The following is a 279,959-nucleotide window of genomic DNA, read 5'->3' as shown; positions in this document are numbered from 1 at the left end:
CAATGTAAAAACGAGGACATATAGTTTTTGAAAACTTGATTATGTTTTAAGACTCAGAACTAAAATTTCGTAAAAGGGCTACATTTCAAACCTTCATTTCTTTCTGTTGGACAAGTAAGATGGATAACGTAAGATCGATAACAACGTCCGCGGACTTAACCGGTGGTCCGCGGACCACTTGGAATGCCTCCAGGCACCACCAGCCCACCACCACCAGGACCACTGATCTAAAGCATCCAAAATTTTCTGATATGTTTGTTATATTGTACTCGTAGTTACAGCGTGAGCTTCCCAACGACTGTACGATAGCGACTTCGGAACGCTATCGTTGCCTATTAATTCTTTGCCCAACGATGAGGAGAAGCCGAAAAAAAATTGTATAACAACTGCACAATTGAAAAAAAAAAATCACTGCGATCGTACAACAATCAACAGCACTGCGACCAATCAAGTTTAGAGGCGGGGGTGTATGAAGGGTCACTCCCGAACTGCTCGCGCCTTGTGATTTCGGATATATTGTGGATGAATCTCGATAAAATGTAGGTATAAAATGAAACGCCAGCAGAGGATGGAGGCCCCTGGAGAACCGGGGCCCCAAGCACGTGCTTGTTGTGCTTATAGGGTTAATCCGCCACTGATTAGAAAGCATGTTATTGACTAATTATGTAATCCATTGCCGGTATTTCTAGTACGAACTTTGAAATGAAAATCTTTTAATTGCTCAATACTTTTCTTGACACCTTTAGATCAAATATAACCTACTTTAATGAAGTTATTGAGGTTCTCCTAATGGCGATAATTAATCAACTATTTTCGTCAATGTGAAAAGTGTCTCCCTGCTATCAGTAGGTACCTACGTAGAATTATTTCGTGCAGATGTTGGAGAGAGCCGAGCGTCGTGTCGGCTGGCCAGCCCCGGGTGTCGCCCACAATCTACTTCGAGATGTTGTGACAGCCACAATGGGAATTCATTAATCAACTTTTCCAATTTCGAACGAATCTATCTCTGTTATTAATAAGTTTTGGGAAAAACCCTCCTCAAAACCGTAGATTGTCTGATACTGCGCACATCTCTAATTACATATTTTAAAATGGTAATTGGTAGCGGTACTGAAGAGGAACTCGGGGCTAAGTAACAACCGCACGCCTGTTCTACTTATTTAAGGTTGGTCAAAATGGTCAATCATAAGGTTAAGCAACGCAGAGATTTTACTTAACGTGCTTTTCCTCCGTGTTTCGGAAAGAACGTTCAACTGTCGGTTCCGGCTGTCATTTGATTGGAGATCTTCGGGATTCGTTACGTGTGCATCAGCTTGTCCGAGTACCTGGGTTGAGAAAGTCAGATAATAGTCGCTTTTCACTGGTACTCTAGTCTAGCTGTATCCAGTTAGACTGCAAGCCTTCTCCTATATACAGGTAGTTGTGAAAAGGCTAGGCAGATGGTGATGATGTTGGTTATGTATGGTACTGTACTAAATATAATGCTGCGAAAGTACAGTGCTGAAAAAATTAAAAAGTTTAACAAATGTACGGCAGTTTTTTTCTGGAATACGTAAAAAACAATATCACTAATTGGATCAGGCATTCGGTCGTGTGCGAGGACGGGTAGATTCAAGTCGCTGTGGTTGAATTAAACAATACGAAAATAATTAATAACAATACAATAACTTACAATACAATTATTTACACCCACATTTCAGGAGACAAATACTTAGTTCCCTGTTCTGAACTGTAAATAGTCAGAATATTGTTATTATTTCGACGAAACGCGAGATAGAAGTATTATCAATTTCATATTGATAGTAACTATTCACAAATCCAGACTAGTACTAAAAACAAATAATAGTATCTTTACTATCTACTTTTACAACTTCAGGCTGAGTCTAACAACCGTCATCGGCAATTTTCCTACTTATATCTATTTTCTTTCCTCAAATGTTTATTTGGCAAAATAACACATCTATTGGTGAAATAATGCGTAACGAACAGAAACACAACACTACGTGCTATTCCTCGTCACGCTCGCTCCATCACGCGTAAACGTCAATTTTCACCCACTCGCGCCGTGCCATCCTGCGGCAGAGGTATCACTTACCGATCTGTATCTTGTGTGTTTTGTCTATATGTCGTATGACGAATTATGGTAATCGGACATAGAATTTGACACTAGCAAGTTAAGCTCAGCAGATACCTAGTTACAAGATGGTTAGATTAGGATGGTAGAAATAAAACAATGTAACGCTAACTTTATACGATGAAATATTGCACTTGTTTTCGAATTTCGAATCTTAAAACATGTTGAGACTACCACAGGATTCATTATGTACCTACGCTAGTGTACATGGATAGTCTTTCATACGGCTCGCCAAGATTCAGTCAGATTCTGTAGTCTTTTACCGCGGATGCCAAATATGTTTAAGTATGAGACCTATTTGGTAATTCGAGGTAGGCCCATAAGAGACATAGAGGTAGGAGGTATTCACGTTCAGCAGTGATGTTGAAATAGATTAGCTATTAGTATTAACAAAATATAATCCGTCCATACTCTCGACTTTGGATGGACAGATGCCTCCAATCCAAACAACAATAAACTAAGAAAAATAATAAACTGTTTGCCCACTGAAAAATTATAAACCAACAGAATACGGAAACAAATCCATTGTTCTACAGTTCCCAATGAATGTGTGTTTGATTGAATATATAGGATTGATATAAATTGAATTGAGGTTTTTATTAAAATGGTCCGTGGCATTTGTCTATCGGTATTTACTGGTTACAACGTACGAAGCGTACCTTTATTTATTGTACAGATTGTTTCTGACATTCAATCGAAAATGATGAGGTTTTGTCGTTGACATAAAAAATGGCAATTTTGCGATATTAGATCTGTACTTTACAAAGGCTTACTTTGCATACGTGTAGCCCTTTATTTGTCATTGTGTCTACGATAGAGAATATAACAAATAGAGCGAACAAAAAGTGTAGTTCTCCTTGAAGAACAAACTGTGGTCAGCTGTGGTCACTTGCGGAGTGCTTAGAACTTGGTGGTGTCGCAATATAGCGTGCGCCGTGACGTCACTTGGTAGCATATCAGCCCGAGGTTGTAGTTTGTATCATGAGTATCCGCACTTCATTGAGCGTCAAGTGCGGTTATTAACTGTCGAGAGCACTCTAGATAATGGAATTGCCTCAAAACGCATACATTCGTCACTGGCACACCATGGAACGTTATCTGACCTTCTTAATTCTATTGATTTTGTCGCTACCGGCTTTCATTTAATCCGTAGCACTTTATTAAAACTATTGATACGCACCTACGTGCTTACTTTAGTAATACACCCACCTGCACATTACTTAAAAGCTAGAATTTTACTGAAATCCTCTTGAGAACCATGGAACATAAATCATACCACGAAATCTTCTAAAATCTCAAATCGCTTGAACACACAAGTTGTATGCAGTATTCACGTACTATACCTCTATCATATGATTTGAGAGAAAATTACATTTATATGATAAAAGCTCTTGGCAGATGCTGGCGCCGTTTAATCATTGGTTTCATAAAAATCCGATTGATATATTGTTCATACGCACGAGCTAATGACAGCGTTGTATGGTTTATCTAGAAAAATTAACCAGATTTATGTTTTACGTAGTCAGATCCTATTATTAAGATATCAATTAACATTTTTTATAGATTGTTATCAAGGACCTACACTGCAGCTTCACCTTCTCTATATTTTACTCAATTCCTTAGATAAGAGCCAGTGTCAATCATACATAATCAGACTATTTAAAAAAATCCGCTAAACACCTATCTCATATAACTTACTATGTTTACTTCTTTCTTCTTCTTAGAAAGAATCAAATGACAAAGTCAGATTATGACGTCGGATGCGGATTACTCACAAACACGTTAGGTATGTCTCTCGTCTGATCTACGCAGAATCATTAGACGCAACGCTCATCAGGCGCCAAGCGGCAATTAAGAAGCTCGGACACACCGTGATGTAAATATTAAAGAAAAATATCCCACTGCTGTTAATAAAGATGAGGCGTTCGTGCCTCGCATACATTCGGTCACTCAAAGACTTGCAAATGTTGACAAAATAACCGCTAGTGACCGACACCCGAGTCAAATATGAAAATTTTCACACGAAGTACCACTTAATTTTATACGTGACAGATTAGGGGTGCGCGAAAATGATAAACATGGCCGTTATGTTCGCTGAGACGAAAATAACATCAATTAAGAGTGATTATTTAAATGAAAACTAGTTTAATGAAACTACAAAGTTAAATAAAATTAAGAGAATTTTCTTGCGGTCTTCACATCTTGAATTTATCTCCTGTCCTTGTCCTAGTTTCGATATATCCGCGGGCCCGTTTATATGAGTGCATAGTTGTAAGTATATACCTTTAATATAAGTGACAATGTACAAATAAATTGGACAATAATAATATTTATATTAAAAACAAATTCAATACAAATACCGTTCGGTGGAGCGGGCTACGAATGTGTACAAGTCATTCAGGTGTGAGAACAATCGACGGTACGAACTGGTGTTCCGATTTGCGATTGTTTCAAAGGTGACTGAACATAACTGTTCACTATACTAATGTTCAGTCAAATCACCCTTCCATTCTCTTAACAAACAGTGGGAAGGCCACGCATGGCATCGCACATATTGTATCACCAAAATAAAACTAATAATTCCATCTAAACGTAGGTACATTCTACGTAAACAATTTAGCAACTTTTTCAGCATTTCTTCCTTAGGTACCCGTGAAACTTGCAACAAATTACCTTGAAAAGGAAATGGACGATAAACCACTTTGAAGCTTTTAGGACACTTTCCTGTCGCTACTTTTTACCCTACTGCTGAAAGAGAGTTATTTGTACAAATATAATTTCATTTGTTTTAAATACCATCAAGGATGTGTAGCGTTTTATTACTTATGTAGGTTTTACGTTTCGAACATACTATGTGACAAAGCATGGCACATACATTAAAATTATCGGATAATTTTATCCGTGCTTGAAAAAGGAAGTCCTTTTCACTGAAATCAGGAATTCAATTAGCTAGATAGGCTTAGAGATGGCACATCCTGCTAACGATTCTACCTCTATGAGAAGCGGTAATGAAAACCAACCAAGAAGTTTGAGGACCTTACTTTGTTCCAAGGAGTAAGTTACCTGTTGTTCAAGAAAAAGGTTTTAATATATGGTATCACAAACACATTATAGGTACACATCATAGCTAGCTTGATATCTTTTCTTTTTTTAAGAAGAGTAAGTATAGTTAAAAGCCATTCCATGTCACCAAAAGTTCCCACAATAAGATAACATAGAAGATTTCATTTCGCTCATGTAAAATGGCGTAACAAACATTGTAGTGCGACATAACATGGCGCTCATATAAATATTACTTCGGGGATAAGGGTTTAATGCTTCATATTGTTTACGTCACCGGATAGTTAAAGAAAGATTATGGCTTTAAAATGCCGTTGTCCGTCATTATTTGTCCGTATTGTCCATCAGTGTCCGTCACTATAAAACCTGAGGACCCAAATCAATAGCAAGCCAGGTCTTATTGTAACTGTATGAAATAAGCTATCAGATATGTTCCAGTCTGTATTGATCTGAAGATTGTTAACAGAACATTAGTTTATAAACTTATCTAAACCTTCAACGAATTCAGCTGTCAGTAAAATATTTCGTCAGTTTCGAATAATTTAAAAAACAATTCCATTTTTGCAAACTTTTCGACGATCCGTATTTCTTACAAATAGGATCGTTTAACTTCTGAATAACTAACTTAATTTGATTTTTAAAGTCAAAGCCTAACTTTTTATATTCAACTACGCACTAACATGATAATTAAGAATTATTCCTCCACAATGAGATGAGAGAATCTTCTGGCTCTATTCTGTTTCAGTTACAGAATTACAGGCAAAAAGCAGAAACAAAACACTGCTGAAAGTTATACCGTGTCAAAACAACGCCTAGTCTATAAAGTCCTCAGACGCTACATGATTTTTCTTTGACATCATTTTTTCAGCTTACATACTAAAGAAGGATATCAGAGATGTAGTAGCTATAGTACCTAAATATCTACAATTCTACAGTATTAAATAACTATGCTAACTTACACTAATCTAAAATCCTATCCTCAATACTGAACAATACGCATATTCGAAACCCGCATCCAATATGCAAAGTCCTATAAAGTTACGGGTAAGTTAAGAACTTGCCAATAGTCGCGTAAACTTACCCCGGGCAAAAATGTTTCACGCGCCGCTAAATTCAATTGTCTTTGAACTTTAACTGGAGTCGGCTTTCGAGCACGTCACCTGAATGTGTTAGGTAGCGATGTGTTACTTAGGTACTCGATAGGAAAGGGTACAAGTTCGAGTCGGTCTCGCTGACTGAGGGTTCGGTTCATTTCTAACAAAACAATAATGGCCTTACTACAAAAACTTAAACGCCTGTTTTACACTAATTGTCTAAAAAAATTGTGGCTGCAAAATGAACCATATGTCAACGTCATAATTTAAAGAATGAATAGCCTATTTAAGTCTATGAGCTTTTTCGTAAGTTTATTTCACAACTGAAAGATTAAAGATTTTACAACCTTTTATTTTCAGTTGATAACTCTACGTATTGATTCGCTATAAGTGACTGACAGACAAATTGACTAATCTCAAACAAGGATTTTGTTCCTTTTATGTATGGATCCGTTATTTTGATACGGAACGCTAAAATATAAAATTAAACTTCGTAAACGCGGAAAATCGAAATATGTTTAATTATGTTTCAATTTATAGGTAATATTTTTGATTGTATTATTCTATAATACTAGTGGCCCAGTACGTGCTTCGCTAGATATAAGTAAAGTCCACCATTTTGTAACAAAACATGTGATAAATGAAGAACCGCTCGATCGATTCTGTGCAAACTTCACATGAACCATCTACTAAATAGTTCGAATAAAGCCTAAACATTTGGTTTGGATAGGTGAGCCCGTTCTTGAGTTATAAAATTACAACGAAAAGTGGCATTATTTTTTATACATTTTACATAAGTGTACATAAACATACATTATAATACAACCTTTAATACTTTCTTATTAGCTCTTGTTAAGAGGTTACGCACATATGTATTCCAAACAACAACCTTTAATTCGATCTAAAAAAATCCAAGGATCTTAGCGTCTTCAATATTGGCAGCTGCATGCAAATATTTCTGGTGACAATACAATAATATGTATAGTACTATCATGGTACCCTTGATCTGAGTCTGAATATATGAACTGGAACTTCATGATAGATCATCGTATCATAACTGTGTTTGGACTAGTTAGAAAAGTCTTGCAATGAACTGTGACCATTTTCACGTGCATTTACAAAATCATGTTTTTACATATTTTTCATGAATGAAAGCTGTGTAAAAAATAAGAATGGTTGTGTATTCAGAAAAGCACGCATATTTTTAGTTTTTATTTTTTTTCTTTGACAATTTGTTTCTTCCTTCTTTTCATACGCCTCCTTATGATATTTTTATCCATATCCAATATTTTTATTTGAAGACGCCAATCTCAGAAACTTCAATCCGATTTGAATAATTCCTTCAGGATAAGAAAGCGCATCGATTTATTATTTATCGATTAAATCTATCTTCTTCTTTTTATCCGGATGCATAAAGTTGTTTACTTGAGACTTACACAGAACCGCATAAAACAGCCCCTTTACCTTTATTTACTCCTATCACTTTATTTTTGTCCTATAAGTAGGTATTCTAATTTACATTTGACAGTTGCATATGTATAATTCTGAAATATCTGTACCTACTTGGAACCGAACCAATTTGTATGTTGTCGAGAAGGTAAGTCTAATAAATAAGAAATGGTGAGCCAAAATGAAAACCTACCATAAATAAAGATTAGTGTACTTTGAATGTACCTACGACAAATTCTGGAAAATGTGAGTCGTTTACGATCCAACAAGATGTGACAGCGCGACATTAATAATGATGTTTCCCTGAAAATTATAACAGAATCATTTCATGTCTTGTCAGAAATACAACCTACCCACTTATGTGTCTTAGGACAATTCACGTTGAACACATTTTTTTTTATTCTGATCCTCGAATTTTCGGGGAACCTTATTGTTTTCTTTCCATACTTCACTCATCAATAATTTTGTGACATAAATACTAACAACCTTCTACATAAACATAATGTTTATCTTCAGCTAGTTACAATTATGACAAAAAGCTGTTTTTCATAAACGTTCGTTTATTTCGTTAATGTAAATGGTCTCTATGTGGTTACTTTTCACCGATATGAAAACTTATTCCATTTGGAACTCATTTATAATTACAAAGGTTTTGTACTGAAGAAAAACGTAGGTTTTTCTTTGTCTCGTCATCTATTTATGACCTCTTAACTAATTGTTACATATGTTCCTTTCATCTGATAACTCCATGTATTCAGGTCATTCGTTGCCATAGTTACTGAAAAATTGTTATCGGAAATATTAATAAAGTTTGCTCAAACCTCAAAATATTACAATCAAGAGAACAATGCATACAGCATTTTTGGCTATTTGCAATTTTGATTTCAGCGCATGAAAATATAATTTCGTTTCAGAGGAATGACGAAAAGTATTGAAAAATGCTTTAAAATGTCAACTACTGAATCAGTAGAAAAGTTCTTACTTATAAGCACCCACATAAGCAGACCGATTAACAAACTATAAATAGGTATATAATATAAAGGGTGATTTTTTTGCTGGTATCTTTTTCGCAACTCTGTTTTTGATAGATCATGCGTGAATCGTGTCTTGTGTTATTGTCAAACTTGTTCAGTTTGGTCTATAATTTAACCTGAATCGACTTGCGAACGAACAACGCTTGCAAATTATTGAATTTTACTATCAAAATGCGTGCTCGGTTAAGAAAGTGCATCGCGCACTTCTTCCAATTTATGATTTTTTTTTGCCCAAAATGGAAGAATTGGACATGCCTGACATGTGGTTTCAACAAGATGGTGCCACATGCCACTCGGCACGCAAAACAATGGCCCAATTGAGAGCCGCCTTCGGTGAAAAGTTTATCTCACGTTTTGGGCCCGTCAATTGGCCGCCTAGATCGTGTGATATAACGCCTTTGGACTATTTCTTGTGGAGCCATGTTAAGGCTCATGTCTACAGGGATAAACCAGCAACGATTGACGCACTGGGAGCCAATATTGAAGCTGATATGTTGGAGAGAGTGTGCCGAAATTGGGCTTTGCGAATAGGCCATCTAAACCGGAGCCGCGGCCAGCATTTGCATGAAATCATCTTCAAACATTAAATTATATTGATCGTTCTATCGATTCCAATAAAGATTTCATCAAATTGTTCAGATTTTTTGTGTTTTTTTTGAAAATCAAATCCTATACCTCTTAAAAAATCACCCGTTATTAATACTTCTATTTATTTTAGTGATTGCTTATAGCTTTTAAGTAAGCTTCTTAATTGGAACAGTTTTATTTAGAAACTAGAACACACAGATGAAATATATTTCTATATACCTCTAAATTACTAATTTCCTCACTTTGGTAATAAGATGAATTAGATAAGCCATTTTATATTCCTAAATATAGATTTGTACCTACTAATAGTGAGCACTAACAATCCCTTAGATTTTAAATAACTAAACAACGCTATTTAGAATTAGATTGTAAAGGAAAGTAGAAATATGTACGTTGTAAGTACAATATGCATATTTTACTAGTATCTTTTGACCAACCGCATAATAGAGGTAACTAAGAATATAGAGGCTAAAACGTAGAAAAACAAAAAAAAACTTATTTTTCGCGAATTTATAATTTTTAATTTGAGAATAAACCTAAACATATCCTATGCAGAACTTTAGCACTGGGCCTTTTATTCGTTTTAAAACTTTTTTCATACAATAATACTACACAATAATAATACTATACCTAAAATTTTTACAATTAAAATTTTCAATACTTTCAATTTTGATACCTAAGATAAATAAGTTCTAGGTACAATTTTCTGAAAAAAAAGTGGACAGTTATTGCAGGCGGTATCCGCCCGCCCGCCGATCCGCCCCCGACACTCACGGGATATATAAGCCGAGGCGAAGGCTTCGGCGGCACAACGCAACACAACCACCGACAACCACGACCTCCCTCAACCCCGGACACTACAAACAGGTTCGTACGAAAAATATTTTATTTTTTTATTTTTGCACAAACAAATAATTTGTATCTTAAAAATACATGAACCTGTCACAGGATCTGTTTTTAAAATTTACAAAATAGAAATCAATTCTATTTAATAGCATTTTATTATATTTTCAGTAATTTTTGGAAAATATTTTCTTACTAAAATAAATATATAAAAGTGTACCTTCAACTTACAACAAAACTATTTAAAAAGTTGAATTATTATTTATCATTGTTTTAAAAATAATACACACTATAACCACGACTTAAATATGAACCAATAAAATAAACTTTTAAGTAAGTAACAGGAAACTACTTAGAACATTGAAAAGTGCTATCAGACCTTCTTTTTATTAACAAAAAAATCAAACATACTTCTACCAATCAGTGCAACGTTTCACAAATATTATTTTCATTCAGTATGTACCTTGTAAATAAACAAGACCGTTACTTCAGGTACAATATACAATTGAATTCAGTATCTTCACATATTGCTAAACATTTCTACATGGGTCATGGTTGTTTCCGATTCAATACGGATCTCATATCCGGACTTTGATAGCTATAGTTTTATTTTATTTTTATTCTTAATGGTCACTACGTCTGTTTTATGTGTTAACTCGTGCTTGCTAACCTTAGTATCAAAAGTACGTAATTAACATATTTTATGGTAAAATAAATATTTATGATAAAAAAATACTAAACCGCATTTATATAATAACTTTTGATTACACATAACTTGATGCAGCACCATGTAGTTTGTCATACGAAACTTGTAAGACATAACATGAACTAAGTGATTTTCATATTTTCCGAGTGTTCAAAAATGTTCACATCATTTTCACAATTGAATCATTTTAGAAAAACATCTGATAAAAGGTAGGTACTTAAAGATGAATTTAAAAATACTTTTCTCATAATAAAATATGTGTTTTGAAAACGCGGAATATCTTCGAGTTGTGCACTTTATAACTGGTTCCATTAAAGATAAAAAGCTGAACAGCTCGTAATTCTACAAGAGAGATGTTATCTTTCGTTTTATCCAACGGACTTCTGTGTTTTCAGTCTTTGAGGACTGTTGAATTGAGAGGAGCATTCATAGATTTTCATGGACCAGGCAACAACAACAGTTATATATATTTTATATTTATTTAAACAGACTACTAGAATAAGTCAGTCAAATCAATGCAAAGGTTTTGCGGTTTTTTTTAGTTTCATTTAGACTTAACTTTTTTGTAATAAATAAGTAAATTAATTAGTAATTAGTAATATGGTCTTAAAAAAACCTCCTGACGATGAGTGCTTTACCTAGCAGTACAGCTAACATTTTTTTTATTCGCTCTTTTATCAGTGAGTAATAGGTATTTTCAGTTTGTCCCAAAATTATTTCTTCAAAATATACCTGACAGACTTATCAATGATCACTCATCATTGTCAATCAACGAATCCTTTGGTTGTCATTCAGTTTTGATTAATTTATATTTCAATTGTTTGTCAACCTAATGAAATTGTATTTATATTTTAGCTTTTGATTTCCTTTTCAATCTGACGGTTCTTATATTTACATGTGATCAACATATTATATTGTTTCATTTCTCTTCATTCATCTTTTTTGGCCGTACTTTGACGTAACTCGTTAAAATTAGAAAGGGTTTCATAAGCCATATTAGTGTCATTGTTTGTCGGCTCTTCAATTTCCTTTTAAAGAATATTAGCAATTGTTCATTTATTTAAACAGCTTATAATGTCCAGTTTTTTTTAAATAAAGTAGAAGAAAAAGAGAAGAAAATAAACCTTGTCCTTTAACAGGACAATTTGGCAAGCTTTAATTTGAATGAGATACTTATCTAAAAATAAACATAAGATGTCACGACGACATCTTTGACTTATAAGATAATGCTATAATTCGTGTATATTCTATATTTAGATTAAAAAAATTGGTTGATCCCAATCGACGGTATGATTGCTTGCACGTGTAACATCTCCCACAACCCAGTTCTAGAAACTCGATCAAAACTCACGCGGAATTCAATGAAAGGCCACATGATTGATTTTACTGCTTTCATTACCTGTTTGTCATAAAATGAAGATAGAGTACCTAACGAGTAATAAAAACTTTGTTTTTAATGTACTCGCATTTTCCGTACATCGCCCATCACTTATTGCTTAAGTTATGATATGTGACATCTTCAAGTGCCCTATACTCGTATTACAGTAACTGAATATTGATCTGAAAAAGGTTTTTATTTATATTCTATAAACGATATTAACATTTAGTGCGTTGATGTCTTTATAATTACGGCGTCTCATAATTCACACGTTCGATATTTGCTGCTAAATCGGGTATAAATGCGATAAGAGTAAAGCTTTCTTAATGCGAAATACTGTACGGGTAGTCTTCTAGCTTCTAGTTATTGCATTTACGGCAATAAGAACATAAAACGTTCTCATAACCATAATTACTATGAATTCTTATTGAATTGTGAAAACATAAAACATTTATACGTCACAAAAATTACAAGCGAAGAATTCAATTCATTTTCGTTTCATATACGCAACGTTATCCTGCTTCAATTAACAAGGTAATTTGAATCAAGCAACCACAACATTAATATTTTACGTAGACGGAAAAATAAGAAAAAAATATAATACTGAATTATAATTTTAAAACAACATGAGAATGTACTGCGTGAGTGTAATCTAATGAAACGTTATACATTCAAGGCGTGACGTTTATTACTGAGACCAGTAAATCATATCGCCATGCAATTTTAAATTACTGCATTTCATGGTAATATGATGTCAGAGAAATGTTTTATTTCACTCCATGAACGCATCCTTGTACTTGTACTATTTAGTAAACACAATATACGGCCGAAAGTTAACATGAATCACTTAGGTATTTGAATGTGTAGGCCGCTGTTTGAAATGTTTTACCGTTTTCCTTAATAGGTAATCCGTATTTCCTCTCTTGTAATTTGCTGCGGTTTCCCACCACGTCATAGGGAGTCGAATAAATCTTTACTAATATTTAAGTAATAACATATTACATACTATGAGTATATAACCAACCGTTCAGAAAGAAAATTTCACAGTTCACCAACACACTTTAAAATATTAGGATAATAATAGGTATGCGTATGTTTCCAATTTCACGTTCCCACATACAATTATTTTATTTCGTATATAATGTAATAAAAATAATGTATTTTTTAAATTGGCGATAATGCGCCAATTTAAAATAACAAGTACAGGGAAGCCAATAATGACGAGGTGTATTTAAGCATGTGATGGATAGAATGTTTTGTTTGATACAGATCAGGCACAATGATGCGAAGTGCCAGCGGAGCGCTGGCCGTGGCCGTCGCAGCCCTGCTGGTCTGCTGCAGCGCTAATCCTCATCAGGTAAGCAAGCCTTCTGATCCTCATATGCTAGACAATCGAATTATCCAACACATAATCGGCCCCAGCAAGAACTTGAATATTTAGGATAAGTTACATAGCATATCGATTGGCATTTGTTGCGAGAAATATTAAATCATGTCTTCATGAATATTAGGTGTGTACTTTATTATAGTATCTTCGGCGTGAGCTTGCTAGAATGTAGCCGTCATACTGAAGTAAGGCAATATAGCAACTAAAACTCCTTTTTGAAATAAACAAGAAATGCAACTTTATCGCAATTGGTGATCGTATCCAAACACCATTCCGTTGATAAAATCTTATAAGGAATGTGAGGTGGACCAATAAATAAATAGGTATACACTTGAAAATTTCTCCATTTCTCTTATACAGCTTTAGACTATGATACTTTTGTGTATTCTGCTGTAGTGGTTAAACTACTTAAAGCTGAGAGTATTATCTGATATCAAAATATTCCTTTCACTTTTAAATAAACTATTCACGAGAGCTTTCTTATGTTTCCCGTGTAATCCCGGCCTTCTGTTTCATACTACCTCTATATTATTAGTTCATAATCTTCCACGTGTAACAGATAGTTTTACGATTTACAAATACGTTGTTGAATGATAACGACTATGTTATAGTTTTCCTTCATAAGCTGACGTAATGATGACACCATAGTCCATCAAAATCAGTGACTTCAATGTGAATTATCGTGTTATTACCAATACCTTCCACTTTATGCCATATCACTGTAAAACCACAAAGTTTTGTCACAAATTTAGATTTTCTTCAAAATTGTAGACCATATCAGAACAACTTGTAATGTATTCGCATAAATTATTTATTATGTGGCGTATCGGAGACTTAATTAAAGTAACTCTGGTACGTGTTAACGCCTTACGTCGGGAAGTTATAAATATTGCATTATCAAATCGTTTCATAAATTAAGAGCTATTTTTGTACTTTTAATAATGCGATGTCTTCTTATACAAAGATGAACTAATGTTAGGCAGAGGAGCGCTACAGTTGAGGCCGTTAATAAGGCCAGTAAAAGCCACTACTTAGAACAGTTAGTCAATCCAGCGACCCGTTAAAATGTCTCCATTTTATAAAAGATTATTCAAAAATCGCTGAATTGTTTAAATTGAACAAATTTCGCTAGAGTTTTTCATTTCGTCGCTTCTCGCAATTCTGAATTCAGGCGTATATCCCATAATTACAGTACTGGCAGAATATTAATTGACAGAACAAAATAATTCTGATTGGTAGGCTCGTAACGAGTAACGAGAAAATATAATAACAAATTAAGCCTCCATTCCGATACTAATCGGTCTGTAGTCGATTGACTTAATTGATACAATTTAAATATATTAGCGTAGGAGTGATTATGATTTATCGATAAAAGGGAAACTGCTTAGAAACTCAGTGGTTAATACTAATTTATGAAGCCATTGTTATTTAAATAAGTACTTAACTACTTGCCGACATTCCCAAAAGCCTATACATAGATTCATTTAGTTACTATAAAAACAGTTACTGCTATAGGATCACATCTAATTAATTTTGTCGTATTAGGCTGAGTACCTGTAAAGATTAAATTAGTTGTGTTTTTGATATATAAATAAATAAATAAATCTATGGGTTTTGAGATTTGTAGTAAAGAGATTGTTTGGAATCCATTTTGTGCGTAGTTGAGCGAAACTTATTCATAAACTGAGAACTACATATAATGTACATAATTTACTGGGGACCGTCAATTCGTAAACAGGTGAACATAATAAACGTCCGTTTGGGATCTTACAACATAACATATGACCCTATGTGTATGTTTATTGCAAACTAAATCCGTGTGTTACCAAAATCCCGTACAATTACATAATGTCAAAATGTTGTTTAGCGGCAAGTTTCCTCAAATGACGTAAATTAGCAAAAGAAGGATCTTTTAGTCAAGTTAATTCTCTGGGACGCTCGATAAACCACAGAATAAACCGCTTGTATAAGGTGTAAATAGCACATCCCAAATAGGCTTATATGCACAATAAACAACATAGGTGTATTTTGTAAAAAAATACCTTTTATAAACTGAACGCTCCAATCCGCAATCCAACTTGAATATGCAATCAATGTGCATGCCTAATATACTAAGTACGTACATTAATTATTTTTCAATACTATTATCCCTATGGTCCTCTTCACCGTAGAAACTTAATAATTATAATTAATGTACTGTTAATTCCATCAGGAGCAGGACGTAAGTGGCAGCGAGTACAACTCCGCGGAACGCTTCGATGCCAGCGGTAAGTCAGTCCCTAGCCACCCGCACTCTAATGCGAATATAACTAACTTCAACAGTTATTCATTATTCAATTTGTAACACAGAATGCTCACACTGTGATACCTTACCTGGCACTTAATAAACCAAACGAAACTAACCGGGACTTGAAAGATATAATCAATATTGGATTAAAACTTAAGTTTCCTATTACTACCGTGAATTTGTGTAATTTAACGGGTTTTTTATATAAAAGTGATCCATATATTGATTATAAAAGGCACATTAGAGTACCTGTACGTATGAACACAGTTTATGTGCACCATTATTGTTATTAGAAAACAACACCATATAAACGTTCAGCACACTTCGTTATTTATGTTTTGTGACGTCCAACGTCTGATTTGATAGCAACGGACTTAACCCTGATCAAATGACGTTTTTCACAAATTCACAACTGCACTCAAAACCTCTGCACAGTTCTAACTTAATAACACTCACAATTCAAATTAAAATATCTACGTCCAAATGCACTTAGTTTGTTAATTAATCGTATTTGTGCACCAAAATCATTCAGGTGACGGAATATTGCACCAATCACTATGTTCGTTTATGCACAAGATTGAATCACGAAGCTTTAGTTCACGGTGCATACATGTTTCTGCACTATAAGTGGTAAGTAAAAATTCACGTTAATGCACATAAATGTTCATGAATGTTCATCTTCGTTATCTACGAACACATTTTGGCGTAAAGCTAAGACTGCTTGAAATTGTTACAGGATATAATCAAAAAGAACTTGAAGACTTCCTACGATACCTCTTACATTACGAAAATAAGTATGAAGACCGCAACTTAAATGGCCTCGGTGGCAATTCACTACTCGGGCGTAACACCAACGGCCTCGGTGGAAGCTCTCTATTGGGCAGGAACCTTGGCAACCTTGGAGGCAGTTCCTTAGCCGGCAGAGAGTTACATTACGGCCAAGGCAGGAACACTCACGGAATCAGGGGCTACACCCTAGTAGGCAGAGCCAATGGGAACTTGAACGGAATCGGAGGTTCCACTCTTGTGGGTAGAGATGCTGAAGTAGAAAAAAGGTTGTACTCCAGATATGTTGACTCCCTTGGTGGCGGCAACTTTGTAAAGAAGAACCTTGACCAGCTCGGTGGTCCCAACCTTGTGAAGAGGAACCTGGATTCTTTGGGCGGAGGCAACTTAGTTCGTTCCCTCGACTCCATCGGGGGTCCCAATCTTGTGAAGAGGAACCTGGATTCTTTGGGCGGAGGCAACTTAGTTCGTTCCCTCGACTCCATCGGGGGTCCCAATCTTGTGAAGAGGAACCTGGATTCTTTGGGCGGAGGCAACTTAGTTCGTTCCCTCGACTCCATCGGGGGTCCCAATCTTGTGAAGAGGAACCTGGATTCTTTGGGCGGAGGCAACTTAGTTCGTTCCCTCGACTCCATCGGGGGTCCCAATCTTGTGAAGAGGAACCTGGATTCTTTGGGCGGAGGCAACTTAGTTCGTTCCCTCGACTCCATCGGGGGTCCCAATCTTGTGAAGAGGAACCTGGATTCTTTGGGCGGAGGCAACTTAGTTCGTTCCCTCGACTCCATCGGCGGTCCCAACCTTGTGAAGAGGAACCTGGATCCTTTGGGCGGAGGCAACTTAGTTCGTTCCCTCGACTCCATCGGCGGTCCCAACCTTGTGATGAGGAACCTGGATTCTTTGGGCGGAGGCAACTTAGTTCGTTCCCTCGACTCAATTGGTGGTCCCAACCTTGTGATGAGGAACCTGGATTCTTTGGGTGGAGGCAACTTAGTTCGTTCCCTCGACTCCATCGGCGGTCCCAACCTTGTGATGAGGAACCTGGATTCTTTGGGCGGAGGCAACTTAGTTCGTGAACTATATCTATAGGAGGCTCCAACTTTGTCTAAATAACCGTTCATCACTATCATAGTTATACTACCCTTGGAAATATTTTCTTATACAACGTATAAAATGTGATATTAAAAAGAAAAAAATATTTGAATTTTGTCATTGTTTATCATTTGGTGTTGATGTTTTTAATATAAATACTTCGCAACCTCGGACATTGTTTTCTTATTTATCTAACATTTAACAACTTATACCAAAAACTAACAAACCATTTTGAATTTTAATTCCTAATCGGTGACTATAATTCAACAAAAGTCTTCAAGCAGGTAAGACTGTCTACTAATAAATTGTCTGTAGTATTCGTGAAGACTAGAGTCTTCTTTGTCTTACTGTTGGATTGCATGCACATAGGCCACAAGACTGCTGCTGTGGACGCTAGCGACGGCGGTGCCTTAGTCCGGAAAGTTCGAGAGATCCGTCACTCTGGGTACGTGCCCTACCTTATCTCCAGACGATTTGCTAGGTAAGTATAACGGCTAAACAAACACACCGCGTACTCTAGTCCAATATTACGTAAAAACATTTAATTACCAAACCACACAAAACAAACCAAATTCGAAGAAATTTCAGTTTCATATTGTAAGATATTCTTTACCAAAACCTAATTTTAATGAGATTGTTAGAATAGTTCATTGGGTAAACACCCACTGGTGGGCCTTTTACTAAAAATACGTTTGTTATTTCAACTTAATTATCTTTTCGTTTTCCCTGAACCTACCTATATCATTTGTCAATGTAAACACATAAGAGATGCGTATTCAGGTCGCATATAAAATGTTATCTGATTCAATACCCAATTACGTGATTGAAGTGATTATGCCTCAGCGCTACCCTTGGACTGAGTTTCGCTAAGCATGGGACATCCCGCGGCGATGCATAGAATAGGTACAAACATATTGCACAGTAAACAAGAACGTTTAATAAACGAACATTAGATATCTACAAAATAGATTATATGGAACATTCTTGAACATATTCAATTACCTGATGTTTCCTTTTTGAGAAAACTATTACTGAAACTTCTGGTCCTGTAACCTATTCTAACTATTTAGGAATATCATTCAAGCAGATTGTACCTATTTTTTACTTGGTTGTTTTATCCTTTCTACTTCTCTTCTCCTTACTTCTCTTAAGCGCAGTTTCAAATTGGAGCAAACAGTACTTACTAAAATGTTGCATGAATCTAATATGAATGTTTGGCCGCAGTCCGTACGGCGGATATTACGGAGATGGCTTCCCTAAGCGCAATTTCGATGAGATCGACCGGTAAGGCTCTTTTTTCTATTTCGCTTCAACTTCCCTTCTATTTTGCTGTAACCTATTACACTTTATTTCAACTACAGCTACTACGAACGTATAGCTATTAGAGCGAGTTTAATGAACCGGATTGCAAACGAAAGGCCTGCTTGGATTAACGTTGAAGATCACGAGTACATACAAAACTTATCCTGACGTTATTCTAATTAACTTTAGAGTTACTTAGCGGGCTTAGCCTGTCACTTTCTTGCGTAAATCCAAATTGTTCCTTCGTTTTCTGTATTAAGTGTAAAATTAGGCGATACAAAACAAAAGGTATATAGGTACATAATATAATGATGTGGCCTAATATCAACACCATAAAATATTGAGCTATAGACTTATTAAATTATTTGGTTTCATGCGAAAAGAATTTAATATTTCGATATAATGATGTGTACGTTCAATTGACCGATACGGGTAGATTGCTTTGACACTTTATTTCGCAACACTTTAATAGCAAGTTCAGTTCATTATTTTAATAAAATTTCAAATATTGAAACCCCAGGCTATTATGCAGTAATTAGTTGCTTTATTATAGGTTATCGTTTCTCGGTACCGCATGCTTGCACGCATTCTTAGTTTATACTTAGTAGTCACGATGGAAAATAAAACGAATGTCCAGTCTACTCAAGTTAATATTTTAGACAACAAGATGAATAATAATCCACACGAGTGGATTTGAAATTATAACTACGATACAGTCAATCTATTTATACCCAAAAACAGGACTTATCGTTAAACGCAATCTGAGTCATAGCGACGTAAGTATTTCCATTTCCAAATATTTATTTTCCATTTACAAAGAAGCCATAAACAATTTTAACATGACCTGTGAAACTGATCCCACCCAAAACAAAAATGTGAAAGGCTGCCAAGTTCGATAATATGGAAATCCTTCGCCTGTAAAAGAAGTGAGATCTGAATAAGTACCAAGTTCCATACACATACCTCAGTTAAAAATAGTTACTTTTTATGATGTTACTTGGCAAGTTTTCACACACCTTGTTATTATAAACCTACTAAACGCAATGAATCAAGTATTTAATTTTCTATTAAAACTTGCCAAGTAACATTATAAAAAGTAACTATTTTTAACTGAGGTATGTGTATGGAACTTGGTACTTATTCAGATCTCACTTCTTTTACAGGCGAAGGATTTCCATATTATCGAACTTGGCAGCCTTTCACATTTTTGTTTTGGGTGGGATTTCATTTATTTTTGTAAGGTTGTTTTTTTATTTTTTTATTATGATTAAGTTAGTTAAGGAAATGTCTCATTTATTCTGTCTTTCAGATTTTTGAATATGCACTATGCTTCTTACAAAGAAATGAACTAGATTAACTAAATGGACTAGATTTACCAACTGACTGACATGACATGTTATCATATATTATGTTCGTGGATCAAAGTTACACATTCGTTATTTTCGAAAGTGACTCACACTTGGCCGTTTTCAGATTTTTACTTTGACTAAATACAAACCTTTGTAACGAATTTCAGATCGGTACGACCATTCGAAGATATATTATATAAATATAGATAAATTTAGTTCGTTTTAGTTCCTTAGGGGTATAAACTTACACGGAGTATTTTACACCTTCATTATTTTGAAACCGACTCACACTTGGCCATTTTCAGATTTTTCTCTTTACTTTGACATAAAGACCTACCTCCATGCCAAATTTCAAGTCAATACGACCATTGGAAGTGGTCTAGGTTTTTGATGAGTGAGTCAGTCAGTCAGTGAGTGTATAGTAAAAATAGCGATTTTCTGACGTCAATATCTCAAGACCTACAATAGGTATTGTACGGTGCAACCGCACATTCCGCACATCAGCATTTTACGCCACTTACATTTTAATTCATAATATATGTTCAGTTCGCGTTGAGCTACCAAGTTGGTCAAGCGTTCTCGTTACAGCCAACAAGGGCTGCGTCACTCATTTCATTCACTCATAGTCCATTAAGCTCATCTTTACCTTTAGTACGTTTCGGTTAATACAGTAGTGTTCAGTACTTAACAATCTTTTATTCCTTTCCACCATCATCTAAAGTATTGTAGGGTCCAGCAAGGGATCATACATATTTATGGTCCTTCGGTTGTGAACATTGCACGCTGCATAGTCCATATCGCGCGCGTGGACAGTGCAGCGGTTAGCTAACCAGTGACTCAAAACTTGTGTGAATTGTGTTGAGTGACTACAAAACTTTGGGACTAACAAGTGACCCAGGGTCATCAAGGACCCGCGAACTATAAGGAGTTCAGTGCAACAGACTCGAGACTAACAGGTGTCTCAAGAAGCGCTTCATCATCAAAATCTGAGGCTAACAGGTGTCTCAGCGGATCACCAAGGATTCGTAAGCAGTTATCAAAACAGTCAAGTAAGATCTTTCCATTTATTTCTTACTATAATTAAATCCTCGTCATGGAGGCCTTACATGCAAATCAGGACGAACTTTACACAGCCATCCTAAAGTTGGCTACAAATATCAAAAAAGACTCAGCGGATCGTAAGACTGCTGACTATTTCAAGCGACGTTTAGATACTTTAAATCAATATTGGTCTGATTACCAGTACCATCACGAACGTCTTCTCATGGAAGAAAGTAAGACTCATCCCTATTTCATTGGCCGTAAATACGAAAAAACAAAAGAGCTATATATCTCGACTAAGGAACTTATCAATCAACAATATCAAGTTTTGTTGATGAAGATGAAAGAAACTCAACAAGGAGATTCTACACAGGAAGAACAGGGTCCTGCATGGTCTGAGCAAGAAGATCCGGTGGGACAACAATCGCCGCCTGTCGAGACATGCTCCAGAGGTTCATCTAGCAAGCTTGATGAACTATTGAAGAAACAAGCAAGCAACTTCAGGGCGCTGCAGCACTGTGGCAGGGATAAATTTGGATTTTATGTCCGAAAAGTGGGAGTTGAAAGATGCCTTGCGTATTCTACAGTCTCGATGGTCTATTATAGATTCCTTACATTGGGAACTAGACAGCGAATTAGAGGGTACGAATCAAGAATATGAGGTGTCTTATACGAAGCAAGAAACTATTTACAATGAATTAAAAAATGCAATTAATAGAAAACTAGGGTCAGTAGTTCACAAAGAGAATTGGACGCCAAAAATCGACATCCCGTTCTTCAGTGGCAATTATCAAAATTGGGTGTCTTTCAAGGACTTGTTTACTGAAGCTATCCACAGTAACATCTCCTTATCAAACGCCCACAAGATGCAGTTTCTTAAAAGCAAGGTGCGAGGAGAAGCTGAACGTTTGATACAGCATTTACAAATCAGTTCTGACAATTACAATGTCTGCTGGGAGATATTGAACAATAGGTACAACAACAAATGGTTGATTTTACATCTCATCTAGATCTCGTACTGAATCTTCCAGTAGTTCAACAAGCAAATGTTTTTCAGATCAAGAAAATTCACGATACCACTCTAGAGTGTTTAAACTCAATAAGGAACCTAGGCGTTAACATAGACAGCTGGGATCCATTCATCGTGCGTATTTTATTGCTGAAATTGGATGCGGACACGCATGATCATTATTTGGAATCTCTGAAGAAACCCAGAGATCTACCAAAATTGACGGAGTTTCTAAGCTTCTTAGAGAGCAGATTCACCGCATTGGAATCTTCACGCAAGAAAAACGAAAATTCCAAACCATCAACAAGCAAGCAAAATAAAACATCGTCATCATTCTTCAAGAATAAATATTCAGCAAGTAAGACTTCGGTAAATAATATCGAATTAACATGTCCATTATGCAAAGAGTCACATGGAATATACTATTGTAATAAGTTTTAACTATGACGCCAAGTTCGAAGCGACAAGCTATAACACGATTACGTCTGTGCAAAATTGTCTTTATTCGCATGGGGATAAGGAATGTACGTCCGAAAACGGTGCCGCGAATGTAGCGGTAGACATAATACACTTTACATGAAGCGTTCAACAATAAGTCTTCATGTAACACAATTACTGAGAATAAAACACCAGTGGTCCTTGCAACGCAAAATCAAGAATCTCAAGAAAATCACGTTGCGCAACAAGGCAATAACATGATCGAAACATTATTAGCAACCGCAATGATCAAAGTTCAAGCAAGTGACGGATCATACCACAAAATGCGTGCGCTAATAGATCAAGGCTCTCAAGCCTCTCTTATCACAGCGAGAGCGACACAACAGCTAGCTTTATCAAGAAAGTATTGCAAGGCCGTCATCTGCGGGATAGGAGAAAAGGAGAGCAGTAGCAAGGGCGTTACGAACATAACATGTTGTTCGCATTTCAATGACTTTACATTTAAAACAGATGTAGTAATCATGGACACGCTGATTAATCAGTTACCAAGATGTACATTTACCAAGCCAACATGGGCACATCTAGCTGGCGTGCAACTAGCCGATCCAGAATACAATGTCAGCCGTCCTATCGACATCTTATTGGGAGCCGATGTGTATTCCCATATCATTTTAGAGGGCATTATCAGGGTGGATCTATCATTACCGGTCGCGCAACAGACACGACTGGGATGGATCTTATGCGGAAACTTAAACACTTTTCATTGTAGCGTAGTCCTGAATCAAGTGGACGAAGTACAAAGATTTTGGGAGATTGAAGACATCTCGGAATCATCCAATTTATCTGCAGAAGATCTACAATGCATTGAGTATTACAAGAAAACCACAAGAAGGCATGATAATGGCATGTATGAAGTAAGATTGCCTTTTCAAGAAAACTTTGAGGTACAGTTGGGATTGTCTAAAAATAAAGCAATGGCGCAATTTCAACAGTTGGAAAGGAAATTTCACAATAATGAAGAATTAGCAAAACAATATAAATTATTTATTCAAGAATATAAAACGTTAGGACATATGATACCGGCGTCCGGTAACATGCAACCGGATTATTATTTACCGCACCATTGTGTATTGCGAAACGATTCCACTACGACAGCACTTCGCGTAGTTTTCAACGCTTCATCAAAACAACAACAGGAACTAGCTTAAATGACGTCATGTTAAAAGGCCCAAATCTACAGCAAGATCTCCAATCTTTACTATTAAGGTGGAGACAATATCGCGTTGCTTTTACGGCAGATATCGAAAAATGTTCCGTTTTATTTGGCTGAATGAACAGGATCAAAATTCCAAAAATCATATGGAGGGATACTACTGACATGCGTCATCAGGTATACCAACTATGCACGGTTACATACGGCACCAAGGCCGCACCATTTTAGCTATGATGACTTTAAAACAACTGGCTGAAGATGAGAGACAAAATTTCGACAGTGTTGCAATCAAGGCCTTGGAGCAGTCATTCTACATGGATGACGTCCTTCATGGGTCGCATTCTGTCGAGTTAGCAGTAAAACTAAAGCAAGATTTAATCACATTGCTAAAATCAGGGGGGTTTAATTTAAGAAAGTGGTCGTCCAACGTATCAGTCTTACAAGACGATGCAATCAGTGCGAACAGAGAGCAAGAAAATTTCGATTTTAAGGAAATGGAGACATCAAAACATTGGGATTACGTTGGAATTCAAAACAAGACTTATTTACATTTCAATCAAAAATGGAACCATCAAACAAAACACCAACTAAAAGATCCATGTTATCAGACATATCAAAGTTGTTTGACCCTCTTGGTTGGCTGTCACCGTTATCAACAAAGCTAAAACTACTATTTCAGCAAGTTTGGATGTCAAGTAGTCAATGGGATGACAAGTTACCCGATCAAATTAGCAAAGAATGGCTAAACATTAAAGATGACATGCACAAAATCAATCAATTCAAGTTGGAGCGTTGGCTGGGTACAGGAGAAAACAACACGCTAGAATTACATGGATTCTGCGATTCGTCTAATAAAGCCTACGCATGCGTTGTTTATTGCAAGACTGAAAACAACGGAGTAACAAAGATTTCTTTGGTGGCAGGAAAAGCAAGATTAGCTCCAGTAAACAAATCAATATCATTACCAAAATTAGAGTTGAGTGGTGCTTTATTATTGTCAAAATTGTTGGCTAAAATTAAACAATGCTTTATCAGTCATAATATCAAGATATATACTTGGACAGACTCAATGGTAGTCCTAGCCTGGTTACAAAAAGAGCCAGGACGTTGGAAGCCTTTTGTCGCCAACAGGGTGCGACAAATATCAAGCATAATACCGATAGATTGCTGGCGTTACGTCAAGTCAGCAGAAAATCCAGCGGACTGTGCAAGCCGCGGATTGAGTATCGATCAATTGGAAAATCATTCGCTGTGGTGGGAAGGACCGTCGTGGCTCCGAAAATACGACCCTGACCATGAAACTGAGCAAGCAGTGTTTACCACAGACGAAGAAGCACGAAAAGCCAAGAAACTTATTAATCACATATCGCAGCAAGAAAGCGATAATATTTTGGATGAATTATTAGTAAGATATAGTACACTCGCTAAACTAACAAGAGTTTTAGCATGGATATTAAGATTTATCAAGCAAGCGAGATACAAGAAAAATCGCATGCAAACTTATTTAACATTACATGAATTAAAAAATGCTAAGCATAAAATAATATTACATGTACAGCAGAGAGAATTTGCTCAGGAAGTACATTATTTAAAAGAAAATAAGCCGCTATCAGCAAAAAACAAGTTATTGCAATTAAATCCATTCCTTGACAACGAGGGACTTCTCAGAGTCAAAGGAAGACTAAGCAAGGCCAATATCAATCCAGACATGATGCATCCGATTATCATAGCTCACGAAGGACATTTAACAAACTTAATTATAGATCAAGCACATGAACTTACCTTCCATGGAGGAGCACGGGTGACATCAGCATTCATTCGCAAGAATTATTGGATCATAGGCGGTAATCGAGCCGTCAAAAAACGTATACGTACCTGCGTTACCTGTCGTAAACACAATCCAAGCAAGATGACACAGTTGATGGGTGATTTACCTACGCAGAGATGTAACATTGCAAAGCCTTTTGAACATACAGGCGTCGATTTTACCGGACACGTGCTCATAAAGGCCAACAAGGGCCGAGGAATTAAGACTACAAAGGGCTACGTAGTGGTATTTGTCTGTATGGCAACCAAGCTTGTTCATCTAGATTTAGTCTCGGACCTCACATCATCAGCATTCCTAGCTGCATTGCGACGAATGGCTGGAAGAAAAGGCTCGCCGAAACACTTGTATAGCGACAATGGTACAAACTTTGTTGGTGCTAACAAAATTTTACAGGAAGAATTGGAACAAATACAAAAAACATTTGATCAAGATTTCATCAAAGAAATTACTAGCCTGGAGATTGAATGGCATTTTAACGCACCCTCATGGCCCACAGCAGGAGGGCTGTGGGAGGCTGCAGTTAAAAGTTTAAAATATCATTTAAGAAGAGTCGTTGGAGAGCAAAGCTCACTTTTGAAGAGTTCAGCACAGTTCTGGCCCAGTTAGAAGCAGTACTTAACTCAAGGCCATTGTGTCCTCTTACTGAAGACCCCAACGATCTAGATTTCCTCTCTCCGTCAAGCTTTATCAATCTAAATCAAGATATGACTATATTAGAAACAGAAACTGATATGCGGACAAGATGGCATTTAACTCAAAAAATAGTACAAGATATTTGGAAACGTTGGCATGCAGAATATCTCACACAGCTGTCAGCAAGAAGCAAGTGGAGACATTCTCAACCAGACATTCAACTAAATGACATCGTCACAATTAACGATGCAAACTTACCTCCTGGGAAATGGGCAGTTGGTCGAGTCGTCCAGCTGCATCCCGGGGCCGATGGCCACATCAGGGTGGTCACATTGAAAACAAAGAATGGGCTGATCAAGAGGCCTATTATCAAACTGTCTATTCTCCCTGTGAACGATAGAATCAACAAACAAGAGTTGCGTTCCAAGGAAGTAAAGGATGGCAAGCCATATCAAATCAAAAGAGTAAACTACAGCTTTTTCGCTGGTAATGTTACTCTTGTCTTTCATGAGCATTTTGACCACAGCATACGGTTCATACAATGTAACACAATTAAAAGACAATCAAGGTTTTTATTTGGACAAAATTGCAAACATGCAACTAATCAGAGATGAATGGAAGATAGTCACATACTATGACATGAATTCACTTTGGCAAGGTACCGAAGCATGCAGTAAATACCTCGGCTACTTAGAACAGCTATGCAATAAGTTTAAAGAAACATCACATTGTGACGTAATTCAAGTTCAACTAAAGCATGAATTCTCAGAACTCGAGTACTATAACCACCTGCTGCTGAGTCAGCATACCGGCACGCGCCGCGCACGAGACCTGCGCCGCCGCAAGCGAGGCCTTATCAACGGTGTAGGGTATCTTGCAAACAATTTATTCGGTGTACTTGATGAGAGATTCGCAGAACAATATAAACAAGATATTCAATCCATACGTGACAATGAAGATCATTTAATCTCGCTGTTGAAACAACAAACAACGGTAATTGAAGCAGAATACAACATTTTGAAAAGAAACGGGCAAGCAATTAATAAGCAACACAAGATGCTTAATACATTATCAATCAAGCTAGATAGAATAGAAAACGTTTTATTGAACGAATCAGAGAGAAATCGAATCATGAACGATTTCAGTACGGGAGCAATCGCTACAAGCAATGTTCTCAGACAGCTAAAACAATCCAAACAAGTTTATTAGATACCGTAACAGATGTTTACCACGGAAGACTCAATATTCATTTATTGTCACCAGAACAACTGAAGAACACGCTGAATACAATATCGAGTCATCTTTCAAAAGATCTTACGTTACCGATCAATAACTTACAAATCAACTTTAAAACATTTATCATTTATTGACAGTCAAAGCAAGAATGACTGAAGAGTTTTAATCTTCGAATTGAAAGTACCTCTGGTGTCTAGAGATACATTTTCCATCATGAAAATTATCCCAATACCTCAATCTGTAGGTAATTCAAGGATGGCTACATTAACTCCGATTGCTGAACATGTTGCAATCAATTTAAAGAAGGACTCGTATTTACCAATGTCCATATCCGACGTTCAGGTATGTCTAAGTGACAATGTGGACAATTATCTATGTCATATAGAGAAGCCAATTTATCATCTCAAGAATAATGAAAAATTTTGTGAACTAGAACCAGACTCAAGCAAATGCAAGATCAGCATTACGACTTGTTCGAACCAATGGACAGCTCTTAGCAAAATAAACAATTACGCATTTTTCTGCTGTAGTCAGTGTGAAATAAGAGTTCTATGCGGCGATAATGTGTCGCCGGGGCAGATAATAAAAGCAGGCATATTGGGAGTCGAACACGACTGTCTAATTAAAACTGAAAGTTTTACCGTTTACTCACGCAATGAAGCTTTTAGCACTTTAAACATAAAACCATCGTTAAAGCTACCTGAGATAGAACCAATTAATCATATCATAAACGCAGGCATCTCGACACCACTGATACAAAACAATACACTACTCTCGAGTAACGAGGAGTTCGACGAAATCAAGAAACAACTCCGCATACTTAAAGCAAGTGAAAAGTTACCAAATCAACTTTCCTATCACGATATCCATCACTACACAGCATTTTATGTGATGATCGGAGTTGTGTTGGTGGTTGGAGCAGGCTTCATGGTACGGCGTCGGCTGCACAACAGGCGGACCGCTTCTCTCGAGGTGGCAAGGGCCGCATTGGCAAGTCTACAGGCAACGCAACACGTGACCCCGGCACGGGCAGAGGCTGGGGCCTCTCTGTCATCATCCACTGTGGAATATAGTGCTAGTGCGCGTAATCAGTGTGAAATTCCGTGTGTGTCAGATTACAGAGAAATTCCAAAGGTGCATAAGTTAGACAAGTGTACAGTGCCTATATCACGTAAAACGGAGTTCAAGTAGAGACTCTAAGCATTAAATAAGGACCAATTGGAATCACCTTGTTAATCATCAAGTATAAGGACCAATTGGCATCACCTTGTTACTCATCTTATCATGTTCATCTCATACTCATCTTCCCGCTCGGGAGCATGTACGGTGCAACCGCACATTCCGCACATCAGCATTTTACGCCACTTACATTTTAATTCATAATATATGTTCAGTTCGCGTTGAGCTACCAAGTTGGTCAAGCGTTCTCGTTACAGCCAACAAGGGCTGCGTCACTCATTTCATTCACTCATAGTCCATTAAGCTCATCTTTACCTTTAGTACGTTTCGGTTAATACAGTAGTGTTCAGTACTTAACAATCTTTTATTCCTTTCCACCATCATCTAAAGTATTGTAGGGTCCAGCAAGGGATCATACAGGTATATTAATGAAATTTTGTATTTTAGATAAGTGAGGGGGTCTCAACAGATACTAGAAATTTGATATGCGTAAATAAAATAGATTTTGAGTTATAGGGGGGTCGAATTTGGCCCGAAATGGTTCGTGTAATATAACCCACGGCCGGTGAGTCGCTATTTTGCTCGAACTTGGCGGACACACTGCCGTGTGTCTAGATAAACAGGCAATTACTTATTATGTAGTGTACACAAGGGATTTCCTTCACAAAATGCGGTAAATGTAAACAGCATTAATGATATGAAATTGCTCGGTCCATTCACTGTTTCGTAAAATAAATTGCCCCTATTGTCTTAAATAGCATAGCGTAGCAATTGTTTCCAAAATTGGAATCAAGATAGGGTTTTGAGGTCTCTTGTTCACAAATCTACGGTAATTTCACCGTGTCAGTATTGTATGGGTCACTATGAAAGCTTGTGGACATATTTATACGGCACCGCTGTCACGGTGCCGCCATAAATGTACGGGTACGGGGCGAATTTTGTTACGTAGATAACTCTGAACTTAAGCATAGTTAACACAAAGCCCACAGTGGCTGCCAATAAGACAGCCAACCATCTCTGGCTTGGTATTTGCCTCAGTTTTTCAAGCGCTGGCGGAAATAGAGCGCCTGTTTATTTTCTAGACAGTGACCTCCGCAGGAGCATTACTGTCTTCGTGTAATCTCTGCATGAGTCTCACCTCGCTGTTGTCTCGACCAGTAGATTTGCCGTGTACCTACATTCCTACATGCTTACAAGAAACCTAATGTTAGTTCATCATTCCAATCCATCTTCAAAATTGGAATGATGAACTAATCGAATCCAGGTGTAGTTTAAAATTAATATTGCTTGGTGTTACCTAGGTCTGGACTGAATACGTTCGTGCAGAAACGCAACTTCGACGAGATCGACCTGTCACAAATGCCGCTCTTGCAGTCCAAGCGCTTCTCTTACTCGTATGGAATTAACTTAAATATTTATACATTAACTTGTGTAAGCTTTATCACTATAAAGATAGTAACTTTTGAACACAAGAGAATCTCTATGAGATTACTAAGTAACATCAATTGTTGATAATATTTATTGCTGGAGAATAGATGTGCTAATTTATTTTCAATTAAAATAATTTGTTTTTATATTCCTCAGGTCTGGGCTGGAGCCGTTACAAAAGCGCAACTTCGACGAGATTGACCTGTCACAAATGCCGTATCTTTCCGCCAAGCGCTACTCTTACCCGTACGGAAACACATTACATATTCATTTAACATAACTAACTTTAACTGTGCACCTGTGTAAGCAGGGTTCAAAGACCGTTTTTGCTCACTGTCAAAACCCACTATCAGTCTAAGTAGCGTCCTAAAACAATAGGCTTGAGTTAACTATACTACTTTATATGATTTACATAATATGTAACTGGCAATATGTAAATAAATAAATACAGTTCAGTAGTAAAGAATAAACACGATTTATTTATTAAATACTGCAAATAATCCGCTTTTATGTTACCCAGGTCTGGACTGAACACCTTGGTGCAAAAGCGCAACAACTTCGACGAGATCGATGCATCAGAGATGCCGCCCTTCAAGTCAAGGTAAACTTAAACTGGTGGTTTCGATTACCAGTCAGGTAAGCACCAATGTTACTTCTAAAGTACCTAGTGTGTAAATTATTGTCTAAAGTGAGTGAATTTTGGATACCAAGGACTGAATAATGGTGAAGAAAAACATCTTGAGGAAACCATAAACCTGGACTGGACTGGAGCCAGCGTGGTGATTATTGTCATTCCTTCTCTGTATGAGAAGAGGCCTGTGACCTGCAGCGAGTTCCATTAGATTGATGATTATGTTGCCCAGGTCTGCACTTCACGTGTGGCTGCAAAAGCGCAACTTTGACGAGATCGACGCTTCACAGTTACCACCTTTCAAGTCAAGGTAAACTTAAATACAGTGTTTTGAAGACGTAGAAATATATTCCCTATGTGATCGATGAAAAACGAATTATGAAAAATTGGTATAGGCACATTGCCTCCACGAGCTCGAAACTGTCCGTAATATTGCATTGAATTTTGCGAAAATTGGCAAAATTGGGAATGATATTGGTAATAATAGCATTCAGACCGATTGACAGCCTCAGTGGCCTATCTCTACAAGGATATCACCAACGACTGAGAAGACACTGAAAACTTCGTGAGGAAACCTGGAGGAATCCGCCACGATCAAAGGTGGTGATGAACATTCATTCCTTCTCTATATGAGAAGAGGCCTGTGCTCTACAGCGTGACGAGAACAAAAGACTGATAATCATGTTGCCTAGGTTGGGAGTCCATAGTCGCACCTTTGATGAAATCGACCGGTCAGAGTTGCCGCCCTTCAAGTCAAGGTAACATTCTCACTTGTATGCATTACATTCATAATATTCGAAATCATTCACATTCCTTTCATGTGGCTTTCAAAGCAAGGCCAAAGTATGTTTTATGTGACTTCTCGGGAAGCATAAACTAAGAAATTGACAAACAAACAATGCAATTAAAATAAGAATGGAGACCAAACCGAGTATCGACCACGGTGGCTGTTCTCTCTGTGGAAGTCAAATGACTCAGTAAAGAGTGAAAATATCCCGAGGAACCCTGCTGATTAACGCTCATTCCTTCTCTGTATGAGAAGAGGCCTGTGCTGTGCAGAGGGTTAATAGCAAGACTGACGATGATGTTGCTCAGGTCTGGACTACTACGCATGTTGCGTCAAAACGGCGACTTTGACGAAATCGACCGGTCAGAGTTGCCACCCTTCCAGCAGCAAAGGTAAATACGACAGTAAGGTAGTACGACATTCGTATATTTGATATTATTCCCATTCCTTTTATATTGTTTTCAAAGCAAGACCAGAAGTAATATTTTATTATGACTTCTGGGCTAGCAGGATCCATGATGAATTGTCAAACAATCAATAAATAAAAATGTTAGCGGGGTCCAGGCGGATTATCGGCCACGGTGGTGTTTGTCTCTACGGAAGTCAAATGACTCAGTAAAGAGTGAAAATATCCTGTGGAACCCTGGTGATTAACGCTCATTCCATTTTAAATAAAATCAAAATAAGAATGGTGACCAAATCGAGAATCGACCACGGTGGCTATTTTCTCTATGGAGCTCAAATGACTCTGTAAAGACCGAAAATATCGTGAGGAAATCTGGCGATTAACTCTGATTCCATCTCTGTATGAGAAGAGGCCTGTGCTGTGCAGAGGGTTAATAGCAAGACTGACGATGATGTTGCTCAGGTCTGGACTACTACGCATGCCGCAAAGCGGCGACTTTGACGAAATCGACCGGTCAGAGTTGCCACCCTTCCAGCAGCAAAGGTAAATACGACAGTAAGGTAGTACGACATTCGTATATTTGATATAATTCCCATTCCTTTTATATTGTTTTCAAAGCAAGACCAGAAAGAATATTTTAATATGAATTCTCGGTTAGCATGAACCATGGCAATTGTAAAACAAATAATTATAAAAAATGGGGTCAAGACGGATTGTCGGCCACGGCGGTTGTTCGCTCTAAGGAAGTCAAATGACTCGGTAATCAGTGAAAATATCCTGAGCAAATCTGGCGATTAACTCTGATTCCATCTCTGTATGAGAAGAGGCCTGTGCTGTGCAGAGGGTTAATAGCAAGACTGACGATGATGTTGCTCAGGTCTGGACTACTACGCATGCCGCAAAGCGGCGACTTTGACGAAATCGACCGGTCAGAGTTGCCACCCTTCCAGCAGCAAAGGTAAATACGACAGTAAGGTAGTACGACATTCGTATATTTGATATAATTCCCATTCCTTTTATATTGTTTTCAAAGCACGACCAGAAGTAATATTTTAATATGACTTCTGGGCTAGCATGATCCAAAATAAAATGTCAAACGAACAATAAAATCAAAATAAGAATTGTGACCAAACCGAGTATCGACCACGGTGGCTGTTTTCTCTATAGAGCTCAAATGACTCTGTAAAGACTGAAAATATCCTGAGGAAACCTGGAGATTATATCTGATTCCTTCTCTGTATGAGAAGAGGCCTATGCTGTGCAGAGGGTTAATAGCAAGACTGACGATGATGTTGCTCAGGTCTGGACTACTACGCATGCCGCAAAGCGGCGACTTTGACGAAATCGACCGGTCAGAGTTGCCACCCTTCCAGCAGCAAAGGTAAATACGACAGTAAGGTAGTACGACATTCGTATATTTGATATTATTCCCATTCCTTTTATATTGTTTTCAAAGCAAGACCAGAAGTAATATTTTATTATGACTTCTGGGCTAGCAGGATCCATGATGAATTGTCAAACAATCAATAAATAAAAATGTTAGCGGGGTCCAGGCGGATTATCGGCCACGGTGGTGTTTGTCTCTACGGAAGTCAAATGACTCAGTAAAGAGTGAAAATATCCTGTGGAACCCTGGTGATTAACGCTCATTCCATTTTAAATAAAATCAAAATAAGAATGGTGACCAAATCGAGAATCGACCACGGTGGCTATTTTCTCTATGGAGCTCAAATGACTCTGTAAAGACCGAAAATATCGTGAGGAAATCTGGCGATTAACTCTGATTCCATCTCTGTATGAGAAGAGGCCTGTGCTGTGCAGAGGGTTAATAGCAAGACTGACGATGATGTTGCTCAGGTCTGGACTACTACGCATGCCGCAAAGCGGCGACTTTGACGAAATCGACCGGTCAGAGTTGCCACCCTTCCAGCAGCAAAGGTAAATACGACAGTAAGGTAGTACGACATTCGTATATTTGATATAATTCCCATTCCTTTTATATTGTTTTCAAAGCAAGACCAGAAAGAATATTTTAATATGAATTCTCGGTTAGCATGAACCATGGCAATTGTAAAACAAATAATTATAAAAAATGGGGTCAAGACGGATTGTCGGCCACGGCGGTTGTTCGCTCTAAGGAAGTCAAATGACTCGGTAATCAGTGAAAATATCCTGAGCAAATCTGGCGATTAACTCTGATTCCATCTCTGTATGAGAAGAGGCCTGTGCTGTGCAGAGGGTTAATAGCAAGACTGACGATGATGTTGCTCAGGTCTGGACTACTACGCATGCCGCAAAGCGGCGACTTTGACGAAATCGACCGGTCAGAGTTGCCACCCTTCCAGCAGCAAAGGTAAATACGACAGTAAGGTAGTACGACATTCGTATATTTGATATAATTCCCATTCCTTTTATATTGTTTTCAAAGCACGACCAGAAGTAATATTTTAATATGACTTCTGGGCTAGCATGATCCAAAATAAAATGTCAAACGAACAATAAAATCAAAATAAGAATTGTGACCAAACCGAGTATCGACCACGGTGGCTGTTTTCTCTATAGAGCTCAAATGACTCTGTAAAGACTGAAAATATCCTGAGGAAACCTGGAGATTATATCTGATTCCTTCTCTGTATGAGAAGAGGCCTATGCTGTGCAGAGGGTTAATAGCAAGACTGACGATGATGTTGCTCAGGTCTGGACTACTACGCATGCCGCAAAGCGGCGACTTTGACGAAATCGACCGGTCAGAGTTGCCACCCTTCCAGCAGCAAAGGTAAATACGACAGTAAGGTAGTACGACATTCGTATATTTGATATTATTCCCATTCCTTTTATATTGTTTTCAAAGCAAGACCAGAAGTAATATTTTATTATGACTTCTGGGCTAGCAGGATCCATGATGAATTGTCAAACAATCAATAAATAAAAATGTTAGCGGGGTCCAGGCGGATTATCGGCCACGGTGGTGTTTGTCTCTACGGAAGTCAAATGACTCAGTAAAGAGTGAAAATATCCTGTGGAACCCTGGTGATTAACGCTCATTCCATTTTAAATAAAATCAAAATAAGAATGGTGACCAAATCGAGTATCGACCACGGTGGCTGTTTTCTCTATGGGGCTCAAATGACTCTGTAAAGACCGAAAATATCCTGAGGAAATCTGGCGATTAACTCTGATTCCATCTCTGTATGAGAAGAGGCCTGTGTTGTGCAGAGGGTTAATAGCAAGACTGACGATGATGTTGCTCAGGTCTGGACTACTACGCATGCCGCAAAGCGGTGACTTTGACGAAATCGACCGGTCAGAGTTGCCACCCTTCCAGCAGCAAAGGTAAATACGACAGTAAGGTAGTACGACATTCGTATATTTGATATAATTCCCATTCCTTTTATATTGTTTTCAAAGCAAGACCAAAAAGAATATTTTAATATGAATTCTCGGTTAGCATGAACCATGGCAATTGTAAAACAAATAATTATAAAAAATGGGGTCAAGACGGATTGTCGGCCACGGCGGTTGTTCGCTCTAAGGAAGTCAAATGACTCAGTAATCAGTGAAAATATCCTGAGCAAATCTGGCGATTAACTCTGATTCCATCTCTGTATGAGAAGAGGCCTGTGCTGTGCAGAGGGTTAATAGCAAGACTGACGATGATGTTGCTCAGGTCTGGACTACTACGCATGCCGCAAAGCGGCGACTTTGACGAAATCGACCGGTCAGAGTTGCCACCCTTCCAGCAGCAAAGGTAAATACGACAGTAAGGTAGTACGACATTCGTATATTTGATATAATTCCCATTCCTTTTATATTGTTTTCAAAGCAAGACCAGAAGTAATATTTTAATATGACTTCTGGGCTAGCAGGATCCATGATGAATTGTCAAACAATCAATAAATAAAAATGTTAGCGGGGTCCAGGTGGATTATCGGCCACGGTGGTGTTTGTCTCTAAGGAAGTCAAATGACTCAGTAAGGAGTGAAAATATCCTGAGGAACCCTGGTGATTAACGCTCATTCCTTCTCTGTATGAGAAGAGGCCTGTGCTGTGCAGAGGGTTAATAGCAAGACTGACGATGATGTTGCTCAGGTCTGGACTACTACGCTTGTTGCCGCAAAGCGGCGACTTTGACGAGATTGACCGGTCAGAGTTGCCACCCTTCCAGCAGCAAAGGTAAATACGACAGTAAGGTAGTACGACATTCGTATATTTGATATAATTCCCATTCCTTTTATATTGTTTTCAAAGCAAGACCAAAAAGAATATTTTAATATGAATACTCGGTTAGCATGAACCATGGCAATTGTAAAACAAATAATTATAAAAAATGGGGTCAAGACGGATTGTCGGCCACGGCGGTTGTTCGCTCTAAGGAAGTCAAATGACTCAGTAATCAGTGAAAATATCCTGAGCAAATCTGGCGATTAACTCTGATTCCATCTCTGTATGAGAAGAGGCCTGTGCTGTGCAGAGGGTTAATAGCAAGACTGACGATGATGTTGCTCAGGTCTGGACTACTACGCATGCCGCAAAGCGGCGACTTTGACGAAATCGACCGGTCAGAGTTGCCACCCTTCCAGCAGCAAAGGTAAATACGACAGTAAGGTAGTACGACATTCGTATATTTGATATAATTCCCATTCCTTTTATATTGTTTTCAAAGCAAGACCAAAAAGAATATTTTAATATGAATTCTCGGTTAGCATGAACCATGGCAATTGTAAAACAAATAATTATAAAAAATGGGGTCAAGACGGATTGTCGGCCACGGCGGTTGTTCGCTCTAAGGAAGTCAAATGACTCAGTAATCAGTGAAAATATCCTGAGCAAATCTGGCGATTAACTCTGATTCCATCTCTGTATGAGAAGAGGCCTGTGCTGTGCAGAGGGTTAATAGCAAGACTGACGATGATGTTGCTCAGGTCTGGACTACTACGCATGCCGCAAAGCGGCGACTTTGACGAAATCGACCGGTCAGAGTTGCCACCCTTCCAGCAGCAAAGGTAAATACGACAGTAAGGTAGTACGACATTCGTATATTTGATATAATTCCCATTCCTTTTATATTGTTTTCAAAGCAAGACCAGAAGTAATATTTTAATATGACTTCTGGGCTAGCAGGATCCATGATGAATTGTCAAACAATCAATAAATAAAAATGTTAGCGGGGTCCAGGTGGATTATCGGCCACGGTGGTGTTTGTCTCTAAGGAAGTCAAATGACTCAGTAAGGAGTGAAAATATCCTGAGGAACCCTGGTGATTAACGCTCATTCCTTCTCTGTATGAGAAGAGGCCTGTGCTGTGCAGAGGGTTAATAGCAAGACTGACGATGATGTTGCTCAGGTCTGGACTACTACGCTTGTTGCCGCAAAGCGGCGACTTTGACGATTGACCGGTCAGAGTTGCCACCCTTCCAGCAGCAAAGGTAAATACGACAGTAAGGTAGTACGACATTCGTATATTTGATATAATTCCCATTCCTTTTATATTGTTTTCAAAGCAAGACCAAAAAGAATATTTTAATATGAATACTCGGTTAGCATGAACCATGGCAATTGTAAAACAAATAATTATAAAAAATGGGGTCAAGACGGATTGTCGGCCACGGCGGTTGTTCGCTCTAAGGAAGTCAAATGACTCAGTAATCAGTGAAAATATCCTGAGCAAATCTGGCGATTAACTCTGATTCCATCTCTGTATGAGAAGAGGCCTGTGCTGTGCAGAGGGTTAATAGCAAGACTGACGATGATGTTGCTCAGGTCTGGACTACTACGCATGCCGCAAAGCGGCGACTTTGACGAAATCGACCGGTCAGAGTTGCCACCCTTCCAGCAGCAAAGGTAAATACGACAGTAAGGTAGTACGACATTCGTATATTTGATATAATTCCCATTCCTTTTATATTGTTTTCAAAGCAAGACCAGAAGTAATATTTTAATATGACTTCTGGGCTAGCATGATCCAAAATAAAATGTCAAGCGAACAATAAAATCAAAATAAGAATGGTGACCAAACCGAGTATCGACCACGGTGGCTGTTTTCTCTATGGAGCTCAAATGACTCTGTAAAGACCGAAAATATCCTGAGGAAACCTGGAGATTATATCTGATTCCTTCTCTGTATGAGAAGAGGCCTGTGCTGTACAGAGAGAGATTATCAAAAGACTGATGATGATGTTGCTCAGGTCTAGACTACTACGCATGATGCTGCAAAAGCGCAACTTTGACGAGATTGACCGGTCAGAGTTGCCACCCTTCCAGCAGCAAAGGTAAATACGACAGTAAGGTAGTACGACATTCGTATATTTGATATAATTCCCATTCCTTTTATATTGTTTTCAAAGCAAGACCAAAAAGAATATTTTAATATGAATTCTCGGTTAGCATGAACCATGGCAATTGTAAAACAAATAATTATAAAAAATGGGGTCAAGACGGATTGTCGGCCACGGCGGTTGTTCGCTCTAAGGAAGTCAAATGACTCAGTAATCAGTGAAAATATCCTGAGCAAATCTGGCGATTAACTCTGATTCCATCTCTGTATGAGAAGAGGCCTGTGCTGTGCAGAGGGTTAATAGCAAGACTGACGATGATGTTGCTCAGGTCTGGACTACTACGCATGCCGCAAAGCGGCGACTTTGACGAAATCGACCGGTCAGAGTTGCCACCCTTCCAGCAGCAAAGGTATATATAAACACAGTAGTAGACATTCGTTATATTTGATATAATTCTAAATTTCTTTTATATTGCTTTCAAAGCAAGACCAGAAACGATATTTTATAATGACTTCTGGGCTAGCAGGATCCATGAAAAATTGTCAAACGAACAATGATTATAAATGTTAAGTGGGGTCAAGATGGATTATCAGCCACGGTGGTTTTTTACTTCTTTCGTGTCGATGACATGTCTTATAGTGAGACTACACTTTGTCAGCCCACAGCGAGAGTACGGCCGGATACGCTCATGAGGTCCTGCCGCGAGCAAGTTTCAGGGCACAGTGATACCCCACCTGGACCGATTGTCTTTGTTTCGGTCGACCTGAGTTCGGAGTCTGTTTAAGGACTGCCAAACTCTTCTCGGGAGATCGTGTCCAGGAGGGAGACTTTCAAAGAACGGGACAAACGGAGTAGGCAGTGAACTCCTCAACCGCCAAAGTTCCATCTACGGTTGTTCTCTCTACGACAGTCAAATGACTCAGTAAACAGTGAAAATATCCTGAGAAAACATGGTGATTAACGCTCATTCCTTCTCTGTATGAGAAGAGGCCTGTGCTCTACAGGGCAATAACAAAAGACTGATAATCATTTGCTTAGGTTGTGGTTGCATAATCGCAACTTTGACGAGATCGACCGGTCAGAGTTGCCGCCCTTCCAGCAGCAAAGGTAAATATGAACTCAGTTGTACTTAGACATTCGTTATTATAAATACAGTTGTATGACATTCGTTATATGTGATATAATTCTAAATTCCTTTTATATTGCTTTCAAAACAAAACCACAAAGATTTTGTTATATTACTTCTCGGTTAGCATGAACCAAAATAAATTGTGAAAGAAACAAGAATTAAAAATGTTAATGAGGTCAAGACGGATTATCTGCAACGGTAGCTGTTCTCTCTATGGATTTCCAAAGTCACAGTAAGGAGTGAAAATGTCCAGAGGAAACCTAGTGATTAACGCTCATCTCTTCTCTAAATGAGAAGAGGCCTATGCTGTGCAGAGGCACAATAGCAAGAGACTGATGATGATGTTGCTCAGGTCTGGACTACTACGCATGTTGCTGAAAAAGCGCAACTTTGACGAGATCGACCGGTCAGAGTTGCCACCCTTCAAGTCAAGGTAATCATAAACACGGTAGTATGACATTCGTTACATTTGTAAATTTACGATATAGCTTTCAGGTTCCTATATTTTTTTTATTCTTTTTATTGTCGGCCATGGTGTCTGATTTATTTTGAAGGATCAGCCAGCTGCGCAAGACATATTTCAGGACACAATCATTTTGGCAGACACAGGTGTACTCTATGTAAAAAACGATGAAACGGCAATCGAACAACACTGGACAGAAATCAAGCACTTGACCTACATTTACTTACGTTCTTTCCTGTGCATAGGTGTATCAAGTCCCAAACTTCAAGACTCCTAGCTGATTGGTGAAAGTTTTTAAAAATGCATCAAGATATTTCGGCCCGGCCTGAGAAAGGAGCCCTGAGGAAACGTGTAATCCCTCGCTGCCTACATCCAACGCCACCCGCGGACCATGGAAGTGACACTCCGGAATTCGCCAACAATATAAAAGACTGTGTAAATGTGGTACTTCGCCTCAGTTTGTTAAAACCAGGGCCAAGTTAAGGAGTCCCAGTTGAAATAATCGAATTGTTTTATGTTGCCCAGGTCTGGACTAAATGCTTTGGTGCAAAAACGCAACAACTTCGACGAGATTAACGCGTCAGAGACATATGATATGTAAACAAGATGTTACCAGTATGCGTTATATTTAAAATCAGTCGTAAACGTCGTAGAATGTGTTAACGTGACTTCTTGTTCAGCATAAACCACGTTTACTTTAAGGACATCGTTTAGATTTTAACCGACTTATCTAGTTTTGTATTTCTCAGGTCCGGAGTGGAAACGTACCTGAAGAAACGCACCTTCGATGAGCTCGACCAGTCAAACATCAAAGTCTTCCCCTCCAAGCGGTTCTCCCACATGTAAGAAAAATTAATACCTTAAAAAATACACCTATAGGTATAAGCCCGATTGAAAGTCCGTCTGTAGGTATGTTCCCGAGAAGAGCAGCTATGATCTAGAACACGGCACACTCACTATTAGATGAAGTTACTTCCTTAAACAACAGACTTCAGCGAACTATTAATATTCAGCTGAATGATAAATAAAACCCACTCCAACTTCAAGAATAAACTATGACTGTAATTTCAATGTTCTAATGTATTCCGCATATTTCAGTTCGAGCTTCGACAAGAAGAGGTACAGAGCTGAATACCCCATCGATGAGATTGATCTGTCTCACTTCCCCATTGGCTCCAAACGGTCCCAAGACAGTGTAATGTAAACGACAGAATCTAGCAACCGTCCTTTTTAAACACCATTATATCCACAAACAAAATTCTTTCTTCGGAACTCTGTGATTGACTAATAAAATATTTAGTTCGATGTTACAGTAATAATGGTCTTTTCTTTGTCTTTCTGCGATACTGAAGAACTTATTTTTCTAAAAGTTTTAATGAGGTCAGAAAGGAATTTTATCAAAAGTTATTTGTTCCCCGAACTTGGCGGTCACGTGCCTACAGGTCTACATCTGATTACCTACATCATATATACTCTCTAGTTGAGGAGTGTGAAAGTACACTTTAGTTTACCCTCACTCCTCGCCCTTTATTATAGAGAAGTAATAATAACTAGACTTAAATTAAACTTATTGTAAATTTCTCAGATATTATTATTGGTAGTAAATAAAATGTGTAATAAAGAGGGAGAGGTTTAGAATCTAACTAAATGTTATATCGGTCTCAAAATAAATTAAAAAAATATACGCCTTACATACAGCCCCATCGTCGAAACAGTCCTTGATTCGTAGCATGTTCCTCTAATCTAATACTTGTAGTTTCGCGTTACGTTTGAATACATTTGACTAAATATGCCAAAAAGTATTAACATGTTTTTAATTAATTCCTTTCTTTGTTATCGTATGATGTTTAGAATATTTAACCTAAAAATTGTTTGTAAATTAGGTATTTTACTTCAATGTATTACATACCTACTTACTATTGTATTTAAATTAATTTATAACTTTTGAGTATGAAAATTATGAAATAAATTAAAAGATTATGAATGTTCTTCTTTGTTTTATTTTGACTTCATGATCATTTGATAACAATGAATTTGTGGAATAACTAGGCTATAGTTATTAATGCTATATATTAATGCTTTAGTTTATAGCCTATTGCTAGTCAACATCTTGCGAAGGTCAGTGACCCTTTCTAAACAAGCACTAGATTATGTATAGCCGACGGCTAATAGCTGTCTTCCTTTACATATTTTTAACTTCTTAGAAACAATTCAATAAGTATGCTATCAAATCTTAATACTTAAATCACCGAACAGCCTGTAGTCAACACAAGTTATAATTAATCCTACCAAAAATATTAATTTTGAACCCAAGAGCAAAATCTCTTTGAGAAATAATAAGTAATTGTTCGGCCAACAAAATTGTTGAAATACAAAGGAGTTTAATTTAATGATTTTCTTATTAAATCAAACTTTAAAAATGGGGGTTAAACTAATTCGAAAGTTTTATCGATAGCGTAACTTTGTACTTTGTAGTTTTACTTTATTCGTGAGGACATGAAAAGTTTTTTAGAAAATTAAATTGGGATAGCTAATTATACGTGTGTACATTAATGACGGTTCAAATAATCACGTAGAGAGGTAAAACGAATCAAAGTCCACAAGGTGGCTCATAAAAGTAAGGTGCGCCGAGATTGCGACGACAAATGGCGACAAATAGCCGATGACGAAGGTTCCTAAGTAATTAAAGTTCGCGTTGTTGGAACGCAATCTAACTAAACAATCTAAACTGTGACAAATAACCAACCGGTACAGTCACATTCGATTAAAAACTCACTAACACACTGCCGAGGTAAATCGGCACGCGAAAGTAACTTACGCTCGGTACCGCGGTATTGGTTTGCAATGGAAATACAAAATAGGTTTGTTTTAGTTTATAAATGAACTGCCTACATTGATTTCGTGATGTTTTTTAATAGTCTTTAGGTATAATGCAACCCTACACTACACAATACTTAATAATAATTAAAAAACATCTAATTTACATAATACAATTATGAAAGCCGCCTTTTATGTTTCGGACTCGCAATAATAATAATGTAAAGCGAATGATATATAGAAATTAAGTTCATTACATTGGGAATATAAATGTGGGTTTAGAAAATGCTCAATTTATTTAAACAAATTGTTACACAGTCTGGTAGGGGTATAGACTTATTTACGACAACAATACATTTCAACTTGATTATTTCTAAAAAAAAAATCTAAAAAAGTTCCTCGTCGGTTTACATAGGTAGTCCTACAATAAAATGCTTGACCCCCATTAAATCGCCACAAGAATATATAGGTAGCAAATAAAATAAATCCATTAATTCCCACACTCAACGATAATGGGTTAGTAAGACGCGTTTTAAAGAAATTGTTTCCTGAGGACGTTCTACTGAGATATCGGCAAATACTGCACTTAAGTACTAAAAGGAGAACAAACATTAGGCGGCCCTGTGTTCTAGAGTACCTTCTGTGGACACTGGGTACTTCATTAGTACGTTACTAGCTCCACATATAATGTTACTCCAACCATTTTTACGTGGAAAACTCCATGGGAAGTATGTAAAGGGTGCTTAACAAACATTTCGAATACTTTCAATTTTAAGTAAATATGAGGTTAATTTCTGGTTCGTTTTATACATATATACTTTTGAAAGTCAGATGTAAGAGTGATATTGTACCTATCGAATAGTAACATGTTTAATTTTAATTAGGTACAGTCAGTACAAGATATGTGTGTAGTTTTGGGGTAGGTAATTGTGCACCTAGACTAGATTATTACGAAATATATAAATTATTTTTTATCTAAACTCCATCAGCTGGTTTGTACAAATCGCCTCAGTTGTTTTAGTTTATTTCATACAAACACTATGAATCGGCGACATGAATACAAAACCTGAGTGATGGAACGACTATATTTTGATGGATGAGGCGTGGAAGCGATTTAGATCCGCAGTTAATTGAATGCAACTTAGTACACTGTGAAATTATTTATTATTAATGCAAACTGAATTACATGATAATAATGTACAATAAAAAATAGGTGATAAATAAGACGTTAAAATGGTATAGGGCGCTAAAATCAGAGTTATATTGTCCCGTAGCAAGCTCGTAACTTTTCGTAACCGGCTCGTAGCATTCCCGTAGCCATGTCGTAGCAAACATGTTTATTGAATGAGATTGAATGCCATATCCAGTTTACGAGTACACCACAATCTATAATTTTATATTCAATATCTTATACTGTGGTCTCATGTATAATAAAGTACGTAGAAAAGCTCTTAGCTAAGTCGAATCCGCGGATCGATCAATCATAAGGTAGTATAAGCATATGCTACGCTTGGCGCGGTCAGGCCGTGGATGGGTGACCATCTTCATCATTTTGAGTTCTTCCATGCTTCGGAAGGCACGATAAATTAGTGGGTCCCGGCTGTCATTTGTACCGATGAACCTCTTTGGCAGTCGTTACGGATAGTCTTACATACAACATAGTTGAGAAAAGGCTGGGAAAATGAGAAGAATAAATGATGTAGAAAAAAACAAAAGATAAATAAAAATGTTAGAGAGATTATTGAATCGTCTTTATCCGATTCCGTCACATTTGATGCTGCAAATAGAAAAAAATATGTAAGTAATGACAAATAACAAATCCTCAGTAACGAGGGTCGAACCATGTGAACTATGTCACCCTGGTTGGAAACATATCTTGTATCGTGTTGTTATGGAAAAAATAAATTCTATTTTTGATATAAATTCTGATACATATTACATCATACTGTACGACTTTTTCAGAAAGAGTCTCTTATTTTTTATATGAGTAAAAATATAGTAAAGAAGGGAATATTTTGACTAGTAAATAAATATATTATCGAAATACCTAAGTACTCTTCATGTATGTTTTGTGTTAAGTATTACATAATCGCATGCTGAAAAAAAAGATACAAAACTAAATAAATATTTTATATGAACGTCTTAGATTAAAGTTGCAAAGTGATATTTCTCAAGAGACTGGTTGGTCTTTGCACGAGCTATATCTATTAGGAACCTAGGTAATCTCGAAGCTCTTCATTACAGCGACGGCAGACCATTTCTTTCATAATAACTTAATTTTCTCTGTAATACTCTACCTTTAGATAGGAAACGTATTACTTAATCTCTAAAGTTTTAAAAGCTACACTAAGGAGTAATGTTTTATATTTCTTCTATATTAACAATATCCATAGGTACTGTAAAATATCAAGATATGAAAACTTGGATTTAAAACTCGCAGCAGAAAACCCCATTTAATAATATTAAAAGCTAATAAAAATAATGTTTTATCCACTTTCAATAAAGGTCACGAAACTAATATCTTTTCAGTAAAAACGTAAAAAGTATTGATGAAACTAAACTTATGTTAATGAGAAAGCGCTCTTTCGAATATCAATTTTCGTGAAACGTAGATCAAACGGTAATCCATTAAGTATAATTTTATTTTTATAAAATAAGTTGGACGATATTTAAAAAGTGTTACCTATATATAACCTGCAAATAAACATAAAATAGCCCCATTTTCAACAAAAATATGTATATATATTTAGGCCCGTCCAATGTTTATAAGTATTTTGAGAAACTTTTGTAACTTCGCAGAACATTTCCTTAATACTTTGCCAATAACATAATAGACTTACCTACAATCAAACAATGCCTGCTATTTTTATAAAAAAATAATACACTAAATGTTTCACATTACCGCAATGACTCTATGAAAAAAATTGAATTTTGAAGAGAAATAAATATTAGATCAGCTACCCTAACTCGTACTAGGTAATCTAATGAGAGGTAAGTGATATCACATTTTTATCACTCTTCCCAGTTTCCAGATGGGCTGTTCTTACATTGAGCACTTGGCACTTGGACTGCATCGCTTCTGCCTTCTAAAATAACCAAAATGCAATAGACGGTGGTACAGAGGCGGATCGTTGGAACTATGGGCATGAATACGACTCTAATTTTCTTGTGACGTCACAATCATTTCTTCTTTTTATGTAGGTCCCTATGGTACTTCTCTCTACAGTAAACCTATACTCCTTTATGAAATACCTTTATATACGTCCTTATGTACGTGCTCTCTGTATATAAGTACTATGAATGTCAATGTACGCACAGAAATGCTCATCAGCTGTAAACTCACATAGGTTTTCAGACATAGGTATCGTATAGATTAGCCAAGAACATTTTTTGACGACAGGATCCGCCCCTGCGGTGGCATAGTACGTAAAGCTTAATCATCAATGTCTCTATGAATACCAAATCTTCCAAGGTCCTTACAAGCGTTCCGTAGCCTGACCTCAGCGTCAACTATTTAATATGCATCGTAAGTCCAAACTTGTTGCAGGGGACGATGGCTGATCTCACGCTATCAATCATTAATTCAACGGATAAATTGGATTGGGGCCCGCATAAATTCAAGTTCACAAATTGCCTCCTCCGCGAATTTACAAAACTTTTCACAATACGTGTAAAGCCTCCAACTTTGAACAGAGATGTCGAATGCAAACTTGAAAATTTTGGCCGACGATAGTATTCCTAGGCTTATTTAGTTTTGAGTAAAATATTAAGAACTTTTTAAGATTTGAGCACAAAATCTCTAAATATATATTCTGTATGAAAAATGACTTGCCAGCTAGGTACATGTTGATATAATAAACCTACTATCTTACAAAGAACTATTGTTTCCATCGAGCAATTGTAATGTTGTGGCAAATAAATGAGGTAGCACTTCTTACGGGATACCAAAACAATGCAAATCGTTTTTACCTTTCCAAAATTCCCGGCATAAAAGTTTTTGTTGGTTTATCTCGTTTTTGTAGCGTGTGAATGACTAGGGTGACTTGGTTTTAACTTTGCATTTAGCTAATGAGTCAAAATGTAGGTCAATGCGCCTCAAGTTTCAGTCTTCCCGGGTGCTTTAAAATATAATGTGGCTCACTAGAAGGTAAGTTAAATAACTACTCAAGCCTTAAGGCCTTTAAATCCCTTGCCTACATACTTCTAAGTCTTGGAAAGTTTTTATTATGAAAGCTGGCTATAAAACATGAAAAAAAGCATATGGAATAAAAAACAACAACGAAAAGCAGGTACTTGCGAGATCTATAATACGATTTCATATCCTAATGTTCAGTAGCTGATAATGGAAATTCACCTACTACTGAAAAGAATTAACTGTGAAAAGTCTAAAACTTACTATACGTACTTCACCTCTCTAGACTTTATATAATCTACCGGGATACCTATCAATTAGTTTTAATAGATTCGGTGCCTAATTTCAGGAATTCTAAGTTTGTTATTTATATTCAGAAAGAATAAATTAAAGTAGGAACTAAAGGAATAGCTTCAGAACCAAGGGATTGTAGAATTTAAAACACAGTTATTCTCCGATTTAGTACACTTTATTCCACAAACACTTCCTATGGCGGTCAACAAGTGACTGACAAACCAAATGACACACGTGATTATTACAACTCGCAAAATCAACTGACCGTCTTATTTATTAATCAACATCAAAATAATTTAAAGTATGACAATACTATTAACTAAACAATTAAATATCAAAATATAAGTAAATGTAATTTATGTATCCTTTAACTTTACATGTACAATATTGGGTATTAATACAGTTTTTATTAAGTACATCCGTTTGGTCTCAAGTCAAAACAATGTATAATTACATAATATTCAATCAGGTGAGTATTAATTATTCTACAGAGTTTATTTACATAGTATTAATTATTCTTAATTATGTTACTAATATTATTATTAAATACCATTAGGCTTACAGCTCGGCCTTCCTGCAACAAGCGAGTCCCTTCGCGCAATAGTATACACAAAATACGGAATGAACTGTAATTTTACTTCATGCACACTAATGTTATACAATACTAATTTTATGCAAATCATTTTTTTATTTATTTACACATTAATTTGAATGACTACAGAATATACAATACAATAAATTATTATTTATCAAGTAGTACCCATGGACGTAACATTGTACTTTAATGTAATTAGTATGATAGTATAATTTTAGCCTAAGAGTGAAAATCGCATGATCTCATATATATCTATATAACTGTTAATGATTATTCTATGTCTGCTGTCTGATCATTATCAGAGTTATTTTCATCATCACTACTTTCCAGATCTCTATTGAAATGCAGCCATGGTTGCATTTTGTCTACTGCTACAATGGCTTCGTAGCGGCGGTTATTTTTTCGAGACAATGGTGTGTCTTCGATTACATACCTATCATTGGGAAGGGCTTTTAGGACCCGGTACGGTCCTTGGAACTTTACGACTAATTTTTGCGATTGTCCATCATGAGCAAGTTGCCGTTCTACACGCACTAAGTCTCCTTCAGAGTATTGTTTTGCCGGTTTTCTACGGCTATTAAACTGTTCTTGATCTTTGTTTTGTTTTTCTATTATTTTCTCCCTAGCTTCGTCCAGACGTTACATTAACAGTATCGTCTAGAACTTCACCTAAAAGTCCTTCACTACGACACTTAATGTTAAATCCGAAAAGCAATTCGGAGGGTGTCTTGTTAGTTGTTTTATGAGTAGTAGTATTCAAGCCTAGTTGAATATCCGATACGTACTCGTCCCATGATTTTTCGTCTTTTCCGTGGGTTGAGGTAGATAGCGCATCTAAGATGGTTCTGTTAAAGCGCTCTACTTGGCCGTTCGCCCTAGGGGTCGCCACTGCGTTCACTATATGCTTAATGCTATATGAAGTTATAAAGTCTTTAAAAGCTCCGCTTGTAAAGCTAGATCCTTTATCTGTAATTAGGCGCATCGGGGTTCCAAAATAACTAATGAACTCTTTAAGGACTCTGATTGTGGTTGCGGATTTAGTATCTTTTACTGGTTTTATGGCAACGTATTTTGTGAACCCATCCACTATGACGAGTAAATAGCAATTTCCTTTCTTGCTTTTTATAAAAGGTCCTAAATGGTCAGCATGAACTGTGTGGAAAGGCACGCTGGGTTTGTCTATAGGGTGAAGTTCGCCTTCACGTTTCCCACCCGGTGCTTTGTGGTGCGAGCATTCCAAGCAGGAAGAAACGTATTTCTTTACGAACTTCCGCATTTTCGCAAACCAATAATTCTTACGAATGCGCTGGAGAGTCTTGTCGAAACCACAATGACCCACGTCATCATGATTCATTTTCAGGATTTGGAAACGCACTCCTTTGGGTACGACCCATTTGATTTCATCCCCAACAATTCGATATACCCGATCATTCTTTAGTTTATAATTTTGCAAATGTCCATTATTTGTTCTGAATTTGAGTCAGATAAAGTTTCCTTTATCCTTCTTACTTCATCGTCAGCCGTTTGTACGGTTGCAATCCAATCTTGTTCCGTGTTCTCGATGGTCAGAACATCCAAACATACTGGTGATTCTATTTCACCGTCTCCAACTGGATTGCGACTTAGGGCGTCAACGTGAGACATACGTGACCCCGGTCTATACTCGATGGTGCAGTCAAATTCTTGCAACTGTATCCACCATCGAGCAATTCGGGGAATGAGATCACGCTTGATCAGAGTTGACCGTAATGCATTGCAATCCGTGAAGATTTTGAACGGAATACCAATCAGATAAATTCTAAATCGATTAAGTGAGGCCACTACTGCTAGTGTCTCCAGGTCATAGGAGTGGAGTTTGCGTTCTTCTGCGTTAGTTTTACGACTGAAATATGACACAGGTTGGAAAACCCCATCTGAATTGGCCTGAAGTAAGATGCCAGCTAAACCCTCTTTACTGGCATCTGTGTGTAATTGAGTCTCAGCACGGTGATCATAAAGTGCGAGTATGGGTCTTTCAGTTAGCATGGCCTTTATTTTGTTAAAAGCATGGTTTTGAGCTTCGCCCCACGTCCATTTGCTGTCCTTTTTTAGCAAGTCCGTCAGGGGTGCCGCCAGTAAAGCGTAGTTTCTAACGAATCGTCTAAAATAACCTGACAACCCAAGAAACTGCCTAAGTTCATGCTGATTGCTAGGTTTTGGGAATTCACTCACAGCTTCGGTTTTTCGGTGACCAGGTCGTATTCCGTTAGAACTTACCTCGTATCCGAGGAAATCAATAGTGTCGAGGAAGAAATGGCATTTGCTTAATTTTAGCGTAAGACCACCCTTTCTCAACAGCCCTAGAACTTCCTCGAGTCGTTGCAAACCCTCAGTTACGTTTTTAGCTGGAATAAGGACGTCATCCATATATACAATGGCATACTTAATTTTTGCTTCCAGAAGTATTTTGTTAATTGTGCGTTGGAAAACCGAAGGCGCATTTACCAATCCAAATGGCATTCGGTTATACTCGAATTGTCCATCTGGCGTAACAAAAGCAGTTCGGTGTCGAGACTCCTCAGAAATTGCTATTTGATAGTAGCCAGAGGCCAAATCGAGCGACGTAAATACCGTGTTGCCCGCCAGTTGATCAAGTTGATCTTCGATTCGTGGTAAGGGATAGTGTTCCCTTTTCGTTTTACGGTTAAGCTCCCGATAATCGACGCATAACCGCTTATCCCCCGTTTTCTTTTGCACTAGCACGATTGGGCTGGCGTATGGCGAGGTGGATTCTCTGACAATACCGTGATCTACCATCTCCTGTATCATGTTCCGGACTAGCGCTCGATCAGCGAAAGACATCCGGTAGGGTCGATAGACAACAGGTTCTGAATTATCGAGTTCTATAACCATTTCAGTCAAATCTGTGAATCCCAGATCATGGAGGCCACTCGAGAAGCAGTCACTGTGTTTTTGTAACAATAGTTTTAATTGCATGAGTTCCTCTGGAGTTAGGTTGTCACCGTGATTAAAGTCATCTTCGTTCTGGATTTCACAGAACGAAACATTGCATGATTGCAAAGTATCCTCTGGATTTCCCTTATCAGTACTCTTGGGATAAACACGTGCTAAAAGAGTTCCTCTTTTTAAGTTAATTACACTAGATGACGCGTTGTGGACCAGCAGTGCGCTCCGTCCACCTTTGACTTCGTAATCGCCCGGAAGGAGGTAGTACTCACTTCCTACCGGACCCCTAATGGAACCATTAACGTAGACTCGTACATCTGTTTTCGAGTCGGCAAGAACTTGAACAGCACGCAACGTATTTGGGGAGATATCGATGTCTTTACTCACCTCCAGGTGCACCTTAGTACTCGGAATTTGTTGAAATATTACGGCAGTAGGGGTCTTTGTGATAATGATGTCTGGTTTTTCAGTAAACGAGTGTCCTAATAGAACCGACTGACTGATGACATAATCGTCGACTACATACATGTTTATGGTCTGTGTTATATTTTGAACTTCAACGCTGACGGTTGTCATCCCTACTGGGTTAGTCAGATTATTACCTATACCCCTGAGGGTAGGTAAATCCTCTGGTACTACTATATCTAGATTAAATTCCCTAGCCTTTGACAACGTTATTAGAGAGCATTGACTCCCCAGATCTAAATGGCAATCTACAACATTTCCGTTCACCTTGATGTTAAGCTTGTATTTAGCATTCACCTCCTCTACTATATTCAACTGGGCAACCTGTTTTTCCTTATTATCTTTAAGTTGATTTGTGTCTCCTTCGCGGCTTTTATTAGTTTTATTCCTATAACAATGGACAGACAGGTGACCCGATTTATCGCAAGTAGTACATTTTGCTGGGGGTTTGTCGCATTTAAAACGCGGGTGACCAAATTGATCGCAATTATAGCAAATAATTTTTGTAGTGTCAGGCTTTGAACCACCGGATTTAGCAAAGGATGTTGTATTCCTGCGTTCATTCCTGAATTTCGATGATGATTCGTGGTTTTCACGGCTTTGTCCTACTTTGACCGTTCTGAAGTATTTAAGAACCTTTTCTGGGTCAGAAAATTGTGCCGCTTGAGCGCCTACCCTGATAGCTCTATCATCAACGCCATGCAGCAGACAATCTACAGCCTGTCGCCCATAAATTTGACATCTATTTAACAAGTTAATTTTTGCATAATAATAATGATCAAGCGATTCTCCATACTTCACTCTTTTAGCGAGCATCTCGGTTAAAAGTTCAGCATAATCCTCGCGAACTGGAAAAGATTCTATTAATTTGTTCTTCCATTCTGACCAAGTGAATAGCATAGTGGGCAAATTTTGATACCACGATCGTGCTAGCCCAGTCAACTTAGGTAAAGCGTAATGGATTGTCTCTTTATCCTCCCAGCCGTAAATTCCGGCGCACTCCTCTACCTTTGTTAACCAGGTCAAAATCGTTTGTTCCTTTGACATAGGATCAAACTCAGGTACAATGTTAGTATTAAAAGTCATCCTTGGCTTATCTGAACCTTTAACCGATTGCAAAATAGACAAAAATTTATCTAATATAGTATCTGTAGAAGTGTCATGACATTTATATTGCTTAGAACAAGATGGTTGCGACTCACCAAGATCACGCGATGGACTGCGACTCCTCTTCCTGTTGCACCGGGATTCACGCCTTGGGGTAACTTCGTCTTCACTCCTGGGTGTGCACTCGAGTGAACGTCTTCTTCTCTCTTGCCCCGTCCTTGGCGAGCGCTCTCGCTCCCAACGTGCCGGTGTACGCAGGCACCTCTGCGCAGTTCTCCTCGAATGAGTTGTTTCACGCTCTCCATCTAATAACCCATTTCGTTCGACCTCAGCATCGCGCTCCCGCGATGCCCCTGGTCTCTCTGAACCATATTTCCTTAATGACCTGCCTTCACCCACACGTCTGGGTTCTCCAGGCCAACTTGCATGACTAAGCGCTCTCCGCCTTGACTCCAGTGCATCCTGACCCTGACCCTTATACATGGGTACTCCTGGGTCTGCACTAAACCTCTCAAAACTTGTCTCTCGTCTATTACGATCCTCTCGATCCATGTTAATAAACTGAAACTGACAAAAATACAGGTTAATAAACTGTTGCTATGCCTTTTACTGAACCAAATCACAGCAAATTAGATTTAATGTTAACAATACGTTGACACTAGAATGGTCTTGCATTATTAATTTGTTATTAGCCTTTCCAAGTCAGAATGAAGCCTTTTACGATGATACGATGTTCTCCTAGTCGATTATCGGTGGCCGCTCTCATGTAAGGAAACACATATTATAGTGACATATTATAGTGCACAAACTTTGCGCAGACACAGGTGCACTCACTATTCCTTCACTCTCATAGCCCGATGGGACGGCAATCCGACACGACCGGAGAGAGATCAGGCGCGGGACCGATATCCCATGCACGGGTGTATCAATCACCAACTTCCAGGCTCCGGACTACTTCGTGAAAGTTTCTAAAACCCGTAAAGTGATTTCGGCCCGTCCCGGGAATCGAACCCAAGACCTCTAGCGACAGCTAGACCAACGAGGCAGTTGGTTCCGATATAGTTGCTAGTTAAGTCAAACGAGACAGTCCAGACGGTATTATAACCATAAAATATCTCCAACGACATCCGTCATATTCGGTATGATAGTAATTCAAGCGCGTGTATACAGCACGTAAGTACAGGATTTGTACTGGAAAGCAACACTTGTAGAAACTAAAATAAAAATAGGGAGTGCCACGTGGTGTTAAATATATTCAATCGATCGTATCCGAGTCCACTAAACACCATATTACCCGATCTGCTATCTAATAATAATAAAAAAAATCGATTGTATTTACGGTATTATTATATTATGCGTCCATCTAATGAAATTTAGTTCGTACTACTAACGATAAAAACTCTGGACGGAGGGAAAGAAAAGAAACAGCAAAAAGAGAGAAAAAAAAAAACAAAAAATATGTAGTACACTAGTTTTGCTATGGTTAATAATCGTCCTATTATTTTATAACAATTACCTCAATTTCTCACGTAACCAATATTCATATAAACAAAGCGTGGTACTTACGGTTTTTCTGTTCTTCCCGTTTGCAGGCGTGGTACGAAAAAAATGTATTTTTCCGCTGATCCCACTTCTGAAGCTAAAGGAATAGCTTCAGAACCAAGGGATTGTAGAATTTAAAACACAGTTATTCTCCGATTTAGTACACTTTATTCCACAAACACTTCCTATGGCGGTCAACAAGTGACTGACAAACCAAATGACACACGTGATTATTACAACTCGCAAAATCAACTGACCGTCTTATTTATTAATCAACATCAAAATAATTTAAAGTATGACAATACTATTAACTAAACAATTAAATATCAAAATATAAGTAAATGTAATTTATGTATCCTTTAACTTTACATGTACAATATTGGGTATTAATACAGTTTTTATTAAGTACATCCGTTTGGTCTCAAGTCAAAACAATGTATAATTACATAATATTCAATCAGGTGAGTATTAATTATTCTACAGAGTTTATTTACATAGTATTAATTATTCTTAATTATGTTACTAATATTATTATTAAATACCATTATATAGGCTTACAGAACCTATTTGTTTACTTGATCACATTTATGTTCCAAAATATATATCAGATCAAATCAGAGCATTAGGTTCGAGCTTCTCAGAATTAGTAAGACAAGGTTTCTTGAAACTGTTTTTTTATTCAGAAATCATAGGTCCTACATTAGGGTGCTTTATATCAAATCTTTCACACTTCATCAATGTCGAGTAACAGAACTAACTTTAATTTAATCTTTCGAAAGTAAACAGTCTCCCTCCAAAAGTTTTAGGGTTCATTTCACCAAAGATTTTCTCTTTACAAGTTAACAGAACTGCACACATCTCGTTAGAATAGTCTCATACATCGGTCTCTAACGGTGTAACGAGAAGCTCATTAAAAGTATGCGTTAAATATTAATAAAATATACTTACTACGTTAACTACAAAATAAGTTTATAAAATTCAATGTTGAAACGATGCAAAGTTTTAATCACATTAGACTAGGCATATTCAGTTAGCATCGTAGAAGTCTGTACCAGTTAGAACATTGTGTTAAGTTAGGAGACGACACGCTTAATTTGAATCAAGACGGTTTAAGATTGATTGAGCGTTAATTACATTCGATTAAGTGCCTAATGTCCAATGTCTCAATGACAATGCACTTGCAGTGACGTCATATGTACCTACTAGCTAGAGGGAACTATTAGCTACATGACGGTGCATATATCAGAAAACAATTGAATCACGCATCGATTGCACCTAACAGTAGTCCACTATGCAGAAACCGAGTAACTAAGGCATGGAAGATTGATTACCTGCGAAGTGTGTCAGCCTTTTGTGTTTGTGAATTGTAATATAATTAACTTCAGCTCGCAGCGACGCCTATTTAATACGCGTAGGTTGATCATATCCTACTGATATTATAAACGCGAAAGTTTGTATGTATGGATGTATGGATGTTTGTTACTCTTTCACGCAAAAACTACTGAATGGATTTTAATGAAACTTTACAATAATATAGCTTATACATCAGAATAACACATAGGCTACAATTTGTAAACATATTGTTCGAAATACTCAACCGGCGCAGACGAAGTCGCGGGCACCAGCTAGTATCGAGATATAGGTAAGAAGTACCTACTATGGCTTTCTACGACTAAAAGAATTGGCAGAAACATTTTGAAAATTTAGCAAAATGTGAAGCTGATTGTTTTTATTTACAAAAAAACATCGTCCTTGACATGTACCACAATGGAAAGCCAGTATAATACTGTGCTGGTAACTCGGTATACCAAGATTAGCTATTTTCTTAAGACAGATGTATTATAACGTCTTACAATGTTCCAAAGGAAACGATTTCACTGAGAGAATTTTATATGAAAGTGTACCCGAGTGTAATGTTGAAGAAATTTGATGCTCAGAACATTTAAAATGAAAATGGAAACATTGAAATTTGAAATTTCAACGGACTGAATGATAATCTATTGTTGTTTATTTTTTATTTTGTGTAGATCGTAGTACCTAAAATGTCTCTTTCTGAATAAATGTTTCTTGATGAACATAATATTTTGCGTCACTAGACCTTTGTAACTGTGAGGTTGTTGTGCCCTTTTATGAAGATAACCTTAAGCCTTCTAAAATACAACATGCCGAAAAACAAATATGTGGTAAGTGGGTACTAAATATCTTCAAATTATTATATAGCCCATTAGCGGTCATACTACTTAGTTCTTTTATATTAATTACATAGATACTTAATTTTTCTTCTTTGAATGCTTTGAATTCATTCCGTCGCTTTTAGCTTTAATGAAGAAAAGTAAAGTGTAAGTTATGTTCTTATTTGCATAATTATAGCACTACGATTATTATTTTTCCCTTGGAAAAAACTTAGTTACAAAGCCTTATAATGTACGTTCTAGACGTGGGAGACACCCAAAAATTGTAAATTAATCTTCCGAGTTTGTCTTCACGTTAAGTGTCCAATTCTCAAGGATTGTACACCTTGAGATTGTTGCCTTTGTACGAAATTTAATTAATTTTCTTAACAATGTTTGCAGTCGCTTATCTGAAATAGAGCAGATATTTTTTGGAATGACACTTTATTGTTCTATAGTCGATTCTTCACTCCATTAAGAGGTAAATTAAGACGTGTAGGCGGATAATACGAATTCATTTGAAATCTTGACTTTTTGACTGTGCTAAACGAGTTACGTATCTACCATTTACTTTTTTTCCTATAGGTAAGGTAAGTTTTGTTATGTATTGCTTCATGTTTAACTTTCGTCTATAATTTTCCGAAGAACAATATACCACAGTCAATTTCGAATTACTCCCGATATTCATTGAACTTATTCTTTCGTTAAGTTCCGGCCAAATTACAGAGAACAATGGAAATGGGAAGAAAATAAAACGAGCTTTTATTTTTCCTTCATTGACAACGCTCAGTTCGGTAAATAATCCGAAGGCTTTTACGGTCATTGCTCTGTCAAACATGTTTATTAGTCGATATGTTTAACGTAAGTTTGCATTAGGTACGCCTATTAAGTACATTTTCCATTTAGCCGTAATGTGTAGGTACCTAATAAGAGACAATTTTCTTGTAAAAGTTACATGAAAATTGTCAGATCAAGGATCTAGCCATATCGGATTTGCTTCTCTCTTGCCTGCTGAATAATGTCGGAACACCCGTTTTCGGGAATCTACCACATGCTCATTAAACTTATTCATATTTTGGAACCACGTAGATAAATTCCTAGGTACGATTCTTATATCAGGTACCTACGTAGGCATATACAGTCCCTTACTTTCAGAACTCTAGGAAGTCGAACATGCAAATCGTTTCGCATGACGCATAGCATATTGCAATACTTCGGACACAAGAGTGACACACAGAAGCTCAGCACACCGAGACAAAGCAAAAAATTGCATTTTTAAACGCGTCAGCTGCAGGCAATGCTTGTTACCTTGTTACGACCATAGCGTTTCACGTTGATATACAATGGCAGGATGTGCCAACTGAAACATAGCATGCACCCGGTAAAACATTCAGGAATGAAAATCGATCTTGCCGTTGCTTCTCTTAATTGAATTGAATAAAACTGCTCTTTAACTTACCTAATTGCATTAGCATTAGGCATTAGGTTCCATTTACAAAACCTTGTATTCTTATGATACCTTCAAATTATGATGGGATACCAAATTAATTATATTATTTGTTGCATAGGTATCCAGTAAATTAAAATTAAGAACCCATGATTAAAAATCTCTTTGGGATTTTTGGATTGTTTGGTTCCAAGGCATACCTTATATAAAAATGAAACCCGCTTTCCGTTGTCACGACATAATATGAAAACGGCTTGACCGATTTGGCTGAAAACTAGAGGGGACAGGGGAGGTAACTTAGACCCGGGAGAAGGTTTTAGAATAGTTTTTGTCACCATTCGGCTACGGGACGCGGGTGAAACCGCGGGCAAAAGCTAGTACTAAATAAAAATATCGCTTCTAGAATCTTTAGAACAATGAAAGGATTCAACCACTTGTTACTTGTTGTTCCGGACAAGTGCACGGATGCGAATAGAACATGCTACGATACCTATACCTAACGGCTAACACAGTTTTTATTTTAACAATTTTCATTCCATCCCAATAAATTCAATCCAACTACCTAACATTCATAGAACCGTTGCTAGATATATGATTTTGTTGAAACACAGTTCGCACGAATTTCTGTTACAATTTGTAATAAGTAGGTAGGTACTTACCTGAATATGTATTACCTACCTCTTATTTACTTACCTGAATTACGAAGTGCCTCAGCTTTTCCGTTTTCGTCTTAGGTATGACTTTTAGTGGCTATGAAAATCAAGGGTAAGTTAGTAAATGTTATAAAAACTATTTAAACTAAATAACACTATTAATCCTCTCCCAAATACAAATACATCGGGTACAAGCATGTTTCCTAAAAAGTATTTTATTAAATAATCCGAACGCAAAAGAAATCTATGGGAAAGTCCCAAAGAAGGCAAATGAGATGAAAATATAAATAAATATATAAAAATAAGTACATTTATTATGTCATACGGGATGTTCGAAGGATCCGAAAACATCCCTAATTCGATTTAGCGGAGTTCGTCTCAAGCTTCGTCCCCTAAGTTTAGTAGACGTGAGAGGGGTGTCGGAATAATGTTTTCAAATTCAAGATACAAAATACCAATCAACTCGTTATCCCGCTGTTATTAGGTATATTACAGTTTACGTCGGTAGTTTTTCTAATGTGGGTGGTACATAGATAGATATATAACCTCCAGGACGCCTTCGTCTACGCATCTGGGTAGAACAGGCTCGGCAGGTTGTAGGAGTCACCTATATAGGTAATAGGATCTGTGAAACATTCATAACATACGTAATTATAAATTCAACAAATAAACTACTTTTAATAAATAAAATTGACGCTTCTCGTGACCAAAAGGCTGGCTATTACCTCGGGAAAGGATCAGCATGGCCATCCAACGAGGTAATGCTGACAGCCCCTTGGGTACGCTCCCAGTTGACAGCAATGGGGATGAATTTTTTGGTGCGTTTTAGTTATAGTGTTTTTTTTTTGTTTTTCTAGGATAGTTTTTCATTTGTATTGTAAAGTAAATATATATGTAAATATATAAATAAAATAGAAATTCAATAAAAGGATCGAATAACCGTAATTGATTGATTGATTTACAGTAAAATTGCACGCGCTGCCTATAAAATGAAATTGACCATAAAAGTCAGTACAGGCAGTAGACATTCAGTAACAGACAACATTATTAAAAAATGTTTATGTTTGCTACAATGTGTCTTACAAATCTACACGAGGTAAGTAAAACATAGATTACTTTAAAAAATTAAATTATAAATTAAAAAAAACCCCCGACCCAAAAAGTACGCAATAATTATGACAAAGGGTTAAAAACCCTATAAAAAGCAAAAAATAACTTTTAACACTACGTAAACTAAATTTTGACGTGTCGGGGGACCGCTTTTTACCTTCATAAATACTTACATAAATACCTAATTACAACATTCCTTTAAAAAAAAACACGTATCTAAAGTAATGAATTAGGGCGGTCCCCCGACACGACAAAATTTAGTTTACGTAGTGTTAAAAGTTATTTTTTGCTTTTTATAGGGTTTTTAACCCTTTGTCATAATTATTGCGTACTTTTTGGGTCGGGGGTTTTTTTTAATTTATAATTTAATTTTATTTCATGCTTTTTAAAGGAGCTCCTTAATTTTTCTTTCTTTCATTTAATTTATTTTATCTTAAGATGGGGTCGCTATATGCGATCTCGGCCAAAGGAAGCTGTTTAACAATCCTCATGACAAACTGCTCTGGGAGAATTGCACAGATTGAGAAACAATAAAGATTAACCTTTGGACATTCTAGATTTTCAGCAAAAATATAAATCGGTTTATCCGTTTCATTCCGGCATTCCAGGGTTTCATCCACCACATCCCATTTCCAGCATCAGGTTCTCGTCAATCAGAAACATGAAGAGAACTCGTCAAGACAAATTCAACGAGCCCAAACTCGATGGGTTTACGAAAAGGCAGTTCAGGGTTACGTCTCCTACCTTCGTGCCCTAACAGCAGACCAGCTCAGTGGTTCCAAAAGACATTAGTGTTTCAAATTTCAGATTCCACATATACTTGCAAGTAAACTGAGCGTGTAACATTCCTATCACATCTAGCAAACGAGCTGATGACCTTGAAGACCTGAACCGATTTCCACCAATCATAGCTAAGAACACTCCCGACTGACATACCTTTTAAACAAAAAAAACCGCATTACAATCGGATCATCCGTTTGGGAGCTACGATGCCACATACACACACACACACACACACAGACACGTCAAACTTATAACACCCCGTCGTTTTTGCGTCGGGGGTTAAAAATAGGTATTGATACAGAAATCAATCAACTGTTGGACCAGTGCCGGATTTGTATTTTTAATAAGTGTATCCCCCACTAGTTATAAACCACGAACCACATATCAATCGCAAGGCCTTCTTAAGCGCTACATTCTGTCGTAACATATCTACCGTTAACCAATTCTTAGTATTTTAGAAGATATAGCCTAACTAAAGCATATAGTCCATAGTTTTACAATGTTAAGATATAATATCCCTCCTCTAGTTATGAGCCATACATCAATCAAATTGTTTCAATAACTAGAATCCTGAGCGATAGCGAGGGAATCAAAAGAGCACAAGGTGAAAAATCTTTGCACTCGAGTGCAACACGTACCTAACTTTTCATCCCACCTCATCGAGGAAATTACTAAATGCAAAAAAAAAACAAAATGGCGCGCACATATGAGTATCAAATGAAAAAAAGTACCTATTTAAGTTCATTTATTTTAAAACTCAGTTTAAAAATTAAACGAAGTTAAAAATCTATGTAAAAACAATAATAAAAAAATATTTAGTTAATTGAATAATTATTTTAAGCAGTATTTTATTTGTTTAATATGTATTTGTTTGAAAAGCCTTATCAAGATTGTCACAAATTCAAATCACTTTGCCGCTCTAGAGGATAAAAACGGCTTTTGCGCTCAGATATCAAAGGGTAAGACTACTCTTTCCGAGATGGTGGGATGAAATAGTTATTTGTTATACAAGAGTGCAAAGTTGCTTTTTAACCGCGGGCTCAATTTTGATGACCGAGCAAGCGAAGGATTCTAAAATTGAAACACGAGCGTAGCGAGTGTTTCAATAATTAGAATCCTGAGCGATAGCGAGGGAATCAAAAGAGCACAAGGTGAAAAATCTTTGCACTCGAGTGCAACACGTAACTTTTCATCCCACCTCATCGAGGAAATTACTAAATCCAAAAAAACAAAATGGCGCGCACATACGAGTATCGAATTAAAAAGATGTACCTATTAAAGTTCATATATTTGAAAACTCACTTTAAAAATGAAACGACGGTAAAAATCTGTGTAAAAACAATAATAAAAAATACTTAATTAATTGAATAATTATTTTAAGCAGTATTTTATTTGTTTAATATGTATTTGTTTGAAAAGTCTTATCAAGATTGTCACAAATGGAGTATTGCACTCGATGTTCTAAATTCAAATCACTTTGCCGCTCTAGAGGATAAAAACGACTTTTGCGCTCAGATATCAAAGGATAAAACTACTCTTTCCGAGATGGTGAGATGAAAAGGTTTTTTAAGCGCTTCCTGTCTTAACATACTTAATACCATTTCTTAGTATTTTGACAGACATAGCTTAACTGAGGAGTATTATCGATACTTTTGTGTTAAGGAATAATATTCCACCTCTAAGTACGAACCATATATTAATGAAAAGCTCTTTTAAGCGCAATATTTTCTAATTATATACCTCTGACGAATTGTCAGCACTTTTGAAACTAGAGCTTATTTATAATTAAACTATCAATAGTTTTTAAGTTAATCCTTTCTCTAGTAATAAGTTATATTTAATTCGAAAGACATTTATAAATGCAACATTTCGTATTAACGTACCTGATACCTCTTACGAATTGTCATTAGGTACTTTAGAAGCTAGAGCTTATTTAAAGTTATAATGGTCGATAGTTGTTTTCAAGTAAATAAGTCCCTTTTTTAGTAATGAGTTATATATCATTCATAAGGCCTTCTTAAATGCAATATTTCATATGCATAAACCTTTGACGAATTGTTAGTATTTTAGAAGCTAGAGCCAGGCCCGCCGTAAGCGGGCGTGCAGCGCGTGCACAGCACGCGGGCGGCACGTCCTAGGGGGCGGCAAATCTAGCGAGTTATCACGTAATATTAAAAAAATACAATATATTTTTACTAATGATTTGATTTTAATATTTCCGAACACAGCAATACCGCTAAGAATATTACTTACACTGCCGGTTTTTAGTTAGGTACATCTGTTGAAAGGACATTTTCAAAATTGAAGATTCTTAACCAGTGGCGTAGCGTGCAGCAAATGCTATTTAGGGGGCGGCAAAATTAAACCAATAAAATTTCAAAAAAAGCCGCCCTAGCTATGGTCGTCTCCTATCAATTTTGAATGTTTCACCCTTTGCATCCCCAAAAAAATTCGCGCTCGCTGCGCTCGCGGCTCCATGTCAGGTATCGCGTTTTATTTTTGTTTAATTGTTGAGGCATTCAATTCCGAAAAAACATTTTTCGCGCACGTCCGTTATGGCTTTTTATGATATGTTTACTTCATGAAAACTCTAAGGAAAAAACGCGCTCGCTTCGCTCGCGGCTTTTGCACTTCACTTCTGTGCATATCTTACTTTTTGACTTTGCTTTGTTAATTTACAGTGGTTTTTATTTGTTTTGTGTCCTTAAGACTAAAAAATTTTCGCGCTCGCTCCGCTCGCGCTTCCTTACATATGAAGTGTGTCATAAAAGTTTAATTTTCAACAGGAAACCCACCAAATAACATATTTTACTGACTTTAAACATTGTAACAGTGCGTTAGTTTAAGTTAATCACAATCTTTCAATACATAGAGGCCACTTGGGTAATGATTGCACTGCATTGATGCCCTTTTGCTTATGGGCTAACCCAGGACTGCTTGCTTAGGTTACCTACTCTGAACATTTCAAGTAAATAAAAGTTATGTGTAATGTATGTTATGTATTGCTATAGTTATTTATCCAAAAGTAAGTGGGTTTTCTGCAATCAGAACAGTGCATGTACATATTTTTTTCTATTGGACTGTAAGATGGATATGATGGAGGTCCGTACCCTGGATCCGCCCCTATATATTTTTGACAAAACTTATGTAGTCGTAGGGCGGCATAATCAGTTTTGCACGCGGGCGAACAAACAGCTAGCGGCGGGCCTGGCTAGAGCTTAAATAAGATTATATTATTGTTTAGGTGTTTTCAAGTGAATGAATCTCTTCTGTAGTAATGAGCCATATCATTCGAAAGGACTTTCCTAATGCAACATTTCGTAGTAATATAACACCCACTGATTGTCAATACTTTATAACTTAGAGCAGATTTTAGACCGTACTCCCTTAATAGGTTCTAACAAATGACAGTAGCCGCCATACATGAAATAAGCTTTCTATTGGTGTATCTTAATGCTAGAGGAGTGGTAGCCCAAAACACTAATTTTCCTTTAGCTTGATAATAAGAACTTAAAATTTTTGCATGACTAAATTATAAGTCGAATACAGTGAGACCATATTTTTTTATTGTATCAACCAGATCATAATGTACCTATATTCTGGCAAACAAATAAATTTCATTTCATTTCAAACACCTTCTGTTTCTAAAATGAATACGTCACATATTTCTATTAAATTCAGATATTTATTCTCATTTGTGAAAATTGTTTTTATTCTAAGGAAACAAAACATTATACTTTTTTTCTGAACGCACCCATAGTAATTGGCATTTTGGCATTGGCATTTAAGTGCTACCCGTCTGATTAGAGTCAGCCTTTATCATATGAACCAAACAATCGGACCTCTCTTTTTAACTCTCATAAAGTCATATTACACTAGCGCCACTTGGAGAAAAGACTTATGCCAACTTGTTAATATTTTTTAGTTTACATTTGGTAGTATTATAGCAAATGGCATCGCGTGAAGATGACAGTTTGTTCTGTGAACGAGAAAATTATTTTTAACGTAATAAAATAAAGCGGCTGGTCAATATTTTTGTATATTAAGAAGCGTAATTGCTCAATTAATCTCGACAAACAATTATATAAAATTTATACAAAACAAGAGAAAAAAATAGTGGTGTCGTCTATCAGATGTTCAGAGTGTGATTGCTCTTGTGTTATCATTAATTTGTGTATGTTGTTGTAAGTGGTGTAATTAAATTTTCGAAAATGACGGACAGTAACGCAGTAGTCATGGCTTCCGCTAATGGACTAATAGATAAATCCAAAGAACTCCAGAAGGAGATTCTTATGGAAAAACTTAGATCCAAAACATCACAGTTCAAAAACTTAACAGAGACTTCCAAAGGGGTCCGAATGGCTTTACTGGTATGTTTCACAAATATTTTATTTGAAGTCCTCACCAACACGTTATAACTAACCTACATAACATGACAAACACCAAAAACTATAGAATTCTCAAATCTATTCATATTATAATTCTGTAGAGAAGTTATTAATAAGAATTTTACCAATATTCCCTACTCTAAGTACTAGAATCCGTCTAAAATGGTCAAATAGTTTATTTTATGACTATAATCTATAATATCATCTGGGTATTGTAACATCTGGCTATCTATCTTAATCAAAGATTTTATATTACTAAGCTTTTCACTATAAAAAGACTGCTAATAATATAATTTGTACAATTGATGACTGAATTAGATGGAATTATGTAATGTAGACAATTCCTATATCTACTCTGTCTATCTTCAAGAGCTTTTGTAATTACCAGTAAAACAGTATTTTCATGTAGCTATTAAATCAATTTAATAAGCAATACAGTTTGTACACTTAATAAGTAATTTGTACACCTGAGCACATTTTTTTAAAGTCACATGGACCACACAAGTCATGCTGTTCTGCTAAATAACTGTATGAGGTTTGACCATTCTTCCAACCAGTGTTTGTTGCAATTTCATATTTTTCTAAATTTTAGATAAAAATTAACATGCTATACTGATGTATCTATACACAAAGTGAAATTATGTGAATACAGCTCTAACCTCCTTGAATAACATATTTAAATTTCAATAAAAATCATGATCTTTATGTTTATGAAGTGCATTATAGTTATTCATAACAATACTCCATTCTTATTTACTCATGTAATGATGTCATATATTTATCACTAATCATGTCATATATTTATAAAAATAAATCTTTTTTATAAACCCTTTACTGATTTAAACTGCTCTTGCCCGATATATGACCCCTCATTGTGATATTACTGTAAATTACTAACTACAAATTATTTTCTTAACCATTTATGAATCAAAATCCAAATTTAAAAAAAAACTAAATCATTTTATTTCACATAGGCCTTTGCAGGCACCTATGAAACGTCACACTATTTGCACGGTTCCAAAAAGTTGGTCTCATGGAGAAGAGCCGGCAAGAAACTCCATAGACACTCTTTTTAAAAAGTAATATATGTACCCAGTAAACATATATATAATAAAAGATGTAAAAACATAAATAGTAGAAAGGTGCTGCTTATTTCTAACGAAAGCACTTCCAGCAGATGCATTATCAATTTAAAATATGCTTACTTTTCATATCCAAATTCTTCTTGATAGCATTTAAAAATAATGAATTGTATGTTTTCAGGACAAAAGATGGGGTATAGATAGTGCGGATCGAATGATACTGAAGAAGTGCCTTGACAGTTTGCAGCATTGTATTAAAGTTAGCTCCTTGCAGAGTCTCATTGAGCGTCTCGAGTGCTTATCTAGGCAACTTGGGTTTGTATGACTTGACTTTCCATATTGTAGGTTACATAATGTAACTTGAATTATTTATTTATCAATGAAATACAGAAAAATCACTATTTTTTAAATTATTAATTCTATGCAGAAAGTTATTCTTAATTATACTAATTAAATTATTTTTTTCAGACTCAAATTCGTAGTTGGAACATCAGGAGTGAATCTATTCATATCATCAGATATGTTTTATTTGGAAATATTAGTTGAATCATCAGGGTCAGTAAAAGATGTTAAAATTCATCATGAAGGAAAAGTAAGTTTGGCAATAGCCAGGTGCTTATACATCTTTTGGGGGAAACTAACATCAAATTTTACATATCTATTTACTTATTTATTGATTTTTTTAATTATTAATTGTTTTTATTTTTGGTATCTTTTATAATCAAATGTTATGATAATCATGTTATCTGTTTAACAGATTGAACAACAAAGCTGTGAAGAACTGGTTTCCTGTATATCTCGCGGGGATTTCGCTGATTTCACAGCTCAACTGGAAGGCTTAACAGCGGTTTATCAACTAAGCGCTGAAAAAAAAGTAACTTACGCCTCAATACCTGTTACGGGGGAAGTCCGCAGGGTGTGTAGAGTGAGCACTGCCAGGGCAGTGTCGACTCGTTAATAATTATTTAACTATGCAGAGCCTCTGTGCATCTATATGCCTGGGCCCTGTCATATTGTATGACTCAAAATTCTATGAACAGAGACTCTGTGCAATGTCAACACCGCCTGGGCAGTGCTGATTCGAAATATCCTGTGGTCTGTGCTTTTGACTTTTATTATTTAACCTAGATTTAAGCCACACTACTAACACTTGAAAATACATTTTCCATAATATAATTCTCAAACAAATTCTTATAATTATTTTATATGCATTTACAGGTAAAATGTAAAGCATTCAGTGCTTTACAGAGCTTAGAAGAAGACTTATGTACAATGAGACAACTCCAGAGTTTTATCAAGGATCCTTGGGCACAGGTTCATAAAAGTCCCATAGGGTTCTTGCAAAAGCGAAGAGGAGGTATGTCATTAGCACTTAAAAAGTTAAAGATACAATGAATATGCTATAGTCATTGTATTGTCAATTCAACTGTTGCAGGTCACGCAATGCGTCTAACCTACTTCGTGTCGCCATACGAACTTTTAGACAAAGACAAAGGCCTAAATCCACTGACAGCTGAGCTGCTGACAGTTGGCAAGCCGGCCGCTACGAGTGGTCTTGCTTCACTGGTGGCTCCTTCTCACACGCCTATTGGACATTCGGCGACCGTCCTTCTAGAAGGTTCGACGCCAAATAAGCTGCAGCTGTCGCCTATTATATCTGGCGGACAGCGTCCTGGGAAAGGGTAATTCATATTTTTGTCATCACACACATTACCATAAACTTATGTAATTTAATGTTGTTAGTGATAGTTCCTAAACGAATTTTGGGTACCAACACATTTATCACAAATTAGAAAAAATATTGTAGCTTGTCCCTTATTCGCAAGATGTACCTAAATCACTGTAGGTATATCGATCTCATGAATCTAATTTGGAGAAAGTTGCTGAAAATGGCTCCAAAACACATAGTACAGTAGCTTTTATCTCGAAAAACTGACGCCCTGACGATTCTCATAGCATCTAGGTACCTATGTTAAAGGTCTAACAATATAATTTTTTTTAATTGTTTGCCTAGCAACGGACCTGTGTACGCTCAATTAGTGCCGCAGAACAGTGCGATGCTCCCCGCGTGCTTTACGCTCAAGCTGTCGCAGCCCACGCCGTTGTGCGCGGGACTCGCCAAATTGATACATGCCACCACTGAGGTCAGTATGGTTAAACCTTTTTGTTACTATCATTATAAAAAAACATGAGATTTTGAAAAAAACCATTGCTTAATTTTCAAATAATCTTCATTGATTATTCTCATATCTTCATTGGTCGGTCAGCTGTAATTTTTTCAAAATATTTATTATACTTTATTCACATACACCCATTGCTGGTGTAGAAATATTAAGTTGACCATGCTTTATAGAAAAAAAAGTTGAAATTAAAAAAGAAAAAAAAAATCTGCGATAGTCTTACCTCAATATCTTTCACATATATTTCGATATTATATTTCAGGTGGAGGTGGCAGGTGACTGGGCCAATGCTAAACCGATGTTGGGTCTGGTTGCCCAACACGCTTACAACAAGCTCACGCCAGGAAAAGTTATCGAGTTGAATCTCAGCAAGGGACTCTTTGTGGTTTGTATCTAACTTCGCCATCTGACTTCATTTGACGTAGATTTTATACAACTAAGTTCAAAGTGTCTCCGAGTCATATCGATATGGTATTGGTTTGCAACAACTGGTTCTCCATCTAGTAAGATTTCAAAGAGCAAAAAAAGAAATTCTTGCAATTTATATCACCTTGTTCGAAAGAGTTACCGGTACTTAAAAGGCCTACGAAGAAACATGATGGGTTTTAGTCAATAAGAGTCTGACATTCCTCACCGCTGCTAACCCACAGCGGGAGGAGTCATTTAATGATTTCCCATAAAAAAAGAAGGCCCATTTTCACTGACAACATGAACGTCCGTTTATGACGTGTAACCCTTCATAAACGGACATTTATGTTGTCATATAGGGACACAGATTTTTCACTTGGAATAATAAGCAAGAATTTTCTAGAACCTGCCGGAACAAACGCAATGCTACTTCGTGTGCGAGACGCGCGGGCTGGAGGGCTGCGTGGTGGGCTCCGTGCCCTTCACGCACCCGTCGCACGTGCCGCCGCTGCTGGCGTGTCTGCGGCAGCAGGCGCTCTTCAACGCGCTTATTGCGAGCTGTGTAAGGCACCAGGCGAAGCAGTGTTAGTATTACAATCAAAAATCGTTTATTAAAAGTAGACTAAAAACAGCACTTTTAGAACGTCAGAATGACACGAGACAACCCCAAAAACGTTTACCCTTCATTAAACTGCATGTTTAAAACAATCATGTACAACAACAAAAAAATTGAAACATTTGTAAAAAAGAATATTCAATAATGTAGTCAATGATGGAGAACATCTGCTTATTTGCCTGCCTACCTCCCTCATCGCAGAACTTATGAGTGCGTCCAATCATCTATATTACGTAGTTCTGACGTTTTATATTTCGATATTAATTTACAGAAAACTACATAAATGTCAAATTTGCAAAATTTTCAACTCACTAAAAAAAACCTAATTTCAGTCATAGAATTGGAGAGCGTTCTAATGTTCGAAGTGAGCGCGTTGTCATGGCAACACATATCTATTTCTCTCGAACACCCGGGAGACGAGAGTATGGCCACTGTTGAACTGGAACTAAGTGACCCGGCCGCGCCCAGAGCCTCATTGTATACGCTACATAACGCAAACGCTGATCATATTAATGAATATATCACCAGGGTCTTACAGAAAACTCATTCAATACCTATCACACTCAGGTGAGAAGTTTTCCTTTTTATTTCAGCTTAGGATCCCATGTAATTTTGCTGGCTGGCTTATTGTTATCGACGTTGTTCTCATTGTAATAGAATCTAAAATCAATCAACAACATTTTCGTATGTAACATCGAGCCCCTTCATGTCACATTTATTTCATTGTAGATTCTATTTCAAACAACGCAACATAAAAACTCAATTAATATATTCCTAATATTTGTCAAAAAATATTTGAATTTTTGAAAAAATAAGCTCAATTTCCTACAGGTCCCTTATAAAGATTTGGGAGCGAGAAGCGGCTAGTAAGCAGTTAAACGGTGGTTACTCGGCTCTGGAGCCAAATTTTAGCTGTGGCCTGGGGGGCCTCGACCCGGGCGGTGACCAAATCAAACACGAACCCGGGTCCATGCACTCGCGAGCCCTCTACCCTTCCAGTGTCAACCATCCGCACCAAGGAGGTAAGTGGATTGAATTAAGACTTTATGGTCTATAAAAAATATCTCCCTTTTAGTTCTCCCTCTCAAAACATAATAACAAAGAATATACAACGCATTTAACTTTCGTATGACCTCATTATTCCGCACAAATTTTGCACCGTGAATTTGATAAATAAATAAAATGTATACTATTCTAAAAGACATGAATTTATGTATATTACGTTATCCACAGGGGCATATCTCTCTGAGCAGCAACATCACTTGTCTGTAATGTGCCAAGACTCAGTGAGCGATACAAAACCTCAAACTGAGGAGCGTAAATCTAAAAAAAGAAAATCTGACGATGTCTGGTCTTCGAGTCAGAAAAAGGGCAAACAGGGCATCACTGAAATGATGGACTCTGATAGCGAGAGTGACAACTCAGATGAGTATGTCAACGAAGATGAGAACACTATAAATAGTAACTCAACGAATGATGATATGGAAGGTCGCGAGTCCTCAGTGTCACAGAACGAGTTCACTTCAGACATGGAACTGTCGGCAATGGACGCTACCGATGCCCTCGGTGGACAAGACAACAGGACATCTTCCGATATGGACAACTCAAACGATGGAGATGTTGACGATATTATCCGGTTCGTGTTTATTTCTACATGATTTATTACAACTTAATATTATATTAAATGTAATATTACACAGGTTTTCTTCTTTTCAGGAATTCTTTTCACAAGTCTGATCACAAAAGGCAAAAACTTAAAAGCAAAGACTCGGAATTACGCCCAAGTAGGAGCGCGTCTTCCCTTCTCTTGGACTTAACCGAAGGGAAGTCTTATATGCCGTCTTCGGTAAGCATAACTCCTATAGGTAGCACATCGAACACACCCAATGCTGGTACCGGGTCCAGTATAACATCGATGTTATGCCTGGACAGGCGGCCGGGCATTGAGATAATCCCCATCACAGCGGCAGCACCAGCCGCTCTGCCCAGCTCCATAACAATAACACCGATAACATCATCACAAATGAAAACACTTGACGATCGTATCAGATCCGAGAAGAAATCGAGCAGGTCGGGGGAAGAAAGAAGTAAGGAAAAGAAGAAGAAGCGCAGAAGGGACGACTCCATGGGCCCGCCAGAGAAAGTGCCTCCCAAACAAGATCCGCTCACCAAACCCGTCTCCGTCAGCATCAAGCCCACAGATGGTTCCCCTTTACGTGCTACTTCCCCAAACTCTCTTATTCGAAAATTTAGTCCAAGCCCAACACACGGCAGGTCCGTTTCGATAACGAAGTCGCCGAGCCCCAGCACTGTCAAAGGGATGGGAAAGCCTTCGGGAACGTCTAGTCACCACAGCAGTCCTAGACATTCCCCAGTACAAAATAGCCCTAAACATTTGTCCGGATACTCGAGTCCAAAAAACCACAGCATCTCGTCCCCTAAGCACAGTTCTTCGGGGTCGGGAAAACCAAGCATGTCGGCTCTAAAATCAGCAACCAGCGGGTCACCATCGGGTAAATCTGGGACAACGGGGTATGACCTTACAAAAAAGATATCCAAAGACAGTTATGGCTCTAGCTCGATGACTTCGAGGGATAAAGAAAAGAAACATTCCAGTTTATCTTTTTCTAGTTCTGATAGGAGTAGTCCTAAATTAAAAAACCCCATCAAATTGAAACAGTTAGAAATCACCCCAGTGTCTTGTGATAGTCCTGTCACGGAACCTTTGATATCCCCACCTAACATTGAAGTAAACAAATCAAACGCTCCGAGTCAGGCTCGCAATAGGAAAGGTTCTCTCAGCGCTGTGATAGATAAGCTCAAGTCTGCCCAGCACTGCGGTACTGATTCTGAAATTAGTGCAAAATCTAGTAGCTCTTCCAGTAGTACCAAGTTTTCAGATCCAAAAGCAAGTACGGCTGGCAGTAGTGGCAAGCTTAGCGATAGCAAAAATCAAGAGTACATGGTGAAGCCGAGCTCCGACGGTATGAAGATAACGATTAATAAAACGAGAACAAAAGATTCTTCTAGCAGTAGTTCCAAATTGAATTACAGTAGTTCTAGTTCTAAACAATCATCACCACAGCTCACTCCACCAAGTCAAGGTTCTCCCAAAACTCATACAGGTTTAAAGCCGGGAGTCATAAGTGGACCCGCTTCTAAAAAAACTCAAGCCATGCAATCTTCTAAATCTGGTAGCGTCACTTCAGGCTCAACTCCGCCGAAAGCTAATATGAGTCCTTCAGATTCCTCCGGCTCTGGTAACTCAAGTATGCCCAAAGTGCCTTATTCCAAATCATCTAGCACAAGCAGTGCAGGTATAAACTTATCAAAGTCTGGTTCTAAATCTAGTTCTGGTTCCCCCAAAAGCAGCAGCACGGACCTCGCCAAAATAATAAGAGACAGGGAACGAGAAAAGGCTAGAACTAAACTTATGACTAATTCAGAGAAATCTATTTTTTCATCGAAATCTGAACGCCATTCTAGCCCCAGTGGCTCTAGAGACGAAATAGATGGAGAAAGGTTCAAAAGTTCCAAAGAAGCTAATTTTCTTGTAGAAGGTTTAATCAAACCACTTGATACCAGTAAGTTTCAAATACCGAAATTGAAAAACCAAAACACGCCAGATAAGAACAGTCCTGCGGCCCAATACGATCAACGGTCCTTAGTCAACGATTTTGCTCGTACACTTGAACAAAGCAAATATCAGTTTCCGCACTTCGATAACGCAGGTGCCAGAACAGCCGATTCCCTTCAGAAGTCTGCCTATCCTTTGAACGTACCAAAACCACTACTCAACATGGGCAGCATGAGTCCTAAGACAATACCGCCTGGTAAAAATGATCAGTCCGAGAGGCCCCTAGAATTTTCTAAAGCCATGGCCGACAGTATATCGAAGGGAGAAAGCCCAGTCAGAGCTAAAGACGATTCAAAAGATGGGTTTTCAGCATCGTTTCCTATACTCCCTCTGGATTTTAAAACCGAAATGGCAAAGGGGTTTGCTGCTCCAAAGGGTAGTTCGGAGGACAGAAAAGGCGCCGATTCATGTATGAAGCCTCCAGCGAGCGGTGCGGTCGCTCGCAGCGGAGCTACGACGCCGCAGGAAGCCGCGGAAATGTTACTGGACTTCTCGTCGTCTTCGGGCAGCAAGGTGTCGGGCATGGTGGCCGTGCGGCCGGTGTACCCGTCGTCGCCGGCGCTGGCGCTGCAGCTGGCCAAGAGCCCCGCGCCCTCGCCGCTCGTGGCGCCCTCCCCGCACTCCAACTCGCCCTGCATCACCGACGACGAGCTCATGGACGAGGCGCTCGTGGGCCCGGGCAAATGAGTGCCAGTGTACTCTCCGCCCTTGCCAGGGGTGAGACCACGTGTTACCACGTGCGAACCAAATCATGGACACTTTTCATATTTTATTGTTTGATATACAAATCATTTACGATTCCCTGTATAATTTCATCAATCAATCAATATTTATTTATAAAGTAAATTATTCGTAATTTTCTCTCTACTTGTATACTAGTTACTGATTCTTATTTTTAATGACCTCAGATATTTTTAATGTATAAGGAAATATTATGTGATCCAAGTATATTTTTAGTAATCGAATATCATATTTGTGTCATACTTTACATGTGTAATGTAAAAGACGATTATAAGTTCATGTATTGTTTGTAAACGAAGGAACCACTACGCAACTGCCATGAGTATAATACAATTTAGTGTACAATGTTTTTCCTAATTTAGATGATGCAGTAATTGGATGCAACAATTAACAATCAATGTATGTAAATAGATAGAGGTAAATTAATATAATGATGATATTGAAATGATTTTGTTGGTAAGGCAATTGTGCTTATAGATTTTGTAGAAATAAATATAATGAAAATCAACCACTATTCACGTGTATGTTTATTATTCACACCATTCGAATAAAAGAATAATTTACATTATAAAAATTAAATTACAATAAATAAATTAAATAGCGTTCATTTTAGGGGAGCACTAATAATACCTTAGAGAGCTAGGACGATAAACCCTGTAGTACGGGTAATAGAAGGGATAACTTCTGTATATCGCGTACGGATACCTTTGAGAATTTCGTCGACTGGGAAACCGTGTTGACGGTCGCTTGTTTTTCTTTCTAAAAAAAGGAATTGGAGCAAATCCTGCAGCAGTTTGCATAATTTCGTCTTTTATTCTATCGGCAACAACTTGATCAATTCCTTTATTACCCGTAGGCAGATAATCGTCTGCGTCAATTTGAATTTCATTCTGGTCATCGGACATTGCTTTTAATGGATTCACAGTTTCCTCAATCACTATATCGACTTCGTCTCCGCCGAATTGAACACCTTCTCCGTCTCCGCTTGAATCAGGTTTTAGTAAATCTTTAAGTTCTACTTTGTTTTGTTGCGGATAATTGTTGTACATGGTGAGAATCTCATCTTCTAAATTCTCTTCTGTTATTGGCTCGTTTGTTTCGGTTGATGGTAGTTTCTCATTGCATAAGTTTTTTTGTTTATTAATCGGGTTTCCAAGTACACTCACAACTCCCAGTAATAGGAATAAAATATACGACTTCATTGTTTCTGAAAGACAAAGTGAAATGTAAAACTACTTAACAGCACGAGAAACACAAGCTTCTGTGATGTTTTTCTAGTATCGTAGTCTTATATTTAGAGAATTGGTGTCAAAGAAAGGTGTGCACACACAAATCATATTTGTAAATAAATTGCTCATACAAAGGAAATTCCAAGAATGTCTATAAACAAGGAAATAAAATAATGCTCTCTGCAGTTTACAATTGCGTTTTTATAGCCTGCTCTGTAGAAGATGTATGACGTACTGAGAAAACCATTTTTTTAAATTATTTGTAATACTGTAAAACAGCTACTCACTTAATAGTATCTGTAGGGGCACAGAACCCGTCGTGGTGGATTCAATCGTCTTTGACCCTGGTAATTTCTTCTTTGAGAATTTGCTTTCTCGCTACGCTCTTTCAGCTTCCGCATCGCAAATCGGGGTAAAAATGGATTCTGAGACTCTGCTCCCTCCATCATCTCGCTCTCGTCACCCACAGGTATACTCCTTCTTCTGCGACCCAGATAATACCTCCTTTGTGCATTTGCTTTCTCGCTGCGTTCTCTAAGCTTTCGCATCGCAAATCGCGGTAAAAATGGATTCTGAGACTCTGCTCCTTCCATCATCTCTCCGTCGTTTTCCATAGAAATAATGCTCTTCGATTCCTCAAGAGCTTTCGAATCCACGAGGATAAAGAAAACTAATGATAAACACAACAACTTGAGACCCAACATCGTGGTAACAATAATTTGCGAACAGGTTCTTTGCAACACTGGTGGAAGTAACTAAAGCTTCGATGGCTAATCCCTTTATATCCAACTTCGGCAGCATGTTCACGTTTTATAGGGATGTTAATTAACGGCAGATGACACACATCTGGTGCATTTGTTTACCATACGAGTGAATTTGAGGAATTGTAACGGGTCATTCGGTCGCTTCCAATTAACACGTCCCGGCTCACATTCATAGGCCGGTGGTGCTCAAGACCTACATTGTTATAACGGACATACCTTTACTCAACTAGTTTCCCCCGCTCGACGTAATGTTGTATTTATTTTTACATGTCACTTTCAATGAATTGAGTTCATACAAATTGAGAAACCTGACTCATAAGCAAACATCCATAACAATAATGTGACACAGTTTCGTATCACAATATCGATTACAGTATGGTAATTGGAACACTTTCAGTAATTTTACAATAATAAAATGTTGTTATTCCAGTCACAATATTGAAATTTCGATTAGGTAATTAATGAACTGTAGCGTCATACATATCAGGAATGCCTACTGGTTTACGAAAAACAAATCAATAAAATTGACACAAACATGTTTTAATGCGTAGCTAAGTGGGATAGCTTAGGTAAACACGCGTATAAAACATACCAATGTATGTGTTTTTATAACTTACGACTTCACAACGATTCTTTACCTCAGCATTAGGTACCTATGTGTTTACATCTATTAATCTTGTGGTCTGCTGAGTTAGCATCCATTAAATCTCCTTTGATATCAATAAAAATAAATACCAGCTGAGTTAGGTACCTAGGTTCTTGAATAAATCAAATCTTGCACAACATTATCATAATTATTATTAAAACAACGTGACTGATCGCAACAGACTAACTTTTATTTCAAATATAGGTTACATATGAAAAAACAGTAGAGGGCGCCACTACTCATCACAAACACGTTTTGATACACATACCAACACCCCCACTTATCAAAATGAACTTAACATAAAGAAAACTTCTAACATAATATTACACAGAAACAATACCAATAACATTCATAAACTTGTAATGTTTCACATGACATAAACCCTTAGTCAGAATATCAGCGGGCATGTCCTCAGTAGGAATATAATTTATCTTTACATATTTATTCTTCACAACTTCCCTCACATAATGACACCGCACATCTATATGTTTTGACCTGTTGTGACTTACATTGCTTAAGGCTAACTTAATTGCACTTTGGTTGTCACAATATACATTAATTGCATCAAGTGTGCCAGTAATTTCATGTAACAAATTTCTTAAGTAAACAGCTTCTCTGCAAGCTTCGGATAAGGCAACATACTCAGCCTCCGTACTAGAAAGTGAGACTGTTTTTTGTTTTGTACTTTGCCATGAAATGGCTGATTCAGACAGTATGAAGCAAAATCCTGTGTAGGACTTTCTGTCTGTGGCGTCACTCGCCCAATCTGCATCCACAAAGCCTACCAGTTGTGTATTTTCTTTAGTAAACTTTAAACCATAATTTTTAGTTTTTAACAAATACCTTAAAATTCTTTTTGCATAATTCCAATGCACTTGTGTATAACAACTATTGAACTGACTCAAATAACTTACTGAATAGGCAATGTCAGGCCTTGTCAAGACTGCTAAATACATTAAGCTACCTATCAATTTCTGATAAGGCAAGTTATTGTCACATTCATTAGATTTCTGAATATTTAATTTGGGCTCAATAGGTGTGTTAGCATAATTACAATCAGACATGTTAAACTTACTTGCTAAATTTTCAACATAATGCTGCTGATCAATAGTAATTACATCTTTGTTAACATTTATTCTCATGCCCAGATAATTCCTTACAGGTCCTAAGTCTTTTAGTTTAAATTCTGAGCTTAGTACACTCTTTAATTGACTTGTTTCATTATCACTATTTGAAAAAATAAGAAAATCATCGACATACAATGCAACAATTGTTTTTATATTACCGTTGGATTTTTTAAACAAACAGGGCTCATATTGACTATTTACATAATTTAATTTACTTAAAACATCTTTAACTCTCTCATACCATGCTAAAGCAGACTGTTTTAAACCGTAAATTGCTTTCTTTAATTTCAATACTCTTCCCCCACTTTTGTTTACAAAACCTTCAGGTAATGACATATATATATCCTCCTTTAAATAACCATTAAGAAATGCAGTTGTTACATCTAGGTGTGTTACACTCATTCCTAACTTCACACTAAGGGCAAACAACAACCTTAAAGTAGAATGACGCACTACAGGTGAAAAAGTATCTGTATAGTCAATACCTGGTTTCTGAGAGAAACCTTTAGCCACAAGACGAGCTCTGTACCGCACATTATTGTCAATATCAAATTTTTTATTAAGCACCCACCTGCACTTCACAATTGTCACATCACCTGGGTTGTCCACAAGCTCCCACGCCTGGCTGTCCTCAAATGACTGAAGCTCCTCAGCCATAGCGTGCCTCCACTGCTCCTGCTCTGGCCCCTCAAGAGCCTCTGAGAAATCGATCTCCTCAGATGCTGGAACAGTACTGGAACTACTACACAAGTTACTGACACCATACCGTTCAGGTTTTCTTCTCAGACGCTTGTTAGACATGTCTGTCACTTGCTGAGGAAGTGAAGCTGAGTGACCTTCATGTGCTGGAACATTCTGTGTTGAAGTTTCTGCAGCCGGCTCAATGCTATCAGAATATACTGAAGAGTCTGAAGAGCAATCATCTGATAATTCTGTATCTGGGGTATTCTGACACAATTCCCCCACTGAAACCTTATTCTCTTCCACTACAGTGTCTGATGATGTTTCTGTATTGGGAATCCATATGGCTAAATCATCACAGGTGTTTTGACATTCTGTCCCTTCTTCCAAAACGACAACATCTCTGCTGATAACAACAGTGTTATTAGTTGGATTATAGACACGATATCCTTTTACATCCTCACCATATCCAACCAGAATGTGCTGTGTAGCTTTCTTGTCCCATTTGAGACGCCTCTGCTTAGGAACATGCACCATGATTTTACTGCCAAACAATCGCAGATGACTCAAATCTGGTTTTGATCCATACCACAATTCATATGGTGTTTTCTCCAATCCTGATGCAATAGACCTGTTCTTTAAGTACACAGCTGTATTACAGGCTTCTGCCCAAAACTTCTTGTCTAACTTTGCATCATACAATAAACATTTAGCTTTCTCAACCACAGTCCGGTTAGCTCTTTCGCTGAGTCCATTTTGTTCTGGGCTGTAATAATTGGATCTTTGGTGTATGATACCAGCTTGCTTCAAATAATTATCAAATTCTTTATTGCAGAATTCTAGTCCATTGTCTGACCTTATTATCTTAATTTTCTTACCTTGCTGGTTTTCAACAACTGACTTAAACTCTTTAAATCTGTTGAAAGTTTCACTCTTTTGCTTCAGAAAGTAGATATAAGTCATGCGACTATAGTCATCAATAAATAACAGGAAATAGCGAGCTCCACTCAATGAACTTGTTTCCATGGGGCCACAAATGTCTGTGTGAATTCTGTGCAGCGTCTCAGTACTTCGCTCACCCACATGAGAAAAAGGTAATCTCATTTGCTTGGCCTCACAACATGTTACACATTGAGATTTGGTTATGTCAACAGTATCAAAAGACAAACCATTCACAAGTCCATTTTTCATTTTATTCATGTCTTGACTGTTTAAGTGTGCTAGTCTTCTATGCCACAACTGTCCACTAATTGCTGGAGCAACCAACAAGCAACTTTGTGACTTTAACCTCAACTTATAAACTCCATCTGATAAATCTGCAGTTGCAACCAAAACATTGTTCTTATTTCGAATGTAGCAGTGCTTCTTGTCAAATACCACATTATTGCCATTCTTAATCAGTTCACTCACAGATAATAAGTTGGTTGTCAAACTGGGCACACATAGCACGTCTTTAACTGTTACTTGACATTCAAGTTCTGAAACTATGTCTACATCTCCGGAACAAACAACTGGCACTTTTGATTCATTTGCGACAACTATTTCTGGTAAACATGGATTTGTATTTACATTTTTCACCCAAGCCTTATTCGCAGTCATGTGTGCACTTGCTCCAGAGTCCACGTACCATTCATTCTTATTGAACTTCCCGTTCAGGAAAACAACATTGAATACACATTTATTTGTTGTTTTCTTCTGTAACAGCGGGCACTGATTTCGATAGTGACCTTCCTCTTTACATTTATAACATGTGATTGTTTTTGTTGATGTGCTATCTGTCACTGTCTTTTTATTTGACAATGATGGAGTGACATGTTTCTTTGGTTTAATATTGCTAGAGGAATATTTACTTCTTGCTGCAAATGCTGTGCCACCGCCTTCAGAATCACTGGACAACTCCATATCGAGTAATTTAGACTTAATGACATCTGCAGTTATCGAAATCCCCGAGTGTTCGATGGCCATTATCATGGGGGTATAACGATCGGACAATCCAGCTAATAATAAAGATCCCACCCATTCGTCGGTTATTGTAAAACCTGTGCCATTTAACCGTTGCGCAGTTTCGATCATTTGTGTGACATAAGTGGCCATTGAGTCACAATTTTCAAGCCTTATTGATATCAAATGTCGAAGCAATGTTATTTTTCTTGAAAACCCAGAGTCATCGAACATGGCCTTCAACTTAGTCCATAATTCCGCCGAGCTCTTAGTGTTCTTGATGTGCACGTACAATGTGGGGTCTATTGTTAATATTAACTTTGCCTTCGTCTTTGCGTCATCTGCTGGTTTTGCTTCAAAATCTTTCGATGGTTTAATGTAATTTTCCATGCCTTCCAGTACCAACAAATTTTCGGCCGCAAAGCACCACTCATCATAATTCTCGCGGCCCTTCAACTTCGGAACACTCGTGATATAGTTCGTGGTCATGTTTCCGCGATACTACGTATACGATTTATCTACTTTACACACTAAAGTAACTGATTAATCGCGAAATAGGCAGGGACTGGGCCCATAACCTATTAAAACAACGTGACTGATCGCAACAGACTAACTTTTATTTCAAATATAGGTTACATATGAAAAAACAGTAGAGGGCGCCACTACTCATCACAAACACGTTTTGATACACATACCAACAATTATGTACCTATAATGGTCTAGGTGTGTATGACAGACATCAGTCTGTTACGCTACGAATGCCGTAGTAGGGGCCTACGAGCACAAGTAGCCTAAAGTACCTACTAAGGTCTACGATGCTGGATGCGACGCATTACCCATGCCTAGGATGAAGCTATCTAGGCACAGCTGACAATCGTTCTAAGTATAACAATATGATCGATACACATTATTATAAAATCATACGCACTATGAATGTGAACGCGATGGTTTACATATCAGTCATTGTCAAGGTGGCTGAGTCATGAGGTCAATATGTCTCTGTGTAAACAGCCATAAAATGCGATCAACTTCTGAACCTAAACAAATATGGGTTTCTTGAAATTTTAACATAATCCCTTCCTAAAACGGTTTACACAACACTTTGCAATTTGTCATAATTAAAATTGTAATTCCTTTTATGCGTAGTATGTTGGTTTCTTTGAAAATATTGCGTCACTATTTAAATATACTGTCAATAGTTTTAATTAAATTAGGTTTATTCAGGAAAAACAACAGGAAAATATAAATAAAGCTTTAGTTAAGTCATATTTAGAATATCTGTTGTCCTTAGGTATAGGTGTCAACAGAAGCTAACAAACGGGAAAATCTTTAGCTATGCTGACGACACAGTCCTACTCGTATTCCATGGAGCGCGATGGGATGATGCCCGAATGGCTGCGGAAACAGGCTTAAGTAAGGTGATCCACTGGCTGGAAGCTAACTTACTTACCCTCAACATCCAGAAAACATCATTTTTACAATTTTCTTTCGCCAAAATCAGACCTACAGCTATAGATCTCAAAGCACACTCATGTGATAATGCCAATTTCTCCACACCATGCTCGTGTCTCCCAATTTCGCAACAAAAAACAATAAAGTATTTGGGTGTGATACTGGACGAAAGGCTTAGCTGGCGCCCCCACATCGAGCAAACGTCATCCCGAGTTAGAAAACTTATATGGGCGTTCAAAAAACTGCGACAAGTGGCCGAATTCCAACTCCTACGCTCCATTTATCAAGCACTGGCGCAGTCCATCATAAGTTACTGCATCACGGCATGGGGGGGCGCCTGCAAATCTTACATGATAAGCCTCGAGAGCTCAACGATCTCTGTTAAAGGTAATGACCTTTAAGCCATATCGGTTCCCTACAAAAACACTGTACGAAGATTGTCAAGTACTTACAGTAAGACAACTATACCTTCTCAATCTCATATTGGCACAGCATATAATCACCGATCAAACAAGGAATCCAACATAAAAGAACTGTCGGCAATGTATGTAGCACGATCAAATGCAAGACCGCCTCGGCTCGTCGGCAGCGGCTATTCCTATCCACATATGTGTACAACAAGACTAACAAAATTCTAAACTTCAACCCACAAACTAAAAATAAAACTAAAAAGGTACTTAAATCATGGCTTCAAACACTTGATTACGAACAGACGGAAAACCTAATGAAAGAACAGTACTCATGACGACAATAACACTCACACACACACATACATACACACATATACACACACATACACACACACATACACACAAATACACACAAAGAGCACAACCCATACATATTTACATTCACTCTCATCACACCACTCAGCAAAAGAGCAAGCATATTCATTTTTTTTTTTCTTATGTTTACTTTACTTATTTTGTCCTTAGATTTTATTGCATATAAAGTGTTGTTCTAAAAAACGGGTGAAGACACTGGCTCCTGTAACACAGGTCTCACCTAGCACAGGAGCCAGGGCTTTCTTTGTAATTGTATTTTATTTTTTATGCCAATAAAACATTTATTTATTTATTATTATTATTTATATGTAATTTGGGACGTGATGTGTGTGACGTGACGTGATGTGTGTGTGACTCAAAAATAAAAGAAAAATTTCATCATTGTTTTTGGCTTATGATTGAATCAATTACAACAAGTTTATCGGTCTATTTACGATATGGAAAAATCTTGTTCAATTCAATTAATATTGACGTAGGCACTGAGGAGCTTCTTGTAAGATTCGGTAGGTAGGGATAGCTGAAACTGTACGTACATTAACATTTACCTATTAAATTCAGATACTTACACAAGGGAGTAGATGAAGATGAAGGGCTAATAGAGGAGTGTATACTTATTAGGCAGAATATTTGAAAAAATATAAGGGATTACATAGGAAACTAAACTTATAAGGGAGTAGGTACCTACATATATTTTTTTCTTGTTATCTACTAATTGTTATGTCTTCCAAACTATCATAAGACAGATAGAAGTATTTTTTGATATTTTTACCAAGTACATACCGTCTCTATACATCATAATATTACCTATGTATTTACATAAATTGCCACGTGATCGTCCCAGTATCTTACTACTCGGAGATGCAAGATTGAATTGAAGTCTAAACACGTGCTCTTGCAGTCTGCTCTAGTCACGAGGCGTATCATTTGATGAAAATCTTGGATGAACTTATGGCCGGTTTCTGACCACCTTTGTGGGCGATGCATCAATTAACAATTAAAAGATATTCGCCTAGAAAAATGTGCCCAAAAACCTGGTAAGATAAGACCAATAGCCAATTATTCAAGTTTCGTGTCAGAATAAAACAGAGAACTTTGACTCCTGTTGTTATATAGGTATTATCTACCTCTATATCTATCTTTAACTTTTACATACCAGTAGGTAGACATATTATACCTACCGCTAATAGTCGAAGGTTTGATGTTTATGCGGAAATGAAAATATCTAGGTGGCTACTACATAGTTAAGATTACCCGTTTGTTGAATACTAAAAACAAACATTTCCTTGTTATGTCGAGGCAAAAGAATATCATTGAACTTATTTCCGCAACGCTCTTGTTTCCAGAACTTGGCACTCTTGTTATCAATTACACCCTAAAAGCTAAGTAGCTTTAAAGTCACTGAATTCAAAGTTAATTTAGCTGACCTACAAAACTTAATTAAGCCTTATTAAGGTTTATATCCATAATATAATTTACCTCCCTACAATTGTAGATACTTAAAAGGAAATAGGCCAAAAACTATTTATTTCATTACAAATAATAAATAATCAAAATATTTCGTTTGAAAAATATATTCAAAAGGTACTCTGCAAAAAGTCTTCCACAGGGTTCCACACGAGGCTCTACGCAATTTTCTAAAATCCGCAAAACTACATAATTATGCATGTATGTTTACTACATTACATGAGGACCATATTTTATTCCTTATTTGGAAAAAAGTTTACTAACTTAATGCCCTGGGTTAGCCAAGGCAATATAATATAGGTCAGACTAATATATATTTAAATGCCTAACAAAAGTGTATTCACAGCGACTGCACTACGACATCTGACGGCACGCCCACGAACTGAAAAGTGACTGTTTTGTGGATCTGTACTGTATGAGCATGATATATCACACGCTTCAGTTTCCTTTCAGCATTTCAAGATGTCGCTAACTACATAACTACATAACTACTATGAAAGTAGAACTAACTAAAGCTTTCAATAAAGTGACTCGTTCTTAGGCTTTTTGTATATGTAGATTTTCAGGCGTGCTATTTTCAGGTCACTAGCGAATTACGCTTATGCTTCTATTTAGTATTGGACACACATTGGATATGGCTTATGTTAACTTTGCAATTTGTGTAGGTACCTACTTAATTTTTGTCAATTTGCCTGCAATAATAAATCTTTCAACTTTCTTAAACTTTATTTCATCCATCAGGATTTCAACAATATGGCCCGGTACAGTATTCTTCATGTACAAAAACCTCAAAATGCACATCAGCTGTACCTAGCCAGTGTACGAAATCAAACTACCCAATCAAAGCTCTAATTTTAATACGCTGCTACTTAATGCCCTTTGCATGATAATCTAACTGGATAAACAAGGAAATCACACTGGTGGTGCCCGTTATCTATATGTTATCTGAAGTGAATATGTGCTGAGTTGGGATTATCTGCCGATCACAGCTGAATTCATGGAACATTTGGAACTTATGGACACGCTTTCGGTACAACATGTGTTCAAGGCTCGCGAAGTTCATTGATTGATGTTGACGTAATTGGCGGAGCGCTTAGACTGGTGGTGGTGCGCTCGGCACTCGAGCTCCGTGGAGGCTCGAGCACGCGGCACGCTCACTTCAGTCGGTCGGCGCTTCGCCCCGCTAGTAGTCGTCGGTCGTCGCGGCCACACGCCTCCGCATCTCCACCTACACACGCACTATTGATCGCTTCATTCATAATGTTTTGAAGTATTCTCGCAAAACAAACCGGCCTTTTTGGTGCTATATTGTAAAAGTAAATCAAACATGTTTTTTACGAGACACTAATAAATAAGACTATTTTTATTAGCATTTTTTCAAAATAAGTGAGACATTTGAAGAACATTTTTGAACAGTATTATTTTATAAGAGTTTTTGTTGTTGGTGAATAAAAATCCAACATGAAGGATAAGAAAAAAGGGTAAGTTACACCATAGATACATTAAAATAAAAAATCACATGAGTTTCACGAACTATCACACAAAACAAAACATTGCGTTTTCACCTGTAATAGAGCTCTAAGTAGGTAGATATAAGTTGTGAATTTCAGAATAGGCGCTTTTTAATTAACGATCCGTGAGTTTACACTTAACTCTCCAACGCAGCTGGTCTAACAGAATAAGGTTAGACTGTTTTAATCACTTTCATTGCTATCACAATGTCGTTGCTTGGCTCTTTCTTATTTAAAATGCAAATGCAATCAGCGTGTTTGCTTTGATTAATGGATAGGATTTCTATATCCTTAGTCGGTTCAAACTATTTCATTATTGTAATATTAAACGGTACTAGGTAGGAATATACCTAGCCTAGGTAGGTTCCAAGGAGAATTATTTTTAAGGGTCTTAAAGTTAAAATACTTTTTTAACACAAGATATATTGGAAATATTGGGTAAGGTATATGCTTGTATTGTAACTTTAAATTCATACTTATTATTCGCATTTTCAAAACCAGACCTTCAACAGCAGACGTATAGCATTATTTACATGTGACATTACCCGCCATCGAATGTCAAGGGGAAGGTGGATACAACTTTAATGTTAATTATGGGTTAGAATAACAGCACTTGAGTTTCAAGAGTGCTTACATACTACCCAGCAATTTGTTATAATGACAGATAGTAATAACGTCCACAACACATATTTATCTAAGTAGGTACAAGGTCTTTTTTTTTCACAGAGCAGCAAAAACGTTAGAAATCGCGAAGATTGCGTAAACTTTTGCTCGGTCATTCTCGATCCTCTGTTTACTGCAAAAACTTTCTTTTCGTACTAAAATGTATCGTCGCAGTTGGTGATTTTAGTGTATCTGTCTGCAACCAGTTTAAGCGTTTTCAGCTTTGTGGGCTGCTCCAAACAATAGCCATTTTATTTTGTCGTATTCATAAACGCATTTGCAACTTGGCCCTATTGTGTCTTCATTCTGTATCAGACTTGTTCTCTTCTAAACGTTATAAAATAAAAATAATGTAAAGTAAAAATAAATAATAGTATTGGTCTATCGTAAATTGCTGATTTACTTATTAGATTGCATTAAACCTTTCTTATTTCTATCTTCGGGCCTAAGTGACTCCTAGCATCAGACGGTCAAACAGGTAGATATATTTAAAAGCCAGTCCCCATTTTTTGTGATCCTTTGGATCACGGTCAGGCTCTGCATTCGTGCTAGGGCTTTCAAATACCGGATTTTTTCAATTCCGGTACCAATACCGGTATTAGAAATTTCAATACCGTGATCACGTGATCACGGTATTGTCGGTCATACAAATATTGCAATACTCCAGATATTAAAAGTTGTCGCTCCTTTATGCGTCTTCGAAGTGCTTTTGCAAGATTTTGGCTTAAGTCATTAGCTTGACCATCTAACTTCGTCAACATAAATTTTAGCGCAATATCCGCTTTTAGTAAATTGGCATCCCGTATAGTACAGTACTAATATAGTTACTTTGACTACAGAAAGGCTGTTGTAAACATTTTTTAATATTGTCAAATCGAATTCGTCTAATTCGAAATCGGAGTTTAATTTTAGATCGATTACAACTTTTAAAACACAATCCTTTAGTTTTAAAAAGCGTCCAATCATAGCCCCAACATTATGACTAAAAATGAGATTGACTTCATCATGACGAACAAGAAGCACATAGTCAGAGACGTCTCCGTGACGAATAGGTTTAACACCGGTAGCGATCACCGACTTGTCCGAGGCTCTCTGAATATCAACTTCAAGGCCGAACGTTTCCGTCTGATGAAGGCCAGGCTCCGACCAACACTGCTCCAAACCATGACAGGATCTGAAAAGTTCCAGTCAAATTTGGAGAACCGATTTGCCGCCGTGGAAACCACAACAGACGTTAACCAGAACCACGAATATGTGGTTCGACATGTTCGACGTGGGGTGGACATGTGGTTCGGATCCTCAGGGAGGAAGGTTCGAGATTCTGTAACATGCAGCGTCAGGGCTTATGAAGAAACGACGTGAAAACCCGCCTCGTCAGCTAAGCGGGCTCTAAACCAAGAGATCAACAAGCACGTACGACGCGACCTCCGGTGCTCCAATACTCTTGACTTTCAAAGAGCAATTGAGCTGAATCGGGGGTCAAAGGTATTCGTACAATCTCTTGGAAGAAGCCACTTGACGAAGCTGACCACAACAAGTGGAGAAGTCATTTCTTCGGTGCCGGCAGTCTTTTCGGAAGTGGAAAACTTCTATGGCCGGTTATACGCATCGCATGCATCTCGACCTTATCCCGGAAATGAGGATTCTAGAGCCACATTAACACGCCATTTCACCGAAGACCTGCCAGAAGTCAGCAGTGGCGAAATCGAGATCGCTCTGAGACAGCTCAAAAATGGAAAAGCCCCTGGCGAGGATGGCATTACAACAGAGCTATTAAAAACAGGAGGTAAGCCCATACTGGGGGAGCTCCAGAAGGCTTTTAATGCCGTCCTGTTTGAAGGGAGAACTCCAGAGGCGTGGAGTAGGAGTGTTGTCGTCCTGTTCTTCAAAAACGGAGACAAAACCCTGCTGAAGAACTATCAGCGGGCGGGTATGCTGGGCGGGTTGGCGCTTAATACACAAGTGTGTGAGAATAAGATCACGAGTTGGTACAACTCGTAATCTAATACATCTTACACGAGTCGTAGTTATTTATCTTATTTAAAACAACTTCCTGTTAGTTATTACAACAAACCACAATAATGAAAATTATAAAAAGATGTAATACCGTAATCACGGTATTGGCTCCTCAATACCGGTATTGAAAAAATACCAAAATATATCCGTGATCACGGTATTACGGGATCCCGTAATACCGGTATTGAAAGCCCTAATTCGTGCACAGTTGGTTTCTCAGTAAACGTGTAGACGGGCAAAGCTTAATAGCTTTCTAAAGTAAAAATTGGTTTGGTTTCTGGTAGCAACACTTTTTCTGTTACATGTTACGATTATAGTACTATGAACAAATCTTGTATACCTATTCCAAGTTATCCAAAAAGCAAAGACCTCGTTGCTACAGTTTCGTGTCTTTTTTGTTGTGTTCAAAAAAAAGAAAGCGAACTCTGAGCGTATTGTAAGCGACTGTCAGAATTACAGAAGGATAAATTAAGGTGGTTCGTCGCTAAGGCGCTGGTCTTACTGAAGTGTTCAAACCGGTTTGTTATTTTTATTTTATACTGGTCTGACATAAAGATACAATAAGTTTGGATATAACATAATATGTAATAGGTAGTAAGTGCTGGAGCTTCGATGAACTTTCCTCCCAATACATAATACAAGATTTTCATCTCAAGAGCATGGAGCGGAAAAATAGGGATCGTAAATGGAGGCGCCTCATTGACCTAAAATTTTATAGCTCACCTACTTTTTGTCCTCACTAAAGGTCATCTGAAAGCGGTAAAGGAAATACTTGACAGGAAAGAGCGAATTTAATGAGATTTAGGATAAAAAATAAGGCAAGTTTTTCATGCTTGAATACAATACCTACGATAAAGGTTGGCAAGAGGGTCGATAGTTCGCGGTCAGAACTTTCCTGTTTAAAATTGTTAACGACGTTTAAAGCTAGGTACAAGCCATCAATAACAGTCGGATTAAATATTAATCCGTAAACGAAATCCGACGATCGCTGCATACGAAGCATCATTAAAACTCTTTGATTACCACTCTCCAAAAGTGCAACAATGCGACTTACACGATATGGTACTGATTATAACAACTCTACGTCTATGGCTTTATAAGGAACATTGTTAACTACAGTGAATGTAATCTATGTTAAAATCTAATTAACTATTGGCTTGTTACCTAATTTGTTACAGTTGGAATGTATTGTCACACGAAACTAGGTATACCTACCTACCGTTCAAGGTTTTAAAACAAAGTAACTACCTACCTATATTAGCATGAGCATCCCTAATTTTTATCCTAATACGGTACATTTCGCAACTATTATGAAATACCGGATTCATCTCCGTGATATGAACATCTGTAAAATCGATATGATCGAAAAATCGTAAAGATAAAAACTGTGACGGACTTTATAGCAAAGTCATGATAGGTACCTAGAATGACATGAAAAGATATAATATGTTGCATCACTAAAAGATATCGGTGATATAGAAAATGACGTCATCGCACCGTGACCGCGTAGTCCCCACAATGTAAAAAAATATAATTGATAACAGATTCAGAAAGGTATAGGGACATTTATTTGAAAGTTCTTTTTTACGATTTTTTTACCTTTGTTTTATGCACTTTATGTTAAAGAAGGGAAGAACAAAATATAAGTACTTATCTAGCTAGTTGATTTGGGAAAGTAGGTAATAAAAGTGCTGTGGTGCGGCAATTATGATCAATGGTATTTATTATAGAGATTTCTATGATCAGTTAGAAATAAAACAGCACAGAATTTTGTAATTTGGGTACGAAATTACAAATTATAAAGTGGATAATCATGTACTTAGCTATCTCCAACAGTTCAAAGTCGACAATGACGACACGATACCGTTATTGTAGGTACCTACCTACCTAATCGAACCCTATTACGTAATCTGCTATTTATTGCCAAATCCTTTACGAGGCATTCAAATTAAATGAAACTTCAGCAATAAACAGTTGCAAAACCTAAATATTGTTCAGTGTGATGCAGTGTGGTAGCAAACTACTCATTCAAAACTTAATGAGAAAATTTTATGGCGCTGTGTGCTCACGATAAACAGCTACATAACGTAGTATAGATCACGTTTTCCACTTGAATTGTTAAGAAACAAATAATGCTGCTAAAATGTTCGGTATTAATAATCTCTTGAGCGATTCTATACCGTATATTATTGATTTTCTGAGACAAATTGAGTGTCAACGACGCATGACCAAAGATTTCGTTGGCCATCCGTTCTTGTGTCTGAACTTTTGGGGGTCTAGTTAGTATGAATGAAGCATGACCTACAATTTTCCAGTGATGTCATACCATTGATATGCGAGTGCTTCAAAGATATGACATCGCAATTCTTAAATCTAGTTTTGGCAAGTGCATCATGCTTACAATCTAATCTACTTACGTTCAAAATCATTGCAAATCATCGTGAGAACACCCGGAAAAAGATTTTCGTACTAAGTACGTGGAATGATAATCTTAATATGTCAAGTCAGCATTTCATAAGAAGTATGCATGTAGATAAAATTGGTAAAGCTTCTGTGCAGTCCAGTAGATCATAAAAATGGTAAAGCTTCTGTGTAGTCCAATAGATCCCAACACATAAGTCTGTATAAAACAGTTAGGTGCTTACCTGTTTATTATGTAAGTATGAACCAGATCTAGGTACTATATAACTTACATAGGTACGTGAAAAAGATATGGATTGAAACTCATCCATGTATAATATGAATACATTCAATATTCAGCAACCGTCTCCAGAATGGTAAAATGTCAGCTCGAGCTCAGTAAGCTTGTGCAGTTCTCTAAATGTCAGGGGCACTAGTAAATTGATTTCCTCCAAAGAAGAATAAAATATTCAGTGCTTTTCTCCGTTGCTTACCGAAAATTACCACAAGCCTATGTAGGTATAGGGTTCCCACTTCTCATATTAGGCTTGTGGTAATTGTACCTGCATTTCGCATGAAAGTATTCCTATGCAGCATTGTCATACGGTATCCTGCCCAGAAGACTAGAGCTGCATTTGCACTTTGTAGGAATCTGAATGATGTTTCAAGTGAGCTACAAATGCTACAATGGCTCAATTTTCAAACATTAAAAAATTCCCAACAATACATGTTTCAACACATTTCGCTAAGTCAATTAAGTTCCGAAACTGACTATATCGTAGTCTACGTCTTTCTTCTTTACAATAGAGATTATAAAAAACATCATTATCATCATTTCGTTCATAAACGACTAAGCCATACCTGACTCAAATAATGATTAAAATTTAATTCGCCAAATTATAGGTTTAAGCCATTCCCAACGACGATATGCGAAATGACAAATGATGCCAACATTACAGCTTTAAGATTTGATGTAGATTAAACATAATCGCTTGTAGATAAGCATATATTATGCAACTTAGGTGCACGTATATTGATACTAATGTAGCAGTCGTACTTCAACCGACCAAAAAGGTTAAGGGTTAAAAGATAAAAGTATTTTTATTTACATTACGCCAGTCGCAACGCATTAGTACGGGCACAGGACGTCAGGACGAAGGGCCTGACTTGTGTTACTGGTCTACTCTCAATAAAATGGTCTTTACCATATTCGGTTTTGCTATACATTTCAAACAGAAATTCAGGGTCATTAGAATACAAAGGTGAGTTCACACATTGTTTACATAATTACAAAAACAGTGGCTTTGTTTTGTGTCTTTCAGTGTATTGTGAAATAGAGCGGCCATTCAGCAGAAGTACGAGAATCATTATGTTATAAATAGATGTTTCCTTGATTGTTGTTTCCTAGGCAGCGAATACATTAAAGCTTTGATACTAAGTTCATAAACATCCAAGGTTCAGAACACTTGGTGTACACAGAACCATTGATTGAAATACTGCTCTACCTATGTCAATAATATGTTTGTTATGCTTCTTAATATAGGTAATAATATAATTACTTATTGCCATTCATTGGGTCAATGATTATTTCAAGCAATAATAACTGTACTACATAAAAGTCTGTTTGTCTGAAAACTGCTTCTTTTATATCTAAGGAGACAGATTTAACTGTTTGCACTTTGTCCATATCTATAACATGTTGCATTTAATCTACTACACAGAATAATTAGTTTCCTTGTAATAACTATGAAAAAAATCTTAGGTAATTAAGCATAGTACCTACCGGCTGTAGGCACTAGGCTAGGCGTTCGCGGTAAAACATTCGCTTTGTAAGTAATCAATCAGATTCGCCTCGACAGCCGAACGATTAAATTGGTTTCGACCCGACAGGCTTCTGCTCAATTGATTAATAAAAGCTTGATAAGAAAGCAAGCACCCAGTAGTAAACATTTATCTAGAAAAATGCACTTCTTATGAATTATTTGATGATATTAATGATGTTTGAACATCAAATCATTACTTATCTCATAATATTAGAAATGTTTAAGCTAGAAGAATAGATAGGAACCAACGCTTCAAAATTCTTGGATATATCCTGTACCAACCAGAACAGACACGTTATTTTCTGTTTCGTGCTCGATTATAACTTAACTTATCATAAATGACTCATTTTGTAATTTTAATTAATCATAGAACTGTGATATCTTTATTTAGCTTCAGTGGATACTGTTGCCAGGTGTTTTAATGTGTAGATAGTATATGAATAGGGTACTTGTGAAGGTAATTTTCAAGGTACCAGGTACCAGCAGTAACTCATTTAGACCAGTACCAAAATTAATGAAATTAGGCTTACCTCTTAGATAGCAACGTATCTATGATATACAGATGAACAAACGTACAAACATATCTATTTCTACAGAGATGTCCATGAGCTGCGCCATTGTTACACAGACCTTCGATTTATTTTCTATAAAAAAAAAAGAATTGCTATTGTCTGCCTGCTGCTAAGCCGGATTATCTACGAAACCTGCCTCGTATAGGCCAGTCGGACAGATTGGAACTGTAACAATTGATCCATTGAGAAGACTTACACAGAGATTATGTAATCAAAATAATATCTACATTATAAATTGTTTCAATTTATTGTAACTTTAATATTGCGTAAGAAGACATACCAAATGAGCGATTTGTTTTAGTGCAGCATCGGTGATTAAACCCGCTTACCCGATAAGCAGAAGACCTTTTCGTCCGACTTTCATTGTCAAGATCGCTTTCAATTGTCATGACGGAAAACAATCGCACATTATTATAAATAAATGCGAGAGAAAACAATGTTATACAATCGCTAAAAAAACACTAGTGATATAAGTACAATTTCGTACTTTCCGACCTCACGTGACCGTACGTTGAACTCCAGTAACCCTTTATTCACGCTTGGCACGTAAATTGGAGACTTGCAAAATGAAAATAAAACAATGTACGATCATAGCGCAAAATAGTTTCTGTCGTAACCTGTACTATTCAAAAGGAATTTGGTAATTTGGCACAAAACAAAATATGTACTGATTTACCGACATTTATTTTGGGCCGTTTCTCTGCGAAATTGGATAAGTCACCTCAAGCTTTTTATATTCATATTAAACAAATAGTAAATACAATATTTTGGCTTTATCAAAGTTTTAGGATTACACGACACTTTATTCTTCTACGAAACATCGTTTCCTTATAGCCTAGGATTTGTCTTTTGTTTGAACTTAGTATGACACACAGACCATAGCTATAAAACACGACTATTGTTTTGCAATGAAAGAGTTAAAGAAATTAAACTTTAGTTACAATTATTGCATCATCTTTACTTTGTTATGCAGCCTCTTTGAAATCGGCCTAATCATTTCAATTGGCTTTTCCAAGTTTAAAATCTCCTAACAAATTCTTCTTTGTAACAGCGATGGAGCCCACGAGGCAATGCTGGGCGATGGCCAGGTGCCACAGATCGTCAGCAAAGAGACCAAGAAAGCAGACGAGTATGAAGCCCTTCAGAGTTTCCTGAGGAGCATCAGTTCCACAGCTACACTACCACCTTATGTGAAAGGAGAAACTTACTCCTCCACGCGAGGGGTGTTCAACCAGGTAGATATTCTTATTTATTTGTATAATAATCATCGGCAAGGATATTGAGCCCTGACCTTCACCTGCGCGGAAGTGATTTATTGGTTTATTACCGTAAGTGTACAGTGCGCAAAGCGATCCCCACTCTTCCGACGAGAGCTCATTATCCGTGCCGATAACTATAAGATGCCACTGAAGTAATAGAGCCATATAGTTATAACAGACTCCACATGGGAATTTGAACATCAAACAGCGTGTGTGAGCTATATTTCAAGACCAATACAATTTAGCCATTTGAAAGAACAATGATGAGTAGGAACAGGAAGAGTAAACAAACATATTATATTACATATCGATAGCAATGTAGTATAGATTGAAGACCATGGAATATTTTCAGTGGTATTCAATTTCATCGACCTTGAATCGATCGCTACATTTGAGTACCTAAGTAGTTCTTATTGGTGTTCTAAATTATTCACCCCTGAAACTCGTCGGGGGTCGGGTCGGGTAACTCTAGACTATTTCTTCAAACACCATTAGCATTTTGTAATGAAAAATGTACCAAATAAAACGCGAAACCAATGTCATACTTCATACCGTGACGTAGCTAGCTAAGCGTGGGTGCGCGAATTTTATTTTTAATCTAGCATTAGCAAAACATCTTCAAATTCTTTACTATTAGTAAACAACTAGTCATTGAACATCCTTGACAGTCGTTACGGGTAGTCAGAAGCCAGCAAGTCTGACAACCAGTCTTACCAAGGGTAATGGGTTGCCCGGATAACTGGGTTGAAGATGTCAGTCGCTCCTTGTAAAACACTGGTGCTTAGCTGAATTCGTTTAGACTCTTAGCCGACCCCAACATTGTTGGTAAAAGGCTCATGGGATGGATTTTAAACAACCAAAGGAATAGAAGTACTTATACATATCGAGTCCTTTACCGGCTCACATATAAAATCACGTATGGCATGAATGATGTAAATTATGCAAGCCAGTGGCGCTAGACGAACTTCACAGGGGTTTACCCGTTGCGGTAAATCCTCATAATTTCCTTAAGCTGGAGCTTGGTAAGCCCCAACTTAAGAACGTTATTTTTTATACTTTGTGGTTATTTATTTAAAACTAAGTTCTATAAGGCAGGTACCACTTTTTTTAAAGAGAGGGAGCCCATTACCTAATGTAACATCTACAAATATTTTTTTGCAATATTTCTCGGTCTTCAAAAGGCTGTATGAGATTAAAAGGCTCACGATAATATTGGACATTTAGAAGAAGGCTAATATGGATAATCTAAAGTAAACTTTACCATGCAAATTGGCACTAATTACAAGCCAAATAAAACGTTATCGTACTTTACTATTTCTACTGCCCGTTGTTTGCCCTGAACTTTGTTACTTAATACTAGCATTGCCATAATCAGAGGCTTAACCATTTTGCGAAGTATATTGTGGCAATATACGCCTTTCAAAACGGTTGTAATTAATCCAATCCAGCTCTAAACCAAATCCAAACTTCTGTATGGATATTAGTTTAGAAATGTTTAAGTCTCTTCTATTCTACACAACCGTTGCCTCCAAAACTTGATCCACTTACGCAGACTCGGCAGACTTCATATGTATTATATGTAAATAGGTTGTATACCGTAACTGGACAGTCCAAAGTCACAATCACAACATTGCCTCACAGAGTCACTACGCAAAGTCTAAATATTATCTGTTAACTAAAACGGTGACATTGACCTCAAAGCTGTTGATATTTGCATACGCATAATGTATGGAAAATTGCAACACGCTCCAACCAAAGTTTTGACAATGACATTCTAGTTTTATGGCGATAAAATTATGTTAATATGGACAGTAAATATTATTTCAACACATTACTGTGAAACAATGAGATGACGTATCTCCAACTGGATCAACTTAGATATACACTTTAACGTATATAGGTACCTACGTTGAACTATGTAAGTATGTCTCTTCAAATAAAATAAAACTGGCCAGACACAAAATTATATCAAACAACAAAAAACCAAACCTATTTGCAAACGCTCTCCTACAAATCGTCAAAAGACTACCTCTTATCTGACTAAACTAAAGCATTAGCATTAATTCCAAAATGTGTCTTTGATTAATGTAGACAGCCCCCGAATTAAGAATAAAGAAAAGCGCTTACACAAGTTCAGAAAAAAAGTAACTGTAGTTACTTACAATATTCTATAAATAAGCTACATAAATCTATATCTTTCTCTAGAGTAGGTATTGAAGAATGAAAACAAAGCATATGTTTAGTATGTAAATTGTTCCGCCAGGTTAAAACAATGAAGTGTGACATGATGAGGAAACCCGCGCTTGTAGTAATATCAAACTGTGGCCGTGACTGCTACTATGCGGATAAACGATGCTGTATCAATGTGGTTGACTTTCAACGATTATATATACTTAGCTGTGTATGTATGAAAATTGCAATTTCTAGCCTTCGTTTAATCGTTCCTCGTTTATATGTTACACGCGATCTTACACTAAAGGGTTTCCACTGGTAAAGAGTTCAAAAAAATGAGAAGTGTTTTATATGACATTACAATTACTAAACAGAGGTAGAACTAAAAGGAAATAAGACGAACTTATGCTACTTTTAACATAGTAGCAAAATCTGTCAAAATTTTACATTGTCTCCACGTGACTCATGGGAACACTGCAATATGTCCCAAATAAGGTCACACCTAATCAAATGTCCACGTTCATAACAAGTGGGGTGATATGACAGCTCACTGCCATTCACCAAGCATTACTTAGTTAATTAAAAACTTCCTTCAAGCTGCTATCGACTTGAGCTTGACAAGGATGAGTAGTTCGCAAGCGTTTATTCCAATTAAATAAATTGCCTGTTATAGGAACTGACACTAGCTGAGCATGACAGGCCTTAGCAACATAAAACAAGTGTACAATTTCATACAGATTAATTAGATTAGATACAAAGTTGAGGGTCGAAACTGACCAGTTGAATACAGTATTTGGAATGTCATTGTCAAATTGTTTCAAGCGTGGTCATGTTGCAATGTTCCATTATCTTCAAACCTACTTTACATACGGGTTTTTAATGACTGTTGTGTCGAGATCTTTTAATCTTTGAACATTTCTCGTTCTTAGCGATAAGCAAAACGTGACAAAAATCATGAAATATTTCAGCCCATTGTCCAGTATACAAACTAAACATTTTTGCTTCAACTGTCTGAAGGTAATCAAGACTAAATAAAACTCCAGTGAGTTGATTGGTATTAATTCTTTTCTCGTCCTATTTTATCTGACTCCCACACATGACCCAAACTAGACCCACTCACCTACATTCTACTACAAACAAACATTATCACGAAACGGTTGCGTTATCTCACTGTTGAGCCTTACTTCCTGAAACAGACGACTAAACAAACTGTACCTAATAATTGTCAGATAAGGAGGTCAGTCAGCTCAGGTTTAATCTCTGCCCGACCATAGATCCGACTCACCTCAAATTAAAGTCACAGTAAACAATTTATACGGATGTAATACAAGAATTAACAATTGTTATTGAAATGTTTACATACAAGTAGCGATATCATATGGCATTGTTGATAAAACATTAGATAAAACTTTTTGTGAGTAAAATTTTTAACTCTTGAATCACTTTGCATCATTTTTAACTGGTAGCTACCCAATAACCCATGTAATCTATGTCGTTGTCGGTATATTGCGCAATTTTCCCAATACCGACAGTCATATGCCTCAATGTATACTAATATTATAAAGCTGAAGAGTTTGTTTGTTTGTTTGTTTGAACGCGCTAATCTCAGGAACTACTGGTCCGATTTGAACCATTCTTTCGGTGTCAGATAGCCCATTTATCGAGGAAGGCTATAGGCTACTTTTTATCCGGGTTCGTGCAGAGGTTCCCACGGGATGCGGGTGAAACCGCTGGCAGAAGCTAGTCATAGATATAAGGAAGAACTTTATATATTTTTATGGTCGAATAGCTAAGTAAGATAGTACTTATAGAAGTAGGTAATCGAACAGCTGATGTCTGACTTTGTACCGTGTTATACCTAGTATCATTGTCCCTACGATAAGAATATCTCAATAAAGTAAAAATATTTACCTTGCAACAACTTCAATAAATGTATACTCAGGTTAATAGCTGTATTATACTTACAAATCTACAATAAAAGAAATATGATTCAGAAAGAGATAAGGAATGTGATTTTATCAAAGGAAATATATCATCTGTGACGATGACCTCGATTCAGGCATTGATTGAATAAGATACGATATAAGTAAGTAAATGACTGATTAGCTGATTAGGTTAAAAGATAACATTTCGTTATAAAATAACGTGATGATTTGAATTTATTATAGATATCACCACCTCATATTTTATCGATTAGCAATATTATTATAAGTTAACCATATTTTTAGTTAAAATTAGAGGTAAATTGAAGATTTTTCCTGTCATGACAAGAACCATATAAAATAACGTTCAGCATTAAGTTCTTTATCGAACGCGAAAACAGTAAAAATAACGTTTTCTCGAACATTACGAATTAAACAACCGGCCGATAAAACCGGCAATATCCGTCTGAAACATTCCTATGTTCGATATATTTTCTTATTTAGAGATTACTTCTGAAATATAGCAGAGACATAACTAGAGGCATGGTTTTTAATACTTACGATATTCGCGCTTTCTATTAGGTCGACCTGTTATATAAGGTTACTAATTAAAACAAACTTCCAAGGCGATCCTTCGCTACGATTAGCGTCATGAAAATTGGCAGCTGTATGTAATTCTGATGACAACACAATAATATGGTACTGTCACACTGATTTGATGAAAGAACCGGAAAATATAAACTGGAACGTCATAATGGAACGTTGTAATTCGACTCGTTAGAACAGTTCTGTAATGAACTTTGACCATTTTACGTGCATTTATAAAAAGTTTTGTTTCTAGAGTTTTTTAACTATGAATTTTCTTTCAGTGCCTAATAACATGCGCCGTGCTTATTCTGGCGGCGGGAGCTGGTCATCCTATTGGTTTCTCGGCCGTCGCCTTGCCACAGCTCAGGATCGAGAACAGCACCATGAGGATAGACGAAGAAATGGGATCTTGGATCGGTGAGTCCCATAGCTTTATATGAATCTTTAAGAATAACCTAAACAATCGTTTAGATCGTGAATAGGAAATGATAGGTCGGAAAAAATAAATAAATAAATAAAAACAAGACGTGCTTACAAAAACCCTCAGGACAAAGCAGATATAAGTAGACAAAAATTGTTCCATGCGATCATCAAACCGACCGAAATGACCGAAATTAGTCGTAAGTATAAGCAATGTTAGAAGTTAGTCTAATTAATAACATTGCGGCACCAATGACTACCGCAAGTCCCGAGTAGGTAGGTACCTGTGTATCCTACCTACTGTAAGTTCGTTATTATACGTAAATGCAATAAACCTACATTATTAATTTATGAATTATTTATCTCTTTAGAAAACTTGAAAAAATAAGACTATTACAGGCTCTTGCGCAACATTGTGCAATCAGAAGCTTCCAACGAAATTATTGTTACCTATCCAAACTAATATTATAAATGCGAAAGTAACTCTGTCTGTCTGTCTGTCTATCTGTCTTTTCTTCACGCCTAAACTACTGAACTGATTTGTGTGAAATTTGGTACAGACATAGTTCAAACTATGTTTAACTTGAGAAAGGACATAGGATAGTTTTTATTACAAAAAAAAAAATATTCCGGACATATAGCGCCATCTATTGGTCAAATCAAAAATCTGCTGGTAGTCACTATTCCACGCGAACGAAGTTGCGGGCAAAAGCTAGTGTTAAATAATAATAAGCTTACATCGGTTGGTAATTCACCACCACCATTGATAAACATCACCATTGATAAACTGGGCCCCGATTCTCCTAAGTTAATAATGTCAAAATCGAATAGAAATCGAATCGCAATATGATCGTAATAGCAGTTTTAACCATATCGGGCATTCTGCTACTAATAAAAGACCAATCGTATTCGATTGACATTTGATTGGTGTGCGATTGGTCTGCTATTTTGATGATTTTGGTCTATACGGTAGTTTGCTGTACAATCATTTTGCAATCGCAAATCATTTGCAGACAAAATGATTCATTATTGAATGACAGAACAGGATAAAAACGTTTATTTCAAAGAAAAAATAGCGGAATGCCACATACGCTTCAATCGTAATCGAGTCGGGATTGGATCTCAGTCGAATCGAGTCGAACGTCAATCGAATGGCGCTTAAGTAAAATTAGGAGAATCGAGCCCCTGTAAAGTACTTGAACTTGTTGCAGCCTAAGCACAGCTTGTTTACTTAGAGCCATGTACATTGCACATACCTACCTATAAATGTCCAATCAGGCTGACGTGGAAGTCTATATAAGAACTAAACAAAACTAGGTACTTAATTTTACCATTCACAAAAACGACGAGAAAGAATGAGGTTCTGTATCTTCCATGATTCACCCAATCGAAACGGTAACCTACGTTTTCCGGAAAACCCTACTGGAAAAGTCCAAACTGACAACGTGTTAAGAAGTGAAAGAAATATTTATTTATTTATTTAATCAATGGGACATTCATAAAATTTATGAACACTAATTTAATGTGTGTCTGTTTCGCAACATTGTATTAAATAATGACAAGCAGATCTTCAGACATGTTATGTAAATCAGGTAAACGTAGGTTTTATTGGCTACAGCTGTGACCGAAATTAATCGTAATAGTTAGAAGTGAACACCTGAGGAATATTTATTTACTTAGAATAATGTACATCTATTGTTAGGAGTCAAATTATTTTAAAAGATTAGATCACATGTTTTAAAAAATATTATTTCTCTCAAGTAATTAATATCTCCAGTAAGAAAGTTAACAGACAGACAGAATACTGGCTGTTAGTATTTTTTTCCGACACTGCTCAGTCAGTGCAGATTCCTAATTCGATTTATCTTTTAACGCATAATTAAGCATTATTAAACGGTCTGATTTCGCAATTATTCATGGCCAAATAGAAAATCAAGGTAATAATTAAAGGCAGAATTTTACGCGTGGAGGTTTCTATCCAACTACTGGTTGTCTTTAGTCACCATCGTGGTGAAAAACAAAATCATAGAACAGGATATGAGTTTATGAACTGTGAATTTACTCGTTGCTAACCTACAGATCAACTTAATAAAATATAAAAAAGAAGAGAACCAAAGAAGCAAAAAGTTAATCAGTGTCCACAAAAAGAACGCCAAGACTTCTCACGTGTCATTGTCGACAGATTTTTTGTTAAATGATGATGTTACTAAGTTACAAATGAATTTACATTACACAGTCGCGTGCAACAAACGCGTTTGGCACGTGTTTTACTGTAAACAGTGTCGGAAGCCGTTACGTGACACCCTCGCTCCGCACATACCAAAGTCCGGACACATTATAAGTTGTGACGTAACGCATTCAAATAGGGGTCCAAAGTTCTGAAGAGAAAATATTTTAATGTAGAGCTCTAGATGCTTATACATATATGATTAAGGTGAATACTGTGACATTAGACTAAACATCAATTTCCCGCTTTTCCCGCATTTGAATGAAATGAATGAATGATTAATGAAACGTGTATTATCAATTTTCACCATTCCCACATAACTAAAACCGTTACCTACGAAGTTAAGGAAGCTTTGTATTTCTAGAAAATTTTATTTTAATTTACTGAATAAATATTGAAACAAATGGTACTATTTAAATTGGCTTAGACAGCAAAAAATTACGTTCATTAGTAACAATTGACCTTATAATTATTTATGAAGCAGAAACGTGTCCGCAATTAGAACTATTAATAATTTATTACTCATTCTTCTTATATTCATTGCATAACACTTTTGTTTGCATAAAAAAATATGATACTCAATAAGAGCTTTGGTTTATTTCCCTCTATAAATCTTTCAATCCTTACAGTTTCGAAGTACCTATCGGTATTGCAAGACCTCTTTCAAACAAAGCTAATAGCATATAATATGTACAAGACTTCTGCGATGTAAGAACAGACCCAAATAAAGAAACTGCCTTTATTTAAAGAAAAAGTAGGTTGTCTGACGCCTTAAGCCTGAAATGTCAAGGTTTAGCACCTAATTCTGGCCACAAATACATTGTAATCAGTCTTTTTATTGTCAAATTCTAACGCATCCACAATTAACGATGAATTACGAATAATAAATATCTAAAGCAGACTGAAGACTCATAAATGCAGCAGTTTGAAACAATGAAATAAATTTTTTATTTCTTTTATTTACTCAATTTGCACAATTTGTTTTTTATGTGCGGTTTTTCATGCACGTTTTCCATAACGACTTTAAACCTCGTCTCATATCTCTTTCCTATGCAAAAAACAATGTTGCTTCTTTTTATTTATCTGACATCAAGCGACTTTGTAGCTTCAATAAATCTATCGATAAAAACATATGTGTACGTGCTTTATGTAGGTATGTTTCTACCTATCACATGATTATACAAAGTTAGTAATTGAATCAACACTTTTTTGAAAACTTTTACAAAGAAATGTGTACCACAAACGATGAATGACAAACTCCATTGTTGTATTAGCAAACATCACTGATTCATGAAAGCGACTGAATCAGAGTGTTGTATCAACTTACATTTAGAGTTTGTCCACCTAATTATGACGCAGATCCATATAAGTACAGTAAAGAAAAGTTCTCATTACAATATTTAAGAATGGAAATCCACTTAGGTACTTATAGGAACTTCTATTTGGTTCGGGTAAGGGAGCGGTAAGGGAGTGCTAGTCTCTTACTGACTAAAAACCTGTGTTCCGTCCGTCGTAGGCCTTTCATGTACCAGGGCCGCGGTAACTATTTCGAACAATCCCGCAGCCCCGGCAGAGGTACTTAGAACTTAGCTATAGAGTATAGTACGATTAGTACATTACATATATATCGATGAGTAGGTACAATTTGTAGTTTCCTATGGCTAGGATAGGAAAACACCACTTTTGCCGTCGCATTTTATCGTATCACGTGGAGTGAAATGCATTGCTAAGCCACAGGTCATGTCATAGATAGGTACATCATTCACGTCATTAAAATCTTAACCCTAAACCCCCTCACGACTATTAGTAGACAGCTGTCGATATAGAAACCAGTGAAAACTACTTTTTATCACCGCTGTAACTTATTTTCAGGAAAGCATGTACGCAGAAATGACTTTCATGAAAACATTAGGTACTGAAAAATGTATGCTCGACCTTTTTACAACTTTGTATCTACTAATGCTACTATGTACTTCAAAAAAGCCTTTGCAATCTCTTATGAAAACTTGCACTGGAGCGACTAAGTTATTTATTTACTTACATTTACCTATAACAAATTCCTTGTTGTGACAAGTAATCATTACACACACGCTTGCTGTAATTTTAGTCCCCAGAACATTGCAATCCATCAAAATGACCCCGACAAGGATTGCATTACCTAAAATTCATAACCAGTTTTATGAATATTAGATAAGGACATATCTGTAATCATTCTCAAGGATTGCGAGACTAAATAAATGAGCCCAAAATCTAAACAAGTTCAGAAATTATTATTTTTGGATCTGAATTTCGTAATTGCATCGGACCACTACCACTTTCATTTGCTATTTCTCTCCGTAACGATAAAGGTAATAATATATAATAGGTAAAAAGGTAATAAAATTACAATATTAAAACGTCAATCAATCACCATTACAAAGGAAACGTATAAAATTGTATGTCCACATTTGGTATGGTCCGCATGTTTTCCTTGCAAACAGTTGCAAGCATCATTGATAAGCTACACTGCCAATTACAATGGTTTCGTGCACAATCCTTGCACGAAAAAGCAAACATTCAACTACATTTGTTGATAAACGATGTCAACAGAACCTGTATTTGGGTTTAAGAGTTCAAGACAAAATAGTGACAATCAAATGAAGAGTGCAATAGTACAGCAGTTTCAAAAAAACTAAATGTTGACAAAGTTCCTTATTATGCTGTTCATAACTACTTAAATCAGTAGTATGTGCCAACATGTATTACTAACTTATTACAGAAGCGAATGCAAAACAGTTTACATTTATATAGAGACATGCAGATTACTGCATCATCATGCACTAAGCACAGGATCGTGGCGTGATCAAATTGTGATCATCACGGTGCGATGTTATTGACCTATGGCTAGTGTTATGATGACACACATATGTATTTCTATTATGAAAGTAGTGTTTGGACTAGAGTAATAAACTTAATAATTAAAATTAAATAACATTTTAACACATAAACATGATATTTATGTACAAGACTTAATAACATAGTCCAAAGTCCAGCATTTCAAAGTTCGCGCATTACTAAGCTTTTTTGCGAGATCAAATCAAAGTCCAAACTTAAGTAAATATTGATACATAAATAGTTAATAGGTCCCCAATAACAACTATTATCTTTTCACACTACTTAGCAACGGTAGCAACAAGCATTACCTTTGTGATTTTTAGTAAGTTAATTAATCTTTGAGAGACGTTTTTAAGCTGGTATCGTATACTCCTTAATACATGAGAATTAACAGAAAGACGAACATACCCTTACTTACCGTACCGTAATTTACCAGTGTATTCCATTCCTAAATAATATGTAGGTACAAATTTCTAACGACAAACATCTTTTGTCCTCGCAGCAAGCATACACTCGGCGGCGACGCCACTGGGATCGATGTTATCTGGTCCAATCATGGAGGCTATCGGGCGCAAGCGGACCCTACAAGCATGCACCCTGCCTCTCATTGTCGGCTGGATCATAATAGGCACGGCCTCTCATCACGCCCTCCTTCTCCTCGGAAGAATCGTGTGCGGATTCGCCGTCGGCATCATGGCAGCACCTTCGCAGGTAATTCAAACGCTGTGATTTCATAAGTTTGTAGACTCAGACTCACGTTTGTTCAATTGCACAAGACCTACTTATATTAATGAGATCTCGAGATACTCAGCCAATGATCCTCTAAGTACTTTAAAATTGCTGCCACTCGTGCGATGCGCTTTCACCTGTAGATACAGAATCTCGAAAATTGCCACATCGACAATAATAACCTTTTCTTTTTACAGGTTTACTTAGGGGAAATTTCAGAGCCAAGACTGAGAGGGTTATTAATAGGCACGCCATTCGTTGCGTATTCTCTTGGCGTGTTATACGTTTACGCGCTCGGGGGCGCTCTGCCGTGGCGGTCGGTGGCTCATCTGTCCACTGTGCTGCCAGCCCTGGCTTTCATAGCTTTGTGCCTGTCGCCTGAGAGCCCCACGTGGCTGGCGCGACGGGGGCGCTTCCACGACGCTATGGCTGCAATGTCACGCTTGCGCGGGGATCCAGACACTGTAAGTATCTTGTAACGTAAATGAGGATACCTACCTGTTATGAAAACTGCCATGAGGGGTATTTATCGATTCAAAAAAAAGACACCCAAGCGACAAACCACATCGTTAATGAATCCAAAAACTTCGTTGTCATTTTTCAAAAATATTTCTGAAACTTAGTCTACTTAGTCGAGAACCTATTTATTCAATTCCACCCGATTGATTTCATGAAAAGGTCACAGGGTGCGATTGATTATATTATGTGAAAGGTCACAAAAGTATGACCCTGAAGTCAATAAGTACATAATGTTGTTTCGATAAGATAAAGTTCGTGTGTAGTCTGACAGTCTGCAAGTCTTTGCTTACATGGCATTTAGTCAATCACCTTATTCATAACATGTTACTATTCATAGATTCGTAATGCAAGATTGTGGTGTTAATAAATCTCCGAAACAATGCTCCGAAACGTTTACTTATTAGACATGTTAAATCTGGCACTTTACTAATGTCGGTATTCCCCCATCCTTCTCTCTGAACAAGATTAAGTAGCTTCTCATATAGGTACACTGTACATAGATGTTTTTTAAGTCTTTAATCTGTTATATTTGACACTCACGGTTTGTATCCAGTGGGGCCATTGGCCAAAGTCCGAACTCCGTAACGGTGTTTTTTGTTGATGTGAGTAGATTTGCTAGCCAGTTAAAATATCGATTTACTAGATAGATAGGTGGAGTACCTACCTATAGTATATTGCGAAGCAGCACCTCTTTAATACCAACCTATTCCAAAATAGGTAAAGATGCCTCTCTCATGGTCATAGCTTTTTCATATTCACAAGAAATTTTGCTCTATAGCCAAAAAGGTATAGAAAAGAAACCATACCTTTTAAAGGAATCCCGAGGTCTCAAACTTAAAATGGCATTATTAAAGCAGCAATTTTAAATGTCAGGTAGAACAATGCCCATAAAATATTTACAGCGGATAACGTTAGTTTTTTTCGTTGAACTGAAATGATTAGAAGTTTGAGTGGAAATCCTATTTTCATCTTTCACACTAAAACTAGGCAGGTACCTCATAATAGATTTTGATGTAACTAGGCAGCAATAGTTAAAGCATGAACGTAGTAAAAAAAGTTTATAGGCTACTGCTTAAATATGGGTGCGGGAAGTAAGAAGTTTCTTCGAGAATCGGATGAAACCGCCGCGCCGGCGGAAATATGTTTCATCGAAAAATTTACCAATTTTTTCTACCAATCTATTTTTGCTAGCTTTCACAAGTATCTTATACCTTACTACGTGATATGCAAGGGATAGGAGATACGCGATTCTCACTTTCACGACCTCTAACTAAACGTAATTTTTCTAGTTTCGCTAACTAAATATAACAAGAAAATCCAATACTAAATATGCTTTCTACCTTTTAATCTTTTTACTATTTTTATCTACATGCAAAATTGTACTTAGCAACACGTATCTCTACATTAGCTGTCTACAATGTACAGTAATGTAGGTCTCAAGTCTCTCAGTTCTCGAACAGTCGAGTCGTCAAGCAAACTCGTTTAAATTAATGACCGCCACTGTTTTGAAGCATGCTACACACAAGTTTGTTTATATCACGCTATATTGTTTGTACATCGAAAGCCTCGGACGCACATGTGATTGCTGTAAAATGGCCTCTTAATGAGCTCAACGAGGAAGGAGGCACACGACAATTGATATGTCATTTTCTCGAACATGTGCCGAGTTGCCGACACAAACAAATTCAGGCAATAAATAAACGTGCAATGGAAGCCTGGCTGGTAAAAATCCGTTAATTATAGCTATTGTGTTTCTTATTTAAAATTGCGGGGTCAGATAACCACATTAATTACAATTATTGCAATTTAAAATGATTTCCTCCAATCATTAGGTAGGTAGTACCTAATCAAAAGGTATCTTCTACCTACTTCCATAGATGGACGTTGAAAGATGGTCCTTCAACTTAGAACCTGGAAACAAGTGAAAACCAACAAAAAGTTTAGTTTCCACATAAAATATTTAAGTCTTTTAATAAGATACATATCCGTTGATGTTAATTAACTTGACCGATATCAATTATTTGTAAAAGAAATTATGATTATGAGCATGATGGATAACGTAACGGCCATGGGTTACCGTACTTATTACAATACTCGCCTTGCTTATGCATTCAGAAAGTTCTGCGTCATATCAATAGGACCAGTCTTCTCAATAAACAATCCATTTGATTTAGTATCGAGTCCTTGTCTCATAAAAAATAATTAATATTAATGCTGTTTTTATTAAAGTAGCTTCCCTTGCAATGATTTTAACGATCCTGATTATCATACATAAGTAATCCTTCACGACATAGGTATTAGGTAAATTGTTCTGTTTATTCGTAGGCCCAACGTGAACTCCACGAGTTAATATCAGCCCGGGAGAAGGAAAAGGCTCGCGGTGAAGAGAAGATAAACTTCCTAGAGACTGTTAGACGGGCGCCGGTGCTGAAGCCACTGCTCCTGATCAACGCTTTCAACATACTGCAGATATTGTCCGGCAGTTACGTTGTTATCTTCTACGCTGTGGACATCGTTAAAGACTCCGGTGGCGCACTTCAACCCACTGTGAGTACAACACAACAGAGCTGCAGTATCTAGACAGACTAAACTGTTTTATTTATACATTCTAATTTTATGTTGAGATACCTACACTTACCTATCCTGAGCATACATAGTAGATTTCAATGATGTTGTCAGTCATTCTGAGCTTTGAAAGTTTATGTGCGTGTTTTTTTTTGTACAGATGGCAGCTAACGCAAGTGCGCTGGTGCGGCTGGCAGTGACGGTGATAGCGTGCATCCTTCTGTTGCGCATCACGCGGCGCGCGCTGGTGCTGGTGTCGGGCATCGGCACAGCGGTGTGCACGCTGGCCCTCGCCGCGCTGCTGTCGCAGGGCCCCGGCTCCGGCGTCACGCCCCCCGCGCTCATCCTAGGCTACGTCGCCTTCAACACCCTCGGCTTCTTCCTTCTCCCCGGACTCATGATCGGAGAACTCCTACCCACCAAAGTTCGAGGACTATGCGGCGGCTACATATTCTGCCTCTTCAACTCTGTCCTCTTCGGATTCACCAAGCTATACCCAGTCATGAAAAACAGTATAGGCATCGCCGGGGTATTCGGACTATTTGGTGCCTCATCCCTTCTCGCTACCGTAGTTCTATTCCTTCTTCTGCCAGAGACGAAAGGCAAGTCTCTTCTACAAATAGAACAGTATTACCAAAAACCTAATATTTTGTGGATCTCGCGTAAGAAAATGACGACAGAAAGCCAAAGGGTCTGAAGGAACGTATTTAAAGATGTTGTACTTAATAAGCGAGCGTGTGAGTTGTGACTGCTTGCATGATATGTGAGTACTCCTACAGTAGTGATGTACCTTGTAGATAAAATGACAAAATCTCAACCGATACCTCAATCAAAATATAAGGATATTTTTACCCGATTACCGGAAAAGGGTAACTGCTATCGCACTAACTCGATGAAGCTGTTATGTATTCTGTGATAAAAGACTAATATCCGTAGCATTCGATAAAAGTAATCAGATGCCTTCATTATTGAACAATAATAGGTATTGAAGCTCCATGAGCCATAAATAAATAATTTGCTATTTAATTCAATCGATTAGGTAGAGTAAGAAAGAGGATTTAAAATTTAATGTATGCAAGTAATTTTTTATCAATATAAAGCTGTTATATCTACTGTTACAAGTAGAGAAATGTGATTTTACGTATCCGAAAAATGAGCTAACTTATTTTAAACACAAATAAAATACATTGAAATTAAATCACTAGTTGTAAGTAAATTCACTTATGCGGTTATTCCGTTATCAAGACCATGCCTTTTGTAATGTTTCTAATACGATGTAAACCAAAAATAACTGCGGTATTAAATACCATTGTAATATAGCAATGAGAGATTTTTATCTGTGATTTATGTAAATGTCCGCTTAAGAGATGTATTTGCAGGCGATTAATTAGGTATAGAAATATAATATTTATGTACTTATCGATATTTATCAAGGTATTTAATATTTATCATGTTTCTATGAACAATCAATAACTGAAAACTAAAACATGTGTCCTGAAAACTTATAGGAAAAAAGCAACTTTGTAACTCGTTTACAAGAGATAATGAAATCTTAGGTACATAAAAATATTGTACATTGTAATGAGCCTATTTGAATATGAAGGCTTTTATTCTCGAATACAACAATATATTACTATTATTTATTTTCACACGCTGCCAACTGACTGGTTAGACGTGGGTAATACCAACAGCATGAAGTTTATTTTTGTAGATCGACATAATTATGTCAAACTAAACATCTACGTATTGAAAAAATAAACATCATGTTATTTAACTACCAAGGCCTTGTTTTATTTTTGCCTAGCTGTTATATAACAGTATGTAATTTAATAGCAGATTTAAGGGTGAGTTGCACCATTTAACTATTACGATATCTAAACCATAATCAGCCGAATAATTGCCACCCTTTGGTCAAATCAGCGATTTGACAACTGAAAATGGTTCGGTTATCGTCATAGTTAAAAGGTAACCCTCTGTAAATGTTATGAAACTACCTAAGTACTGCTGACCTGTGTGATTTAAGTTTCCATTTTGAAACTAAGTTTTTGATTATTTGTGATTTACTTAGCGAAATTACGTGATAGAATCTAACCATCTATGTTGTTAGTATAAGAGCAGTTATTTTTCTATAGCCACATAGAAAATTCCAATTTGTGATAAAAATAAACTATTTAAAATTAATAACGTTTCTTATTTAAAAATTCTCTATTATCAACTAGGATATAATATAGTAACTAAACCAAGTTCTTATTAATGTCTATTGTTGCGTCTATAATTCATCTTAACAAATGAAACTCCACACGATTTTTTTCTTAACATCAGTTTAATTGATCACAGTTCATATAACTCATATAAATGACAGATTAATCCTGGTATAAAATATTTCAATAGGTGATTGAAAATGAGTTCTTATTTTAAGGTAGGAAGCTCTATGGTTCTATCACGACGCATCTGGTAGTCTCTGGTACAGATGTGGTCGGGACGAACAGCCGGGACAAACATGCAGAGTCGTGGACACCACACTCTCGCATTCCCAACAATAGCACTCGTGACATCTTGTGCAACGGTATATCTGTCGTATTCAAAAATAATTTATAGTAATTACGTTATTCTATTGAAATCCTACTAATATTATAAAGACGAGTTTGTAAAAATACATGCATGTTTCTTACTTTATCACCCAAAAACTACAGGATAGATTTTGATGTAACTTGGCGTAGCAATAACATAGCTATAACATAATACTATAATATAAAACACAGTAAAATAGTTTCCTCGGGACGCGGGTGAAACCGCGGGCAGAAGCTAGTGTGTAATTATTTCAGACTCACCTGTTTGTCTAGATCTGTGAAGTTTCTTAGACACGCAAAACAGTATTGCGCCTGTCCCTCATTTGCCAATTCTTCGTACGGTTCCACAGGGAATAAATGATGATACGACCTAAAATTATATATACACTTAATAACTGATTTTGAGGCATCGTAAGATCCCTGCCTTACTTAAATTTATATCTATTTAAATATATTGATACGCAGTCATTTTCAAACTCAATGTTACGCCAACATATAAAAGAGGTAAGTACCTGGCTAAATGCGGTGCGGAGGCCAGTGTGAGACCGCAAGTCCGACACTGCGCCGGCAAGGAACAGTACTTGCTGCGACACTGCGGACACAGGTGTCCCTCCCCGCCGACACCCTCGCCGTCCTCTAAGTGACTGCAATGTTAACAATACGTGATATCATCAGCAACACTGGTACTCAGCTGAATCCGGTAAGACTGGAAGCCGACCCCAACATAGTTGGGAAAAGGCTCGGGAGATGATGAGGATGACGTGATATCACCTACATTGATTTTAATCATCATCAACCTTTTATTGTCCCACAGCTGGGAACAGTTTTCCTCTCACACACTGAAGGTCTGAACTTTAATCACCCTGTTTGCTCAAAAATGTTTGAGTTACCTCAGATGTCTTCCTTCACCTTCAATTAGTCATTGTTATGTATCCAAGATATACTTATAAAGTACATACAAACTATAAAAAGTTGACATTACTGTTGTCGTATGCAAAAGTTGTCGTTAAAATTCAAATTATTTATGTATTCATTATTTATTGTTGTATGAGTTGTCAAAGTTTTAAATACTTCTCCCGGAAAACTACATTTTTGAATACATACCACATGCACACAGTGATAGGTGGGTCGGCATTAGTCCCCGGGTCTGTCTGGTTGACCGGCGGCGCGGAGTGAGGGAAGCCCATCTTCACGAGGCCGGCGTCCAGTGCGCGGGCGCGGGGCGGCGGGCTTGTGTAGTCTAGCAGCAGTGAGCGGTAGTGAACATCGTCTAACACCACCTGGGTATTAATTATACAGAAGTCTTAGTTACTTTGGTAATATTCGCGTATGTGATCAACTGATTTATTTAATCACTAGATTTCTATATAATACGGAACGGTATGTAATAGTAATAATAGGTAAGGTAAGCACGTATGTAATAGTCACTATACTTACGTAGGTACTATTTGTAGTAACTGTGCTATTTGCAGCACAGTCATATCGCCAATTTGAATAATGGACGGCAAGTTTAGAGTTGGTTATGGTTGCTTATCATTATCAAGTTAAATGGTCCAACTCACCCTTAGGCCCGGTATCCACCAAAGCGGAGAGGAGAGGAGACGAGAGGAGATGTGTTTGAATAAACCAATCCAATTTCGTTATTTCCACATCTCTTCTCCGCTTAGCTTAGGTGGAAATGGGTCAACCGGAGAGGAGAGGAGATGACTCATTTTTCTATAGAATTTTGTGCAGCGACCGAGCAAGCGGCGCGGCAGAGCGGAGAAGTGTCTAGTCGGGCACATTGATGTTAACATCGAAGCAAAAGTATCGATGTACGATAAACACACAGTTCACATCTCCTCTCCGCAACGCATCTCTTCTCCGCTTTGGTGGAAATAACCTGCCAGCTTCGCGGCACATCTCCTCTCGTCTCCTCTCCTCTGCGCTTTGGTGGATACCGGGCCTTATGCTGGTAGTTACACATTCTGACAGATTTTTCATAAATATACAAAACAGCAAAAAAAATACTGCTACTTACACCATATTCTCCACCAGTATCTTGACATAACTTTTTACAGATCCTCACTTCAGCTGCCAGACCAATAACTGAACAACGAATCCCTTCCATTTTGAGGGACTAAAAAAAAACAAAGAGTTTACTTATAAATATGGCATGGGATATTTTTTTTAATATTTATGGTATATTTTGAGTTGCTCCATTAAACTGTAACAACAACCGAACTAAATATTTCCGATTGTCAAATCGCTGATTTGACAGATAGGCGGCAAGTACATGGATGCTTAATGGTTTAGTTATTGTTATAGTGAAATGGTGCAACTGGGTCTTAATAAACATGGATTTAATTAAAATTTTCTACAGACCTGAATGGTAGTAGTAATATCTCCAGGGTCACAAGTAGTGAGTGAAGCAAATAGCACCAACAGTTCCCTGGAGGCATGACCAGGTAGAGGTTTGAGGACTCGCCCGGCAAACTCCAGAGTGTTTTGTAGTGAGGGCTCCCCGCTTAATGCCATGTCTGTCAACCTGTATGATGTAAGATCATTGAGTAAGTTATTTTATGAGAATAAAGTTTAACTTATATATTTTTTTTCATACTCACATCAATTCCAAATGAGTAAAGAATTATGTACAGTACCATTTTGGTTTAGTTTTTGACAAAAACCAATATCAGAACTAGAAACCAAATTATTTTTGGAAAGCTTTGGTTCTAAATGCTATTTTGGTGTGCTCCTAATAACTACATAACAAAAAAAAATTACAATCACATACCCTTGTAAAGACTTGATATGCTTTCTGACATTCCCAGATAACTCTGTTAGTTTCTCAGCTCTTTTGTTTTTCATCAGTACCAAACCAAGTTGACTCAGAGGATTCTGATCAAAATACTCTTCAATGAATTTTTCAAGCAGCTGAAATTAATTAAATATAAAGGTAATAACATAGATGCAATGATGTTTCTTATTAATGACTCAGGTTTCTTGTTTACACAAGTTTTACTGCAGTAAAAATCGATGGTAAATCCACCTTATGTAGGCACATTGGCCAATGTTATATGGGATGCTATATAAAAAGTGAACAAGCGCTTTGACATCAACTCTAACAATGATATTCTCTACATAATAATTCATCAGTAGGCAAGAAAATAAGAATTAACCAAAAAGTAAAACAACAAACCTTAAGTGTGCATAGAAATCTAGATGGCTTCAAGTCTTGAGAGTTCATAGCCTCGGAACAATCTACAGCGACTAGCACATGCCTCATCATGCCCAGTCTCACGGGTCCGCGGCGGGCCACCACAGCCTTGCGAGCCGCTTTCTGTGCAAACTCTGCCACCAGACCTTCCACCAAACCGTCCTCATCTTCTTTAATGGCCTCCCTATAAAAAAACAAACAACAAACGAGTTGAGGTTCAATGTGTAATAACTCCGCCCCTAAGACGACAAACTGACCACGCTACATCATGAAATCAATTTAGAATACTAGAATGCAGATTCCAAACTCACCAAGTCTTCTCATAACCTGTCTCCCACCGGTATTCTTTAGAATCTTGTTCATCATCAGCCATTGTGAACGGCACAAACTTCTATAGCGAGATGTTCAAACTAGTTCAGTTTTCCTTTCAGAGTAAATAATAAGTCATCTATTTTCAATTCAATGTTATTATTTTAATTTAATAATAATTATAATGTTTGTTGAACAATTATTTAGTCAACTATTGACAAATGTCACTGTCTGTCAAATCGTTGATGCCAATGTCATCTTCAAGAATCCATATGGAATCCATCAAGCAAGAATCAAGAACGCTCAGAAACGAGAACAATAAATTCAAAATAACTAAGATTAACTTATTGAAATCGGTGGTGGAAGTCTATACCTAACTTTCTAGCTAAAAAGAATGGCGACAGTAAATTATTATTTTCATTAAATTTTTCTTAGAGTTCTTTAAAGTTGCAGTGCAAAACGGCTGGCCGTACCACGCGTTTTTTTTTATGAAAACTAATAAACTTCGCATGACGAATAATTGTGTGTCTACTTTATGAGCTACAAGTTTCCGCCCACGTTCTGGTGTGCCGCGTGCCTGAATAAGATTAGCCTTCCTCAATAAATGGGCTATTTAAAAATTAAATAATTTTTCAAATCGGACGTGTATAGTTACCGGCACGGATATTGAGCTCTCGGAGGAAGAGTGGGGATCGCTTTGCGAACTGTACACATAAGGCAATAAACCAATAACTCGCTTCTGCGCAGGTGAAGGTCAGGGCTCAATATCCGTGCCGATAACTATACCTACTTGGATAGTGACTGAGATGGCTGGGCACAAGCAAACAAACTCGTTGGCTTTATTTATAAGTATTATGTCGAGGGTCATACCCATACCTAAGGATCTTTAAATTCGGATAAAATATAATTCCTGCCACAGGTGGTACTTTTACTGTAAAGTGTAAACGTTATACGATATGGCACAGTTTATTTGCCACTTTTACACTTCTTCTTTCGTGTCGATGACATGTCATATATTGAGACTACACTATGTCAGCCCAATATGCCGCTGAGCACTTTTACTCTGGGCGCACTGTAGATGCTTGCAAGCACTTGAAGTGCATAGAACACAACTGCATCTACATCATAATAATGATGAATCATTTCCGTAACGAGAAAACGTCTTCTGAGCCAAATGTTTTTTTATTGCAATGTTTTATGTCAACGCTAAAACAGCTGAAACACTACTGGGGCCTATGAAACAATTGAAGAAAAAAATTCATTTCTATTGCAAGTTCTCCGAAATTATTGGATCCTTCTTTTTAGCCCTTGCATTATGTACACAAGTTTACAGCTCTTGACCAAGACCTGCGACTCCCATCCTTCTATCACGTTTGCATCTGAGGATATGGGAGAGCTTCAGCTTCAGGAGAATGCAGTTCTATATAAACTGATTACTTAAATTGAACATCGTCTTTTCTTACACACATTGAATAGATAATTCTATCCATTAAATTACCATGACCTTTCTTGGCTCATGCAAGACTTATTATCAATTTGAAAAGTTGTTTTTTTTTCCATGATCCTAAAACAAAACATTTCTGGAAATTTACATAGTTATTATTTGATAATAAAGGTCATAAAAATATCAAGAACTACTAAAAGACAATAAATTTATGTATTGTGCATATTGAAGTGACAAATGTAGTAAATGGAAAAGCCTTTATTTACAGATACTTTAGAGAAATTTATTATTGGGTCTTACTAACATAAAAATACAAAAATAGTTTAAAATAATAGTGTAGATCCTCACAATAACTTCTATGCACATATTAATGATGAGATATTCATACAAGATGGCTGACACTTAAGCAATATTAACCATTATTTCCAATGTATATGTATTCAATGCCAATACTATACAAATAAATAAAATGAGCCTTAAGAATAACCATTAATTCTAGAATGTGAACAGCAATTAGAACAAATGGTTTTAAGTTTATTGGAATCTCTATAATATTAAAATCAGGTGTACTGTTGAATTATTCATAGATAATTCATAATACTTGAAGTCATTGAACATTTCAACAATAACACTGACATGAACTAGCCTGCGAAGCTTTGCTACAGAAAGCAAATTCATACTTTACATGGTGCGGTAACTTGTGTCTGTTCATTACCACACAACTGTTTTATTAAATTTTATAATTTTTATTATTATTTTGATATGCTTTCTGTAACAAAGCAATGAGATGGCAAGCAGTCCACTTGAGTGTCTTGATATTTTACTGCATCACTCTGTCGCCGCCATAGCCCGTGCTTGTGCCCGAACTCTTTTGTCATACTCTAATCGGTTTTGACTGAAAAGAGATTGAAAATATTCATAAGTATAAGATAAACCATGAGTTAATAGCAAGTGTAAACAAAAAGTCAGGTATTTACTGACCAATAGATTGTGTAAGCTTCAGCTTGAGCTGGATCCTTGACATTGGGCTCATTGAGTAGATCCTGAATACCAAGGAGGATCTGTTTGATTGTGATTGCAGGGCGCCAGTCCTTTTCTTCATCTAATAGTGAGAGGCAGACAGTGCCTGATGGATACACATTAGGATGGAACAGTGGAGGCTCAAATTTGCATTTTGGAGGACTAGATGGATAGTCATCTTTAAAAATCATACGTAATTTATATAGACCTCCCTCCCACGGTGTCTGCAAAGATGAAATAAATGATTAGTTTCCAAAAAACATAAAGTAAAATTATTTATCATTTAGTAACAGACAATATGCATAATAACAAAACATGATATTACATATTAGCCTCTTTGTCGCACTACAGACACTAAACTTAACAACCGAAACAATATTTTGCAGGTAAAATTTAAAAGTTCTAGAAATACTAACCCCCTTTTTTCCAGGAATCGCACATTCCCATGTCATGAGATTTAAAGATCCATCGGGATTTTTCATAGGTCTAGCCACGAAGCCCTGAAACACGTAATCCGTTAAAAAAATGCACTTTAAACCGAACAAACAATTGTACAATTCATCATAACAAGAATTCATGTAACTTACAAAGGGGTGATCCTTGCGCCAGGCTTTTCTTTCTTCAGCTAACCGTGCACTAGCTATACCCGACATTGCCAAAAACTAAAAGTTGAGAAATATCACAAAGCAGTCGCCGCGGATTCTTCAAATACAATCAAGGAAAGTCCTCGCCTTTCAGTGAACAATGCAAAGAAATAATACGAAAAAATAAATTATACGGCGCGAAGCGTCCCACGAAGTGATTAACTTTAAACACAGATTAAAAAATACTACTAAAATACAGAGGTCATAATGCCGCTCGCTTACCGTAATGCTGTAGCTATTGTAAATCGACTATACAGTTAGGCACTGATTTTAATGTTGTGTCGCTAATGGTCCATTTCAGTAAGAGTTCTTTAAATTCCAGATTTTATCTCAATTTCTCATATTTACATTCACAATAAAATTAAGTATATGCTACTGAAGTTAAACTGAAAATAGATTTTAGTATGAATCGATTCAAATTTCCTGTCAGAGTGATTATCGACTAAATGCATTAGCTATCATGTGCGCAAATGGGGTTAGTAACAACGCGAAAATAGGAGTTTGAACTTGAATTGATTTTTTGGCTACTGAATTAGTGAAGCCAAAACATAAAATCGTACGAACAAGGTCTAACTGTTTTTAACGAGCACAATGTTATGAAAAATAAGATGTATGACTCGTCTGATTTTTCCTTTCCCCTTTTTAGTGATGTGCATGAGTTTCTTACTAATCGACTATATTTGTTTTATATCTTGCTCTAACTCAACTCGATCCCGACTTTGTAAGTTTGTTCTTATTTATGTTATTGGTAATGTGCGTGGCTCATCGTTTACTATAAATAAACTTGTACAATGCAAGCAGCATTATAGTTGGCACAATTAAAAACACTTGTTAGTATTTACTAAGTTTCGTGTACAGGGGCTAACAGGGGCCCGATTCTCCTAATTTTACTTAAGCGACATACGATTCACATTCGACTGAGATCCAATCACGACCCAATTACGATTGAAGCGCATGTCACATTCCGCAATGTTTTCTTTGAAATAAACGTTTTTATCCTTTTCTGTCATTTAATAATGAATCATTTTGTCTGCAAATGATTTACGATTGCAATATGATTGTAGAGCAATCACAAACAACTACCGTATAGACAAAAATACTAAAATAGCAGACCATTCGCAATCCAATCGAATGTCGCTGGAATACGATTGGTCTTATATAAGTCGCAGAATGCCGGATATGGTTAAAACTGCTATTGCGTTGCGATTCACTTTCTATTCAATTTTGACATTATTACCTTAGGAGAATCTAGTCATCAGCTAATGTTATAAACAATTTGTTAACTATCAAAACGTTTATTTAAAAGAAAAATAGCGGAACGCCACATACGCTTCAATCACAATTGTGTCGTGATTGGATCTCTGTCGGATGTGAATCGTATGTCACTAAAGTAAATAGCGGAATCGAGCCCCAGGTGTGCCAGCCCATACCCTCCCCGCACTTTATTGTATTTTTCTGGAATCGATTAAGACACAGTTGCTTAGGTAGGTACCTTCAGCAGGAATAACTATATCGTAGGTTCTTCAGAATCACAATAGAGTCCCGATAATAGGATTACTAACCGTTGATTTATGGTTGATGTAGTTCTTTTCTGCGAGCTGTGGCAGCCAACCGGGATTAAAACAGGGGCGAGATTCTCCTAATTTTACTTAAGCGACATACAATTCACGTTCGACTGAGATCCAATCCCGACTCAATTACGATTGAAGCGTATGTGGCATTCCGCTATTTTATCTTTGAAATAAACGTTTTTATCCTTTTCTGTCATTCAATAATGGATCATTTTGTCTGCAAATGATTTACGATTGCAATATGATTGTAGAGCAAACTACCGCATAGACCAAAATCACCAAAATAGCAGACCAATCGCAAACCAATCGAATGTCGTTGGAATACGATTGGTCTTATATTAGTAGCAGAATGCCCGATATGGTTAAAACTACTATTTGATGCATTCGATTGGTTTGCAATTGGTCTGCTGTTTTGGTGATTTTGGTCTATACGTTCGTTTGCTCTACAATCATATTGCAATCGTACCTAAATAATTTGCAGACAAAATGATTCATTATTGAATGACAGAAAAGGACAAAAACGTTTATTTCAAAGAAAAAATAGCGGAATGCCACATACGCTGCAATCGTAATTGAGTCGTGATTGGATCTCAGTTGAACGTAAATCGTATGTCGTTTAAGTAAAATTAGGAGAATCGGGCCCCAGGTTCACAGTTACACAAATTATTGGCAGCACCATCTATTCCCCTTGCATGAAATAAAGCTTTATATGTAGTTACACAATATGACTATAGTTGTGCAAAACCTCCGTTGATGGGTTTACGATGTGCATATACTTACTATGGACAGATTCCTCCTGAATTGCTTAGGTAGGCACATAATATTATCTTGAACATCCAGAGCTTGGACCAGAACAACCAGTGGTAATGAAGTACTTTATATATTGAGAGGATTATCTTCGTCGGAAAAGATAGTGACCAAGCGCATCTTTTACTCAGAACTAGCTTATTCTTTGGATTAATTGAAGGAGGCCAGTGACTACTCAAATGAAGTTTAGTATGGTAACGTAACCTAAACTAAGTTTTAACTTTCAAAAAACATTCAATTTACAGAAACTGTGCCTGATTCTGGCAAGTTATCGGCAAGGATATTGAGCCCTGACCTTCACCTGCGCAGAAGTGATTTATTGGTTTATTGCCTTAAGTGTACAGTGCGCAAAGCGATCCCCACTCTTCCACCGAGAGCTCATTATCCGTGCCGATAACTATAATAATGTCAAAATTTAATCGCAATAGCAATTTACCGTCAGTTGCACAAAGCTCCATTATAGTTAAAGCTTCATTAAATCCATTGTTGACACTTTTTATCTTGTTGACAAAGAAAGAGTCAGCAATAGATTTAAAGAAGCTTTAACTTTAATGGAGCTTTGTGCAACTCCCCTCGAAATAAAAGTTTTATGGTAAGAAAGAGATTTATTGTAAAGCTTTATGTACAAAAATTACACAGGTACCTACTTACGTAGAGGTGAGAAAACTATTAAATAATTATATGGTAGGTATGTACCTACCGTGTACTTATTTACCCTCTGTTACAAAAATTGGTAATCCTGCTGCTGGGGTTGGCGATGTTTAGCTTCGATACCTACTTACCTATTTTTGTCACACCGTGTATGAGTAGGTAAATACCTTGTACGTACCTGCTTAGGTACAAAAAAAAATGCACCTGCGCCTTTTACAAAGAGTCATTTTAATTCTCGAAAACTGAAATTCAGAAGATAACCGGTAAAGATCAATTAAAAGTACAAACTTTAGTACAAAAATGATAACCATTTTCGAGTACAACTGCAATGATATTTCATGGAAAAAATGTTGTTAATAAATTATATTAAATTTTCACAATTCTTTGGTTGTTTCAGCCCTTTATTTATAATATTACTGTTGCATACAAGTCAATATTGCGATTTATAATGATTCTAATAAATTGTATGTTATTATTCCATTGAATTTGAGGAATGTCGGTGAAACTTGGCGGTAAAGCACAATTGTCGGCCAAAACTAGTGGCATCCACGAAACAGCAGGTGTGTTATAGTTTGCCAGGAACGACGCTTTTCTATGATTGGCTAAAACTTCTACATGCTGCGCTCGGATTGGATGCCATCAATGAGATGTTACAATGAAAACAAGAAATGTCGGCGATCACTAGGTGGCAGCCTGAGCGTGTCGGCGAAACGTTTTTTATCCTCATTAGACATTCGATTGTTGATGTGATTTGTTCCGTTTTGCGTTGTATTCTCTGAAAAGTTTCAATAATTTAGAAAAAAATATTGTCTTGGTAAGTGACATTGTCTTGATCGTGCAATTTATTTAAAATCTATGTGAATTATAATACGATATTTATATAAATTATGGCATGTTTACTTAATTATTAGGACAGAAGCGTCTAATTTTATCGCTACGGTGGCAGTGTAATTCAATGAGCGTGATTTGTGTCATGGGACTTCAAATAATAATTTATTTGTGTAACTTTTAGATGAGAGAGTTGATATTCTTCATTTTAGTGAGAGTTATACGCTCCTTAATATGTAATCGTAAAGTATGAAGTTGTTTATCGCCCATTTATTGTTAATGTGAGTTGGCGGGAATCTGCCGGCTGTAAATAAGGTTAACTGAGGACCTACGCTGAGTACGAGATGTAAATACATGTTGTTTGAGTAACTGCGAGAAAACAAAAATATTGATCCAGTGTTAAACTTGTAGCTTGCATTCGAGACGCGACAATGACTTCAGTAGAGGAAGGCGAGACGCCACCGGAGGAGGTGCCGGCGGGAAATCCGGAGGAGTTAACTAAAAACCCCACCGCCCTAAAGGGTAAAGACTTTGTTTATCTCCTTTATTACTACTTTGATATCTATGAATGTTTACCTATACTGAAGTGTGCTACATACCTGTGAAAGTAAATGTATTGTATATAATATCTGCTTAATAAGTGGCACAGTTGTAATCAATTTACATAAAGTTTATACTTACAGACTTCTACTTACAGACTTATACTTACAGACTTTATAAGCTTTCATTTTGATGTATAAATTTAGAGGAGGATAATTTTCTGAATTATTCATTCGGCATTCCAATACAAGTATCATTGATAGCAAAACTTATGGTATTTCATGTAGCAATTTGTAATATGCAGATTTCCTAGTATATCATAAGCTTCATCTAACTTTCGATATTTATTGTTTCAGAGGCTCATGAACAAATGGCAACATTAGATGTATTGGTGTGTGGTTTGTGCCACTCAGCATTCCACTTCGTTGAGGAGTTTAAGGAGCATAAGGATGCTAACAACTGCACGGGAAAGTCACCAGTGAGAGATAGTGTAAGTCTGACAGCCTCAATTGAATCAAATATCATAGGAACAAACCTTTGCCCAGCCTAATCGTTTTTTTTCTGTCTACAGAATGAAAGTAAAGCTCAAGTATGGGCCTTTCTGCTGTGGAAGTGTTCGTCAGTTCGAGATGGGTCCACAGTGAACACAGACAATAGTTGGAAGCTTTACCAGCAGTGGTGTCGCATGGCTGAAGCCCAGCGCACAGCCTGGATCACTGCCGGATCAAATGTCCAGGCCTTGTCCAAATTTGCACATGCTAAAGTAGTAAGTTCAATAAGTTTATTAACTTATATGCTAAAACAAATTTTACAATATAATATACTTTGTGCTACTTCATTGTATGACGAAGATTGATAGGGCTAACTAACTTTTTCATCACAGATGGAATTGAAGACTGAAGACCAACTGGTACCTGTACAAACCCCAGTTCAGCAGGAAACAAAGAAGCGAGGCAGACCAAGAAAATTAGCCAAGCCGGTATGATATTCAGTAGACTTATTGAGAAAAATCATTGTACATACCATTATTCCTAACACTCATTGCTAACTCACTCTTGCAGGAGGATTCTGAAACACAGCCCTCGGGAGAGGAAAGTGATGATATTGTTAAGGCTAGCCCTGGACTCAAGAATGTCCAAAAAGTACCGATACCACAAAATATTAACAAAACTAAGGTACTTTTATTTAAATTTTGTTTTATGTCGTTTTTGCATAACATGGTAGCCTTAGCAATTGCTTTATTAATAATTATTGCTTTTTAGTATCATCTTCATATATGCACTCATTTTTGACTGCATACATGATTGACTTACTTGAGTGAATATACCAAGGATATCACTAAGCAATGAACATGTTTGATACATCTATCTTTAAGCTTTCAGTTTTATTTCATTCATACATACATGACTCTATATCATTGTTAAGCATGGTTTGAACCTGCATTGCTTTAAATATGTAATGTAAGAATAAACAACTAACTAGAATATGATACATTTCTCGAAAAACTTGATGTCATTCTGAAGCTAACAACACTCTATGTGTTGTTTCAAGAGGAGGGTTTATGTGTATAATACATGCACATTATAAATGAAAAAACATATATTAACATTAGATTACACTTATATAGTAGATAAACATTATTAATTTTGGAGGTGTTTGATTTGATGTTGTAAATTAATGCATTTTTCTGCTTACATTGCAACCGCTTCCTTAACCATCCTAAACCATACATACGAGATATATCAAAATAATGTACAGTAAAATAGTAGTGGTAAGCAATAATATAACTCTGTAACCGAGGGCCACAGGTACATGTATAATGCTGTTCGCAGGAGCTGAACGAGTCAGTGCGCCTGGCGCAGGAGCGCGTGCCGCCGGAGGAGCGCATCGCGCGGCGCTCGGAGCGAGCCGGCGACGCGGCGGAGGCGGGCGAGTACGTCGTCGAGAAGATCCTCGCCAAGCGCTTCAACCCGCGCCGCAAGCAGTACGAGTACCTGCTCAAGTGGGAGGGATATCCACAGTACGTATTGTTTTCGTCATCATCATCATCTCAGTCATAGGACGTCCACTGCTGAATATAGGCTTAGATCGCCACATACACCGGTTGGAAGCGAGACCTGCATTATTTTCGTATCACTCAGTAACATCACATAGGAACTTTCCGAGGTTCCTCAAAACATTATTTTAATTTTATCAATCCAAAAACAAGATGTAACTTGTTATCATTCCTTATCCTTATTAATTCTCAGCTGGCACAACATATCTTCTTCCATGCAAATAAAAAAAGCCAAATGATTGTCAAATTCCATTTACTAGTTCATAACTACTACATATATACTGATTCATAAAAGTAAGATACAAAATATAAAAAGAAAGAAGCTGAACAATGAACTTTCTTTACAGTGAACAAAATACATGGGAGCCTGTAGAAAATATGGAGACCTGTAAACATTTACTGGAGGCATTTGAGAAGCAACTCGCGCGTCAAAAGGAATTGAAGGCGTTACGCGCTCAGCAGCAGCAGCAACAACACCCAGTGCAGGTACAAATACCTAAATTAACCAGCTTTATAATTTCATAATCTGCTTAAAGTAAATAGAATTGATTTTCACAACAAACCTTTATTTTCAGGTGAAACAAATAAGTACACCACTACCTCAGGTTGTCAAACAAGTAGTCAAGAAATCGGACAGTCCTGCAGTTACGCCGTCTGGGTAAGAATTTTTCCTCTTTATATCAGTCTTGTCATTGGGGGCGAATCCAACCCTAAAAAAAAGTTGTGGGCACACCCATCCCAGGAAGTATACAAGATAGAGTACAGTGGTTCGTATGGGAGAATATAGGGAGATCTTAATAAAGGAGTAGATAGAGAAGAGAATGTAAGAAGTTTGATATCAAAAGTAAATCAGTGATTTGGGCATGCCCATCATTGCCAATTATGGTAAATCCACTACTGCTAGTTAGCTTATTTATACTGCTAGTGAATCAATAATAAAATTTACTTAACCAATGTACCTACAACAAAGTATGTTTGTGCAGTCGCCTACAACGCACCAGCAAGGTTCGCGCGTTAGACCAAGTGAAGGCGTGGTGCGGCGCCGAGGACGGGGAACCCGCCGCTAAGAAGGTCAAGAAAGAGATCTCCAGTGAGGATGAAGACTACTCCGACCCAGACTCCACTAAAGGTATGGATTCTCTAATTTAAATAATGTAGTACATTACCACTTTATTTTAATTTAGTTCTATACAACTGTAAAACTTCCAAGTCTACATTTGTTTACCCTTACTGCAAATCACCACACACTATTCTTCACTTTCACCATTCACATAGCAAGGCCCAGTACTGATAATAATAAACATAGTAAACAAACATTTCAGCTGACAAGAAAGTGCTGAATGGCCAATCATCACCAAAGTCCACTCTGGACCCTGAGCTGGTGAAATCCCTCGGCCTCGCTGGAAAGGGCATGCCGAACATTAAAGGCGTCATTAAAGTTGACCCCAAACATATGCCTAACCTAACTACAGGTATTTAACTGTTTGGAATGACATTAATGGAATCGCTGTGTTTTGACAGTAATGTATGTGCTGGCTTTGCTCCTATCCTTGGCCATTTGTTGAATGAAACCTCTTTTTGACAGGTGTTTATATTATGTCGAAGAGTTCAGGCATTATGAAGATTGATTCCCCTGGCAAATTAGGACCTGGTCTAAACATAGATCAGGATGTGATTCGGAAACAGATATTAGCAGCTAAACAGGTATGTATTATTTGTAATGATGTGTAAGTTTATAATATAAGAATGTATAATACATATAAGAATATTTTTATTTATATGACTTTTTATTTTACAGAAAAAATTAGAGGAAACAAAAAAGACATCCCCTATTCGCACACCTATGACATCACAGGTAAATATGGTTTTCACGCATATTCAAAGTGTGTATTGTAAAAACATTTTAATACCCATGGTTTTCCATTACCATTCATACACACATTACTTTTAAACAGATCAAGAAAACATATGGTTCTGGAGGACAGCAGGTTACAGAAAAAACTATAATAACTCCATCTGGGCAAAAGATCATTCAGCGCACAATACAAAGACCGGCTGGACAAGGGTCTGAAGGAAAATCACCTGTTACCATTCTCAATAAGAAACTTGCTCAGGTACACATATGTATATTCTATTAGTCGAAAGTAGTATAAATAGAATGTCATGTTGTTGTAGAAGTTGTTTCAAATCTTACAGTGTGTTGCACCTTTTCACTGTAACAATAACCAAACCCTTTTCAGTTCTCCAATACACAATTTGACCAATGGGTGGGATTTTCACAGCTGGTTTATAGTTAAAAGGTGCAACTCAGTCGTAGTGTTGTTTAGTTCATTTTTGTATCATCAATGCCCTCTACATGTTGCCTTATCCAGTCAACCGAGTATCGCTAAAATTGTCACATTGTCACACAATAAGCTTTTACTAAGTTATTGAACAAATCATGTGGTATGACTGCACAGGGCGACAGTTTACTGCGGCGCGGCGGGTCGGGGCGGGGACGCGGCCGCGGCGGTTACTCCGTGGCGACGGCCGGCGGGAACATCGTACGCATTCGCGACAAAGTCGTCGTGCCCTTAGATTTTGATCAGGTAAGAACATATTTTTTGGTCAACATTTATTATATTTTTATGAGCATGTTCTGATTTTTTACTTTATTAAATCGAATTATTCCTGTTATTTGGTTGAAACTATTGAAGGTAAGTTAACAATCAGGTAAGTTGTCTAATAGAGTGTACTGTAAGATCAGAATGCCTTTCTCTGTTTTACTTAAATGTTCAGGTAAAATGAATCAAAAGTGGCCAGCACCAGAGAAATCTGCAAGAAAGTCGTATTTATCGGCTGAAATAGACACATTTGCCGATGTATGATTTTGTTTGTTGGTGCAGTCGGACGCGTCGTCGGACACGTCGGACGGCATCGAGGACCCGTTCCCGCGGCAGCTGGGCCCGCTGCCGCCGCCCAGCCCCGAGCGCGAGCTGACGCTGTGCCCGCTGACGGGGCGGCGCCTCGCGCGGGCGGAGGGCGAACCTACCCCGCCGCCCACGCCGTCCCCGCCGCCCACGCCGCCGCCCCAGCCTGACCTACCCGCCACCATGCTCATGAAGGTATACTTATCTCTTCCTATTTTCCCGCTTTTCTTTTCTTTCGTAGTCCGATTCTCGGTCTGCTCCTTTTTATACTATGCCTAACTTATCGACACTAGCGTAGTTAGCTGATCAACTGTGCAGTAGACTGTTTCATTCCTAAAGAATAACTAACTTTTTATGATATTTAAATAAACACACTATTTGTATGCAGGTTGAAATGTCTCCGGGAGGCACGACAGGAATGCTGGTGCAAGGTGACGGCGCTCAACCCTCATTACCGGTGCTCACAGACGAAGATGGCGTAAGTTCAGAACTTAGCTTGATAACAACATGTCTTAAGTTCAGTGCCTATTGCCTTATTAATACCATAGATGGATTTTTCACAGACTGAGGTGAAAGTGGAGGCCAGTGCAGTGAAACAGTTGTTAGAAGGAAGCGTGGGAGTTGACGACGGTGAAGAGGTCGGGCTACTTCACTCTGGTCACACGCCTATTATGATCCGAGGGGAGGACGGAGTGCTGTATCAGGTCGCGGGAGAGAATGAAGCGGGACAGACGTTACTCGTGGCGGCTGAGGGAGTCGATGGAGCCGTGGAGGGAGTGGAAGGTGCCGTGGAGGGCGACGGTGACGTCATGTATGTCACTCGGGAGGATGGACAGGTCAGCATATTTGAAGTCTTGTTTTGTAATGCCCTTTAGTAAAGTTTCACCTGTCTTACTGATAAGAAAGACCGTTGTATTTTAACAAATACATTTTCTAGTACTTCCTGACATAAAACAAAATTCATGACACTTTTAAGTTTCTGTTAACACAAACTCCTTGTGTTTCAAAGAGGTATATATATTTGTGTCAGGTACTGGCGATCGACCCGTCGCAGCTGGCGCAGCTGATGCCGGGCGGCGAGGCGGCGCCGGCGCTGCAGCAGGTGGCGGTGCAGGTGGAGGGCGAGCCGGGCGAGGACGCTACGCAGGTCATCGCGCAGCTACTGCAGGCCGACCTGCCTTCACCAGGTAACTACAAACATTACAACTAGGAATTTTGTTTAGGCTGACCAACCACAGCATTCGTAAATCTGTCACTGTCAATTTCAATTAAGTGGCATCTGGTGCGTCATTCTTTTTTTGTGACAAATCAACATATGACTCCACGTGCTGTGGGTGCAGCGGGAGATAGTGTTAGCCTTTTATTGTCTTTTCAGTCAGTAAAACCTCCTACTTGTTCCTTCTGAAGCCTTTTCTTTATTACCAGGGCCGCGGTTACTCTTCCGAACGTTCCCGAAAGCCCTTAAAAGTTGGTTATTTATAGCGCTAAAAGAGTAATTACTTGTTACAGGCGGCACGAGAAGAGTAGTACTTATGTTGCCCGACGGAAGCTTGACTATGACTGAACTTGATAAGGAGCAGTATGAATCTATCACGGAAGCCAGCAAAGCACAAGAGTAATTGTGGTAAACAAGTTATTAATGATTGAACAAATCTGTATCGTTAGTAAATGGATCTAGCGATTTATCTAAGCCCCAACCATAAAGGTTTTGTTTTATGTTATGGGATTGATTCTTATAAAAAGTTTTTATGGTTTCGGATAATTAAATGGTATTTGCGAAGTTAATGTGGATGTAGATAGAATTTATAATGTAATACTTTGTACAAGTGCGTACCATTTTTAAAGTTAATTTCTTTGCAATTATTTGGCTGATTTTTCGGAGAAATTCATCATTTTAATTTTTTATTCAGAAATCATTGTTGCTTCCAGAAATAATAAAATCTGACGACTGGAAAATCAGCCTTGATACGTTAGATAGATTTTAGCGACGCTGTAGACAGTTGGCATAATTAAACAATGAAGATGAGGCTACAAATATGCGATACAAATTACGTTTCTGCAATTTCATATCTGCAACATAGCAATTAAGGACACCATCTCATGCTTTTGGTTTTTCACCATATTTTATATATTATTTTGTGGTTGCAAGTAGCTCCTCTTGTTAATGTAGCATAGTGTGTAAGTATTGAGATTCTCGGCTCACAAGACTGACTGCCACGATGCTGTACATATTATAACAACAGTATGTGTTGTTCAGGAGTTTCTTGTAAGAGATAGTATTGACTAAGAACAAGTCAATGAATTTTATGATAAAACTTAGTCTTAGAAGAAGCTTTAAAAAGGCTATAAAAATAGTTTTTTTTTTTCTATTTTATCATTTTGGTGGTGCAGACACACTAGGAAATATTCACTATCATGAACTTTTAATTACAATAGATTTATATTCCTGATATGTGTATGTACATAGTTTGTTCGTAGAAAATCTTAGACTTTACGCTACATGGCTAAAATGCAATTGAAGAGTAGTAAATATAAATTGTAATGACACTGCCTATTTTATTTTAATCACAAATTTATATATCTCATTAATACGATGATAATACTGATGCATGTAAAACTATGCTAGTAGGTCACTTTGGTCAAACTACTAGCTTTTATAGTCAAATAAATCTACTACCACAATCAAATATTTCGTGCCTATTAAATAATTAGTTGTGAAGGAGCCTCAAAGTAGTTGTGAATTTTTAGGATAAATTACTACTCTTTTAATTTTTCTCATCATTTACATTTTTATTTTGATATATAAACATTTCAAGTGGAAATTTTCTTATCAGAAAAAAGAATGATCGATTAAAACTTTCAAATTCATTGTAAATAGTCACTTTCACAAAATCAAACTACTTGCCACCAAAACTCATTTCCTACAACAACTATACTACTTACCTATTTATTGCATAGGGGAAGTTACAATAAATATGTATACATAACACATGTAAGAAATGATGTAGGTATATTATAGTTGAACTTATTTTTAATTTTGTAATATAATGGTATAATTATTATAAATAAATAGTGTCTATTACAAGTATTTTTGTTGTTTCTTTTATTCAGTGCCCTTGCATACAGGTAAAACGTCAGACCAAAACGATAATCCAAAAATGTCGATGAATTTCGACTGGACTCGAACAGTAAAAAAACAATAAAAAGAAGATCCCACATTTATTTATGGCAATCCGTGTACGTTCCGTTTTACGACCTGAAAATTATATGACGTTGATTAGATATAACATTCCGTTCCTTGTAGTCACGTACCAAGAAGATCAGCGCCATCTAAGCATCGGCTAGAAAAAGAAAATCCTCGCTTAGTGATGCGCTTGGCTTGTTGTTTATATCGACTTGATGTCATAAATGAAACAAAACTGAATAAACTTAGTTCGATGACATGACTCGATGTTCTCATTTTATGGTATTACTAGCTTTTGCCCGCGGCTTCGCTCCCGTCAACTGACTTCTCTACTTTACCCTATTATTTTTTTCATAAGAACCTTCTCCTGACAATAACAAACACAACAAAAAAAGAATTAGCCAAATTGGTCCAGGCGTTGTTGAGTTATGCGCTTACCAACACATTTTGCGATTCATTTTTATATTATAGAAGATTATTTTAGCATGTTGCATAGTATAATCTATATATTAAATGAAACCAGTTACCCGAGCAACCCAATCAATACCCCTTTGGTTAGACCGGTGTCAGACTTACGTCAGACTTACTGGCTTCTGACTGCCCGTAACGACCGCCAAGGATGTTCAATGACAGCCGGGACCTACAGTTAATCGAGCCATTCGAAACACAGTCATTGGTGTCTAAGATATACTTAGAAAGTACGTACAAACTTAGAACATCAAGGAAGATGATGGTGAATAATAAAATAATTATCGGTATCGAAAGAAAGAATGTACGTACAACACTATACCAAGTAGCACACACTGACTGACATTAGACGTAATGACGGTTTAATGACGTTCATGATATTGTGACATCGTGACATCCAATCCAAATAAACAACTTTTTTAATACCAGTTGTTACGATATTCTGTTGTTTCGTTCAAATCTGTCTTTCTCCCAGAAAGTTTTATGCTGATTCATAAAATAATTATACTAATATATATATATTATATAAATTATTTTTTTGTTGTTGGTGACAACTCTGGGTTTATTTAAAGTCATTATACTGAACTATGTTTTTTAATTTGTTTGAAACAGATGTGGAATTACAGATCTATAATACAGGAATATAGAGGGAGTATAGAGAGAACAATACTTCTAAACAGACATCTAAAATGGAACAAGGCGATTGTACTTTTTATTTTGGAGATTCAAGCAGTAACCGTAAATTACTTTTTGAAGAAGCTTTGTTACATGCCAAGAATGGAAAAGTTTTATACATATTATCTGAAGAATTAAATGAATTGCCAGAATTATCTCAAGATTTAAGTTCACTAAATAAGCATTACATGAAGATGATCACTTTTATGTATGTTCAAAAATTAGAATTGTTGATAGAAAGTATTTATGCATTACATGATTGGCAAAATGTCCCATCTTTAATAATTTTAGACGATTTAAGTGCATATTGTAACAAGGATAATTTACAGAATGCATGTGGTGTTGTTGCCCTACTTCTAGATACAGCACAGAGTTGTTCTAAACTCTTGAATCAGAAATGTAGACTTCGCATTTCAGTGCCCAAAACTATAGTGGGAGAAGAATATTGCAATGTTATAACTGAATTCTATTGTTCATAATGTTATATTATATACAATATTGTAAACACATTGAAACTTGTAAATAAATGTTTCAATCATTTGAGAATAATGTTTAATTTTTTGAGATTTTCCCTTCATTGTGTACATTTACATATGAATTTTTAAACAGGAAAGTTGTGCAAACACAATAGTTAATAGTTAGTATCTAGGAATACAATAAAATCCTCAACATTTTGTCAGGATCTTTATTTACAAGGGAATAATGTTTTACATAAATACACAGGAATGAATTGTTATGGGTAATATAAAATTATTGTCAGATCACCTGAATTTTAGAACAATATACAGTAAAAAGAATACAAATATAGCAAAGAGAAACAAATAGAAGATATAGTAGTTATGATTTCCTTTGCCCAATTTCAGAACTCTGCCCATAGTCTTGCCGAGGAAGCCTGAACTTCTGTCTGCATCATCGTCCAAACCACGCAGTAGTTTTTCCTGATACCGAACTTCATTGCCCAACTCAATAGAAATGTTCTTTAATGAAGATATTTTTCCACTGAGCTCTTCTGCCATACGTTCATTGTCATACTCCAGGGCATCTTCTGTAGCCACTCTTGGCACAGGTTGATATTGGTACCCATCCCGGGCTCGCCGCATACTGTTTCGTCCCGCCGTTTTGACTAATATTTACACTGAACAGCTTAATTTTACAAAAATTACTGACAGTAATTATGTGATAAGACTTTGGACACTCAGTTGCATGAGTAGTGTATGTATACTCGATGTTACAGTTGAGTTATAACTGACGCATTAAATTGCGGTGTTGTAAAACGTAATGTCTTCTTGTTTCATAATATTATAATGCAACCTTTTATGAAATTATAACATCTCGTAAGCAAAAATCCAACAACACACTAAAAATGACAAGTCTGACAGTGACATGAAATGACATTTGACAAATCATCAGTATTTGTGCGTTCAGTTTCTACACTGAAAAAAATTAGTAGTTATATTTTGTAACGTTTAGTTACACAGCACACAAATCAACTTACGAAGAGATCGACACCACCTCGCCTTTTCCGCTAGCGTCAAATAGTCGTCCACTTTCCGTAACCACGGCGACGCACCGCTTATGGATCGCCGACCGCTCGTTGACGGTAGCCAGGCAGCATATTATATGCGTAAGGGTGGCCGCACTTCGGCACTCTTCGTGAACTTATCAGAGGCGAGGCATATACGTTACGATTCAGATTGGTGTGCGTCACAGTCCGTAGTTTTATACAAATAATACCAAACGACTCGAGCAACTTGAGTCGTTTGATAATCAACATTCTTTAAATATATAACGTAATGCCCTCCCACCAAGATTTTCTCCAATAGATATGAAGGTTTAGTTATACATAAAACATATACCATGGGCGCAGCCGATCGGGCGATGCCGACTACTGCGAGTTTCAGATTGGGGCAGGATTCTCACTTATAAAATATAAAGACAAAATAAATTCTTAAAGTACATAAACGTTTAATTCCAATATTATGTACAATGAATCTTCGTTTTTATACGAAGAGGAGATTTTTTACAATAATTTCAGAAAAGCATACATACTACCATGCATTTTGGGGAATGTATTGCACAATATTCACTAGCTTAAATGTTACTCCATGTTGACAAATTCTGCATTTACATGAAATAAACAATTTAGATCAAATAAGTATGTAGGTTATACATTTTTTACATCCAGATTGGTGGCATCTCCTGTCTTTATTGAGATAAAGCATGAAAACATTTCATAACCATCACATGGCACAATTCTACATTACAATGTTTATGTCTATATCACAATAAATTCATAAAAACCGTAAAAACCCCAAAACATACAGTATTTTGTACTAAACAAAGAAAACTTCAAAACTGTCACAAAAGTTATTATTACATACACATTTTATGTACATAATTTTACACTAGCATAATAATAATTTTACATTGAACTAATCAATAAATCAGTCAATTAGTATAATACAACAATACACTCGATACCCAACACACCTCGGTAATGTAACAAAACAGTCATATTTGCGTAAATATAGTCAACCAACAAAGATATGCGCAGGAGTCGTGATGTACGTATACTGTGATCTGCGCACTCGGCGCTCTCGCGTACAACAACGGTCAACAAGCAGAAAATTATTCATTTGAAAATAATTACTATTCAATTTTCATGCCAAATTACATGTTTACACTAAAAAATACAAAGACTAAAAAATAACATCTAAATTTTTCAGCCTCTAACTTAATTTTGAAAAGTTTTTTCAATTGAAATTAATATCAACAAAGTTAAAGATTTCAGATAGATAACTTGCATTTATTTGGTGATTTCTTATAAAACATAGTGGAAAAAAACAACAAATGGCTATCATACAAAATGTTTTGACTATCACAATGTACAGACAGCTATTTAATTAACATTAATTAATGGCTTCACATAAACATTCAAGTATATTTATACAACACATTATAGGTATTCATATAAAGATTTAAATTAATACAATATGATGTTCAATGATTTACTTGTTACAAAAAGTCTTTCCAGTTACGAGTCACAGACTACGGGAACTTGAATCACCAGCGGGGGCGAATCCGACGAGCATCGGCTATTGTGAATATCGAGACAGTTACCTCGCGGGCTCCCAAGATCGTCGCTACCGTCGTATCGAGATGGCACAATCCATTGAGATTCATCTGTGCGACGATAGGCTGTAGTGCAGAGTGCGGCGCTAGTGCGTGTGGGCGGCGCGGCGGGGCGCGCGGCGCGGGCGTCAGATGTGCACGGGCACGTGCAGCAGCAGCGCGTCGCGGCGCGGGAACTCCAGCGAGCACATCTCGCACTTGAAGGGGCCGCCGGCGTCGGGCGGGTCGCGGATGGCGCGCAGGTCGTCGGCCACGCGGCGCGGCGGGCGGCGCGAGGGGCGGGGAGGGGCACGGCGGCGCGGGGACGGCGCCGTGTGGATCATGCGCGGCGCAGCGCGGGCGAGGCGCGGCGGCGGCGGCGCGCGGCGGCGTGGCGGGCGAGGCGGGCGCGGAGGGCGGCGCGGGCGAGGCGGGCGGGCTGGCGGGGGACGCGGGGGAGGCGGGCGACGCGGAGCGCGCGGGGGAGGGGGAGGCGCGTTCCCACTCGCGCGGCGTCGTCGGCGACTGCTCTGTTTTCAATTTTCGTCGTCTCTTATATTTCCGTGGCCCAGTCTATAAACATCAGCGTTATTAGAATTATCATGACAAACATTCAAATTAAAACCATTAATTTGCTAGTATTAATGATCAAGTTCATTTGTAACAAGATAATAGGAGAAGTGGATATACATCCTTACTGATATTATAAATCGGAAAGTGAGTTTGTTTGTTTGTTTGTTTGTTTGTTTGTTTGTTCCGCTTTCACGCCGTAACTACTGAACCGATTGCTTTGAAATTTTGCAGACGTAAAGTTAGAAGTCCGGATTAAATAATAGGGTACTTTTTATCCCGAAAAAAATAGATATTCCCGAGGGAAAACCAAAATATTGTTTGCTTGATGGATGGATTGTAGATGGCGCTGTGTGTCGTTTAAAAAATGATACGATAATGAATCCTCGAAAATGAGGAATTCCCGAGGGATGACGTACAATTTGTTTTATCGTCTTAACTGTTTTTTTTTACATCTACTTATCCTGAAATAACTATAATTCAACGAATTACTAATTGGTATATGTATTAGTTAAGTTATTTAGTTCTTGAGGTATGCGATAGATGGCGCTGGGTGTTTTTAAAATACGTAAGAAGTGGAATGATAGCTTTTTAAAACGTGGTGACGTTGTTTTTTTTAAGATACGTAAGAAGTGCAATGATATCTCGCGCTTTAACCTGTAGCTCATTGTTCAATCGCGAGCTTCCCGATAGCTCTATAGATGGCGTTGTGCTTTTCTGTATCGCGGTGTTAAGGTTCGCCGCGAATTAGTCTCCTTAAGGTGTTTTGAAATCAGTGGGGCCCAGTAGGGCCAGGGCCAGCCGGGGCTGCGGGTTGTTCGAAAGAGTTACCGCGGCCCTGGTATATAAAAGGCCTAGGACGGAACACGACAATTTTAGTCAGTAAGAGTCTGACACTCCCTCACCGCTGCTAACCCACAGCGGGAGGGGTCTTTTGATGATTTTCTTATAGTTGTGATTTATACCGCAATATAACCGAATTCCACGCGGGCGAAGCCGCGGGCGGAAAGCTAGTCAGTAATAAAGCAAGTGCCACTATGCTCACCTGGGGTTGTCTCTTGAGCGCAGTGTTAGCGTCACAGTGCTGTATCAGGTGCTGCACTAGTTCCGCGCTGGAATGCAGCGTCCGACCGCACACTACACAGCAGTAAGCCGGCCCACCTAGTCACACAAGAGATATAATATCGTTCAATGTAATTAGAAAAAAAATATACCACTTAAAAGATTTTCAACTTTACTACTATAGTGGATAAGGTAAATTTTCGATTGGTAAAATCTGACAGATAAAGGTAGATTGACGTGGTAGCGTATATGCTTGGTAGTGGTACCGTTAGCGCGGCGGTCGGGCGCGGAGTGGTGCGAGCGCACGTGCTCGCGCAGCACCACGCGCTGGTTGAACGCTCGCGGGCACACTGCGCATGCGTACGGCTTCTCGCCTGCAGGAAGACACCACAATATTAGAAAACATATAATAATAATACCTCCAAGGCCGAGATCAGCCAACTGCGCAGGATATTATAGTGCACAAACATTTGCCCACCAACTTTCAGACTACGGGCTGCTTTGTGAAAATTTATAAAACCCACAAAGCGATTTCTGCCCGACCCGGGAATCGAACCCGAGACTTCAGTCAAAGTAGTCGCGCTTGCGACCACTAGATCAACGAGACAGTCAACTATATTATATACATATATGTTTTTTTTTTCATTATGTATATGTTAAGTATATAATGCATATGAGTTAGTGATTGAATTTACAACCTTATTACGACTGATAACACACAAAAAACTTAGCAATCTTCACTTATATGAAGATTCAGTATTAGGAAGTTAAAGTTCATAACCCCCTTGCACGCTTATACATGTCATAAAAAAACTTGCATGTGAAAGTCGACATGGCTAAAACGAACGTTAATTGTGAGTTGACTGTAGACAGAAAAGTGTGGCAGAAGAAAACATGACTACAAATAAAATGCTAATAAGTTCAGGAGGATGTCAAAAAATTGGTGTTAAATGTATATTTACCAGTTCCATAAAGTTTTAAATATCAACATACCTGTATGTATTCGTTCGTGTTTCCGTAACGTGCCGCCGTCAGCGAACGCCTTCCAACAGAACCGGCAAGCGTACGGCCGCTCTCCCGTGTGTATACGAATGTGAATCTGTTGCGAACTCCGCGAACCAAACACCTTGCCTGTTTGAACAAATAAAATGTTAAAGGCAGAGTAGTAAATAAACTGTTAAAGGTAAAGTCAGAGGTACTACATAAAATTCAAGATCTGCTAGAGCTATCTGTCACATAATGCCATAGATGTTTTTATTTTTATGGCAAATCAGTTTTTAATTTTGACAACTTTTCCATGGCATTATTTGTCAGATATCTGAAACTCTCTGGTACCCTACCTTATTTTTGCGGTCAGAGAATTTCTCTCAAAAACACAGCAATGTGGATGAATTTTATGATTCTTAATTAGAATTTTTGTTATGTAATAGTGCATAATTAAACAATTAACCTCATTTCAAAATAAAAGTGCTAATTAGATTTAATTTTCTAAGTACTTACCACATACCCTACAAGGGAACTGCCGTGAACTATTCGATGTTGAAGTATTATTTCGACCTTTTGACATTCTTTTTAACCTGGAACAGAAAAACGTTGGTTATTCAGAGGGTCATAGGTTGTATTTTGTCTGGATACGGGAAGTACGGGAACCGGGAACGGATGGTGAACAATAAAGGGCGCTGCATACGTGACGAACGACATAATACCTAGGACGGGGTGTGAACGGGACCGGGTCGTGATTGCCGCGTTCCCGTCCCGTCCGTGTCTCCGTAACATATGCGCTTTCAAATATTTTAGTATTTTGCATAAAAGAACATTTCTACAATTTACCGTAACCGACCGGAAGTAAATAAACCCGTCACGTTTGCTGGGTTCGAGAACGAAATTTCTCGTAGATTTAGCATGCTGAAGTGGCAGCAGGTCAGCCTTGTCTGCAGACTCTCCGCTGTACTTCAATGCCGATGGAAAGAGTGAGCTCGTCTCTGCTTCAGTGGAGCCGCAGCCTTAGAAGACGGTGACGGGCAGTGGAAGGATGTGTGGTCCGGCCAAGTGCTGCTGTCACAGCATACATTATGTAGTGTGTGTGTACCTGGGCGCGGAGACGGTGCGGTGCCGCTCGGCGTGTCCCTCGGCGTGCGCGAGCAGCTGCAGCGCGTCCGTGAAGCCCTCGCCGCCACGTGCTGCTGTCACAGCATACATTATGTAGTGTGTGTGTACCTGGGCGCGGAGACGGTGCGGTGCCGCTCGGCGTGTCCCTCGGCGTGCGCGAGCAGCTGCAGCGCGTCCGTGAAGCCCTCGCCGCCACGTGCTGCTGTCACAGCATACATTATGTAGTGTGTGTACCTGGGCGCGGAGACGGTGCGGTGCCGCTCGGCGTGTCCCTCGGCGTGCGCGAGCAGCTGCAGCGCGTCCGTGAAGCCCTCGCCGCCACGTGCTGCTGTCACAGCATACATTATGTAGTGTGTGTGTACCTGGGCGCGGAGACGGTGCGGTGCCGCTCGGCGTGTCCCTCGGCGTGCGCGAGCAGCTGCAGCGCGTCCGTGAAGCCCTCGCCGCCACGTGCTGCTGTCACAGCATACATTATGTAGTGTGTGTGTACCTGGGCGCGGAGACGGTGCGGTGCCGCTCGGCGTGTCCCTCGGCGTGCGCGAGCAGCTGCAGCGCGTCCGTGAAGCCCTCGCCGCCACGTGCTGCTGTCACAGCATACATTATGTAGTGTGTGTGTACCTGGGCGCGGAGACGGTGCGGTGCCGCTCGGCGTGTCCCTCGGCGTGCGCGAGCAGCTGCAGCGCGTCCGTGAAGCCCTCGCCGCCACGTGCTGCTGTCACAGCATACATTATGTAGTGTGTGTACCTGGGCGCGGAGACGGTGCGGTGCCGCTCGGCGTGTCCCTCGGCGTGCGCGAGCAGCTGCAGCGCGTCCGTGAAGCCCTCGCCGCCACGTGCTGCTGTCACAGCATACATTATGTAGTGTGTGTGTACCTGGGCGCGGAGACGGTGCGGTGCCGCTCGGCGTGTCCTCGGCGTGCGCGAGCAGCTGCAGCGCGTCCGTGAAGCCCTCGCCGCCACGTGCTGCTGTCACAGCATACATTATGTAGTGTGTGTGTACCTGGGCGCGGAGACGGTGCGGTGCCGCTCGGCGTGTCCCTCGGCGTGCGCGAGCAGCTGCAGCGCGTCCGTGAAGCCCTCGCCGCACACGTCGCATGTGTGCTCCGCCCACGTGCTGCTCGAGCTGTCGTGTCGCTTGTAGCTGTCACATTTTAATAAAGAATTATTCAAATCAGTAGTTCCAAAGAATCAAATCATTTCTTTTATAATAGAGTACGCATAATGGGTACCTATGCGCGGCCGCCACGTGTCTCCGCAGCAGGTCGGCCCGCTGGAAGGCGACGCCGCAGTCCTGGCAGAAGAGCTCGGGCCCGCGCATCGTGTCGTACACGGCGCGCTCGCCGCCGCCCGCCGACAGCGGAGACAAACGGAACTCCATGTCGTCGCCTAAACACACAACACCCGGTTAGATGTACCATTTAACTATGACGACAACTGAATTTTTTCAATGGTCATATCGCCAAATTTTACCAATAATAAACAAGAAGATGAATGTTACTACGCACATAACAAAGATGAAGTATTGAGATGGTATCAGTCTGACTGACTTTGATAGGAATCATGATTTTCATAAAAACTGAAACGTCGGCCGACTTTTTATTCTTCAATGTGCATATAGCTCATATACTTCGCAGTGCAAAGGTTAGGTGTTTTGTAATATAGCAAGTTTTATTTACTAAAAACATGTTTTTACCTGATAATAAGTTTAAATAAAAAAATAGTGTATAGTTAGGTTACCCGAGTCGGAGTCATCGTACGGCGGGTCGGGCTGCGGGTCCCGCGGCGGCAGATGCGGATGGCGCTGCTGCATGTGCGTGGCCAGCGCCTCGCGCGACCAGCACAGCTCGCCGCACGACCCGCACTCCACCGGCGAGTCGCCGCCGTGCACCTGACAACGTTATAACATTAGTACTGATGTCGTAGATCGATACCATCTATAGTTATATCTCTGCCTTAAAGTACGTTTTGAAAGCGCTGCTTTGATCAAAAATGTTATATGTGCGGTCAGCAGCTAGTTTTCGAAACGTAATTTTCAGCTGCCTGCAATCGTTAGAATTTTTGTAGGACAGATAATCGGACAGTTTTTCTGTAGAATTTTCTGACCTACTTTTTATAGGATATTATGTGCATTGTGCATGGCACTAATGCTACCAGTGTGTTCTATTTTTTCCCTGCAAAAAATCGATCACCCACCCACTATGGCCTTCATTTACGGTAATTCCAAGAGCTCTCGGTTATCAATGTGCAATTACAAAATTCAGATTCAGTAACGCAAAGCAGCCAAAATAGGCCTTCATCAAAGATTTATATACTACTAAACAAAATCAAACTGACCCTGGCATGTGACTGCAAAGCCTTCTCCCTTGCGAAGCCGACCCCGCAGTGCCTGCAGACGAAGGGTCGGGAGGGGTCGCTGGGCGGCGGCGGCGGGGTGACGGGGGCGGGCTCGGAGGGCGGGGAGGGCGGGGAGGGGGGCGGCTTGGGCGGCGAGCGGGCGCGGCGCGACCACTGCTGCGTCCGCGCTGACGTCATGTTCTCCCACATGCCGTTCTGAAATTAAAATTTTAGTTATTCATCTGTTTAGAGGCGTGGTGACGAACACTTTTATCATTTCGTGACAGAAAGCAAGATTGTTTTCTATGCATAGAGCCACAGCTTAGTGATGAAAACCTTTTGTGTTACCCATTCATGTTCAACCTTGGTTTTGGTGAATATTAAATTAAAACTAATTAAACTAAAAGCGAGAGTTTCGCGTTTCTTGGGTGTTTCACTGATTTATTTTCTTAATGATAGTTTTAACTTTGGATTAAAATTATAATAGTATTCAATTACCTCCTCTACAGGTTCGGGATTCTTTTTCCGTCTACCTCGTTTCTTCTTTGGTTTTACAATTTGGTTATTGTCTAAAACATCCTCTGTAACAATAAATACATTTCATTATCCATCCCACACAAATAACAATATTAAAAAATATATCTAATTTAGGATATTTTACTGACCAAAGTCTATGGAATCAGGGTTGTCTGGTACAAAGGCGTGAACCTTGAGATGGTTCATGAGATCACACTTGCGTACGTATCGAACGCCGCAGAGGTTGCAAGCATGAGGCCGGTCGTTCTGATGGGCGACCATATGGTTCATGAGTGCAGCCTTCTTGCGAAACCGACGAGAGCAGAAATCGCACGGCCATGGACGCATCGCTGTGTATTCATCCTGTTATAAATAGTTAATGTTAAAATACGCTCTCGGTTACACAAATATGGTGGAGTGCATAAGATAGATATAGGACAGTATATAGATCGGCCATCAAGTGATTTTAGTGAAGCCAAAGTGAAATACATCAATTAAGAGACTTTTTCATGAGCTGTTTTCTCAATCTATCAAAAAATTACTAAGCTTCGCCATATATGCGCCGAAAGTAAGGTGAAAAAGAGTACTTACTTGATCAGTTGGTAAAGGAACATCAACATCATTTTCTTCTTTAAGAACCAAATCAGGATGATTCAAGTGATCCATGGGAACTTCCACCCTGAAATAGCAAAACAAATATAAGCGTGATAACTAAAGTTGTTAAAAGTATACTGTATTATGGTTATTGATAACACATTCTCTATTTATCACAGGTATTAGTTAAACAATAATCATGAACCATAATTATGTATAATGTTATATAATAATAGGCTTGAGAATAGTAAGTATGGAATGAAAATAACTTTGAGTTACACATACTTAAAAGTATAGCCATCGCAGAAATTAACATAAATGTGACAGACATAGAATGATGTCTAAGCAGAGAAAATTGAGTGGCATTCCAGTAGTTGGCCAAGAGTCTATTGGTATAATATTCATAATTATGTAAATAATTGAAGAGAGCTTACTGGTACCTTTCCTGGCCTCCAGGAATCACCCAGTCATCCGTTATGACCTCCTCAGTGACACACTCCACACTAGGATCATCGGCTAGCTCAGCCGTCTCTGTATAACTGACTACATCTTGAGATAGATACATTAAGTTCTCTGCAGCCATTTGGTCCGTGTTTATCATCTCTTCTGTTGTCTGTGTATACAATTGATTTTCATTTTTTTACTGATAAAAAAGTACAAGCATAGCAAAAAATAAATAAGCATTCATTCAATAAAATACTCCATATGCATGCATGGTAACATGGGTAATTCCAGATTATTCTTATTTCTATGGCCATGCTTATGTTTTAGCAATTAACAAATCTATTGGCAAAAAGATAGAATGAAATGGTTGAAAATTGAATATTCAATTGCTTAGCATATTTACCTAAACTTACATGTCACACAAGAACACATCTTTTTTTCATATACTAAAACCAAATTGAACAAGCCACACAAATTCTTTTTTCAAAGCACTCACCATAGCTGAATATCCAGTGTGCTGTACATTTTCTAAACCACTTATCACTTCCGTTTCAACAACACCTGGACTGTGCTGGAAAGCAAACATTTTCTTCAGTGTTGAAGAAAATAAAAGAAAACATAAGAAGAAAATAAAAAAGAACAGAACTATAAAAAACTACAGAGACAAAGTACTTGGCATGCAATAATAATCAATTTAGTAAAAATAATAGGGTCCAAAACTTCATAGCATAGATAATAACTTCAAGTGACACTTAGATCAAGATTATGTGGAGTGCATTATGCTGCTATTTAACCCATTGACATGCAGATAATCTCAAGCTCAGTTAAGTATATACACAAGTCTTCGACAAATATGACTTTTTAATTTAAATAATCCTTTCACCATCTACAGATTGTGTACTCACTTTGCAATGATAGTGGGGTGTACCATAAAGTATAAACAAAAAATATAAAACCTCTTAATTCTTTACCTTCACTTCAACTTCTTCCTCCCACTGGAGGTTGAAGTCTTCTGGTTCCCCATCCATAGTAAGTTCTTGATTTCATACCATTGACTCTTTGGTAGATCCAGGTGCCATCTAAAAAGTAAATATTAGATTGAAATTATGAAAAACAGGTGAAACTATGAAATACTCTACTCCGAAGAACACTCTTAGGACTATTGCCTAATAACTATGCTGTGTAATTTTGTTATGATTACGGGGACCATTCAGGACTTTTAACAATAAATCATTTTTTCTATTCATTTTAGGATAGTAATACCATTTTAGTCTTATGTAAAACAGATTTTGTCTACAATAGGAAAATTAATATTCCCAATTAGTCTAGATACTAAAATATGTCTCATTTCATTAAATTAACACTACTAAAACATAAATCTAATTCCAATAAAAGTAAACTGATAATGAGGGCACAGATTACCCTCCTGTCATTAATTCTAGATACATCATAAAACATCCTTGAACCAAAACATCAACATAACCTTATCATTTGGCTACATTTTATATTATAACTAAACAAGTTTTACACAAAATGACCACCCGTTGGTAATAAAATATTCATTTCTACAGAAGCACATCGTTCTAATAATAAAGACTGAAAGCCGAAACAAAAATGGTGTCAACTTGAAGATTAAAGATGTAAAAAACGGTTAGGTTATCCTGTCAAAGTAGAAGGTTAGTTACAATAATCATTATACCTCTAATTAATTATTAATACATGAAAATAACACTACTTCAGCAAGAATCTTTGCGTTCAAAGGGAAAATTGTGGCTGCTTTACATATCTATACGTTTACGTGACGCAATCATAGAACTTATCGATAGTTCATCGTCGATGAAAACAATAATATAACCAAAGTCATATCATTTTTTTTGTAATAACTTACCTGGATATTCTTTAATATTTAAAGATTGATCGTTTTAAGTCCAAAATTACACACGTAAAGCCAATATATTCTATTGTTTGGTTATCAGACAAATGGCTATCTTCCATTTCCATTCCAACCGCACCATAGACAAACAAAGCTCCGCTAAACTTTTAGTTTCAGTAGTGAGTATTTACTGCGAAATCCATTTGCTTTGAACTGAAGCATGAAGAAATGTTTTTCTTTAAAATACAATCCTTTATGTGTATCGATTAAGGATTTTTTAATAGGCTAAACTGAGGGTAAAGATGTTTCGTAAATCGGATTATTTTGTGTTTCGTCTATCGTTCCCATGTGGCTTAGCAGAGATTTTCAGAATTATCCGTAATTAATAGCATGAATTAGCCTTTTAAGCAGCACATGGACACTGTAACTACTGCAAAAGTTCTTTGCACTGCAGTTTTATTTTTAGTATTACACATTTTTGCCGTGTAGAGCGTAATAACTGTTTAGCAACAATGACAGATTTATTCTATTTATTCACAAAATATTTACATTAATTGAAAATAAAATAAACTTATATACAGGGTTACTGGTAAGTAGACCGCATCCTTTCAGGAGGTGATAGTATAGGTCAATACGGACAAATTTGACCCTGGGATACACTGGGCAAAAGTTAACCCATTTCAAGATAATCGAATTTCAAGATCAGTCGTCTAGGTACATGTATAAATTTTCATTATTAGTCAAAAGTCTCGTTTTTGTGGATTTTTGTGTGTTTTTGGATAGAAGATGAATCACTTCATAATAACAAACCATAAAACTGTACAAATCACAGAGGAAATTATAGCGAACAGCAATTACTTTTTTAGTAGTTATTTTCTCAAAAATGTTACTCTTCATTTTTTTGTGCAGAATACTTAAAAAACATCTACATCTATCTGGCTATCCAAAAAGGCACAAAACACACAAAAATCCGCAGAAACGAGACTTTTAACTAATAATAAAAAGGTATTCGTGTACCTAGACGACTTGTAAAGAAAAGATCTTGAAATTCGATTATCTCGAAACGGGTCAACTTTTGCCCAGTGTATCCCAGGGTCAAATTTGTCCGTATTGACCTATACTATCACCTCCTGAAAGGATGCGGTCTACTTACCAGTAACCCTGTATATATACAACTTAAAACTAATACAGGGCATCAAAAAATAAAAATAACTGTTTAGTAATCTGTGGTAGATCTTGTGTCTAGTCTATGATCTTTTCTGAAATTTTGACATGTGTGACGTATTTTTGTTGATGTTGGTTGACATTTCTTGTTATCATTTGTTCATGTAGTCGTGTACATAATATTGTAGTATTTTGGCTTGTTCTTTTAATTTACGAATTGTATGCTATAAAATGGCACAAGAACTCAAAGAGCTTTGTCAGCTACTGTTTCCAGACAACCCTGAAGGTATACTAAATAAGTAAATCTAATTAAAGAACTCTACAACTATTACTTAGCTACAACCTCATCCAAAACAAAAATATCAGTACCAATATACAATCAAGTCTATTTTGTTAATTTACAGAGAATGCAGAATACTTCAACGAAATCACAGACTACATAAAGAAATTGGGATCTCAGAATTGGGAACACATTCGCAAAGAGCCTGAAAGATTGACTGAAGAGATGAAACAGTTGACAGAACAGACTCAAGAACTTGCCTTCACTAATTATAAGACATTTGTTGAGACCGCCGAGATTTCTCACACAATCATCAATGACTTGGCAAAGTCAAAAGATTCACTTTCATCCTTCTTGGATAATACACCAGTTTTCTTACAGGAATGTGATAAGTTTTCTCAAATTGCTGGCAATATTGTCAAGGAGAAAAGGTATAAAGGTTTTTCGATTTTCATAATAAGCAATATGTATATGGTTAACAATCAATTTATATTCCTCACTCAAATTGTTTTCAGTCGATACAGTACCATCCGTAATCAAAGTGATAAGCTTTTAGAGTTGTTGGAACTGCCATCTCTAATGCGAGAGGCACTAAACGCTGAGGACTATGAGAGTGCACTGGACATTTTTACATTTGTCCGTAACCTTTCTAAAAGATACTCTGAAATACCAATAGTGCAGGTAAGATATTATATACTTCATTTATGATACTTGTTGGTTTGTGATCAATTTATAAAAATTTTTTTTTTTCAGAATACAACTTCAGAAATTATGACTCTTTGGTTTGAAACTCTTTACCACCTTTTCAATCAACTGCGGTATGATTTGCCATTGCCTCAGTGCTTACAAGTGAGTATGAAACCTTGTGATTCAAGATTTTATTTGTGTACTAGCTTTTGCCCGCAACTTCGTTCGCGTGGAATAGTGACTACCAGCAGATTTTTTATTTTACCAATAGATGGCGCTATATGTCCGGAATAATTTTATTTTTATTTTTTTTTGTAGTAAAAACTATCCTATGTCCTTTCTCAAGTTTCAAACTATGTCTGTACCAAATTTCACACAAATCGGTTCAGTAGTTTAGGCGTGAAGAAAAGACAGACAGACAGTTACTTTCGCATTTATAATATTAGTTTGGATGATGTTAGAGTAAAAGAATGATGTTTATTTTAAATAATATTAGAAATGAAAATTATAATGCAGTTAAAAAATAGAGGTGTGCTTGTGTTGCCTTTCATATAATACCTGTTTAGAGTTGCTCTAATACTATTACAAATTAATAATTGAATTTATTAAAATAATTACTATTTTTCTAGATTCTAGGCTACCTTCGAAGAGCGAATACAGTATACAGATCAACAGATGATGATGAAAGCAGTAATTATACAGGCAGTCTTAAAGCTAATAATACTACTGTTGATGGACTACATGTACATTTCCTGAAAGCTAGAAATGCTTGGTTTGAAAAAGCTTTGGAAGATGCCAAGAATACTGAGGGTGTGGTATAATTTAAATCTCTTATATTGGACCTACCATTAAACTGTGCTTAACACTAAATAACAGTGTTTACTAAATGTATATTTTACTAGCTTCTGCCAGCGGTTTCACCCGCATCTCGTGGGAACTACTTCCCGTACCAGGATAAAAGTAGCCTATAGCCTTCCTCGATAAATGGGCTATCTAACACTGAAAGAAATTTTCAAATCGGACCAGTACTTCCTGAGATTAGCGTGTTCAAACAAACAAACAAACGAACTCTTCAGCTTTATAATATTAGTATAGATTCAGAGCCTAAAGAAGTTTCAATATATCTAGGGTGTATCAACAAACACTAAACATCTTATCTGTTATATTTTTCAGCATCTGAAAGGCTGCTAAGAAGGATTGTAGAACTTCACAGAATTCATCTCTTTAATGTGTTGACCCAACATAAATCCATATTTCTATCGGATTCTCAGGAGTCTAAAATCAAAGATGATGAATTGAGTGGTACCAGTGCATTATCCTGTTGGTTGAAGTTGAAGGTATAAACGTTTTTAATTTTTACAAAATATAAATCATCATCTCATCTCCCAAGCGTTTTCCCAACTATGTTGGGGTTGCCTTCCAGTCTAAGGATATGGCTGTTTTTTTTTGTGTTTTACTAGAAGCAACTGGCTATCTGACCTCCTTAGCCCATTTACCCAGGCAACCCAATACTCCTTGGTTAGACTGGTTTTACGAAATATAAATTAACAATAAAATTCATATGTTTTCAGGTGGAAATATTGGCACAAATACTAAACCAAAATCTGCCAAAAGAAGATGAAGCCAGTTTTGAGTCCCTTTTAAATCAGTGCATGTATCTCTGTCTATCATTTGGAAGAGTTGGCGCCGATATGAGGTGTGTCTTAACACCATTGTTCCGCAATAACATTCTTACACAATTTCATAGTGGATTAGAAAAAGCGGACAGTCAATTTGATAATCAAATGCGATTATATAAAGTACCTAGTATAAAGAACGTACCACGGCCGATAAACGAGGCGATTTCTACTGGGCCACCAGAAAACTTGTTGGATTACTATCCCCTTGCTGAATACTGCAATGGGATGCTCTCAGTACTGAACTCTATGAGAGTCACAGCACCATTGAATATTGTTAAAGAAGTATACAATGCATTTAGAGAATCTTTTAACAAAGCAGTTCAGGTTCTGTTGGCTTTCTACTACAGGGAGCAACAAAGCTTTAGTGATATTGAAAAACAGAATTTCATCTCGTTGTGTGTGTGCTTTACTGATGATTTGGTGCCATACATTGCCAAGTGTTTGGCACAATCATTCCCTTCCACGCAAGTAGCAGAACTCTTGGGAGTTACCTTAACAGTTTTGCAAGAGAGCAACATCTTGCAAGTTGACCAACATTCTATTTGTGAACCTCTAAATTGTATAACAGGAGTCACAGTTCAATAGATTATATTGTATTCTATATGTATTTATTTTATCCTGTGTAAGTTGTAAAGCATTGTTCGAGTATAGTATTTCTAATGACAGAAATATACATAGATTATGTTGATTTATGATATAAATAAATGTAACAGTTAAAATCACAAAAGGCTTTATTTTTTTATAAAAATGTGATTAACTGTAAGTATAAAAGAAATTAAGGCACTGCCTCTTAAAAACTACGTAACACATAGGAATGATTATAATTATTTTATGCATAACAATTACTTATGAAAACTTAACTCTTTTAATTCTAGATTTGCCTTCGTCGTTTCTGGACACCTCAAAGAAATGCGTAACTTTGTCTATTTGTCCTAGAGACTCGATAAACTCTCTGTCGTGAGTAATGATAATGAACATAAAGTTCTTTTGAATCATTCTCTCTTGTACTATTTCGCCGAGGGCCATACAGAGACTTTTTACGTTGTCATGATCTAAATTCGTAGTAGGCTCGTCTAAAGCTAATACTCCAAATCTGAAAATAAAATCGAAATCAATAATACAATCCTACTAATATATAACAGAAATGGACTTGGTTATGGCTGGTCCACATTTGGCATGACCAAGCATTTTGCATTGAAATGTAACATTATTTAAATCAACTTAGGTGTGTAGTGTAGCAAAATGATTTTCATGATGTGATAGTGCATTCTAATCACATCTGCACAGAGAATAAGTATTTGTGTGCTAATTCTAAAATTGATAAGTAATTACCTGGAACTAAATGTTTCCGCGAGAGCCAGTCTTATGATAAGACAAGCCAAGACCTTTTGACCAGCACTGCATCTTCCTCTCATGTCGATTTCAATACCGTTTTTACACTGAATTACCCTGAAAGAAAAAAATAAAAATATTTGGCTTTTACACACTGCCTGGCTGTCTCTATTAATTACTTTGGATTATTTTTCCGACCCAAATATCGACCAATAGAATTGCACCATTCGACGTCACGTGGTACAACCTACATGGTATTATACTGATAATTTTTTTTGAATATTTTCTCTGGTCGTTGCTACGTCAAACTGACAGGTTGTGGCCGACATTTGGGACGGAAAAATAATCCCCCGAATACCACACGAGCTTCAAAATTATCTGGCATTTCCCTCAAGGTTCCCTGCAAACAAATAAAGTCGTCAAGTTTTTCAGGAAAAATCACTCGCGCTTCGCGCTCGTTATTTTTTAACCTGAAAAACTTGACTCATTCATTTGTTTGCAACGAACCTATCGGAAAATACCCGATAATTTTGAAGCTCTTGTGGTATTATAAGTGAATACTTTAGATTTTTTAAAGAAATTGACCCTACATTACCTATCAAAAAATATGAATGAGTATGTATTACCTGTATTCATATTTACGACGTTCCGACTCCATGGACATACTGCCTTCAGCTTTAATCGCTATATAATCTATGTCATTACCACTGTAAATTTTGCTCCAAAGTTCCCTGAAAAAGCAAAAAGTTTGAAGCTCATTGATTTATGGGCCCATTTTCAATCGCTAGGTAACTTTTACTTTACATTTAGACAATATGTCATATTGCCATATTTATTCCTCTGATCGGCCCAAAATTAAGTGAAAGTTGCTCAGTTCCTTACTTTATTATAAGATTTATGCTCTCCATCTTCTTCTTGTGGTATTCCATGAGACACTTTTCTAAAGCAACAGAATAATCCTTTACGTCCTTATCCAACATTCTTGTTACTTGTAACTCATAGAATTTCTCCCTGTATTTCTTTTCAATGTCTTTTCCTAAGGCAGTTTTAAGATCTGCTTTGTTTTTCTTTAGTGTGGTCTGAAATGTAATAGGTGAGAACTTATCATTTGCTAACTGGTTTCGGCTGAAAAGACGATAGTGGAAGAGCTTTTCATGAGTCCTGCTATGGTATAACACGATGTCATCATCATGATTACTTAAGTATCCACACTGGCCACATAAATATCACAATTTCTCGGATCAAAGATCAATATCGAAGTTGTTTAAAGATCTATATCTCTAGCAGGGGAATGTAACTCTAAAAGCCATTAGTAATCTTACCTGCAGTTCATCAAGTATACCATCAGTTTTAGACTTATCATTAGAAAGCTTCCTGTGTTTAACTAACAAAGCATCCTTTTCATTTATAATATCTCTGTTTATTGTACTCAATTTTTCTTTAATCTCGGATTCTTCTTTTTCACACTCTTGTGTTTCTTTTTGTACTTCTCTTAGTTTCAAATTGTCGTCTAATTCGCGTTTGTAAATCTGTAAAGGAATACGTCATTCCTATATTAATAATGTTAAGGTTACCCGCAGTGCCGGCAGTAGCGGCGAGTATAGTAAGTAAGGCTTTACAATCAATGTAAACACTATAGTTGTTATTTCATACCTTTTCTTTGGCAATGTCGTCCTTTAAAGTCTCTATCCTCTTAGTGGTAGCTTGTCTATCACTTTGTATCTTTTTAAGTTTGTCTTCTAACTTCTTTATTGCTTCCTCTTTCTTTGCCTTTTCATGGGGAATATTTCTTTCTATATGCTGTCTTATATCAAGATCGATCGACTTGACTTTGTCAAATGCTATGGACACTTTCATTATCTCACTATTCTTGGCTTCTATTTTAGCTCTGTCAAAATTATTATTGTACAATTATTAATACACACTTACATAGTTCTCGCAGTTTTCCGAGCACTCCTACGCATATGCATGTACCCCTTGCTTACCTCCCCCGACCGACCCGTTGATACCTAAGACCCATTGAGATTTCTACACAGCCACCACTAGCCCAACTTAATGCACATATAAACATTTATAGCCTTACTTATAAAAATCTCTAATCACCTTCTAAGCAATATTTTAATTAATTACTACTTAAAGTCTTAAGTAGTGATTAAATGTTGGTTAAGACATGCTTAAGCAACGTTTATAAGTAAGGCTGTTGTTTTGTAAAAGAAAACGCTAGTAATACGTTCACGATCATACCTGTTCTCTTTTACGACCTCAGCTTTAGCTTGCTCTTTCTCCTTAAGAGCCTCTTTTAATGGTGCCACGCCATCTTTCAGTTCTGCTAGTTCCTCTATGTACTTTTCCCTATTTGCTTCTAATTGTTTTTTAGTCTCTTGAAGATTATATATTTCTTGAACCTATGAATATTTTTTATAACGTAATTTATTCACCATTCGATAAGAACATAACATATTGAAAAAAACAAACTGTACAGTTTGCTTGAACCTTACCTTCTTTTGCAAATTCAGGCATTCCTCTTTAATTTTGTTTTTCTTTACTCCCAGTTCCTGCATCTTTTTATTGTGAACATTAAGTTTCTTCTGAGCTTCTTTGAGCTTTGCCTTCAATGCCGCTATCTTTTGTTTTATTTCAGTTTGCTTGGCAGAAGCTTCTTCTAAAGTCATATCTGTATCTACTGTTGAACATTGTGCTTTAATTTCTTCAAACTACGAAAAAATAAAACCATTTTTACATTCAGGTGTTTTATTAACAATATTTTATTTAAAATGTTTGTTACCTTTTGAGCCAATTTTTCAATTTTTTGGTTCCCCCTATCTAGCATTGGCATATCTCCTTGAATTTGCTTGATTGTCTGTAGTTTTTGCTCTGGTTCTAGGAGAGACATAGACAGTCCGTCAACCTCTTCTGTTAGTTTGTTTATTTTCTGCAAAATAATATAATTTATGTCAAAGAGAGCAAGTTTTAATTATCTTATGGTTCATCGGATCATCTTTTCCTTACCGTTTCGACGTCAGCTATGTTTTGTTCCAACTGTGGTTTGTCTTTTTCTTTGAACAATTTAATTCTTTCGTTTAGCGATGCCATACCCAACAGTTCGTCTTTTCTAGCCGATTCCTTTTGCAGTTCTTCTGTAACTTTCTTTAGTTGTTCCGGAACATTCATGACTTTAGTATTGAGCTGACTAATTAAATCTGTCACCTGAAATAGTAAAAAATGAATAAGTCATGCAAAAATTGCAATAGAAGATAAAAAATTGTATTAGAAATAACATACCTCAGTTTCGGAATCAAATCCACGGTTGCATAACGGACAACAACTATTGGCTTTTAGTTGAGATTCATATTTAGTTATGACGAACATAGACGATTCCAGAACATTGCGTTCGTCCTGTAAAAGCGACATACAGTTTATAAGTATTATATAATTAATAGGTATTTTTGTAGTCTTAATCGTAATAAGCGCTGAAGAAGAATTTGTAAAGGTTCTCTTCAATGAAAGGGGTAGGAAATGCATATATACTTTTATATGTATAAATATAAATACATATAAATTCTAAGGGTATCGTCATCGGGAGCGAAAGGCTGACCAATCTGCGTTTTGCTGACGATATCGTTCTTTTTGCGTCTACATCAGCAGAGCTCCAAGAAATGCTCCAAGACCTGAGCAGGGCAAGCCGAGAGGTTGGACTTCAAATGAACATGAGCAAGACACACACAATGACCAATAGCACGAAACGTAGGGTCGAGGTAGATGGGCAAGCTCTACACTATGTCGACGAGTACATATACTTGGGCCAGTTAGTTTTTTTTGACAACAGGCAGGAAAAAGAGATCGACCGCCGCATAGAGAACGCCTGGAAGAGCTACTGGTCCATGAAGCAGTACATGAAAGGGGTTCTTCCCCTTTCACTCAAGCGAAAATTAGTGGACATGTGCATCTTGCCCGTCCTAACCTACGGTGCGCAAACATGGTCTCTTACCGAGTGTCAGAAGTCCAAACTCAAGGTTTGCCAAAGAGCAATGGAACGTAGCCTTTTAGGCATTAAACGGACGGATCGCATCCGGAATACCGTTATACGTTCCAGAACAGAAGTTGCTGATGTAGGCCGAAAGGCGGCAACATTGAAGTGGAACTGGGCCGGACACGTTAGCCGTATGCATCCGGAAAGATGGGCCACTTGTCACCCAGTGGACACCCCAGGATGGACACCGTAGGCGGGGTAGGCCCCGGAAGAGATGGCGTGACGAATTAGACGCCTACTGTCGAGACTGGTGGACTCGGTCGAAGGATCGGGAAGTGTGGAAGCGAGATGGGGAGGCCTTTGCCCAGCAGTGGGACATTATAGGCTAGTAATAAATAATAATAATAAAAATAAATTCTAGCTTCTGCGCGCGGTTTCATCCGCGTCCCGGATGGTGACAAAAACTAGCTACCTCCCCTCTAATTTTCAGCTTAAGCTATATTATAGATGTTAAAATGAATCAAGTCGAGTATTTGGTGTTCACTCTAAACATACCTGCAATTTCTCAACATTTGCAGTAACTTTAGCCAACGTATTTTCATAGGACGATGCTCCACAAGCTTTATACATTTGTTCTTCCGCCTCTTCTTGTTTCTTGTTGCGTTCCATTAAAGTTCTGCGAACGTGTTTCCGTTCCTCTTCAAGCTTAGTTATCTAGTGTAAAAAAAATAACTTCAGTAAGACATTTGTTCATGTTATCGTTTCAGATTTCATTCTGAGTGGACCAAGCATAATGCCTTGACGAACTTATTTAAAAAAATAGGTCTCTTACTCAAAAAGTAATACAACTGAAGACACGGAAGTTCTTTTAACAGTTAAAATAACTTTCCTACTACATAGTAGAAATCTATCTCTTAAGTGCTACAATTTAAATATTATGTGCGGGACCAAGAATAGATCCTTGAAGGACTAATGCGGACGCATCTCAAACCTTTACTCAAAATCCCTCCCCAGTCAACCGACTTCTATGTATCTTATCTATCTAATCTTATCCCTTCACTGAGCAAGCTGTACAGTTATAGAATATCGCCAGAAATGAAATAAGGATCTGTCAAACTGTTGCTGCGTTTAACAATGTAACATTTGTATTAACTTACTTGCGTTTTCTTTTCGTTCAATTCCTTTTTCAGTGCATTTATTTCAGGATTCAACGTAGATTCTAACTTTTTAAGGGATAAAGTGAAATCCTTCTCTGGCATGTTGCCCAGTAGTTCTGTTAGAGATGTCCTATGCTTGTTTTTAAGCACAGCAAACTGTTTCTCTTCCTCCTTCAGTAATTCTTCTTTCACTTCGCGTTCTTTAAGTAAGGCACTCTGTTTTTGTAATTTTGCAATCTGCAGATTAAAAATAGGTGATAAATAATGTATACGATATAATATTCCATATATTTTTTTCTTATCAATATTTCATAATACCTTCCCATCAATGACTTCAAGTTCTTCTTCCTGTTTCTCCAATTCCTTTTCATCTTCATTGATTTGATTTTGATGCTCCTCTGTGTTTAATTCTTTCTCCACCTTTTCATACTCTCTGAAATTATATTTAGGATGATTTAATATGAAATAGTCTAGGTCCCGAGAGATATTGTTAACACTAGCTTCTTCATTATGTACTTAGAAGTATTTTGATTTGTTACTTACTCTTCTGCAACCTTGAATTTCTTTTCAGCAGCTTCTAGACGTATTTTCGATTCATTAGCAGCAACAATTTCTTTTTCTAATTTTGTTACTTCTTTTTTATTCTTTTCAATGTCACTTTCTTTACTTGATATTTGTTGGTTGTGACGAGTCTGAAATTCAAAATTGTAATTTAAGTTTAATGTTCTACATCAATTTATAGCAGAAAAGTACATTACAAGTAGACTTACCAGAGCAACAAGACTTTCATCCACTAATGACTGCTTCTGTTTCTGTTCCTTATCAGCTAAAGATTTTAATTCCTTCAGTTCTTGTTTTAGACTTTCAATCTTTTCAGTAAGTTTCTTTATAGCCTGTACTGCTTCTTCACTAGACTCTACTGTCACTATCTCATCAACTCCTGTAAATATGCCAGAAAATACATAAATAATTTAATCTCTAGTAACATCACACTACAGTTTGTATTTATGTTTAATTACCAGCTAATTTTGCAACATTCACAATCATTTCATTTCGCTCCACCATCTTTTTGTCATTTTGACTATCCAACAAGATAAGTTTTTCAAGTTTTGACTTATTTGCATCCTTTTCATTTGCAACTCTTTCTTCTTCATTATTGAAATTAGAAATTTTTGAGTAAGATTCTTCAAGTTCTTTTTGATTGGCTTTCACTGTGGCTTCATAGTTACCTAAAATTTAATTTCTGATATAAAATACCACCTTGTGTAAAATATTTCTCGTAAAAGACTCAGATAGGCTTACCTATTTTTTCTTTTAATTCTGGTAGTGTACCCTCAAATATGTTCTTAATCTCTTTTTTTAACTCTTGGTCTCTTTTATGACAGTGTTCCAATCTGAAATATTCACATTTGCAATAATTAAAAGTTATTGATATTATTTATGGGAACAAATATAATGACCACCATAAAATGCTTTGATACCCTTAGTTTTGCAACCAGAAAAATCTACTGAACACCAGAAAAATAAAGTCTAAAAATGTAATAGTACCAGCTATTTTAGTCACGACTTCACTTTAAATTGTATTCGACCACCAAATTTAGTAAATGATCACCAACTCTTGACGACCAAATTAATGTATTATTTTTGCCTAAATAAGTCACTGTGATTGCCATAAAATGTAGGCTTATTATCAAATAAAGTATTATGATGCCATATTAAGTTATGTGTCCGGCTTGCAATGCATGCGTGAGTGTCAGTATGACGAGTGACAGGGGAAAATGGAAGAAAATGACATATTGCGCCGACCCCAAGTAAAATTGGGAACAGGGCAGGAGAAAGAAGAAGAGGAATGTGTTTCTCAATACACTCCCTCGAAAACACACTCTTATCGCACTGTTTAGAGGCATGCAATAGACAATTTTCCACCCTACTGCAGGAAAAGGGTCCCCATAATGTTATTACATTTATTGTATCAGGCCGAACTTATTTTTTTGGAGTCAGTTTACTTAAACAGGATAGCAAGATGTAAAAACTTTGATTATAATTTTATATTAAAACGCTGGTATAATTTTGATGATCATTCACTACTTTTGGTGATCATTTACTACTTTTGGGATAACAATGATTTATTTGGACTCATTTTGCTTAAATAGGATAGCAGAATGTAAAAACTTTGGTTATCATTTTACTTTAAAATGGTGGTTTAATTTTGGTGATCATTTACTATTTTTGGCTTGCGCATGATTTATTTTGGAGTAATTTCACTTAAATGGGATAGCAAAGTGTTAAAACTTTGGTTATCATTTTACATTAAAATGCGAGTTTCATTTTGGTGATCATTTACTATTTTTGTCTGCTATTTGTTACTATTTCTGGTGATCAGTAAACATAAGCCATTATTTATTATGTACACAGCCCGTATTACACTTCTAAAAGAAGCTTACTTCCTTAGAATAAAAGTTACAGTAAAACATACTTCACTTTTAGTTTGTCTAGTTTGGTATCATATGTATTTAGTGTTGTTTCCAAAGTTTTGATGGAGCGTAATGTTTCTTCAATTGGTTTAAGCTCTTTGGTAATTTCACAGAGCATTAATTCAGTCTCCGAGATTCTAGTTTCAGTATTGATCACATCTAATTTCTTCTTATCTAATTCTTTCTTTTGTTCTTCTAGAACTTCCACTCTATCCACTAGAACGAAAAAAAATAGTTTTTGGACAATGTTATAAAATTCATCTACAAAGCTATGTTCCAGATTGCATCAAACAAGATGTTTTTATGTTGTCATTTTTCCTAGACTTACCAAGGATCTTGATATCAACTGCATAAGCTTTTCTGATTTTTTTGAGACGGTCAAAACAGTTACTGTATTTATCTGAATCAAATATTTCATCAAAGCGTTCCTTTACTTTTTTGCCTTCATCTAGAGGCCAGCTAGATTCTTCTTGGTGACAAAATATAACTGCATTGAGGATTGCCTTTGAAACTCCTGTGAATCACTTTTTCAATCAGGTACTGAAGAGTGACAATATATTTCATTAGCTTAGAAAACAATTGAGGCCTAAGTTCAGCGAAAACATAAACTTTTCACATTCAAGTTTCAAAGTAAAGGGTTGTTTTAAGAAAAAAAGATTTTAATATAGACGGTGGACTCGTGCCTAAGAATTTTAGTTTTTACAGAAAAGTACACATATTACCTGTTGCAGTCTTCATTTTGATTTGATTACCAGAAGTGTTGTAATGTATTGTAATGCACATGTGATGAAAGCATTCAAAAAGAAAGGAATAAAAGAGTTAATGAATGTATTTTTTAAATGATTAAGGTGACAGTGAATATTGTGTTAATAATGAGGACTATATTAATTTCTTTCATATCATGAAAAACTTTGTATGGGTACAAATAAAAACTGCAAATGATAAAGGATTTGAATTGTTGTTTATGTCTTTAGAGTATGTTTCCAACTTTTTCTAAAAAACCTATTACAGTATGTAGACTAAACTTACCAAGTTCATCATGTAGAACTGAATCCAGATCAGCACACTTTTTGGAAATGTCCTTAGTTCTCCCGGTGTCATCAGTAACAGATAGTAAGGAGTCCATAGTGCGAAAAGTTGTTTTCTTTTTAGTTAGAGCTACTTTCATAGATCTTGTTATCTCCAAATTTTTACTTTGTGCATTTGCAAGCTGAAAAAGTTTTTATTTTGTTGTGATAATAAATACGAGATTGAGTAGTTTAAAGTTTAATGAACTTTTGAATGATGATCAATACTATGAACTGAAAACTCATCACGCTTATGTCCTAAATCTTTTGTAGATGCCTGGAATTCCTGGAAACTAGGAATATTACATAAGTATATTTTCTTGTGTTATTTCCAAGTATGGTCAGTTCTCTGAAAATACTATACACTAATGTTACAAAGTGGGAAGATTAAACAAATCTTCCCACATTGTGCATGTTGATATAAACTACTTGACCAGTTCCAAAAAATCTCGTTATTAGTATGCCTCTGTCTTCTGCACTAGGGAAGGCGATATTTTATATGATAGATGCAATACATAACCTACACCTACACTATTCAATCAATTTAGTACTCATACTAATCACCTGAAGAGATAGTTTTAGGCTCAGAGCTGTAAAGAAAATTTCTTATCAGAAGACTAAAAAAAGGACGTACCTTCAGTTTTATTTGCGCTAGAACTTCGGACGTCCTATTAACTTTTGGGTCGTGTACAAAACAGTCGCTATGACCCATCCCCGGCGGCATTTGTGACGTGATAGCATAACGCAGGGATTCAATGATAGTTGTTTTACCACATCCATTTTGTCCCAGTATCAGAGTTAGAGGACTCTCAAAGGATATCCCTTGTTCGTCGGAATCATCGGGCCCAAAACTACGTATACCTCGTATCTTTAAAGACTTAACGACTGCCATAATGAGGAGACTGTTGCAGTCCTAAGTATATTTCGCGCCAAGTTATTAGCTCTGAGGACCGGCAAACAAACAAGATAATATATTTTCAATCACAATCACCCGGTGACAGGTTATGAACCAGCCCGCCCGAAACAACAGTAATTTGACATTTGTTTGAATTTGTTGGATTAATTCCACAGATTAAAACTGAGGATCTAACCATAGAGTAACTTATATATACGGATGTACTATTATTTTCGACGAGATTCTATCAATTAATCAATATTGTCAATTTTTAGAAACGTTTGTTGTGCCTCATTTGTTCTACAAAAAAAAAATACGTTTTACGTGTTGTACAGTATGTATAAAAGTCGATAAAAGTGGATTTCTTTTATGTAAGTATATCAGTCATGTAAGGAGGCAGCAGCTTTAACTTTCAGTAATATTATATGCGTCTTCTCACGCTGTACGTATTCAAGGTAATTCATTTATTTACATAATAAATTCCTCACAAAATAAAAATATTGGACACAATGTATATGCTGCTGACCATAGAGAAGAGCAGCAGCATCATCTCACATTTTCATCTCAAACAAATCTCGTCTATCCAGTCTATGGCAACTGCTGTCGCCTGTCAGTGTTTGTTCCAGTTGCAGTGGATCCAGTGAATTATTTAATATTTACTTGTCCTAATAAAAATAAACTCAAAAAACAATTTGTGAAAATATTTTCACGGGGATAGTCTCGTTTGTTTTTAATTTTCTATCAGTTCGTTAAGTTCACAATTTGCTAAATCTGTCCCTGGCGTTCTGGTAGGGGGAAACGTGAAACAATATCAACGCATTGTGTGCATTCTAAATTGTTTGATGTAAGTATACTCGATGTAATAATTATGTATGTTATTCTCTTATATATTTGTAAATCGATTTTTGTGCAAGGCTTACCTTTTTTAAGCACTTGAAGTGCTAAAATCGGGATTCGAAGCCTGAATATGAACACCCAGAGGTACTGTACGAGGCACCTAAACAAACCTAAACAACGTTTCATTCAATCTTGTATTGTCAATGTCTAGTGTTTTCTATCTGTATCTTTAGATTTAATATGGACCTCAAATTATATAATCAATTTGTCAAGTAAACCTTGGCATTGCTACCTTTTACAGTTATTTTAATTCATGTCATTATGCCCTTGAAAACAGTAGGTACATAATGTTTATAGAAAATCGTGCTTAATCAAATATAAATTTATATAATTTAAAAAAAAAGGTATTTCATCAAACCATAAAATACCATTCAATCAAATGTTTTTTTTTAAATTTTCTAAGTCCTGAGTTTTTGGCAAACCCTTTGCTACACTGCAACCCACACCCTTTGTTATCAAACAAATAATAGTCAGAGTGTAGTAAAGGAGCATAATCAACATTTCTATAACATAAAGTAATGTTTATAAGTTTTTTATTCTTACGAAGTTAATGTTTGCCTGCCCAGAAGACAATTTGTTATCACAACACTTCATTAAATTACAACTTATTGTATTGCAGTAGTTGTTATTCTTCCTGTTAATTTTATTATTATAATAAAAATGTTTACAATCTCAAAAGAATTATTTTTGTAAGCATTGTGGCAGCAGGCAAAACAACAGTTCTGTACAGTTATGACAGAATAATAATTAAGTAGTGTAGTCCCTTTAGAAGCGTACACTCATAAGTATAAAGATTTTTTTTTTACCATCTTCATTCTTTTTAAATAGGGCCCAAGTACACAGACAACATAAACATCAGTTTTTTTAAACAATTGGTTTAAATAGAAATGTCTTTCAAAGTTAACAGTTATTTTATGAAAAAATGTCATTTATGTCTTCCGTGAATGTGTGCTGGTGTGCCTTATCCTTGTTTAATATTATTTCAATGAAAAGTTTAATGGGATGAAAGCTATAGTGGATCGGTAACAAGATATTGTGATCTTTGTATTAAAAATATATTTTTTTGCAGGAGAGAATATAACCCATAATGGCATCCACAACAGTGATAGAAACTGTCACTATAACAAGACCGCTTAAGGTAAGTCCCCTAATTTTTTATTAAAATACTTGAAAATAATTAACTATTTAACACTGGACCTATTTCACCAACAGTTGTTTATATAGTCAATCAATTACCCATAACTTTTTTACTACAAAAGGGAAACTTTCGTGAAACCTTTTCTTACTTTGGGAAACTATTGTTTTAGGAACATATCAGTCAAATAAAATGTTTATCTTTGAAATTTGGAGGGCCAACCAAACAAACTATCATTCTGTTGCTAGGGAGTTTGTTTGCAACCTCTTCTTTTTCCCGCCAAAAACACATAGGCTATGGTAAAAGGTAGGCATTTTAAAAACTCTTTGTATTCTTTTTATAAAGTGCTCATCTCAGCACTTTCTGAATTTGATTTAATAGTTTAATCAAAGTTCATCAAGGTAATTCAGAAGAATTCAAGATATCTTGTGTCTTCCAAATAAATATGTATCTTAAACTTGTTGAACTATTGTTGAACACTTGTTGAACTATTCATACAAATGTTAAACACATAAAATGGCAGCTATCATTTATGTTTATTATTTATGCACTGCCTTTGTTGTGATTAATAATAATGCAACCTTGGTTCTTGTGGTTTCCTACTTACAAGTACATGTATTGTTGTTGATCATAATAGTCTGCCTTGTACACTGTCCTACGCCCTAGGTACTTACTGCACTTATGTATCATGTATAAATTATATACTAAATTATTTATAGTAATCTAACATCTGCCATACAGACAGAATTGTGTCGCTGGGGAGTTTGCTCCACCACTTCTTCCCAGCAAAAGCACATAGGAAGTGATGAAGGGCGGGCGTTTTTGGGGCTGTTGGGGCTGTTGTTGTAGATTTGATGTTCAAAAAGTGCTGATTTTCAGCCTACTTTGAATAAATGACTTTTGATTTTGATTTCTGCTTGCAGTTTCACTGGCATTGCCAACCGTAACATCCTGCAAAGATTTCAGAATGACAATAATATATCTGGAAAAAAATAAAAGGAAGCTTATATGTTATTCTGACATACAAAGCTATATTACTTACTGCCCAGTTTAATCAATATCTCCCTATACATACATACAAGATTTCCTATTTTAGTAGCAAAACCTCCTCTGATATTTCATTATTAAATGATTGCTGATATTTTTTTATGTAGTTACTTACATTGTAATTTTGAATTGTATTTCGTACATAAGAATAATTATTATGAGTAAGTATGGGTGTTACGTTTATAATCTGAGTCATGCTCGTACAGTCACAGTTACGCCGTCAACCGATGACGGTGCTTACCCCTTCCTTTGTCAAAATATGTTACGCAATAAAGAACAGCTGGCTGCTGGCAATCAAGTTTACTAAGTTTTTGAGATATAGGTACTTAGATAATGTAGATTGTAGGAATGTCTTTACATACAGATTCCATAACTAACTATCACTCCATTTATGTCTCTCTTTCCAAATTTTTCAGTTTCATGGCTAGGGCAACCCAAAAAAAGACATACGGGTACGAATCGGAGTTTTATGGGATGTTGGACTTTACACGCCAAACTTTTGGCAGTAACCAAAACTACGGTTAAACTGATAAAACAGACACACAAGCAATACATAAGTTCTCGTCAGTTATTAAATACACACTAATTTATCATCACTGTAAACAAATAGTAACTAGTCTGCAATGCACATACGTACGTGTACACGCATTGCAAAGAAAGAAACAAAGTGGATTATTTTCCTGCCCTTTGTTTATTAAATATTCACCATCCTTGATCCAATTTAAAAAACCTTTACCCGACATTTCTATGTGAACCCCCGCAAGTGCGCGAAGCCTCCTATTGGATTAGTTCTCGTCGTTTGTGTACTGTTAGTAAAGATTGGTATCGTGATGCAAACGCACGGGAACTTGACAGCGAGCTACTTGTGGCAGCCGGGTGAGTTTGCACGGCGGATGCTAGGAGAGCGGCCGTCGCCCGTCCCACCGACGAGGGAGCTGTGGCCTCCTCCGCAACAACCGTTGAGCATTAGCACCCTACATATCGCTTATTTGCAAGATGAGCCATTACCAAGGCGAGCAGCGACACTACCTTGTCAAACTTTCCCAGCAGCAATTCACTCCGAACATGAATACAGTAGGCCACGAGTGTGTACCGTTGGAACGAATACCGAACCCCCACCGACAATACTCACCAGGATGAGGCAGCTAATGAAACGCCAAGACGACGAGCACGACAAGACGATTGTCGCAAGCTGTCCACCAACCGGACGTTTGACTGCTGTACCTAGGGAAACCACTTTTGATATCAAAGACGATGAAAATTCGGCACGGCGTGCAATTAATGGAATAAAGAAGGCTATATCAGGAATGAAATATCGAGTGGCTCCAGGATCTGAAGCTGTAGACAGCCCTAAAATTGTTTATCACGTGCCTAAGCCCGGAGACAGAATGACTACGACATTTGGAGCCGAAGAAAATAAACGCAGGTGGTGTAAACTACCGTCACGTACATCGTGTTCCCGTCGGCTGCGAGCTTTCAGTGAGTGGTGCAGACATCGCCCTCGACGTCCTCCCAGACGGCAACCCCAGCCACCTCGACTACAAATCACGCAGGTGTGATGATGAAGAACACTCGTAGCCGAATAATGAGCGTAATTCGCTAAGTGCTTTGTTGTGTCAAAAATTATTCAGCCAAATTAATCAAATTATTACAACTGACAAATAAAACGAACGTGGTATTGAACGCTAAGCGAACATTGTGTACGTTTGTAGAAAGATAGAGTTTTAAGTAGAGTTTTTGGCTAATAAATGTGTTTCCATAATCTGTGTTTTGTTGGCGCACGGGCGGGCGGGTGGATGCAAGAGGGTTTGGGAAGGCTGGGCGGGCGGGCGGCAGTCCCGTGTTAGGCGCCGCGCCGCCCGGTCTTACCGCCCGATTACAAAATCCCGCCCTAACGGTCTACCACGTACCAGCCGATTATATCCTAAAGCAAATCCCATTATATCGTAAATTGTGGTTCAATCAAAAAGTTTCACCAACTGAATGTGGTAATTAAGTACAAGGTGCTGTTTTATGTGAAGGCACAAAACCAGCGCGACCCAATGCGCAACCCTCACCAATGATACCGAAAACTAGGACGAAAAAAATGTTTAACCTTTTTTGTGTAGTTATTGAATTCTTTATGAAGTAATTAAACGTGATTATGTTTTAAATGAGAAATAGTACATGGAAACTATTATCGCCAATAAAAGGAATATTATTGTTGCAGCCGAATTATGGAATGCGCTTAATTACGCTATTTGCGTTGAGGGTTTAAGCTCTGATATCATGTTATCCTTCTGCATTCTTTTTAATGCTTCGATCTATGATAAATATATTTATTAATTTTCTAAATATTCTTTAGAAGATTATTGCGTATGTATTCAGTAAGGTTTGTAGCTGTCGCTGGCCAATGAACACTACCAAAATATTATTGTAATGGCACATTAACAAAAACTGAGTCCAAAAATACATGTCTAGTAAAAGTAGGGAAATTAAACCAGTTCTTTAAACTGAAACATTTAACAGAAAGAACGGTGTCGTCGATGTGAAAGTTGTACAATATTTTCGATAATAGAACCTACTTGTGATAATATAATTTTTACACATCTTAGCCATTTTGGAAAGAACTTGTATATTCGGGTTCCAACTGAAATTGATGACCAGCTCAATTTGAAGTTCACAATAGAAAATTGATATTTTGGAACATGTGGGCATCGATCAATTAAACAACTTAACGAGATTATCTATTTAATCTCTTAAACCATGTCCATTTAATTTTAACTAGTTTTCATTCCCTTGGCTTGATTTGAAGTCTTAAGTTCTAGCTAAATTCTAGCGCCTCTAGATTGTTGCTCTGTTATATCCAAATACAATTATATTATCTTAATAGAGAACCTTCGATAGTCGCTTATTACTTATCAGTGTTTTTATTTTACATCGACACAACTAAAGCGAAATTTTAAAGCTACTGAGGCAAATGTCCAAGATTTTAGACAACAATATTGATCCTTGAAAAAGAGTCTGCTCCTTAAACAATTGCAGATGAGAACAACGATGGAATTCCATGGAATCTCCTACAAAAAAGTGCATTTTTTGCCGTTTCACATTAACCAGCTTCTCTTCTGAACCGCATTATTTGATAAAATTGCATCATGTTCTCCTGTTTTAGTTTCTGATGCTAGACACACGTTAAACTTATAACAGACTTCCCATTCCTTGGGGATAACATTTAAACAAACAACGACTTGGCGAGTTGTCGATATAATAAAACTTAAACGGCTCCAATCATTTTCATAAATACGATTTTTCAATCATCTTATGCAACTGTATAACAAAGGCCACAATACTTTCACGTTTTTGGAGATCACTTTTAAATCGAAAGGTTATGATGACTCATCGTCTCCTTAATAATTACAGAATATTACTGCTGCTAGATTAAAATGGGGCCCAAATATTCAGAGTATTTATTGTTTCTTCATTTCCTGTGTAGTGTAACCTACAAACAAAACTAACATTTTTCTTAGACAATGAATATTTATCCCTTCATGTTGGGTTTGAAGAATGTAAATAAACGCAGCTTTGCTTTTGTAGTTATGATAGCTCCAGTTTATTTTATAATTGCTATTTTTAGATGATGAGCCACTTGTTTCTTGTTCATCACGTACATAAGAGTGCGTGTATGATAAATTAATTATTTACTTTATCAATATTGTCCTACATTTGCGTACAAAGCCGTCAAAGCTATCTTAAAGCTGATTGGCGCGAATATGCGATGATGCCGTTATTAATTAAATTGCGTTGAGTTAATTGAGTTTAGGAGCTAAATTACAGATATATGGTCCCTACTAACTTTGAAAATATATTGAACATACTACATAGATGTCATGCAGGTGTGCATACTTTGTATAGATTTCACTTCCGCGAATGATTCAATTTCTTGAGGTATTTTGTTGCAATGAGTCAAGGTAAAGCGTTTTGATAGGACGCTTGCATAATATTTAATTTGAATACATATTATTGTGTGTAAGGACACTCTAATACGTAGTGCAAGTGAACGTATGTTGAGAGTTTACTTAACACTTCTGTGTCATGACGATGTGATGGCGACGTGATGACGTTACAAGAAATGTAGCTTATTTCAAAACGATTACTTAAAAAATCGTATGAAAGCTTACTCTTTAAAAACTTTATTGGAAAATGTCCAATCAAGTTTTTAAAGCGATTTAAATATAGTATCTATTAGATCTTACCGACCAAGCGATGTTTATATATAAACAAAATGATAATCAAAAAGAGCATATTATAGGACACTGAAGACTTCATAATCGTATGACAACTTATAAGAAATCCACGACATCTAGCTTCCTCCGGCAGTTTTATCCGCTTCCTGAGGGAACTACTTCCCGCACAGATAAAAAGTAGCCTATTATGTTCATGAATCATCAAAATGCATTCGATGGTCACGCCAGAAGGAAAAAGTAACAAACATACACACACATACAAAATTTCGATTCTGTTATGTTAGTGTTAATGTTTCTATATTTAACTAAATCCTAAGATACAGTAGTGTACTGGATGTTTTTGTCCACCGCTACTGTCGATTACGGGTGACCCCATTCGCCACACTCTTTCCCCTAAAGCGCAGGGTTGTGGGTGTTGTGACCTATATACAGACGAACCGATGTGGAACTAAATAATCACGAATAGTGCTAATGATGATGGAAATCGTCAGGTAAAAAGGATTGCATACAATACTTTTTCTCACGATGTTTTTAAATCATCATTGAACAGAACAGAATTGGATCAATATTCTGTTCTTAAATAGAAGACTGCAGAAGGACATGTGATACTTTCATTCAGATACATGAAGGATCCCTTATATAACTCAGGGCTAATATCTACATAATTATTATAAGGGTTCGGCTTGCCCGCCAACCGCTTGAACTCATTTATCAGCACTTGGCGGGCTTTCCGATCCCTTTCAATTCTTTTTGTGGACACAATCAATCACCTTTCAATCAGTAGTTTACTTAACCGCAGGGAACAGGACGATTTTTCTGCATTGTGTCTCCAACTAAATGACAGTGATTGATCACGTTGTAGGCTTTAGCTAGGTACCATCTTTTGCAAAAAAATTGCGGCTGGGAACTGATAATTTGGGATAGCTGTTTAAGTGCAATCTTTTAAACTGTTTAGGATCGGTAAACATTCTTCAAATTTTGTTTTGCATTGAAAGCAATTAGTACTCATAAAATTCAACGTTTTGGAAGGCTGATGTTGTGATCAATTGTGATAAATTGTCGTTGGAAGTGCAACCAGTTGTACATTAGTGGTAGTGGTGTGATGTGTTGAGTTGTGCGCGGCTTCGCGTGGTGTGGTGGCGGGCCGGTAGCGAGCGCATGCAGGGGCGCGCGGGCGCAGGCCCGGGCGGGCTCCGCTCAAACCCGCGCGCCCTCCCGCCGCCAGTCCTACCGCCACCGCCGCAGTTCGCCACTGACCAAGACGAGATGCCTGCCAATCAAATTGCACAGGTTCGAATTATTTACACGCGCTTCTCCTAAAACGATATGTAACTTGGATAGATTTCAGTTTTCAACAAGCACCTTCTCTTCCATGCCAAACTCAGACATGCCAACCATAAAATGTTTACCTTAATTCTTTAGGGTTTCGGTCATAGCGCAAGTAAAATTGAAAATCAGATCTGTGGAAAACCAGCTATACCACGTAAACCACGTTAGATATTTTCAAATGCAACTTGTTGAAGTTTATTTTGTGGGGAGTAATTAATTGAAGCGTAAGCCTAAACATTACTAAAGGTCTTCAACCCTTCGATGTAATTTAAAACCTTTTCGATTTAAACCCTGACCCAGAAATGAGTAACAATTGGGGTGGTATAGTAACGTTATACGCTACATAACAGGTATACAAATGAACGTCACCAACTGCGTACTGAAGTGGCGAGTATTAAGAGCAACTGAACCAGATTGGTTTGCTTTGTACTGCATATGAGAACGGAAATTGGATTTTCGATCCCCCACTTTAAACTGCAAGTGATGTCTGCGTTTACGTGTAGTATTGCTAGGTAAAGTGTTACAAGCTTTTATTTAACTTTCCTCGTTAGTTAAGTTATATTAAAATTATTATATTTAGGGTTATAGGTCTACCCTAAATAAAAAGTCACTTTGAAATGATAATATACCAACGGGAGTATTTATGGAAATAAGCTTAATCTATGAAACTGAATGACTTCATTTGTTTTGTTCTCCCCCCTTTCAAATGACCAGGGTCTCGGCCGCTTTATAATTCAATGAATGAAATACCTTTTAATGACAGATGCTTCCGCTTGCATTGAAGAGTTGATTAATGGACAATTTTGACCCCCTTTTGTTAGACATCATTTTGTAAAGGCACATTTCAACCGACCTCATTAATTTTGACAAAGGCCTTGAAGTAAGTATAAGCAAATACTGTAAATATAGGAAGAGAATTTTCGTAAGATTGTTGAATTTTTGGGCTACATAGTAAAAATGAACGTACAAAACTACTTTCACAAAAATAAAAAGTAAAGGGTGCTGAAATGCTAAGGTATCGTATGCAATTCGTACTTAGCCATAATACACTTGAGGCAATAGAGGAGTATAAGGAGCGTCACGTGAAGTGTGCTTGGGGAGTCCAAGAGGCGGATCGTCGCCGTCTCTAACAGCTGATGGCGGTCCCCGCGGCCCCGAGCGCCGCCGTCGGGGACTGCGATCGATGACCGCACCCCGCGCTCCCCCCTCACCTCTAGACACCGTCGGACGGGTGCGTCTCACTTTCCCGCTTTTCTTTCCTTTGAATATAGGTAGGTGTACCTACTTTAACGCACACCCATGCCGCGTGTTTTGACTTCTATTTATTGCGTCTCATTTGAGCCGCTTGTGATGGATGATAATCTATTTTCATTGGTAAATAATTACAGTGGAATTATTTTTCCAATGACTAATAGTGTTTGCTATAGTAACAGCTTTATTTTACTTCAGTAGACTTTGACTATAGGGAAAATTTATTTCTAATTGTAACTTGTAGTTTGGGTTGGGATAAATATACTGCCTTTTTCTGTGCCTGCGATATACTCGTAATTAGCTTGTTAAAAGTTATTATTATTGTCATATTCCAGCCATATCAGATATATTTCTTTTCTTGTATCAGAATTTGTCCGTGGCCTCCAAATTTTTTTGGAAGATATTACTTGATGTACTTTATTCGATAACGCGGTTAGTGGTAAAAGACCAGTCCGCTAAAACCAAGCCGAGCATTATCTCAAGTTAGTAAAGTCTTGATAGGCTTATTGAATAATTATGTATACTTACTAGAGTAAATAAGTCGCTACTAATTAGTGAATCTTTGTATGAGTAGATGCGACAGAATGTGCTATTCAGCTGTCATGTTTGATGGAACAACGTATTTTTCTTATCATTATTGCCAGCCTCTCCTCATCACGAAGGTTGATCATGATGCTTGTTGCCACCAATCGGCCCCGACGTTTTCTAATGCTAGTTTGTTTTCCTGAGTATTTGAAGTCTTTAAATCCTGCCTTACCTCTAGGATGCTCGATCGTGGTGACGATATTTTGAATGACAAAGTTCAAATATTTCGTTTCAGGTGATCGCGCTAATATGCGGTTTGCTGGTGGTGATCCTGATGGTGTTAGGACTGGCGTCGGCCGACTGGCTGATGGCGGCGGGGTGGAGGCAAGGCCTGTTCATGCACTGCATAGACCCCGAGGCGCCCACGCCGCTGCCTTTCGACATTACTGCACAGCCCGGCTGCTATGCTGCAAGACCCGCGCCATATATTAAGTAAGTTAATGTCAGTTCTGCTCCTGATCTCTCTTCGGTTGTGTCTGATTTTCGTCCCATCGATCTATGGGAGTGGAGGAATAGGGACTCATTACATGAGAACAGCTGCTGTGGCTGACAATCGGTATCGTAGCTTTTTAAGTTAGTGCAATCAATGCTAACCCTGTACATAAGGCATGAACTCATGAAAGATTTGAAAGTCTGCAGTCCTGTGTATTTGCCACGTTTTATTCAGGCTTCTATTTCGCAATGCGATTGCTCCCCTACTTTTGATTACTGTTCAAAGGGCTACAGATTTAATGTTTAGTGAGATTATTGAATTCCTGATTTACGGAGTTATAAATATGTTAATATTTTTATGGGGACATAAAATAATGTTTATTGGATTGAATTCGGCTATATTGCGCCGCGTGACTAGATTTACAAGAAGACCAGAGTAATGTCAATGATTTGATATAATATTCATGATAGTTCTTAATCCTATCGCTAATGGCTTGATGGCAGGCGAAACTAAAGCACTTCCATAAATCAATACAACTAAGTATACCTGTCACATGAATTCAATATAATGTCAATAAATGGAAAAACGGGAGTAGTAGTAGAAGTGCTTTTACAGGTAATATTTTGGAGGGTTTCGCTTCGGAGCAGTGCCTTTTTTAGAAGCAACGTAAACGACTCCGGAACGGGTCTTACCTTTGCATTTGTACTTACTAGAGTAACATTATGTTGTCTGGGTAACTTAGATATCCATGTAAAAAACAATAAAAATTCTGTAACTCAGTTGCATCCGCTACCTTTTTACCTTTTAAGTCGACCTCATCATATTTGGGAAACGCTGCAGCATATTATGATGATGAGCTTTTATTTGTAAACTGACAACCCACCCCGGCTTCGTCTTGTTTTTCAAGCGACTTTGTTTGATACTATGTAGTAATGCGAATTTTCTAAAAACATTTTCCTATGCATGAAGTCCCAGCCATTGTTGTAACCAGCTGGTTGTTTCGCAGGGCGGCGGCGGGTCTGTGCGTGGCGACGTTAGCGGCGGACGTATGCGGCGCATTGCTAACAGGGCTCGGCCTGCGCTCCGCCGACCACAGGACCAAGTTCCGATATTATCGGTTCGCGGTACTCGCCATGTCGCTAGCATGTAAGTATACACCATAGGGTCGGTTCATATCTAACGGAATATGCGTCGCGTATTATCGGTCGCGTAACGCCAGAACTGACAAATATACGGTAAAACATTCAATCATTCACACCTAACCGATGATGCGTTAGTGCGTCGATCATACATTTACGATAAGCTCGACGCATTTTCCGTCAGATATGAACCGACCCTTAGGCCGGCAGTACCTATACGGACTGATTCACTGATAACGGACGACACATACGTCACAAAGAGTAAAAAAAATCTGCAATCTACCTACAATCATACTTAACAAAGTGCACAGCCAATGTTAAAACTACCCAATTTGTTATTAATTCTGATTAATTTTCAGCATCTCGTAACGAGTTCTGTAAATGAAACCCACCCAAAACAAAAATGTGAAAGACTGCCAAGTTCGATAATATGGGAATGCTTCGCCTATAAAAGAAGTGAGATCTGAATAAGTACCAAGTTCCATACACATACCTCAGTTAAAAATAGTTACTTTTTAATGATGTTACTTGGCAAGTTTTCATACACCTTGTTATAAACCTACTAAACGCAATGAATCAAGTATTTAATTTTCTATTAAAACTTGCCAAGTAATCATCATTAAAAAGTAACTATTTTTAACTGAGGTATGTGTATGGAACTTGGTACTTATTCAGATCTCACTTCTTTTATAGGCGAAGCATTCCCATATTATCGAACTTGGCAGTCTTTCACATTTTTGTTTTGGGTGGGATTTCATTTATTTTTGTAAGGCTGTTTATTTTATTTTTTTCTTATGATTAAGTTAGTTAAGTAAATGTCTCATTTATACTATCTTTCAGATTTTTAAATATGCACTATGCTTCTTACAAAGAAATGAACTAGATTAACTAAATGGACTAGATTTACCAACTGACTGACATGACATGTTATCATATATTATGTTCGTGGATCAAAGTTACACATTCGTTATTTTCGAAAGTGACTCACACTTGGCCGTTTTCAGATTTTTACTTTGACTAAATACAAACCTTTGTAACGAATTTCAGATCGGTACGACCATTCGAAGATATATTATATAAATATAGATAAATTTAGTTCGTTTTAGTTCCTTAGGGGTATAAATTTACACTGGGTATTTATTATTTTGAAACCGACTCACACTTGGCCATTTTCAGATTTTTTCCTTTACCTTGACATAAAGACCTACCTCCATGCCAAATTTCAAGTCAATACGACCATTGGAAGTGGTCTAGGTTTTTGATGAGTGAGTCAGTGAATCAGTGAATAAGTGTATAGTAAAAATAGCGATTTTCTGACGTCAATATCTCAAGACCTACAATAGGTATATTAATGAAATTTTGTATTTTAGATAAGTGAGGGGGTCTCAACAGATACTAGAAATTTGATATGCGTAAATAAAATAGATTTTGAGTTACAGGGGGGTCGAATTTGGCCCGAAATGGTTCGTGTAATATAACCCACGGCCGGTGTGTCGCTTTTTTTGCTCGAACTTGGCGGACACACTGCCGTGTGTCTAGATTGATTACTATTATTATTACTCCTCCCTTCGAGTAAGCTGCAGGTTTAATCACTTCATAATCCCTAGTCTCAGAGTTTTCTTAAATCTGCTTGACGGCGTATTTTTGATTATTGAAATATGATAATTAATGAATCTTCTTTTTTCCAGTAATGTGCATTTTAATAGCATTAGTCATCTACCCAGTCTGCTTCGCTGCGGAGCTAAATCTGGGTGAGTGATTTGTTACTTATTTGATTTTTAAACTTCTTCCCCATAATTTATTATTGACAGACTGTTAATTGCCCTTTTGTGGTAAAGGCTATTTTGAGGATATTGGAATTAAGAACAGACTTGTAAGTGTAGATTACCTGCAACCTCCTCTAGGTTAATACTAGCAAAATTTTTGGTTTTTAAAAAGCAAGGAACCCGGGAATCAGTCACCACCCTGTCGGGTGGACGGTAAGCAATGGGTGGCTCGTTGGACTATATCTACGAAGCGTTCGTATAGCCATGTGTTATTAAAACGAATTGTTTGTATGTTACAGGCAATAGGTCGGTGTGGGAGTTCGGGTGGGCGTACGGCGTGGGCTGGGGCGCCGCCATCTTCCTGTTCGGCGCGGTGGTGCTGCTGCTGTGCGACAAGGAGAGCGAGGAGCTGTACTACAAGGAGCGCAAGGTGGTGGCGGCGGCGCCGGAGCCGCGCCCCTAGGGCCGCGGGCGCCTGCCCGACCTGGTGCCGTGAGGGCGCTAGCGCCCCGCGGCCCGCGCCCGCCGCGCGCTGGCTCTAGTGCCGCCGTCTGATGCAGCCCGCACCACGCGCCCTGACTACTCAATACTCAAAATATCATAGTACTTGGCCTGATCCAAATTGTTGCTGTCGTGTGCGACTCCCGCGAGATGTTTACTATAATACTCGACATATTATTGTAAAGCGATAATAGCATATTGTATCTTGTTTTGGCTACTTCCAGTGTAAGTGCTATGATTGTTTTGTAGACCGTTTTTTTTTGTTTTAATTAACTTCGTAGTTTTTATAGTCATACCTCGGTTGTTTTATTTTTCTTTTTATAATTTAGTGGCATTGTGTTGATCTTATTTTTTATCGGTTAGTGCGATGAAACTATAAAGAAGATCTGAAAAACGGACAATTGAATCTACTTAACAAGTGAAAATCGCCTTTTCAAGGATATATTTTGTGATTTTTTTTTATGAGTAAGTGTAGCGTGATATGTTTCGGCAGCCGGTTGTCGATCCTCGGCGCAGCTCGCTCCCGCGATGGGCGGAACACATTCAGATATCTATGTGTACTGGCGTACCTCGAATGTAATCCGTTCCAAAGAGCGCAACTCGTTATTTATTCGCTTTAATTTATTCGTTAAGGTTAAGTTGTGTAGATATGGTTTGGTGAGGTCGTAGGGCTTGTGTTGCATCCGGCGGCGCAGTGCAGCGCGGCCGGGCCCCGGGCAGGCGACCGTTACTGCGGCTTGTGCGGACTCGTGGCGGCCGGCTCTGTGCCCGTCGCCACACCACGGACTATATACCTACTGAGATATTTAAAGGAATTAAATATATGTTTTTATTAAAGTTACCCTTTAGTATGATACACTTCATATTATTGAAAAACTATTTTATTAATGATTATATAAATAGGAATCATGTCTGTCTATGTACACGGTTCATAATAACTTACTCGAGATTAATTTCTAATTTGTTAGTGATGTCTAGAATCTCGTATTCATTTTACTATTTTGTGAATCTCGGAATTGAAATTATTTAAAATTATATTTTCTTAATATTTATGCAAAAGTAAAGGAACAATTAATTGACGATTAACTTGATAATTAATAAGTAGCTGTAAATGTGTAAGTTTAATATATGTGGACATTGTTATAATGGCACGCCATGTGTTTATCTAACTCTGTGAAATTAAAACTGTGTTTATTAATATCGAATGTTCTTGGTCTTGGCTTTAATTTCGTGTAATTTTGAGTTGTGAGAGAATGTTCATATGTTATACCTACGTATAGCTTATTTTTTTTATTACTCAATCTAAACTGACATTGTATAAGATAGACTACTTTGTTCAGAATCGCTGATTATATTCGAATAGACTATTTTAAATCCACAAATATTGCAATTATAAAGCATAATAAAATTATTCATTTAAACGTAAAATGATGCCTCAACCTATTATTTAGTTATAGGATTGTTTATTGTGATAATGAAGCAGCTATTTGTAATCGTTGATGTGATCGATTGAGGCTTTGCATTGTGATTCCATATTGTGAGCGCGGCTTGTGCGCTTTGACAAAAATAAAATAAATTGTCTACGAAGTTTCACTGTTAATAGTAAATGAAATTATGCTCCAAACTTCCAATTAAATGTACGTAGCTCACCCGAAACTTTCATTCGCGAAGCCCGTTCATTCGCTCTTAGTCACTACTTTATAAGTATCTCGCAAATAATGTCTACTTAAACCTATGAGTAGCAGGAAAAATTTCTAAATCTCCTTTACCTAAGTTTCGGTTTTCATACTTTATTGTTTACACACTAAGCTTTACTTTAGAATTATATCAGATTTTTGTTAAGTACAAGGCTAAATTAGATCTTAAGTTTGTGGAAGGCAACTAATGTTGCGATCATCATAAATATCAATAAATCACACTGCCATGAACTCTATGATATAAACTTACATTTTATTTGTAAGTCGTATTAATTTTATTGTAGTTATAATGAATAACATTAAATTATTTAAATTTCCTAACGTAAGTGTACATTTTACATAGAGAAGACAACCCCCTTTGTAATTGATATTGAATGACATTAGCTACTTAATTTTATGCACCTCCAACGGTACCTTGGACACACTGGTTTATCTCTGCAAATAAAAATACCAATTTTATTATATAAATAGAATATTCAGTAGTCTATAACTGAAATAAGTTTTTTTTAAACAAATGTATAAATTTTACCCTTGTAACACTGATCTAAAATGTAAAAGTCCTACGAAATATTAATTAATTGAATACTTACAGTTGTCCAAGACCATCAGTTAAAATTTTCTATTTCCTTAGCCAAATTATGAGTCATATCAAATGAGATTGAATAAAGTAAATAGTACCTAAATATTGTGTATATTATTGTACCCTTCACGCCAATCTATAAACAGCTTAATCTGCATGGAACTTCTGATTTCTCATCTTTAATTATTGATATTAGACTACAATAATACAGAGGAAACATTATTTTGTTCGTTTGCATCCTACAGGCTTCAGAACTACTGAACCGATTTGAAAATTTTGCAGTTGGGAGGCTACGTTATCCTCAAGTAACAATATATTTTATCCGGGTATGGGTAGTAGTTACCACGGGATGCGATTAAGCTGCAGAAAAACAGCTAAGCTATAATCAAATAAAAACACCTTGGTAATCAAGAAAACTACATTAATTTATTGACAAAAAATAGCAGGTTCTGTGTTCAACACTTGCATAATTTAACAAAACAAATTGGTACCTTACTTTAATACATCATGATCAATTTTATTTATCACATTTTATAAGTGGAATTATTCTCATGGGACTTAACACTTCTTACAGAATATTTGTAGGAATAGAATTAATGATCAACACTATACTTCAACTCCTGAAAGAGCTTTTATGCTGGCAATTAGTCTCTTGTTGGCATCCTTATAGTCTACTGGCTGAACGTTGACAACTACGGTTTTTAGGCGGGCCTCATCCTGAAAAAAAAAACAGAAGTTATAAATTATACAGAAGAGCATAATATAAACCGCATTTGCAAGTCAATTTTGAAAAAGCAAGGCGCTATTTGTGCTTGCATGGGGGTAGGTGTCATATGGTATATGGCCAATCGGTGGATGGATTAGGTATACTTACATTATAAGTCTCCATTTTGGTGCGGAACTTGAACACGAAAGTCCTGAACTTGACTTCTTCAAACATCTGCGTGTATGTTGTCTTGTCGTATTCAAACAGACGGCCGATTTCTGCGACGTTCTTGCCGAGCATCGCCTCTGCGGCTTCATTGAAGGCCGTTATACGCTGGTCTCCTGTTGCATCTGATACATTTGCCTGTAACAAAGAGCATTTTGGACCTTAGTGTACATATATAAGGTTTATTTTACGTCACTAAATATAACCATATTGAATCTCTTGCACCTTTGCCTAGTTTATGAAACACTTACCCCCAATAAAAGTCTATATTTGTAATTAGGATATTCTCTATTGCACTTCTCGCATCTGTAGAGTCCATTTTCTTGGTCGACAAGTTTCTTGTTGCACTGTTCTTGTGGGCAAGCTTTGTAGACCGCATTGTCGGCGAACGTAAATGTGAGAACTCCGAGTAGACTGAAGTAGTCGCCTTTGTCTCCTGAGCCGAGCTGCCGAGATTCCGCGTCAGAGAACGTGATCCATTCGTTACTGCCCCCGCTGTAGCCTCCGACCCTTAAATATTCAACATGATATTAGTAGTAGACCTGCTGCATTTTCCTAAGACTTTTTCTGAAAGGAGCCATGCGATAGTACGAGACTATCGAAATGAAAATGGATTTCCATGGAAAGGGATTTCTAATCGGTACAGTATTAATGGCGTCTATCCATGTCTGAACATGTTACCTGGCGGAAATATTGACGATCTCCATATCAGCGCCGCCATTATCGTACCAGCCTCTCAGCTTGTGTGCTTCAGGCAAGTCAGGGTTCAGTCGGATCATGGTGCTGGCCAGACAAGACAGGGACTTGCTGCCGTTAAACTCTGCCAAACGAGCACTCTGCAATGAACATTATTTAATCAATTTATGTTTTCTAATGCGGTCTATGTATTTTTAAATGAACCAGCGAAAACGACGTATACCAAGAAATTAATGATTTATTCAAAAGTAGTATTTTGTAGTTACTTACTTTTACAGCAATCACTGGGTTTGTGTTGGTATCGAAATTTTCAGCTTCCTTTCCCCACATTGTTAAGACAACCTGTAAGGTAAATATTTGAATAAGTACATATAAACGGATTCTGACCATAATGGGATTATCAAATTAAATATGTATTTGAAAATGTTTACTAACCGCACCACCAGAATTGTCAACAAGGGTGAGCTCCCTCTTTTTAAGCAATTTTCCTGTACTCCTAGCAGTTAACTCTTGAAGATCCGAAGCAGCCTTGCATACACCAACCACATCTGAAAATAAAGTCAGATAAGTAAGTTTATTTAAGATAATTATGTATGATAATATAATCTGAAACTACAAAAAAAAAAAACTGTCACTTTTGGGTGGCTACACTATTCCAAACATACACTATACGAGCAGTAGTTCCCACGGGACGCTAGTGGAACCGCGGGAAAAGGCTAATAATTAATAAAAGTTTAAAAAAAATACGTATAGCAAGATTTTTCGTACCCAATAAGGTGTCCACACTTTTTGCAGCAATATCATTAATTGGTACAAAATCAAATTTAATGCTTGGTACACTGGAAGCGTCTTCCATACACTCTGCAACTACTGTGTTAGCTGTGAATGTCATTTCATAGTCATTTTTCATTGTGGTGTATTGCTTATTAGCTGTTTTCAGCTGACAGCGGCTAATGTAGTACACTTTGTCCACCTGAAAATAAAAGGTCATGAATTAGGAGAATCTTGTAATTGTTAAAAACTAAAATGTTTTACGACTTTTCAATCATATAACATGAATGGAGGCATTTATAAGACACTATAGTTATCGGCACGGATATTGAGTTCTCGGCGGAAGAGTGGGGATCGCTTTGCGCACTGTACACATAAGGCAATAAACCAAGAAATCGCTTCTATGCAGGTGAAGGTCAGGGCTCAATATCCGTGCTGATGATTATATGATACAAGTCATACTGGAATGTTCAAAAACCCCAAAAATGGGAATTTAGGGCCATTATAAATACAGATGTTAGCTTTACCTGTATCATATCGTAGAACTTATCACATTCGTTTTTGAATGCTGTAGCTCTGATCTCTCCGCTGTCGTCGCACAGGTCCATACTGAAGAGTTTGCCTTCACCGCGCGCGTTGTTCCACGTGCGTATGTCCGATTTAGACATAACGCGAGCTTTTATGACCCACCTGACAAATAAATAAAATACAAAATGATGTAGATTATTCATTTATCAAAAATGGTAGAAGCTAAACCAATAAGAGCAAGTCTCTTAAAAAAGAAGAAACTCTGTGGAGTATCTGAGCTTAACTAAATCAATGGGGCAAACTCTTGTGTTCTGCAGTTGACATCCTATGCTGAGATAACAATGAGCTAAATTCTGTACAAGAATAAGTTGAGGTACTTAGAGGTTTTGAATATCAAAACTTACTTATTCTGGTATGGACTGAGACTGGCAATAGGATGGGTCATCTGTGAAGATAGTATACTGGAATCAAGATTGGCTGAAGGAGTAGGCAGTGACGTGGGCACTGGGGCTGGGTTGGGACGAGGGGCAGGCGTAGGCGTGGACTTGGCTGGTGGTGCAGCTGCAGCGGACTCCTCTGTCCAAGTCACAGGGTTGCCAAGCTTCTTCCCCACGGTACTGCCAGGAGCTACTATTGTGATATCCAAGATGATCATTACACGCCTGTGGAGTGTAATTCATGATTGTATAATCTAATATATTACTTGCGATAATCTAATATATTATTGAGGGAGGGCGCTGCCGTGCGCAAGTAAACATCGGCTCCACGTATTAAATCATTTAAAAATAGAAAAAGTGCTTAAAGTACAAGTGAAAGTAGTTCCAGTCGTCAGAAACCCTGACCTTGAGTTATTACATATAAAGTGCGAAAGAAAAACACGAAAACTCTAAAGAAAATTCATATTTAGTGCTATAACGGCTGATATTTGAATTGTAAACAATAACGCCAGCTACATTTTCCCTCTACTAAAGACTAAAGTTCTGTGAAATAACCTGAAGATTATTGATGGAAGTCCTAGAAAAGGTATGAGAGTGATTTATAAGAACAATAATAATTTATAACAATCTATAACAACAATAAAAATACAAGTCATCCTGATCCATACCATAAAACAGCGCCACCTATGTTTAATTACGGATACAATCCACTTGATATCTGTACAAAAAATACTAGAGGGCAGCACTGACTATTAATCCTACATTTATTAAAAACACCAGCGCCATCTATCCTTCTACGGTGAAAGTAGTCCCATCACATCAAAAGTTTAGTTTGGAGAACTGCTCACTAGAGGTCAGCACAGAATAAAAAATGTCACAAAAATTAAATAATTGTGCAGGTTGTACCCAAGACCTTGTCAACAAATTGCACCTCACGTGTACACTATGCAACAATAACTACGACCTAGAATGCGCGAATGTCTCCGTAAACCACTTCAAAAGAACTATGACTCCTGACCATAAACAAATATGGAAATGCCAAGATTGCCGCTGTAAAATGCCAAAAACCGGAAACACCGATACACCCATACGACCGCTTATTTCTACGCAAAACCAGATTAAAGGAATAACCACACCCAACGAAGAAAATAATATTACAATTCGACGCAAAACCTACCCTAACAATGACTCGACAACTTCCGAAGACCTGAGTTTATTAGGTGACACATTATATCCTGATGAAAAAACCTCTTCGAACACCAACACTGAACTTTCCTTACAAAACTTAAGTGAAATAAGTATGATGCGCCTTAAAGAAAATAACCAATCCATAATAGCCGATCTCCGGAACACCATACAAACAGAAATAAATAAAGCTGTTACGAAACTTACTGAAGATTTTGAACAAAAAACCGCAAATCTCTCAAGACAAAACGAACAAAGATTACAAGACATTGAAAAGATTAACGCAAAGATAGAAAACTTAATTAAAGAAAACGAACAATTGAAGCAAGAAATTTCGAAAATTAAGTCAATATCTACATCTCCTCAAATTCAATGTACGGAAAGTAATGCTAAAAAGATAGTCATCTACGGCCTCACCGAGTACCACAAAGAGCCTGAAGGCAGCCTACATGACCGAATCATAGAAGCGTTTCGCGATATTCTTCGGGTAGACCTAGTGGGCTACGTAGAAAATATGTATAGAATAGGCAGAAATTACACCAATAGCCGGCCACTAGTAGTAGAATTAATAAGCAAACGAATGGCTAAATACATTAAAGACAATAACCACTACTTCAAAGAAACAGGATTATCTGTATCTGAGTTCCTGGACGAAAATTCACTTAAGAAAAGACAGCAATTACGAGACGAAATGATAAAGGCAAGAAAGAAAGGTTTACATGCAGTAATAAGAAATAATAAACTGTATGTGGAAGGGAAAGCTACCGCAACAAGAGATGAAATGTGCAGAAACGAACTGATAAACTCGCAAAATGAGATAATGCTTAACCAGAACACTACTTACGATACAGGCCACCTAGATTCAAGCTACAGAAACGAAGAAACTAACAACCATTCCTTTCGAAAGCACAGACCAACTATTTAAAATATTGTTTCAAAATATTCAAAGTCTTTATAATAAGCAACACATACTCGAGTCATTCATTGCAAACAACCCGATATATAATGCGATATGTATATCCGAAACTTGGCTATCGAAAGAAAAACTAAGCATAATACAATTTGATGGATACAAAATAGCAGCGTCATACTGCCGCAGCACGCGAGGGGGAGGTGGCGTTTGCATCCTCCTACAAGATCATATCGACTTCACAGAGCGGGACGATATAACCAACATGTCCATAGAATATATTTTAGAAGTGTGTGCAATTGAGCTACCCAAAGAAAACATATTATTAATAATAATGTATTGGAATAGAAAAGAGGAAGACATATTTATTAGACAGTTAAAAAATATTGCTAACTATATAAATAATAAGTATTCTAAATTTAATATAATAATAGGCGGAGACTTTAATATTAATATCTTAGAGAGTAATATAAAGACTAGTCAATTTCTTGATCTCATGCTAGAATATAGACTTACACAACACATAAAAATACCTACGAGAATAACACAGAGCACATCCACATGCCTAGACTTAATATTTACAAACACTATCTCCAACAAAATACACACAACTGTAGAAGAATTAGGGTTTTCGGACCACAGCGGTACAATTATACACATTTCCACACCAGCACCACAGTTAGCTACACCTACAACTTGGTATATTAAAAAAAGATTATTCAATGAAGCGAATATCCTAAAGTTTAAGTCTAAACTGAAAGAACTCGACTGGAAAAAAATCTTACCTGAAAACAAAAATCTAAATGAAAACTATAAAGTTTTTCATGACACCTTAAGAAATATCTTAAACCTTTGTATACCAAACTGTAAAATAAAACTTAAAACAAAATTTAAAAAAAAATGGTTAACGAAAGGCATCAAAGTTTCCTGCAAAAACAAAAGACTATTAAAAATATTTACACTTAAAAATAAAAATCCTATAATTACGAACTATTATAAGAATTATGAAAAAATATTAAAAAATTTGGTCACAGTATCAAAAAGGCTTCATTATGTAAATAAAATAAAAAAATCTAATAACACGGTAAAAACTATGTGGAGTATAATAAATGAGAAAACAAACAAAAAAACAAAAAAAGAACATAATAACATTAAACTACAAGTAAATAATGATAATATAAGCGAACCTAGACAAATAGCCAACATTTTTAATAATTTCTTTGCAGCCATTGGAGAAAGTAGCACAAGTCCATCTGGTACGAATATAGGGAATACCTCTGTACTAAATCCCACGGAGAACACAATGTTTCTTAGCCCAATAGACCCTTGGGAGGTAAACAAATTAATTAAAAACTTAAAAAATAAAAGCAGTCACGGAATTGATGAAATACCACCTATGCTCTTAAGACAATGCGCTAACGAACTTACCTTACCGTTTTACCTGCTCCTGAATCAATCTTTTGAGGAAGGTACCTTCCCCGATTTATTAAAAAAATCTGTAATTAAACCAATTCACAAAAAAAAATCTAAAACCGACCCAAACAATTATCGCCCAATAGCCCTTTTACCATCTGCCTCAAAAATCTTCGAAAAAGCTATGTGCGACCGCATTTACGCATTCTGCGAAAAATATAATATCTTTAATGAAAGTCAAAACGGTTTTCGAAAAAACCGTTCCACTACCTTAGCTGTATATAAATTTATCCAAGAAGCCCTAAACACCATAAATAACAAAGAATACGCAATAGGAATATTACTAGATATGACCAAAGCCTACGACAAAGTTCAATTTGGTATATTACTAAACAAATTATATGGAATAGGTATACGCGGAAAAGCTCACGACTGGCTAAAATCATATTTAAAAGATAGGGAACAATTAGTTGAAATAGAATTCTATAACCATGCAAGCAATGAAATTGAAAAAATCAGATCAAACAGTAAAATAATAAATGCCTCAATCCCTCAAGGCAGCGTTATAGGGTGCCTACTCTTTTTACTTTATATTAATGACCTACCTACGACCATAGAAAGCCCATGTGTCCTATTCGCAGACGATATATCCATTTTAGTATCATGCAAAAACAACGAAAATATAGATGAAACTCTCAACTCCATACTTACCAAAACATGCAACTGGATGAATGACCACAATCTCGAAATAAACTACCCCAAAACTAACTTAATAACTTTCTACCCTTATCAAAAAACACCCTTAACCCTAGACTTTACCTTCAACAACTCAAAATTGGAAACCGTTAAAGAATTTACCTTACTCGGATTAGTTATAGACACACACATTAACTGGAAACCACACATACAAAAACACACTCAAAATTTCGAAATTCTCGTACGCACTCCGTGAAATAAAAAAGACCACTAATTTCGAAACAGCACTAACCACCTACTATGCTTACGCATATGCGTGGCTTAGCTATGGCGTCACCCTCTGGGGCAACAGTACAGATGCAATAACACTCTTCACTCTGCAAAAGAAACTGATAAGAATCCTCGTAAACATAGAGCAAACAGACAGTTGCAAGCCATTCTTCCAAAACACAACATCTTAACTCTCCTGTATCTACATACTAGAATCATGTAAATTTGTCCGTAAACATCAAGAGCTGTACACTCAACGAGACGACAACCAATCACGCTATCAACTCAGACCCCGCGCTAAACTAAATATACCTAAGTCTAGTTTAAAAATGCACTCGACAAGTCCCTACGTTATGTCTATTAAATTGTACAATAAACTACCCGCACAAATAAAAGAGAGATAAAATTAATATATTTTAAAAAACTTAGACAATTTCTTATAAGTAAATGCTACTATTCCATTAACGAATACCTAAATGATAAAAATATAAAGACATAAACAGTCACACGCACATACACACACACACACACACACACATATACGCGCTCACACACAGCTTCCAAGTTTACAGTGTAGATTAAGTGTTTAAATAAATAAATAAAAAATAAAAAAACTTTAAAATATAAATATGTATAACTTATTTGCCTATATAACTACTTTAGTCTTAGTCAACAATAATAAGTAACATAGCCGATAAGAGCTTCCTCTCTCCTATCCCACTTATTTTGCTGTGCCCGACAGGGTCCATGTGAACTATTTATAAGTACTACCACCTAAGAATACATGTGGAAAGCAATAAAAGTATTGAGTATTGAGTATTACTTATATAAATATAAACATTTTAATGTATATTAACAGACTTTGTTATAGACAAGATGGAGATAAAAACTTTCCTATTTTTACCAATTTCTAAGTTAGAACAGAAGGAGAAAAGTTTAAAAATTATAAAAATTTTACATACTTTTCGCCTTTGCCAGTATTTTTCAGCAGTGATGTAACAAATCGATCAATCTGTACGACAGAGTAATCAGAGAGTTCCCCAGATATCAGTTTATCATTCAGTTGTGTGGCAAGCATGGCAAAGCTGTGTGAATGCTTGCCATCTGATACGAGGAGCCGGAACCTCTCGTTGGCACCACTACCTTGAATTTTCTTACTGCCTAACACTTGCATTATGGGCTTATCATACACTCCTCCATTCATTATCACCTGTAAGTTTAAGGATTATGTTTTATCTTCGCCCCTAAGACAATCCACTAACCTAGCTATGTGTAAACTTGTCACCCTCTTTGGCTTTGAGTCTATGTATGTATCCTTATTTATGCACAATGATGTTTTATTCTACCCTCAGTTAAAAATAACTGCATTAACTTAGACCATTAGTGCAATACAATGTCTTGCATAATATTTAACAATAGTTATTATGTTTATGTATGTAGGTATTGATTATCAAGACATGCTTTAGAACAACATACGTTCCTATAATTAAGAACTAATTATAAAGCAACGCTTCTAAAGATTTATAGTATGATAGATTGTAGATTTGGAGTACCTTTCATATTGCAAAATTACAACCGCATCATACATCGAATAAGCGTATAATAACTTTGCGAGAGATTTCAACGACAAGTTGTAACCTGTTTGTCTTCACAATTGCGTGACATCCAAGTACGTTAACATTTCCACTGAGGCAATTATGTTAACAAGAATTTCGATGATTATTTTTAAATCTTTTTAAAATTAAAATCTATTTTAATGTGACGCTACTATAATTTGTGGAAACTTAAACTTACCTCAAGAGACCCCTCAGATAGTTGGTGGCTCATTTTGTTTTGATAGTCTGATGCCTTTCCAACCACGATCTAGATATTACAATAACAATAATCAAAGCATAACCAGATAACACCTGATAAACAATATTTAATTTATTGAAATTGTTTAGACGCAATAATGTAACGAATTACTGGGCTGCCGATTTCTTTTTGCCGGGAGGCGCGAAAATTTGACAATACTAACGTGACAGATGACAGACTGACATTGACATAAGCTCATTATGTCAATGCATTAGCTGGACACGAAATTTTTGGCTTCCCCACAGTTTAGCAATAAATGATCTATGCCAAATAACAGTTTCGTATTCGTTAGGTCCGCATGCTCTTCGAAGCTCTCGCGCGCGCCCGAGCGGCTCATGCGCAATTTATTCTTTTGTAAACCGTATGTCAAGGTAGTTAATGTTTATATTAAATTGTTGTGACGCGCTCCCAGAGCAGTTTGCGCAGGGCGTTAGGACGGGTCTAGAAGGCCTACATATTTGTGTTGTGCAATATGTAGCTGCAAAACAGTGGGTGGCCGGCAACATTTCAACGGCAATACCAGCTACCTAGACTATATAATATTGCACTAATGTACCGGTAATATTTGCAAAATATTCTCGGTAGGGTAGGGGTCGACATTGTTTGGCAGATCATCAGCCTATTGCTTATATGGCTTAGCCATACCTGTGACCAATTTTACACGCTTTTTATTAGCTTCACCTGTATGTTTGTATGTTTGTATGTTTGTTTGTAACCGACTTCTTTGGGCGCGATTTTGACCCACTTTAAACGGCCAGATTTCGTTCAACCTTTGTAGATTTATTGAGGACCGATGACAATACACTAATTTGATAAAATTATTCCATTTTTAACCGACTTCCCAAAAAGGAGGTGGTTACACATACACATCGATTACTCCGAGGTTTATAGACCGATTTACGTGATTCTTTTTTTGTTCGACTCGGAATAGTTGCCAGTTGGTCCCCGCAGTCATCAGGTCAGGATCTGATGATGGAAATCCTGAGAAATCGAGGGCAACCTTCAAAAGTTGTAGGCATACATAGGGTAAAAACTTAATACTCAGGTGTACGCCTAAAAGCACTATTCAACTGTGAAAGTTTGGAGCTGACCTGATGATGGAGACCAGAGAGGGTCGAGGGAACTCGACAACTGAATATGTAAACTACCTCGTGTTTGAGCTTAAATTATTCGTATTGACAAGACCTATGCAACAGTGAAGGTTTGGAGCTGACCTTATGATGGAGACCAGAGAAAGTCGAGGGAACTCGACAACTGAATATGTAAAATACCTCGTTTGGACTTATATTCTTTGTATTGATGAGACCTTCCCACTTGTATGGATAGTGACAACTATTCGTATCACTGAAAAGCTTTAAATAAATAACCTTTTTACAAAAAAATTAAACCGACTTCCGCGACTTCTAAAACACTAAAAAGCAAAAAAAAACGAATTTTAGGTGCATCGGCCTAGAAGTCGGTGGCAAAATTAACTTAGTAACATCCATTAGACACCGACTTCTAGGCTTTAATTTTTATTTCCAATAATTATCTTTAGCCGTTTTCTCTAATATTGACAATTTTTTGTATACTAAGGAGAATTTTAATTCTACAAAACAAACAATAGTTTTAAAACAAACTAAAAAGTAGAAAATAAATAATAGTTTAAAAAAACTAAAAAACACGCTTTTTATAGAAAAACGAACTAAAAAATAGAAAATATATTTAAATGAATTTAAATTAAGAAAACAGTGTTAAAAATTTCAATGAATATAAATAGTAGTGTGAATACAAAAAAAAAATATTTAAAAAAAGCGTGGGGTGCTTTTTAAGATATTATCGAAATGAAAATCACTGTACTCATATCTGTCAATAAAATATTTATAACTATTGACACCATGCACCCCACGCTTTTTTTTAAATATATTTTTTTTGTATTCACACTATTATTAATTTATATTCATTGAAATTTTAAACACTGTTTTCTTAATTTAAATTCATTTAAATATATTTTCTATTTTTTAGTTCGTTTTTCTATAAAAAGCGTGTTTTTTAGTTTTTTTAAACTATTATTTATTTTGTAGGACATGCTCGTGATACTACCAGTGTGTTTTACTTTCTCCTACGGATAATCGATCATCAATTATTATCGGACGTGGACGGGCAGTTTTTTTGCAAAAGGGAAAAAAAATACTTTGTACCTACCATCAAAACCATTTATTTCACGAATAACAATATATTAAACATCACAGCAACTTAATTAAATTCTATAACGATATAATACTTACAACCAGAAATATCCACCTTTATAAAATACTAATATCACAATCGATTTCACTTGGATTATAATCATCCAATGAATTTGTATACAGAAAATGAAACTATTGGGATAGAAGATCGTTAGGTAGGTACCTAAATAATAAGTTATTTGATTTTTTTATGTATTTAACATGAGAGCTTACCTACTTAGACCTTTTAAAATTGTTGTTTAATGGTATTGAAGCCAATAAATAGTAGATACCTACGTACACTAACATATTTGCGTTACTTGCAGTGAGGGATGAAAACTATTGTGATCCAATGTGATGAAGGTTCCAGTTAATTAATTCTCCGTTTAAATAAATAAAAGAGTATGTATACAAGATCTGTTTGCAAGAGTAGATACTATTTTATCAGTCAATGACTAAGCCTATTTTAAATTTAGAATCCATCGATGCTACCGGGTCTTCTGTGATCAGTCTGTGGTATCAAGTAGCCGTAGGAATCTCTGGCTGCGGCCACCATTGCAGCGAATCCAGCCGTTGGTCCAAGTTCCGTGGTCGCATGCCCCTTTGCTTGTAGAGATGCGATGATTGCCTGATGAAAGAATTACATATTTTAATACTTGGGCATTTGTCATTTTTCCTTAAGAGATATGCAAAGATATCACATTTTATCATGACATATTTAATACTTGACAAGAAATCTATCGAAATCCTAGAATAGAGTTGTTTTATTACTAAATAGTGGCTGATTTCTTTATCCTATCTATAAAAATACAAGTTGAGTAACATGATTCGCACCGCATACCAAAATTTTGCTAAGTTTCGATACTATGATGAGTAATGATGACTGACATTGGCTAGGCAAGGTTAATGTCTACTGAGGTGTAGCCGCGTGCTATCAAGGAAAACGTTGAGACATCAAACATGCATCAAACACATTTGAAATAAAGATACAAAAAAAACACGTTTTGTTTTATCAAAAGACAAGTTTCTGTTAAACGTTTTTTGCCATATCTTTTTGTTACATTTAAATAGGTACTTAGCTATATTTATTTAGGTATTAATTATAAGGCTTGTAAATGCTTTTAAATGTCCTAAAATGGTACTTTCCTACGTATGTACCTTGGTAAGTATTCCTCGTACCTGTAATCTGTAATGCTTATGGACCTAATAACGGTTCTTAAACGGTTGTCTCAAATTAGCGTTAAACGTGTTAGCAATTAGGTAGATAGAGGTACCTTCCTACCTATTTACACAGTCACACATAACATTAAGCATCCACTTAAGATGGGGATTATTCGTTTGCATTATATTTACTGTAACGGTAACCGAACCAATTTAAATTGTCAAATCGCCAATTTGACCAATGGGAGGCAATGTCACGGCTGATTATTGGTTGGTTATCGTTATGTATAGATAGTTAAATAGTGCAAATCACCCTTAGTCATGTGGTACCTAATAGTTCCGATATCCATTATCTAACTAATCTCTGAAGTCATAAACACCAACGCATTATCTTAAGATCGGACAGATAGGTGAACATTATCTTACCATAAATATAATACAATCATATTGAAACTATTTATCTTTATATCTAAGCACACGCAGGAATTTTGTAGCATTAAATTACACTGCTATACAGTCATTTCGCGGAAGGCATACTTGAAGTAGATTTTGTATAAGACGAGTGTGCTGATAACGGGAAAAATACCAGAATGGTCAAATTGACTCCAGTTTTTGAGATAAACGCTTCTAACATTTTCCATAAAATGCTTCAATAAATGGGCCAAAAGATGTATTTAAAATTTATTTTTATTGTTTACCTTTACAAAAATACACAAAAATAATAATAGTTTGGGGTACCTTTAACTAGAATAAATAAATGAAGATCATGAAAAACTTTTCCTTTGGGATTTTCTCTTATTTACTTTGTTTTGAAAGGAAAAATGCACTTAACACAAAACAACCGATTTATAACTGATAACTTCAGGGTCTGATAGCTATAAAGTTAAGTTGTTGCAAATAAATCCCTGAAAAAATAACAAACGTAAGTGAAAACAAATCAATGAACTACAATGTTTGTAGGGTAGTTTGAAATTTTCAATCCGTTTATCTCAATAACCAGAGTGAATCAAAAATAAATAAGCATGCAGCGTGAAGGTCTAATATGAGTATTAACAAAAACCATTAACAAAATCCCTGCCGCAGATTTTTTTATTTTTTTTGTATAGCAGTGTTATCCACGTGTGTCATACCAATTATTGACTTTGATTATATATTGGTAGGTATTATTAACAATGTACCGCACAGATAACTGAATAACCGCTGCTTTGCCCACCAGCAAAACTCGGTCTATGACTACATCTGTTACAGCCCTTTTATCGTCCCACTGCTGGGCACAGGACTCCTCTCACACGGAGAAGGATAGAGCAATAATCACCACGCTTGCTCAATGCGGGTTGGTGATTTCAGGCTACATAGACTACTGACCAGGTTTCCTCAAGATGTTTTCCTTCACCTTTTTATCAGTCACTGGTGTCCAAGATATATTTAGAAAGTACATACAATTATACAAACTTAAAAAAGTTGCATTGGTAGGTACATGCCTGACCTGGAATCGAACCCACAATCATACTTAAGAGGTTAGCGCTTTACCCACTAACTACCTACTTACCCTGTTTTGTATAACTTGTAAGTCACGTAATTGTTTCAGTCAGAACGTACTTAGGTATTTCAGATACGATAGGTATACAAAGATATATCTAAGTATAGGCATTATGTTTATAGTCCTGCTAAACATGCTTACATTGTAAAAGCTATCCACCGTGACGGATAGGTGTTCACAGCGGATGGCAGTTGGTACCTAAATGTACGGCCTATTCACGAACAATAATAGAAAATCTATTTAAATGGAAAAAAAGTGACACAGCATTACATTGCGTTGTAAAACCACCCACTATGATACATACGATTATTATAAGTAGCCGGAACTAATACGATTCAGAATTTGAACTAGGTATGCTTGAAATAAAATTGATGGAAATGAGGTAAAAATCCGTGTACTACCTAGGGATTTACCTAGGCACTTATGTGGTATTAAACAGATCGTAAATAAATATTCACATACCTAATTAATTTATATGTAATTTTTGTATGCACAAGCTTGAAATTGCTTTAATACCTAAGATCTCGTAATACATCCCAATTTACTAATACAAAGGTACCTATTACCTGCTTATGCTTATGTAGGTATAATTTTATGGACGCATATAACAGTATTTTATTAACTATGAGTACTCATTACCATTACCACAACTATTATGGTCAAGGTCGTTTAGGTTGACATAACAATATCTCTATAGGGCAATTGCTTGCATTCTCTGACATCGTTATATAAAATGTAAATAATGGGCCTTTTCTGCATAATTTTCTGCAGACGTAATGAGCACAAAATGCACCCAAAACAGATATAGAAAAATATCTTTGACGTTCCCGACCGCTCCTTGCAAAAAGTATTTACCAGTGGGTAATCAGCTGAGTCCGGTTAGACTGGAAGCGTGGAAAAAGGCGCGGGAGCTGATGATCTTTGAGGTTCCCGAGCAGTCGGACTGTCTTGTTGGAAATTTCTGCAGAATGCACTCATATGGCTACTAGGTGCCAAAACCGATAAACATACTATGGGAACAATTTCACCCAAAACGAATAACTGGTAAATTATTAGAAACTTTTTACTCAAATCTTACCGGGTTGAAGTCGGCCTCGTGCTGTACTTCCATAGGTAGGAGCTGATGATGAAGGCGCGGTCTCTGCACAGCGTCTGGAAGGTCGCTGCCTTCTAATATTGTATGCCGAGCCATCTGGAACACCAAATCAATTCGAACTCAAGATGTATGTTGTCTTGTGTTTGGGGGGAGGCAGGCAGCCTGTTAGCAAATTGCTATCTATTGATGACCGATTCATTCAAAAAGCCGAACTTGGAAAGTTCAAGCCTCATACTTAACATTCGCCTATCGTACCAGACAGCGAAATAAGACAAAAGATGAACTAGGTAAGTATACAAGAAAACAAGCAATAGGCAAAAAGACCCACCAATGCAACTTGCGTTGTGATCTTAGTACCGCCCGCGGCTCCAAGGACCAAGTCCACGCTTCCACTCCTCGACATGACGATACTCGGGACCATAGAGCTCAGAGGCTGTAGACCAGGAGTCAACATATTGGCAGGAGAAGGCGGTAGACCGTATGCCGACTCCGTGTTGGGAATCGCGAAGTCATCCATCTCGTTGTTTAACATGATGCCTAAGCTTCGTGAGCGTCGCTGACTGCCCCAACTGTAAATGTTAAAAGTCGATCATTTTGTGAATTGGGCTGTATCACAGATAGAAAATAAAGATCATCATGGCGGACGATGGTAGACTTAATTCAATCGAGGTGATGAAAAGATCTAGTGGTTGATTATAATAAAATACAGATTTTGGCTTATAAATAAAACAGACAACTTTCAGACCGTATCAATCGAAAACAGAGAGGCCTTTTGTTAATATTGTTTACACATTTGTTCCGATTCAGAATCAATTGTCTTGTCATTGCTGTGACCAAATGTATAGCCGGCAACGGTTTGGCTCATCTTTGTTCTCAAAATAACCAAACTTTGTATTCAGAGTACGTTTTCACATTGGCAGTAGTAGTTGGCTTTCTAAACTGACTTGAAACAGCTAGCTGATGTGATAATTGAGCTGGCTCATGGGCTGAGGGGAATCCGGCCTTCTTATGACAAAAATATGTAAGCCCGCTATCGATGCCCATTCAACAGCGTCAATTAGTATGGGCAATTTTTAAATTAATTAGACATAATTTTATAGCTATGTGAAAATGGACAACCTATGTACCGGCTTTTATGGTATGGGCATGTGACGCGGAGGAATTAGTGTCATGCTGTGAGGAGGGTGATGAGTATGAGCGTGGACGGATATAGTGGAAGAGGTCGATAAAAAAAATGACGGATGGATTGTGTGAAAGTCGATATGGTAAGAAAGAATGTTATTTGTGAGATGCCGGCAGATAGAAGAGTATGTAAAGAGAAAATATGCTGCGCTGACCCTAAATGAAATTGGGATAAGAGCTTGGGATGATGATGGAACATAATATCATAGCTTAGGTACATATAATTTATGGTGCTGGTGGCGGACACGACGCTGCCGTCTGGAGCGACCACGACGATGTGAGCAGTGCCGTGGTCATCCGCTCCTTCGAACAGAGCCCCGTAGTGTTGCCAGTCAGAATAGGTCCTCGAGTCGTTCACTAGTTCCCGGAATGTTCTCGCCCATGCGGGGTTTGAGAGATTGCGCTCCAACTGAAATTAAATCATCAATGTAGGTAGTGCAGTGTCTAATAAATATACATGTCTGTATTTTTGAAGAATTGAAATCTATTTATGAACCAGCTTCCGCCATCGACTTCGTACGTGACTCGGCTACGAACTACTACCTACTACTATTAATTAACCGAATGCTAACTTCTATCACCCCGATACAAGTACGTTAAGTAAGGTTACAATCCTTGTGTGCCAAATGTCTAACTTCATTCAACTCTTACAGCCAAACCCTTCAATATTCACATTTATTTAGGTAGAAGGATTTTATAGTAGGTAATAATTTCTGATCTTGTAGTACGGTGTACTAAGCCGGTTATAACCATTTTCCCGTAAGTATTGGACTTAAGGTTTCATACGTACTTAAATACTTATTTCTTGACTGAAAACAAAACCGTCTTCCAATTCTATAATATCTACCTCTTTACTGACGTGTGACTCTACATCATAAAACGTTTATTACTATGTTCTGAAGATGCAAAACAGTACCTATTTTTTTCTAACAACTACTTCCTATGCAAATTACTGGCAATTACAGGGTTTCCTTATGTCTCGTGTACCGAGTAGCCATTGGAAATAAATGACGAATAGGATGATCATTTATATAGATAGATAGGCGATTTACATTTGAGCTGATCCGTTTTTTGGCAGATATCAGTTACGTAACTAGTGGAATTAAAATTAAAATTTGAGGAAATTATAAAAAAATGGAAAGGCACGTTTGGTACTTAGTTACAAAATTAGAAAACCATCATGACAGGTTTAGTTAATAATGTGGTAGTGACATAACATGACAGCCAAGCATACTTCATAGTGGAACTGTGTCCAATTAATCGCCTTTAAACTGCCTGAGCGCAGCTATGCATGGAAGCCGGTCGCCAGTCGCTATGTGTCAATATTATACACTGATGGTCATAATATTATGATACCTAACTAACGTCACGAAATGTTCGTGTTAGATAATGATTTACACAGATTCTACATAACGAAGTTTTGTTATTGTATGGAAAAAGGAAAAAAATCAATTCCAAAGAGAGGAATTGGCGTAGCTAAAAATAATCTTTCAGAATTTCTATTGATATCTCCAATATTCTCTAATAGAATACTTATCAATTCAGTAAAACAAATAAACCTTGGAAAGACATATGTAATATCCAAATACGTTACTGTAACTAACCTAACGTAAACTACGTGTTCAAACAATGGCTATTAAGCATTTAAAAAGGACAAAAATAATCTCCATCAATCGTTCAAATTCCCAACGACTGTTCCCAATCTATCTGTTGGTTTCCTGACTAGATATTAGAATTCGACATTAGTTAAATGGGGCTGATGCCAAAATTATATCTCTAGTACGCAAGCCAATATGTAATTAGATGGAATATTGGAAACGAACGTAAGTCGATAAGCGTAACGAATGATTCCGGATGGGAAACAGATACTTTTACGTAACAGTTTTGTCAAGCATGCAAACTGAGAAGGTTTGTATAAGAAAACTTAGTTACCTACAGCCTTATTATTGTCCCACTGCTGGGCACAGGCCTTCTCTCACACGGAGAAGGATTGAGCGTTAATCACCACGCTTGCTCAATGCGGGTTGGTGATTTCAGACTAATAGTCCAGGTTTCCTCGAGATGTTGTCCTTTACCTAAGGCCACCACGACTTTTTTTAAACATGTAATATATAACGTAAGAATACTTACATCACGAATATCATAAGGTAGGTTAGAGCGTGAAGGGTCTCCGAGGCCGGTTCGCTTTGCGTACGCGTATTTGAAGGTTTCGACGACGCGATGCCAGTACAGGTTGGAGCCGGGAGGAGCGGGGGTACCGTCGCCGACCCAGTCGCGTAACATATTCAACATGAACGCCAGAACTGAGCCTGACCCTGGTAGGGGAACCGAGTAGAGCGTGTACTCCTCTGTTAGCGGCACGGTGATGGGCTCTTGCCATTCCACCCTAAAAAAGTATATTAATAGCTTCAAGTAGTTTTCTCCAGCTATTTGTTGAGAAAGAAGACAAGTCGTGAAGAGAACGCGGTTTCTCAACCTTCCGAGCTGGGCCTTCTTAGGCCGCGAACGCACAGGCAGGCGCTAAGCAAGCCACCTGCCTGTGCGTTTGCGGCCTTAGTGAAGATGAAATGTGGTTATGCTGCATTTTTATTTCAGACGTTATGTTTGGTTTGATTTGGGACAATTATCATTACCATAGGAAAGCTATCACCTGGCACAATGGTCTCACCTGTAATTCCTGAGGTCTTCTTCTGTAATGATGCCACCGAAGCTCCGAATATCGCGTACGAGCCGCGCAGTTAGGGAACCGTTGTGTATCGCCTGTGGGCCCTCCTCGGCGATGATGTCCAGAGTTTTGGCCAACGTTGGTTCGAAGATAAGATCGCCCTCGTTCCAAACCTCCCCAGTCACCCCGTTCACGTACACCTCCCTTTAAGAACAAATGGGTACATAGTTTATACAAGTAAGCCATATCTTACCTATGAACTCATTGTTAATCACCAACTTCCAGATTCCGGGCTGCTTTGTGAAAGTTTCTTGAAACCCACGAATCGATTCCTGCTCTACCCAGGAATCGAACCCGAGGCCCCGTTCTTAAATGTCGCGCTATGCCTCTTCACAATTGAGCACTCAAGTATTAAATAAAATGTTTGAATTAAGTATAACAGAGAAATAACGATGTTCTCACCGCATAGAAGGCTCGGCTTTGATTCTGTCGCTGTATGTTCTGAGGACGCGCGCCATGTAGGCGTTGACGCGATGGCCGCGGCGGCACAACTCGGCCGTGGGTTCCACCAGCTCGCGCCACGGGAGGCGTCCATATTCCTGATGGAGAGCGCCATAGCCGACGAGCTCGCCTGGCACGGCGATAGCGAGCCCGCCGACGGTGGAGGATGCGTTGGCGTACATGTTCTCGTGTGCGGCGGCTGGAGCCCTCTCGCGGGCATTGAGCACGCGCACCGTTCTGCTCGACGCATCGTACACCGTGGCCAGGAAGCCCCCGCCGAGTCCCATGCATTGCGCGCACGCGATCCCCTCACAGAATAGTGTGGCTATCGCTGCATCCACGGCAGTACCATTTCGTTCCAGGATTTTACTAGAATAACACAATAATGATGTAATGACTAGCAGTATCGCAGCCAAATATTGCACCACTGATGCAATGTAATTAAGTATATTTAGGTACATAGAATAACTTCCTTATTAATTAGATTACATTTACAGAAGATAAGTGTTTAGTTTTATCAAATATAGCATTGGAAAGATTTGCTTATCAAAGTAGCTAAACCTAAAATTCACTGTTATTTACAAACATTTGTTTTGAGGCCAAAGACAGGAAACCTTTTATGAAAATTCTACTGTAAATTTGTATACCGGCCAACTGAAGCACATTCGTAGCCATTGGCGGCGACGGTAGCGCGCGGGAAGCGCAGGTGGTTGGGGCCGGCCCACGGCTGCAGCACCAGCACGGCCACCAGCGCGCCCGCGACCAGCGCCGCCAACACGCTGCCCACCAAACACCACCGCCGCGACTTGCAAGTCTTCCTGCATACACATAACAATACATAGGTACGTGTTTGTCATCAAAATAATATGGGCCAAATTGCTGAAATAGGATTAGCTGAATATAAATATTTTTTATCTGATTGCTGAATATATATTTTTTTGTCATTTATAAGACCTTATATTTATCGGCACGGATATTGAGCTCTCGGCGGAAGAGTGGGCATCGCTTTGCGCACTGTACACATAAGGCAATAAACCAACAGATCACTTCTGCGCAGGTGAAGGTCAGGGCTCAATATCCGTGCCGATAACTATACACATACTGTGAATGTTACTGTCTTATTGCAGTAAGGTCATGGAATTTAAACATAACAGATTTAGATATGCAATTGAGTAACTTTATTTATTGGTATAATATTAATATATTCTTAAACTTTTCTTTATTTCAAAATAAAGGTCCCTAGATACTGGAAAATCCCTCACCGAAAGTGTCAGTGTTCAAGTTTCTTCCGTAAAATTGAGTCCGAGGGAGGTCGAATAAATAATTGCAGGTCAGGTAATAAGTAATAGGTGAGGACAGGCAGCACTGAACTGAGGTCTGGGTGGTAAACAATCATGCATTACCTTAAATGATACCGGTTATATTAAACGTTCGAAATTAACCAACATTTGGAAATACGCATCGTTACACAAATAATTTTGGATTTCGAATATTATTTTGCATGTGAGTATTGATAAAATTTTGGAAAACTTTTTTTGGCTAATCGAACAACTGGGAAGACTTCCACAGAATGTCAGTTGCCTGTCATTTTTTTATTTTTTTAATGTAGACATATAGCCACTTACCAAAGAGGTTTATCATATGAATGTTTGCTAACATAGAAATAATTCATTTCTAAAATTAGTTTTGCTGTTTTGAAACAATGTAAGCTAAGCTATCTGGCCTAGAGAGAACTGTTTTGTTTGAGTTCCATGAGACTCAAACCTACATAGGAAAACTAACGAATGTATTTTAGTTCATGTTTAGTTACACACGTAGTGTTTACAAAATATTTGCTCTGTGTATGTACGATTAGCCTACCTACTCACAATCGCATGTTATATTTAAATAAATAAAGGTACTTAGGGAGGATTTGTTCTATACACAGAATCATAAAAGTGAATAGCTTTGTAATCGCCGTAGAAGGCCGTAAGAAGTAAAACGGGGAAATATTTTTTTCCATCCTAAGCAATGATGACGATGTTAATTATTCAGATGACAACATGAATTTATCATCTGCGAAGCCTTTTCCCAACTCTGTTTGGGTCGGCAAAACTAGGCGGCCAGTGTCATCAGATGCAATTGGGTACCACCGCCAGTGTTTACATGTATCTAGCGATTACCTGTCTGACCTCCGACAGGCAATGGGAGTTCAGTCTGAACTTATCAGTTATCTGGGCAAAGGCAACTTAGGCAACCCTTTGGTAAGATTGATTTTCTGACTACCCGTAACCGTAACGTCTGCCAAAGATCTTGAAATAACAGAGAGATTTATTTGAAAAGTTGTCAATTCCTGCAGAGGGGAAATATAAACATCCAAGTGCGACTTTACCTTATCGTTTTATGATATCTATTCACTAATTACAGGCGCCGCTTGAGTTTGACTTTCACTTGCCGACTGGTTGATCGATCGAGATTGATTTATTGCCCTGCTGTAAATACCTACACGTGCTATAAGCACTTATATTTAATCAACCAGGCTTACCTAATCACTTGACCGAAGAGCGATATCATACTTTATCCTTACCGTTTGATAATTTATACATATACAGTTTTTTTTTTTGGAATTTTTGAAATAGGTACGTATGTTGTTGTAGGTATAAGTAGCTCTTAATTTTCCGATACAAGGATTATCTTTTTAATAAATTATAGGTACCTACTTAATTATAAATGATTCCGCTTTTTTAAGTCTAAATAAGTACCTATCATGATTGTCATCATTACATTAAACTAATTTGGCAATTTATATTCAAAAATTAAAAGAAACTCTTGAATTAATGTAAATTAGGAGTATACCAGCGCCAACTTACATATATACAATGAAAATAACCAGCGTTTATTAGATGGGCATAACATACATATGCAGGTAAGCAAAATACAATATAATATGTATGTTAAGTAGCAAGTTAATTAGAACTGTAGTAGGTTCCTACCACAGAATAACGTGTAAATATAGGTACCAACCCGCGTTGAGCAAGCGTGGTGATTAAAACTCAATTCTTCTCTGTGCGAGAGGAGGCCTGTGCGCAGCAGTGAAGCAGGTCGACGGCTGAAGACGAGGTAACTAATTATGAACATGGCAGTGTTTACAAGAACAGTGCCGATTTTAGCAGGAAGGAAGCGCGTAGACTCATAAGGCGGTCGCTAAAACTTTTTTCATGAAGAGTCAATCCCAAAACGCTGGGTCTGATAGATAGCCACTACTGAGTCCAATATTGAATGAAGCCTAATATCGTAACTGTCTAGGTTCCATACCACAAACAGCGCCGAAACCATTAGGATTTTCACTTTTTTCCGCATTCGCTATCTCTATAACCGATTGACGGTCGTGACTAATCAATTCTGTCTGAGTCTGCACAATTGTAGAACCACTCATACTTTGCGAGCACGTGGGATTAAGAGATTATACAACTTATATCCGTATTACCTACTTATCTGATAAGTTAATGAACGGAGCCTACTTTGTAATTAACAGCGTAATTATTAATAGGACTGTTTGAAGCGTGCGCAGACAGTAGGGTTTATGTTGTGACTAATCAATTTTTGTATGTTAGACAGGTTGAAACTTAATTGTGCTCCGAGCACAATCTTTGTACAATCATGTTAATGCAGCACAACCTTTGTAAATCCGACATGCGTCACCTTTTCAGTTTCATCGTGACTTCTATGGTTATAAAATAAAACGAGCGTTGTATTGTATGGAGCATTTAATTTAGATACCGAACGCTATAGGTATTATATTTTTTTATAGTAAGTCTGAAATTTTGACAAATTTTGTGAGTGGGTTTTCATTTATCACATTCCTTCTTTGTATCAAATCAGTGTACTTGTTGTTTTGGTATCAATCAAACTAATTAATCGATTTAATTTTGTATCTTGATCATTCAATCTTGGAACGGAACCTAATTAAAATAATCCTTACTAATTACTATAAATGCGAACTCTTTTCCAGGAAGTTCCATGGAACGCGGGTGGAACTGCTAGGATTAGCTATTTAGGAAATATGTTTACAGGAACAACGAATAGCCCATTGGAATAGTAGGTATGTAATTCCTTGGTATGTGTCCTTGGTGGTCTTAATTCAATTACGTATGTACGTGTCCAAATATTTAGTGCAAGGTCAACGTTCGTGAACTAGTAAACCGAAGTTTTGTCGCATAATTAGTTCATTAGGTACAATAGGTCATTGTTATTAGGCTATTAAGCATCCATTGTATTTGTGTGTTCTGCATTTTTGATTTTGGAATGGCTTTTAAGAAGAATAAAATAACTTATAGACATTAGGTATGTTGTTGACATTGTTACGTTAAGTTACACGTAGGTACCTATTTATCTAGTAATGTTTATGGTTAGTCATTGCACCCAGGCGCATAAACCGCTAATCAGTTTTTTTCATAGGTTAAATACTCAACAAAATTGTGGTGCTGAAAATTTCATGCTGAAGTCTTTTTGGCTACATAAATGCTTGGGTATTATTTAAATTACTTGGGTAAATACATACAATTTGAAAATTTTGGTAATAGCTAGCTAGCATAGTCCAATATAAATATGAAAAGTAAATAAATAGATCACTCATGTGCCTCAGTTGAATAGTGGGAAACAATAACGATTTTTGAAAATTTAGGTCAAAATTATTACTACCTACATATCATGTCTGGTTGCACATCATTATGTAATTTATCTAAACATTCGCACTATTTTGCTTATCAATAATAAACCATATTCAAATACGCACAGGATTTAATTTAATTTAGCACCTACCTACATAATGACTAGTGTTGATGATAGTGCTGACAAATGACGATACCATTGATATAAGGAAGATAATAGATAAATAAGCTTTATATTTTTACTAGCTGTTTTCCCGCGGTTTCACCCGCGTCCCGTGGTAACTACTGCCCGTACCGGGATAAAATATAGCGTTTGTTACTCGTGGATAATGTAGCTTTCGAAAGGTGAAAGAATTTTTAAAAACTGTCCAGTAGTTTTTGAGCCTATTCATTACAACCAAACAAACAAACAAAGTTTTCGTCTTTATAATATTAGTATAGATAAGGTTATATTCCCACCTTTTTTTCTGACTACGGAGCAAACAGGGATTTAAATCGCTTAACAAGATTTCGATCATCATTAACACAATGACTAATCAGTTTTGTAATTTAAGTCCAAGATAAACTTGTACCTTTATATATTGCACGCATAGGTATTTAATTTATCTAAACAAACGTAGATGTAAATTAATTTAGATAAACTCAGATATGGAAATGTGGGAAAACACGTGCGACTCGAAAACCCAAAGTTACGCACACACCTGGCTGTCTTGTTTATGCTTGGCACCTTTACGTACTTAGGATACTTACTATTGTAGGATGTCATTGATCAAACATAGGGAATCCCCCAATAGTGCATGAAGATTTCAAAGGAAAACCTCATAGTTTTTCAATTGCAATAAATGACTGGTTCCTAACTTTCCTTTGTTTTTTCCTCTTTCTTATTTGTTTGGGTTGATGTACCTACATATTTACCTAATTATGTCTGTGGATGTAATATACAGGAGGTAATACCTATGTTTAGTAAGGATGAGTGGGTTTTCACTCGCTGTTAACTGTAAACTGTAGGTCCCGGCTGTCATTGAACATCCTTGGCAGTCGTTACGGGTAGTCAGTCAGAAGCCAGTAAGTCTAACCAAGGGGTATTGGGTTGCACGGGCAACTGGGTTGAGGAGGTCAGGCAGGGCAGTCGCTCCTTGTAACCTGTGTAAGCACTGCTGGTACTCGGCTACATCCGGTTAAACTGGAAGCCGACCCCAACATAGTTGGGAAAAAGGCTCGGAGGATGGTGATGACATATTATCGCCCTTCAACTATTTATGATTTGCTTAGCAAAAGTAGAAGGCGAAATACAGGTCCTCTGATGTGACTCGCCAAGAAGAAGACAGCAAAAGTACACGTGCCTTCCTATTTGTATGAGTACCTAGGTAGGTATTCACCTAAACCACTAACCATAATATTTCATTTGCGTAGAAGCAACCGTTTTGTTTACAAACATTGCTGAAATTAGCTATGTGTAAACTTTGGCAAATTGCGACGGGGCAGTTATTTCAAATGGTCATATTTTATAATATTTAGAGTGATTGTGAATAAAGCTTGTTATGTGAGTCCGAAATGCTTTTGGTAGTTTTATTTAATTTGGACGAAGGCGAATACAGCGAAACAACAGGTAAGATGGCCTCTCTACTCTACCTATTTCCCGTTTCTCTGTAAGACATGGGCTACTTTTTTTCTGAAGGCTGGTTTTTGAAGCGGTTTTTATACAAGCTTATTATGGTCGTTATTCTAACGTAAGACTTATACTTTACTAGCTTTCCGCCCGCGGCTTCGCCCGCGTGGAATTCGGTTATATTCGGTTATTCTAAATTTACATGTTTATATTCGTTTGCAATATATTACCTTCTTTTAAACGACACACAGCGCCATCTACAATCCATCCATCAAGCAAACAATATTTTTGTTTTCCCTCGGGAATATCTATTTTTTTCGGGATAAAAAGTACCCTATTATTTAATCCGGACTTCTAACTTTACGTCTGCAAAATTTCAAAGCAATCGGTTCAGTAGTTACGGCGTGAAAGCGGAACAAACAAACAAACAAACAAACTCACTTTCCGATTTATAATATTAGTAAGGATTTAAAATGGGCTTTATGCTAACAGGTATTTTTATTTTTAAATATGAGCTAAAGATATCGTAAAAAAAACTTGTAGGTAGAGCCTATTAAATACAAAGACTATCCATCCAAAACTAGATAAACAAGAATAACTTGAAAATAGATCTATACTGAATGCTAATTAAGCCAACCTATCACGTGGATGTGTACCTATGCCTATTCGAAATCGACATTCAAAGCGCCTTGCGTTACTTGCATCACAGTTTAGATATATTCGGAGTGAAGTTTGAAAATAGAACCTGAAAATTCATGGTAAGTTAAAAAATGTGAGAAAACTGATGTTTAGGTACCTAAGTATGCGTAAGTTAAAGCTCCAACGTTTTTCGTTATTTAAAGCACGTTAGAAGATTTATAAATTACTTAAGGGTTGATTTATATTAGGCCGGGCCGTGCCGTGCCGTGTCCGGGTTTTTACGAAATTCTAAAGACGAGCGTCGTTTGTGGCCCGGACGGGCCACGGATCATGCACTGTGTAAGTGTAATATAAACTGCTTCACACAAAATGTATGTAACGTTTCACATCCGTGCCCCGTACGAGCCACGGCGGTTTACTTAATAATTTTTCTATAAACAAAGATTATTTCGCGGCACCATAGTAAAACGGATATCGGTACCTACAGGGGAAACCCGAATACCGGCTAAGCATAAAGTGATAGGAACCTTCTTATGAATTATAACAATACTTATAAATTAAATTGTCACCAAAATGTCGTCAAGATCTTAATTGATATTGTAATAAAGAGACCGAATGGCACGGCTTATTTGATAAAATAAAGTACGCACGTAATTTAGAGTCGTTGAGATTACGATACAAACTTCTTTTTAAATTCATAAACAGTTTGCAATGAGGTAGCAAATTATTAAGTATACCTACATATATTAGGAATCTATGCATCTACCCGGTTTTAAATGCATCCTGAGGGAAATATTTCCCGCAGATGGATGAAACATAGCCTACGTGGGTACTTATATGTGATTCTGATGTAGGTAATATGTTTAGTTAACATTTGATGTACCTGTAGATATGAACGGTACAAACTTTTTGATATATTAATTACACAGCATTAGCAGCATCAAAAAATCCTGTAAAAGGTGTTGTTTTCACTTTTGCTGGTAAAAAATCACGAGTTCGCCGTACCTACTTAAATAGCTACGTATTTGCAACTGAACACACAGTAATTAATGTTTTATGGTAAACTATTAAAAAATGGTATGTACACGAACGCAAGTGTGTAGAGCCTAACTAAAAAAAATCCTTACAAACTGGTATTCCTATTACGAAATCGGCTAGATTAGCATATATAAATTTCCTTCTAAGTCATTACCTCCCTACCATTAGACACAGAATTCCCAAAAACCACTTAACTACTTATTTTAATTAGTTAACAAAGTAAAAGTATAATTATTTAGCTTTATAGTGAAAGTATTAGTTGAATAAACATCGATGTATCTCACCACATGATCGATGCCGACTACTGACGACAATCCGTGATCGTAGTCACTTACGTACTGCGCGAGCGCAGAATTGTTTGAATGGTTTTAAGGTCGTACGTTTGCTTTCCTATTGCGTATGACAATGAATTGACGATCTTACACCTTGATGTAGCTATCTCAGCTTACGGTAGATAATTTGTCGATAAAAGAAGAACATTTAGTAGATGTCACAGATTCCAGGTTCGATTAGTGTCATATATCAATCATAATATTATAAACGCGAAAGTTTGTATGTATGGATGTTTGTTACTCTTTCACGCAAAAACTACTGAATGGATTTTAATGAAACTTTACAATAATATAGCTTATACATCAGAATAACACATAGGCTACAATTTGTAAACATATTGTTCGAAATAATAAACCTGCGCAGACGAAGTCGCGGGCACCAGCTAGTCAATCATGAATCAAGCTGTTATCCACCTTTTCTGTATTTTTGGCAAAATAATTATGCAATTGTTATATTGTGATCAGCGTATCATAATACTTATAAATTATAATGTTATTTTACGTTTCGCAAATACTGCCAATAGGTGACCTATTTAAATACCTATTACTTACGGGCCAAGGCGATTTGAGTATCTACGACTAAGGTTGTGAACCTTGGGTTGCGGAATTAAGACCTATTTGGCATACCTACCTAGGTACTTGATAAATAACTTTATTTTCAAAATTGTAAAAATAATGCCCGTTTTCACCAACAACCTCTTACCGTTTCCCTATCTAAAAACTACTTTTAATAAGGACCCCTCCCAATTTGACATCTACCTAAATTCATTTTCACCACACTTGTACATGGATCCCTTAAGTAAGTGACAGATTACTAGTTCTACAAACGATAATGCAAAGTCGATATTTTATCGATAAAATTATTTTTCTCTACTTCTTAAGAAATAAACGTCTATCGAGTATATATTACTAAAGCCTGTGAGTTTTTTTTCTTGTGATGTTATTTTAATTTAACTTAAACTACATTACGCTATGTTTTATGCAATAAAACAGTAAAGAGGTTTTTTACAGGTGAATTTTTACCTATGTCATTCGCGCGTTTGTCAAATTGACTGATGTGTATGTGTACATAGAGTGAGGTTAATTTTGGGTTTATTATTGTTGAATAGATAAGTTTATTTTGGCAGAGAAGAGAAAACGAGGATAAACCTTTCTTGCAGAAGAAAAAGACAAGCTAGTGAAATTGCTGACGTCTCATAGAGACACAATATTAAACACAAAACGGATGGGACCACGAACGAAGCCAAAAACAAAGCTTGGATCTAGTTACAAATAGTTTTAATGCGATAGGAACCGTTTACAGGTAAATGTGAATAATATCTGTGTATAATAATATAAGATATTGCCGTTCAACTGTGTTCCTTGTTTTACTGTCGACTTCATTGTATTTTTGTTCTCCATGAGTTGATGGATTTAAGTATGGGGTTAAAATTATACATTTATTATATTTATTTAGTTTCAGGTGGTGCGAGAAATTGGAAAGACGTGTAAAAACATGCTGCGCCCAGCCCACCTCAAATTGAATTGGTGCAGGAGGATGATGATAATGTTTGGTACATCATATGAGGACTAATATTAAAATATTTGTTTACTATCTTTGTTTTAATTTATATATTTTATTATGTTCAATATTAGCCTACTTCTTACCTCCAGAGGGTATCCCCTATCACCTAGGAGATAGGCTCCTCCATATTCACAATTTTCGAATCATTGGTATCTACTGCAGTTTTGGTATTTAAGGCCAATTCAAACCTGAACGATATTCGCTGCCGCTGTGGGTAGAGGTAGATACCGCGCGGCAGCAGCGGCATACGTCCCGAACATCAACAGTAATATTATCGCATACCCACTGGGTTTTCTCTGTCGCAGGTAGTAGCGAATACCGCTTAGGTCGGAATAGGCCTATAGATGTCCCGGCCACCGCGAAACTACATCAGTGATTACCAGATTTGCATCTGTTATGGTCTGTATATTTATGGACATGCAGGACTACCTATTTTTGAATAATTCAGCGACATCACGACCTATTATATTTTTGTATTTTTTTGCTTTTTAAACATGGTACATGACATATAAAGGTACATTTCACTATCCACGGTTCAAAATATGTTTGTATTCTGTAATGATAATGATAGGGGATGTTTAAGCAGGCATCAATCGGGCCCCCAAGTTGAAGTCAAATTTTAAGGTTATAATTTGACACCTAGGCTTTGGTGAAAATGAAATTCTTATTAAGTGTTCCGTAAATGCTCCCTAAAGGACATTGTTCCGGCTCCATACATGTTCTGCCTAAGAACCGTTCGAATGGAAAGTGACTTCTATGAACTCTTTAAATTATATGGAATCCTATGAAATAAGTTTTCACGAACGGACACTTCAGGAAACTAAAATAATTACGAAAAAAGTTAATATTTTGAGGTTACAAATAAAAAATAACCAAGCTTGCGTGAAATATCAGAGTAGTATTAATTAAAAATCAAACTACACTATACAAAATATCAACAATACTATGTACAGCTCTATATGTTCTCTTCTAGATCTAGGGAAAGACTACTCTACTAGATACTAGGAAAAGAGATAGTACCTAGTCAAGTTTAAGATAATTCTTTGACAATGATCATTTTATAAAGTTGCATTTTCTGTCTGTCCCTATGAATGCTTTAGATCTTTAAAACTACGCAATGGATTTGGGTGCGATTTTTTTTAATAGATAGAGTAGGTCAAGAGGAAGGTTTACACCAAGGTTTTACATTGCCACCGTGCGAAGACGGGGCGTGTGACTAGTTTTCATAAATGCTTAGAATTTGTATGAAAAACAACTACCTAAACGCTTTTGCTTTCAACGTTACGTTTCTTAATATATAGTGAATCCACTTTGGATTTGTGATAAAACGCATAAGTATCCAAAATGGAAGAGTTCCTTTCACCACAATTCATAAAATATCGCTGTTATTACGATGGAGAATTATTTATTTAAATGATTGTTACTACTTTTATATTAGACAGTTACCTAGCTATATACATGCCATAAGGCGGGAATCGAACCCGCGGTCTATTACCAAGAAGGCACAGACCATACTAAAAATGTCATTACTACACAAAATAATTTAACAGTTTAAGTAAGGTTTACCAATAACAATGAAAGAGGTTTTCGAGGATGTGCAATAAAAACAATATTTATATTCAATTAAAGGTTTTTAATCATCAATATTTCTCAATAATATATTATCTAGGAACTGAGCAGGGGGTTCAATTGAATTTTGGTATCTTGCCCAGCTTAAATACCAGATAATAGTCATTATGTGGGCACAACAGCCCACTGTTCTACGCCCAACGATACAATTGCAACAGTAATGCCTGATGGTAGGAGCTTCTTACAAAGTGCACAATTGCGTCCAACAGTGCATTGCATCTTATTATGCTCGACTGCTTCAGACCAACACGTCGTACATATAAGGTCATGAGCTTCAACCTGTAATAAATAAATACAATAAAACATTAGTAAATGTCAAGTAACTTGCAATTGTGGCAATTAATTTGGAAACCGAGAAATTGTGTGCTTATGAAAACATAAGTAGGTAGTAACATTCTTATCAAAATTAGAAAAACACTTTCGTAGACCGCTTACCATACGGGGAACAGTCCATTGTTGTATGCAACGAAGTATATCTTCGTTTTCTAATACCAAAGAACCTCCAGCAGATCCACAATTTATACAATATACTATATTCTGCATCCATTGTTGTAATTATTATAATACAACTAAATTCGATCACAGACAGAGCGATATCCGAAAATGCCAGGAAAATCCAGTCCTTTACACACAGCCGAGTCTACCAAGTATGCAATCTAATCGGAGTCCGTAATCAAGCCAAAGTTGTTAGAATAAAACCATGAAACGCATAAAAAATCACAAAAGAAACGATAGTCGCAAAGCAATCAAACTGACTTCTAGCAAACTGACTGAAGTACACCAGTGTTGCCAATTACGAAAACTATAATCCTACTCGAATGCCAAGCTAGAAATTCGCGATTTCGCTTAAAACATATAGAATACTAGTTTTTTTCTAGCTAGTCAATTTAGGTATTTAAATGAATAAAGTGTTAGCAACTAATTTTAATATCCGACTTCGGAAAGGAGGTTCTCAATTCGGTCCGTATTTACCGAAATCGCGAAAACTTCCGAAACTGGCAGCACTGGCTGACGGAAACATTTTATAGGGCATCAATAATTGTGACCCAACTTTTTATTTGGAATTTATTTATTTGAAGTGTCCGTGGAAAACTAAAATATGTTTCAAACAATAAAAAATTAAATGAAAATTATAGTATAATTTATATTCACATCGGTTCTTAGGCCAAAATTGAACAATGTCCTTTAGGTATTCGTTGGTGAAAACGGGCATAAGTAGATGGGAGGCCTCTGTCCAGTAGTGGACGTCTTTCGGCTGAAATGATAAATGTATGATCTTTTCGATGAACTTGGGTCTTAGTAATCTGTTTCGATAGTCGCACGCAAGTAAGCGAAACGGAATTAGGGTTGGACCACACCTGGCAGCACGGAATTGCATTTGTTCCGCCTGTACTACCACGTGCTGTAGTATGCTGCCGAATACTGCAACTGCAGTACCTATACTGCGAACCGGTGAAACTGGTACTGTGAACTGGTGAAAGGATGCGTTAGTATGCTATCGCGCGCTTCAGCGTTCTGGAGTCTCCCTGCCTACCATTGCATTTTGTCCGTGATGCCGATCGCCTCGAGGATTCCGCCGCGTGCTATCGCATTATGCTTTCTGTCTCGGTCTAGCAAATAGCAGTTCTAAGCGACAGAAAGAGAAAGGGCGACGGAAAAGGCGATTTCGTGCTGCCAGATGTGGTCCAACCCTTAAATAGGCGAGGAAAGAGGTAACAGCTTCTCTCTCCTTTTACCATAAATAATCTTGTGGTCGTTTTCGCAACGCAATACCTAATTAGGTACCTATTGCAATAAAGCATAATTATCCTGCTTTACTCGAAATCTGATGACGGTGTTGTATCTCTACATCATCTGAACTAAGGGCAATAGCTTGTTTTGATAGATTCGAAATGAAACACATGACTTGTAAAAATATATCAGTTATTCGGGATAGCCTCCGTACATACAAAACATTTAATCTGGTAACATAACATCATAAATGGAGACCCATTAATTCGGTCCCACGATATTTTTCATATAGATTTATTTTCACATTATTTGGAACGTTATTAATCAATAAATGTCGATCAATTGAATTTACCTATTATAATAAACATAACACTCATTTAAACAGTGCACCAACTAAACTAAATGTAAATCATTTTTCAATAGTTTTCTAGTCACTAAACAATTTCGCTCTTAAAATTTTACTGCGTAGCCAAACATAGGTAGTATATATTCATGCAATACATGTATTTTTTTGCTATCAATCTTTCAAGTGTATCCGTTCTAAAGCTCGTACTAAGTCTGCGTTTGATAGTACAAAAAATTTGACGCTAGAGAATGTTCACTGTCAACTATGTTGAATTTGTGGATCCAACCTGCTAACCACAGACCGTCGTACCTATAGGTATACCTGTTACAGTCTCTACAATAACTTTTAGGATTACCGTTTGACATTGTAGAGGCATATTTTCACATTAGTTAAAATAAATAAATCTGGAACTATCTAGCAATATTTCACAGGTCAATTTACTAACTTGAATTAATAAAAAAAAGTGGTTTAGAATTTTTAATTCAAGTTAGTTAATGGATTTTAAAACTTTTTTTGATCCAACTGCAAAAGGCAATTATTAATGGTCAAGTTAACAATTTAGGGATATTTGAGTTCACAGTGAAAGAGGCTTGTTGCTACTATATACCGGAGCGCAGATATACGAGAGAAAGAATAGATTTTCTGTTGTTTTATAATTAGCGGCATACAAGCTGTTAAAGCGCAAACGCAACCTATAAAACAGGTCATCACTTTCGGATTTCTGGCTTAAAGATACATTTTCGTTAGCTTGCATCACTTTATTCAAAAGTAAAGTATAAAAATGTGGACCTCCCATTTTAAGCGCATTTAAAAACTTTAAGCGACATTTATATCACTATTTAGCATATGGTCATTCTAAATATTTGCAAATCTTTAAGCGAAATGCAAGTCTAAATGCACAATATAAGCGATATAGGCAATTAACAATATGACCACATAATTCTATTCAGTATTAAATAAACGTTATCAATTTGAACAACAAATCAACCGTGAAGAGAAATTAAGTACCTATGAAGCTAAGTCACAGTACACATTACAAATAGGCCTTTACATTATAAAATTATAATGGTATTTTCCTATCAAACTCGAGGAAACCAAGTTAGAGAAAATGCGCAAAGTACACTTAATTTTTTTACCTAGAATGACAATTCTTTTATATATATAAAAAAACATATTTTGATGTGGTTAACTTTGATACTATTCACAGTTTTATTATAAAGGTGCCCTTAAATCAGTTTTCAGGGAATTTATTTAACCCCGTTGTATGACCGAATTTGATGCTAATGAGATAATTTCGAAAGAGATCTATCAGTGTGCACAAACTACTTAAATAATTTCATATCAATTTATTCAATGTTTCTTCCCATTATTAATGCTCAAATGATTTAGAAGTCGATAAAATTCTAAGTGCTTTTCATTTCCATCATAAACGCCAGAATAAAGGTAATGGCTCACATGAAAGGTACTGCGATGCAGCAGTTGCGAGCTAGCTGCAAGATCGCTGTCACCCAGCCATTGACTTCTTATACTTTGTTTTATATATGAGATAAGATTTCGATTATGGTCAAATAGGGTTGTTTCCTAGTATTCACTGCACTAAAAGTTCACAAAACTAGAGACACGATAATAATAATTAGTTTATGAAATTTAAATTTAACGCCTCACACTCACGCTGTTTAAAACGGCGGCGAATAGCGCCAACTAGATTGAGATGACGTCACTTCACATGACTGACAAGAATTTGACAGTGGCAGAATGACAGTGACAGGTATAGAATTAATGCGTTGTTTACTTAATAAAAAAATACACTAAATTTAATTTGAGACGAAAAATGATAGGTTGCTCTTCAAATTGTTTATGTTAATAGCTGAGTTGAATGCCGTTGATGTGTGCCATGACCTTCCTTCCTTGACCAGAGTCAATTTTAAACAACGAAATGAATTTAGAAATGAATGTAGGTGTGAAATTGGCATTGGGAATTCTGGCGTTCACTGGTGTTACTGCTCATCTGCAATTCTTGCTTGCTTGATTACTTGAATGTACAGTCAGCAATAAAAGTATGCAATCAATTTACCAAATACCTTAAAAATTAACATCCTCCTAACAAGTAACTTTCACGACTATAAAACAAAATATTTTTCTTCCAGCACTTTATTATTTTGTTAGTCTTTTATGTTTGGCAAATAATAGAAATCAAGTCGGTTTTACACTGAATTAATGTAGAGCCCTCTTTAAGGATTGCTTTACAAATTAATCGTAATCAGTGCCAAAATCTGTTGCCTTGTAACTGTACCTTATATATAATCAAAATACATATTTAATAAAGTATTAAATATTTTATTATATAATTGGTGTCATTGTTCCTTGTTCACTGGCATTACGTTAAAAATAATTATTAAAAAAAGGCTAATATTTCTTTCGTTTCATACAGTCAATACACAGTCTTTATAAAATGGAGAATACATAACCATCCCCTTGATTTAATTTCCATTAATTGGACATACTTGAGTAAGCCATTCTTAATTAAAATTTTGATGCCATTAAAATTATCATTTTACTAATATAATCTGACATTAAAGTTGGTGCCATTCTAATTTGCAAAACTGAAGTCAGCCTTGCAACAGCTATTTTTACAAAAATATGAATTAGGATTTTTCTTCTTTTTAGGGTTCCATACCAAAAAGGGGAACATATTACTAAGACTTCCCTGTCCATCTGTCACCAGATTCTATCTCACAAATCGTGATAGCTAGAGTTTACATTTTTACAGACGATGCATCTGTTGCTGCTATAACAACAAATACTGAGAAGTAGAATAAAATAAATATTACAGTATGTATTAACTTACATGATTAAATAAGAAAAAGATATCATTTGAGACATATTATACTCCTACCTTGCACAGACATTAGAAGTGATCTTCAACTCTGCACTTTAGAATGGCACCACAAACATCTACGGGTGATTTTTCAATAGTCAGCAACTTTTTAGAGTAAAGTATGTAAGCTTGATAGATTTTGTACAAAAATGAGTGAAACTACCGTATTTATTCTTCAAGTAAACGTTGTGACTATTGAAAAATCCGCCCATATTTAAATCAATTTTGTAAACTGAATGTGTTCAAAATTTCATTTAGACTAACTTATAGTTAATATCGCTATATAAGCTACATCTGAAAGGAATATAAATGTAAAAAAATACTAACTTAAGCTATAAATAGTTTTCGCTAATCCGGCGTTCTCGATCGCGGCAATTCGTCGCCAAAACAATGTTTGTTAATGGGATCCTTATAGGAGTTCTCATGGAGAACACTGTGTGAACTGGTACGACACTTCGTTAGACACAGTTCATAATCGTCACTGAGTGATCGGAAGAGCACATTCTTCTCTGTCGAGAGTTTGGATAGCACTACTTCAAGCATGTCCCTCTGTGAAAAAATTTATATAAAGCATATTAGGAAACTAGACAAATATTAAATAGTTTTCTATTTAGGCCCAAGTCTACCAACAACATAAACTCTGTCTTACTACTCTTTTCTTAAATAAACTGTTTACTACAAATTTTCACTTATAATACCACAAGAGCTTCAAAATTATCGGGTATTTTCCGATAGGTTCGTTGCAAACAAATGAAGGAGTCAAGTTTTTCAGGTTAAAAAATAACGAGCGCGAAGCGAGTGATTTCCTGAAAACTTGACGACTTTATTTGTTTGCAGGAAACCTGAGGGAAATGCCAGATAATTATGAAGCTCGTGTATTCGAAGATTATTTTTCCGTCCCAAATGTCGGCCACAACCTGTCAGTTTGACGTAGCAACGACCAGAGAAAATATTCAAAAAATTTTCAGTATAATACCATGTAGGTTGTACCACGTGACGTCGAATGGTGCAATTCTATTGGTCGATATTTGGGTCGGAAAAATAATCATGTAAAATTTTGAATAAATTTTTTAAAATCGTCTGTTTATGTGTTTTTTGAAAATGAGCCTCGGGACTGATATGAATAGATTTTTTTGTATAGACCAAACCAAGGATATATGCATAGCAAAGGAGAATGGGCCTGTACTTCAACTTTTATTGAAGCGAGAATTCCCAAATCATTGTGTGAAAAAAAAATGGGTTGCCAAAGTCAGACTTAAAAACCATTAATACAACTATATTGTTATACATTCCTAGGCAAACCTACATAAATTTTTGCCCATTATCCTTTGGCTAGTACGAGGGGAAACAAAGCGTATACCTTACTGGGATCCAAACAACATGAAACACAATGTTCATATATAACACAGCAATTGTTTTTAGAACATGTTTCACAACTGTATCTCTCAGTTGACTCAGCATCTGTATCACAACAGCCATTCTTAGTCACGTCCATTCTTGAACAAACATATCCTGAAATGTGAAGTGCAGTTCTTTAGTTATAATAATTCTCATTTTATTAGCATATCAAACAGGTTACGGGTAGTCAGAAGCCAGAAAGTCCAACCAGTCTAACCAAGGGGTATTGGGTTGCCCGGGTAACTGGGTTGAGGGGGTCAGATAGAGCAGTTGCTCCTTGTAAAAGCACTGGTACTTAGCTACATCTGTTTAGACTGGAAGCCGACCCCAACAGTTTGGAAAAAGGCTCATATTTGCATATCAAAATTAACAGCTGTTTAGCCAATGACTGTTTCAGAGTGCATGCCAAACTGTTAGGCCCGGCTGTCATTGAACATTATTGGCAGTTTTTGGTAGTCAGAAGCCAGTAAGTCTGATAACCAGTCTAAGCAAGGGGTATTGGGATGTCCAGACAACTAGGTTGATATACAGATTGGTAGTGTACTCATGGTGAAACAATATTTTTCAACTTAAGGTTTCAATTTAAATAAGTCAATTATTTTTGAATGATTAAACTCTTGTCTTTGTCATCTTACCTCTATCATCTACGAGTAACTGTTTTCCTTGCACAGAATTTCTACATATTATATGATCTATGGTATCATTGTGTTCTTGAAGTGTTCTCCAAACAAAAGGCTTTCTTTCAAATGAAATATCTTGGTAAATCATGCCTCTACTGCTGCCCTGAAAAAGTTTGACAGTCATATTAGTCAGACTTAACAATGTTGATACAAAAGCCACTTGTATAAGAAGGTTGCGTTATCCAAGGATATCTGGGTATGGAATTAATAATACAAAGAGGATTGCCTTCAAAATAAATTGGTGTATACAAAGGGTTTAAGGTGTCCCGATATTATTAGTACACGGAGAATAAAGTGGTTTGCTCTTCGCCATGCTTTTTCTTTAAATATAATAATTCTTCTTTTCTAACAACAATTGAGTTGTGTATTTCAGCCGTTTTCATGCTAGTTTACAATAGTTTAGTGCTGATAATCCGATTATGCGTGAACATGAGGAGCAGGACTAGAACCTGACTTATATAACTAATGCCACAAAGTATTTTTAGTAAATACTCGTCCTACTAACCTCTCTGAGGAAACTGACAATACAATAAGTTAATGAAGACGCAAATATTATGCCCAACACAAGTCGTCTTCGTATAAATCGCACCAAAGCGGCATACCACATTTTATACTTGTAATTAACACTCAAATTACGAAACCGATTACAATAATACGGAAATAAATCGAAGAATAATAACATTTTTAGGCGTAAGAGTGCAGTGTAGAATTCAACACTTTCTCTGAAGACATCTTAAATACTGAGTAGCTGAAACTTCGACAAATTAACAGTTCATAGATGTTAAGTAATTTCTGTTTAGTCTTTTAATTAACAAAAACTTTTATGTAGGGTTTAAACAGCACATTTTGCTGATACATTGCGATAAAAATAATACTGACTGAAACTCTATCTAATCCAGGAAAACACTTCATATTCTGACATCTGACATTCTTGACAACTTTGAAATGTGACAGTGACGTTCCGTGCACAGAGAAAAATCATTGAGATAGGATTATAAGAAAAATAGAGTCATTGAAAAGGTATGTACAGATACAGGCACGGATCTTGAGCACTCGGCAGAAGAGTGGGGATTGCTTTGCGCATCGTACACTTAGGACAAGAAAAAACATACACCCTTTTATTAGGGTTCCGTAGCCAAAATGGCAAAAACGGAACCCTTATAGTTTCGTCATGTCCGTCTGTCCGTCTGTCCGTCTGTCCGTCTGTCACAGCCGATTTACTCGGAAACTATAAGTACTACAGTGATGAAATTTGATGGGAATATGTGTTGTATGAACCGCTACAAAAATATGACACTAAATAGTAAAAAAAAGAATTGGGGGTGGGGCCCCCCATACATGTAACTGAGGGATGAAATTTTTTTTTTCGATGTACATACCCGTGTGGGGTATCAATGGAAAGGTCTTTTAAAATGATATAAAGTTTTCTAAAAAACATTTTTCTTAAAGTGAACGGTTTTTGAGATATCAGCTCTCAAAGTCGTAAAAAGTATGTCCCCCCCCCTCTATTTTTATAACTACGGGGTATAAAATTCTAAAAAAAATAGAGGTGATGCATGCTAATTAACTCTTTCAACGATTTTTGGTTTGATCAAAGTATCTCTTATAGTTTTTGAGATAGGTTGATTTAACTGTAATTTACGGAACCCTTCGTGCACGAGTCCGACTCGCACTTGGCCGGTTTTTTATTTACGTTTTCCTAAGGTTCCTACGTAATTTCATACTAGTTCTATGGTTTAAAGAAAGATTTTATAATGATTTATTTAATTGAGAAATGGAAATTGGGATGGAATTAGGTAATCTTAAGTGTTTCCAATTTAAAATGTAGCCTAAATCTTCTAGTTTGTCAAAAAACTACTACGTACCTTGGTACGTTTTTTGTTAACATTTTTGAACTCGAATTTAATTTATTTATGAAATGAAATGAAAAACATTTTTTTATAAAAAGAAAAATGTATTTTATGAGATATTAAAAATTATACGCTCCGTAGTCGGTTAGTGACGAAATGCTACAGTGATATGGGTGTGACACCTTCCATTAAATCGATTTCCACAATTAAACTAGTAGGTACTGCCAGTTGGATTCCCATCATCACCTTCTTCCTCATCATCACTATCAGTAAAGTCACTATCACTATCGGAGTCGGAATTAACTCGAATAATAAATTCCTCTGTTAAACTATCAATCACACGATCACTTCGTTTGTACTCCTCTTCAATATTTTTTACTTTTTCGCACATCTTACTCCACTCGCTTGCACCCATTAATTCTACCTTTTCTTTAATTAATTCAGTTACTTCTTTGATGGGACCAGTAACGTTCTTCCTGGATACGTACTCTTTAATCGCAGCCCATGCCATCTCAATCGGATTGAGATCTGGGTGATACGGAGGTAGACGAATGACGTCATGGTTATATTCTGCCAGTATTCTGTCTATGCTGAATTTCTTGTACTTGTCCTTGTTAGATTTTACAAGGTTGTATAACTCAAGTTTCAACATATCCTCACTAAATTCAATGCCTTTTTCCGTTAACCAGGCCTGAAGTTCCGATTTTTTCGCATCTGATGTTGGTGCCGGGTCATATTGTTCATTATGGTAGGAAGCGTTGTCAATTACCACTACGGAATTACTTGGCAGATTAGGTATTAATTGAGTTCGCAGCCATTTCTCATAGATATCAAAATTCAAAATGTCGCGGTAGTCGCCTGTCTTTATAACTGTTTTAATTGTGAGTAATGCATTCGGACCCGGCATGAACAATGACTACCCGCTGTCCCTTTGAAATAGGTTTTTTAATACCTTTAGTTGACTCATCTGACCAGGCTTTGGGAGTCGAATGAGAAGAATCTACATATGATTCATCCGTATACACTATAGGCCTTCCTTCATGTCTATACTGGCTCATTCTTTTTAAATATTCAATTCTTTTTAATCGAATACTTGAGGTCTCTATCAGCACCCGCCTTTTATTTTCTGTGTTCTTCCACTTGAACCCTAAACTTTGTATAATTCTTCTCAAACTTCGTTCAGAGCCTTGAAAATTTATATCTTGCTGCATTTTGCTTCGCAATTTTGCTATATTGGGCAATTCTTTTTCTGTGATATGAAAATTGTGTATACACCTTTTAATTACTCCCTGGTCAAAATTATTTACACCTGTGATAGGTTTTGCTCTTGGTCGTTTTTTTCCTGGTGTTCTAAATACAGAAAGAAACTCATTACTACCACCTTCTTTCAGAATTCGCTTCACAGTTGCAACAGATGTGTTCGTAGCCTCCGCTGTTCTTTTTTGAACTTGTTTTAAGTTTCTGGGTCCTTCTTCAGCCTCCTTTTTCATAAAACAGTTTACATGGTAAACCATTTTTTTGGCTTGACTATTTAAAATAGTGTTTTTTCTTGGCATGTTATACCTAAAAAGAATTTAAATAAACATGAATTGTACAAATTAAAAACTATATTAAAGTATAGCACATTTCGATAAAGAAGAGAAAAAGAAGTAGGGAAAGTTTGTTATTGCATCCGAGACGAGATACTCATACGAGCGGCGAGTATGATAACAAGTAAACAAAAACAGTAATAACAAATGTCCAAGTGTATCAATAAACGTTCTCCAATACACTTTCAAAAAGATTTTACCATAATTATAGTTATCGGCACGGATAATGAGCTCTCGGCGGAAGAGTGGGGATCGCTTTGCGCACTGTACGCTTAAGGCAATAAACCAATAAATCACTTCTGCGCAGGTGAAGGTCAGGGCTCAATATCGTTGCCGATGATTATACAAACTATGAAATATTTATGAATAATACATTCACATAAAATATTTGATTTGTAACTTACCAGATACCAGATAATTAAAACGACGTAGTTTAAAAATTGGTCCGAAGTGTATACTCGTCGTCGTGACGTACGTCAACCGCCGCAAACAAGCAATCCCGAGTGACGGCAGACGGCTATGAGGCGATGCGCTGCGGGCCAATCACCGCTTTACCGCCGCCCCCGCGCTCACTTCATACCACCAAAGGGACCCAATAAATCACTTCTGCGCAGGTGAAGGTTAGGGCTCAATAACCTTGCCGACTGGAGACTGGAGGTACACCATTGACTTATAACTATAAGGTACACATATAACCAAAGCATTTAAATACTTAGAAATGTACTACCCGTGCCGATAAAGAATGGGATTAGAAATCGCGACAGCTGTATTTACCTCTCGCTCATACACTATAGCACATGAGCGAGAGTTGAATACAGCTGTCGCGATTTCTAATCCCATTCTTTATCAGCACGGGTTGTATATAAATATTGGCTTGTATAGTTACCAGCCATAATGGCTGGTTTACACAGTACGCGTTAGCGTGCGAGTCAGCCTGCCCCGAGTAGCTGCACTGCAATAACTCGCACTGTTTGGACGTCACTTACGAGTAACTAGCAAGTGCGAGTTGGACAGTAGCTCGCATCCGAGTTACTTCAACATTTTTTGTTTTCACTCGCCTGCTCGCCCGGCAGCAACTCGCACATGACAGCGACTCGTGCGTCGCTCGCATCGTTTGGACGCGTTCCGCAGTAGCTCGCCAGTGCCAGCAGGGCAGTAGTGAGTGAAACCCGTGTTTTTTTGTGTAGATGATAGATGGTCTTCTGAAAATAATATTTTATTTATGAAACATGTTCACTCGACATCGCGACACGACTCGTACTGGGCAGTAGCTAGGTGTCGTGTAGACAGCAAAGGCAAGCCGAGCTACTGGCGTACGAGTAGACAAACCGAGTAGCTGTCTACTGGCCAGGCAGCAGCTCGCACCGTGTAAACGAGCCTTTACCGGCACGGATATTGAGTTCTCGGCGGAAGAGTGGGGATCGCTTTGCGACTGTACACATAAGGCAATAAACCAACAGATCACTTCTGCGCAGGTGAAGGTCAGGGCTCAATATCCCTGCCGATGATTATAGTATACTAGCTTCCGCCAGCGGCTTCGCCCGCGTGGTGTGTTGATAAAAAGTAGCCTATGTGTTAATCCAGGGTATCACCTATTCTATGTTCCGAATTTCAATCAAATCGGTCCAGCCATTTTTGTGTGATTGAATAACAAACATACATCCATACATTCTCACAAACTTTCACATTTATAATGGCTTATGTTTAACTGATCACCAGATATAGTAACAAATAGCAGACAAAAATAGTAAATGATCACCAAAATGAAACTCGTATTTTAATGTAAAACTATCACCAAAGTTTTAACACTTTGCTATCCTATTTAAGTGAAATTACTCCAAAATAAATCATTCGTTAGCCAAAAAAACTTTTTTACAAAAAAATTAAACCGACTTCCCAAAACACTAAAAAGCAAAAAAAAAAAACTATTTTTAGGTGCATCGGCCTAGAATTCGGTGTCTAATGGATGTTACTAAGTTAATTTTGCCACCGACTTCTAGGCCGATGCACCTAAAAATAGTTTTTTTTTTTGCTTTTTAGTGTTTTGGGAAGTCGGTTTAATTTTTTTGTAAAAAAGTTTTTTATTTAAAGCTTTTCAGTGATACGTATAGTTGTCACTATCCATACAAGTGGGAAGTTCTCATCAATACAAAGAATATAAGTCCAAATACGAGGTATTTTACATATTCAGTTGTCGAGTTCCCTCGACTTTCTCTGGTCTCCATCATCAGGTCAGCTTCAAACCTTCACTGTTGCAAAGGTCTTGTCAATACAAATAATTTAAGCCCAAACACGAGGTAGTTTACATATTCAGTTGTCGAGTTCCCTCGACCCTCTCTGGTTTCCATCATCAGATCAGCTCCAAATCTTCACTGTTGAATAGTGCTTTTAGACGTACACCTGAGTATCAAGTTTTTACCCTATGTATGCCTACAACTTTCGAAGGTTGCCCTCGATTTCTCAGGGTTTCCATCATCAGATCCTGACCTGATGACTATGGGACCAACTGGCAGCTACTCCGAGTCGAACAAAAAAAGAATCACGTAAATCGGTCCATAAACCTCGGAGTAATCGATGTACATACATAGAAAAAAAAAAAAAAAAAACATACCGGCCGAATTGATAACCTCCTCCTTTTTGGGAAGTCGGTTAAAAATAGTAAATGATCACCAAAATTAAACCACCATTTTAAAGTAAGATTATAACCAAAGTTATTCAATTCTGCTATCCTATTTAAGCAAAATGAGTCCAAATAAATCATTGTTATCCCAAAAGTAGTAAATGATCACCAAAAGTAGTAAATGATCATCAAAATTATACCAGTGTTTTAAAATAAAATGATAATCAAAATTTTGACATCTTGCTATCCTGTTCAAGTAAACTGACTCCAAAAAAAATAAGTTCGGCCTGATAGAATAAATGTAATGACATTATGGGGACCCTTTTCCTGCACTAGGGTGGAAAATTGTCTATTGCATGCCTCTAAACAGTGCGATAAGAGTGTGATTTCGAGGGAGTGTATTGAGAAACACATTCTTCTTCTTCTTTCTCCTGCCCTGTTCCCAATTTTACTTGGGGTCGGCGCAATATGTCATTTTCTTAGATTTTCCCCTGTCACTCGTCATACTGACACTCACGCATGCATTGCAAGCCGGACACATAACTTAATATGGCATCATAATACTTTATTTGGTAATAAGCCTACATTTTATGGCAATGACAGTGACTTATTTAGGCAAAAATAATACATTAATTTGGTCGTCAAGAGTTGGTGATCATTTACTAAATTTGGTAGTCGAATACAATTGAAAGTGAAGTCGTGACTAAAATAGCTGGTACTATTACATTTTTAGACTTTATTTTTTTGGTGTCCAGTAGATATTTCTGGATACAAAACTTAGGGTATCAAAGCATTTTATGGTGGTCATTATATTTGTTCCCATTTATAATATAAGTAAGAAGTAAGATATAAGTAAGATTTCATAACTGTCGCCTTTATACGCCTTCTTTGCAACCCACCCATTTTTTGTAATACCCAAAATCGTTGACACATCTTTTTTTATTTTAACGATGGCAAAAATCATCAAATGACTACTCCCGCTGTGGGTTAAAAGCTAGTAAATGTACTCTGTGGTTAACAGCAGAACAGAGTGTCAGACTTTTACTGCTAAAAAATCTATCGTGTTCCTTCGTAGGTCTTTAAGTACCAGGGCCGCGGTAACTCTTTCGAATAATCCCGCAGCCCGCAGCTTAAGTCATAAAATGCCTCGTAAGTTCACTCGTAACTGATCATGCCCACCGTATTTATCTGGTCTGGGCGAAGGCGCCTGTTAATGTTACTGTTACAGCCTTTTTATCGTCCCACTGCTGGGCACAGGCCACCTCTCACAGGGAGAAGGATTGAGCATTAATCACCACGCTTGCTCAATGCGGGTTGGTGATTTCAGACTTTATAGTCCAGGTTTCCTCGAGATGTTTTCCTTCACCTTTTAATCAGCCATTAGTGTCTAAGTTATACCTAGAAAGTACATATAAACTTAGAAAAGTTTGCATTGGTACTTGCCTGATCTGGAATCGAACCCACACCCTCATACTCGAGAGGTTGGTTCTTTATCCACTAGGCCACCACGACCACGATGTCCGAATGGCTGGCCACTTTCCTCGTAATAGTTTTCCCTCTATAGCGAGGTAGGCACGAATTATTTGATGTCTGGTACCAAATAGGTAGTAAAACTTGGTATTTCTCAAACTTCAAAAATCTCTCTTGGTCATCCTGACACAGACACAGAAACAAACGAGATCTTCGACAACACACTGAACGGTCACCCGATTCGTCCGACCGTGTCGCAGAAGACTGTCTGCGTCGTGTGCGAGTTCGCGGACGGACGGATTTCAACTGTCCAGCACAGTTCATGAGGTCCTGGTGACAGACAGGGTACAGACGGAAAGGAAAATCTTGTAGTAATAAGATTCCGTTTCAGCTTTCTTTATTCTAATTAATTTATCATAGTGATTTGATTTGATTTATTCTAATGACATGACTCGTTATGTCATATAGGTAGTAAAACTTATAACTTTGGGTACAGAATCCTAAAAAAAGACAGAAAATAAAATCACTCAAATCAGTTTATATAAAACTTATAATATTGAATTCAAATTAAAAAAAATATAGGTATGTACAATCTTCTGGGTTTTAAGAATTACAGGCCCACGCAGGCTGCTTTTGGGCGGTGTAAAATTGTTTGTCCAATTCCTGAAACAACAAAGATAGTCAAATGCACACAAGACAAAAATATCTGTAGTCATCGGGTAGCGTGTTTTGACAACGTTCTAATTCTAACGTTCTGAGTCTTGATCAAGGGGTAAAGAAAGATGAGCGAAAATGCCATAAGGGAAATAGGTCAGGCGCCTATTTTTAATACATACCTACAAACGAATTTCGGATCGGTTCGGATTCTTTAGGACATCTGTCAACGATTTTTGGTATTACAAAAAATAGGCGGGTTTCAAAGAAGGCGCATAAGGGCAAAGACTGTAACGTTCCTCGTCCTCCGAACACCCACATTTTAAAGCGACACTTTCTTAGATCTTCCGTGGCATCACCGCTATCATATTGTTCTCCATGGTCCCGATAAAAAGTTACAAAGATTTTCATTATACATAATTTCCACTAGGGCTAGTTCAAATAAGCAAATTCTTCACCTTTATAACGATAGAATTTATAGATAATGTATTACCTGACAAAGGTAACTGCAGTATACCGGTCTATTGGGAGGGATGTATGGGGCTGATGTAATCTTGCCACACATGGTGCAGCGGTCGCTTGGAGGTCCCGGCTTTTGAGCATAGGATATAACATTAGATATTACTGGACCGGAATTCATTGGATTTTCCTGCTGCAATCAAGGATTTAAAATAATAAATTATTAAAAAGTACTAGGTACTAAAAATTATAAATAAAGATGTTTGTGGCTGTTTTGTACTTACCGTTGAAGGGTTTATGTTATAGTGTAATCTAGAGTTTAAAGAATTGTCAGTCGGGGATTGGCTGCTGTTGATGTAGTGCACTTGATTTTGGTAGTTTGGCATTGGTTGTGCCATGCTCTGATAGTTTTGAAAACTAGTTGCTTGTTGGTTTGGTATGTTCGCTGTTGGTGATATTTGTTCCTTGTAATGTTGCTGATGATGATGATGCTGCTGACGCATATTTTTGTTTTTCTTATTACTCTGTCGTAGCATTTGAGTAAAGTTTTTAAAATTTTTCTGTGTGCAAGGAGGTGGAGGACGATTGTATGTAGTATTATTATTTTGCATATAACTGTACTGATTTTCGTGTAGTGTTGGTGCAGAAGTGCTTCCTTGAGTCACTACTCCGTTTGGCGAATAGCTATTATAGTTATTTTCATATTCTTTGTTTGTGTAATGTGGTTCCGTGACTTTTCTTAATAGATTTGAATTTACATTTATGCTTATTTCACCCCCAGGGACTCCCGAAGAAAATATACACAGGTTATTTTGTATCGTTGGAGATGCGTTACAGTTCTGTAGGTTTATACTTTGTGTTTGTGGAAGGTTAAATATCTGGGGAGGTGTGGCCAAATGTTGCTTCAAAATTGCATTTTCATTCCTCTTTGGTCGCTGTTCCTTTTTTGTATTATACTCTATCCTCTGTTTTGTCCATCGAATTAAATCCATGAGAAATGGTCGCACGTGTCCGCGGTGACACACCCAGGGTTGAGATTTTTGGTTGGCAATTTCAACAGTTTTTTCTAAAAACTGATTCATAAAAGTAGTATTATGTTCCTGCGGCAAAATGATAGTTTCCACTGTACGAAATGACAATTCGAAAAAGTGATTCCTTACGAAATGGAATATTCTTTGTCGATTCTCACTGTCACTACCCTGATTTGCTCTTTTTGCGCCGTAGTGGCAAAAAGTACGCATTATAAGTACCAAGTGTTCAGAGACCTTGTTTAGTAAATCTTCTAAAAACGTAATTTCTGGTTTTTTATTTTTCGTTTGACTTTTGCTAAGTCCAGGTTCTTTGTTACCACTCTGCTCGATATCTGCATTACTGCCTACATTAAAAGTATGTACATTATCATCGGGAATATTCAACGTATCGATAGGACTATCTTTATTTTGGTTTATTGCGTTTGTTCCTAAATTGTTATCATTACTCTGTTTATCCACCTTTTCTCCATTTAATTTACCCTCCACTGGTTTCTCTTTCTGAACGAAATCTGTTATTTTATTAATAATTAATTGTTCTAAACTCCTGCATTCTGATTTACATTTAGTATTTTCATTTTCTTTACAGCATTCTGATTCACTACTTCGTTCTGATACATTTTTATGTGGGCTTGATACATTTGTATTGTCCTTCTCATTTTCCTCTTTCTGTGGGTCCTCAGATGTCCTCGTTTGAGAGTCATCATCACTGTCCTCAAATATCATGGTAACGTCGATTGGGCAATTGAAGTCATACTGAGCCATCTGACACAACACGTTTGCTAAAACAAAAAGATAATGTTTTTTATATGTATTGTAAATATCTATGTAAATAAACATTAAAAAAAGAGAATCTCGTATACATAAAATTTTCAATTTTTTTTATAATTTAGAGCCCTACAACATGCTAACCCAACTTTTTTGGCAAAAATAGGAATCGTCAAAATAATTGCTGTAATGTTAACTAATTCATATTATTAATTAGTTAGCTGCACATATGTAGTTTTGGAGATTAAAAAGGGTAATCGAAAAATTTCGTTGAAAGATATGGTGATATGTCAGAGAATTAAAATAATGTATTCTAAGTACCTATCTAGACACACGGCAGTGTGTCCGCCAAGTTCGAGCATTTTCATTACGGGATAACGAGTAAGCCAATAATTTTTTCAATCAAATGTTCAATCTGTATCTACCCAGGATTGTCTCATTTGAGGCACTAAAATAATATTGAATGCTGAGGTTTTCACTCACCACTGTCCATTATTCTTTTACAGGTGATTCTTTCTTCAAAATAATGTAGTTCCAAGTTTCTGCCTTGGGTGCCTGAGAATAAAAATACTATAATGAAGTTTTGTTATTAATATACATATATTAATTACGGGTAGTCAGTAGCCAGTACGTCTGACAAACCAGGGGTATCGGGTTGCCCGGGTAACTTGGTTGAGGAGGTCAGATAGGCAGTCGCTTCTTGTAAAGCACTGGTACCTACTCTGCTGAATTCGGTTAGACTGGAAGCCGACCCCAACATGATTGGGAAAAAAGGCTCGGAGGATGATTCATAACGTTAGGGGAGTACTTTCTCAAGATGGACGTAGTGACGCATTGGGAGGTGGTTGCAGTGGACAAGAGGCCGACTCTGTCCTCTTTGCAGGTGGATACCACTGACCGTATGAAAATATGGCAAAGCAAAGTGCTTCATCGACGCTTTTATCTCCGATAGTGTTTCTCTTAGTAAACAGTTGTTTTAGGAACCTGGCATTTTGGGCCGCAGAGTGTTTAAAAAAGAAACGAAATTTAATGATTAAATTAAGAATTTTGTTCCTCGTTATAAAGTTAACAAACATGTTATTGGTTTTTTCATTCATATTCATTCGTATAGGTACACTAGTAGTGGTACTAGTGGGAAGATAACGTCATATTTAAATGGCGCAGTAGGTCATTGTCCTTCACTGACATTGTATTTAAAGAACGGCAACCTTGAAAACTAAATATACATCAGCATATTTCACATGCACAAACGTCGTAATACAGACGATGCAAATACTTTAAAAACATGGTAGTATACATTTTATTTATTCATCTATATACCTACCTACATAAAACGGCTGAGATATGGGCATGTGATGCGGAGGAATGAAAGTCATGTTGTGATGAAGATGATGAGTATGAACGTGGCCGATTGATATAGCGGATAAGGACGACCAAAGAAACGATGGATGGATTGTATGAAAGTCGATATGGTAAGAAAGAATGTTACTTGTGGCGACAGAATAAGGAGAAAACATGCTGCGCCGACCCCAAATAAAATTAGGATAAGGGCAGGAGGATGATGATCTACCTACATTTTTGACAAAATAAGTCTGTAATAGTGATGTAGCTCGTGGCTGCGCTTCGCCATCATATGTTAACTTACAAATTATGTAGCAGTACCTATGTTTTCATAGTCTTTGCATAAGTAGCTAGTTAGCTCTGTGCTGAAAAGTGCTATTTTGCAAAAAGAATTTTGCTGTGTTATATAATATAACATTCCTTCCTATGCGCTTATTTACCTTTTCTTCTCATATACCTACTTGTAATTTATTTTTACATTGTCAATATTGTTTACTTCATTTATCTTTCAATCTTTGAACTCTATTTCACTAACGATTTGTCTAATGTACCTACCTCATTTAGGTTACAACTTTTTACTGTTCTCAAAGGATGTTATTAAGTAATTAGCCAATAGTGATTATTTAAGTTGTTATTTACTTTTCCATTAATTTCTTCATATAAATATGTGCCCTTAAGTTAAAGTAAGTGAGTTCTATTCCCACATTCTATTGTTAAACTTGTAATCAAATCTTAAATAAAATAATATTTTATTTTGAAAGTCGTTTTTGCCACTATCACATAAGCCAAACTGCTTTTTTTCCGGTGTTAGCTACTATCATGATGATAATAATTACACAAAAAAAAAACAGACTCAGCTACCTACCCTCTCATGGTCAGCTTAAGAGACAGTCAGCAGAGGGTAGTCAGAAGCCAGTAAGTCTGACCAGTCTAGCTAATTGGTATTGGGTTGCCCGGGTAACTGGGTTGTCAGATAGGCAGTCGCTCCTTGTAAAGCGCTGGTACTCAGCTGAATCCGGTTAGACTGGAAGCCGACCCCAAAATAGTTGGGAAAAGGCTCGGGAGATGATGAAGAGGCTGACAGCACCCAAAATATATATTTACATAGGTATATGGACTCGTAAATGTTACAAATTTTATCAATGTACAATGTACGTTGTACCTACCTACAGATATTTTAGTTAGAAGATCATTTTAAGAGGTACCTAAGTTTTTTTTTTGTATCGAGAGAACTTTTCGAGAACGCATTTTGAAATTAACAGGGTTCTCAGAAGTATGTTCAAGATTAACATATATTTTTTTGCCGTCAAAAACTGTATAGATTTGGTCAAAAAATTGTTTGAGACAAGTCCATTTGGGTGCTGTCAACGCCTTAAACGGTTGAACCATTCTTATATATTGATAAGTTTTTATTTATTTTAAAGTCCATACCTATTTAATTACTTTTTATTACGTTTCGGATTCCCCTAAGATAAGAGCAAACTGCCGCCGACGCGTTTAGTAAAGGCAAATATTGATATCACTTTATCACTATTAAAGTCGAAGTCAATAAGGACAGCACTCCCAAAACGCCTCCTTTCACCACTTCCTAGTCTTACAGAAGGAAAAGAAAAAAAAGGTTTGGATTACCTAAGCTCGATGGATTACCTACAACCTGGTATTTTCCGTAACTATTGAATCGATTTGACATAAATGTTTCACTGTTTCAAGCATTTCAAGATACACTATTCACGAATGACATGGGCTATATTTTTTCCGGGTAGTTAAATGGCCTTTGATTTTTTGAAAAAGTCTTGATTTAGAATTGGATATTTCTTTTTATCGGTCTAAAGACCTGCGTTTCGGACACAGAATGACACACACGGACCCTGCGTGCATAAAATACGAACAAGTATTTATCGTAATTCAAAGTTTCCTTTCAATGTGTAGGTACCTAGGTTTTATCATAGTAGGTGCATTTATTTTAAAAGGCTATCTAGCTCAGAAGTTATTGTGTTGTTGGGTGTTTTCTGTATCTACTGAGGCGATTTTGAAAATTTTTCTACAATTTTCAATGTATCTTATGTAGACTATATAGGTACGGCTACGGAAATAAGTTCTCTTGGAAAGAGAAGTAGGTACTTAAATCGCGAGAATCAGCTAGTTCGTTAATAAGTTACATGTATCTCCAGTGCACAGACAGTGATTTAAGTAGAATGCACCAGCAGATTTTAAGTAGAATGCACCAGCAAGTAATAATTGGTTCCTATCCTATATTAAAATTATACACATATAACTTATCCTTTCAACAATAAATATGTAGATGTTTATATCCAATACCTACCTGCTTTTAACAAAGTTTGACCAAAATCCAATGCCGATTGCACTACACAAAGTCACTATCTCGCAAGTGAATTATTTTGCACAACACCATAATGTTTATCGCATTGATTCACACTTTTTAATTATAGAATTGCATTACACTGTGTTTATTGAGTACAGGAACGTGAGCGCAGTCCGAGCGCGATGTGAAACTGGCGGGTGTCTGCAATGGCGGTATCGGTACATTTGGCACTATGGTCGTCTGGGAGTGCCGACTCAGGACTTTCAAATGCATGTCTGGAGTGGGGCGCTCCGCGAGACACTTGCTACTACGCAAAACACTCAAACACGTGTTGATGACCTTTGTTTGTGTGTGTACCTTCGATGATCCTCGTGGTTGTCAGCATCAATGATCGCGGCAGACACATAAATATCACTGCGTGACCTGACCATGTCTGCCCGCCGGACTGGTGGTAGCACCACTTGTTAAAAATCAATTTCAGATGATTTTGAAAAATATTAGGTTCCTTCTGAGCTAAGCACAGTGTAGTAGTTTACATTATGATGCATTTCAAGCGACATGCGTATAAATTACAATACATTAGATTTATACATATTTAATGTATAAAAGTGCGATTTTTTTTTTTATTTGCGATAGTCATTTAGGTATGATATTTGAATCTTAAGATACTAATACAGACATGCAGTTAACTGTAACTTTTGCTTATTTAAAAAAAATCTTTCTAAATAGAATGTGTGCAGTTGCAGGTATCTGCAGACAAAATCCCTTTGCACCGAACGAACGAATCTCTTCACATTACGTAGGTACCTATGTAAAGAATCACTTTTCTCACCGCCGCCGTCGACGCTTTGGTCTCTTTTCATTTAATCTACCACTGTCACCTAAACTTCTATATTCGTGTAATAAAATAAGGAGTGGGACGAGTTCTTAAGTTAATACAAAGTGGATAGTCATGTTTTCATGAAAATGAGAAGTGTAATTTCTCTTCAGGAATGTTAAAAATAAATGAATAGTAAAAAACTAGAACAAGTTATTATAAATGCACGCAATCATTAGAAGACTTTTCTAACAGGTCCAAACACAAATATGATACGATTTTCCATCATGAAATTCAAGATCAGTTCGCCTGGACCGTATAGTCATCAGAACTACATAGGTACCTACATCTGCTAATTTTCATGGCGTTACGATTCTTGGAAGATGGTTAAATTAGTTACCTTATAATCCATTACATAGATACCCACAGGTCGACCTAATTTTAGTTAATAGGATGTACAAATACACAAAACAATGGGAAACAATGCGAATTCTAGGTACAAACCACAATAACAATAGGCCCCTGGATTAGTAATAATAATATGGGGACGAATTTTACTATAATAAGCGCAGCTGCAGATACCTGGTAAACAAATCCTTTTGTATCCCCTCTTTCGGTACCCAGAAATTGGTAGCCTTCTTGTACTATAACAAAAGAAGCAAAAAAACAATGCTATTGAACATTTTAGTATAATAAAAGTAATCACTTCTCCTACTTCGGTTGTCAGCCAGTCTCTGTTCGTCTCCTTCAGTCAAAAAAAGTACATACGTTAATTTTAATCTTCCCAAACAAAACCCTCACACTCAAACTCAAAAATGTTTGTTCAAATTAGGCTGACAAATCAGCCCTTTTTGAGACAGACCCTAAAACGCCCTTCACCCCTTTTTTTTTCCGACGTTAAAAATCATCAAATGACCCCTCCCGCTGTGGGTTAGCAGCGGTGAGGGAGTGTCAGACTCTTACTGACTAAAAACCGTCGTGTTCCGTCATAGGCCTTTTATGTACCAGGGCCGCGGTATCTCTTTTGAACAACCCGCAGCCCCGGCAACCTTGGCCCTGCTGGGCCCCGCTGGGGACGCCCTTCACCCCTAAGTTATTAAAAAAGATTATATAAAGTAATAAAAGTACCTACAGATAGCAAATGGAGATTATGTCAACCTACACCTTTTTTAGTCTGATGAAATGATACTATTTGCGTACCAACCAATAAATAACGCATATATACGTAATGTATGTAGAAAAGTATTACCAAGTTTAACGAGCAAGCAAAAGATTTCCTCAATATCAAGATTATTATCTGTACCGAAATAGTAAAGGTACACAAACACCTGTTAGAGTGATCTCGCTAATAAGATCGAGATATAAAGGTGTGATGTTTATCGTTTTCAGGCTTTCAGTCGTGGCCCGGTCGTCGGGCGCGCTTCACGGTTTTCAGGGATTGTGGAAAAGCGCGCGACTTTCCCCGCGGAACGTTATCAAAAAGTTTGAAGTATTCTGTGATAAGTGAACTTTAGATGGAAAACCTTAAAAATTATAAATGGTTGAATTTATGCAACGTATTCGGGTCTAGATAGAAATCTGTAATTTTGGAGTCAAAAGTGTACTTAGTTACTTGATATTTTGTATATCTTTTTATTTTGGGGAAAATGCATATTTTTCAGTAACGATAGATTTAATTGTTTCAAATTATATATATTCGACTAATTACAAAATTGATACGTACTAGATGCTTTTCTGATAGCAAGAACTTCTATTACAAAAATATTAAAGAAGCAATCAATAAATATAATACTGAAAGGCGCTAGGTGTGCATTAAAATAAAGCTAAATAAAAAAGTGAGTCTTTAAAAAACTTTCACATTATGTGGAACGAGAATGTGATGTTATGAGAGCAAATGCTTCTTAGTCAAAATAAATAATATATCAAAAGGAAGAGAACAAAAATGAAAGGTAAGTAATAGAAACAAAACACGGTATATCTTGTTTAATCTTATGGGATTTTGACCCTTCAAAGAGGCTTCTGTTTACGTCTTCCTGCTATCCTACTGATATAATAAGCTCGAAAGTTTGGAACATAAATCAAATCAAATCATTTATTCATGATTCAGGTACAAAAATAGGTCTGAAATATAATATGTTCATGCCGTGATCCGCCACACAGGGCATACAAATAGAAAAAGAAAAAAAATACAAACACAAATAATATTACACAATAACAAAACAAAAGAAATGAGGACCGAGTTTAATATTGCAAATTATTGCCTAGTTTTGGATGTATGAGTAAAATTGAGTATGAGAGAATGAGTAATATATCTTACTTCACAATGTAACATATATTATATGTCAGTTGTTGTCACTGCGGAAATTAGGTCCCTCGGGACGCGGGTGCAACCGCGGGCGGAAAAGCGCTGTTATCACTGGGTACGGGAAGCTTTGCGGGATGCGGGTGCAACCGCAAGAAGTAGGTACATAGCATGTCTTATAAACACATACTTATAAAGAAATTCGCAAGTCACTGAGCCTTGAAACCAGCTGCACTAATTAGCCTTGGGAGAAAAATACTTTTAATTTAATTGATAGTATGGACGGTCTATATTTTTTGTTGCCTAAATATTGACACAAGTGCATATTGATTTGGGGTCATTTCTTTTCGCGGAACTGGGTTTTAAAAATACGAGAGGCGTCGCGTTGCATTTAATGGATGTTGTTATACATATAAACTTTCCTTTTCGACCACTCTATCTATTAAAAAAACCCGCATGAAAATCGGTTGCGTAATTTTGAAGATTTATGCGTACAAAGAGACTGAAAAAGCGACTTTGTTTCGTATGTATGTAGTGAAGTGCAGATATGGTATTTTTCAAATATCATATTTGTCTTGCTTAAAAGGCGTACAGATTTCTTTGGCAGCAAAAGTTAAATTCATATGAATATGTAGTTATTGAACGATTTCTCTTTGACAGAGGCTTTTTTTTAATGCTTTAAATATAATATAAAACATATTAGGTAATAAAGTTACAAAACACTTTAACAAGTGGATGCTTTTAAGATCACAGAAAAAAGTCCCTGGTTACCTACTCTCGAATGATAATCCAATTTAGCTCGTTTAAAGGTTCGTAGAAAAGTCCAATTTTATTAGAATTTTTGAAAACGTTTTTACTGAAATTATATTAATTCGTATTTTGGTACGAAACATTTTTATTCCGATTTTAGAGATTTTTTTATGATGAATTGGTACGGATTTGCCGATGCCGATGACGAGAAAACTACGTTATAGATAAATTAGGTTTCAAACTTCTAAACAAAAGTAGTAGGTAATCCATTATCCCCTGTCTTGGAAGCTTTTTTTTTCTTCGATGTAATTGATGTTATTAATACCTACTCTGTAGATGATGAAGTCTATTATATAATTCCTTGAGGTTGTGAAAATAAAAATTGTCACTTTACAATGGGAATTAAAACCTAAACAGAAACTTCCATTGATAAGGGCCCCACTGACTAACAGCTCGCTCTCTTTATTTAGCAAAAATTTAAGTCATACAAGCATAGGTTACCTATGTGAAAAAAATCCAATACTACCAAGTTAAGCGATATTATATTATGGAACTAACGTAGTTTTTAAAATAAGGTCAATTGGATTATGAAGTTAATTAAGACCCCGTAAATACTTACCTCGTTTAAGGGCTGATTTTTCAATAATCAGTTATCTTTTATCTGAGGAATAAATATGGCGGTTTGACATAATATTTTGTATACGAAAGCTGTTAAAACGTTAAACAAATTCTTTACATAAAAAGTAATCTGGCGATTGAACAATTGCCCTTCACTTAAAAAAAATAGATAAATATGTAACTTACTTATCAAATGGCCGGGATTTGATAGAGATGTGTCATGCTGAAAGTCACTTGCTTTTAGTTTTCATTGTACCAAAAAGTTTCCACTCGATGCTGTCGACACGGGGCCAATATTTGTCACCAAACTTAATACATTAGTAGCCTTCTTTCTACCTTATCGTACAATCAGCACGTTTGTATCCAAAGCCTCTAAGTTTATCGCATGTTTCCTCGACATTCGGTTCAAAGTAGCAAGTTAATGGCTTTTTGAGTAAATGCAAGTTTGCACTTAGCAGTATATTCAAACAACTTGGAACAGTTTAACCCGCTTAACTTCACCATCAACCCTATTATACTCGACTCAAAAAAAGGTTTTTAGGTTGTGGCTATTTTTATCTATTATACTGCTGTGTTCCTGGTTTTGATGTGTCTGGTAATCCCAATCAGTATGTCGTCGTGCAAAAGCAACGACATCAAACCTTTGATTAACTAAACCAACATACCAGGAATAATAAATGAAGTGCGATTTTCTCGTTATATGCCGCATCGGGATCAAAGCACATTTGAATACTAAGAAACTAGTTAATTAATTACAAGTCTTCAATATGCTATCTTGTTTGCATTGAGTCTTATCTTTTTGGTATACTTTGATTGGCTGGAATGGTAACATATTTAATTATTTATATTCGTACATCATTCCGTCCTCCGTGATTGGTACTGCTTGTATGGGTACTATCAGTCAGCCAATATGGCCGCTCCAAGGCAAAGGAGTATTATCGTATTCAATATTTTGATTTTAGAAACAACGATTGGCTCCACAATAACACTTAATTTACAACATAATGACTAGGAATCGTTACTATACACATATCTTGGTATTTCAAAACTATTGTGTTGTACCTATTATGTTTATGTTACGCTATTTTCAGTACAGTGTTAATCACGGATAAGTTCATGATTGTTATGAAGGTCGGCAAGTATGATTCCTGTAAATTGGTCTGTCACGAACAAAATGTTTAGATAAAACATTGACATCTCGGCATGTGTTAATAAAATACCTTAAATAGCAACCCAAAGGAGGATATAGTGAGTTCATGTGCATGAAGTCAAGCCACTGTTATGTACCTACCTATTCATTCATCCTCCGAGCCTTTTTTCCCAATTATATTGGGGTCGGTTTCTAGTCTAACCGGATGTAGCTGAGTACCTATGTACTTATACAAAAAATATTTTCTTTGTATATCAGTATGTACTTAGTTCTTGCAGATCTTTTCTAACTATAAAAGGAGTAAGTTTTCTCCTCTAATCTCCTAATCTAGATTCTTTTATAACTAATGCATGAGAATATAATTGAATATCAGGTCAAATAAGTATGTATATAATGTAGGTATTCCTATGCAGTTGAGAGTTGTGTTATTTTATTTTGTATCGATATTTGAAGTTGCTTCTGAAGTTTGGTAAGTACAACAACATGACGTGTATTAAATTTCTTCGTTGCCGAGCGGAAGGAAGAGGTTGTAAGAAAATTTGAATTTCAGTTTGTAAAGCATTGATTTCAGTATAAATATTGACAGTTCAAAACTGGCGTGATAGCGTGGTTTCTTCTAAAACTTTGAAAGTGACACAGTTTGTAGCAAAATTAATTAAGACCAATTATAAGGAAATTGAAATGTAAACATAATATTTTAGAACATATTACTGAGAGTAAATCATGACTTTGCATAAGATTTTGTGACCTTCGTCAAACCAATTAGGCACTTACAGGGATTCAATTAAGCTCAAAGCTGTGTACACCGTATTAATTCTATGGAACGCAATAACCTGATGACGTATCCGGGTAAGAACATTACAGTGCTGCAAATCATTGTGAAGGTAATGTAGATGAAAGATATTCCAAGTCTTAATTCCTTTGAGTGCTCTTCGAAGCATTATGGGAATTAAAAAGAAACGATTTTTTGAAACGCAATGAAGAGGTGCGCCGACTTTCATTTAAACGATCGAATGCGATTACAGTGTAGTGGAATGGAAATTTGAACAGTGAGTCAGATAATTTGGGAACAATAAAGGACTATTTTATTGGCGCAGTGTGCATATACTTACTGACCAATGGATTCTAGTTATGTAAACATCTAAAAACTTTTCCGCATTAAGTAGCTATCAAAGCTGGTATTATTCTACCTCATCATCATCTCCCGAGCCTTTCCACAACTATGTTGGGGTCGGCTTCCAGTCTAACCGGATTCAGCTGAGTACCAATGTTCAACCTAGTTACCCAAGCAACCCGATACCCCTTGGTTAGACTGGCGTCAGACTTGCTGGTTTCTGACTACCCATAGAGACTGCCAAGGACGTTCAATGACGGCTGGGACCTCGTGCCATTCGAAACACAGTCATTGGTGTCCAAAGACTATAAATTGGTGTCCAAGACATACCTACTTAGAAAGTACATACAAACTTAGAAAAGTTGCATTGGTACTTGCCTGACCTGGAATCGAACCCGCGCCCTCATACTCTTATTATGCTATCTATACTCTTTATACTTACCACCTGACGGAATGCATTGGAACCAAATGGATCATCACCACATGCTCTATTGCTTCTAACCGTAGCACCCCAAATAGAAACATGAATTCCTTGTTGATGAACAATATGCTCTGTGTCTATAGTCAAAGAGTTGTTATTGCATTATTGCAAATTGTATTGGAGTATCGCATTGAAAGCGGAACGAGATATCTGCTCTATACTACATGAGCTGACCTAGTAATAAGTGGTCATACATTGTCCACGATACCGGTAAATAGATTACCAATCATCGTATTCGTTCACGGAAATGAAACTACACACAAATTGTTCCCCAAAATTGAGCTTTGACATATGTAGCTGCATACCTGAGTATTATTTCAAATGTCGAGAATTCAGTAACTCAATAAACACGGGACTAAAACCTGTTTTATTAATTCTTACATCCTTCAAATAAATAAAAATAATATATTTCTCAAAACAATAGTTTTCTAATTTAGTATTTTACGGTCATTGTATGTATATATTTCTCTTTCTTTACAATTGAAAAGCGTGGTCGGCTGGTGACAGAAATAGGTTAAAATGTCGCTGTCTAAAATATAATGTAGGCAGTAATAGGTTTTACATTGTTCTATGCTGGGTATTTGTAAAATTAGAAATGAAAAGCAAATCTTTTCATAGACGTTCAAAAGAAAATAATATTGAATTATCCAAAAGTGAAAAAATAGTAGGTACTAAGTGCGTGTTAAGTATGAATGTACGCATGGGTTCCTCTTATCTTAATTGCAATCGGCACTATACGTTATACGATTTATGCTAACTACCTAGCACCCATGTGTCCCATGCATCTTTCAAACATACTCGACCTACAATTGCCTATTTCCCGGCCTTTGCACTAAAGTACTATTTTTGTTCCCAGGTATCCCAGAAGCTTTAACCCTTCTGAGCGTGGTGACGATGGTAACGCCAGGGTTTCAGTTCCGCAGTAGGAACGTATCAGATGCTTCTATGAGCAAGCCTTGCTCTCTCGGGGAGTACGCAACGCGAGCGCAGTGCGTGCAGTCTCAGTACAGCTTGATATGCAAAGATGGCATCGCCAGCTATTGGATACGAGGAATAAAGTAAGTAAGCAGAAACACTTAATTTGAATTTACAGTTCTTGTCAAAGGACTTTAGCGGTTTAAAGCTAGTTATTAGTGACTGCGCAACAGTGAAATACAATTGCGCGAGGTATTAAATGGTGGACTTCTGAGTTGCCAATTATTTCTTGTAACTTCTCATTTTCAACAGGAACTTGAGTGATGACTAGATGACTTTTTAAATATAAGTAATTGTCGTATCATGGGTGTGCTATGACTTGCTTCATTAGCCCAAAACTTTTAGGGAAAATAGGCGTGCCGATCTGTGAAATATTTTACACAATTAAATTGATGTTCATTGTTGATCATAAATTGCGATGGCAGTTCTAGTAGGAACTTTGGCTCGTGTACCAAGAAAATGTTTTCGGTATTTTGATCTAGGTTTCACACGTAAAGTTAACAAAGTGTCGTTTATCGTTCTATTATTAATTTTCGAGTATTTTATTTATCTATCATGCTGTGTTTAGGCGTCACACATCCACAGCTTTTACCGACAGGCATTATCTTACTTGTCAAGTTGTCATAACATAAGTTGTAACACCATTAGCATTTTGATATAGGTACCAGGTATATAACGTTGCATTAGCGATCAAAATTATGAACTCTCGTTCAGCATTTGTCTTATCCAAAACTGTAAAATGTGTGGATGGGACAACTTCGCATTTAATTCCAGTTTCATGAATTAAAGTTCCACCCACGCAATCAACGCTGTATAAACTGTAATTAAAACTGCTCAGCTTTAATTTTAACTTTCAGGTATCATATTTATGGATACAAAAACTTTTATGGTAAAAATGTATCGAAGTAAATTGTGTCAATCTATGGTTTCAGTAAAAGGAGGTCAATCGATATTCTATGACAATAGAAGTAACCCCTTAATCCATCAAAAGTTTACTTAGATACCTTTGGGCTTGTAATACTTTAGGAATATAAGCTGTAATAAAAATATTAAAGTTTTACTTGGGTCCCTTTTTTTGAACGAATTGAAGTCGCTATCAAAAATATAATAAACGAATTTTCTATCGCGAAAAATAGAAAATCAAACGAACTTACCTGTAAGTGACGTTCGATGACTATTAAACGATGTGATTCGCCCTTCGAGATTACACTTATTTACTTGTAGTAGCACGGATATGTGCTGCCATCTTACACTACTTTAGAGCAACCATATTTAAAAAAATAATTATGCGCGCTCTAATGTGGGTATCTCATACACGTTTGCCCCTTTGGCCATCGTTAGCCACTATTTCGTGAAAATTTGGGAAGGATCTAAAGGTATTTTGATCAGGGACAGGGAGGGAGTGTAATCTCTTCGGGCGAATCACATCGTTTAATAGTCATCGAACGTCACTTACAGGTAAGTTCGTTTGATTTTCTATTAAACTTCAGTGATTCGCCCTTCGAGATTACACTTATTTACTTGTAGATGTTTAAAGTCTCACGAAATAGGTAAAAAGAGAGGAAACGTTTGGATAGAAAAGTGATAGGAACTACAAAATACATAATCAGATAATGTATTATTGTAATTTAAAAACTTATTTATCAGCATGTAAAGGAAAACAAAGTCATCTTCATTATACGTCGTTGACCGAGGCCATCCTACAAATAGAACGAGCAAAGACATCAGAGGTATCTGCGATCACTTCTCTATTGTAGAACTTTGCGAAGGTTTCAGATCTACCGGTCCAACCTGCGGTTCTTTTTATTATATCTAAGCTCACTCCGAACCTATTGGCGGCAGACGTTGCTGCATGTCTTGTGCTATGTGCACAAAAAATAGACGTGTCTATGCCACTTTCACGAAGGGTGACCTTGATCCAACGACTTAAAGATTGTGAAGTTACATTATTAAACGGTTTCTTAAAACTAATCAATAAGGAATCACAGTTAGATTTTCTCTTTGTTGCTGATACACTTAAATAATGTTCTAAAGTCCTAGCAGGACATATGGAAGGTCTTTCATCGAAATAAGGAAGAATCAATGTTGGCGGCGTACGATTCACCGCCGAGGTTTTGATTTGATCTGTGATGTTAATTACGAACTTTTCATTGTATTTTTAATGTTAGACAATTTAATTAACGACAATGTCTGTACCCGATGTGCAGTTATTAAGGCCAAAAGTGTTGTCAATTTCTTGGACAGTCTCTCAAACGAAAGGTCTGAATTAGGGTACCAAGCACTTAAGTAATCTAAGACAATAGCCGGATCCCATGTAAAAGTATATCTTGGTTGTGGGGTTCGCAATTTGTATACTCCCTTCATAAACCTCGTTACTTGAGGGTCATTCATAATCACTGCATTTAACACAAGTGACAGTGCTGCTTTATTACTATTAATTGAACCATATTTTTGACCCTCTTGAAAAAGAATAACAAAAAAATCTAACACATGAGTAACAGATACATCAAATAAATTCAAATTCCTATCTTGACAGAAGGCGAACCAACGTCTAAAACAAGTATTATACTGTCTAAGTGTACTCTCTGCTAATGACGCTAACATGACGTCGGCAGCAGCAGAAGGAGAACCCTGCCTCAGGAACGCCTGCCTGATAATACTCCGGCAACCAGGGTAAGACTCTCTTGAAGCTTGTGTTCGCGACTGTAAGGGGATGACAACAATTTTGTATTAGATTTTAATTCAATAGGCTCGGTAATCAACAGCTTCCTAAAAGTGGGTACCAAGGCTGCGTTGGCCAGAGAGGAACCACAACAATACCTTCAGCTTTATCAAAATGATTTTTGTAAAACTTTTATTATTAAGCAAAATGGGGGAAATGCATAGAAAAAATAATTAGACCAGGTCAAAGTAAATGCATCCACCTTATATGCTTCGGGATCTTTGTGCCAAGAAACAAATTTCGAACATTTCTTATTCAATCGACTTGCAAACAAATCAATCTCAGGCTGGTTAAATTTTTTGCATATAAAACGATAAGCGTCGTCGGCGAGTTCCCATTCGACGTCAGCATGTATGCGACGAGATTCCGCGTCCGCGATATAGTTGTCACGAGAACTAATATAAGAAGCAAAACATATAAGCCTCGCTCTTCACACCACTGCCAAATCTTGCGACTGATTGAATTGAGATGGGGATATCGTATACCACCCATCCTATTGATATAAGAAATAGCAGTAGAGTTGTCAATCCGTAAAAGAATCTCACAATTGCTAACATTTTTGGCAAAAATTTGTAATCCAAAAAATGCTGCTTTCAGCTCTAAATAATTAATATGTTTTGTCAACTCTTCGCTAGACCATTGCCCGCTGGCGGTTCTACCAGAGCAATTCACACCCCAACCAGTTCGAGACGCGTCTGAGTATATTTCCAACTTGTAGTCACCAGATCGGATAGGGCTAGCGCAATGATCAATGTTACGTAACCACCAGTCAAATTCTTCACGTAAGGGCATAGGTAAATTAATGTATTGATTGTAATCATCATTTTGTTTCAAACTCAGATACTTAATTCTTTCAAACTTCTTTGTATAAAGCCAGCCATACTGCGATGCTGGACAAATCGATATTAGCAATCCTATCATATGAGCGAAGTTACGTAACTTGCACCGTTTTAAACTAGAAAAATGCATGAGCTCATCCTTGATCTTTTGTTTCTTTTCTAGAGGAATGCTTATTGTACAATTTTGTGAATCAAACAGAAAACCTAGAAAGATAGCAGTTTGACTGGGTGTACTTACACTCTTTTTTATATTTATTGTAAAACCTAGTGATTGCAACAAGTTTTGAGTAATTTCATAATTTCGTTTACAGTCACTACTAGTATTTCCGAATAACAACAAATCATCCAAATAAATGACAGACAATAGCCCCTGATTACGCAGAAATTCCATTACGGGCGCATGATTTTTGTAAAAACATAGGGTGCTATATTAAGACCAAATGGTAAAACTTGAAATTCATATAGCTTTCCTAACCAATAAAAACGCAAATACTTTCTAGATTCGCAATGAACACTAATTGAAAAATATGCATCTTTAAGGTCAATTGAACACATGTAAGCATGCTTAGACATGAGCCTCATTGCAGTTCTGTAATCTTCAAGTTTAAAATGTGGCGCGGTAATAAACTTATTTAATGATTTTAAATTTAAAATAAATCTATTGGTTCCATTGCTCTTCTTGACAAGAAAGATATTTGATAAAAATTGACCATCACATGGTTCACATAGACTAATGGCGCCAATACTTAAAAGATTCTCAATTTCTTTAGTCATGGCTAACTCATCTGCATTGGATTTGGGAGTGTTTTGTGGATAAATGCTAGACTGAAAGATATCATTTGAAACAGGAATTCGCAAACCATTAACCCAGGATAAGACTACTGGATCATTCGTGATGTGTAACCAATTATAATAGAAATATTTCAATCTACCAGCCTGTACATTAGTGCCGTTCACCTCGGCTAGCGGCGCGAGGGCCGGCTCTGCTGACGTGGAGCACGACGGTCCGTCGCACGGCGCGTTGATGGCTGCTGCTTGCGCCCACCAGCCGTCGGGTTCGGTCTCGCTGGCGCGCGGCGAGGCTGTGACTGCGGCGGTGGCGGGCCCTCCAGTTTAAAGCCCTTGGAGTTGATCCTTTCGGTTGCAAATTTTGGGTGGTAACTTCGGCTTAGCAGCCGAAGATTTTAACTCGGAACCTGTTTTATAATAGCTTTCATAGATTTTAAATTATCTTGAAGATCAGTACCAAATAACATGTGATCACGTTTAAGGTCCTTAACACTATCTTTGATCTCTTTGTTAAGGCACGACAGCAAAAAATTCCTTCTAGTTTGTGTCTCATCATAATGTGCATGACACAAGAGTCTACCGGCATCACTAAGGCATTTTAACATCTGACACTTGAACGTCTCGTCGATGGAAGTAGTTGTCAAAACAGACGTGATTGTATTTGCCAAACTTGTTATGACAACAGACAAAATCTTCTGTTTATCAATCAGAATATCGTCTCTCTTCAAGGCACTTTCATTCACCGCCGCTCTTATTTCAGGATTAAGTGTCGGAGCCTGAGCAACTCTAAGATTATCAGGTACATTATAGGCCTTCAATATCTCATTTTTAGTTTGATCCTTAATACCATTAACTAATATATCAGACCAGCGGCTAGCAATGTCTTTGTGAACATTCACACCGAACTTCTCTTCCCTCACAGGCTCTTCTCCGAGTAAACACAAAATATCAGGTTGTAGGTCTAATTCCTGTATACCTTCCGTAGGCGCATTTTCTAGCGGCGGCGGTATATTTGGCGTGGACGTGGCCACGGGTATAACAACAGAAGTAGGATCAGGTGCGGGAGCAAAAGTTGCCGTCGGTGCGGGCACGGATATACTATTGGTAGCCGAGACGTTTGAATGTGAAGTTTGATTTAATGTAAAATTTACTTCATAAGGGGCTCCTGAAACAATAGTAACAAATTCATGATACAAACTCACGGTTTGTACTCTAGAATTAGGTAGTTATCCGTGTCATCCACATAACTGTAAACATAACTCACGACATAGCCTCCCGGACTATGTTCTAGAGTTTCTGTGCTACCACATATACAGCGATTAACCTTACAGGTTAAACTGAAGTATACTATTGGTTGGTATTAGCCTTGCAGACTAAACTCATAGCACTAGACGGTAAACAAAAAAAAAACGATTTGTTTGAAAAGTAGGTCAAGGTCACGCTGTCGAAGAGTGTCGTTCGAAATTTAAATATCCATGTATGTACAAACCTCCGTTTTGTGGAGTCTCCTGCGGCGACCCGGGGTATTCGTTATCCGAATATCGATCACGTTCTAAACTTGAAATGGATGCACTGCGGTAACTCCTTTGTTTACGGCGAACTCGAGACATCTTTTTCTCGTATTTTCTGATTTTTCGAGCCAAATACTCTTCTTCGTCGTGGTGTTTTCGTTTTCCCATGATTTAAACACAAAAAACCCACTAAAATATCCAAATAACTAATAACGATAAAAAAATACGTGCGCGATGGCAGCCACACAAAACGTGTATGAGATACCCACATTAGAGCGCGCATAATTATTTTTTTAAATATGGTTGCTCTAAAGTAGTGTAAGATGGCAGCACATATCCGTGCTACTACAAGTAAATAAGTGTAATCTCGAAGGGCGAATCACTGAAGTTTAATATCATTGTGGTCTTAAATAATTGTTTTTATTAATTTTGTTTTTAAAATTAAAATTTTCAATAGCTGTTTATATTATGATTGTTAAAGTTTGAAATAGTCTGAAATAACTCCAATATGAAATCAAGTGGAATTCATCGAAAGGCAGTATTATTTATTAATCTGGGATAACGTACTAATATTCATATTATTGTGAAGAGGAAAAGTTACTTTGGAGTTAGTTTGTATTTGTATGTAGGCGGTGATATGGAGTTATTGAACCGTCAACCGTCAAACAAATCTTTCACAGTAGATCCTTAAGGGTTGAAAAAGATAAGCATTCAGACGAAGTCGGGGGTAAAGCGCTAGTATAATATAATATAGTATTCCACGTTCTTCTCAAAATAATCTAAATATATAGTAAAATGGATGTCTGTGTTTGCATTGGGTTATACTTGTGTATTGGTAGGTGCCTCACCCTTGCACTTTCCGAGAGTATTAAAAAAAGGTCCCGACGAATTGAGAACCTCCTCCTTTTTTTGAAGTCAGTTATAAATAAAATCTGTTGCCAGTTGCTCACTATTGAATTTATTAGGTACCTAGATCATATCGTGTCATATCCTGGGCCTAATTAATAACATTAAAAAAGAAGTTATAAAATTACAACCCTAATATTTTGTTGGAAGGTTTAACTTGATTTTAGTAGAAAATGTATGTTGTTCACAAATTAGAACTTTCGTCAGCATTTGCACAGAGTTTAAAATCGTTTTTATAATTGTTAGAGTAAACGTTAATTAGAGAAGTGGCAACTGTGGTTTTGCAAGCGGGGTGTTTGGCTGTTTCTGTTTCTACCAGCTTCCGAAATAAAATTGTGAATTTTGCGTTTGTTTCATTAATGTTTAATTAACCCTGTTTTACCTTGCGGTTTATTCTATGGCGAATTTCGTCTGTGGAGTATTCCACAGAGATGGCAGACACATGTAGAGAATTCATTTGTTTTCTTTCACTATAAGGGAAACTACATACCTAATCATATTCGTCTAGTACCTTTGTGACGTCATGGCCTCCGGTACTTGTGACGTCATGCAACTGCAGTTTGTCTATAGAAATATATTATGTTACTCGCTGTTTTCCCGCGGTTTCATGTTTTGTCCCGCTCGGGAACTCCTGCTCGTACCTGGATAAAATTTAATATAGTCTAATGATGTTATTTGGGGATAGTCTAGCTTTACAACAGTGAATGAATTTTTCAAATCGATTCAGTAGTTTTGGAGCCTTGTTTTCTTTTTTTTTTCTTATTATAGATATCTTTGTACCTATTGAATAACTCGATTCTAATTGGCATAAGATTAATCATACTAAACATAAGACAATCGAGCCGAATCGTTGACCACTGATGAGTGAGACCACAAAGCTTATTTTAAAGATTAGTTCAGTGGTTCCATGAAAATGATGTTAACGATGGATTAACCGCGGATTTTAATGTGGTTTATATATATGTGGTTAATCCGCGGTTTGTTCTATGTATTTACGAAAATATATTCGCATATAAATTGCTATTGTACCTTTTGGTGGTCTGTTAAATTACATGTATTTTATTTGAAGGATAAAATGCGTTTAACAACGTATTTTGCCCCAGGTAGGTCCCAGGTACATTTAAATTTTATTAAAAACTGTAGCTGCTCGCGCCAGCACCAAAAATAGTACAGCAAAAATTTGCGCACAATGTTTCATTTTTTTAAAACCTTGTTCTGAAAATTACAAACGCAACAAAAAAAGGATAATCCAATTTTTCGCAGTCGGTTTCCAGAAATTCAGGTTGGTGCATAATAAAGTCTAAGTCAACTTTGCTATATAAAAGTATATAAAAGTGGTGCATACCTATGTAGTTGATAGCAAAAACTAAACGTAATTCTGAGCCTTATTTAATATTGTATGATCGTGGATCTTGTAGGTGTGTATTTATTATTTATTTTCAAATTTTTGTACACACACGTAATAAAGAAAGAAGACAGCAAGCGCGACGGTTGAGAATATGAATGTCGTAGGCGTTAGGCTTTTTAGTTAGACTTTAGATCTAGATGTGCGAAATATATTTAAAACAACCTAAAAAAACTCATGTTTTTAAGCCCTTAGAACTATCTCGTGCTATATCATAATTTTCTTGGTACAGCTTAACTTACTATAACTTGGTTTCAAGTTGGAAATTGCATTGCGTGCAAAACTTGGAGCAAACATTTTTGAGTTTACGAGAATAAGATAGAACACAGATATTTTTTATACATCTTAATATGTTTGGATAAAATTATATACCGCATTTCGTGATTCCTAAACATAGTCCCTCTTATTATAAAAACTGCCGTAAGTAGTGGTTTAAACCAGACTGAAGACGTCTTGGTTTGTTACGGTACTTACGATAATCTTTACATCCTTATTACAAAACGTAGACTAAGAGAAGACTGCTTAGTACTTCGATTTGTCTATGGTTCAAATAATATCCACAGATTATAAGCAACAAATATTTAAATCATTCGCTCAATCGTTCCGAATTCTATGCGCCGTTCCTTTTTACATTATTTTGTTAAGTCTATTTTGAGGAAAAATAAATAACTATGATAATAAAAAAAATATCTCTGCAGTTGAAAATATTACTTTTTATTATTTAAAGGTAATTTTATATTTCTAGTATCTTTTAACGATATACATGATCCAATTATTCTCTTTTAAACAACTATCGAGTTTGCGCGTATAACGGAACGTCAGCGCGCGTATCCGAGTTATGTTTTGTTTTTAGGTTAGAAATAATTTGGATTATTTTCATCCCGATTTAAATGATTAAATAAGACGTTGTGCATCTAATTAGAACCTCTTCAAAATTAAGTGCACAATAACTTACACAAAGAATATCTTGTGCATTAAATTACCAAAAGAAAATGAAACAACATAAAAGTAGAAAATTATATTTTATTCCGATGTCTATTTATACAGTCAAATGCACTGATACATGTTGGACACTGTTCTTCATCACACAAACTTGTTCCCTTTCTCATCTAGGCATTTTTGTACATTTTAGCAAGCTTCCAGTCTTTTACAAACATTGCATATTACTGGCAGAGATACGGCGTGCAAAACGCCAAAATAGTCTTGAATCTGAAAATAAACAGTAGACTGTATGATAATCTGATATATTTTCGGAGTTTCATCAAAATCTATGTGGTAGTTTATGCGTGGAACATAAACAAACATCCATAATAAAAACTTTGACTCGTATACAATTAATTAGGATGTTTTGGCAACCTACTTGCACTGTAAAGGCTACTTACTTTATGGCGAGCCCAGTTGAGCATCATAGGATCATCCTGGATTATCATCATGCATTCAATTGACTATTATTTCGAAAAACGTAAATCGATATTTATATCGAAAATTGTCGTCAGGTAATTTGAAGAGATTTTGTCGATGACGCATTCTGTTGGGTCCCCGGACACTCTCAATAGTATTCTAACACATCCAAGTATTCCAAATCACACATATTTATATCCACTTTCGTTTTTTTCATCACAAAACAAATAACCTCAAAAGTAAATAATGTCGGAATTTGACGTTTGTCGACTAAGTACTGCAGTTAAACTAGGGGGCTCGATGGTTTATGTTTTGTACTACAGATAGTAATAGGACTTGCGATAAACTGCGTTTTGTAATAACGTTTTTTCAAGGTCGTACTTAAAGGTGGATTAAAGGTAGTACAAAAGCCGATACTTATTTGATACCGCGTTTTATAATAAGAGGGAGTAGGTATAGTCGTGCAATACCTGTGTTTGTAAGATATCGTACTCTGATGTTTAAAATCGTATAACATGAAATAATATAGATATCATTCCCGAAATACAAGATTTAACTGCTTTCATTGGGTTAATTTTTCTATATTATTTTTTTAAATTACTTTGGGGAATATGTACCTACTTTGAACTACATTTTAATGGTATCCGAGTAACAAATACACTAGTTGGTACAAAAATGTAAACCCTAACACGATTTGTTTCTTACTGTCTGACCTGAACATAGAAATATCCTCATTTCCTCCAGTATCGCTTTAATATTTATTTCGAATTCTCTTGAGAATTTCATGAAAAATCAAGTACGTACGTACACAAGGACGATTCTAAGTAGTTTTATCTTTATTTTTAACTTAATTATATCTTTCATCTTCTATGTGTATAGAAAACATAGGTTATATTTTTACTGTATATCGGTTTGTATATTGCAAAATTTGAAAAAATATACGTACCTACTTAGGTCATTATGTTCGTGGAGGGTAACTAAGGGGTGTATTCTATAGGGTGGGTCAGCTAATTCTGTAAACAATGTCTAAATAGGTATATCAGTCCGTGCCAAAATATAATCATTTTATGTAAATAGGAGTGATACTCGAAAAGGTTTACAAAGGTGTTCCCACACACAACGGTACAATGCTTACCTTCCTATAAATTCTTCACCTTCAATGGCAGAATATTAAAGTATATAAAACTGAAGAGTTTCTTTGCTGTTTTGCTTGAATGCGCTAATCTCAGAAACTACTGAACTACGTTAGATATAGCTCATTTATCGAAGAAGGCTTTAAGCTACTTTTTATCCGGTTATGTGGCGTAGTTTTCAAAGTACGCTGATTTTCACATCTGATTACCCAACAAAAATGTAACTTTATGCCAAAAATAATGTAAATTAAGGTTCGTTAAGAATTCCTGTAAGGTTCAAATTGCGCGCACTAATTTTAGTGTTAAACACTCTAAGCATGTAGTGATACCCTGTTACCAAAGACTAAACTTTATGATTGCTACAGACGCGACATCACATCTCTGCAGCTGGTGAATTGGCCGGGAGAGTGCTTAAACGTCGCCCGCCTTCAGTACCACTACCCTGAGCTGGTCTTCTTAGAATTCATCAATTCTACCACTTTGAAGAGCTTTAAAGGACACTTCAGCGCTGTGAACAAGATTGAGGCAAGTATCTGTTATTGCGGATTTTGACAAAAGTAGCTTTAGAATACTCAAATCTAATCAAATCATTTATTTCTTTGCAAACAAGGGTTGTAAGTACATAGATGTTACAATAAAATAATTTTTTTCCATATTTAATAATAATGTTTCATCATTATTTGTATTGAAGAAGGAAAATAGACTGAAAGCGACAAATCGTGATAATAATATAACTTGTCAGATATCGAATCACGTAATACGCTTGAAGATCACATGTATTAATAAAATATATGTACCTATATTATATATACATGTATTTTATACTTATGTACGCTTTGTGATTGTTTGGCAGATATTTGTCGAAACGTATGTGATTCGTGATGACGCCTAACGTTATAATTTACTCCACATTAAAAACCTTAAACTGGGATATAAGTTAAGGAGTTTTCCTAAGGCTCCATGCCCATTGACAGTGCACACGAAAGGGTATTTTTAGAGGACAAGAAAAAAATAAAACCAAGAAAAGAGTGGGCAGATCAAAAGGTTAAATTTCAATGTTGACGAATTATAGTTAAATTTACGATTATAGTATATGTTTAGATTTTTTTGTCTACCAGTTTTCGCCAACCAATTCACTTATCTAGTTTCCTGACGAAACTACTGTCCTGCAAAGATAAAAAAGTAGCCTGTATTTTATTCTTATTATCAAGCTTCACCGTCTAGCAAATCCGTTCAGCCGTTTTTATGCACGAGAGTTACGTTAAGAATACAAACTGACAGTTGGCCAGCCTATTCAGATTATAATTTTCTTCCATAAACACTAAGTTTGAGCTAGAGATATCAAATAGTTATGTTGTGTTAACGCTCGAGTTACCGGTAGTTAAGTTAGGCTGCCCTGAGCCTTAAGTAATAACTAGTACAAAACATGTTTTTGTAAAGGCTGAGTGGTGACCAAGTGGGTAGAGCACCAACCTCTCAAGAATGAGCGCGCGGTTTCGATTCAGGTCAGGCAAGTACCAGTGCAACTTTTCTAAGATTGTATGTACTTTCTAAGTATGTCTTGGACACCAATGACTGTGTTTCGGATGACACGTTAGACTGTAGGTCCCGGCTGCCATTGCACTACAGTAGGTTTATGAAATTGAAACATGTATTTTAGAAAGCTTTATACAACTACAAAAATATGTACTTAACTTGAATAGGCTTACTAACATTTATTTAAAGTCCTATCCTTCAAATTTTATCGCAGCTTGATAATACATAAGTACGTTATGTGATAACAACAAAATATGGAACAAGCCTATTACAAGTTTAATATAAAAAGTGTTTCTCTTATCAGCGAGATTATGATTACTTACTGTTACTGATATGTTTGAGCTTCTGAACTGCACCAATAGTGTAAAAATACATGGTGAATACTATTCGTTTAAGTACAGACAATAGATCAACCTACCTTATTGTCTTTCTTCAACCGATTTGCAACCTTATCCCTTTAGAGGAAAGCTAATTTTCGATTGGTAAAATTTTACAGATTCGTTTTTTTAGAAAACTCCATATAGGTTCAATAGTTAACCGGTGTATTTGGATAATAGACATAAACTACACTTTTGTATCAGGGGGAGTCCGACAGATTTGAAATCACACTCAGGATCACATCAACATTCTAATTTTGAGTTTCTAAGGGTTCTATTTTCCCGTGTCGACGGCGCGCGTTGTTCCACGCGCTCCTCAAAGAGATGTCAGCAACCCCAGCGGGGCCCAGCAAGGCCAAGGCCTGCCGGGGCTGCGGGTTGTTCGAAAGAGATACCGCGGCCCTTTTACATAAAAGGCCTATGACGGAACACGACGGTTTTTAGTCAGTAAGTCTCTGACACTCCCTCACCGCTGCTAACCCACAGCGGGAGGGGTCATTTGATGATTTTTGACTTCGAAAAAAAAAGGGTTCTATTTTTCTGGTTGTCTTTATAACATGGCGTAATTTTGTATTGGCTTATAGGTTCAACGTTGGTAATAAAATAAAAATGTTAGAGACGAGAGCAAAATGTTTACCACAAATTGTACTCCTAAGCTGGAGCTTTGGGGATAAAGAAAAATAAGAATTCAAAGAGTTATTCCGTACCTACTTCTGTACTATAAAGTGTGTTTCTATCTATAGCTGTTTGTCTGTCTGTGTGCGTACATGTATGTTTCATTAGCTATTTTTAGAAATTGTATCTTAAATCCCGAACGATAAAGTTCAAAGTTATATTTTATCGAAACGTATATTAATAGCAATGAAGAGTTTAGTCATTGATCAGTAATGAAAAAATATTATTTTCAAGGTTATATATTTACAAGGCAAATAATGGCCTTATTTAGTTTTAAATGAATCTAAAATATATGTATTTGTGGAGTGAATTTGTTTATTATTTTTTAGGCATTTAAAAGAAGGGTGGTCCACTTGATATTACCTTCAGTATAATCGCATTAAGGATTTTTTGCAAAGGTACAAAGTTTCCAACTAGTTCGATGAAAAATGCAATTTCAATCGACTTAATAAATATCTATGTTCGTTTCCAATAATATACCAGCAACGATGGTTTAATTAAGAGATAGAGCTCTTCTCTACCCTTTCAAATGTTTTTTCTAAATCCGTTTATTCGTTTTACGGAGAAAGCGCCAATGAATTCAATTTACTAGTTAAGATATATCTGGTTTTAACTGGAAAACAATACAGGTTTGTAAGAACCTTGAAATGGGTTCATGAGTCATTTCAATTTGGACTTGCTGACTGCTACCAGGAACGTTCTAGGAATTTGCTAGCATAGACTTGACGACCTCGATGGCGCAATGGTCACCATGCCGGACCGCCGAACCTGAGGTCCCGGGTTCGATTCCCGGTTCGGTCGACATTTGTGTGATGAGCATGCTTGTTGGCCGTGGTCTGGGAGTTATGATATGTATTTATAAATATGTATATATGTAGTCTATCAGTTGTGTTAGCACCCATAACACAAGTTAATTAATAACTTACCATGGGGCTAACCGACCGTGTGTAAAAAAAGGTGTACCGACATTATTATAGAGTGTTTAAAGAGCATTCTTGTTCTGAGAAAAGGCTGCACAAAATAGCCTTGTTTCTATCTTCGCCGATGTATGAATATACTACTTATATACATGTACATATACATATGAACTAGTAGCATTAGCGATTAATGCTGATGTTTTAAGATATCACAGTTTCATATTTTGAAATGATTGTTAATTAACTCTTCACCATACTATAAAGTATTAAAAGTATATAACTATTCATAAATATTTATTGATTCGTGGAACTTAATTCATTGGCTTTATATCTTCTTTTTTTGCAATCAAATTAATACGCAGTAAGCCCGCCGTAGGCTTGTTCCCACTTGCTCTACAAATTCGTTCCCAAAACGGGTCCAAAACAATACTTTAAAAATAATAAAAACCTTCTCCCGAGCTCCAAAATATAAGAAAATATTTTGCTTCCGATACACAAAATCTTTTGAAGCCATGTGGAAGGAATATATGAAAACTTTGCTAACAGAAAACGGTGGGTTTGGAGTAAATAGGAACAAGCCGCGCCGTAAATGATGCGTAAATGCATGGCATGACGCATGAGGGGCAATGGCCGATAAAGAATGTGCAACAATCTGCCGGGCGGTGCATAATAAAAATCTTAATTCGTATTTTGGTACGTATTCGCTCTTTATGCTTTTAACTTTCATTATAGTTTATTAATTGAATCTTTAAAATACATTTAAATACAAACTTACTATTCTACTTCTAATACTATATTTACAAACTATAAAATACTATAAAAATACTGTATGACTGAATGGCTTGGCCCTTACGTACTGGCTACTACTGAGCGATGCTGAGCGTACGCTTACAAAGATAATATGCAATTATGAACTCAAACAGCAAAATACAAGAAAAACGGCTGCGATGGTACGGACATGTAAACAGGAGACCACCTGAATACATCGGCAATGCGACACTCAATCTCGATATACCCGGTCAAAGGTGCAGAGGCAGGCCAAAACTGCGGTGGTTGAGTGTCGTAAAGAGGGATATCTGCGAACTCGAAGAGGAAGATGTCCAGGATAGAGCGCAGTGGAAGAAGAAGATACGGAAAGCGGACCCCGTCACAAGTCGGGATAAACGCTAAGAAGAAGAAGAAGACAGCACCAACTTGTGTGATGGGATGAGGGCATGATGAGAGTTAAGGAACCTACAACTCTGTCCAAAACAAGTTCTTAATTTAATCAAGTGTCAATATTTGATAGGTACGCTAGTAAATACACAAACGATCTGAATAAAATTGATGTATCTGTTTGTATAATCAGACAGAATACTAGTTTTATTGAATACGTGTGATTGTTTACAGCAAAAACTTTTTTTATCTATTCTCGCTCGACCAATGAACCTTTGAAACTGCATAACGTTGATAATATCGAAATGCATTTAGAAAGTACGTGAATTTCCTCTGTGGAAATAAACGTTCTCAAAACACTTTTTTGTTCAGTGTTTACTTCACAAACAATTTTTTGAAAAAAAAAAAAACTGTCGTTTATGTTGCTTTAGTTTTCATTTGGGTCTAATGATATGCACATCTGCCCAACACGTGGGTAGGTATGTGGATCCACTGGAACTCAAAATTGGACAGAATAAACAGCTCGCAATACGACTGTTTAGCCATGACGATGTGACTCACATACCGTTCATCTTCATTGCGAAATGAACTACAATTAACTGTGTACATGGTCCAATTTTGATTGTAGCCAAAATTATGAAGTAGATACATACGTGAGAAGTAGGATGCAGTATATCACATGTTGCTTGTCTTTTGTTTTTATTTCAACGAGGTATCAAAATAAACCTACCAGACTACTTACGCTTAAAAGAAAAAAAAAACACAATAAGGTTCCTTAGAATTTATAATTATGTAAGTACTAGCTTTTGCCCGCGGCTTCGCTCGCGTTAAGAAGTATACAAACTTTCATCCCCTATTTTATCCCCTTAGGGATGGAATTTATCAAAATCCTTTCTTAAGGGTTGCCTACGCCATAGTAGCTTTATGCATGCAAAGTCTCAGTCCGATCGGTTTTGACAAAGTTTCATACAAACTTTCATCCCCTATTTTATCCCCTTGGGGGTAGAATTGATCAAAATCCTTTCTTAGCGGATGCCTACGTCATAACATCTACCTGCATGCCAAATTTCAGCCCGATCCGTCCAGTGGTTTCAGCTGTGCGTTGATAGATCACTATGTCAGTCAGTCAGTCAGTCAGTCAGTCACCTTTGAGTTTTATATATTTAGATTGTAGTAGTAGTAGTAGTGTAGTAATTATGTAGGTACTTGTTTCGATACCTCTATAGATATATCTACATCGCCGTAACCTATATGAAATAGTTTTTTCTTCAGAATATTTTTCTGAGGGAAATGAACATTCGTTTCCCTGGAGATGATAGTCTTGTATTTACTGGTAATAAGTTTCTTACATAAATATGATAAAAATATACTTGATGTGTAAGCGAGTTTTGTTAAGAAATAGGTAGGCTGAGTTTCTGAACCCTTTGCTACTGTCCCTTTTTAGGGCACAGGTCTCTTCTCATAGAAATGAAGGTAAATTACACATCAAGACTTTAAATTACACTCATTGCATCTTTATCTCTAATCTAAGTTTTTTGTAATAGATTATGTGTACACCCATAATATTATGGGCGCTGCTTGTCGAAATCTCAAACTTAAACAGTTACAGCAATTAAGACATACAGAGACACATAGGGCTTTGGCCTCAGAAAAGACATTATTTCTTGAAATCAATTGAACTACGTAAGTATCAATTTTAACAATGTATTTTTCTTCCTAACAGAAACTCGCAGTCCATGGTCTGATGTCACTGTGGGAGCTGCCTCCTGAGATCGTGATGGATATGCCTGAGCTCCAAGAGATGGACCTTCGATGGAACATGCTCAGACATATCAAGTCCTCTCTGTTGACGGGGCCTAGGAAATTACACACCCTTCGGTTAGCAGGTGAGAAATAACTTTTTAATTGCAGATTAATGATTTGCTTTTTGAAGATGATTTAACCACTTCACTGTTTATAATGCAGACATATGGTTAAGCAATAGGTGTGTATCATATTATGAATTTTTTTTTTACTTAGTTCTTTTAATTTCCTCTGTGAAGGCAAGACAGTGGTGTAGCTTGAACTCATGGAATTCCTCAATAAACCTCATTAATGTTGGACCTAATCTAATCGTGTGAGGTAGGAAAATCTATACTTCTATAGTAATATTATAAAGAGGAAAATTTTGTTTGTTTATTTGTTTGGTTGTAATCGATAAACTCTAAATCTACTGGACCGATTTTAAATATTCTTTCACCTTTGGAAAGCTGTATTATCTGCGAGTAACATAGGTTATATTTTATCCCGGTGCGGGCAGTAGCTCTCACGGGACGCGGGTGAAATCGCGGGAAAACGGCTAGTTACCAATAAAGGTAAATTAAGTGTCGTAATAGGAGCTGCTAACATCAATAATATAATATTAATTAGTAAATTGGGCGTCAAGATAAATGGAAGATATGTTTTCCGATGGTTTTCCTGCTATAAATGCGGCCAACTACTCATCTAGAAAGCATCGCTTACCAATGGAATATAACTGTTCATTTTATTAAAGTTATGTATAGGTTAGCAAAACGTATAAAATGAAATAAGTTGACGATTCGATAATATAAAGAATCAGTCAACAACCGTGCAAAATAAAGATTATTGCACAAAAATATAGATTGCTTCACTCGCATTGGCCTTAAGTGACCTATTGGGTGAATGCCCTCGATTATATCAAAACAACTCCGTATAAACATTATTTAACTTACCCATATTTTGTTTAATTTATTTTTGTTGTTTTGATTAGTAGGTAAGTGGAACAAGTTATTAGAATGCTTACATGGATTCCAGACATCACTCGAGATGTCTTAGAACTGAAAGTGATGGAACTCTTATCTCGACGGGGATATTATCATCGGATCTTTAGAAAAAAAGTTATGCCAGTTTGACCTTTTCAATGCCAATTTATCTTCTGACATTTTATTTAAAACTTGGTTGATTTATGAGCCATCAATTGAATTTACTTCAATTTCTAATGACGTGGTTTTATGAGACCTTGGCAAAACATGAGGAATGTGCTAATAAATAAACCGATGATATAGACATTTTATTCTGCACGTACTTGCAAAGAATCACGTATTGAACTTCTACGTAGGTAGCTTCATAAGTAGGTGAACACATCAAAACGTTAAACTGTAGGTCCCGGCTGTCATTGAACATCCTTGGCAGTCGTTACGGGTAGTCAGAAGCCAGTAAGTCTGACACCAATCTAACCAAGGGGTATTGGGTTGCCCGGGTAACTGGGTTGAGGAGATTAGATAGGCAGTCGCTCTTTGTAAAGCAATGGTATTCAGCTGAATCCGGTTAGACTGGAAGCCGACCCCAACATAGTTGGGAAAAGGCTCGGAGGATGAGTAGGTTTTCCATTTTTTTATTGATACTTAATATATTTTTTAACTAGTAATGACTTTATGGTTCTCGCTTGTCATTTAATCCTAACAATTTTATATGTCAACATGACTGTACGTAACTTTATTCATTTATTGCGGCAGAGATTATTAACAGGTGCTCTTTCCCAATGGAATTGTTCCACGATATGATATTCACGCATGAGGAAACACATCTTCATCTTTAGTATATTATTGGATCATTTAATGCGAGATTCATGGGAACATGGTTTTAATATTAGTAGCTGAATATGAATCTGTTCGCTGGAACTAATACTTTGTTTGTTTAGGTATAGAGCCTCATTCGTATTATATGTATATGCCACAACGATGAAAAGACTGTCAGATTGAAATAGGATTATTGAAATCTGTATAAGTTTATTTGGTAAACCAGAACTCTAGTAACTTTGTTATCTCGTGATTAGTTTTTAGACTGTACTCTTTTTAATTTAAGTTTTGTACTTTTCCTTAGCCTTTTGTAAAGACCGTATTGCCCGAGGCGAAATTATTTCGGTGACAAAAGAATGTCGTTTACGTTCAAAGCTTAAAAAGCTATACGTTACGAGTGCACTAGTTCCCGTCAGCGTCCCGTAGTAAATACATATACCTACTTCCATCTTATTTATGTGATGAGCTCGTTCAAATATGTAAATAAATTCAAAGTAACACAACAACAGCTGTTAGAAATCATAACAAATCGTTAGCTGGCTTTGATTTACTTATAAGTATTTTTACAAAGACATCAATTGATCTACTTTCTTTTAATAAAATAATGGCGATTTCTTTTAATAAAAGAGTACCGTTTGCTTGTATTTTTAAAGCAAGTTACATGAACATTAATTATCTACTCTGAAGCAGGGGTTAGGTATCCTCAGAAACTACGTAATGTATTTCATCATCATCCTCCGAGCCTTTTTCCCAAACTATGTTGGGGTCGGCTTCCAGTCTAACCGGATTCAGCTGAGTGCTTTACAAGAAGCGACTGCCTATCTGACCTCCTCAACCCAGTTACCTGGGCAACCCAATACCCCTTGGTTAGACTGGTGTCAGACTTACTGGCTTCTGACTACCCGTAACGACTGCCAAGGATGTTCAATGACAGCCGGGACCTACAGTTTAACGTGCCATCCGAAACACAGTCATTGGTGTCTAAGATATACTTAGAAAGTACATACAAACTTAGAAAAGTTGCATTGGTACTTGCCTGACCTGGAATCGAACCCGCGCCCTCATACTCGAGAGGCCGGTCCTTTGCCCACTATAACTACGTAATGTATTTATGCTAAGCTATTTTCTCTTCTCAGTATTTCTTGCGACCTTTGCCGATGTAACTTCAAAGGTTTAAGTAAATGTTTCTCGTATTCCTTTAAAGACTTTAAGTACTGCAAAGAAAAACATATTTTGTGCTGAGTAAATAAAATGAAAGAGTCGGCCACTAGCTTGGTTTATAAAAATAATAATATTTTTTAAAGAACACAGACCGGTATCGCGTTTATCCGTAAAAAGAGAATTTAATATGATTTTGTATGATATTTCGCGTTGTTTAAGATTTCCCCTTATTTGATAAGAGTTTAAATGTTACGGCTATAGCTCCCAGATAGTAGCCTGTAACAGTCTCTAATAAATGACAGAATTATTCAAATCAGTTCAGTAGTTTCAAAACAAAGGAACAATCTTTCCTCTTTATATTTGTGCATAGAAGTTCCTATAGTTACTCGACTGCCAAGAAATGTTTTTCACGCATATCTTTGACGTATGTATGACTGAAACATTACTTATTTTAATTGCAAATAATGATTTTTCAATTAAAAAAAAAACATTGAAAATAATACACCACTGGATTTTTTAAACCTCGGTACATAAAATACTATAAACAATATTTTTTACAATTAAATAATGGCCACGGTTTTAAAACATTCCGTTCTTCAACTGTTTGAAACTTGTGGCGTTCCTTTTCAAAAAAAAAAAAGGAACAAAAGGTATTTTTTTCAAAGTTTTCAGGAATGTCAGAGATACTCGCTTTACCTCGCGCAAGTTGCTTGTTTCTGAGATTATCTAGGATATATTTTTTAAAACAACACAGCATTTTTCTATTATACTATTTCCTTATTCACAAACAATCATGACTAAGTATTTACTCATAAATCTTGAATTTCAGCACGAATAAATTGAAATCAAAGTTAGTGGGTGTCGAAAATTAATAACTTGGATTTTATACTTGGTAGTTGCTATAGCGATTTCCTGGTTAATTTAAATGAAGAACATTTTAGTTAGAGATAGATAAATTTAGAGCTCATTGCTAAGCGTATAACTTTAAAAATATTTTCGGTGAAGGAATATGGTAGCTTATAGGTATCCATTTTCTCTGAGCAAGGATACTGACTACAAAAGAAACTGCTAAAACTTTTAACGATACTAGAAAACTAAAAGCAAAGAAGTTTCTTAATAAAAACTTTTGGTTCGATATTTCAGTTCTTGATTTTCAAGTTCTCAAGTTAAAAGTCTTTGATAATAATATCAGTTGACACGATGCACTTCGGTGTCAACGGTGTTCCTTTTTCAAGTAGAGCGCGCGAAATACGAGAAATTCTTGGAAACTAATAATGAATTGAAACTGTACGAGCGTAAGGTTCAAAGTTCAATGAAGCGTTATTTGTACAAATGGAGAACGTGCCTTTTTACATTACTTTTTTAATGATTTCACGAGGGCTCAAGCATGTGTTACTTATTCATTCAATAGAAAGCACCATTGTTTTGTAATCAGTGTTTTTAAGTACCACACTTTTTGGGAACCTGTCATAAATTTTGAAACACTTTATGACCACTTCAACAGCAACAAGCTTGTCAAAAACATAAACCACTCATAATTTAGCTTTTGTAAAGTATGTATATTTTGTTTTTGGGTTGAAATAATATTGTCGACATGTTTGACCTGTTAATATTAAACCTGTATGAGGGATGATCGTCGGTTTTGTGTCACCATTTCATTAAAGTTGTTTCAAAAGGGCTTCAGCGTTTTGGCTTCTGCCCCACGTTCGCTTTCCAAAAATCCGAGACTCTATAGTCCCGTGGTCTGGTTGAGCCTGTACGAACCTCTTTAAACCACATAACTCTTTACTAAGTGATTTAATGACTGGCAGGTAACAGTTGGGACTGCAGCGACGGAGGTCTTGACTGGTTGGCGATGGAGCCAGAAAACGGAACAATTAGAAGAAAAATCGTAGATTATGATGAACTAGTGTGTCACCAACAACTGTACCGAGGGAAGCCACTGAATAAAGTCATGGATATTATAAAAGTAAGTTTCAAACTTAAACTCAATTTTTTTTTATTTCAAATAGGCCTGCCTAAAAAAGCTCTTTCGAAACGTCAAACTATTGCTCGGTTCCAAAGAGTTGGTCTCATGGAGAGGAACCAAGAAGGTTACATTTTATCGTTTGACATTTAGTAGACGTTGTTTGCTACAAAAATTAACACTTTTGAAGTCTATGGTTAATTACAATTACGAGGAATCCAATTGGATTATCATATCATTAACATAATTATCCGAATTGGATTCTCATAGGTCATCGATTAACATTGTTTTCAACGAATTTGTGTATCAAAATGGACCCTGAATTTGTGGTTAGCATAAAGTTTTCTTCAAGTTCAACTCTGCGATTTTCAAAATATCGTACAAGGTACGGCTTAGCAATAGCGAAGAAATTAGAAAAAAAAACTCCGAGCTTCGTAGTGATTAATTATTATCAGTCTAAGTTTTAACGATGTCACAAAATATAGGCAATTGTGTTCAATTAAAAGTTTTGTTTTAAAACATAAAGAAAGTTATGATTTGTATAATAATTATGCTGCGTAACACGATAAGTATGGCCTTGACTTCTGTTTCGATAAGACTACGTAACATTGTGATAAATCCCTGATTTTAAAAACAAATTACTAGATTCTAATGGAACTTATTATTGCTTATTATTTTTCATTTATGGCCGTTTGCAATATTTTATCTATGTGTCCATTTGCTTACTATAAGAGGTAATAATTGGTCATAACTTGTATGGGGCTGATTTCAAAATCCAATCTCTAGTAAGCAAGTCCGGGGATAGACCGAATATTGGGACTGTCCGTAATCCGTTGGACAAGACCGTGCGTAGATAACAAATTGTATGAGTACGAGAGGTACACATACATATGTATGTTGACCAATTCTCTCCAAATATACTAACGTGACATTTCTCTTACTGAAACCCATGTTTATACATTTTTTTAACGACGTCAAAAATCATCAAATGACCATTCCCACTGTGGTTCAGGCCATGGTCCGGGGCGAGAGGGAATGGGATGCCGTCGCCTCCTTCTGCGAAGCGGTCATGCTCGAGAAGGAGGAGGCGGAACGCCAGAGAGTTCACACCTCTCATCCCGGCCGCCGCGCTGGACCAGGTAGACACCATGGGCGCCGGGTGTCGCGAGATGACTCCCGGCCACCGTAGGCTTGGGTCTGTGGGCGGTGAGTTCGGGTGGCTCATCGTCTCTTTGTCTTCTTAGACGACAGACCCGTGTCGACGGCGCGCGTTGTTCCACGCGCTCCTCAAAGAGATGTCAGCAACCCCAGCGGGGCCCAGCAGGGCCAAAGCCTGCCGGGGCTGCGGGTTGTTCGAAAGAGATACCGCGGCCCTGGTACACAAAAGGCCTATGACGGAACACGACGGTTTTTAGTCAGTAAGAGTCTGACACTCCCTCACCGCTGCTAACCCACAGCGGGAGGGGTCATTTGATGATTTTTAACGTCGGAAAAAAAAAGCCCTATGTACCATGGCCGCGGCAACTTTTTCGAACAATCCTGCAGGCCTGGCAGGCCTTGGCCAAGGCCTTTTATATATCTTCCGATAAAACAAATGTAAATGTTCACATTTTCGGGCATTACTTCATTAAGACAATAGTCGCTCGCTTTGTTCTCGCTGTTTGCTTCCTAATCTGCTAATAATGTTTCTTAATCTTTAAGCAGTTTATGATAAAGAGTTCGCATTTAGACTTTTGGAATCTTTATGACTGTATAATAGTGTTATCCAAGACTTATGAATACTGCCGTAAATACTTTGTTGACTTTAAAGTATTGTCTAGAACAATTTTGCTATTTTAAGCATTGATATTGTGTCGTCGGAAGTTTGCTTGTTGCTATGTAAATAATTTAAGTAACTTGTCATGCAATTTCAGTTCTTATTTGTGTTTGTCCTATTGTATGTACATATTTTGATAATCTTTGGTACTAAGGTCAGCAAAAGCGATATGTATGTATTGACTACAGTCGCATTTTATGTTGCTGTTGATAAGCATATTCTATGTATGTCAGTACATATGTAATTTTGAGGATTTACCACAGCTGTTGGTTTTGAATCAAATCTATCAAGACGTATCATGAACGTGCGACGTGTTTTCGATACATCTCCTACTCAGAATTAGATAAGATACTAAATAAGATTCAGATATCAAAAGTTTATGCAGATCAATACTTAGAAACTATGTTTATCCGTCTATCAATCTTGTTTTAATGGATATATGAGATTTGTGAATTCCATACGTGTGAATATCAGTGTTCTTAATCCGATAAATTCGATGTTATCTTGTTTTTGTCTGCAAATGTGTCATATTGTAAAGAAAGATTTTGGATTTAGTAGACTGATCTTGAAATAGTAAATTGTGAACATGTCATGTGGTATTTATGATGAGTAAATTAGACACGAGTTTGCTGTGCATCCTATTGCGTCACTTTAGGAAAAAATATTGTTACGCTTGCTGTCGAAGAAAAATATGACATTTAGAATACTAAGCTCACAGTTTATTTTCTGGTACTTACAGAAAAAACGTTTTTTTTTTTCAAATCTATGCGGGCATAGTTCAGGAGACAATTACGCTGCTTTTATTTATTTAACAATTTATGTACACACACACACAGAATACAGAGAAGAAGAAAAATAGAAAAGATAGTACAAAGGCACAGCTTATTTCATTAGAAATCTCTTCCAGCTGGCCCGTTATGAGAGAGTTAGAATAGAAAGAGATGCAGATAGAGTGCGTAAAAAGAAAAGAAGCTAAAACTAACATAAAATAATTACTAACTTAACCTAAATATGTATATATAAAATATATATCAAAATATATATATATATATGTATAAAAATATATAAATACACTAAATACTATAAGCATCTATGATGACAAGGAAAGATAGTGTTCCTTCAACTTGCGTTTAAATAATGCAACAGTTTGGCAGCTCCTCAGCTCAGGCGGCAACTTATTCCACAGCCGTACAGCGTGCACGGTGAAGGAGTAGGAATAGAAATCAGTGGAGTGGGAAGGGATTTTAAGTAGGGATTTGAGATGAGTCCTGCAGGAAGCATCAGGTGAGCGGAGAAAGGAGAAACGTTCCCGCAGGTACGAAGGAGATTTAGGATTGAAGAGGATATTGAATAGAAGACACAAAATGCGAGTGTTCCTGCGAAGACGAATAGGGAGCCACTTGAGATCCTTGCGAAATTGTGAAACATGATCATACTTTTTGAGATTGAAGACAAAACGAATACAAAGATTTTGCAAGCGCTCAAGTTTATTTAAAAGCTCCTCTGTGGCATCCAGATAACAGGCATCGGCGTAATCTATAATAGGTTGGATGAGAGTCTGAGAAAGAGAAATTTTGGTTTTTAAGGGCAAAAAGTGTTGAAGACATTTTAGCGTATGAAAAGTGTAGTGAACTTTGCGACTAACTTCATTGACCTGAGCTGACCACGATAAGTTAGAATCTAGAATAACACCCAGGTTTTCGCTGTATTAGTGTAGTCGATCTGAACCCCATTTAAACTAAGCGGTGGTAGTGACGCAACATCTAGCCTGCTACGCATGTATCTGCTACCAATAATCATGGCCTGAGACTTCCTGGGATTAATTTGCAGTCCAAAGGACTGCGCCCAATCACCAATCGCATCCAGGTCACGATTCATGGCAGCAATGGCAGCTTCTGCATCAGCACAGGGAAAATGTCTGTAAAGCTGCAAGTCGTCTGCATAGAGATGGAAGTGGGAAGAAATGACCTTAGTGACAGAGTCAATGAAAATAGAAAACAGGAGAGGAGAGAACGCCACCTTGAGGTACACCCGCAGTGAGATTGCACCAGCCAGAGGTTAGGTTATCGAGGCGGACAAATTGTGAACGGCCTTTAAATAAGAATCAAACCAACTTAGGGTGGAAGGGGAAATATTGAGAGATTTTAGAATGCCGAGAAGAATATCAAAATCAACAGAGTTGAATGCACTGCTAAAGTCAAGAAGGACTAGTAAGGTGAGAGACTTGTTTTCCATCGCAAGGCGAATATCATCAGTGACCTTTAGCAATGCAGTTGAAGTACTGTGACCAGGCCGAAAGCCAGATTGAAACTGACTCAGCAGGTCCATTCTGGATATATAAGCAGACAACTGACGGTGAACTAAATGCTCAAGAACTTTAGACAGGAAAGGGAGGATTGAGATGGGTCTAAAATCTGTCACAGCAATAGGATGTAGGATTTTGGGTAAAGGAATGACAATCGCTGCTTTCCACAGATCAGGGAAGGAACCGGAGAATAAGGAAAAATTAAAAATATGAGTCAAAACAGGAAGGACAGAGGAAAGAGTAAGGGATATCATTCTTGAGCATATATCGTCATTGCCAACCGCATTAGATGAAATCGCGAGAATAGACCTCTTCACGTCATCGGAGGTCACAGCACACCACTCGTATGGAGGACAATCAGGCAACGGCAGACTGGCCAGCTGACTCAATGTACTGGCTCTGACGTGTGCAGCCAAACGAACAGGAGGAGAGGAGAAGTAATTGTTAAGAGCACACACATCAGTGTCACCACTATAAGCAGCCGCAGCCTTTCCGATACCGATCGATTTTAGGAATCTCCAAACCTCGGAGGAGCTACGATTATCGAGAGAATTATGGAAGTAGCGTCTCTTAGCATCTCTGCACATTCGACTGCAGCGGTTACGTAACGATTTGTAAGCAATAAGGTTGCGCTCAGATGGACTACGCTTCAGCCTCCTCTTCGCCCTATCCCGACTGGCCATCAACTCTTTAATGGCAGGAGTGAGCCAGGGAGCCGGAATATTCTTAACTTTAATACGACGAATAGGAGCATGGCTATCAAACAAGCGTATTAATTTAGAGTTGAAGCAGTCTACCATTTCGTTGATGCAGGTGCTCTCCAGAATACAGGTCCAGTCAATGAGATCAGCATCACGCGTCAATGCCTCCAAGTCAATGCCCTTGTAATTCCGAAGGAAAAGGTACTGTGGCTTTCGCTTAGGAGGACGAATCCTGTAAGATAGAAAGATGAAATCGTGGTAGGAAAAACAAGCAGTAAGCTGTCCGTGAAAAGAAACATTGCTGATCTTTGACACAATCATAAGATCTAGCAAGGAAGGAGTACAATTGGGAAAGTGGTGAGTAGCAGAAAGAGGTAAAATACTAAGATTGAAAGAAGAAAGAAGAGATTTAAGTTTAAGCGCTCGACTGTCATCCTTCAACAGACAAGTGTTAAAATCACCCATCATGACTATATGCTCGTACAAAGGGCAATAATCATTCAACAGCGAATCCAACATGTCAAAGTAATTAATGTTGAGGTTCGGACTATAGACTACTCCAAGAAGCATCTTGGTGTGATTTAGGATAATTTCAAGAAATAAATGCTCTGCTGATTCCGAGTACAGTGAAGGGGAAGCACTGATGATCTTATACGGGACATCAGCCCGCAAGTACATGGCAACGCCCCCACCTCCCTTTCCTGTTCTATCGTTCCGAACCAGAACGAAACCAGGGAGGGCATAGTGAGCAGACAGAAGCGAAGGTTTCAAAAAAGACTCGGAAATCAACAAAGCATCAAGATGCACACTGTCAATAGATGCCAGAAGGTCGGAGTGGTGACCAGGAACACTTTGAGCATTTATGTGGGCTATATTGAAATTATTGGGATACGGCGACAGAAGTGAGGAGATCTGATCACCCAACGTCAAAGGAGCAGAAAAGTCGCCATCCGCACTGACAAAACTGTTGGAAGTTGAAGAGCATGAGAAAAAACTATCGTCTAAGTTGAAATCACTCATAGATATTCAAATAAAAATATACCAATAATATATATATATATATATAAATAATAATACGCAACTAAAAAATAAGAAAAAAGTACATTAACAAAACAAAATAAAATTGGCAATAACTCTTGGCTATTTTAACTCACCCAGTCGCTCTCTAGTAAAACAAACAGTAAGGAGAGAAGAGAATACACGCCACACACAAAGAATACGCTATGTAACGCTTGAAGGAAAAAATAGCATCAGTTAGAAAACGAGAATAACAGTATAACAAAATAAATAAATGAAGGTGGCAACACAAAATAAGGACAAACATCATTAAGCTAAATGGGAATAACATAGGTACTACAAATTAAAAAAAAAAATAATAAAGTAAGAAGGTGACAACACTGACAACAAAAAGTCAAATTGATCTGTCATTGTCAATGTCAAACTAATCAAACAAAACAATGTGAAGTGAAATAAAATTGAAAAATAAAATTTAGCTAACTACCGGCGTGAAATAAAAACAAAACCGAACTTGGTCGAATAAGTACCGACTAAGCACTCACAAAAAGTATAACACACGAAAAAGAACTATAAAGTAAAGAGGTTAAAGCGGAAAGTAGGATAGAAAAAACAAGATAAATACATTTAGCGACGCGCCTTCCTCAGCGTCTTCGTCCTCTTGGCAGCAGCTTGCGGAGAAATGCTAGCCATTGAAGGCAGCGTACTTCCTCCAGCAGTCCCTGCATCAGCACTAGCAGGAAACAATGCGATGAGATCATCAAGCTCACCCATAGTGGAGATCTTACGGCGAGACTTATCTGCTGCTTGGACAATGATCTTCCCTTCCGAGGACCAGCAGCTGCTTATCCCAAAATGTTTCCGGGCAGCAACAAAAACTTGATGTCGCGTCTTAGTAAGAAACTCAGATATCGTGATACCTGAGCCTTTCAGTGAGGTTTTGTTATCCCAGACAACACGACGGTGCTCCATATCCCTGAAGCGTACCAGCACAGGCCTGGTTTTACCCTGTGAGGCACCAAGTCTATGGCAAACCTCAAAAATGTCCAAGCAGGCATCATCCACCTTCATGCGCTTGACAACGACGTCCAGGATAGACTCATTGAGCCTCTCGTTGGCCTTCTCTGGAACACCGTGGAACAGCAGGATCTTCCTACGCATAGCAGTCTCATGCTTGTCCAGGGCACGAGAAAGAAGCTCAGTCTGTGCTTTCAGAAGTTTCAGTGTCTGACAAACAAAACTTTTGAACTCCAGGAATTCCGATGAGAGCGAAGCCAGGTCAGGATGTTTAGGAGCACTGCCAGCAGCAACCTTCAGCAGCTTATTTTCATACTCCTGCATTCGGGAACTGAAGAATTTCTCCAAATCAACCACGCTCTGTGCAAGTTTGTTGTCCATGCTTGTGATGTTTAGGAAGTGTTGTGAAAAGGAGTGATTATAGTAGTGAAGTGAGCGAAGGTGAGCTATATAGCCAAATTAATACATATAATCACAAAATTAATAGAATTACTAATTTTAAATAAATATTAAATGATGGAGCAATAAAAATACGTCTATCTGTCACAACTACCCACAAGGAAAAAAAAAAAATTATTTTATTTTCTTAAATAAATGATAAGTAATACCGGTAGGTATGATTCTCTTAATTTGTAGTTAAACCTTTCAATTAACTGATCGCAGTGCTGTTTGCACTCAAAAAAAGTAACTTGGTTTACCAAACTTTAACTTTAAAGTGGAGTGTTTTAAAACTGCTGCTGAAAACTTCGTAATTAGTTTCTTATTTTTCCCGCTCCAAAGTTTTCCGACGGTAGCTGCAATTTTTTTTTAAATGTGTACTTTTCGATTATAGATCGTTATCAAAATGATAATGAAAATGAAATCTTTATTTGTAAACATAGGTTTAAGAAGGTGGTTCAAAGTACATATAATATTATTCGCCCATCTATGTCTTGCATTGAAGCGTACAAATACATGCATTTTATTTGATTATACAAATAATAATGATGATATTAAAGGTATAGATTTTTCTCTGCATGGAAAGAAGTTTTTCAAGAAACTCTGTAAATTAAATACGTATTTACAACGGCAGTAGGTAATTGTTTTTGCCAAACAAGAAGCCATGCGACTTAAACTTTGGCATTCACAAATCAAGTTTTATATAAACAGCTACTTAATTGAGAAAATAAATAAAAAGTTTTCATTCGAATTGCCATTGTTTTCGCCTCAACTTTTTGGCGAAGTTCAACATACGTTAATTAATTCACGACCAATGTTTGCAATGTTTAGCAGCTAAAGTCGATTACGTAAATTGCTGATTATAGTCAAGGTTTTGTTTGTAACTTTTACGATTGCTTGCTTTACTTAGACCCAAGTTCTACGATAACATATAGGTACCTACGTCCGTATTTCTTAGAACTATAGTTTACTTTGAAGTTTGAACGTGAAAATTCATATTAAACAGTTGTTTTAAGAAAACTTACGTTAGTATAGATACATATGGGCATAATGCCTTTCATAGAGAACTAAATACTATATATTTGGGTACATAAAGGGTTCCTGGAAAGGGTTTTAATTGTAGATAGCTTATTTAGGTACCCGTCCTTACAATGTAGAATATTGTGACGTAAGGTCGGCTCCTAATGGCTAAAAGCTCCTGACCTAGTTGGTCTATAATAACGGCCAATAATGTAGCTCGAGTAACATTAATTATGTACTATTAGCATACTTAATTAGCAGGATTTGTTGTATAATTTGCGTCGGCACACATTATTATTTTCGTAACTAAACTTATTGTTTTACATTACCTATATGAAAATAATAATGTGAAATCTTCAACAGACGATCCGCGAGACATGTCCAGATCCATGCGAGTGTACGATGACGCACGTGGTGTCTAACGCTGCAGGGGCCATCATTCCTCTTATAACCGTCAACTGTTCTAACAAAGACCTGGAGAATCCACCACCAGCCTTACCTCCTGACACCACCACGCTCCGGCTAGAGGGCAACAAGGTAAAATGGTACGAAGATTTTTTGATGTTTCGTGTAACATAACATTTTCACTTCAATCGCACTTTAATTTTACCTTTGAAATAATCTGACAGGTAAAGAACAAAATCTCTAACGAAAATAGATGCTTTTTGACGAGGAATGGAAAGTTTCTGAGCATTGCGATACGGCGCGGCGTGGTCGAAATAAAATGACTTTTAAACAATTACCGATGTTTCAATCGTATAGTTCTCTCTATCATTTTGTGTACACCATACCATACAGACAGAATTGTGTTACTATAGAGTATGTACCACCATTTCATCTTCCCACCAAAAACACGTAGGATGTGGTGGCGGGCGGGCGCTTTGGGTGCTGTCTTTTGTAAACTTGACCTTCAAAAATTTCTCATTTTCAGCCTACTTTGAATAAATGACTGTTATCTTTACCCCAAACCTGAAATTGCAAATGTCAAATTGCACAACCTCATAAATTAATATGATCATCTGCGTATAATTCTACCTTCAATAGCTACATGTAATGTACTTGTAAAGGTTGTTTGTAAGAGATCGCTTTTAGCGATAAGACCGCCCATTGTGTCACCGACTTCAAAATTTGTGTTTGTTCTTGTTGATTTTTAATTGGTGTGCACAATAAAGAATATATCTATCTACTTACCTACATACCGATTGCTATACCTTCTCCCTATTGATATCAGAAGTCATATCAATCAAAATGTGAGTTAACCTTCTTGGTAAAGGTAAAGATATCAATTGGATCCTCAAAAATGTAATAAGGGTGCACGCTGAGTGTTTTCATTGTCCCCATTTTTTTTAAGGAGTATAAAGACTTATTTTTATGTATAGGATTTGTACGTTGTTCATTGCCATTTAATGAGATTCATCATATTATTGTAGTCGGGATTGCTTGTAAGCTAAAACGACATACCTATTGTCATGTGTGCAATAGTCAGTTCATCAGTTCATGGATTATGGTTGAACATAAACTTATTCGTATTTTGGTCGGAAATTTTCGCACAGTTGAATGTCTAAGTGCAACGTTTGATGCCGCTGCGAGTTTATAATTACTAAAGAAATAATTTAAAAGCTCGTTGCAAATAAACTGTTATTGATTCACTATGATAAAATGAGAAACTATTAGGAACAAATTAAAGCGTTCGCGCTGGTAAACAACTGAAACTAATTAAAAGGTTTGAGTCAGGTTGTGATAAGTTTTAAAAAGAAAAATATTTCACAGCGCTTTAGATGAATTTATTAGTTTTCCGTAATTATTTCCTATGAGAAATAAGTGAGGGAGCAAATTGCTAACAAAATATGTAAAAAGAAAATAAATGATCTAAATGTTAGACGGACTTTGAAATTATCTGCATAATCATAAGGCTCATTACAGCAGTTATTAAACCGACAAAATGTTACGATTCAACTTGGTAAGTATAAACTGCCAAATTATTGTGTAGGTTAGCCTTATCGTTATGTACTATTTGAGTCTTAATGAATATTGATTGTTTTGTTTTCACCTACCCAACAGGAAGCTCACGAAACACTTGTGGGTGGTATAAAATAGCCATTAATAACGTTACTTTAAATACACTGAAAACGACTTAACAATTGTTAAAGGTATTAAATTAAAATAATTTTCTCAAAGTCGTTGGAAAATGAACAAATAAAATATTTTAAAATTAAAATATAACGTACCTATGTGTTAATTTTATTACTTTACTTTTATAAAATGAAACAACATTTTCCGTTTTAATTCTGCGAACTCTCATAATACAGCGTAATATAAAACTAATTAAATTCTACTAGAACAAATTAAGCACAAAATATAGCACGTCAAGTAGTACTTGAATGTAATATCGATATATAAACTATCAAATAAGCAAATGAGATTGGAAATCGACCCCACTATATTGGAAACTACAAAATTAATTTACTATAATGTCTACTTTGCTTTTAAGTGTTATTTTTTAACACGCTTATATTAGCATCACTTGTAACTAACTAACTACGTATGTAAGAAAATCTTGGAATCTTAACTTGATCTACGTCCCGGTCTTTGATCAAGATGAAATTTTGCACACGCTCTGAGTTCTGATGACAATACATGACAAGCGTGCTTTTTAGTTTTTTTTTATTTTTATTTTAGTTGTGGTCCAAGTTCACCGACAACATAAATGTATGTTTATAATAAAAAAACCTTTTACTTTGAAAATTCAATATGAAAATTCACAGTAAACAGTTCTTTTAAGAAAAATGTCGTTTATATTGTGGGTGAACTTGCGCCGTGTAGTCCTAATTTTTAGTAGGTAAAACTATTATTAGACTTAGTCATTAACGACATCAACAGTGTACCGTTTTCCGTACATAAACACCATTAATTTGGCGTGCCCAAAAGCTTAATGGCCCAGGCTAATTAGTTTCGGGTTTCATAATAATTTCTTACATGAAACTTTTACAAATATTTCAAAGTTTTCATAAACTTATTATATTTTGGTGAAAGTTTAAGTTATTTCTAAAGGAAGCCCTGTAAAGTTAAATCAACAGAAAACAAAGCAAATTGTTAGTAATGTTGATTAAAACGGACTGTTGAGAGTTCTTTAAACACTAGTTGTGATTTAATTTAGTTGAATACTATCTGTTTTCTGCGATTCTACCCGCAACTCGGGCCGACTTCCAGCATCTGGACAAAAAGTTACCTTGTGTCCTTTCTTAGCTCTCTAGACTATCTGTGGAGGTACCATTGTTCATTTAAAACGACTCAGTAGTTTTGGCGTCAAATAATAGGTAAGCATTGTCTGCAGTTGAAAATCGATGAGCAATTGACTACGTTATTTAAAATCTTTAATGAAAACCTTTAGTCTCGTTGATGTTCTCTCGCAAGAACTGTTAATTTAAGAGTACGCGCACACTACAAACATTTAGTCGATCGATAGTTGGTCTAGAGGCTCATAAATCACTATGAAAATGAATAGAAATTACATACATACGTAACAACGATCAGGCATTTGTCCCGTATCAGACTGACTAAAAACTTTGATTGAATTCACGATTTTCGAAAAGAAATATTTTTTTCCAACCATCCATCGGGTCAACAGTCGGCCGACAGTATAGGCTATAAGGCTTGGCTAGATTAGTAGGAACTTATGCCTACCTATACATATATCTGGTCAGGTGTACGACAACAAAGTTAAAGCAAGTATACCATTTCTTTGTGATCATTAGGCACGCACTTCCATAAAAATAGGCCTAAGATTGCGTGAACGTGACTTTTGCTCGATTACCTTACATATTATTGTTCTTAGCTCGAACCTGCGTCAAGTGTAAATGGGTTGAGAACTCAAAAAGTATGTAAATTATGGTAAAACATTGAGAAATAAATAAATAAAAAATGTTATTTTGTTTAAGTTGACTGTTAGCCACTTCATTATAGAAATTAGAGTTTTTTGCTTGTCTAATGGGCTACCTCTAAACTCGGCCTTTATACAGGGTGTGTCGTTCACAATCACATTTAATCCTATCGTATATACTTTATGATGTTCTACGGCGAATTGTAAAAAAATAACCTAATCCATTCAGTGGTTTAACCACAGGAGTCATTTTTCGTTTTTATAATTTACAACATCATGTGTAAAGCAGAGATAAAGTTAGAAGTATCGAATGTTTTGATCAGTTGACAGCTGTCAGTTTTCAAGGGAGAATTTCTATATTTATATGGTGTTCTAATTTTCACACATTTTAATTCTATTTACTTTGTTTGAAAATTTTTTTTATTTTTATTTTTACGTATTTTTCTTTTATCTTTGTGTTAATCGACATATATTAACCAGTATATAAACGCTTTTCATTTGATGTGATTGTGAACGACCCACCCGATATTACGCTTATCTATATATAGGTAGTTGGAGGTACTCAGTAGGCCAGTAGGATGCAACCATTCTACTACATGTTAATTTGACACAGTTACTCCCAAAATCCCTTCTATTCTCCTAATATTGTGCAGTGTTAATACCTTAACTCACTTGCTTTGTAACAAGAATATGTATATAAAATATTAGTTATTAAGTTCGATGCTCAAATTATATAAATTAACCCCTCTTGTTTATAATTATGATTCCCAACCTAACCAATATTTGAATAGCCTCCAGGCAGTGGTCCTAGGTCAACGTATTTATGAATACCAGACATCTAATTTGTCTGGGGCTTGCCTTTCATAATATTGGATATTGCATTACATATTATTATGTCATAAGAGTTCTGGCCTAGTCTTAACCTAAATGTTTTAGCTAGTATTTTTCCCGTATGGAAGACTATTACAAAACCAGCTATAATATCCAGCCTTATAGAGTAACAACTTTTATTTTATTGCGCACAAAATTCCTATAGTGAAGTTAAAAGAATATTATTGTATGCCGTAGATTTTTCAGGCCATTTGAAGAACCTAGCAGTTCATAAACATTATTGCGTAGTAAAAGCTATATTGGGACTTGCTATTGTTGTTTTCATGTCAATTAGTTTTACCCAGAATTCAAGTGTTTTAAGTTTGGTCTTCGCTGAATGGCTTTGTGATATTCTACCTCTTTTGTATCTCGATATTCTAATGTCCTGATAAAATGGTAGTCTTAAATTAATGATTTAGAAACAGTGCTTTATTTCCTAACAATGTTAGTTAATTGATTGTAATTTTCATCTTGAGATTTATCTAGACGTCTCTGGCAGATCAAATTTGCGGCTTCAAGCCGAGCCGACCCAACTTAATTTAGGTTTAATTGACCCAGATGTGGAAGTCAAGTATTATCGAATTTGTAAATCTATTTCCACGAGTTCCTAGATAATTGTTTTGTGGGTATATGTAACTAAAGTCATAGTTCGAATTATTTGGTAATATATTCCGTAACAATATTGAGCTAAAGGGTATGTACTTGCTCTTGTGAAGTAGTCTAGTCTATACATATAATAAATCTGTAGAAAAGTAATTTTTGTACATTGAAGAAATTGACAAAAAAAATAGCCAGCATGTTAAAGGATAACTAACAGAACCCATTTCCATCATTTTTGTCTGTTTGTCTGTTTATCTGTTTGTTCGTTCGGGATTCACGTAAAAACTAAGAATTCAATGCAGACAATGCTTATATACAAAAATTCTACGTAACTTGGGGTATTACTTAGTTTTTGTTTCATCGAAATCGATTCACTCTATCAAAAGATATGATTAATTTTGTGAATTCAAGATGTAAAATATTACGACACGCAATCTGTTTGTCAAAACTGTACATTTGAATGTTGTACTTATATTAGTTGATCGGCCTATTATTAACCTTTACACAGAAAATCACACCTTCATAAGTAACTTCGGAAGAAAAAAAAATATGAAAATTTTGTTTAGCCAAGGTTAAAGTAGCTCCATCTGTGGTAATCTGTGTTAAATAAAATACATAAAATTTGTCAAAGGAGCGAGGTGGTAAATGACAATAAATTACCATACATTCTTTATAGAGGATTTATTTCAACAGATGGAGTTATGTATTTTCCGTAATTCACCATATTTTAACACGTAGTGTAATTTTTCGATAGTCATTTCAATAGTGTTTGTCAGTTTGCCGTGCCACATCAAAATCCAATTATAATTATTACCTTGATGAAAGGAAAATTAATAGTTCTCAGCCAAATTTAAAACGGTGCCATCTAAATTATTTTTTGAACATTATGTCAAAAATGATGACTTCAGTATAACAATTAATTATCATTTAAAGTTACAGATGGAGTTCATATCAGGATTTTTTCATAAACATAGTTTAGCTTATCTTCCACTAAAAAACTTCCATTAAAACAAATTACTTTGAGTGAGTAGTATTAAGTAGACCTTAATTATTTTTTCTGATGCAAAATATGTAAACTTAATCCTAGAAGAAAGGAGGATCTGTCTCTCGCAAGCGCTGCTAAGCGTGAGGTAGGTGGGTAATGTAGGATTCTGTAGCTTTAAGAACAAGCCCAGATACAAAGTGCAGATAAGAAATGGGAGCTTTCCCGATTTAATACCATACACACGTAAAATGCTTTATGCGTCTGAAAACGTACAAATTGCGCGTCGCATACCAGAGACATGCTTACTTTCAACTTCTGATCGCAAATACACTGGTCACCCGAGCCAAGTCTAAAAAAACACCTTTTATATAAAACTACGTTTGATGTCATTCAATCACAAAGACAGAATTTTCGCTGTTGCAAATCCTATCCACCTGTATCCTATCCTAATCCAGCATGCATTGCAGGTGTGCATTGCACAAAAACCAACGGTATCCTATTCGAGAAGTCAAAAGAGTCGACCTGCCAACGTCAGCTTCTGCGCTAAGCAAGTGTTCTTAATAGTACCATCAGAATTACATTCGTCCTCCGCAAGAGCGAAATTTTCCCGGTGTGCGGTAGTGACGAACAGTATACAACACTTATGTTTCTTTCGATTTGTTGGCTCCACCAAGAAATGACAAATTGCAAGCGTACATTTTGAAAATCTTGGCAAAACTGCAGGTTTCAAGTACGAACACATGAAGTGGACTCTCACAGATACGTACATTTAGCCTATTCGTGAACTAATGCAAACATTTCGGTGGAGTCCCGGCTTAGGCCTCCCCCACATTAGGCGTGCGCGATCCTCGGGCGTGTGAGTAGCGCGGGCGCCGCGCGTGCGTCGCGAGCGCGTTGCGTGAGCGTCGCGTTTTGCTGCCCTGCGGCATTTACCTACAGCGCGCTCGCGGCGCGCACGCGCCTCTCTCCTTGACGTTTAACTGCTAAGGCGTTTAGCGGGCGGCGGGGATAGCGGGCGAAGGGGTAAGAACACAACTCGAGCGCCGCGTGCTCGCCGCGAGCGCGTCGCTTGCACACATGCCGCAGGGCAGCAAAACGCGACGTTCATGCAGCGTGCTCGCGACGCCCGCGGTACTCACACGCCCGAGGATCGCGCACGCCTAAGGTGGGGTCAGCCTTACCATAGTGAGTAAGTGCACAGAAAATCCCCGTCATACAAGTGTTTCTCCCCAGTAGTGAAACTATCCTACCCTATGCGCCTGCTGATGATGATGACTCATTTTATCATCCATCCAGGTATTCCCCAACTATGTTGGTGTTGCCTTCCAGTCACCGAATCTATATGAGTACCAATATCTTGCTTGGAGCGACTACCTATCTTCAATCCAGTCTCACTACACAAGACGATATCCATGGTGAAACTGACAGACTTTCTGGCTTCTGATTAGTCGCAGCAGCTGCACAAAATGTACAAATGACAGCTTTGTCAGACTCAAAGCATATAGACATAGATTATAACTGTTTCCTGTGAAAATTACTTACGCACCATACGTAATAATTTTCCAAATTGGCTGACTAGATCCAGAGATATTCACAACGTCACAAACTTTACTTCTTTTGTTTAGATAAATGGTCACATCCACAACACAACCTTGATCAATGAATCTATGCGACTGCTAAGTGCTAATCCTCATTGTGTGGGTGACACTTTACGTTACGCTGCGATTTGTTGTTGCTCCGCAAAATAATTAAGAAATCAGTGCATAAACCTACGCAAAGTGCTATTGAAAGTAATAGACTGTTAGAAGGTGATAACTGTTAAAGACAAGTGACAATAATACAGTGAATTAGTGCTTAGTGTTAATAATATAGACCAAATCAACTCTCAATAATTATCCATCCTACCGTCAGTTACTATTATCCGGGCGCTGTGTAACTGACTTAACTTATTACTTATACTTATAGACTTATATATTCCTAGCCAACTAATTGAAATTTTCATACCAATTACTATTGCACTCATTATCAGGCCCTACCACTAAATATATATAGGTATATATTTTTTTAATAAATTAGATTAATTGTTAACTGTCCATTACCTTCAACATTCATGATTGAAAGTGTTCAAATTGTAGCTTTGTAAAATTTAGTATGTAAGTGCTGTGTACTTCTGTAAGTGACTTGTTCACCATGATGTGATGCATGTGAAACAACCTTCTATTAATTGTACAGTGGATAGGTCGTTGAAGTACCTAATTTATAAAATAAATAAATAAATAAATAATCCTAATTATACTGTCACGTGAAAGAATGCACCTACGGGATAAGTAGTATTTTGACTATTCTATATTGCCTACGCAGACGAAGTTGCGGGCAACAGCTAGTGTTTAATAAAATTACGCTCCATTATACATTTACTTAATTCATCAATAACAAATCTAGGTCAGCACCATTATTAACTTAAGTGTAAATATTTTGCGTTTCTTTCCGTATTCTTCTAGAGTAATGATTTTCGTGTAATAAAAGTATGTTTTTTCTTTTCAGTTGAGTACAATTCGAGCCATAGTGCATAACCCGCAGTACAGAAAACTTGCGGATTTGTATTTGGATAACAATAGCATATCAGCTGTCAAGGAGCTAGAAGGCACGGAGTGGTTTTCCACTTTTAGGGTGTTGAGTCTTCGCGGGAATCTGTTGAAACAGGTTGGTAGTTGGTACCTTTTTAGGGTATTTGTTGATTATTATAGGGCTTTCCCTATTATATATATCTGTTGATTTGCTTACTCAAGATCGAATTTTGCCAACAGGCCCATCCCATACAAGTAAATAAAGAAAATTGGGAACGGTCGTCAGTGATTATCAATTAACACCTAACTTGCTTAAGCGGTCCTTTTGCCTTAATACGTCAACGCGTAGGTTCAAGAACTTATTCGCTTAAGTAGTGGTTTCTTGTGCAGTTGCGGCTGACATAAATAAGCTATAATATTAAATTAAATATTTTTAATACAATGACCTCAGCATTTGAGCCTATTAACGCAACAAATGATGTGCGTTGACAATATGGCAGGTAGTCACGTTTGCTTTGTTAAAGATCACGTGTCAGTTTCTTGGAAGTCAGTTTCAAATTATATTGAATAGCAAATAATATGTTCGTACGTAGATACGTGCTTGCGACATTTCCTTCCTGAAGAAATTGCATAGGAATCGCATTAGACGCAATATCTTCACGACTCGGTTGTCTTATTAAATCGCAAAGCTGTGCTTCAAGAGATATTTATTTTAAATTTTCTAAATGTGTCTTGAAATAGTAAAAAATAGGAGCGTTTGTTTTCTAGAATTAAAAATAATATAGGGCTGCGGGATGGTGTGAAAGCGCGGCTTCGGTATATTATGTATCAGGGCCATGTTCCCTCTTAAGCCCTTTACGTATACAGTGGGTTTTAGTCAGTAAGAGTCTGACACTCACAGCGGGAGGAGTACTTTGATGATTTCCTATTCGAAGGTTAAAGAAATAATAAATAATATAATATATGTCTAATCGTACTTTTTCTTCCTCAGATTCCTGTATACGCTTTTGACAAAGCGTTTCAGTATAATAACAACATAATGCATGTGTACCTGGGTGACAACCCCTGGCGGTGCGACTGCCACTACATACCCCGCTTTCAAAGCCTACTGCTCAAATATAAGAGAGTGATTCGGGACCTACCCGACATAAGATGCTCCAAATCAAGCGATAAAAAAACATCACTTGTACAGGTAAGTTGATTTACCTACTCTCATTTCACCTTTCAAGAAAGAAATGTTGATATTTTACGGGAAATTGTTTTATCTAAATCGATTAGGGGTCACATACTTTGACATTTAGGATGCTGTCATATGGAATTGATAAATCAAATCAGTTCTGTATTCGAAACCCTGTTCGTAAGGAAAGCTGCAAGCATTTTATACATGGAGGAAAGAAAGATGGAGATGCCATAAGGCAGGTAAGCCAGGCGCGTTCTTGTAGGTCAATATTACGTATCAAAACGATCAGTCATAGTAACTAACAAGTTTTCGGGTTCCAAAGAAGGTGTATGAGGTTACAGCTAGTAACGTTCCTCATCTCCAGAACACCCGCATTTTGACGCCGCTGCTTTCTTAGGAGACTCTGCGTTATTATGACATATCCGCTAGTCAATTTGTTCTCCATGATTATATACATATATTGTCCGTACAACCAAGTATATATAAATGACTGCAATATCGCAGTGGTTTCGCGTCTCGCTACATTTCCGCACAGCGGGCATTTCATCTTAATAAAGGTTGTTGAGTGTAGGCGTGGATCCAGTAGTTGCCAGGTACTGTGTTTGTATACCTGTCAGTTCCAGTAGAAAATAAAGATAAAATTATTCCGGAATGAATTAAACTCAAGAAATAATACAAATCAGTGAATGTTGTGTCTTGATTGTTGTTGTCAAAGTTTACGCAATTTTGGACGATTAATTTTAATAAAAGATATTGATTTAAAGACACCAAAAAAAAAATCACTAAATAATTATGAATGGAACTTTGATATGAAAGTGTAGCACAAACAATAATTAGTAGAAATTAAAGACCCGTAACCCGTAATAGAATAAGGTAAATTATAATGTCTGCATCCGAGCGTTAACACATTTCTTAGTTTGTAATCTATCTTTATTTCAGTATTGTTCAGCCGTTTCTACACAAAAGTTCGACATCACAAAAATTCAGTTTCATTTAGTTTTATAACATTAATGTGTATAATGAGGTTCCAAACGAACAAAAAAGGTGTGCAATTTCCTCGTTTGAAAATGTTTTACTTCATTATTTTCATATTTTAAATGTTCTCTCGTTAGTCAACGCACTAGTTCATATTTCCTGCATTTTGCCTGTTTCCATAGTTTAAGTGACAATTTAATTCGCAGAACTTTGTATTGCATTGCAATTGTATTTCATCTAGCTACTATCTTGGGGCTAAATAGTTTCCCTTTCAATATTTTATGTAGCAACAGTTAAATAAAATAACGTAAATGTACATTATAAAAGGTTTTGACGCTTTTTAGTTGTTTGTTTACTAGGATAGTTTTTGATTTTTATTGTAAATATGTATTGTAAATATCTGTGTAAATAAATACCTTAACTGATTCATAAACAACTATTATTAGCAAAAAAAAAAAAAGGTTTTTAATTGAATTTAATGTTTACTTTTAATTATTCTGACTTTCATAAACAGATTTAACTTCAGTTTTTAACGTAGGTAATGATAAAGATTGTAAGTTTGTTACAAAAAAAATAATAAATGTTTCGAAAAACCGCTTGAGTGATCGACTGAAAACTTCACATAAACCATCTACTATCCTTTGGTTTGGATAGGTGAACCTGTACCTGAGTTATAAAATTACGACTAAAAGTAGCATTAATTTATGTCATAGATAAATACATAAGATTTTAACTCCCAGAAGTCCAAGACCACAGCCTTGTTGGCATTTAGTCTCTTTCTTCTCTCTGTGTCTTTCAGGTAAAAACCTAGTCTGAAAGAAAGAGATGAATATATTAGTCGTTCATCTGTTTTACAAGCGATATCTTCGTCTCGCTCTTTTAATTAAAGTAATTATAATCTGAGGCGTAAACATTGTTTTCAAATAATAAATATTTTCTAAATTGATAACAAAGGTTATGTCACTTTATGGAACCAATTAAGAGGTCTGGTATTGAAATTAAGATGGACAGGCCTACTTTAAGTCCAAAATTGATAGCACTTATTTTGTTAACGTGATTTTAATAAAATTCTGTATGTAAGATATACTTATTCTGTAAAAGATCCTTGGGGATCTTAATGCTTTGATGTTTAACTAAAGGATGGTTTATTCCAATAATTGAAAACGTAGTAAAGAACCCGTATGTTGCTTTTGATCCCATTTGTAGATTTAAGCGTACCGAATTAAGTGATATATGCCTTAATTATATATAGGTCAATTTGATTTAAATGTATATGGAGTTATACTCTGATTAGAATATTTCAAACGATTAAGATTACCTTAACTGTGAATGTAAAGTAAAAGTGTTGCTCATTTTTCTACGATGTTCCGCAAAAATATGACTGTTAAACTAAGATATCTTATAGAGACTGTGACGAAAGCTACGAAAGATTAACACGTTGTTACTTTCTTGTTATCGGTTAAAAGGAGGAAAAGGGAAAAAATAATGGCTAATAATTTTTCCACGAAATATACATAGTTATGGAAACATTAATTCATCTAACTTTTATCCTTTCCTTCCTAATTGAACCTATTTTAAATAATTTTAGTAAAATATTTTTTTCTTCATTTCAGATAAGCACAATACCACTGGGAAACATCTGTGGAGAAGATGATGTAATGCCTATAAGTCCAATAAATATAGTCAATTTAGTTTTATTAGCGTTAATACTAATAGTTGTTGGAAGATTTCTGTACGACTGGCAGAATTTCAAGAATACTGGCGAGCTGCCGTGGCTGTCTTCAATATTACCATGAACTTATCATGAATAGAGTAAATAATCACAAATCTAGCATTTTAAATAAAAGGATGTTGAACATGGGATATGCATTTCTTTTCACATCCTAATTCATGAGTTTCATTCATTAAAATCATCACTGAACCATTGCCCATTGCAGTGAACCATTGCAAATATACTTATACCTACTGTGTTTGCGTATTACCGTCTTATTTACTAAATCCCAAATCATTGACTACTTTATACATAAGTGGTGTGGTGTAGGTTCACAAATACATAATATACAGCTATCTGTTACAGCCTTTTTTACATACACATATACAGCTTTACCAACATATTTTTAAATTTACCCATAAACAATATACCTTGCTAATGAGCCCAAAATTGCGAAATGGTCTGCATGTTCCGGGAATATTTTAATGAACTGTTTAAATACACGCTACCAAAAATATGTTGGATAACAGAACAATAAAACATTCAACCCAAATTTTCATTTGTAGGATTTAAAATGTATGCAAAATTACATTGTGACTTGTTGGGCATAATTAATATTCCCGTCTACTCATTTCATTACAGCTTCCTGATATATACCTACTAATATAATAATGAGGAAACATTTTTTTGTTTGTTTCTTTGTACCTACTGCAAAGGTTCCAAACTACTGAACCGATTTGAAAAATCATTCAAAAATCTTTCATTGTTGGAAAGCTACGTTCTTCCCAAGTAACATAGACTATATTTTATCCCGCTGTGATCAGTAGTTCCCACGGGACGCCGATTATACCTCGGCAGAACGGCTAGCATCCAAAAAGAGCAAGAAATTCATGTTACCTCACGGAACTGAAAGAAGAACACGTTACAAACAAACAGGTAAGTAATATGTATATTGGCTTCATAAAAATTAGGCACCTTCTTTATCTATTTTTGTAAAAAACACCAATAAGAAACTGGATTCTCTTTCATAAACCAATCGCCATAATAAAGCTTATGAATTCAATTTTCATCTGTCTTGATAATTATCAATTTTGACGTCCATTTATTATTTTAAGTCTTCTCTCTTTGCTCTATTATCTGTTAAAATATTGCTATTATATATAATTGCTCTTTGAACCGTTAAAGTTGCGTGGGCTTCGATGTTTCTCTACCAAGAAGTTCTAAGTATATGAAATACTGTCAGTGGGAATTCTTCGTGGAAGAGACAGGTAAATAACTGTGTCTTTGACGAGGTATATTATGGACTTAATACCAATTGCAACCACCATGCACTCTCTACCAACCATGAGATAAAACCATCGGATTTCAATTCTAGATTGATTAACAACAGTTAAAGCCTTTTTATCGTCCCACTGCTGGGCACAAGCCTCCTCTCACACGGAGAAGGATTGAGCATTAATCACCACGCTTGCTCAATGCGGGTTGGTAATTTCAGACTATATAGTCCAGGTTTCCTCAAGGTGTCCAATGGCAAGTACCAATGCAAC

At 36.8% G+C, this 279,959-nt stretch overlaps 18 protein-coding genes, 3 long non-coding RNA genes and 1 other non-coding gene across 34 annotated transcripts; 10 read left to right on the top strand and 12 right to left on the bottom strand.

Annotated features, from left to right (window-relative positions):
* The first annotated feature begins 10,092 nt into the window (after positions 1–10,092).
* LOC110374717 (uncharacterized) lies at positions 10,093–42,011 on the top strand. The gene is made up of 29 exons (XM_064035815.1): positions 10,093–10,226; positions 13,556–13,643; positions 15,886–15,940; positions 16,697–17,830; positions 18,151–18,316; positions 19,060–19,119; positions 30,365–30,457; positions 30,648–30,737; positions 31,012–31,092; positions 31,355–31,432; positions 31,815–31,880; positions 32,218–32,301; positions 32,778–32,858; positions 33,193–33,273; positions 33,616–33,696; positions 34,173–34,253; positions 34,588–34,668; positions 35,011–35,091; positions 35,983–36,063; positions 36,405–36,488; positions 36,823–36,903; positions 37,238–37,318; positions 38,076–38,156; positions 38,501–38,584; positions 38,919–38,999; positions 39,629–39,697; positions 40,072–40,152; positions 40,932–41,024; positions 41,281–42,011. Exons 2-29 carry the CDS (start codon positions 13,566–13,568, stop codon positions 41,384–41,386), a joined length of 3,393 nt encoding a protein of 1,130 aa, XP_063891885.1. The 5' UTR covers positions 10,093–10,226; positions 13,556–13,565; the 3' UTR covers positions 41,387–42,011.
* Positions 22,048–22,684, top strand: LOC135117249 (uncharacterized). Its single transcript, XR_010276736.1, has 2 exons — positions 22,048–22,500; positions 22,585–22,684. It is a non-coding gene; the product is annotated as an uncharacterized LOC135117249 (long non-coding RNA).
* Positions 42,012–64,166: 22,155 nt separating the features above from the next.
* LOC110374686 (mediator of RNA polymerase II transcription subunit 1) lies at positions 64,167–73,810 on the top strand. Of its 2 annotated transcripts, none has more exons than XM_064035995.1 (13): positions 64,167–64,614; positions 65,896–66,029; positions 66,183–66,306; positions 66,472–66,588; positions 66,933–67,071; positions 67,150–67,396; positions 67,729–67,858; positions 68,157–68,279; positions 68,706–68,886; positions 69,251–69,485; positions 69,750–69,940; positions 70,152–70,554; positions 70,635–73,810. In XM_064035995.1, the coding sequence occupies exons 1-13, from the start codon at positions 64,456–64,458 to the stop codon at positions 73,240–73,242; spliced, it is 4,791 nt and encodes a 1,596-aa protein (XP_063892065.1). In that variant the 5' UTR covers positions 64,167–64,455; the 3' UTR covers positions 73,243–73,810. The 2 variants fall into 2 exon arrangements, with proteins under 2 accessions (XP_063892065.1, XP_063892064.1); XM_064035994.1 differs by having other exon boundaries at positions 66,472–66,630.
* Positions 73,809–75,305, bottom strand: LOC110374688 (uncharacterized). The gene is made up of 2 exons (XM_021332512.3): positions 74,813–75,305; positions 73,809–74,503 (listed from the first exon to the last, which is right to left on the bottom strand). Exon 2 carries the CDS (start codon positions 74,496–74,498, stop codon positions 73,917–73,919), a length of 582 nt encoding a protein of 193 aa, XP_021188187.3. The 5' UTR covers positions 74,499–74,503; positions 74,813–75,305; the 3' UTR covers positions 73,809–73,916.
* Positions 75,306–84,444: 9,139 nt separating this feature from the next.
* LOC110374692 (facilitated trehalose transporter Tret1) lies at positions 84,445–109,829 on the top strand. 2 transcript variants are annotated; one of them, XM_021332518.3, is made up of 7 exons: positions 84,445–84,866; positions 93,422–93,605; positions 98,593–98,728; positions 104,335–104,543; positions 104,759–105,025; positions 107,406–107,627; positions 107,806–109,829. In XM_021332518.3, exons 1-7 carry the CDS (start codon positions 84,847–84,849, stop codon positions 108,340–108,342), a joined length of 1,575 nt encoding a protein of 524 aa, XP_021188193.1. In that variant the 5' UTR covers positions 84,445–84,846; the 3' UTR covers positions 108,343–109,829. The 2 variants fall into 2 exon arrangements, with proteins under 2 accessions (XP_021188193.1, XP_049694462.1); XM_049838505.2 differs by lacking the exon at positions 84,445–84,866 and adding an exon at positions 91,104–91,237.
* Positions 109,830–109,949: 120 nt separating this feature from the next.
* On the bottom strand, positions 109,950–113,960 carry LOC110374693 (general transcription factor IIH subunit 2). The gene is made up of 9 exons (XM_064035769.1): positions 113,723–113,960; positions 113,394–113,595; positions 112,989–113,128; positions 112,580–112,742; positions 112,236–112,334; positions 111,320–111,495; positions 110,728–110,859; positions 110,477–110,585; positions 109,950–110,217 (listed from the first exon to the last, which is right to left on the bottom strand). The coding sequence occupies exons 1-9, from the start codon at positions 113,782–113,784 to the stop codon at positions 110,086–110,088; spliced, it is 1,215 nt and encodes a 404-aa protein (XP_063891839.1). The 5' UTR covers positions 113,785–113,960; the 3' UTR covers positions 109,950–110,085.
* Positions 113,961–115,404: 1,444 nt separating this feature from the next.
* LOC110374730 (SUMO-conjugating enzyme UBC9-A) lies at positions 115,405–117,016 on the bottom strand. Its single transcript, XM_021332575.3, has 4 exons — positions 116,772–117,016; positions 116,601–116,684; positions 116,146–116,408; positions 115,405–116,059 (listed from the first exon to the last, which is right to left on the bottom strand). Exons 1-4 carry the CDS (start codon positions 116,835–116,837, stop codon positions 115,993–115,995), a joined length of 480 nt encoding a protein of 159 aa, XP_021188250.1. The 5' UTR covers positions 116,838–117,016; the 3' UTR covers positions 115,405–115,992.
* Positions 117,017–120,528: 3,512 nt separating this feature from the next.
* Positions 120,529–129,278, top strand: LOC110374702 (uncharacterized). 7 transcript variants are annotated; one of them, XM_021332531.3, is made up of 20 exons: positions 120,530–120,671; positions 121,097–121,207; positions 121,582–121,715; positions 121,797–121,991; positions 122,109–122,204; positions 122,287–122,400; positions 123,058–123,245; positions 123,629–123,767; positions 123,857–123,939; positions 124,265–124,410; positions 124,604–124,753; positions 124,867–124,985; positions 125,080–125,136; positions 125,237–125,395; positions 125,741–125,869; positions 126,167–126,385; positions 126,579–126,668; positions 126,754–127,026; positions 127,221–127,377; positions 127,700–129,278. In XM_021332531.3, the coding sequence occupies exons 2-20, from the start codon at positions 121,117–121,119 to the stop codon at positions 127,807–127,809; spliced, it is 2,649 nt and encodes an 882-aa protein (XP_021188206.1). In that variant the 5' UTR covers positions 120,530–120,671; positions 121,097–121,116; the 3' UTR covers positions 127,810–129,278. The 7 variants fall into 7 exon arrangements, with proteins under 7 accessions (XP_021188208.1, XP_021188206.1, XP_021188204.1 ...); XM_021332529.3 differs by having other exon boundaries at positions 126,739–127,026; XM_049838481.2 differs by lacking the exon at positions 120,530–120,671 and adding an exon at positions 120,763–120,932 and having other exon boundaries at positions 126,739–127,026.
* Positions 129,279–131,187: 1,909 nt separating this feature from the next.
* Bet1 (Blocked early in transport 1) lies at positions 131,188–131,904 on the bottom strand. Its single transcript, XM_021332577.3, has one exon. The coding sequence runs from the start codon at positions 131,615–131,617 to the stop codon at positions 131,279–131,281; it is 339 nt and encodes a 112-aa protein (XP_021188252.1). The 5' UTR covers positions 131,618–131,904; the 3' UTR covers positions 131,188–131,278.
* A 1,731-nt stretch (positions 131,905–133,635) lies between these two features.
* LOC110374757 (zinc finger protein 358) lies at positions 133,636–143,305 on the bottom strand. The gene is given in 17 exon segments (XM_049838485.2): positions 133,636–133,936; positions 133,938–134,201; positions 135,244–135,359; positions 135,527–135,634; positions 136,254–136,391; positions 136,761–136,837; positions 138,369–138,509; positions 138,598–138,754; positions 139,106–139,256; positions 139,703–139,918; positions 140,201–140,283; positions 140,368–140,581; positions 140,810–140,897; positions 141,253–141,425; positions 141,753–141,845; positions 142,228–142,335; positions 143,145–143,305. Coding segments are annotated over 16 exon segments (2,235 nt in total). The 5' UTR covers positions 142,285–142,335; positions 143,145–143,305; the 3' UTR covers positions 133,636–133,777.
* A 1,108-nt stretch (positions 143,306–144,413) lies between these two features.
* Positions 144,414–147,651, top strand: Cog8 (Component of oligomeric golgi complex 8). Its single transcript, XM_021332599.3, has 7 exons — positions 144,414–144,579; positions 144,698–145,004; positions 145,089–145,254; positions 145,327–145,422; positions 145,890–146,070; positions 146,434–146,597; positions 146,832–147,651. Exons 1-7 carry the CDS (start codon positions 144,525–144,527, stop codon positions 147,522–147,524), a joined length of 1,662 nt encoding a protein of 553 aa, XP_021188274.3. The 5' UTR covers positions 144,414–144,524; the 3' UTR covers positions 147,525–147,651.
* A 1-nt stretch (position 147,652) lies between these two features.
* On the bottom strand, positions 147,653–157,983 carry LOC110374746 (DNA repair protein RAD50). Its single transcript, XM_021332598.3, has 22 exons — positions 157,574–157,983; positions 156,902–157,082; positions 156,201–156,386; positions 155,875–156,088; positions 154,701–154,792; positions 154,418–154,627; positions 154,169–154,338; positions 153,942–154,090; positions 153,717–153,831; positions 153,399–153,635; positions 152,797–152,955; positions 151,554–151,667; positions 151,281–151,478; positions 151,057–151,203; positions 150,770–150,985; positions 150,516–150,676; positions 149,925–150,159; positions 149,594–149,800; positions 149,154–149,350; positions 148,898–149,002; positions 148,272–148,388; positions 147,653–148,032 (listed from the first exon to the last, which is right to left on the bottom strand). Exons 1-22 carry the CDS (start codon positions 157,829–157,831, stop codon positions 147,786–147,788), a joined length of 3,915 nt encoding a protein of 1,304 aa, XP_021188273.3. The 5' UTR covers positions 157,832–157,983; the 3' UTR covers positions 147,653–147,785.
* A 426-nt stretch (positions 157,984–158,409) lies between these two features.
* Positions 158,410–174,520, top strand: LOC110374705 (uncharacterized protein). Of its 2 annotated transcripts, XM_021332537.3 has the most exons (6): positions 158,410–158,678; positions 159,801–159,869; positions 168,537–168,733; positions 169,741–169,880; positions 171,562–171,624; positions 171,939–174,520. In XM_021332537.3, the coding sequence occupies exons 2-6, from the start codon at positions 159,819–159,821 to the stop codon at positions 172,100–172,102; spliced, it is 615 nt and encodes a 204-aa protein (XP_021188212.2). In that variant the 5' UTR covers positions 158,410–158,678; positions 159,801–159,818; the 3' UTR covers positions 172,103–174,520. The 2 variants fall into 2 exon arrangements, with proteins under 2 accessions (XP_021188212.2, XP_021188211.1); XM_021332536.3 differs by lacking the exons at positions 158,410–158,678; positions 159,801–159,869 and adding an exon at positions 165,413–166,426.
* Positions 161,071–166,231, top strand: LOC110374704 (uncharacterized). The gene is made up of 3 exons (XR_010276706.1): positions 161,071–161,074; positions 161,678–162,901; positions 166,092–166,231. It is a non-coding gene; the product is annotated as an uncharacterized LOC110374704 (transcript).
* A 301-nt stretch (positions 174,521–174,821) lies between the features above and the next one.
* Positions 174,822–184,251, bottom strand: LOC110374725 (replication protein A 70 kDa DNA-binding subunit). The gene is made up of 11 exons (XM_021332569.3): positions 184,049–184,251; positions 183,217–183,464; positions 177,748–178,005; positions 177,343–177,505; positions 176,813–177,017; positions 176,480–176,592; positions 176,315–176,386; positions 176,030–176,184; positions 175,600–175,858; positions 175,292–175,486; positions 174,822–175,134 (listed from the first exon to the last, which is right to left on the bottom strand). The coding sequence occupies exons 1-11, from the start codon at positions 184,079–184,081 to the stop codon at positions 175,024–175,026; spliced, it is 1,812 nt and encodes a 603-aa protein (XP_021188244.3). The 5' UTR covers positions 184,082–184,251; the 3' UTR covers positions 174,822–175,023.
* Positions 184,252–186,281: 2,030 nt separating this feature from the next.
* Positions 186,282–202,816, bottom strand: LOC110374759 (glutathione hydrolase 1 proenzyme). 2 transcript variants are annotated; one of them, XM_049838493.2, is made up of 9 exons: positions 202,680–202,816; positions 195,108–195,278; positions 194,422–194,829; positions 193,963–194,163; positions 193,425–193,680; positions 191,513–191,703; positions 190,441–190,681; positions 190,095–190,208; positions 186,282–186,943 (listed from the first exon to the last, which is right to left on the bottom strand). In XM_049838493.2, exons 1-9 carry the CDS (start codon positions 202,682–202,684, stop codon positions 186,788–186,790), a joined length of 1,743 nt encoding a protein of 580 aa, XP_049694450.1. In that variant the 5' UTR covers positions 202,685–202,816; the 3' UTR covers positions 186,282–186,787. The 2 variants fall into 2 exon arrangements, with proteins under 2 accessions (XP_049694450.1, XP_063891902.1); XM_064035832.1 differs by lacking the exon at positions 202,680–202,816 and adding an exon at positions 195,723–195,741.
* A 927-nt stretch (positions 202,817–203,743) lies between these two features.
* Positions 203,744–204,319, top strand: LOC135117235 (uncharacterized). Its single transcript, XR_010276727.1, has 2 exons — positions 203,744–204,030; positions 204,184–204,319. It is a non-coding gene; the product is annotated as an uncharacterized LOC135117235 (long non-coding RNA).
* Positions 204,320–207,826: 3,507 nt separating this feature from the next.
* LOC110374761 (SREBP regulating gene protein) lies at positions 207,827–213,881 on the bottom strand. The gene is made up of 4 exons (XM_021332617.3): positions 213,459–213,881; positions 212,909–213,056; positions 212,236–212,387; positions 207,827–211,424 (listed from the first exon to the last, which is right to left on the bottom strand). The coding sequence occupies exons 1-4, from the start codon at positions 213,633–213,635 to the stop codon at positions 211,224–211,226; spliced, it is 678 nt and encodes a 225-aa protein (XP_021188292.1). The 5' UTR covers positions 213,636–213,881; the 3' UTR covers positions 207,827–211,223.
* A 7,133-nt stretch (positions 213,882–221,014) lies between these two features.
* LOC110374765 (putative uncharacterized protein DDB_G0282133) lies at positions 221,015–227,399 on the bottom strand. 3 transcript variants are annotated; one of them, XM_064035943.1, is made up of 5 exons: positions 227,056–227,399; positions 223,875–223,946; positions 221,880–223,405; positions 221,630–221,785; positions 221,015–221,145 (listed from the first exon to the last, which is right to left on the bottom strand). In XM_064035943.1, exons 2-5 carry the CDS (start codon positions 223,882–223,884, stop codon positions 221,086–221,088), a joined length of 1,752 nt encoding a protein of 583 aa, XP_063892013.1. In that variant the 5' UTR covers positions 223,885–223,946; positions 227,056–227,399; the 3' UTR covers positions 221,015–221,085. The 3 variants fall into 3 exon arrangements, with proteins under 3 accessions (XP_063892013.1, XP_063892012.1, XP_049694448.2); XM_064035942.1 differs by having other exon boundaries at positions 221,630–221,788; positions 227,056–227,393; XM_049838491.2 differs by lacking the exon at positions 227,056–227,399 and adding an exon at positions 226,164–226,321 and having other exon boundaries at positions 221,630–221,788.
* A 2,246-nt stretch (positions 227,400–229,645) lies between these two features.
* LOC110374766 (protein singed wings 2) lies at positions 229,646–278,562 on the top strand. The gene is made up of 9 exons (XM_021332626.3): positions 229,646–229,821; positions 235,144–235,345; positions 246,334–246,493; positions 252,352–252,514; positions 257,179–257,336; positions 266,008–266,181; positions 274,524–274,682; positions 275,538–275,738; positions 278,315–278,562. Exons 1-9 carry the CDS (start codon positions 229,815–229,817, stop codon positions 278,495–278,497), a joined length of 1,407 nt encoding a protein of 468 aa, XP_021188301.3. The 5' UTR covers positions 229,646–229,814; the 3' UTR covers positions 278,498–278,562.
* On the bottom strand, positions 240,008–241,362 carry LOC126055153 (uncharacterized). Its single transcript, XM_049843083.2, has 2 exons — positions 241,102–241,362; positions 240,008–240,777 (listed from the first exon to the last, which is right to left on the bottom strand). Exons 1-2 carry the CDS (start codon positions 241,289–241,291, stop codon positions 240,008–240,010), a joined length of 960 nt encoding a protein of 319 aa, XP_049699040.2. The 5' UTR covers positions 241,292–241,362.
* On the bottom strand, positions 244,438–245,290 carry LOC135117251 (uncharacterized). The gene is made up of 2 exons (XR_010276740.1): positions 244,817–245,290; positions 244,438–244,643 (listed from the first exon to the last, which is right to left on the bottom strand). It is a non-coding gene; the product is annotated as an uncharacterized LOC135117251 (long non-coding RNA).
* Positions 278,563–279,959: the final 1,397 nt, after the last annotated feature.

The sequence above is a fragment of the Helicoverpa armigera genome, chromosome 8 (genome assembly GCF_030705265.1).
Source record: "Helicoverpa armigera isolate CAAS_96S chromosome 8, ASM3070526v1, whole genome shotgun sequence".
NCBI classification, from domain to species: domain Eukaryota; kingdom Metazoa; phylum Arthropoda; class Insecta; order Lepidoptera; family Noctuidae; genus Helicoverpa; species Helicoverpa armigera.
The sequence above is the reverse complement of the archived record's forward strand: the minus strand, read 5'-3'. Positions and strand labels throughout refer to the sequence as shown.

What these genes read in the sequence shown, in the direction of transcription:
- Bet1 (XM_021332577.3), bottom strand. Translation starts at nt 131,617, where the DNA reads ATGCGGCGAGCCCGGGATGGGTACCAATATCAACCTGTGCCAAGAGTG.
- LOC110374702 (XM_021332529.3), top strand. Translation starts at nt 121,117, where the DNA reads ATGACTTCAGTAGAGGAAGGCGAGACGCCACCGGAGGAGGTGCCGGCG. An exon ending in CCTGCAGTTACGCCGTCTGG is followed by an intron (nt 123,940 to 124,264) that starts GTAAGAATTTTT and finishes ATGTTTGTGCAG; the next exon opens with TCGCCTACAACGCACCAGCA. An exon ending in GGCCGACCTGCCTTCACCAG is followed by an intron (nt 127,378 to 127,699) that starts GTAACTACAAAC and finishes TACTTGTTACAG; the next exon opens with GCGGCACGAGAAGAGTAGTA.
- LOC110374705 (XM_021332536.3), top strand. Translation starts at nt 166,295, where the DNA reads ATGCAGGGGCGCGCGGGCGCAGGCCCGGGCGGGCTCCGCTCAAACCCG. An exon ending in CTGCCAATCAAATTGCACAG is followed by an intron (nt 166,427 to 168,536) that starts GTTCGAATTATT and finishes ATTTCGTTTCAG; the next exon opens with GTGATCGCGCTAATATGCGG. An exon ending in ACTCGCCATGTCGCTAGCAT is followed by an intron (nt 169,881 to 171,561) that starts GTAAGTATACAC and finishes TCTTTTTTCCAG; the next exon opens with TAATGTGCATTTTAATAGCA.
- LOC110374765 (XM_064035942.1), bottom strand. An exon ending in ATAACATAAACCCTTCAACG is followed by an intron (nt 221,789 to 221,879) that starts GTAAGTACAAAA and finishes CCTTGATTGCAG; the next exon opens with CAGGAAAATCCAATGAATTC. An exon ending in ACTGCAGTTACCTTTGTCAG is followed by an intron (nt 221,146 to 221,629) that starts GTAATACATTAT and finishes TTGTTGTTTCAG; the next exon opens with GAATTGGACAAACAATTTTA.
- LOC110374692 (XM_049838505.2), top strand. Translation starts at nt 91,170, where the DNA reads ATGGTCTTTACCATATTCGGTTTTGCTATACATTTCAAACAGAAATTC. An exon ending in AGGGTCATTAGAATACAAAG is followed by an intron (nt 91,238 to 93,421) that starts GTGAGTTCACAC and finishes TCTTTGTAACAG; the next exon opens with CGATGGAGCCCACGAGGCAA. An exon ending in GTGGCGCACTTCAACCCACT is followed by an intron (nt 107,628 to 107,805) that starts GTGAGTACAACA and finishes TTTTTTGTACAG; the next exon opens with ATGGCAGCTAACGCAAGTGC.
- LOC110374761 (XM_021332617.3), bottom strand. Translation starts at nt 213,635, where the DNA reads ATGTTATTATTCTTCGATTTATTTCCGTATTATTGTAATCGGTTTCGT. An exon ending in TTGTCAGTTTCCTCAGAGAG is followed by an intron (nt 213,057 to 213,458) that starts GTTAGTAGGACG and finishes AAACTTTTTCAG; the next exon opens with GGCAGCAGTAGAGGCATGAT. An exon ending in GTTGTTTGGATCCCAGTAAG is followed by an intron (nt 211,425 to 212,235) that starts GTATACGCTTTG and finishes ATTTTTTCACAG; the next exon opens with AGGGACATGCTTGAAGTAGT.
- LOC110374686 (XM_064035994.1), top strand. Translation starts at nt 64,456, where the DNA reads ATGACGGACAGTAACGCAGTAGTCATGGCTTCCGCTAATGGACTAATA. An exon ending in GGACAGCGTCCTGGGAAAGG is followed by an intron (nt 67,397 to 67,728) that starts GTAATTCATATT and finishes TTGTTTGCCTAG; the next exon opens with CAACGGACCTGTGTACGCTC. An exon ending in TCAGCAAGGGACTCTTTGTG is followed by an intron (nt 68,280 to 68,705) that starts GTTTGTATCTAA and finishes AGAATTTTCTAG; the next exon opens with AACCTGCCGGAACAAACGCA.
- LOC110374688 (XM_021332512.3), bottom strand. Translation starts at nt 74,498, where the DNA reads ATGAAGTCGTATATTTTATTCCTATTACTGGGAGTTGTGAGTGTACTT.
- LOC110374746 (XM_021332598.3), bottom strand. Translation starts at nt 157,831, where the DNA reads ATGGCAGTCGTTAAGTCTTTAAAGATACGAGGTATACGTAGTTTTGGG. An exon ending in TAGCGCAAATAAAACTGAAG is followed by an intron (nt 157,083 to 157,573) that starts GTACGTCCTTTT and finishes AAACTTTTTCAG; the next exon opens with CTTGCAAATGCACAAAGTAA. An exon ending in AGTTGATATCAAGATCCTTG is followed by an intron (nt 156,089 to 156,200) that starts GTAAGTCTAGGA and finishes TTTTCGTTCTAG; the next exon opens with TGGATAGAGTGGAAGTTCTA.
- LOC110374725 (XM_021332569.3), bottom strand. Translation starts at nt 184,081, where the DNA reads ATGAGCCACCAACTATCTGAGGGGTCTCTTGAG. An exon ending in CTCAGTCCATACCAGAATAA is followed by an intron (nt 177,506 to 177,747) that starts GTAAGTTTTGAT and finishes TTTATTTGTCAG; the next exon opens with GTGGGTCATAAAAGCTCGCG. An exon ending in ATCGTCAATATTTCCGCCAG is followed by an intron (nt 175,859 to 176,029) that starts GTAACATGTTCA and finishes TGAATATTTAAG; the next exon opens with GGTCGGAGGCTACAGCGGGG.
- LOC110374730 (XM_021332575.3), bottom strand. Translation starts at nt 116,837, where the DNA reads ATGTCGGGTATAGCTAGTGCACGGTTAGCTGAAGAAAGAAAAGCCTGG. An exon ending in GGCGCAAGGATCACCCCTTT is followed by an intron (nt 116,685 to 116,771) that starts GTAAGTTACATG and finishes TACGTGTTTCAG; the next exon opens with GGCTTCGTGGCTAGACCTAT. An exon ending in CGATTCCTGGAAAAAAGGGG is followed by an intron (nt 116,409 to 116,600) that starts GTTAGTATTTCT and finishes TCATCTTTGCAG; the next exon opens with ACACCGTGGGAGGGAGGTCT.
- Cog8 (XM_021332599.3), top strand. Translation starts at nt 144,525, where the DNA reads ATGGCACAAGAACTCAAAGAGCTTTGTCAGCTACTGTTTCCAGACAAC. An exon ending in AATATTGTCAAGGAGAAAAG is followed by an intron (nt 145,005 to 145,088) that starts GTATAAAGGTTT and finishes AATTGTTTTCAG; the next exon opens with TCGATACAGTACCATCCGTA. An exon ending in AGATGCCAAGAATACTGAGG is followed by an intron (nt 146,071 to 146,433) that starts GTGTGGTATAAT and finishes TATATTTTTCAG; the next exon opens with CATCTGAAAGGCTGCTAAGA.
- LOC110374693 (XM_064035769.1), bottom strand. Translation starts at nt 113,784, where the DNA reads ATGGCTGATGATGAACAAGATTCTAAAGAATACCGGTGGGAGACAGGT. An exon ending in ATACTGGTGGAGAATATGGT is followed by an intron (nt 111,496 to 112,235) that starts GTAAGTAGCAGT and finishes ATTAATACCCAG; the next exon opens with GTGGTGTTAGACGATGTTCA. An exon ending in CCTATCACTGTGTGCATGTG is followed by an intron (nt 110,860 to 111,319) that starts GTATGTATTCAA and finishes TTAACATTGCAG; the next exon opens with TCACTTAGAGGACGGCGAGG.
- LOC110374766 (XM_021332626.3), top strand. An exon ending in AAGTCATGGATATTATAAAA is followed by an intron (nt 257,337 to 266,007) that starts GTAAGTTTCAAA and finishes AATCTTCAACAG; the next exon opens with ACGATCCGCGAGACATGTCC. An exon ending in GCGGGAATCTGTTGAAACAG is followed by an intron (nt 274,683 to 275,537) that starts GTTGGTAGTTGG and finishes TTTCTTCCTCAG; the next exon opens with ATTCCTGTATACGCTTTTGA.
- LOC110374717 (XM_064035815.1), top strand. Translation starts at nt 13,566, where the DNA reads ATGATGCGAAGTGCCAGCGGAGCGCTGGCCGTGGCCGTCGCAGCCCTG. An exon ending in GGAACGCTTCGATGCCAGCG is followed by an intron (nt 15,941 to 16,696) that starts GTAAGTCAGTCC and finishes AAATTGTTACAG; the next exon opens with GATATAATCAAAAAGAACTT. An exon ending in TCCAAGCGCTTCTCTTACTC is followed by an intron (nt 30,458 to 30,647) that starts GTATGGAATTAA and finishes TATATTCCTCAG; the next exon opens with GTCTGGGCTGGAGCCGTTAC.
- LOC126055153 (XM_049843083.2), bottom strand. Translation starts at nt 241,291, where the DNA reads ATGGGAAAACGAAAACACCACGACGAAGAAGAGTATTTGGCTCGAAAA. An exon ending in GGAGACTCCACAAAACGGAG is followed by an intron (nt 240,778 to 241,101) that starts GTTTGTACATAC and finishes CTATTGTTTCAG; the next exon opens with GAGCCCCTTATGAAGTAAAT.
- LOC110374759 (XM_049838493.2), bottom strand. An exon ending in GAAGACCTCAGGAATTACAG is followed by an intron (nt 193,681 to 193,962) that starts GTGAGACCATTG and finishes ATACTTTTTTAG; the next exon opens with GGTGGAATGGCAAGAGCCCA. An exon ending in TCACAACGCAAGTTGCATTG is followed by an intron (nt 190,209 to 190,440) that starts GTGGGTCTTTTT and finishes TTGGTGTTCCAG; the next exon opens with ATGGCTCGGCATACAATATT.